At 40.9% G+C, this 288,155-nt stretch overlaps 14 protein-coding genes and 4 long non-coding RNA genes across 30 annotated transcripts; 8 read left to right on the top strand and 10 right to left on the bottom strand.

Annotated features, from left to right (window-relative positions):
• Positions 1 to 20,684: 20,684 nt before the first annotated feature.
• On the top strand, positions 20,685 to 26,019 carry slc1a5 (solute carrier family 1 member 5). The gene is made up of 8 exons (XM_079563079.1): positions 20,685 to 21,276; positions 23,646 to 23,688; positions 23,765 to 23,833; positions 23,914 to 24,080; positions 24,168 to 24,401; positions 24,489 to 24,683; positions 24,762 to 24,896; positions 25,445 to 26,019. The coding sequence occupies exons 1-8, from the start codon at positions 20,741 to 20,743 to the stop codon at positions 25,650 to 25,652; spliced, it is 1,587 nt and encodes a 528-aa protein (XP_079419205.1). The 5' UTR covers positions 20,685 to 20,740; the 3' UTR covers positions 25,653 to 26,019.
• A 2,300-nt stretch (positions 26,020 to 28,319) lies between these two features.
• fkrp (fukutin related protein) lies at positions 28,320 to 30,041 on the bottom strand. Its single transcript, XM_079562561.1, has one exon. It carries the CDS (start codon positions 29,952 to 29,954, stop codon positions 28,371 to 28,373), a length of 1,584 nt encoding a protein of 527 aa, XP_079418687.1. The 5' UTR covers positions 29,955 to 30,041; the 3' UTR covers positions 28,320 to 28,370.
• A 1,204-nt stretch (positions 30,042 to 31,245) lies between these two features.
• Positions 31,246 to 40,645, top strand: strn4 (striatin, calmodulin binding protein 4). The gene is made up of 18 exons (XM_079556307.1): positions 31,246 to 31,735; positions 33,553 to 33,662; positions 33,741 to 33,817; positions 33,927 to 34,005; positions 34,125 to 34,307; positions 34,914 to 35,091; positions 35,167 to 35,323; positions 35,800 to 35,895; positions 36,142 to 36,260; positions 36,342 to 36,517; positions 36,599 to 36,646; positions 36,994 to 37,115; positions 37,357 to 37,524; positions 37,599 to 37,739; positions 37,818 to 37,916; positions 37,998 to 38,084; positions 38,244 to 38,412; positions 38,573 to 40,645. Coding segments are annotated over exons 1-18 (2,340 nt in total). The 5' UTR covers positions 31,246 to 31,405; the 3' UTR covers positions 38,574 to 40,645.
• Positions 40,646 to 41,220: 575 nt separating this feature from the next.
• Positions 41,221 to 60,870, top strand: prkd2 (protein kinase D2). 2 transcript variants are annotated; one of them, XM_079558653.1, is made up of 19 exons: positions 41,221 to 42,069; positions 52,349 to 52,487; positions 52,583 to 52,714; positions 52,815 to 53,014; positions 53,154 to 53,337; positions 53,419 to 53,487; positions 54,349 to 54,366; positions 54,650 to 54,809; positions 55,284 to 55,395; positions 55,827 to 55,904; positions 55,985 to 56,303; positions 56,404 to 56,456; positions 56,534 to 56,606; positions 56,694 to 56,800; positions 57,351 to 57,512; positions 58,222 to 58,320; positions 58,710 to 58,977; positions 59,094 to 59,179; positions 59,734 to 60,870. In XM_079558653.1, the coding sequence occupies exons 1-19, from the start codon at positions 41,788 to 41,790 to the stop codon at positions 59,956 to 59,958; spliced, it is 2,766 nt and encodes a 921-aa protein (XP_079414779.1). In that variant the 5' UTR covers positions 41,221 to 41,787; the 3' UTR covers positions 59,959 to 60,870. The 2 variants fall into 2 exon arrangements, with proteins under 2 accessions (XP_079414779.1, XP_079414780.1); XM_079558654.1 differs by lacking the exon at positions 54,349 to 54,366.
• A 5,135-nt stretch (positions 60,871 to 66,005) lies between these two features.
• gpr184 (G protein-coupled receptor 184) lies at positions 66,006 to 71,200 on the top strand. The gene is made up of 2 exons (XM_079576737.1): positions 66,006 to 66,316; positions 70,052 to 71,200. Exon 2 carries the CDS (start codon positions 70,095 to 70,097, stop codon positions 71,124 to 71,126), a length of 1,032 nt encoding a protein of 343 aa, XP_079432863.1. The 5' UTR covers positions 66,006 to 66,316; positions 70,052 to 70,094; the 3' UTR covers positions 71,127 to 71,200.
• Positions 71,201 to 74,853: 3,653 nt separating this feature from the next.
• LOC306959413 (prolactin-releasing peptide receptor) lies at positions 74,854 to 79,162 on the bottom strand. Of its 2 annotated transcripts, XM_079551523.1 has the most exons (4): positions 78,690 to 79,162; positions 76,638 to 77,035; positions 75,033 to 75,264; positions 74,875 to 74,919 (listed from the first exon to the last, which is right to left on the bottom strand). In XM_079551523.1, the coding sequence occupies exons 1-3, from the start codon at positions 79,150 to 79,152 to the stop codon at positions 75,040 to 75,042; spliced, it is 1,086 nt and encodes a 361-aa protein (XP_079407649.1). In that variant the 5' UTR covers positions 79,153 to 79,162; the 3' UTR covers positions 74,875 to 74,919; positions 75,033 to 75,039. The 2 variants fall into 2 exon arrangements, with proteins under 2 accessions (XP_079407648.1, XP_079407649.1); XM_079551522.1 differs by having other exon boundaries at positions 74,854 to 75,264.
• A 23,373-nt stretch (positions 79,163 to 102,535) lies between these two features.
• dscaml1 (Down syndrome cell adhesion molecule like 1) lies at positions 102,536 to 176,324 on the bottom strand. 3 transcript variants are annotated; one of them, XM_079556126.1, is made up of 35 exons: positions 176,070 to 176,295; positions 170,871 to 171,191; positions 165,474 to 165,620; positions 134,122 to 134,268; positions 133,600 to 133,878; positions 132,560 to 132,835; positions 132,192 to 132,491; positions 129,874 to 130,016; positions 129,457 to 129,586; positions 126,255 to 126,533; positions 125,726 to 125,854; positions 125,454 to 125,633; positions 120,968 to 121,173; positions 120,542 to 120,638; positions 120,315 to 120,443; positions 120,068 to 120,235; positions 119,143 to 119,213; positions 118,825 to 119,065; positions 115,899 to 116,045; positions 115,657 to 115,812; positions 113,943 to 114,082; positions 110,940 to 111,093; positions 109,821 to 109,938; positions 109,547 to 109,710; positions 109,371 to 109,469; positions 108,600 to 108,788; positions 108,385 to 108,513; positions 108,156 to 108,314; positions 107,686 to 107,841; positions 107,576 to 107,606; positions 107,353 to 107,474; positions 107,082 to 107,234; positions 106,805 to 106,999; positions 106,406 to 106,714; positions 102,536 to 106,317 (listed from the first exon to the last, which is right to left on the bottom strand). In XM_079556126.1, exons 1-35 carry the CDS (start codon positions 176,110 to 176,112, stop codon positions 105,740 to 105,742), a joined length of 6,285 nt encoding a protein of 2,094 aa, XP_079412252.1. In that variant the 5' UTR covers positions 176,113 to 176,295; the 3' UTR covers positions 102,536 to 105,739. The 3 variants fall into 3 exon arrangements, 2 of the variants coding, with proteins under 2 accessions (XP_079412252.1, XP_079412253.1); XM_079556127.1 differs by having other exon boundaries at positions 107,353 to 107,471; XR_013792864.1 differs by lacking the exons at positions 102,536 to 106,317; positions 106,406 to 106,714; positions 106,805 to 106,999; ... (21 more) ...; positions 125,726 to 125,854; positions 126,255 to 126,533 and having other exon boundaries at positions 132,199 to 132,491; positions 176,070 to 176,324.
• A 5,444-nt stretch (positions 176,325 to 181,768) lies between these two features.
• On the bottom strand, positions 181,769 to 182,448 carry LOC306977838. Its single transcript, XR_013793863.1, has 5 exons — positions 182,409 to 182,448; positions 182,277 to 182,312; positions 182,119 to 182,193; positions 181,959 to 181,990; positions 181,769 to 181,822 (listed from the first exon to the last, which is right to left on the bottom strand). It is a non-coding gene; the product is annotated as an uncharacterized lncRNA (long non-coding RNA).
• Positions 182,449 to 190,075: 7,627 nt separating this feature from the next.
• On the bottom strand, positions 190,076 to 193,983 carry LOC306968143. The gene is made up of 3 exons (XR_013793234.1): positions 193,769 to 193,983; positions 190,381 to 190,434; positions 190,076 to 190,122 (listed from the first exon to the last, which is right to left on the bottom strand). It is a non-coding gene; the product is annotated as an uncharacterized lncRNA (long non-coding RNA).
• A 402-nt stretch (positions 193,984 to 194,385) lies between these two features.
• On the bottom strand, positions 194,386 to 199,501 carry tmprss13a (transmembrane serine protease 13a). Its single transcript, XM_079565166.1, has 13 exons — positions 199,341 to 199,501; positions 197,762 to 197,924; positions 197,582 to 197,689; positions 197,146 to 197,313; positions 196,937 to 197,063; positions 196,401 to 196,499; positions 196,264 to 196,307; positions 196,016 to 196,178; positions 195,741 to 195,916; positions 195,334 to 195,432; positions 195,120 to 195,262; positions 194,662 to 194,814; positions 194,386 to 194,585 (listed from the first exon to the last, which is right to left on the bottom strand). Exons 1-13 carry the CDS (start codon positions 199,356 to 199,358, stop codon positions 194,571 to 194,573), a joined length of 1,476 nt encoding a protein of 491 aa, XP_079421292.1. The 5' UTR covers positions 199,359 to 199,501; the 3' UTR covers positions 194,386 to 194,570.
• A 2,481-nt stretch (positions 199,502 to 201,982) lies between these two features.
• il10ra (interleukin 10 receptor, alpha) lies at positions 201,983 to 204,463 on the top strand (the record flags this gene model as incomplete). The annotated part of the gene is made up of 8 exons (XM_079565373.1): positions 201,983 to 202,177; positions 202,566 to 202,686; positions 202,763 to 202,938; positions 203,017 to 203,159; positions 203,242 to 203,407; positions 203,488 to 203,606; positions 203,682 to 204,151; positions 204,454 to 204,463. Exons 1-8 carry the CDS (start codon positions 202,114 to 202,116, stop codon positions 204,461 to 204,463), a joined length of 1,269 nt encoding a protein of 422 aa, XP_079421499.1. The 5' UTR covers positions 201,983 to 202,113.
• A 1,450-nt stretch (positions 204,464 to 205,913) lies between these two features.
• LOC306974285 lies at positions 205,914 to 206,405 on the bottom strand. The gene is made up of 3 exons (XR_013793618.1): positions 206,276 to 206,405; positions 206,153 to 206,180; positions 205,914 to 206,072 (listed from the first exon to the last, which is right to left on the bottom strand). It is a non-coding gene; the product is annotated as an uncharacterized lncRNA (long non-coding RNA).
• An 8,391-nt stretch (positions 206,406 to 214,796) lies between these two features.
• Positions 214,797 to 222,523, top strand: tmprss4a (transmembrane serine protease 4a). The gene is made up of 13 exons (XM_079564520.1): positions 214,797 to 214,942; positions 217,400 to 217,457; positions 217,710 to 217,853; positions 218,656 to 218,808; positions 218,888 to 219,014; positions 219,144 to 219,263; positions 219,651 to 219,697; positions 220,794 to 220,956; positions 221,047 to 221,210; positions 221,559 to 221,654; positions 221,738 to 221,880; positions 221,958 to 222,110; positions 222,193 to 222,523. The coding sequence occupies exons 1-13, from the start codon at positions 214,937 to 214,939 to the stop codon at positions 222,202 to 222,204; spliced, it is 1,386 nt and encodes a 461-aa protein (XP_079420646.1). The 5' UTR covers positions 214,797 to 214,936; the 3' UTR covers positions 222,205 to 222,523.
• A 319-nt stretch (positions 222,524 to 222,842) lies between these two features.
• mre11a (MRE11 homolog A, double strand break repair nuclease) lies at positions 222,843 to 227,004 on the bottom strand. Its single transcript, XM_079579651.1, has 20 exons — positions 226,947 to 227,004; positions 226,566 to 226,617; positions 226,301 to 226,433; positions 226,070 to 226,230; positions 225,894 to 225,981; positions 225,668 to 225,809; positions 225,468 to 225,582; positions 225,188 to 225,373; positions 224,942 to 225,113; positions 224,766 to 224,846; positions 224,561 to 224,690; positions 224,392 to 224,492; positions 224,136 to 224,306; positions 224,002 to 224,061; positions 223,762 to 223,930; positions 223,589 to 223,669; positions 223,450 to 223,505; positions 223,311 to 223,372; positions 223,084 to 223,180; positions 222,843 to 223,004 (listed from the first exon to the last, which is right to left on the bottom strand). The coding sequence occupies exons 2-20, from the start codon at positions 226,583 to 226,585 to the stop codon at positions 222,957 to 222,959; spliced, it is 2,073 nt and encodes a 690-aa protein (XP_079435777.1). The 5' UTR covers positions 226,586 to 226,617; positions 226,947 to 227,004; the 3' UTR covers positions 222,843 to 222,956.
• A 227-nt stretch (positions 227,005 to 227,231) lies between these two features.
• cep57 (centrosomal protein 57) lies at positions 227,232 to 230,882 on the top strand. 2 transcript variants are annotated; one of them, XM_079564300.1, is made up of 11 exons: positions 227,232 to 227,453; positions 227,612 to 227,789; positions 228,055 to 228,252; positions 228,336 to 228,454; positions 228,537 to 228,662; positions 228,734 to 228,811; positions 228,885 to 228,980; positions 229,062 to 229,139; positions 230,095 to 230,312; positions 230,418 to 230,562; positions 230,630 to 230,882. In XM_079564300.1, the coding sequence occupies exons 1-11, from the start codon at positions 227,406 to 227,408 to the stop codon at positions 230,813 to 230,815; spliced, it is 1,470 nt and encodes a 489-aa protein (XP_079420426.1). In that variant the 5' UTR covers positions 227,232 to 227,405; the 3' UTR covers positions 230,816 to 230,882. The 2 variants fall into 2 exon arrangements, with proteins under 2 accessions (XP_079420426.1, XP_079420425.1); XM_079564299.1 differs by having other exon boundaries at positions 228,885 to 228,986.
• Positions 230,883 to 231,534: 652 nt separating this feature from the next.
• Positions 231,535 to 233,767, bottom strand: LOC306962722 (uncharacterized protein). Its single transcript, XM_079555966.1, has 3 exons — positions 233,216 to 233,767; positions 232,195 to 232,417; positions 231,535 to 232,122 (listed from the first exon to the last, which is right to left on the bottom strand). The coding sequence occupies exons 1-3, from the start codon at positions 233,514 to 233,516 to the stop codon at positions 231,993 to 231,995; spliced, it is 654 nt and encodes a 217-aa protein (XP_079412092.1). The 5' UTR covers positions 233,517 to 233,767; the 3' UTR covers positions 231,535 to 231,992.
• An 843-nt stretch (positions 233,768 to 234,610) lies between these two features.
• dock10 (dedicator of cytokinesis 10) lies at positions 234,611 to 275,309 on the bottom strand. 8 transcript variants are annotated; one of them, XM_079556057.1, is made up of 56 exons: positions 259,353 to 259,699; positions 256,361 to 256,480; positions 256,159 to 256,248; positions 255,792 to 255,874; positions 254,963 to 255,035; positions 254,564 to 254,695; positions 254,151 to 254,285; positions 253,885 to 254,071; positions 253,709 to 253,794; positions 253,101 to 253,184; positions 252,868 to 253,023; positions 252,550 to 252,795; positions 252,342 to 252,464; positions 251,917 to 251,999; positions 251,710 to 251,832; positions 251,491 to 251,570; positions 251,214 to 251,401; positions 251,034 to 251,099; positions 250,847 to 250,939; positions 250,550 to 250,673; positions 249,483 to 249,604; positions 249,283 to 249,366; positions 248,530 to 248,622; positions 248,327 to 248,445; positions 247,892 to 247,961; positions 247,272 to 247,385; positions 247,123 to 247,194; positions 246,892 to 247,038; positions 245,976 to 246,059; positions 245,804 to 245,900; positions 245,642 to 245,674; positions 245,094 to 245,272; positions 244,516 to 244,632; positions 244,301 to 244,418; positions 244,074 to 244,177; positions 243,860 to 243,974; positions 243,680 to 243,746; positions 243,327 to 243,374; positions 241,868 to 241,978; positions 241,405 to 241,511; positions 241,215 to 241,327; positions 240,793 to 240,930; positions 240,526 to 240,708; positions 240,341 to 240,451; positions 240,043 to 240,258; positions 239,905 to 239,962; positions 239,413 to 239,514; positions 238,617 to 238,723; positions 238,420 to 238,542; positions 238,230 to 238,343; positions 236,676 to 236,825; positions 236,387 to 236,597; positions 236,121 to 236,311; positions 235,947 to 236,047; positions 235,708 to 235,846; positions 234,611 to 235,378 (listed from the first exon to the last, which is right to left on the bottom strand). In XM_079556057.1, exons 1-56 carry the CDS (start codon positions 259,512 to 259,514, stop codon positions 235,331 to 235,333), a joined length of 6,540 nt encoding a protein of 2,179 aa, XP_079412183.1. In that variant the 5' UTR covers positions 259,515 to 259,699; the 3' UTR covers positions 234,611 to 235,330. The 8 variants fall into 8 exon arrangements, with proteins under 8 accessions (XP_079412183.1, XP_079412189.1, XP_079412187.1 ...); XM_079556063.1 differs by having other exon boundaries at positions 244,074 to 244,195; positions 259,353 to 259,690; XM_079556059.1 differs by lacking the exon at positions 259,353 to 259,699 and adding an exon at positions 274,982 to 275,309 and having other exon boundaries at positions 234,612 to 235,378; positions 244,074 to 244,195.
• A 1,298-nt stretch (positions 275,310 to 276,607) lies between these two features.
• On the top strand, positions 276,608 to 278,477 carry LOC306967779. The gene is made up of 5 exons (XR_013793207.1): positions 276,608 to 276,685; positions 277,622 to 277,722; positions 277,906 to 277,996; positions 278,266 to 278,330; positions 278,398 to 278,477. It is a non-coding gene; the product is annotated as an uncharacterized lncRNA (long non-coding RNA).
• The last annotated feature ends 9,678 nt before the right edge of the window (positions 278,478 to 288,155 follow it).

The following is a 288,155-nucleotide window of genomic DNA, read 5'->3' as shown; positions in this document are numbered from 1 at the left end:
CATATGAATGACCTTGGCCCCTCCCATAACGACCCAGACCACTTTGTCCTAAAGATACTTAAAACACAAACTTGCGGGCGCTGCCTCTGCCACTAGACCAGTCCGGTCTCAAGTGAACCGAACTGGTCTAGTGCTGTCGAAATGGGCTAAATGTTTACTCAAGTGCGAGTAAAGTTGCTTAAAAATGAGATGCGGTTCTCAGCTATTATTAAAGTAGAAGTAAAAAGTGCGGCTCTACCAGAAGGCTAAAGTGAAGCCAACCTACAGGACACTTGAAATAGGTGGTATTACTATGTTCCCAGTGTGACCTAACACTTATAGAATTACTGAAAACATGCCTCTATTTACACGCTTTTGCATTGCGTGTCAGCCTGACCCTCTCAGATATCGCTCCACACAGAGACCAGCAGTGTCACCATGTCCCCGCTCCCTCTGGGCCAAGTACACAGTGTAATAATAAGTGACGACATGTCTGAACCTCTGAAATCCAAGCTCTCATGCAATTAGGAAGAGCTCAATATATGTGTCTATTTATTATCAGCCCTTTTAATGTTCTGGTTTATTTGGTCGCAACAGTGCATGTTATTAGATCCACACAAGAGACGCCCCATAACCTTACATCCGTGGGTGGATTTTTAGTCCATTAATTCGCTCACAAAGTTATTGATTTATTATTATTGACCAGGTTATAGGCTAATGACTAAAACACTGAAGCACTGAAAACCCAATTATTATTATTATTTCTTCTTCTTCCGATAAATAAATAATAACAACAACAACATTCATTTCAACATTTAAAGAAAAGCAAGCTCCGATTTATCTGAAACAATAACAATTGGGACAAACAGCCCCATAGTTGTGTCAACCTGCCCTGACCCTGCACGTGGGGCATTTTGCTGTAGTTCATTTATTTGATATATTGATTTTTAGCCGTTTTTGATGGCTAATAACTATTTATTGCAACAACAAAAAAAGAGAGAGAATATTCATTGTATTAAGCGTTAACTCCATAGGCCTTTATACTTTTGCGGTCCTCTTCTTCCCCCACGTGGCCAATATCCGCCATAGTACTTTTCATAACTCTGTTCACTAACTTCTGTCGTACTCAATTTCCCCCACTAGATAGCAGCATATAGTCACACAAAAGGCTCACGTGCTACAAGTTGAACATGAATGAGTGTCTTTGAAGAGAGATTATGAAAAGGGGCATTATAGTGTGGACTTTCCTGAAGTTGCACTTTCTAGTCCGTACACGCAAAGGTTTCCAGTTCACAGAGTTAGATCATTTTACATCTACCCATTTGTAAACTAACACAACTCAAGCATGCAGTAGGAGTGTATTTTTGTGTTTTTTGTTTGTTTGTTTGTTTGTTTGTTTGTTTTTTTGTTTGTTTTTGGGGGGGGTCTCTCATTAGCCACAACACAAGAAGAAACTTGTTTGTTTGTTTGTGTTTGTTTGTTTGTTTGTTAAACTTAATCATGATACACCTATTCTAAACCCATTTAATGTTGTAAGGACTAATATTAACATGTATCTAGACATTTACACATTTTGCACCTACATTAGGAATTCAAAGTGCTGCTTTACATCAAAGAACCCCATTCACTCTTATTCACACACAGACTCTGAAGACAAAGTGGGTGAAGTGTTTTGCCTAAAGAAAAACACTTCACCCACAGCTCCCACAGGTGCACGACAGCTGGGATTTGAACTGCCAACCTCTCGGTTATAGGATGACCATCTGAGCTACTGTTGCATTAATAAGTAAGTAAGTGCTTTATTTGTCATTGTACACGCATGCAACGAAATAGTGTTCAGGTGTTAGTCCTGAGCCTCTGCAACTGAGCCGCATTGCCACTGTGGGTCAACTTGACCAGCATGTTTTTGGAGGTAGAGGAAACCTTAGCACCTGGAGGAAACCTGGCTGGCCGCCTTCAGTCTCCTCTGATCCTCTGAAACAGGTGCACTGCCGTCTGGGTTTGTCAGTCTTTCAACTGGGAGGAGCTTAGCAGTTAATCTGTTTTATTCTCCAGTGAACGTCCATTAGACAGAAGGCATGTGCGTCTTAGCTGTGAGTCTCGCCCAGATACCTCCTCGTTTGTCCCTTCTTTGTTTCCTGTAGCTCCTCTTGTGACGCCTCACCTGTGCTGCAGGTGTGGGGGGACTCTTGGTGCCTCTTCAGTGTCTCAGAAGAAGAAATGTGTAGGTCTCAAATGGGTTAAGCTGATTAGCTAGCTTTTTGTTTACTTTTGAAAAGCTGCTTTCTTCAGGACCATTATGGGCTCCCTGCAGTAAAAAAAAAAATCCATCAAACCCCACAAAAACACAGCAAAGACATACAAAGTATCCAGTAAATCAATGTGTATAAAATAATGTCAGGTTAAAACAAGACGGATTTTACTTTTTCCTCATCTTATTTACAAACACAGCAAATTTTGTGTTCAGCCTATTACTTATGGGGCGAGAGAAAAGGACAAACAACATTTTTGACAAGAGTTTCTGTTCATAAGGAAATCTTATGTGCTCAATTTTATTTGGTATAAATGTGTTTAATGCTGCTAAACGATTAACAGCATCCAAGACAACAGAACATTACTATTTTTCCAATGACAGATAGGCGGAGTTGTTTGCTAAAGCAGGAAAACATATTCTGATATTTGCAATGTGATATTTAAAGCATTCAAGAGCAAACCAAAGATCAAAACCTTAATAATAAAAGACAAATAAGATCAAAGTCAGAATCTCTCAAACATCCAAACAATCATCCACGTGTTATTGTTGCATCTCAGGAAATTTGATGTCTGGGCAAAGGTCTGCAGTTTTTCCAGTTTGACCTATGTTCACAAAACTGGAACAAGTAACTCATTATTGCATAGAGCCTGTCCAACATGTGAACCTGGATCACTACACGATCCAACCAGTGTATCCTCTTTAGCAGCTATACAGTATAACCCGAGAACAATGACATAGGATAACTCCCCAAATATGTTCTCACTATAGAAGATGCAATGCACGTTTCCTGACTGTGCTTCAACATGCCGCTCATGCTTGTTTGAGGCGGCAGCTGAGTCATAGACAGGTTTTTCATGTTAATAAAAACAAACAGAGCGTTCTTTGGTTGTTTGGTGTTGGAGAGAGCCAATAGAGACAGTCAGCATTTCTCTTGGGGTGTTTAAAGTCATCTAGATATTTTGGCCCTAGGGCGGAATAATGTCACTCTTTGATTAAACACATAATTATGTGCCCTTAAGACCATTGCCAGGTTCAGTGAATAAGCTTGATATATTGGGTGGGTATTATGTCAATGCCAATGTCAATGTCAACATTATTAATATAATATATTTCGCAGCAAGTGAACATTTTTGTCTCAAGAACTTGGGCCTATTTGCCTTGTGGTCAGATCTCTTGGGTCAGAAGCTTTCCTGGGGTGTTCCTAGTTTGCAAGTGTTATGGGTTACAAATACATAGTTCAGAGAAGGACCAGTGGTGAACTTAACAAAGTTAATGCTGTTTCTGATGGAAAGAAGTCCTGAATACATCGTGACACTTCATTATTTGTTTCATAACAGCAGAGATAGGCTTGATACTGTCAGGCCAATATTTGCTCCCTTTACAGCATTGACTATTGGCCTTAACGCATTGGCCAAAGCTTTTTTGTTTGAAAGAAAAAAGTTGCCATAGAAATGTGTCTTAATTTTTGTCCAATTTAGATTCCGGTAACTTTATTTATCCCGCATGGGGCCATTCCTTCAGAATAGAAAAACATGCAATATTAAAACAGCCACACACGCCGCCTAGGTATAGGTATATATATATATGTATATATATATTTTTTTTTTTGAGACCTGATTTAGTCCTGAGTTGACAAAATCAGAACTAAATTGGTGATTTCTTTCTTGGCCTGTTAGTTATTGGAGGGTTAAATATTTTATGAACTGGTAATATTGGTGAAATATTTGTGAATCACTGCCATAGAGGTGTTCCACTTGTTGTTTTGGCCCAATCAATAGCCAGTGGCCTATTGTACCTTAGAGGTGTGTTTGTGTTTACATACCTAGATTTTATTAAAAACAAACAACACAAAGGGATAATGATTTGAGAAGGTGTATTTTCACGTCAGCACCAGAGCATACGCACGTTCTGTTGGTTCTAAATATAGACATTAGACATGCGTAACATAAAACTGGCCTTACTTCCTCCTGAAACTGATGACACATTGCATCATGCTGAGTTTTGAGCCATTATGTATTAACGATGAAAAAGTTATATTTAGAGGGACTTTTTTCTATCTAGAGTGGTGATTTTCCTTCTTGAGGACAGTTCCAGAGATTTTGATTACATTATAGAAATCTCAAAGAACGTGACATAATGAAAGAATTGTGTACTTAAGGATGTGGCCATGGCATTTGTTTGCCCAGGTTCGTTCATTCACTTCTACCTACAGTTGACTGAGCACATCGTCTCCTCTTTCGGTCTGCCGCGGTGGGACCTTTCTCACGGGATGGGGTGGTCGCTGGTGACTCTGCACCTATATCCCATGGACACATCCTGCACTGGGGGCTTAGACAGTCTGACCTTCTGTCTGACCTCTGTTTGCCGCTATACTACTGGGCCTACCTTCTTTTTTTCTTTTTCATTACCAGCATATTGAACAGGAATGCCACATGGAGCTACAAAATCTGTCTTCATACCAGGGCATAATTACATGGGCGGACTGTTCTGAATGCGGCAATGCTTAATAATATCATTGCGTTCATTTCATCTGTGGGTGTAATGAAACCAATTCAAGACAATAAAGACTTAAAGGTGGATGGTTACAGATACGTCACACTGCACTAATTATTGTCAACAAACATATAAAGATAGGGTAAATAAAGGTGTCACTGATATCAATCGTAATGCTAAATCCTCCATCTGTAACCACACAGAGGAGTGTTGACTCTTACTGTTTGTGTTCAAATGATCATTTGTTGCTCGCTGTTCCATTCGCCCGTACAGAACTGGGAAAAAGGAAAGGGCTTTTGCTCACTCTGCTCTTTCTACATAGAACATGTTGCAGAATGACTGGAAAGTAACTGAACTTATTCCATTTAACGCTTTTAAGTCCAGATTGAGAGCACTTGGGAGGACTTCTTAAATTGTAACTGTTTTTCATAATGTGTATGCAATCTTATTTTGAGATTTTAGATTTTAAATGTATCTTTTGCTGCCTCTTTTTCAAGGGAGTTCTAACTCCCTTGAAAAAGAGGTTTTTAATCTCAATAAGACTTTCCTGGTTAAATAAAGGTTGAATAATAATAAATAAATAATCTACAATTAATAATAAATATAATTTTACATGATGCAAAAGTGGTTTATATTTACATCATTTCTTTTGTTTCTTCAGATGATTATCTAAAACAAACAAAAGCTCCCGCACACAGTCTCACACAAAAGAGTGAGACAAGGGTAACATTCCTTCCTAAACTGGCTAAAATTATGCTTTTTCCCATTGCCGTTCATATTGTTGTATCTAATGCAGTACCTGCATTTATCTTTAGTCATAAAATTGGAGACCTTGTTTTGTTTTTCTGATACGTCTTTTTTGTCATTCTTCCGATTTTTATTTGAGATTTAATTTCATTACCACTTTGTCTTTTACAGTGTGTAAATGTACCATATTTACCTTTTTCCAAACACCCTTTTTTGTTGTTGTTCAGGAGGAAAAAAAACTTTACATTGTACTGCATTTTGACAGCTCTTTATAGTGTGTATTTTGTGAAAAGTTCAATAAAAAGAACTTAAAATCAAAAGAAAGAAGTGAAACAGTGTGTGAGAGCGTTTGTTCGGTTAAGATAATCATCTGCCCTGCCGTCGATGCAGCTGTTGCATCCTGGGTGTGCAGAGTCGTCCTGTACGAATACAGATGATAATCTATTATTCAGAATGAGCTCCACACACAGGTTTTATGCGACAGTGGTGCAGATGTTGGAGCAGGTCGTCTCATGATCGGAAGTCCGGGGGTTTGAATCCCGGCTCCTACAGGTGCGCACAGTCGTTGTGTCCTTGGGCAAGACACGTCACCGACCTTACCTCCAGTGTCAGCGTACATTGGTGTGTGAATTGGTGAGTGGCTCCTTGATGTGAAGCGCTTTGGGTTAAAGTGCTATAGAAGTTGAGACCATTTACCATTTATGGCCAAATGAACATGGTGGGACTCTCTCCCACCTCCACAGTCCCAGCACCTGTCCCACAGTCAAGTCCTATAGTGCTAGAGCAGGTGTAATAAAGCTCATTGACAGAACTCTGATAAGACCACATCCTACACATGAGGAGGAAACTGAGCAACAGTAAGCAGAACACGGAAAAGATTACATTTCCTTTTTGTATAATAGCAAATGACTCAAGATGGAACAGTTTCTTATCAAGGAAGGACAAATGCGACCTAACAAAGCAGTCCACTGTAACAGCCTCATGTATAGGGCCAGCAGGTATTATCGGCTAGAGTAACAGGATTACAGGAGCCATTCAAACGGAGCCAAGACTGGGGAAAGATAGACAGGGCAAAACATGAAGCGTACAATGTCGATGCAGATAGAATTACGGTGATTCTTTTGTCGTAATATTAAAGACACACTGTAGAACATTACTGAATCTATCCATCCATCCATCCATCCATTTTCTTCCGCTTTATCTGGGGCTGGGTCGCGGGGGCAGCAGTCTCAGCAGAGATGCCAAAACTTCCCGGTCCACACACACCTCCTCCAGCTGTTCTGGGGGGACCCCGAGGCGACACCAGGCCAGCTCGGAGACATAGTCCCACCACCGTGTCCTGGGTCTTCCACGAGGCCATGTCCCACTAGGACATGCCTGGAACACCTCCCGCGGGAGGCGACCAGGAGGCATCCGGAACAGATGCCCGAGCCACCTCAGCTGGCTCCTTTCGACGTGAAGGAGCAGCGACTCTACTCCGAGCTCCTCCCGGGTAACTGAGCTCCTCACCCGATCTCGAAGGGTGCGCCCAGCCACCCTGCGAAAGAAACTCATTTCGGCCGCTTGTATTCGCGAGTATTACTGAATCTGATTAATTAAAAGATATATACCAACAACATGTGCTATTGATTCTCAATTTAACACTGACAATGTTATTTTTGCCGTGACTTATCAAAAAGCATTTGGAAGATGATTAAATGCAATCATCCAATTCATTGGGTCGATAGTGAAGTTATAGGTTTGGGTCCTCATTCTTGGAGGAAATGTAAGACCCTATGAGAAAGGTAATGGGGGATTTACATGGGTATTACAAGAGCAATGAGAAAATACTTGCTTTATTAAAAATGGAGAGAAACTAATGAAATGTAAGACCATGGGCTTTAGCAGGTACCCACCTGGAAAACCATCTTGGCAACACAAAACGTCTCTCCGAGAGTCCGGGAGGCCCAAGAGGAGTGGCGGAGATAGATGGGGGTCACTTGGCTTATTCTACAGAAAAAGAAGAATGTGAGACAATATGGATCTGTGACAGTGAGCAACCAAACAATAATGTTATGGTGTATAATGTTAATGTTGAGCGTGCTGTCATTTGTCAAGGCCATGTGAAAGACATTGCTGCTATCTATGAAAAGGGAACGGTCAACAAGCCACCACACTTTTGACTTTCTTAAATGCCTTGAGTAAACAAATACTCGCGCTTGGATGCCCTCTATTCTGGACTCAACCAGTTGCAGCCAGACACCATACAAGACAGGAATAAACTTCAATATGCACTTTGCACATATGAGCGTGGACGCCATTGCTCAGAAAAATAGCTCAGAATGTCTTGAGACCTAATATAAAGTCTTATCCTAAAAGAGCACTGTCCCATAGGCCTATGCCTTACTGTATACTCTTCTATTCTCTCCTCACATTGACACAACACTAACAGTGCAGCTCATGTATGAGCAGCATGAACACACTTCCGGACATGTTCAAGCATGTGTGAGCTGCACGTGAGTGAGGGGCAACTGTAAGCACTAAAGGCAGTCACAGATATGTTAATGTTTCTCTTCAGAACTAACCTCTCTTGAATATGCACACAACATACAGGGGCCAAGTATTAAACAGTTTTCAATTATTTACAAAGAATTAATACAAAGTGTTTGTGTTTTCCTTGTGCCAATGGTCAAGTTCGGATCAGTGTGAATGAATCAGCAAAGAGGCGAGTCAGAGACATATGAATAAGGGGGAAAAGGTCCAGCATAGAAAAGGGAAAAGAAAACCCTTGGCGCCTCTGTGTTATAAAGTATCATGTAACTGCGAATGAACGTGTCTGTTGGAGAGGCCAAGGAGGAGGCTTTGAGAAGGGCGTGTTGAGCTGCAGCGAATCACCATACAGTTTGGTTTACTCAGAACAACTGAATGTTCCACAGATGTCCTGTGGGAAGCTTGTGTTCTAACTCAGAGTGTTTTTAGTTTGACGGTCTTCTGCTCTGTCTCCACGCGCATACAGCCTCATGCTCTCTGACCTCCACATTATGATGGCTCCCCTTGAGCTCCTAAAATACAAACACACAAGCATGAGCTGCGGACAGTCATCACAGGTAGAGCTCTACTGAGCTACTGGGGAAGCCTGCTCAGCCCCAAAGTAAACATCGCTACAAGCTCCAGGATGTGACAGGCCTCAGGCGGACCTAACACAACTTTATGACGGGCTATATACGACTAAGAGCAGACTGGAAATCTGTTCTCTAGTTTACTTTGTACAAGCCTAAATTCAAAATGTAAGCACATGAGATCGGATTAGAGTTTTCACATCTTGAGTAGACACACTTTCATTTATATTCTCTGTGTACTGTTATTATACAGTTGTGCTCAAATGTTTACATACCCCGGCAGATTTGAAAGTTAACACAAAAGGTTTTTTTCACTCATAGTTAGTGGTTGTGTGAAGCCATTCATGGTCAAACAATTGAGTTTGCTATTTTCAAATCATAATGAAAAAAGAAAGTACCAAAATAACCCTGATCATAAGTTTACATACCCCAGTTTTTAATACTGTGTATTTCCCCTTTAACGTCATTGACAGCTTAGAGTCTTTTGTGTAGTTATGGAGAAGGTTCTGTATAATCCAATGGTAAAGTGGCCCATTCTTCTTGGCAAAAAGCCTCCAGTTCCTGTAAGTTCCTGGGCTGTTTTGCAGGAAAAGCACGTTTGAGCACCCCCACAATGGTTCAATGATATTGAGGTCAGGAGACTGAGATGGCACTAACGGGACCTTCACTTTATTCTGCTGGAGCCACTGGCACCTCCACACCTCCATGTTTCACAGTAGGTGTGGTGCACTTTTTTGTTGTCAACAAGGCCAATGATGGCCTATAATGAAAGGCCTATGATGAAAGGCCTATGATGGCCTATCATTTTTTGGTTGCTTACAGCTGCTGACAGGGTTAGCGCAACTGCCCTTTGTTTCCTAGGTTACTTAGGTTAGTCTGGTTAAAAGTAGGTCACAAAAAACCCTTTACAAGTTTGACTCAGAGATTAACCATGATACGGCCCCTTTGACATTTAAATGCATTTTGCACATAGGCATTCGCACTTAGACATATAGTGCTTTAGTTTGGAGATGTGGATTTAGTTTTATTTAGTAGCCTATTTTTGGTTGAACTAGTTCACATTTACCTGCTGAAGTTATTTGTGTTTTGGTGGCGTGAAAGTATCTTTTAAAAGAATAATCTACTTTTATGGATTGTCAAATAAATGCTTTTAATTTTGATACTATTTCTGACTGAGCTCATTTTTGTATCCAGACCTATATCTGCCTCTTTTCATAGGGAAACCCTCTGCTAACTTAATAAACAGAAATAGTGCGGACCAGTGGGCTTTCCGCCCTGCCCTTGTCCACAGCACGTTAGAAAGGTTTCACACTATAAATGGCTTCACACAACTATTTTTCATTTTCTTTGAATAATAGTAAAAAAAATCTAAAATTCTGCCAGGGTATTACATTTTTGAGCATAACTGTACTTCCAAGGGAATGTTTGTCCTTGCCATATGATGTAAGCAACTACTTTATGATCAAACAAAATTATTCTCACAAAAAAGAAGTGAAGTACAGCTAGTATGTACATGACAAGAACAGAAACCATATCATCGCTTTTACAGTATGACATTGTCTGGAAGTGGTCTGCTCCACTGTATTAGCCTGTGTCACATGTCATTTTTCTACCATAAAAAACAACACAATGATGCTTTCATGTGAACCATCTTATTGCCTTGTTGTGAAATTAGACTGACTGTGTCTCCACTGTCACTGTGTGAACTACACCGACGGCAGTGACCTCTGCACAGAGACTGCGCAAGGATCAAATGACCGAATGTGAGAGGAGGCAGAGGAAGAATGGCTCGCCTATAGCTCGGAGTCTGCTAGAGGAGGATTTATAACAGGCTAAATGTTGTGAAGTGAACAACATTCACTTCAGCCACACTACAAAGAGTAACTGATTTATACTTGTCCATGTTCCCCTATAAAGCTTTGAACTTAACCTTACAACAAAGAAGGAGAGGCACTGCAGGACCATTCTATTACTGTAATTCACAGACAGCTGTCCGACACATGCAGTTTAAGCAAGTTTGACTTAATTGCTCTCTCGTGAAGGATAAAGCAGAGCATTAACTCACCCATGACTTTGACGTGAAAAAATAAGAGAGGGTTCACTCAAGGAACAGATTCACTATTGTGGATCATGGAGAGGATTCTTCTGTACTTGTTTTGACAAGATACATTCTTTCCATTTCACTCAAATGCATGGCTAGAGACCAGCTTCTCACTGTAACAAACCTATTTTGGTCAATGTGTTTATATGATGTGTTATTCTGTGTTACATGGTTATTTTTTCCACTGCACGAATGTTTTAAGTATATTATGCCAAAACAAAATATGAACTTTATTTGTTTTCCAGGAACACTTGGGGCTCCGGAAGCTTGTAAACCTTTACAGCGCCCCTTGGGTTAGTAGAAAACTCTAGCAGACAGTTCATGGGGCTGGCAGTGATTACATAGTGTAAATGTGTAAAATATTTTTGGAAGGCCCCATCTGGTTACATAAGGCTCCATGGAGATCTGCGGGAAGCTTTAGAAGATAGACAACTTTTAATCACTCTCATTTCTGTTTAGCTAAAGAATATATAAAGATTCACACCAGGCAATAAAGTTAATAGGCCTTTCAAAATTGTATCCACATGGGAACACTGGTGTGAAGAACTCCTCAGACTTCCATACAAGGTTTACATTTGACATGCTGAGTCATGGTGATGCTGATGCCGAGCTACACACATTAAGCTACACAATTTTCCAGCCATTGAAGACTTTGGAAAGGTATGGTCTCACAATACACGAAAAGGGCTAAGAGTAACTCCAAAAAACTGAGGGTACAATTCATGAGGGAACACTCTGAAACAATTGAAGCCACACCAAGATTCCCTCATGTTGATGCTGAGTCATGCTGAGTAAACACAATGTGGAGTTCTTTATCTAGACTTAATACATGAAAATTATCTTTTAACATCCCTTAGATCAACCAAGCCGGCTGTGAGATTGGCATTAGGTTTCATTTCTTTCTAATGCGTTGTTAAGTCTTTATTTCTCACCTGTTGTTGCCTCGATACCTGAGACAGGTGCATTGTCCATGTTTGTTTCCATGGCCTATTTCTACATGGTCTAACATGGTCTAAATGGTCTCATATCTCAGACTTGAACTGTGCACATTTTGGATGAGCATCACAACTGAAATTGTTGGTTATACTTGAATGTCTGAGGGTGATATTCAGGATCTTCTGGATCTTTAAACATTTCGGACCAGGCCCGGATCTAAAGGGTTGCAACGTCGTCGTACATGTAATAAATGAGAATAAAGGTAACTTCATCTGAAAAGTTGTTTATAAATCTAAACTTTAAAAAAAAAGAAAGAAAAAAAAAATGCAGAAATGTCAAAATTCACATTAAAAAAGATAAACTGTGGGAAAGATGACTTTATTGTGTTGTTTTTGTATTGCTGTTCTTTTTTTAAACTTCCATCCTGTGAGCCAAACACCAAAGCAACCAAAATACATTTTAAGCCAGAAACAAAGTTCTGTTTTTGGAGGCTTTGAGTTGTGACGCTTGAAGGACTGGGCACCTCCTGTCAAATCACATTTGTTAAATAATGGCGTTACCAGTGTGTGTTGTGAGTGTATATCTTTGTGTTGTTTTAGTTGGGGCCACTCTAGAAAAAATCCCTCAGTTCTCATGTGCCTGTGGATTCAGTCATTGAAGCTGACCTCGCTCACTGAGTGTAGCTGACGCTAAATTGTTTGTTTAAGTTTGAGACGACACCTATCGGTCAGCCTATGCTACTACAGCCTTTGTTAATTTTGTAAAAAACAGAAAAAATGTCCACAGCAATATGTATCACAGCTTTATGTTTAAGATTAATTTTATATTTTATTTTGTACAATGGAGAAATTAATTTAGTCAATATAGTCACAGGAGATGACGTTTTGAGCCGGATGTTAGAGAGAGTAAAACCGCGGAAAAGGTCAAGAGTCAAGAGCACGGCGACAAAAAAGCCTAATACCTTTTACTGCTTTAGAGTCAATCTACCACTGGTCTACTTGGCGAACACGGTAATATTAATGTTGCCTTTTGTTTCTGTACAATATGTATAGCTATTTGTGACCAAAAATGCTACGCTAATGTCCAAAATTTACAACATAGCTCTTGTGTGTCTCTCGTAGTTTTCACGGTGTTCCACGAATGCTGCTGTGCAAATAAATGCTTGTGGACATCAGTACGAGGCGTGCAGTCCTTTATTGAGATGACCGGGGGTAGCTACAGTGAAAACGTGACGTCTGCCGACGACTTCCATCGCCGACCAAGAGAGAAAACGTCCCGTCTGCCGACGACCTCCATTGCCAGCTAAAAGAAAGTCCCGCTAGCCAGCAAAGTGGAAACAACGCACGTGGCTGTACTTCCCAACTCATCCAGACGAGGGCGCCAGAGTAAAGGGTTTCAAGCAACAACCCTATCCATCGTCTGAAGGAGAAAATTCACTGAATAAATGAATAAAAGTACAAAATATCAAAATGACTTCAAAAGAGAATTTAATTGATATTGAAGTTGACCTAGAGTCGCCAAACGAAAATGAAGCTAATGTTCAACAGGAAGATGAAAGTAAAATTAGAAAATCCTCACGAGAAAGGCGGTATACACCAAAGATGCAAGAACTAAAAGACCAAGAAATAGGTCAAAGAGAGGAAATGTTCATTGCAGTGTACGAAAAGTGGAAAACGAAAGTAAGAGACATTCGAACAATATTAAAAGAAAAATGCTCTGATAAGGACTTGTGTGAAATGATGGATGAAGCTGAGATGCTGGACAGTGACTTGAAAAAACTGTACGGTAGCATTAGACAGCTAATAGTCCCAAGTCAAGAAATCAGAAGGAAAGTTGATGCATGCTCAGCCATTACAGATGATTTGGTACACTTAATGAAAGTGAGGCTAACTGAAGAAGCAGATGAGTTTGATGCTGAGGCAGAGAGAGCAAAGTTACGCGCTCTCCTTGACAATGACTATGCTAGGTCTATATATGGGTCTGCTGCCTCCAACGTTACCAGACACAGCCATCATCCTTCTAAAGCAGCCTCAGAGTCGCCCAGCATTGCGAGCAAAAGGGCAGAGATTGCTGCACAGTTAGCTGCAAAGAAAGCTGAAACTGACATGGAAGATGCCATTGAAGCTCAACGTCAGCAACTGAGGAAACTTGAAAATAAAAGAGACATTGAGGTAATGGAAGCTAAGTTGAAAGCATACACTGAGGAAGAGGTGAAAGAGAAAAGTGAGAGATGTAGTTCTGTACACACCAATGTGAGTCCTTGTCCTTCCTCTTATGCCAAATGCATGCAACCAGTCGCGCAAAATGAAGCTTTAATGCAGGCATTTCAAGAGTCAGTAGCTCTAACCAGACTTCCTGCTCCAGAGCCCAGTGTGTTTTCAGGTGACCCTCTAATGTTTGTTGAGTGGAGCACAAGCTTCAAAGCCCTTATAGAAAGACGCTGCTCAAATCCTGCAGACAGGCTGTTTTACTTGCAAAAGTACATATCAGGAGAGGCTAAATCTACTCTAGAAGGCAGTTTCTACCGCAAAGATGAGGAAGCCTATAAACAAGCATGGGATAGGCTAAATGCTAGATATGGGCATTCATTTGTAGTGCAGCGAGCCTTCAGAGAGAAACTTAACAAGTGGCCAAAGATAGGTGGAAAGGAGTATGTCAAGCTGAGAGAGTATAGTGATTTTCTTCAGACATGCAGTCATGCCATGCCTCACATAAAAGGTTTACAAGTTCTAAATGACTGTGAGGAGAATCAGAAAATGCTGACCAAACTCCCAGATTGGATAACGTCCAGTTGGAATCGCCGTGTCACAGAACAACTGGACAAAGGCAAAGACTATCCAAGCTTTCAAGAGTTTGCTTCCTTCATCTCTAAGGAGGCACGCATTGCTTGCAATCCAGTGTCGTCTTTGTACGCTCTCAAGCCACCTGTAGAAAACACAATAAGAGAAACAAAGCGTGCAAAAGCAAGCACCTTTGTCACAAATGTAAAGGCCTCGAATACTACCAGACCTGCATCAAGGCCTAACATCGTGCAAGTGAAATGTAGGGACTCAGACAAACAGAAGGAAAGTGACTTTTCACCACAAAGCGCAAACATAAACAAATGTATTTGCTGCGGAGAGAATCACACCATTCACAAATGTCAAAAGTTAACCGAAATGTCTACAGATGATAAGAAAAAGTATGTGCAGGAAAACAAACTCTGTTTTGCATGCTTGAGAAAGGGCCACAACTCAAAAGACTGTAAGAACAGAGCCATGTGTAGCATTTGCAAAAGAAGCCATCCAACTCCCCTGCATGAGGATCGTGCTTCCCCAGAAAAGACACCTGCACAAATCACAGTGGATGAGAACACCTCCTCGCTATCCTGCTCAGTTGGAGACGATGAAAATGGAAGCACTTCAATGATGGTGCCTGTGTGGATTTCAGCAGGTAATGCTCCTGACAGTGAGACTTTGGTATACGCTCTTTTAGATACTCAGAGTACCCACACATTTGTTGATCAGGAAGTGTGTGAACAGCTGCAGGTAGCATCAGAACCAGTTAAACTAAAACTAGCCACTATGGTAAAAAGAGATTCTATAGTGGAAAGCCAAAGAGTACAAGGACTCAAGATAAGAGGATTCTTTTCAAAGACATACATCGAGCTTCCCCCAGCTTACACAAGAGACTTCATTCCACTAGAGCGTGGTCATATTCCTACATGTCACACAGCCAACAAATGGCCACACCTTGCACACTTAGCTGAAGAGATGGCTCCATTGATGGACTGTGCTGTTGGACTCTTGATAGGTTATGATTGCTCCAGAGCCTTAGCTCCCAGAGAGGTCATCACAGGTGGTGACAATGAGCCTTACGCTGTAAAAACCGACCTAGGCTGGAGCATTGTAGGAGGTGCACCTCAACTTGTGAATGCTAGTAACGTAACTGGTTTATGCCACCGTGTGTGTGTTAAAGAGGTTCCTGTTGTAACCCCTTCTGCTATTCTTAAAGCACTTGAGTCAGATTTTGCAGACACCAAGCAAGGTCACAGTGACATATCCCAAGAGGATATCCAGTTCCTTCAAACTCTAAAGGAAAAAATCAAACAAAATGAGCATGGTCATCTTGAAATGCCCCTGCCCTTTAAAGCACGCCCACTACTCCCAAACAACAAAGCTCTGGCCCTGGTTCGACTAAAGCACCTCAAAAGGAAACTGGACAGAGACTCAAAGTTCAAAAGTGACTATGTTAAGTTCATGGATGGAGTTCTCAAAGACGGTGATGCTGAAAAGGCAGACTCGCAGCCTACACCTGGAAGCGTCTGGTACATACCGCACCAGGGCGTTTATCACCCTCGCAAGCCAGATAAAATCAGGGTGGTATTTGACTGCTCAGCCAAGTACGAAGGAACAGCACTAAATGACCACCTACTAACTGGACCTGATCTTACAAACGGCCTCACAGGAGTTCTATGCCGCTTTCGTAAGCACAACATTGCAGTCATGTGTGATGTGGAAAAGATGTTTCACAGGTTCCATGTTAGCTCAGAGGACAGAGACTATTTGCGGTTTCTTTGGTGGGAAAATGGGGACACAGAGTCAGAGCCCACCGAATACCGAATGAAAGTTCACTTGTTCGGTGCGTCCTCATCTCCTGGTTGCGCCAATTATGGCATGAAACATCTGGCCAAAGAAAATGAGAGAGAGTACCCACTTGCCGCAGACTTTGTTAAAAAGCATTTCTACGTCGACGACGGCCTCACAAGTGTGGAGACTGTCGAGGAGGCAATCAAACTAGTAAAAGAGGCCCAAGCTTTGTGTGCAAAAGGACAGCTGTATCTTCATAAGTTTCTGTCTAACAACAGAGAGGTCCTGGACTCAATCGAGGCAACAGAAAGAGCCGTGGAGATAAAAGACATTGACCTCAACTACAGTGACCTCCCAGTGCAAAGAGTCCTAGGCATAAGATGGGACATTGAAAGTGACAGCCTATTCTTCCAAGTGACACTTGATGAGAAACCAATGACTCGGCGGGGTATTCTATCAGTCGTTGCATCCCTGTACGACCCTTTAGGATTCCTAGCCCCCTTCATTCTTGAAGGTAAGAAAGTGTTGCAAGAAATGTGTCAAAAGGGCGTCGGGTGGGATGATCCACTTCCTGCTGAGCTAAAGTTAAGGTGGGAGAGTTGGGTGAAAGATTTGCAAAGTCTCAAGTTGATTCAGATCCCCCGATGTTTTAAGCCTGTTACCTTTGGTGAAGTCCAGAGTGTAGAGCTTCATCACTTTTCTGACGCGAGTAGTCAAGGATATGGTCAGTGCTCTTACATCAGATTAGTGGGTGATCACAAAGTGCACTGCACACTAGTCATGGCTAAAGCCAGGGTGGCACCAACCAAGATAGTCACCATCCCAAGATTAGAGTTGACTGCTGCAGTGACCTCAGCTGCTGTTAGCTGCATGTTGAAAAGAGAGCTAGAGCTAAAGGTTGACAGAGAGTACTTTTGGACAGACTCGAGAGTAGTACTGGGTTACATTAACAACGAGGCTAAAAGATTTCATGTTTTCGTTGCTAATCGTGTCCAAAGAATCCGTGAAACCACTAACCCAGAGCAATGGTTCTACGTAGACACAAACGAAAACCCAGCCGACCACGCCTCTAGAGGCTTGAAAGTTACAGACCTTATCAACTCAAACTGGTTCACTGGTCCCAGGTTCTTATGGAACAAGGTGATAGTCACAGAACAAAGCACACCCGAGCTTATGGTGGGAGATCCGGAAATCAAGACAATACAAGTGCTGCAAACTAAAGCTACACCACAATGCAATGTTAAAGAGCTCTTGTCACGATTCTCCAAATGGACTACCGCTATAAACGTTATCGCTCGCATCCAACGAATGGCTAAAAGAATAAAAACAGCAGAGCCTCCAAACGTTGAGGAAAGGCAACAAGCAATGTTAACTCTTGTCAAGCTCGCACAACAAGATGCCTTTCAAAAAGACTTGAACAAACTCGGTCAATCCCAAAAGTTGCCCGGCAACCACAGACTCTATGAACTTGACCCATTCATTCAAAATGATGTAATGAGAGTAGGAGGGAGGCTGAAAAAGGCATCCTCTCACTTTGAGTTAAGACATCCTGTAATACTACCTAAAGACTGTGCTATAACAAATCTCATTATTGCACATTACCACGAAAAGACCCAACATCAAGGCAGAGGCCAAACTTTAAACGAGATCAGAGCGAACGGCTTCTGGATTGTTGGAGGAAGCAAAGCAGTAGCTCAGTACATCAAGCAATGTGTATGGTGCAGGAGAGCTCGCGCTCCACCAGAGCAACAGAGAATGGCAGATTTACCCAACGACCGCATTGAGCCTTCACCACCATTCTCTTATTGCGGCATGGACTGCTTTGGCCCTTTCTATACCAAACAATGTCGTAAGGTTTACAAGCGGTACGGCCTTCTGTTCACATGTTTGAGTTCAAGAGCGATTCATCTGGAGATGCTAGAGGATATGACAACCGACGCATTTATTAATGCTTTAAGATGCTTCATAGCAATCCGTGGACATGTCAGACAAATAAGATCCGACCAAGGATCCAACTTCATCGGAGCAAAGAATGAACTGACAAAAGCTCTAAATGAAATGGACAATGACAGAGTAAAATCTTACCTTGCAGAAAGGCAATGCGACTTCCTCATGAATGCACCAAGCTCAAGTCATGCTGGAGGCGCATGGGAGCGTCAAATCAGAACTGTGAGGAGCGTGCTGAGTAAAGTTCTTGCGCAAAGTGCTGAAAGACTGGACGATGCATCCTTAAGAACTTTTCTTTATGAAGCAATGTACATTGTAAACAGTCGTCCACTTACTGTTGACAGCATAAGTGATCCCACAAGTTTAGAGCCCATAACACCTAACCATCTTATCACCATGAAATGTTCTGTACCACTTCCCCCACCTGGTAACTTTGTTCGGGAAGATGTGTATGCTAAGAAACGCTGGAGAAGAGTCCAATACCTGTCAGAGCAATTTTGGAGCAGGTGGAAAAAAAGAGTATTTAGCTAACGTAACACTGAGACAGCGTTGGCATGCTCCAAAACGTAACTTGAGAGTTGGTGACATTGTGATTGTCAAAGATGAGAACATTCCTCGCAATCAATGGACACTTGGAAGAGTGATAAAAGCACATGAAGGTGATGATGGACTGGTGAGAAAGGTGACTTTACAAGTCGGAGACAAAAAACTGGGAAAGAAAGGTGAACGCTTACATATGCCATCTGTTATTGAAAGACCTATTCAGAAATTGGTTGTTCTTATTGAGAGTAGTTAAGAGTAAACCTACAGCTAATGTACAGGTTATAAATGTTTTGTTTTGGAAATTACCATTGATGTTTGTATGAAGAGTGTAAAGACTAACATCTTCAAGGTTTCAAGGTAATTTGGTGGGAGTGTAGCTGACGCTAAATTGTTTGTTTAAGTTTGAGACGACACCTATCGGTCAGCCTATGCTACTACAGCCTTTGTTAATTTTGTAAAAAACAGAAAAAATGTCCACAGCAATATGTATCACAGCTTTATGTTTAAGATTAATTTTATATTTTATTTTGTACAATGGAGAAATTAATTTAGTCAATATAGTCACAGGAGATGACGTTTTGAGCCGGATGTTAGAGAGAGTAAAACCGCGGAAAAGGTCAAGAGTCAAGAGCACGGCGACAAAAAAGCCTAATACCTTTTACTGCTTTAGAGTCAATCTACCACTGGTCTACTTGGCGAACACGGTAATATTAATGTTGCCTTTTGTTTCTGTACAATATGTATAGCTATTTGTGACCAAAAATGCTACGCTAATGTCCAAAATTTACAACATAGCTCTTGTGTGTCTCTCGTAGTTTTCACGGTGTTCCACGAATGCTGCTGTGCAAATAAATGCTTGTGGACATCAGTACGAGGCGTGCAGTCCTTTATTGAGATGACCGGGGGTAGCTACACTGAGCGCTGCACTATTCCACACCATCACAGTGATTTCTCTGACCATTCCAACAGTCAGAGGGAACAAAGAAAGAGCTTGAGACAACAAGCTATAGCAGCAGAGAGGACAGCTTGCAGCCAACCTGCGCACTGGTCCTATGGGCCTTGATTAGGGTTACAAGTGCCTTTCCCACAAGCGTTCACCGTTGGGGCTGCTGTCAAGAGACCAGGGGTTGTTGTTAGGAGTAAGTTAAGCCGAGTCTTTCAGAGCACTCTGAACCAACTTTATAACTCAGACTGTGGCTCTCCATGTCCACACACAAATAGAGGATGTCTTCTGTTACCATTATCTGTTGCAATCCAAAGGCAAAAGGCCATATGACTGCATACTTTACTATTTCAAAGCCCACAATTCAAACTTTCGTTGATTCTGTTCTGTAATCATGAATTATTGTGTATATCTTCATAGTGAGATCTATAAAGTTCTTGCAGACGCTTTACACTGCCACACCAGATGTCAAATGAATATTATCTCGTGTTCTGCATGTGGTCCTCTTTTGATGTTATAACTAAAGCAATAATAGTGTACATTGTTGAAGCAAACTCCAGAGAAGGATAAATAAGCAGAGAGGTAGGAGATCATTTCAAAGACCCCAGACACAGCTGGCACTATAGGCCTCTCCTCCCATCACCAAACAGACCTACAGTGACAGCAGATGCAGCGGTTGTCTTAATCTATTTTTAATCCTTACACAGAACAATTTGTTTTAAATAGGCTTAAATAGACTATTATTTAAAACCTTAACACATAGGCTAAGAATAATATCGGCCTACACTGAGCTCCAAACTGCACTTCTAATGATACAATTCTAACTAAGGGTATCCGATCGGTTTGGGTAGCTTTTATTTTTATATGATTTTTTTTCTCATGGGGCAGCTCCAAGAATAGGACCGGCCAGTTTAGTTAGTTACAAGCATTTGCCCGGTTGCCTCTTGACCACGCCTATGTCCACGTCACAGGGCGGGGGTAACGTGCCAGGAAAACTAGATAAGGACACAGAGCGCACGCTGGAGAAAAAGCTCTAAAAGCCCGTCGAGGTTGCCAGACAGTCACCGATCAGTTACCACACTAACAATAACTTTTTAAAGGAAACACTTGGAGCAACTTTACACTAAAATCATGGCCGAGAAGATAGACATGGAGGAGGGGAAGACGTCCAACGGCGAAGCGCACCTCGACGAGCCCACAGTGAACGGACTGGACGCGCGCAAGAAGAGCCCTGAGCCCCTGTCAGAGCGGATCAAGAGGATAGTGAAGGCCAACATGCTGGTCATCCTCACCGTGGCCGGAGTCATCATCGGGGTTATAATTGGACTTGCGGTTCGGGAAGCGGAGCCGACCAAGACGCAGACTATATACATAGGTTTCCCAGGTGAACTGCTTATCCGGCTGCTCAAGATGATCATTATCCCGCTGGTGGTGTGCAGTTTGGTGTCCGGGGCTGCCAGCATCGATCCCAAGGCCCTGGGTAAGCTCGGCGGCTGGGCCATGCTGTTTTTCCTCGTCACTACATTAATTGCTTCGTCCATCGGAGTCGTTATGGCTCTCATCATCAAACCGGGAGAAGTCACCGGGACGAAGCCAGTTATAGCGGGGTTGGACGACAGTGTTCCACAGGCAAAAGAGATTATTGACTCTTTCCTAGACCTCATCAGGTGAGTCCACGTTGCTCAGTGACATGCCGCCCCAACTATACGTGTCCCATCGTGGTGCGTAATGCTGTGTGTGAAGTTGCGCGCGCGGTCCTGTCCGGCTGAAGTTTATCAAGAAGTTCCGTAACCTCCATGTTTATTTTCTACCACATTCAATAATATATAGACCTATAACGACCTTCTAAACAACTGCCCTACTGGAAGTTGTTGTAATGGCACTAGGTAATTGCATCATATCTCCGCTCCCGGTGACCTTCTCAGGTCTCATTTGCATGGCTCGGTTCCTGTTCCTGTTCTTGAATGGCCAATTGGACAAATTATCAGAATTCAGTGTTTATTGTGGTTCTATGATGATTTTGGCGCGCAAAGGTGTTCTTTCAACAGCAAGTGGTACCACAGCTATTATTATATGTGCTTCTAGAAATGTTAAGAGACACGTGTCGGTCTAACGCCATATGCCCCGCTCTCCACCTCGTCTTAACACACTGTCTTGGAGTGGGTCACTCTCATACTGAACAAGCTCACCCTGCAGGCAGAAGTAGATCTAAAAGTGGATCCGTATGATGTGATACACTACAATATATTCCCTTTGTTCAACTTGGTAGGAGAGAACGTGATTCGAATTTTCTTTGCCTGAGTCACTGCTCCTTAAATTCGGGGAAAAAGTTGCATAACCTGGACTGTTTTGGAGACAGAAAATAAAAACAAACAAACTAAAAGCTTCATTTGTGCGCATGAGGAATCCTAAGTGCATTCCGAGACAGTACACGTCCTGCTCTCAGGTCTGGCACCAGCTCCAAGTCCCCATCATTGCATTGACACTGTGCTTGCAAACCGTAAAAGAACATATTCTGTTTTGGATTAACATTGCAGCCGATTTCCACCAGCTGCATTGCACAAGAAAGTACCAGACTCATTTTCTTTTAGGGGTGTAAAAGTTTAGTTTTTGGAGCAGGTTGTGTTTCTGTGAATGACAGCTGTAAATTTGACATAGTTATCTAATGCTGAACACATGGCTGCAATACCTTGAGAGAACAGTGGACCAGTGTCTGTACTGGGACCAATGAGTGAGGATGGTGCTTAATTTTCCAAACGTATCAGGCAGAACTCTTGGCTGCACTTCGCCTCTGTTTATGAGCAACGTCTGCGCAGGGACACAACAAAAGACTGCCATCATAAACATACTGTATGATAGTGAGCTCTTATCTTTGTTTACTTTTCTTATCACAGTCACAGTGAAGGTGGGAAAATGTAGAATGATCCCATAGCTTTCTGCTGAGATCTTAGTTTTAAATCAAAAATATCTGAAGCCTAGAAATGTACAAAGATTTTGCCCGTGTTCTCAACCTCTTGGGGAGTGCGATGCCATTTACTTTACTAGCCTAATAGTAGTAATTTGGAAGGACAAGAAGTGCTGAGCTAGCAGACCAACCACAACAACGGAAGCGTATATTACACAAAAAGTTACAAGAATGTGGAAAAACGTCTTCTTAGTAAAAAAGTATGTTCCGTTGTTTATTTTCCAGTGAGACACATTTTTCCTTCTCCCGTCTAAATATAGTGGAACTTTACTGAAATGGTTACGGTTACTTGTCTAAACCACTGTAAATAACCTACTGTTATGTACAGTGAGATCAGAGTTTTCAGACATCTTTTAATCATGTTTTAGGAAGTATCTATTATTGGCTTACAATGATAGATTAAAAATAGAAATGGGAAATGGAAAAACTAAAATGTCATAGTGTAGTAACTAGTAAGTGTTCAGATATAAATGTCAACAAATGCAGACCCATTCTGTTGCTTTCAGTCAAAGTTGTGCTGTCTTTGAACATTCATAAAGGTCTACAGTAAATTCCATTCATTTGTGTGAATATATGAGCCTGAGTGTAGATGTTTTCAAGAATTAAGAATCTGTATCCGCTGCAAATAAAACGTCCAACAGCAAAGGCCCACATTTTCCCTTAGTCTTAAGTGTGTCAGTGTGTGATCCTGCGCCACAGTCACATGATGCTTAATCCTAATGCAACGCTCGTTGCAATAAAAATGAATGGAAGCGCAGAAAGTGCTTGTGGAGTTAATGCCTTATTATTCTAAATCCAATGCGGACAGCTCAGGGAATGGAGGGCACTTGGGTTCGTGAGTTCTGAGGGGATTTAATGTTCACATAGACCAAATGTACCAACATATGTGCCTGTACCTGTGAGCAGTGAGTGACCCAGCAGAAAGTAATTAGTAAAGAGGGATTAATATTTAAACTCCTAGCTATTTCCACATGATCAGCCTTGTGATTCTGTCTTATTGAGCTGTCAGTCATTCAAACAGCCTCGGTTGTAATAGTCTTTTTTAAATTTGTGTATTTCGTCTGTCTACAGAAATCTCTTCCCATCCAATTTGGTGTCTGCTGCCTTTCAGTCGGTTAGTAGCACATTTAAAATTTTAATTTACAAAAATATGTAACCAGTATTAATGTGTCTGTGATTTCTCTCTGCAGTATGCCACTGGTTACAAGTTGGTGAAGATAAACCGTACAGATCCAAATTCCAACATCACAGTGGAGAAGGTAAGCCAATCACAAAGCACACATGCTTCTCTTCTATTGCAACATAATGATCCAACTGTGTGCATTGTTTACATGCTCAGGTCCCTATTGGAACAGACCAGGAAGGCATGAACATTCTGGGACTGGTGGTGTTTGCCATCGTGTTCGGTGTGGCCTTAAGAAAGCTTGGAGATGAAGGAGAGATTCTGATCAAGTTCTTCAACTCGTTCAATGAGGCCACAATGGTGCTGGTATCCTGGATTATGTGGTAAGGGACACAGTGTTTGATTATAGATAGTGATGTGTCATATACATGTCATTTTCAGTTTTAATAAAACATCTTTTACATTTTTAGGTATGCCCCAATTGGTATCATGTTCCTTGTGGCTGGAAAGATTGTTGAAATGGACAATGTTGGAGATCTCTTTGCTAGCTTGGGGAAATATATAGCCTGCTGTATGGTTGGCCACGCCATTCATGGTGGCCTGGTCCTTCCTGCCATCTACTTCATCATTACCAGAAAAAACCCATACAATTTCCTGTGGGGGATATTTACCGCTTTGGCGACAGCATTTGGTACAAGCTCTAGGTGAGTTACATTTGATCCCAGTACTGCTCCTGGTGTAACAGTCACTGTTCTACAAATATCAAACATTCATTTTCTATTCGTCTGCAGCTCTGCAACACTGCCCTTAATGATGAAGTGTGTGGAAGAGAAAAATGGAGTGTCCAAGCACATCAGCAGATTTATTTTGCCCATTGGAGCAACTGTAAACATGGATGGAGCCGCTCTCTTTCAGTGTGTGGCTGCGGTCTTCATTGCTCAGCTCAACAGCTATTCTCTGAACTTCGTTCAGATCATTACCATTCTGTAAGCTCTAGACAGTGGAGGAATATTTTAATTCTTATAATTTTACTGCTTTACTGACACACATTCTGCATCTAACAGGGTAACGGCTACAGCCTCCAGCGTCGGAGCGGCAGGTATACCTGCTGGAGGAGTCCTGACCCTCGCCATTATCCTTGAGGCGATAGGGCTGCCCACAAATGACATCTCCCTCATCCTCGCTGTTGACTGGATTGTGTGAGTATTTACTTTACTAACAGATCCCTTTTAATTGTACCCTGTGTTAACCTGCAAACACTGGAATGAAAAGAAAAGTACAAAATGCAATGAATTAAAATAATGGTTGCTGAATATAAGTCTGTTTCACGTTTCTGTATTTTCCTCTTGATGCAGCACTATCAACTTTAAGGTGTCTGTTAAAGTCTATGGAGAATCCAGCAGATCTCTAGCATATACAATACATCAATATTATTTTAAAATTACACAAGTTTCATTGGGATATTCACTTGGAGGACATTCAAAACTGTCTGTAGGACGTGGAAGCTTCACTGAAAAACATGTCCGTGTTTAAAGAAGTGGGTTTTTCCACAGCCTTTTGTGTTCAAGCCGTAGGCAAACTAACGTCTAAACTAAGGCTAGTGCGCATGCTCAAAGTACTGCTCAGGGGAAAGTGGTGCGACCATGAAGCCTATTTCCACTATCAGATAAAACACTGATGTTTTGTATTACCCATGTGTGATTAATGTACAAACTAACACACCACATGCATTTCTTGTGTGCTGCAGTGATCGCACCTGCACAGTGCTGAATGTGGAGGGAGATGCCTTTGGAGCTGGTCTTCTGCAGCACTTTGTTGACCGCACGTCCAAAGAGGGAGAAGCACTGAGTGAGGTCAGGATGGGTGACGAGGCAGCATCTGCACCCGAGCATTCGCCACTCATTGAGAAACGAGGAGCTGAGGCCAGAGCAAACGAGAAGGAGTCAGTCATGTAAATTATTTCTGGCATAATTAGTCACTCCTATTACTTTGAACCGTTGCCATGAAACCACTTAAAAATGTTCACCAATCATCCCAAAGAAAAAATGGCCTAGTCGTGCAATTTGTTGCAAAAAGATGTTCTTGAATCTACAGTTTCTTTTTGGGGACTATGTATAGACTGGTGCTCCAACTTTAAAATCATGTTTTCTACAAACAGTATCTGTTACAAGATAAGTGACTGACAACTAAGGATGTACCGACAATCAGATGATAAGGAACTGGATGTTGAGTCGCACTGACCAGAGCGATGTCTTGTTCAAGTGGCCTCTCGATCTGCTGGGAAATAAAGAGGCATTGGTGCTGTCGTGAAAAGATCATCAGTTCACATCTTTAAACTCCTATAAAAACATAAAGTAATATGCAACATTTTGTAGTAAATCAATTTTGTATAGATAGTTCAAGTGCTTATTGTATTTTTGGTTGCAGATTTTGTATATAAACCTTTTTCTATTGTTTTTTTTTTTTTTTTTTTTTGTAAAGCATTTACCTTTTTACTAGTCAAATGTTTCCGTTAATTCTGCACAATTAGAGCCAAAGTTTATGTTCAATTTGTATATTTATTTGTCAGAAATTGTGTTTCTGGCCCATTGGCTTTTTGTGGGAAATTTCACCTTATTTATACTGCTCGAAGTACTTTACTCTAAACACTGATTGAAGGAAGCAGTGCTCAAGGACAGTGCTCTAACAGATATTTAACACTCCAGTTGTAATACTACCGGACTTCTCTGCCACTGCTGTCGGACACAAGTAACAATGGCAGTCGTTGTGTCTCAGGTTGAACTTTATTTTTTTTCATCACATCTGTGCCGAGTTGCTCTCCATTCTACAAAGACCAAAAGACCCACCAACACTGCTGGACTAATAACACTGAACATATGGAGATGCTCTTGCTTTCATGCTGCAGCAAAGCACAAACTGCAATGCACAAAGTTGGTAAAGATGTGTTGGTAGAGTTTTGTATGTAATTGATGCAATGATGCTTAAGTAGCTACATGTTGGCAGTGGATTGCTGTACCTTAAACCATTGTTGCCTGAAGAGATGAAGTAGGTTTAAAATCAACCAAAAAAAATCATCAATAGGAACGTTATATATCATTACTATTGTTTTCAGAATGGTTTTTTATTTGACAATCTTAAGAAGGTATTTTTAGAGCCTGCATGTAGTTTATTTATAAATAGTGTTAACAATTTGGGCACACGTGTGAAAATTGGCATTTAAAACTCCAGACACAACACGACACTTGATTAGCAGTTTGTGTTATGTATAGCAACATAGCAATGAAATACTTAATGCAAACATTATGTGAGGTATCTATTCCTCCAAATCCTCACTTCAAGTTTGTGGCTCTCTGTTTTAATATTTAACATCTACGTAATTGCTCCGATCACCTTTTGTACATGTTTTACCTGATTCTCATCATTTGTCACCATTTCGGTTTGTTGGTTTTGAGGAGGGAACTGAGTTTTCTTTCTCTTAATTGTTTTGGTACAATCTTTATATTTGTCAGCGCTTGTGTTTATATGGGGTTTGAAGTAAATGAATGGTTTCCCGATAAGCAATATTTTCATTGAGTAATAAATGCCTTTTCTTACAATATTGTTCTGTAATCTGTTTATAAGTACAAAGTAGCCTAAATACTTAAGTATGTCAGTGCCATTGTAGCAGTGTCCGCATAATTTGTATAACTTAATTGGCACAATCATATTACTACTAGCTAATGACATCACAACTCCCTTATGTCAAACTGATTTAAGTGGGATGGTGTCTTAATATAGTAAAATCATTGGGTTTATAAAATAAGGTGGTGCAGATAAATCAGATGCATACTAACCATAAAAGCAACATAAAAGAACAAAACAAGTTCACAATCCTTGTGCCAGATGGCACGTTTAGTTCAGTTTGTTTGAGCATTCTGCTCGAAAGGAGTGGGCCGAAGCAAGAAGCTTATGAGCACCCACCCGCAACAAAAAAATCCCAAATTTACAAGCGCTGTAGATGCTAAAGTATGAACCAACTGCCCTGCCAGAACTCCCAGTGTGTGTTGACAGTAGATGCAGTGATGAGGTAAAGATAAATAACTAAAGCTTTCTGTCATCCAAGAATGAGATACATTAGATAAGGTTTGCCTGCCATCTAGTGGCCAAAATAGGCACACAACCCCACAATTTTTACACACACACAATAAGCATTTAATAATAATAAAAAGACACAATTTTAGAAGCCAAACTTGTAATAGCACTATACAGATACGGTATGGGGTCAGTGGCATGATCACCATTCATAAAATAAACAGTCACATTTTTGACATAATTGAAATGAATAAACCATTATTCATTCTCCAAAATCACAGATAAATATAACGTCTTTGACAGCACACAAAATAGAAATAAAGCTTGTAACAATTCTCAGTGCGCTGTAAAACACAACATTCACATGTGTTCACAATAAATTCTGAAACATAGCACACGCTGCACACGTTTTTTCTTCAGTACTCAATTCACAAAGCACTGCGCCCCAGGCTTTGACAGCAAAGTGCAATTTTGAGAAATGTGTGAAGTGAAATTGAGTGTAATGTTCAACTTTATTGCATTACAATTAATACCGTTATTCGGTTTATATATATATGTAATCAGTCGAATCACTTTTGACTAAGTGTAAGAGTTTGTCTCAGTCATAATTTACTCTTGTCCAGTCTCTTCTTGGCTGGATTGGGATACTGAGGGTTCTCAATCACTCCTTCCCCGAACTTTAGCTCTAAAAAGGCGCGGTGGTTGTTGGGTCCATAGGCGGTGATGCCAGCAAACGACATTGGCACCAGTGGTTGCAGGAAGTGCTCTGGAAACTCCACGTCCTGCTTGTGGTCTGTCCAAGTGTCTTTCGTCATGACACCGTTTCGCGGGTAAAAAGGCCACAGGTCAACGTGGAGATGATTGGCCTCGCTGTACTGAACCCTGTAAAAGTCACCCTCCACCGCTCTCTCCCAGACATAGCCATTTGCATCCACCAAAGATCCTGAGTCTAGATTCTTTAAGTGATCACAGTTTGGCACATCTTCCAGGTAAATCCCCAGGTCCACATCATAATCCCAGGGAATTATGTCCTGATGCCGAACAGCACCCAAAAGGGTCCCGCCCTCGAGCCAGTACCGCACCCCTGAGCTCTCCAGAATATTTATGACATACTTTGTGGTTTCTCGCAGCGCTTTCAGGCAGCAGGGAGGCGTCCAGCGATCTAGGTACAGATACTCTGGAGTGTCGTCCTGTACTGTACCAAAGCACCGTGGGGTTTCCTTACTGCATCCAAACCACTGCTCTTTCCCTTCGGGCAGCAGAAGACGTTTTAACCCAAAACTCTTCATGAGTTTCCCCGTGGCATCCTTCAGTCGCGTGTCTGCCTTCCACTGATTGTGAGCCGAGCTAAAAAGTGGCCTGTGGTTGGCTGAGAAGCAGGGACTCTCCAGGAGCTTGACTTTCCAGCCTCTGAGAGCAGTCTGGATGAAAAGAGCAGAGAAAAGGGGCCGCCCGAGAGGCACGGAAAGGTTAAATAGGTCTTCTGTGCGCATCAGGACCACAGCATCACCTTGTAACGCTGTACAGACACTCCCGCTGCTCCCGGAGGCGGCAGGGGAGTACGTTGCAGTCCACTCCCTTAGGTTCACTCGAAGGTGGAGACACTGCACTGCTGATCTGGTTAATACAGGCGCAGCCACCAGCCTCACTGGACCCCCGCCTTCTCCCTCTAACTCCCGGATCAGTCTCTCTATCACTCGAGGCTGCTCCAACTCCACACCATCAGGCACCAGAAAGACGAACTCGGTCTGGATGTGGAACTCCGGCCTGTGAGCCTGTGGGGGCTGGTCCGGGCTCGGCGAGAGGAGTAGAAGTCGAGCCCCTTCTGGGAGCACAAATGGAGGATACGGAGAAGAGTCTGCAACCACTAGGAAAGGCAGCTCAGGCCTTTGTCGGAGAAAGGAATTGGCAACTTCAGCGACAAAATTCTCAAAATTTTCAAACTCTCTCAGAAGTGTTGTTACTCTAGGGTTACGCCCATGACTGTCCAAAGCACCCGCAGGCCCTGCCAATAAGCCCAGATCACCTCCAAGACTTGACCCGGGCAAAGATGCTTTCTTGGTGCCCCGGCCTAGTTCTTTTCTCTTCTCCAGCATCTGCTGCTGGGCTCGGGACACATAGTACAGAATGAGGAGGTTCAGGAGGATGGCTGCAGTTAACAAGCCCTGGCAGAAACTAATGCGCATGGCAATTTTTTTCACAACTTGTTTACCCACATTGAACAATCAAAGATACCCATCTGTGCTGTTGTGGTCGTTGTGGGAAAGAGGAGGAGGAGGAGGGGCAAACTGCAAAAAAACAAAAACAAAATATTTCAGCAGTGTGAAACAAGGCTCGCAGATTGATGATAAATGCATTTTTTTTTTAATATATAGGCCTATGCAATAATAATAGGCTTCGTCCACTAGTGGTTAGGTAATGCAGTTAGTTGCATTAAGTTGTATGAAGCTCTGTTAGATGAGCCGATACAACACATGACTTGCAATTCAATAATTTACTTATTTACAGATAAAAGGCGAGTGGGCCCATGAGCTACAATGCAAACCATGGTTACTTACTAACAAGCACACGTGACAGTTCTTTAAACCCCACGCGCAGACAACACATACAATACAATTGTCTTACTGTTAGCATGACGCTTTAACTTTAGGGAGGATGTCACAGTTACAAGTGCAGTGGTGCGGCGGTGAATCACTGCTAACTCATCTCTAGCTTTAGCAGCCAGCTGTATGTCTGTGCGGCAAGCAGCTGAACAGCGTCTACTTCCTGTTTCTCCACTTCCTTTTAAAAATAAAATTGATTACTTGACCTAACATTCTACAAAAGCTCTGCTGAATAGTTGTTGTAAATTGCTAGCGATTACTAGTCAAAGAAATGCATCGTATCGCTAAGCATTATGGGATTAAAAGTTAAATTACTGAAGTTATTGTTCACATTTTAACACTTGGACACCGGTAACTCAGCCGCTAACGGAGTTGTTCCACTCTCCATTTTTTATTCTGTTTTTAGCTAAAGTTCGGATCTCCATGGTAACTGGAATTTCCCGAACTTTTCCCACAGCAAGCACGAACAAACAAACAAACAAACAAACAAACAAACAAACAAACAAACAAACATCGACTACTCATTATTATTCTTAGTCGAAGTAATATTTTGGCTGACTTTTTTTTATGAGACTAAGACTGTGACTAAAATGTCCAAATATTTTCGTCGACTAAAATACGACTAAATAAAAAAGAAATAAAGAGACTAAATCGAGCTGATCTTTGTTCATGTTGGAGAAGGTCCTCTGAAGAAGAAGAAGAAGAAGAAGAAGAAGAAGAAGAAGAAGAAGAAGAAGAAGAAGAAGAAGAAGAAGAAGAAGAAGAAGAAGAAGAAGAAGAAGAAGAAGAAGAAGAAGAAGACCACCCAAAAAGTATTTCCTCCAGCTTTATGCTGAAGGTCTACAAACGGAAGTGAAGTGTTTACGCACTGAATAGTAATTGCAGGCAGTGCGTGAGAAAAGGAAGAAAGGAGGGTAGCGTATGGTGAGGTGCCTCTTGGAAGAAGACGGCTGTGGGCTACTTCTGTTATTGTGTTTACAATAACACAACCCGTGTCCACCTCCTTTTCCAGGGGGGAAGGTTGAGCGGCAAAAATGGAGGCGGACAGATCTGGCGGAGGACCAAACCCAAACTCTGGCGGCGGTGTTGGTAGCAGCTTAGCAGGGCGCAACCCAAATGGGCCCAAAGCTGCACCGGGCCAGGCGACAGCACACACAGCCACCGGGGCCATGGCAGCAGCAGCGGCCGCGGCGGCTACGGTGGGCCCTCTGCCTGTGTCTATGCCTGGGTCTCAGCCTCGAGAGCTACTACAGGAAGGGGACTCGGGAATGACGCTTCCTGGGATCCTTCACTTTATCCAGTACGAATGGGGACGTTTCCAGGCCGAGAAATATCGGTGGGAGGCGGAGAGGGACGAACTCAGGGTAAATCTCCCTCACTTAGCTTGTATTTGTGCAGTGATGATGAAGAAAATCCACTGAGTATGCTCTATTTTTATCCCCCGTTGAGCTCTGGAATCTCTTGCCCTGTAGACAGACACGAAGCTAACGGGCTAAGAGGATGTTTTTACTACACGTCCTGCACCAGCCTGTCCGCTCCCTGCCATTGGTGTTGCTAATCCCTCGATGCTTTTCCAGTTTGGTCTGCTCTTGAGGACAGTGTTTTATTCCACAGACTTGATGGTTTTTGCCCAAATGCAACCACGGCTGCTTTACTCTGCTTTATTGCATGCATTTCTAGTGTGCCCACTCTGAATTAAGGCTGCAAGTCTCCGAATAAAATTAATGCATAAATATAAATCCTGGTGGAACCATCAAAAGAGCATTAGATCAGTACAATTGACCAGAAAGAAAATAAAGAAACCAAAACAATTGTGTCAGTAACAATGAAGGGATTAATGGTGGGCAAGGTCTGCACTAGTACATCCAGTCAGTCAGGGTAAGCAAAACGAAAACAGCAGGATGTTTTTTTTGTAAATGTGAGAGTGATTATATCTAAAATATCTGGAATTGGAAGGGTGCTTCCTCAATGTGAAACATGCACAAATACCAGCTCTGACCCAAATAATTAGTTTTTTTGTTGTGGAAACATAAAGCATGTGTTTCGCACTGTTCCCCTCTTGTCCGGTCCATTTCGCCTGTAACTCCCATATGTTAAAAATAGAGTACAGATAAAATATTCATGAACAATAACAGCTGGCTGTACAGGGACGCTGTATAGGCCAGTATTTAGAAGAGTGGGACTAAAGTCAAAAGCAGGCCAGCCTGCCATTATGGTTTGTTAGGGCACAGTTTTTATGTGCACACATATTGCTGGCTGTGGTCTGGTTTCTTTGAAATAGTTCTCAGTAGCACCAGAGGAGCCCATCTCTCGCTGACTGACAAATAATACCATACTGTGATCTCTCATGACATTGTATTGAGGGGCTATGAATCTTTCATTCCACTTCAAAGGCAAAAATGAAACCTCTTGAAAGCGCAATCATATTATAATTTTTGTTTGTTTGGTTTTTGGTTTATTATAACATTGCATAATGGTGCTGGGTAGAAGCCACACATGTCCCACCAGTTTACTGGAGCGTTAGGTCCACCTGTGGTCATGTGTCTCAGTGACAGATCTGCAGGCCTGTGGGAGAGCAAACACAGGAGACAGGTGTCCATGACTTGTCCCTCTCATAATCTCAACTAACAGTTGCTATTATACTTTTTCAGACAACAAGAGGGACTATTTTCCCTGATGTTCATTTAGTAAAATGGACTATGTTTCTTCAAAAACACTTGTTCTTGGTTCTGGTCATTAATTGCCCTAATGTTGTAATGTGGTGCTTGGCTCTTCATATTCCATTTCATCTGCTGTTTGTCCATATAAGTTTGTACAGAAATATGCCGATCGTGCCCTTTGAACATAAAGCAGGGGGGATACAACAGACATTCTTTGATACGGTTAACAAATTAAGGACAACCAGCCAAAACAATGTTATGTATGCTCCAGGGTCAGTTTGAAATGAATGCACTCTGGATTTTCTGTCACCACTGTACTGACATTTTGGGTACATGGGCAACCCTCTCAAGTTGACCCAGAGCCTCTCCCATGAGATGGTCTTTTTAGACCGTTCTACTTTAGCAGGAGTGCATGTTTGGAGTGAGGGAATTGCTCTTGAATAACTTAACATGTAATTTAACACAATTGCATAGTTTTGTCTGCATATTTTCTGACCCTCGCAAGTCTTTGTGTTTCTCAGGCTCAGGTGGCTTTTCTACAGGGAGAGCGGAAAGGGCAAGAGAATATGAAGCAGGACTTGGTGAGACGGATCAAAATGCTGGAATATGCTCTTAAACAAGAAAGGCAAGTGTACTTTGACTCAGTTCCTCTCAATATGTGTTGGCCTGTTTTTGTTTTTAATATGGTGTCATTCTCCTGAAACTGCAGAGCTAAGCATCAGAAATTGAAGACCGGGAATGATCAGAGCCCTACAGACAAGAAGCCAGAAACAGAGACAGACCAAGGTATCTCAGTTATGTAATCGATCTGAAAATAAAGGCCAGTTCTTACTCTTCCCAGTGCTTCTCCTAGCAGTATATTGTTGCATTATCAGTGACCCATCTGTTTTATTAGTTCCCAATGGACCAGCTGAGTTAGACTCTGAACCAGCCAATCAGATGTCCTGGAAAGAGGGACGTCAGCTATTACGCAAGTAAGGCTTCAGCTGCTTTTCCAACCTTATAATGTCATGGCGAATATTGCATATGTTGTCCTATGAACTGTGTAATTCTCTATATTGATGGATGTTTCTCTTCTCACCAATGCATATAGATATCTAGAAGAAGTGGGGTATTCAGACACAATTCTGGATATGCGGTCAAAGCGTGTGCGCTCCCTACTCGGGCGGAGCAGTCCAGAAGCAAACGGTCCTCCACCCAATGAGACTTCAGAGGCTGAGCTGCGGACAGCAGGAGAGTCCTTACTCGTCAGACAGATTGAGGAACAGATCAAGAGGTGAGATAATTAAGTCACATGTAATGAGACCACAAACAGAACTCCCAGGTGCGGATCAACCTTAACTAAAAAGGAAAAAACAAAACAAACCGGATACATTTAGCTCCGTGATTATGTTTACAGTTTTTGCATAACAATAATTTGACCTTGGAAAGTCCCACTGAGATTAAGAATCTTTTTTTCAGGGGAGTCTTGGCCCCAGAGGGGAACCTTTTGTACATGTTTTAGTGGTAGGGGAAGCCGGAGTACCCGGAGGAAACCTATGCAGACACGGGAGAACATGCAAACTCCTGCTGTGGGCTGCGTTAGCTTTTGGCATTTAACACCAAACACCCGATTTTGCAAGGATTTGAGTTGTTTTGTTTAATCTAATCATTGTAAATGTTTGCTGTTCTTTTAGCGAACAGTTTTTTTTTTTCTCTTATCATGTTTTCCCCAGCATGATTTGTTTAAAAGCTCTGCAAAGATAATCTGTTGTCATACATTTATCAATAAAGGAAATTGCGGTTTAATAAAATAAAGGAACTGAAAGAAAACGTTTTAACTGATGCTCACATGGTTGTTTGGATTGGTTTCAAGTCTAAAGTAATCTGTTGTCTGATGTAGGAACGCCGGTAAAGAGACCACCAAGGAGCATCTGGGTGGTTCTGTGCTTGACAAAATCCCCTTCCTGCATGGCTGTGAGGATGATGATGAAGATGACAGTGATGAAGAAGATGACTTCCAGGGCATAACAACTGACTGTATTGATGGACCGCGCAAGAACAAGAAGTCTCGAGTAAAGGTATGGAGAGTTCCCAAAAAGCACAGAATTAAGTACGATGCTCATTTGTAACATCTGAATGTGTTTCTGTCCTAGATGGGCTCCGAACCCATGACCACAGACCTGGATCCAGAGGACGAAGAGGACGAAGATGATTCAGAAGACGCTCAGAATGAGTTTGACTTCCTGGGATCTGGGGAGGACGGGGAGGGGGCGGGGGAGGCACGAATCTCGGGAGATGGACGGGAGTTAGGTACGCTGTTGCCATAGCAACATTTTCAGCACCATCACAGCAGCATCACTGCCACCAGTGCACCCAGCACCCGTCTTATCTGTCTGAAACCCCTCTCTCCTCGTACCCCTTCACTGCACACCATCCTTCTTGCTTCTCTGTGTGTCCTTGCACCTTTTCTTGTCAATAAAACCAACCTCTTTTTCCAAGCACCTGTCTCTCTGTCCTGTTTCACATGTGTAGCTGCCATTGCTGCCTGTAGATGTAGTAGGTCATGTAATCTTAAGTCACTTGTGCATGTTGCCTCAGTCCATCAGTGTCAGAGGTCTTTTGCTTTAGCTGTGTGCTTTGATTTCATCCACTCACTTGAAAACTTTTAAACATTCTAAAATCCTATATACAACTTTACTGTCCTTGTGGTTCCACTTGGTGGTGAACCTTTCTTTATAATCCATATGACTGGATATTTTGTGTCTTTCTGCTGTTGATTGGTTCAGAGAACCGCAGGAACAAGTTACAAGGAATGATACCGGACTTCCCCCCTAAACCTGCCCCACCCCCGTCTGTTTCAGGACAGTCTCGCTCAGGGGAAGGTAAGATTTCTCAAACTCCACTACAACTTTTCTTTATAACAGTTTCATAGGTCATCCATTTTCAATACAATTAGTAGTATTCATTATATTCATTTGATTTAAGTGTTAGAAATTGCTTACTGTTAATACCTACACAAATCATGGACAACACATTACTATTCCGACTGAATGTTTTTAGTTTGACTATAAAGCATGACTTAAACCCTTCTAAAATAAGCAATTTGTGTTTTTCTCTTTCCACACCAGGTGGTGCTCTGGGTTTCTCCTCCGACGTGTTCATTATGGATGCTGTTGGAGGAGGCGACATGAACCTTGGTGAACTGGCAGACCTCACTGTTGCCAATGACAATGATCTTTCTTTGGATGTAAATACTTATTTAAATTTGGGCGAAGGCACTGTATGTACAATTAAAAAATCATGTTTAATGTGTTCTGTTTCAAATTAGATGCATGACAACAGAGAAGAGTTCAAGAAAACATGGAACCCACGATTCACACTACGCAGCCATTTTGATGCCATTCGCGCTTTGACCTTTCACCCAAACCAAGCAGTGCTGCTCACGGCTTCTGAAGATGGGACATTAAAACTGTGGAACCTAAACAAGGCAATGCACTCAAAAAAGTAAGCCAAACACGACATAGTAATGTTCACTGGCAAGATAAATCATGACACTGAATGATTTTAATGTATTACATTTTACAGAAATGCAGCTTTGGATGTTGAGCCTATTTACACATTCCGAGCACATAGGTAAGTTAAACTGTTTGATGACGGAAATAACTGAGACCAAATTGGGTGCACATAAAAATGTACAACTAAATATTTTCCTTAGTAAGTTCATTGTCACAGTAAAGAACTTAATATTTTCTTTACGTTCCCAGGATAGTAATGTGCCTAAAATAATAATGTGGGCCAATTGAAATTTAATGAATGTGTATGATTATTAAAATAACTAACTACATGGTAATGCAGCATTGAATACTGCTTTTAAAATGTGGGGCTTTTCAGTGTATTTGACCAAGATGTTAATCTGGAGCTCTGACATATATTTTGTTTCAATTGTCTGTATTGTATGTTATCTATCCCACCCCTTTTAGTGGTGCTGTACTGTCTCTTACAATGGGGGAAGATGGGGATACCTGCTATAGTGGAGGCCTGGATGGAGCAGTTCGATGCTGGAAGATGCCAGATCTTAATGTGGATCCATACGACAACTACGGTGAGTCCCTTCTGCTTAAAGGTGCATTATGGAAGTTTTTATTATCGCATATTCAACCTTTTAGGGACCCAGCAGCTGTGTGAGTAGTTAGCCTTGCACACAAAAAGGTCAATTACACACAAAGTTTTTTTTTTCTTTTCCATAAAAAGTTGCAAAATGTACCTTTTAATGTAGAAGGTAAAGTTAGGTATTGCTTTCTATTGACAGTGATACTTACTGCTCTTTCTTTTTTCTATTCCAGATCCCAGCATTGAGAGCAGTGTGTTATCAGGCCATGAGGACAGTGTGTGGGGTCTCGCCTATTCTGCCATGCACCATCGACTGGCTTCATGTTCGGCTGATGGTACCATCAGAATCTGGAATCCTCAGAACTCGGCCCCATGTCTGTCTGTCTTCAATAAAGAGAGAGGTATCCCCTGTGTTTTGATAGAATATACATGACTAAGTGAAAAACATATTGACGCTACTTATAATGTCCTCTAGAGCATGGTACACCCACTTCTGTGGCCTTCGTGGCTACTGACCCTAACCAAATCGTGGTGTCTTATGATGGAGGCGAGACACTGATCTACGACCTCAACACAGAGCAGAGTGTCACTGCCCTACTGACAGAGACTAAGGATGGTATGCTTTCTGATTCAACTCTAGCCACACAATGCATTTCACAGTGTTTAAACTTATTCCCGCTAATAATCTGAACAGGTAGTGAACTGATAAACCGTGTGGTCAGTCATCCCCTAGAAGCTCTGTCTATCACGGCACATGAAAATCGAACAATCCGCTTTGCAGACAACAAGACAGGTATCTACAAAGCTTTACACAGATGTTGGTGATGGTGGTATATTGCATTTATACATTGTGTACATTTGCTCATTTGTACAGGTAAAGTTGTCCATTCTATGGTGGCTCATCTGGATGCAGTTACTTGTCTCACTACAGACCCTAAAGGCACTTACCTCATCTCAGGCAGTAAGTATTGGTGGTGACTCATTTGGATCGAAGCATTTGAGATAAGATCATCACGGGGAAATTTAAAATATCAGTAAACCTCTGTTGTCATCAAGTCCTCAAGCATATTGTTTTATTGTATAGCACTGAAGCTTTGTTCGTTGTCTCTGCCCTTCCTAGGCCACGACTGTTCAGTGCGCCTCTGGATGCTCGACAACAGGACGTGCGTGCAGGAGATCACGGCCCACAGGAAGAAACACGACGAGGCCATACATGATGTGGCCTTCCACTCTTCCCAACCCTTTATTGCTAGCGCCGGCGCAGATGCACTTGCCAAAATCTTTGTCTGGTGAGTTGGGTGGACGAAATATTGCAATGGAAGTGTTTTTAGACTGAAGTAGACTCTCTATTTTGGACATTAGATTAGGAAGGAGTTTTACTAAATTGGCATGTTTCTGCCATACTAATTAAAGAAAGCACTAACAATGTGTTATGTTTTGTTTTTTCAGAGTCTTGCAACTACAACCGAAGAAATCTCAAGGGAATTTATTCCTGTGCAAATACTGTCGCACACAACTGTCATGCACCCACTGGCTGGGTTGGCACCACAGGACCCCCCTCTCCTCCAGGTCACCGTTTTGTGATGCCTCAATGACTTCTTATACTGTAAAACTAATTATTGTTTTTATAGGATCCTGGCTGCTCAGTTTTTCAATTATGTTTGGACACGTTTTTACACTACATTAATCCATTGCGCTTCTTTATGTTGGCTGGGTATTGGGTATTGCAAAGCACTGTGTGTTTGAGCACATAAACTGCTTAGCATGTAACAGAATCATAGTACAGATGCACAAATACATGGCTTGCCTCTTTATTAGTTTGTGACTAACATGCAAAAAAAGGCAGGCTTTAATGCAGTAAGTGTAGTAAGAGTGAAAACAACAGTGATCTCTGCATTGACATTCAATGCATTACTGTACATTCCAAAGACTCCAGAATGAATGTGTGATGTCGGAGCTGGAGAATGTTTGTTTCGCTTGTAGTGACACTACATAGCTAACCAGTGTTAACAAATAGCTTTAATTTCAACTTCACTTGCTAAGACAAGAGTCTTTATATGTCCAAGTGTTATCTCCCCATGACTCTGCCTCTTTCAAACCAGTAGCGGCGCCAGGCCCTGCAGACACAGGCACAGCTCGTGTCACTGTCCTGCTGTAATTCTCACTCTGTTGTGAATGCTGAATGATGTGGTCCCGACCGCAAGGACCACAAACAAAAGTGGGTGGGCTCAGGCCCCCCATGCGCTGCGTATGTTTCAAACTGACTTTTTTCAGTTTTAAAGCCAGTTATACATTTTGAAACACTATTTTCCATTTTACTCTTGCTCTGGATATACAGGCAGTCAGATAGAAACGACAACTGTCTCCCTCAAAAATGAAGCAAAATGTATCCATGGGTGCTTAAACTGTACTACAGTATTTCAATGTGAGACCGAGCCTGTGTGTTTATGTATGCACTAATGATATCGAGGTGCTTTGAAAGACTAATCAGTGACGTGTGTTTTTGTAGCACTGCCTGTATCTAATTGGGACACAGATCTTTGTTTTAAATCACATAAGTAGAGTATGTACCATTTCACAAACTGGTCATTTATTCACAATGGGAATTAGTGTGCAGACACAAACTGAAACATGAACAATGGAAAAAAGGAACCACAGATGTCTGTTTTTTTGCATTTATCTAATTTATTAAGGCATTTAGAAATGTGTATGTTTATTATTTACCACTTAATTATAGTGTGCAGCTAGTTTTAGTCCCGATAAAAAGACATCATCACCTCAAAATGCCTTCTTGAACATTTCTTGCTGTATGACACATTTGAAAATGTCCCCTTCATACTCGCCAACTGCCATCCTTTGTTTGACTTAATATTGTCATTGTCTGTTGCACTAGATTTCAGTTGATAAGTTTGCAGAGGTTTTTAACAGGGTGCAGAAATCTGATCTGCAGTACAAATATAAGGAAAAAGCTTGCTGTATTTTGATTTTGTCACTGGTGTCTGACCCTCCACGATAGACAAATCCAGGGGCGGTTGTAAATGACACATAAACATGCCACTACATGCTGTAAATGTACATGATATCTTTTTTTAATTTTATTTTATATATTAAGATGTAATAAGAACATGGTAGTATAAGTGGGTCATCCTTTCCTTAGGCATAGAATAAATGTGATTGATGATGGCAGTGTATTACTTCAATATAAATTTAAAAAGAAAAAAAAAGGAAAAAAATAAAAGCAGAAAAATCAGTCGGGGGCCAAGGTAAAGGAATCTCAATGTTTATTTGATTTTTATTAGCTTTTTATTAGCAATTTATCACTGTGTGATATTTTGTACATCATATTAAGCTGTATTTAAACTGTCTCCTATAACTACAAGGTATTAGACACCTGCTTTTTAATAATTTTGTTTTATTATATATTTTTGAACTGCAGCCTAGCTTGTATCAATGAAATCATTATCATAACATTTTTTGTTTATGGTCATCTGTTGTACAATGAGAAAAAAATGAACATTTTGTACAGTAAACTTGGTTATGTTGTGTTTTTTATTTAAACTATAGGCAGCTCGCATTTTAATCTGATCATAATCCTGGATAATTATTTTAGACGAGTGAGATTGTATACTGCCCTTTAGTGGCGGCAAAAAGCATCGCACTGTAAAACGGCCTGTTCTGTCCACTTTGACACAGACAGTGTAGCAAAGACTTGACAATATCGTCAACTGGACTGGACAATATTTTAAAATCAGTACAACCACGAGGGGTGATTCTTGGACGACTAAGAGCCTACACAAACATAATGCAGCCTATAATCGTATTTGCTGCATAGAAACCATAGACTGTATATAAACACGCGGGCGTTCAGGTTCAGAGAGAGTGTGTGTGTTAAATGTAGGGTAGTGGTCCGAGCTCCTTCAGCTTTACGCAGGGTAAACTGGGACACTTTTGGAAGGAAAAGAGTTTGCGAAGACGATCCAGGGCGCCGGTTGGTTGAGAGGCCTGTCACTCATGGCACTTCCTCTTTGGCGGTGCGCGGAGGAGTCGGGGAGGGAGTGGGAGGTCTCCTCTCGTGGTACAACTCCGGCTGCTCTTTGCGCTAGTCTGATCTGGGGCTGAAACTGAAAGAGGGCAAGACTTGTAAAAGAGTGCAGCCTGTTGCACTCACTCTCCATTCTCACAGTTTCCTGTTTTAAGGAAGCCATTTTGTAAGTTAGTCCGTGGAAAAGCATAAAGTTCTGCATTGTTGCGGCTGCTTTTTCTTGACGGCTGGGAGTTTATCTGAGAAGTTTGGACTTTCTCCTCTGGAAGACAACTCCTCCAGGCAAACTCGCGGAAAGCTGGAACAGGGGGCGCCGACAGCGGAGGAGTGAGTTAGGATCTGTGATCTCACTGTACTTCATTGAAGCCTGACTCCAGAATACCACAAAGAAGAAGGTATAGTGGCGCGCAGTACTTCCTGGATCAGGACTTGTTACTTGTTTGACTGGGAGGGAGTGGACACAGAACACCGGGCTGACGGTGGGCCCTGCTCATAGCCTACTGTACGATCTGCCTCTGAGCCGTGGCTGGTCGCTCTGATCCGGATGAGTTTGTGGTTCATCCGGGCTCTGGGCTGCACCTGGCGGTGTCTATGCTGACAACTTGAGGCTGCTGGACTGTACATGGCTAATGCGAGCCCCTGTATGCCCTCAGGGGGCATTGTGTTTTTTCCTCCTGGGGGGACTACTCCACCAGCTCTGATGCCACTGGCCCCCCCTAGTCCCATCATAGACATGCTGCCAGGGCAGGGTCCTGGGGGAACTGTGATGCCCAGTGGGCCCCCTACTCCAGCGGGGGTTTCCTTTTTCATCCAGATTGGATTGACCAGGGAGTCTGTCTTCATGCCTCAAACGGCAGACCTGGCTTATGTCAAGCAGATTGCCTGCTCCATTGTTGACACCAAGGTAAGAAGTGTGAGTGATTTATTTTCAGGTAAAACTGGGTGTGTGCTTTCTCCAGGTGAATAATTATCTTATGTGCAGGTCTTTAATGCATGCCTAGAATGGAATGTTGCTTTTCCCAAACACTGCATTTGGTGCCTTTTAATTTGGATTTAAGTTTAAAAGTTTTGTTTTAATCTATTCATAATGTCACTTCTTGTGAAAAGGACTCTTTTTTTTTACTCACTCAACAGTTCCATTAAGTACATGATAACTACATGATAACAGGTGTAAGGTCTAAGGTGTACTTTGTCCTCTGCACTTGACCCATCCTTCCATGCTGCTGGGGCAGCCTGTAAGGATGGGTGACCGCAGTTCAGCACTCTGCATATAGACTATTGCTTAGCTTTAAAGAAAAGATACCAAATGTTCAATTCATTATATTTCCTCACTCCAACTCCACACTTTGTCAAAACAACAGGAGCTCAGTCAAAGAAGAATGTGCTCTGGAGCTCAGTTAAGAATTGGCATTTGTTGTAATTTCACACTTAAATAAAGTGAGTCACCATTATTTACTAGAAAAATCGAGTATTGACACCTTTTTTTTACAACAGGATGCCAGCCATGTCAGGCACTAGAGGCTGACTGTAGATGTGTAGAAGAATGCCCTAAACCAAAATCGGAGTTTTGATTGGTCTTCAGGGCCCTGTCCAAATGTAATAATAAACTATGCATATTACATTATCATAACCTTAGAACAACTAGCTTTTTAGAAAACTCCAAGATGCATGCCTCAGTCATCTTGACTCTGGAGATTTACTGCAGACACATGTGTCTGTTAGTAAGAAGAGCACATGACTGTGATTCTCTGAACCATGACAAATTGGACAAGTATATGGATTTATCAGTTGGTGTTTTTTTTAAATGTATGTAATAGTCAAGTTGAATACTGTTCTCATGATGTGCCATGCGAGTATAAAGCCATTATAGCAAATTGAATAACATGATCATATTTGCGGTGAAGGTTCAGTTTATTTGAGTTTATTCATGTTATGGACTCATCCGTCAGTTGTGATAAAGTTGGACATGATTAGGACTAAATTCAGTTGCACTTTTAGCAACACCTGTCTAAGTTAGCTGAAATTGGTGTATGAAGTTGAAGTTTGTTCAGTTCAGAAAGATTAAAAACAAGATAAACTCTTGGAGCCGTAAGTGAAAGTGAGTGGTATGCATCATCCACCAAACAAACAAAAACAGGCTTTTCCAGGCTTTTCAAACATAACAGCTCTTATACAGTATTCAGCAATCTCCAAATCCTATAAACACAATCCTCCTGCACTACTTTGCTGTACAATGGGTGGCTTGTCCCAGTGCTGCAACACATGAGTGAGATCGTGCACACGCATGAATGCCTACATTGGAGTTTTTTGGACGAGACAGGAGTGAAGGCAGTTTGGTACCCCACACCCCCGCCCCCGCTCTCTCCTCTCTCTCATCCCAGAAAGGGTGAGTCACTGCTCTGTTTATTCACAAGCTCCCTCCTTGTGTTCCATTGACATGTTTTTCCATTCACTTCACTCACTGGAGAAGTACAATCTTCCCCTCGTCCACTTTCCTTCACAAAGCTCTGGATCAGGGTGTTGTGTGCCTCCTTTCTATAGTGCATTAGAAGCTCAACAGCTGTAAATGCTGGCTTTACACTCCTGCTTTGGACCTGGAATCCCCTAACTCTCCTATAATGAAATCATTACTTCATGCCATGATAAGAAACTATTTGGGGATTATTCACTCTGAATCTTCTTGTTGCAGCTAATCTGCTCCTACAGCCCTACCGACCATCACAACCTGGTCTCTTGCCGAAGCACATAATGACAATATGTCAATAGCTGGTGTCAAAATGTCAATGTTATTATTATTTATTTTTTACAACAATGAAAAAGGAGTGCGTGAATGTGTAATGGTTACTCCTGACTTTCCTAATACGTTATCATCCCAGTTCTTCGTAGGGAGGAGTTAAAAAGCATGTTTCACAACTTTCAGGGAGCTTTACTGCCACAGAAATTCCAACAACAACAAGGCAGGGTGCTCAACAAGTGAAAATGCCCTCACTAACTTACTTTTATTTGAGTCCACACTTTTAAATTTCCTTTCTTTCATCTTCACATCCAGAGTCAGCTTATTTTAAGTGTTATAGTTGTGAAATGATATACTGGTTATTGCGTATCTAGTTCCACAGAAGAAAGCAGCCTCTTCTTCAGTGGCTCCTGTTCAAACTCCCTGTATTTTGTACTTCCTCTCCGGTTCCTTGTGCCTTATCATCGACTTCCTGTTCTGCTGCCTCCTCTTCCTCCTCACACGCTAACGCTCTCTGAACATCCCCCATGTGTCCACAATGGCTGAGATTTACAACTTCCCTCTTAGTCACTTGTTTACCGTGATGTAGAAAGATATAGAAAAATGCAGCACAAAATGTTTGGTTGACTATATTAAAAAAGCACGTTGGTGCTTGCCCAGCACGATGTAGCACATCTTTTTGGCTCGCTGGCAGGTTGTGGTTTCAACATTGTATTGTAGTGATTAATCCAAGAGGAGTCATATTCAATCCAGACTGACAGGAAGCTGATTTCAACAATTGCAGATTCAACAATGATGCTAATATTGTAGCTTTATGGAATTAGAAGGAGAGGTTGGTTGACTCCAGGTTGTAAAGTTATAGTCGAGAGACTTTTGGCAATTGTTTTATATATAGATTATTATTATTATTATTATTTTTTTTTTTTTCAGATTTACATGTGCTCTTTCAAATAGTTGTCTTTCAACTTACATTTTTGGTCTGACTTTTTTGTTCTTTGGTTACTCAAGTCAAGTCTCTCAAAAGTTATTATCCCCCCTCATTTTTATTGTATTCTTTGACCGCTGTGCAACAATTTGGAATTTTTCTATGTGAAAAAGCTTTATTTATAAAAGTGACATACTTATTTACAAGTAGAACATATGCGACTACACACACACCATAAAATCCTTCTTGCTACAGTATGCTTATCAGACATCTGTTTAACTCTGCCCTGGATGTGTGGGTGATGAAAGGCAGACTTTGATTCATCAAATGTTCAAATTGACCAACACTGTGTGTCTTTGTGAGGTTCACCTGGGGTGTAATGTTGTGAGTCTTCTCATTGATAGTTTGCGGCATATTGTAAAGGTATGTTAACGCGTTATTGTCCAGCAAGACCATGTTATGTTCATGGGGAGTAGTTACTCTATAAAATGGTAGCTCGCTGTTATTCTCACTTGTTCACAGCTGTGTGTAGTGGAGCCCATTGTTCTCACCTCCGCTTCTGAACTGTCTCTTCAGAGCCTCCCCAGAGATGCCTTTCGACTTTGGGAATGGGACTACTGTTTTATATATATATATATATATATATATATATATATACATTATATATATATATATACATTATATACATTATATACATTATATACATTATATACATGTACAACAAACACGACTTTGTATATCTCAACATTCAAACCTGACTCTAACAAGGCTGTCTTGCTCTGGAGATCCATTGAAAATGCCACTAATCCAACTGTCACTAACTAATTGGTAACTTGTAATATGACAACATGTTGTATGCCCGCTGCAGTTCTGCTTGTGGGATTTGCATGCTAGCGAAACTGCTTTGCATGAGTGACCGTGCCTGGTGTCTCCTGTTGGTTAGCCCTGAGCAGCACAGCAGATTGAAGTTGGTCTACACTGTGCGATTTGATTATTCAAAGTGAACATGTTCAGTGGCACTGACCACAGCCCATCATGTGAAACATGTTGACAAATATGTTTGTTCTTTGTTTCAAAGTGTGTTATAACATGGAATAGATTCACAAATATTTCATTCAGCATTTTATGGTTTGTTACAACATAGTCACTGTATCTGTATGCTCTAAAGTATCTGATTTTTTAGCATGGTCAGCCAAGACTGTGGCTTGTGGCACAAAGAAATATTTGAAACTGAATGAATAAAGTTCGCTCTGATTGATAAGAGGATATTTGTGGGCAAATCCCAGGCGTTGTTGTTGAGTAAGTGGCTGCTCGCCAGGCTAAGTGATTGCAGTTCAGAGCCATTTTGCTACAGAAAGTACACAATACAGTTTAATTGTCACAACCAAAGTTCTAACCCTAATCCAGTGATTACCCATAATCACTTAAGATTTTACGAAAAGCAAATAAAACAATGGGCTCTTTAAACTACTGGTAAACATTGTAAAGCAGGATATAGTATTAACTGAAGAAAGCATCTGTGCATAATACAATTAGGTGTTAAGCAGACGGCATTCAGTTGAGTAAAACTGTTCTGTAAAAAAAGAAGAAGAGAAAACAAAATCTGCACCCAGGGTAGCACTGTTGGAAGTGCTAAGGGCCACTGTGTTAGCAGAGTGCATGCAGCCGACACTCCGCGCATAAGGGAAACTGGCAAAACCACAGTCTCACCTCAGTAGGTAAACACACGACTTACAAAACCATTTAGATTTTTCGCTATTGTTTTTCCTTGCTTTGCATCACTGTAAGTCTTGTTTCAGTGCATTTCCATTGTTGGTGTTTTCTAATCAGTGTATACCGGGGCAGAAGTGCGGAGAGGTGGAGAGGTGGTCTTCAGGAGGCAACAAAGGCCTGCTTGAGAGGAGAGTGCGTGTCTTACTGCTGCCTGAATGTGGCTCTCATGTTTCCTTGGCTGTTCCTGTGCTCCCAGCAGAATGAGACGCTTTGTCCCTGTGCCGCTGCATGACATTGAGCCGATTACTCACATGCACCTAATACACTGCCGTAGTCTAAGCACGATGGCCTCACTAAAACCAAGTTTAGAGGAAAAAGTTTGATCCACATTTGAACTTTTGGACATTCTTACATATTTCCTCGGGTCATGAGTTACTACATCCTTGTGCGTTGTATTTTGTTACTTTGAATCGACGTCTGTTTTTACACTACCACTGCGAGCCTCTCTGGTTCACACAGATATGCACGGTATGTAGAAACGAGGCCAGGAATGTAAATCAGATTATGCCGTGGCTGCAGACACACATGCATCTACAAAGTGAGTGAAGGCAGGCTTACAAAAGGGCCCAGTCATCATCAATAATCAACATTCAGATGCCCAGCAGGTGCACTGCAGCGAACAATCATGTGCCTTCAAATGGCTTTTCCAAGTGATTGAGGGCGCGATGTCACAGGGCTGATATAACATTGAATTGGCTCGCTTTGTGTGCACACTTTCTTTGTTGATTCATGTTTTTTTTTCCTGTGCTGCCCAGCCCAGCAGCGGCAAACGTCATGGGTATTACTTAACTGTTGTCCTTCTAGCACCAACATGTCATTCTCTCGCTGTGACGTTTGTAAAAAGAGGAAAGGCTCATGTCGCTCGATCTTTCTCTCTCTCTAAAACCAGTGTCTCAAGTAAACATTGCAGATGCCTGAGGGCACAGGTAAAGTAAGGGTTTACTTTGTCACCTAGTTTGATTTTTTTTTTTTGTTTTTTTTTTTACAGCCAATGACCTCACTGGTGTTAAAAATAGAGCTACGCATTTGTTCCATCCGTAATGTTGTACGCACAAAGGGAAAAATTCCTATGTTGGCCAAGTTGTTGTCAGGAGCTAATGAGAGCAGATCAGTGACGTCCTTACATGCAGGTAACCACGGCAACCACTCATTAAACAACTCGTCCCCTGCCTCTGCCTGCCTCTCGTGCCGGACATGTTAGGAGTGGGCTATCACCTGTTATCTAGTGAAGACACAATAGACTTTAGAGGGCCCCACATGGTTATGAGCTGCTCTCTGTGCGAGGCCTGTTGATTTGTCACACAGCGCGACATGAATGTTTAAACAATGTGTGCTGTTTGAAGGGATGCAGCGTGTTTCCCCTCAACTATAAAACGGCTGGATCAGGTTCCTGTTGTGATAACCGGTCAGAGCAGAGAAACACATCACAGTGCGAGGACCATGTATGGATATAAAGGTTATACTGTTTAGAGAACATGAGTGACACAGCGCTGCTTGAGCTTTGGTCAAAATCACACTCATGTGATGACAGGACCTGATCACACTGGTGTCTGACTCAATGCAAGAATGTGATTTGTGGCCAGCAATGAGTGAAGATATTGACGCTAGATAGCAGTTTTTTCTTTTTTTTTTTTACAGAACCATAATTGACAAACGTAGCTATTTTTCATAATCTGTTTCAGATGTCAGTGCTGGTTGTTGCTTCTGTTGTTCGGGAAGTGATGGCAAAGATTAAAAGCAGAAGCTAATCATTTTCTCAGTGGGACATAAAAATCATTCTGTTCTTTACATACTCTTCACTAGAAAAAAAACTTTTAAAGTATCCTTCAAACTTTCCTGACAGCACTATGTGGTCTGGACATGCAGATTTGCGCATAACTTTGTGTTTTAGACGGTATCTGATATACTTATGCTGTAATGCATGCAATCTACATGTATATGTATGTCGGGTGTTTGTTTAACTAAATCTATCTCATTTTTGATGATGGTCTGTTTTGCACATCTTCATGAATGCAGTGAAACAATGAGAATGGTCATTCAGGTGAATACACAGGATGGTGTATGCTGTTGCATTGTAAGTGTGAGTCTGAAAAACACAATAGCAGAGGTTACATTTCATGACCTCATGCTGATATAACAGGGTGATTCATCTCATCTGAGGGTTGAGCTCAAGACCCACCACACTGTCACCTATTTGTCACACTTATAATTACACCTCAAACAAATTAACACTTATTATCTGATCATTTTGAGGAGCGGCCCTCAAAAGATTGTTTTTGTTCTTTTTTGCTTGTGAAATAGCTTGATTCAATAAAAACATAAATGTATTAATAATCTACAATAATTATTATTAATACATAATAATTAAGATGATTAATAATTACATGATGTAAATCATCATTTGATGCCCACTTGTATGACTATGTGGAAAGCCCAAATGTATCTCTGGACAAAGGGAGAGCTGGAGTAAAGGAGACCTAGTCCATAATTCATCCCAGTCATAAAGGCGTCACTGGCCCGAAGAGCTACTGGAATACACCGAACAGCACGGGGCAACCTGATCCGTGGTAACCCAAAAAGCTGCTCTGAGACACAGCCCTATCTTCAGGCAAACTCACGCTACACTCCACACACTCCAGAATGTAATACAGTGTGTTCAGAAGGTTTTCCTACTCCTCCATTTACTTCAACTTATGTTGAAGTGTGAAATTGATTTTTTTTTATTCTTTAAAAGATATACTCATGTATTGTTTAGCTTGGTTCTCAAACTGGCAAAACTTGGTTCTCAGGGACAGTGTGATCTGTAATTTTATACTTAATTGTAAATCATTTCATTTATGCTTTAGTAATGCTTTGGATGTTTTTTTTTTCACATTTTACACCCAGTGTTTTCAATGTAGGCAAATAAGGACAAATAAAAGTATATATTTTTGTATTACACTTCTTCATGATGAAGAAATAATTAAAGGAGGTCTGAAAATGTTTTTAATCCACGGTATTTCAGATAAACCTCTGAAACAGTCGCTGCTCTTTTTGGCTGTGGATTCTGGGAGTGGGGACACTTGATTTCTCAGAAAAGTCTGCTCCTTAGACACGGTGACTGCTGTGTGGTTTCTATGTACTGTATGCTTTGGAAAGGGCTTGTTTCTCTGGTTGACTTTGAAAATAGTCGGTGTGTCTGGAGATGCTGGATCTGACTCCAGGACTGGTCTAGGTTTAGACATTAGCATATTGGTGAGACTGAGATATGAACTGCTAAACTAATAAAACAAATGATGAGTTTCAGAACATGTTTGTCAGAGGTCATTTATAGGGTAAGAAGGTTTTATACTCAGGTCCCCATAGAGGCAGTCCATCTTGTGCTTTTCAGAGCACATTATAATGTGTAAATGATTGCATCTGTTGTTATTTTTTGCAACAATTGAAGTTTGTTGTATGTATTAGCCCAGAACAAAGACTATTTTAATTTGCGAAACAAGTAATATGTGTGGCAATCCTGACGTCTCTTCTCAGGAGCGGGCAGACTTTAGTTTGTGTTTAACCCTACAAGAGCAACAAGAAGCTTCTGAAGAAAGATTTCCTCAACTTAATCAACCCAGTCCAGTTGACAATATTTCAATCTTTACTAAAATGTAACTTTGTTGGCGACTGAGAGCCATTAAAGTTGCAATTTTGATTAGATTGTGATTCATTAATTCATTACTTGATGTTGCTAGCTGTATCTGCTTTAGTAAGTTAAAAAGTAAGAATAATTCTACAGATATTAAACATAATTTTAATTAAAAGTTATGTAAATGAACTTGCTTCTGTTGGTGTGGCTTCACAAACTGAACCTTGTTTTAAATTGGATTGAGTTGAGCTCATTGTTGGATCTTGTCATCAACCAACAACAACATTTATTCCTCCTCTTTTTGACTTTGACATGATGATGATGTCATTTGTTCAAATATAATGAACTGCGTGTTTTCCCCGCTGTGTCTCAGCATTTGATTGTGCAGTGCGCTGGAGCCCACTTCTAGGGCGGGGTGGACTGTAGCTTGCCAGCTCCAGGATGTCAGATGTGACGCTGCCTGTTGGAAAGCCGGGGAAAGGCTGAGTGAGGAGAGAAAGTGGGGAAAGAGAGGCGTGTTTGTGTTTTGTGGAGAGAGAGAGAGAGAGAGAGAGAGAGAGAGAGGGTGTGACTGTTAGTAAGTGAGGGGGTGTATGTTATTGTACTGGTCCAAGGTGGAGACCAGACTTCTCTTCCTGTAAGTGGTTAGAGGCCCAATGGGTTTCTTTACTAAAAATGTAACATAGAAAGTAAGTGTGCAATTTGTTTTTAACTGTTTTCCCCCCTCTCGTTTCATTTTTTAGCATAAACAAATATGATGGGGATCTTGAAAGCGCCGCACAATCGGTAGATTATCAAAAATAATAGGGTAAGCGCATGATATCCATCAGGGCTGGGACAAAATATCGGATCGGATTTGGATCGCAATACTTTGTGCTACAATACCAAGTATCGATACTTTCAATACTTGTGTTTGGAGGCATTTTTATCACACACTCCTTTGTTTTCCAGTAACAATTACACAGCACGTTGTTCCTTTTTGTGTTAATGCACTTTTCAATCTCAACACTTAAATGTAAAATGGCATTTGGTTTATAATTTTAGACACGACTTTTTACACATTTTGAGTACTTATCATAACTACTATATCGCAATACATGTCGGATTGACCCCTGAGTATTGTGATACATATCGGATCGTGACAAAAGTGCATGGTCCCAGCCCTAATATCCATATCAGTAGAAGCCACAATATTTTACTGAAATGCTGTGCTATATAAATGTTCTGTTTTAGTCTTTGCCTTGATCTGGTCCTGATTTGTTTTTAAGAAACACTTGGGAACTTTGTTTGAATTTAAGTGTGTTTTGAACTGATCTTGTAGAAATATTGCTACACTCTTATTATTGCTATATACAAGACGGTTATTTAGTTTTCCATTTACATTGTGACCTACATCAAGCCTCTGAGAAACTTTGTGATACTTATGACAAATGATTTTCTTGGTATATCGCTCCTCGTACCCTTTCGCTGTTCTACTACTGCCGTCTACTGTCGCGTGTCAGATAAATCAGTTATTTTTAAGTCAGTTTCCTGTTCTTCAGCGCTGTGTGTCTCAGTGTAGCTGTGGTGTCTTGTGTGGTGCGGTCACTGAAGTGAACCAGACGGCATTAACTATTTAAGGGACCAGGGTTTCCCTATGGCAGCCTCATTTGCTTTGGTACCTTCTCAGTGACAAGTTGATCATTCACATCTCGAGAAGTACTTTATGGAAACATTTCTGTGTGTGTGTGTGTGTGTGTGCGCTTTCATGGGGCTGATTGAAGAATGGGATAAAGTTTCCCCTTTGTTAAGCATCGCACAATACAAGCTGTGTGTCTCAGGTATCAGCCGTAAGCTCCACATAGCAGACGTCAGAGAGAACTTTTTGTTTTGCCGCTGGTTGATCGGGAAAAAAAAAACACTTTTCCTCTATATATTTTTTCTACTTAATAAATGAATAAATGTTGTTCAGAATAATAAATAAAACCTCAATGTAAATGTCAAATTAAGGCTTTCCACTCCTGCACCATTTAGCACAAATCATTCTTTAATAAAACTCCAGTAAACTGTGACCTGTTGATTACACAGTACTCCGTTTTAATATGAATAATAGACTTTTAATGCTCCTTTTTAAAAATGTGTTTCCTGGTGTGTTCTTATAGTTCCCAGAGTGTGGCTTCTATGGTATATATGATAAGATTCTTCTCTTCAAGCATGACACAACCACCAACAACATCCTACAGCTGGTTAAAAACCCAGGTGACATTCAGGAAGGGGACCTGGTGGAGGTGGTGCTCTCTGGTACGCAAACAATATTCTTTTGAAATTTAGAACAGATTTGCCGTGATGTGTGTTCAAAGTGTGATGACAGAGATTTTACAATATGTGTCTCGCAGCAACAGCCACATTTGAAGATTTCCAGATTCGACCCCATGCACTAAACGTCCACTCGTACCGGGCGCCTGCTTTCTGTGATCACTGTGGAGAGATGCTGTTTGGACTGGTTAGACAGGGGCTCAAGTGTGATGGTAAGAGCAATAAATCAAACATGTATTGTATAATATTTAGCTCAAACCTTCCTCCACAACGTGGGTCATTGTATGTCTGGATTTTTGTCTCCCCCTACAGGGTGTGGGCTGAATTACCATAAGCGCTGTGCCTTCAGCATCCCAAATAACTGCAGTGGAGCTCGTAAGCGGCGCCTGTCCACCACTTCCCTGAACAGCAGCCAGTCCCTTCGTCTGTCCATCACTGAGTCTCTGACAAGTGTGGGAACAGCCTCCTCCTCCACAGAGGAGTCGAGCCTCATCCGCTCACACACACAAATGGTACACAGTGAAAACAGAAAAGCTTCATAATTCATTTAATCTCAAAATAATGCTCGAACCAAGCACATAAATACACACATTTGAATTTACTTTGTATTTGTTTTTGGTTACTAAATACATTTCTCTTTTCATGTATCAGCCTCGCACGGCGAGCGATGCCCGGCGTTTTTACACAGGCCGGCCTGTACATTTGGACAAGATGTTAATGACCAAAGTGAAAGTGCCACACACGTTTGCCATTCATTCTTACACACGGCCCACAGTTTGCCAGTACTGCAAAAGACTTCTCAGAGGTCTCTTCAGACAAGGCCTGCAGTGTAAAGGTGAGTATTGTTATATAGATTCATTCAAAGTTTTGATATGTGTATCTTAATTCATCTTCATTTATCCTGACTGTTCTGCAGACTGCAAGTTTAACTGCCATAAACGCTGCGCTTACAAGGTTCCCAATGACTGCCTTGGGGAGACTTTCGGTAAGAACAGATCAGTCATGCCTCAGTATTAACCTACTATATATACATATATCTATTCAAAAACACATTTAAAGGAACAGGCCACCGTTCTTCCATACTGGGATATGTTCTTACCAGAGCTTAGACGAGTTGATGCGTACCTGTCTGGTCTTTGTGCTCAGTATGGCAAAAAGACCAAAGATGTTGCATTTAGCCTCTCCTCCTCTCCTCTATGGGGCCAAACGGGGGTGAAGTTAGAAGCGACCAAGCTCTTCCACGTTTTCCCTATTTAAATACGGTTACGTGAGTCAGTAAGTAAGTGAGTAGTTACACGATCCAAGTATAGTTATACAAAATTAAAAATGTGGATTTTTTTCTAAGCAGATTAAGTGGTTCTATATTGTAGGGCTTATTAACACCTTAGGAGCACTTCGACATCCGTGCAGAGAATTCTTTAGGAGTGAAGATATTACTGCACCTTACAATATACTTCCCCTTTTTTCCACTTACAACATGGACATGTTTAATTTTATGTAACTATATTTGGATCCTGTAACTACTCACGTAATTGTATTTAAAAAGGGACAACATGGAAGAGCTTGGTTGCTTCTAACTTCACCCCCGTTTAGCCCCATAGAGGAGAGGAAGAGAAACTAAATGCAACATCTTTGGTCTTTTTGCGTGACTGAGCACACGCACAAAGGCAAGACAGGTACACATCAACTCGTCTAAGCTCAGGTAAGAACATAATCTCAGTATGGAAAAACGGTGGCCTATTCCTCTAAAAACTCCAAGTGTCTCTTTTTAGGCAGTGGTTTAGGTTTTGTTTAGCTTCTAGTCCTTACAAGTTCACTTCACTGAACATTTCCTTTATTTTCTTAGACAGCAGAAGTAACTCTGGTAAGTTTTTATGCATGTGCTTTGGATGCATGCCCTGTGAACCACTTGTAGTTGTGGTCATAACACTAGCATAACATATTGTAGATAAATGTGTGTTTTTTTTGTGTTGTTGTTGTTGTTGTTGTTATTGTTGTTGTTGTTGTTGTTGTACAGCCCTTGTACAATAGCACTGTAGCATTAGTGCATCCTCTTGGCTTTAGCATTAACAGCTGATAACAAGTCACGGCCGTAGTAAAGTGGTTTAAGGAACTCCAACACTACTCTACTGTGCGTGTGTCTGCAGATGTGATGAGCCCCAGTGTGGACCCCGAGGTGCCGATGGAGTTCAGCAGTGACTATGACGGGTCAGACAAGTCTTCTATGGATGATTCTGATGAGGCTTGTAGCATCCCAGGCTCCTTCTCTCCGGACAACAACCAGCACGGATCCAACGGAGACCAGAGGTACAACGGTCCCAGTAAAAGAGAATTGGTTAAAGGCTACTTTCAGACTCCGGGTTTTAGTGCTTGGCCATCTCTCTTCGTTCGAGAGATATATGATTGTTTTTTTGTTCTTTCACATTCCCAGTTAAAAGCAGCTTGTAATGGCTCTATTGTGTCAGTATCCACAAAGTGGCCCACATGTGCAGAGCAGAAGAGGACTCGACTTCAAATGCAGTGCTCTGTGTTTGCACAATTAAACGTGGATTGTTCACGGCTTATTTGATCATTTTAAAGTTGTTGTGTGGAGCCAACAAAGCCAACATTGTTAGTGTCCTTCCCACTTCCTTGTACTCAAACGCAGAGTGACAAAATGGATAGAAAAGGGCCAGATCGGGCAAAAATGGCAGGTTTAGGAAAAGAAATGTATTGCCAGAATTAGATATGAAAATCTAAAATATGAGCATTTTTACTAATACGTGATTTTCATATTTGTAGTGCAAACATCCCATTAATGAGGGTGGTACAGTCTATAAGGCAGACAACCAGGCGCTCCAGCACAGCTATCAAAGAAGGATGGATGGTTCACTACAGCAATAAGGACACACTGGTAAGACTGTACTCTGTTTGACTGAATACCACATCCCTATAATTGGTGTTTTTAGCAGCTAAGGCCAGACTAATCAGTTCATTTATTTCAGTCTATTTTCTTGTACCTGCTGACTGTGTTTATCTTGAAAGGTTGATTAAAGTCTGCCTCTTTCAAAGAACAACAATGTTTTCCTTTTTTGTATAAATTGAAGCTAAAAGCCACTTTGCCTTTGTGTTCTCCATTCAGTCCATCATCAAAAAAAAAAATCTTACTATTTTCCTTGTCTCTTTCTTCTTTATTTCCCCATCATGCAGTTCGCCTTTCTCCTTGTTTTTCTCTCTGACTTCACTTCTCATGCTGCTCAGCTCAGAATGTGAAATGCACTCATTTTATATTGCCCTGTTATCAAGCCCCATACACTAATCTGCCTTTTTACTCCACTCCATCAGAGAAAGAGGCACTATTGGCGTCTAGACTGTAAGTGCATCATCCTCTTCCAGAACAACACCACCAATAAATACTACAAGGTAAGGAGATATCTACAGTTATTATCATCAGGTGTTGGTCCTCTTTTATTAAATCTTATTTGTATTCACTGTCTTTGAAGGAGATCCCTCTTTCTGAGGTCCTTGAGGTGCGCCCTGCTGGCAACTTCAGTCTGGTCCCTCCCGGCACAAACCCTCACTGCTTTGAAATAATCACTGGCACTATGTGCTACTTTGTGGGGGAGGACCCCAACACTGCCCCCTTTTTGCCCTCCTGTGACGCCCAGCCTGTCCCTCAGACCCCCCCCTCGCCCAGCCAGGTGGCTCCTAACAGTGGCATCGGCCGCGAAGTGGCCAAGGCCTGGGAGAGTGCTATTCGCCAAGCACTGATGCCTGTCATCTTTCAGGACGCCCCTCCCGCTGAGGGCAAGACCCCACATCGTAAGGACGCTTCTTGTCTTTACTTTTCACATGTTCACTCCTCTGTAGAGTGAAACATGGACAAAATGAGCATGACTGACTTTCTTCTTCTGTGTTTCAGGTCAAGCTTCTGTGAGCATTTCTGTGTCCAACAGTCAAATCCAAGAGAACGTGGTATGAATGAATACTCTCCATATTACTATGAGGCCAGTATGTAACACTATGTTAATGTGTCTGTTCCTTTCCTGAAGGATATCGGTTCAGTTTACCAGATATTCGCTGATGAAGTACTTGGGTCTGGACAGTTTGGAGTAGTGTATGGAGGTAGGGGATGAAAATAGCTCTTTAAATGATGTTCACAATACTTAAGAGAATAAAATAATGTGTTTGTGTGATTTTTTTTTTCTTCAGGAAAACATAGAAAGACAGGAAGGGATGTTGCTGTTAAAGTCATTGACAAATTACGATTTCCCACAAAGCAAGAGAGCCAGCTGAGAAATGAGGTGGCCATACTGCAGGTAAACACACATACACACTTTACAACAGAGGTGCTACTGTTAATACTGTAGTTGCTGGTTTTAAAAGCTTAACAACAAAAACTATGACTGTTGATTGGAGAAGCAATTGTCTGGCCTGGTTGACCCCCACACTTTGTATTGTCTGTATATCTATCTTATTTGCCATTAAATAAGAACTTGCACTCAAATGATGACTGTTGTTAAATCAATTGAGATGGAGTTTTTGCTTGATGCTGCATAGCAGTGGCCAGCAGGTGGTGATAGAGTTTCAGGAATGTTTTGCAGTGACAGAGATGACTCCAGTAGATATATACTACTACTCAAGTTTAATGTGCAGTTTGGTATTTTAAAAAGCAAAAGTGCTGTTGTAGTATCGTAATGATGATCCCCTTGCAGTGTCCTCGATATTCTTATATTTTTACTCGATAATTTTGCCTTTTGTGACTTTGTGTCCTAAATAATATTTGCTCTTGTTCAGCTTTTGCAGAAGCTTATGTTTCAGTTGAATACATCTAAATGGTCACAAGTTCTTCTTATGTCTCTCCTGTAGAGTTTGCGCCACCTGGGCATTGTGAACCTGGAGTGCATGTTTGAAACCCCAGAGAAGGTTTTTGTGGTGATGGAGAAGCTGCACGGCGACATGTTAGAAATGATCCTGTCAAGTGAGAAAGGCCGGCTGCCCGAGAGGCTCACCAAGTTCCTCATTACTCAGGTATTTACTGCCCTAAGGCCCGGACTAACTAAAGATCTATATGCTATTCTCTATTAGGGGCAATAAATAGGTAAGTATCGCAGACCTAAACATATGCATGTTCAAATACAGCTATAATAATGCATTAGACTTCCAGTATGTAGCACTTTTTCTAGACGCTCACAGACACTTTACAATTTTGTGCATTATTTAGTCACACGATACTTGGTGATGATAAGCTACTATTGTAGCCGCAGCTGCCCTGGGGTGGACTGACGAAATCTGCGCCATCCAACCACCACGTACCACTCCCACACACTACATTCACACAGGCTTACTGGGGGTTACCTGGCTGTCCCATCCAAGCATCAACCAGGCCCCCTGCTTAACTTCAGAGAGCTGACGGGATGAGGCTTAGAAAGAGCAGTTTGGCCCTATACTGATTAGGAGCAATAGGATGGGTGTGTAGTTGTGGTTTAGTTTCAAAATCCTTTTTTCATGTACAGTATTGTAGGGTAATACAGTAATTTACCTATTGAAAATAAACATATCTGTTACATAATACAATAGAAATAATTGAAATGGATCGGAAGGCTTTCTTACCAAGAGCTACAAGACCGTGCTCTTTATGCTGATGAGCTCACGTGAACGGAAAGTGTTTTGATCCATTTGTGCTTGCATGTCTGTGGCGTACTGTAAATCTGATGTGACACTTTTTATGCTACCACAGATCCTTGCAGCTCTGAGGCACCTGCACTTTAAGAACATTGTTCACTGTGATCTGAAGCCTGAGAATGTGCTGCTTGCGTCTGCGGATCCCTTTCCCCAGGTAACACTGCAGACAAGAATTTCCCCTTATATTGATCAATCTTATTTTTCTTTTCTCCGTATAAAAACAAATAAATATAATGAGTCATAAACATAGACAAGACAGATATTAAAAAAAAAAAAACTCAGCTCAAACTAAAAACATTAGGGCTGCACAATATATTGCATAATATCCGAAACGCAAGAAGTTACAATATCGTTCAGCCTTAGTGGACATGACTATTAGAAAGCCCCATAACAATAGTTGGCAATGAAAATTTAAACTAAAACTAAAACTGAAGCGAGATACAATTATTTGTTTAAATCTTGATAAAGCACTTAAAATACGTAGTCCAGTTGACACAAAAATGTTTGAAAATCCTGCCCTCACATCACTGTCATTGTGTCTAGGTGAAGCTCTGTGATTTTGGATTTGCCCGTATCATTGGCGAGAAGTCTTTCCGTCGTTCAGTGGTTGGGACCCCTGCCTACCTAGCCCCTGAGGTGCTCCTAAACCAGGGCTACAACCGCTCCCTGGATATGTGGTCTGTGGGTGTCATTATGTACGTCAGCTTGAGCGGGACTTTCCCTTTTAATGAGGATGAAGATATCAATGACCAGATTCACAACGCAGCCTTCATGTATCCCCCAAACCCGTGGAAACAGATCTCCAGTGATGGTATGTTGGCACGCTACTCCTGTACAGATTTTTTTCTTGATAAGACAATAAGTGGTATCTACTGTATCAAACCACAAACTGTGAAAGTAGATCATTTAAATTAAATTCTCTTTCAGCTACTGATCTAATCAACAATCTGCTGCAAGTCAAGATGAGGAAGCGCTACAGTGTGGACAAGAGTCTCAGCCACGTATACTTACAGGTACTCAAAAAAGCTGCTGGAGAAATTGTGTTGACCTTGTGCCAAAATGTATAAACTTTTCATACCCAATGAAACCACTTTCTAAAATGTCCCATTATCATCCTAAATGAATAGGTTATTGCAGCTAATGTTTGCATCTTTTGTTCATTTATTTACTTTTTGAAGCATATTTTAATGTTTTGCAAATAAATGACTAGAGTGATGGTGCATATTCTCACTAAAGGCCCTTCATAGATAATAATTTTCCTTCCTTGTTTGTCTATGAATTTAAATGACTGTTTTGTTGTTGTCGAGGTAGAACATTGACACAGCTTTAATTAAGCTGTGAATAATTAATGACACTTTCCCTGCAAGGGTTTAAGTGCCATTTCACATGTCCGGTCAGCGGCTGTAAACAATGGGACGTCATCAGTCTCCGTCACTTGAGCTCTAATAGCACAAACAAACTAATATGATTACTTGATGGTATTTTATGAACGCAAAAAGCTTGATCTAATTCCAGTGCTTTTACATGTGAAACTGATAGTCCATGTCCGTCCGTTTGCGTTTCTCAGGACTATCAAGCATGGCTGGACTTGCGAGAGCTGGAGACCAAACTGGGCGAGCGTTACATCACCCATGAGAGCGATGACAGCCGCTGGCAGGCATACGCTCGGGACCACACTCTGGCTTACCCCTCTCATCTGGTGCCTCCTCCTTCAGCCCTGGGCTCGGACGACGAGGGCACCATGGAGGACGCAGACGTGCAGTGTCTGACCGAGAGAGTCAGCATCCTCTGACACGCTAATCCACAAGGAAAAACTGAACACGTGTGAGGCTGGTGTGCAGCTGTTTGAACATTCACAGCAGACTTGAGCTGTGCGTCAGCACTCCATTCAGCTATAATTTACATTTCTCCTCAGCCTAAAGTCATCAAAACGTCTCTGTAAAGACTCACCTGTCGGTCCTCTCTCATCTCAATGCATGATGAAAGCTACTCTTCTTTTTTCATATCTTGTATTTTCCACTTTATGCTTCAACTGAAAATGCCACTTTTCTAGACACAAACCTTTTTTTTAAAGTTCCTAAAAATATACAATAGTATTTTCATAGCATCATGCCCTTTTATAAAATACTGAGCGAAGGATGGCAAAGCCTGGTAAGAAGCCCCACGGCTTCTGCGGCACAAGACGTTCCACAAACAGTTCTTGTGGTTGTGAGCTTAACTAACATTCATTTCCGTTTTGAGAAATGTCTCGTTCTTGTCACCGACAGACAGATTACTCTGTAAATGCCTCAACTCCCACTGTCACTAAGTGGAGGAAAATTATCTCTGTTGTGCTTTACTAAAGTCTTACTGAAATGTCACGAGCCGCAGAGTATCTCAGTACAGAGCAGTAAATGATGGACATTATCATAGGCTAGATTGAGTTGTAGCTTTGATTGCTGACTATTTGATATCTGTTGCATGCTCCTGTGATGTAGGTTTACTTTACAATGTTTTAAGCACAGTGTAGTCATAGGCATGTCTAACTTGAAGTATGTTACCTATAGAATGTACAGCATGTCTTAGAAAGCCTTTATAACAGAGAAAATATAAACTTTTAACAACATCAAAGTGTCCTCTGCTTTGAGTTTCCTCCCATCATTGCAAAGTTCATTTTACTGAAATGTTCAGCGTGTACTGTGAAGAACTATGATTATCTGTTTAGAAACCAGCTTTTTTCTAAAGGATTTATTATCATCAAAGGCTATTATTGTTTGTCTGCAGCTGTGGTTGAATGAACTGTTTCTCTAACTGGCCACATAAATAACTCGCATTGTCATTATGTCCCAGTGAGTCCTGAGAAAGTAAATTGAATACATAATACCAACCGTAAAATATGAGCAAACCGTGCCTTTTCACAGACACAGTTAAATTAGTTGATTTTCTTACCTCACGGTTCTGTCTGGAGCCACTCAAAAACTCACACATGGGTAAAGAAATTAAAGTCTCTTTTCCAATTACGACAATCGTCAGGCCACCAGCAGGTGTTCAAAAATCCCACTGTTGGGAATTATTTCCATTTTCTACTTTGGATTTATTGCTTTTCTTTTGTCATCTTCTTTTGTTAATCGTCCTGATGTCTAACTTTGTTCAGTGGTGGAAGAAATAAAGCCTTAATTTGTTTTTAAGTAGCGGAAATGTACTTGATAGCACGGTTTCCAAAAAGAGGTCGCGGCATTTATTTTTTTTATAATCATTTCACTTTTTCTTCTTTTTTTAGGGCTGCGTGCTCTGAGGGAAAAACATTGGCATTCAATCTCAAATTGCACAATAACAATATTTTTGCAACCGTTTCAATTCAAATTCAAACTCATAATCGTATCAATTTGTTTTGTTTTCCTCATTAAATTATGTCAAAACAGCACTTAAAGCAATACTAAGTAACTTGTTTACCTTAATGTAATCCTTTCCGTAGTTCCTCTGGGGGTAATACAAGTGTAAATGGGATGTTTGGGGGGTCTTTCATCTCCCCCTGGTGTCTCTGACCAGAAAACCACAAATGCAACCTGCCACCAGGTCGGAGTCACCAATACACACTAATAGAATCATGAAGAAGAAGCTAACTAGGCTAACAGGTAAAGCTAACTGCGGGCTAGCGCCACTTAAACAGTATTTACAACTGAGTTTGAGTGAAAAAAAACATCTCCATTGTGTAATTGGATGTACAATATCCCTCTCTCCCTTTGTCTTTTCTGTCAGCGTAGTATTTACTCTCACGGACAGTTAATAAGTAAAAAATCGCAACATGTTAGGACACCTGCAGTGGCGCTTATGGCCTCTGGGGACACGCGTTACTTAGAACTGCTTTAAAATGTACAAAATCGGGACCAAAATGCAACTAGCCTGGCCATTGCCATCCGTAAACTCCGGTCAATTATCTTCTCCCAACATGTACGACTGGGCTTGATCTTAGTTGCCGCGTTACATCTGTTGAATTTCAACCTACCATTCAGCGAGCGGGGGAGGCGGGTGTTGTAGGTGACGTTAAGCATTTGCACCGAATTTGCTGGTGGTAGTTTGAAAACAGATCCAATCATTTCGAAGGAGCTCACCCCTCCCACCTGAAAACGGAACTCAATTGTGAAGTTCCAGACCCTCTGTACGAAATGAGTTTGAGGGTAAGACCAGGCTAAAATGAAACTGGATAAGGCTTTTTATGACTGAAGGCGTATTTCTACACATTTTTAAGATTATGTTACTAAAATGATGTGCGTCTCAGTCAGATGGAACTACAGCAACTTTGTTTCTTGTGATATGGTTATTTCATCACACACTTTTGCCAAATCGATAATCTGACAACACTGTATTTTTGTTTTTTGTTGCATTACATATTCTAGCTCAGTGTAAGGGAGGTCTGACTGATGAACACACCGAGCAGTGTATTGAGCCCTTTCACACGTTCATTGCTCAGTGAGAGGCTCTCGGCGTCTCTGTTGTGAATAGATTTACATTCTGTGATGAGAGCACTTCACTGAACAAAGAGCACACTTATTCCACCTTCACCATTTGCTTCATGAACCTCTAACCACTCTCCTGCCTTCTTACTCCCTCAAGTGTAGCTAAGTTTGTCACTATCTCATCACCTCCACTTCTCCAGACAATCCGCCATACTTCCAAGACACATCAAGCACAGTTCAGACATAATGACGACTGCCTGGTATAATAGCTATTGATATTTATGACACTAAATAGAAAGATATTGCTCCTGTAGAGCAGAGGTTCTCAAACGTTTCACACCAAGCTTCACCTCATAAAATATAGGCTTGATCAACATCAAATCAGGACGGAGTAAAAATGGCCAGAAATGGACTAACCCTCTAAAAACGGGATGTAAACCAAGCCTCACCTCACTTTGAAACATTACAATAAAAACTACGAAAACCACTGCCATAGAGGAAGCAGGTCCTAATCGAAGTTCCTTTTCCAAATACACTCACAACTAGAAGGCCACTTGATAAAAGAAGCAAATTAAGTTATATCTCTTGTTATTGTTTTTTGTTTTATAAATCGACTAAATTCACAAAGCTTAATTACTAATGATATGAACTTGAACAGGTATCACACTTTGAAAATCATATTTTTTCATATTATTAAGAATTAAAGGGGGGTTGTTGTGCAAAATCGACTTTTTCAAGCTTTACATCATGTTATTATGTCATTCCCTCATTAAAAACATGCCTGAAGTGTTGCCTTGGCACATTCACGTATTTTTGAGTAATCTGTAAAAACTATGATGGCAGCCATTTTAGGGATAGGTTTGCCTGAGTCCTCCTCAGAACGCCCCCACCTCATGGAAACGCCTCCGAGCTTTCGTCACCAGCCGAGTAACCAACCACTGCTCCTCAGCAGAACCCCCTCCCCCCTGATGCCACAGACAGCGTGTGGAGGGGGCGTGTCTTAAAGAGACAGAGGCCTATTTCAAGACATTCACTACAGCCATTTTGAGAGAGCAATTTTATACAAGGCAGTTTTTCTAATCTACTGCATTTACAGACCAGAAGGTTTGGTCATCATTGTATTGTGATATAGACTGGTGCTATGTGATTGAAAAAAGCATAATACCCCCTCTTTAACAGTGAGACTCTCGGAAATCCCAGAGCCAACTCAACCCATAGTCTTTCATTTCTCATAGTTTAGTGCTGAGACTCAGCTGCATCATAGTTGCCACTGGCCGCCCACTCAGGATTGGATTTTCCACAAAAATTCCGAAATGTTATCTGAAGAGCACCTAGCATCACAGTGATTTTGCAATTTTCATCCACATCAACCTGAAGAAGCAACACAACACAGTCACAAGTCCTTGGCAAATAACCTGAAAATACATCATTTTTGTGGTCAGTTGCTATTTCTTTGCACAATTCAAACTCGAAGTTGAAGGACAAAATAAATAAATGAATCAACATTGACAGGCTCGGCTTGCATCCTTCCGTCCCAGCAGTATATACGACCCTGCAGTATAGGCCTGATGGTGGCTCTGATGACCGACCACATGGCCCTAAGTACATTAAAAGAGTTTGCCGGCAGGAGAGCTTGGCCTAGCACTTAGGCAGATTGCATTTCCGAGGGAAATATCCCCGAGTGAAAGCATTTTCTAAATGGCACAAAATTGCAGAGATTTTCACGGATAGAGAAGAAATCTAAAAGACTCAGTGGGATACAACTAGATTTAGAAATGACCATTGTAACACATTTTGTTTGTGTTTATTTAATTTCAAGAACAATATGAAATCTAAATATACTGATGTGTTTTTATGGTAGTTTTGAGCGTGGTAGATTGGAAATGTACTATGTTTAAAGGTAGTCATGTGTGTGACAAAGTTCTGCGTCATTTGCTTCAGACTTGAGCTTTTTTCTTTTCTTAATATTACACACTTTTTCCCTTTTCTAGCTAAAAAGGTGGGATGAACAGAAAACAAGGTTGTAGCTCAAACCTTCCATGAAAGCATATTTTGGGTGTGTCCCTCCCTGATGACGGGAGAGTGTAAACACATTCTCCAGTGACCAACTGAGACCTGACTGAGTTAAGATGTGAGTCGAAAATCAAAGAAGAAGTCACTTTTTTTCCTTGCAATTTGACACACAGGACTATTTCCAACAACTGCTGTAATTTTCTAAAGAAATGTCATCTGGAAATTGCTTGATTCTTACAATGTGAAAGGTGGGGCATAACTTCCTCAGGCAAAGCAGATGTCTTTACTGTCAAACGATACACGCACAAAGAGTGACCTGTGTGAGGTTGCATTCCTATAATGAGTACGCATTGATTCTGGTTATTCCAAGAAACCAGCTCAGGTTTATTGAAATCAATAAGACATTTGCCTTTTAAATGATTAAGGAGCTCCCTGTTTATGTTTTCATTGAAGTCTCCATAGAACCAAGAGCACTATGAGATTGAGCAAGATGTTGACGTGCATTTCAAACCACAAACGGGTGCAAACATTTGTCAAATACATCCTGTGTCTCTGCTGTATAGCACTGTGAGTTTACTGATGCACCTTTACAGGATAATCATCTTGAGAATTATTGCAGTACTTTATAACTATTAAAATTATACATACATAGGGACTGTAACTGATTTCTTTTCTCTATAGGGGAATGAAATATTTGATGTCCTTATATAGTATATTGTTAACCTTGACATTTGTAGGGGAATTAAAAAGCATTTCTATCAACTTTAAAGAACTTGCAGGATTGTTTTCTGGCATGTAAGAGACCCTGAAAAGTGAAATATGCCAATAAACTAAAGAGAACTGGGATGCTGCAAATATGATAGAAAAGTAAAGTAAAGGAATGACTTCAGACCACAACTAACATTTTAATTTAGTGGGTTCCTCTTTCATTGTTTGTAATAATACAATCAAAACGGGCCTTTATAATGTCGTTGGTTTAGTTTGACGCTCTGCAGTGCTGCGATGGGGTGGTTTTCTGCTTGATCCCTGCGTTACAGAGCAAAGGGAGCCTTCAGTATGTCTTTCCAGTCACACTCGCCTGATAGGAAAATATGTAACTGTTTACCTCTGCACGTCAACAGCCTGACCACTGGCTTTCGTCACAGGCTCCTTTTCAAAAGCGCATAACAAGAACCGTCCCTGCTCTGGAACCACAATTTTAGTTTTAGATTTTATTCCTTTCTATCAGTGTATCTTTTGACGACACATTCTACACAACCTTAAGCATGGTTGACGCCTACTGTATACGCTTGTCTAACCACAAACTTCTCGTTTCCTGATTTTTGGACCCTACACAGTGTCACTTCTGTGTTTTCACTGCTCCCCTCCCTTGAGTCTTTTTCCTCTGTGTGCGTGTGCAAAAACCCGCCCTCCTCCCAACATGTGAGTATACCCTTGCCTTTTCGGTCCGCAACACTCATCCTGTCTAGGCACACTTGACTGACCTCCCTCAACTTGCATCATTCTCAGCTGAGGGTACACAAGTCCAGACAGGTAGAATATTTAGTAATGTAGCCATGTGATGTTGTGTTTGTTTGTGAGCAGTTGTGAAGGCTTTAGGTTTGACCTTTGAGGACGGTAAACGTGAAACAGACCTGGAATGTGTGTGACACCTCCAGCAAGACACAGTTAACTTTCATCAACCAGAGTTCAACAGCTCAGGTGAGGTTTCCTTATTATCTTTTACACTTGAAACTGCCTTAATATATAGCCTGTCCATCCTTGGGTATCTATTTATTCTTCTTCTTGCTAAAAAAGAGGATCTAAGGACAGGGGACGTTCTGGGACACGTAATGTTGACCGTTGGAAATTTCCCACTGGCTTTCCTCCTTCATTGCTTGATGTCTGTCTCCATGTTGATTTCAGAACAGTTCTGTTTGATCAAATCCGCAATAGTATATGAGTGATATTGGGCACTCTAAAAATGAACTGACTTTAAGTTTTCACCAAAGAAAAGATTTGAGAGCAATATACTGTCGATGCACTGTATACTGTATATTGTATATACTGTATACTGTTGAAGCTGAGCACAGCTTTGCACCGTAGCGGCTAATGCAGCCACTTGTCAACAAGATTTAGGAGCTGAGATTTACAGGAATGCAGCTTGGACCATCACAGCTTAGGTATCCGGGAGGGAGGCTATAAACAAAATTGTCCTCCATTAAATGTGATCCATTGCGTTTCATAAGAGGCATCCAGCACCTGGTCGATTGAAAAAGAGATTGGTGCTATTAATCAAGCGGAAAAATGATTCCAACGAGAATATCGCCATGGAGATATTTTGTAGTATATATTTTTGTTTAATACAAATACTATACATAGCAGCTTGAGTTATGCTTAAAGGCAACACCGCGTAACATTTACCCCAATAAACAGAATACAAGCATTTATTTTATTACAGATATATTTTGTTGTTGAAAAATACCTAAAAACATTCACAAATATGTCTGTGATCTGACTGTAAGTTTACTGGGAGCAGCGGGGACGTCTCCAGCTCGTCTCCATGGCGATGTCGACTACAGGCAGCCAAATATGAGGTTTACATAAGGCTAGGCCCCCATCCAAATCCATTCTTTAACTACCCACTGCAAAAACAGCCTCTTCTGCGTCTAGCTGGACATTAGGAGCACGTTTAGTATTGCTGGCAGCAGCATAGTCCAAAATGTTACACAGTGTGCCTTTAAGTGGGTGCTGGGATTTTGGCTTGAAGAAAATATCATAAAAATCGTTAAAAGTGAACTAAAAGTGTGACGTGGCTTAAAGATATTTACATGTTTCAAATATTATCGGCTTGTATTACACAACTGCAGGTACATTGTTGTTACTTCGGTCATTAATATAAAATTATTTGCCATAGTAGCCGTTGAGCGAACAGTGTAAATGAAACACTACCGTACTTAAATCCACACAGCGGAACATTGCAGGTGACATGTTGCTGTGTCACAAGAGCAACTAAACAGCATGCTGTGTCAGACGTGTCATCATAATAAGAGCCTCATGTTTTTAAACCTAATGTTTTGATCTGTAATTAAAACAACAGAGTGGCAACATCTCCGTGACGACGAGCCAGAGATGTCGTGCTACCAGAAATGGTAGGCTACTAGTCAGGTCTGGGGGAAGACAAAGGCGCCTACAGGTTTCTATGTGACTATCTATTGAGAAAATTTTCCCACTGTATGGTTATAATCCTTTGTGAAATAACACTGAGACACGGGTAGAAAGAATATTTAAATAAGAGTCTCGCTGACAGTGAACTTTGGGAAGAGCAGTATGACAGTTTTGACTAATGGAATTATTTCTGCCTCATCCAGTTAATCAAAATCAGCAGAAGCGTATTTGTAACCATACACGCACACCCATTATCGGTATTATTATTCACCGAAGATGGCCCTCTCTAAATGGCGTCTCCATTATTGGGTTTAGATGGGATGGCTGGTATCTGTGCAGACGGTAATGGCATTAGATGTTTCCGCAGATCATAAACATGGGGGATCTGGGCTAAAAAAAAAAACTGCATAAAGCCCCTAATGATGACGTGGGGAAACTGCAAGAGCTTCCCCTAATTCATTTGCAAGGCTCTATTTTTATCATTTATGATCTTTGTGGTCTTTGCTCCAGTTTTGAGTCAAGAAGCGTTCGTCATCAAAGAAAATCAAAGTCCACCCACAATCCCATGACGAGCTCAGGAAGAATCTAATCAGTGTATGTCAGAATCCCCCAAATTCACTTCAGCTGCACAGCAGGACTGAGCCTGGCCAGTGTCAGAATAGGTTTCATTTATCCATAATGAGTCAAGTGCGCTCCTGAGCTGTTGTGTCTTCTCGGTTAAATGGCACTTGGGTTCAATTAAGTTATGATTATTGCAAAATGCAAATTGTGGTTTTGAATCTTGAATGCCCAGAATACTGCCCAGGAAAGCTAAGGGGATTTTGTGGAAATAAAGCTTAAATGTCACCTTGGCCTCTCCTGATTGGCCATAAAGTCATTCATCTGCCCTCTCTTATCCTACTGGCTCAGCTTCTGCCCATATCTCTAAAGATGCACAACACTAAAATGGATAATACAGATAGTGTATTTTCTTTGTATTTGGGATGGAATAAATGGAATTAATATCAGGGATAAAAGATTACATTATTTCAAGATCATAAAGCAAGAATTCCTGCCTGCAAAGCCTATTGGTCTGCCCAGTTTGCGGATACATGCTGGGAACTAATTTGAGAGACTCAAAGTATTCGGATAAACAGACTGTTCAAGAAAACCTTAAACATTTATTGTGCACATACTGTCAGAAATTGAAATGAAATTGAAATATATACTTCACTAAACGAAGGTTGTAATAAAAAAAATCAACTGTAATGTTAAACATATATAATGATATATAATGAGTTTTCCATGGCATTATAACTGCTGGTATCTGCTTTGGATTGTAGGCCATAGGAGTTTCGATTATAATAGTTGACAGTGTAACCGCATACAGTCCTAGACCACGGAACTATGGTTAAAACTATGTAAGCTAATGCTCCTCATTCTTTAAACCATAAATATCTGTTGTAGCACAATCCGTAGTGCGATCTGTGTAAGCAAGCAAGTACGATCTAAACTAAGTATTAGTCCTACAGTTAATTAGTTTAAAGTAGACCATACACTATGATCTATGTAATGGCGACACATAAACAAGCAGCAACTTTCCTCTCTCTTTGTACAGCAGTGTTTTTGGTCTTTTTCTGGTGGTTTCTGTTTTCCACACTGTTTTGCTGGATGCTTTTGTACGTCTTTGCCGTGTTTTTGTGGGGTTCGGTGGATTGTTTTTTACTGCAGAGAGTCCATAATAGTTCTGAAGAGAGCAGCTTTTGAAAAGTAAAGAAACAGCTTGCTTATGAGCTAAATACATTTGAGACCTGCACATTTCTTCTTCTGAAACAATGAAGAGGCACCAAGAGCCCCAAGAGCAGCACAGTGGAGGCGTCACAAGAGGCGCTACAGGAAACAAAAAGGGACAAACAAGGAGGAGATGGAGAAAGACTGCTGTGGAGTGAAGGAAGCTATGTAGGAGGAAGCGGAAGGAGGAGGAGATGACCAGGCTCTGAAACAAGGAGAAAACCCAGGAGGCGCTGCACCATTTCTGAGGAGCACTGAAAGGAGCCAGCCACCGGAGTAGCCCCGACATCCAAAAACATGCTGGACAGGTTGGCCTGCTCAGTGGCAGCGGCTCAGGGCCAACATCACACAATTTCTTTGTATGGTTGTACAATGACCAAATATGCACTTACTTTTACTTTTTTGCTTTATTTACTGATCCATTTATTCAACATAATAACAAATATAATTGCAAACATTTTGTATATATATATTTTCTTTACAGGGGCTTTTGACTGATTCTTTCTTTTTGCCATGCAGGTGTTTTTTCCCCAACAAAACAAGCGCGGAGTGTGAAGAAAAGATGAATGGAACATCAACAATCGGAAACTCAACCAGCCAAGGAGTTTGTGTCAAAATCGGCGCGAATGCTATCAGTGACTTCTTGATGTCCGTCTACATTTTAGCATTTATATTTGGCCTAATCTTCAATCTCCTAACATTATGCCCTATATTCCAACAAGTGCGGCGCCAGAACGTGCTTGGCATCTTTTTGATAAGCCTGGCCTTCTCTGATTTGCTCTTTATCGGCACCATACCGCTCTGGATCAACTATTACCGCCAGGACCACCACTGGAAACTAGGCCCCACCTCCTGTAGCATCACTGGATTCTTCTACTATTCCAACATGTACAACAGCATCTTCCTTCTCTGCTGCATCTCGGTGGATCGCTGCATCGTGGTCACATACCCCCTTCGCTCCAAAACCCACCGGACGTCCCGCTACGCCTGGATTCAGTGCGTGGTGGTATACGCCATAGTGACAATTTTGCACGTCATGGTGTTGTATTATGACAACTTGACCGATGCACATGATGAAGTCAATGGTAACGACAGATGTTATGAGACTTATCCGATGACACACAATATTGTTTTATTCAACTTGATCAGAGTTGGCATTGGATTTGTACTTCCTCTACTGATCCTGGCTGTAAGTTACTGGAAGGTGCTCGCCACAGTGGGCCAGAGTCCTGGTTTAAGCGCCCAAGCCAAAAGGAAAGTCCGATTGCTGTCATTTGGTGTGATCGGCATCTTCTCAGTCTGTTTTGCGCCCTACCACATTCTCCTTCTCGTACGCTCTTTAGTTTTCTATAACAGCCCGACCACAGATCACGACAGTAGCTACTGCCAGTTCGAGCAGAAAATGCACTTTTATTTTTCATGCACATTGGCTTTGTCCAGTCTCAACTGTGTGGTGGACCCAGTGTTGTATGTGCTGGTCAGTAATGGCGTACAGAATGAAGTCAAGGCGTGCTGGAATAGGCACACAAAGACTCAAACAGAGGTGTGTGTTTTGACAGCACAGCGGGACGTTTGTAACAATAATTTGATATAAGCTGTCCACCTTTGCCTGGTGGTTCTTCCCCTCAACTGACAAATGATCAAAGATTCTTCCACAAAGCAAGATCCTGACTCTGGAGGGGGTGTGTGTGGACCGGGAAGTTTGGGCATCTCTGCTGAGACTGCTGCCCCCGCGACCCGGCCCCGGATAAAGCGGTAGAAAATGGATGGATGGATGGAAATTTGGTGCGAAAAAGGAGATGCTTTTTATTGTGAGGGAGCCTGATGATTTTGACATGGGGTGGCATTTTGACCCAGGGGCGTGTCAAGGGGGTGGCCAGGGAACAGGCATTGCACTGGGGGTCAGTAAGAACAAAACTGTAACAAACATCTGCATATAAGTGTGTGGTGCACAAGTGCATAATGATGAAAATTAAGCATACTGTGTTATAATATTGGTTAAATCCTTAAAGACATTGTGCTCAGGTCATCCCTGGTGCCACCTGAGCATGACTTAGCGCCACCCCTGTGCTACCCCTATTAAAAAGGTCTGAACCAGCCCTTGTCCTGGCAACTCTTTTTCCCCCAGGTTTGGAACTGACACAAAGAACACTGTCTTGTGACTCCTAAATTGCTGAATTATTAACCATGTTCTCTAAATAGTCTAATATGAGCTGCTCTGTCTTCAGACACTTGCCTGTTTATTGAAAGTGTTATGAATTATGTATAACAAACCTCAATCTCAGAGTTAATGAAGGAGATGCAGGACTGTTTGCAAAACAGAAAGCTTTTATACTGAGACAATCAGCCTCCTCTGAGAGAACAACATGGCTGCCAGTGACTCCATCAGATTGTGCAGGAGCTGGAGAGATGTTGAATAACATGCATCGCTATAATTGGATTGTGGTCTCAGGTTTGGTCGTCCCGAGTGTTGCTGAATGGCAGAGCTTCTGTTCAGATGGACACAGCGATAGTTGAAGAGCTCTTGTGTTTTTCCCTTCAATCTGGATGAAATTGATATTGTGGCTGTAATTACGTGACCTCGCTGCATTCAGTTGTAAATAAAAGCATGACCCTCTGAAGTACTTAGCATCCTAATGAGTGTCAGTGAAATCAATGGTTGTGTGTGTTTAACTTGGCAGTACCAATAACCTCATAAACAAGTGATTTCTGATATTTGCAAAATGTCACTGTGCGCTGTATCTCAATAAAACTGTGTTCTAGCTAATAGTAATTTCGAGAATTTCAACTAAAAATTTCAGGTAGAATTTTAAAATAACTACCACTAACCTGTTCAACATGGACATACTGTACGTAGTAAACAAGCAGAAATAGTGATTCGGTACAGTGGACCTCATTATGCATTGCGTCCATTTGAAACACATGACTCAAACAACTGTTTCTTGTTAAAGGCAAATTATCAATACCACTTTCAACTAATTCCCATTTTTAAAAAAAATCCTCAAAATTGTCCCTATTAACTTGAGAAAAGTATACCAGAAACATAAAGCTTGTCGCATTGTTCGTGGCACTGTGGTTGGGTCAATTGTTTAATGATCCACTTTGCCTGCTCCGGTCCGATAGCCCTTTTTCTTATTTAAGCTTGTCGATATTGGATTAGCATCTTTTTCTTCTTTTTTTTACGGAGATGTTACTTTTAAAATCTTTTAAGCATGTTACAATGCTGTTCCCTCATCAAAAACATGCTTGATGTACTTTACTTATCGTTTATTCTTCCATGACTGCTATTCTACGGCTGCAGCTGATACGATCCTCTTCCTGTTTACCCCAAGCCCCTCCCGTGAAGCCCTTTTCTTATCTTGCAATCTCTGGCTACATAATTCCCTCTTTTACATTTTATTTCACTGATTCCAAATCTCAAAAGTAAACTTTCAAATATCTTCCATGAAGCTGTCCATACATTATTGGAGATGTGCTTTCTCCAGACCAAGCTTTGAATGATGTCTCACAAGATCAATACGGTTTTATTGATTGCCTGTTCCATTTCATGCAGCCAATGCCAAAGTACCACTACTCTATCTGCAGCTGTTACTGCTGTTTTCAGAGCAGAGCGATTTTGAAAGGTCAACTGAGAGATGTTTGCTTTTTTTTGTTTTGTTTTGATGTAAATAGTGCCTTTATTGAGTTCACTTGATGGTTTTTAGTTTGGCAATTTAAACAAATGTACAGATCGTGCAATTACATTATCAGTTCAAAATGATCCTTACTGCAGAATGAATTCTTCTTTTAACTTAACAGACACAGAGAAGAATAAAATATATTGGTACAGATTTGAACAATATACAATATTAAACTGTTGCACAAGTCTACAGTCTCTTACGCTAAATTCATTGTTTGAACAAAATATACAGGCAGCAACTGAGAACAGGAAATCCCCTTAGTGCCACTCTCGAAGCGCTGAATGTGAGAGTAGCGCCCATGAACAGTCCACTCTATGTCCATGCTAAATTCAGCCTCAGGGAAGTAAAGCACAATCAATACTAGTGTTGAAAATGCCTGAAGACACTTCAGCAAAAAAATTTATTATTAAAATACCTATAGAAATTTGCCAATTTTCTTTTCCCCCTTTTTATTGGGTCAGTTGTATTAAATCCAGTAGTGGATTAAGTAGTGGATTTATCTATTTGGCAGTTACAGCAAAGACTAAAAACACATTTCCAGAATAGTCATATTGCTGAATTTGCCTATGTTTGTTTTATTATTGTAGCCTATATCCTGAACTTTTGTTTTCTCATTCCCTTTACAACTAATTCTCCTTTAGCCTCTCACAGCTCTTCAGTGTCTCTTTTTATTGGGTTACTCCGCTTCACTTAAGGTCACAGTGTGGTCTATCACCCCCTCTGGGTCTAGACACAAAGAGCAGTGATGTACATTACATACATTCACAACATGTGTTCTCATCATTGAAATCAAATGTTTTGTTTTTTACTATCAGATGTTTGTTCTTGTATTTGATCAATTATGACTTGTCCTTTTTGTGAGTTCTTCCACTTCAAAAACAAATTGATGGAATGAATAAAATGTCAAGGTTTCACTCAGGTAAATAAATGATCGATGTGTATGTCACAACACATGAACAGCATAATTTTCTACTCATGGTGGCTCATGGTCATCTGCGGGTTTAAAGGGGAGCAATGTAGCAATGTGCTCTTCTGAATGTTACTGTGCTTTCAGAACAACACACATTCCAATGACAACTGCAAACATCGGCAGCACAGAACAAATACATAAATAAATGCCATTTACAACATGTGACCTGTTTTGCCTTTACAAAGCTGAACAAAAGCAAGATACATGCACCTGATGAGATGAAGTAGAATTATTTTTGTGTTGACATTCTGGCTGGCCCCAGCGAGACGCTCTGTATTTGTTATTGATTGGGTTTAGGCCATGGGTGTGAAAGTGACATCACTGGCACCAAATCTTCCACACAACAAACATCAAAACAAACATTAATGACATTTAGAATTAAACTGTCCGTACATGACACTGAGAAATGGGAGATATTATACCTAGGAGCAAAACACAAAGCAATAGGACTCGGGACCATTCCCAGACCGCTATGGGAGAAAGATGGCAGCACGTATCCGTTTGTGTGGGGAGTTCAAGGTAGGTCAGCTCCCTGAAGTGAGGCGTTTTCTGATTCAGAAAATGCTGCTGGTGCCCTGGTCCTCAAGTGGACTGTGTCTTGCCTTTAAACGGGTCTGCTAAGGGTCTCCAGTGAGCGCGTGCTGTGACTGAAATAATATATATATATAATACTCTCTGAAATCTCATTGTACATCAGACTCCTGTCACAGCACAATCTGTTTTATGTTTGGTTACTCCTGCTGCCAGGATGTCTTGTGAAGGAGAAAACACATGAGACTGAAAATTTGTTGGAAAAAAAGTGGACAGATGATAAATATTATTCAGAAGAGCCTCTGACGGTGAGTGGAACCCGGAGATTAGGTCCGAGTAGAGCCCCTCTCTAAGGTCTGGTCCTGCCGCTGGCAAGGGCACAGGTATCCCTTCAGATGCATGCGCACCTTGCTGTACAGAGAGGCGTAGATGAAGGGGTTGTAACACGCGGAGCTCATAGCCACGAGATGGCAGCACACCTGGAGAACGTTTATGTAGCGCTTCCCAATGATCTGAAAGTCCGGGTCCAGGTCCAGCAACAGGTTCAGCACCTGTAATGAGAACATAAAGTGACCAATGGAGCCTGTGCATTGACATATCGTATAAAGATGATTAATAAATCATAAACACGACACAAGTGTAAAAAGAATTAAAACATGTTCTAAAATTGCAAAAATATTCTAAAAATAATGGTAATAATGGTAAATATTAGATCTATACCACTCCTCTCACTAAAAAACTGTTTTTCACTGTTTCCCTTTAATCGGTGGCTAGGTTTACACGGTAAGATTACTGGAGACCCCAATAACAGACAACCCAATAATCAGATCTGATGTGTTTACATGCACTTCTGAAATCTGAAAATCCAAAACTTTGAGTCCGACTTGAGCCAGTTCAGTTGTGGATTTTTCGAGCATTTGAATTACCTTCTGAACCGCTCCAATCAGGGACGTGCACAGATACAGCTCAGGTGGGGCTGAATTGTACATTTCGGTTGTCTTTATTTTTTTTACCTTTAATTTTAGCCCCACGCCAAAATCTGAAAACACATGTTTAATTCCCAATAACTCCTGTCTCTGCCTTTCATTCAGCAGCGGCTCGATGTGCACAGCCTGATCAAATGCTGCTGCCGTGCTCTCCCTGCTCTGTTAGAGGAGGAGGTGGTACATCCGAGGGAGAACAGAGTAAAGTATTCTGTAATTATTATGTACTGTACGTGCTCCATTTAGATTACTGCATTGATTGATTGATTGAGTGAAAATGATTGCACCTCCATATTTGTACTTGGTACCATTTTCTAATACATGGCAGCTCAGTGGACACAGCAGAGGTTTAGCCTATCTCAAGGATCCAGAGCTGAAACCTGGTTATTTCTTTAGTATTAGTCGTGATCTCAGCAAATTTAAATATATATAGCAAGGTGGCGAGCAAGGCATTCAGTAGCCAGGAGTCAAACCCACAACCAGATAGTTTTAACCACTCGACCATCAGCTGTACACTGTGCTTTCTCTTTAAACAAATTTGGAATGTATTATATGGGTCACTTCTGTAACTTTTTTCAAGTATCTTTTTTTTTAATTGAAATGTTGTCTGTGTTTTTATTGTATCTTTTAGTGTTTGTCTTGTTGCTGCTTTTTTTTGCTGTATTTTCCTGGTTAGTTTATGTGTGCATGTGAAAAATCAGTTTACATAGATAATCTGCATCATCTGATAATCAGTTTCAGTTTTCCGTGTCACAATAAATATTAGATGAGGCCGATTATATGCCACTTCGATAATATGAGATAATCTGCAATTCAATCATCTCTAGAAATCAGATCATGATCCGATTTTTGGTCTGCATGTAAACGTAGCCACTATTACCACGAATCATTCATCAACCTAAGCACTGTAAAATCCCTAACCCACTGAGGCTCAGTCTGACCTGCAGAGGCAGCCAGCACAGGGCAAACGCCAGCACCGAGGCCACCAACAGAGAGAAGGTCTTCTTCCTCCTCCGGCTCCACACTTGCTGGCTGCAGGACGACTCCCCAGGCATCGCGTAACGCCTCAGGCTCACAGTAATGGCACAGTAGGACACGCTGACAGACAGCAGTGGAATCATGTAGGAGGCAATGAGGATGAAACAGGAATATAGTAGTCGAAGATTGCCATTTTTGGGCCAGAATTCTTCACACACCACGAGATCGATCCCATCAGGTCTCCAGTCCAGATACCGAGTGTAGAAAGATGGAGGTGCAGCCAAAATAAGAGATAAAAGCCAGATAGCTAGTGTCACTGCTCCACAGCCACATGCAGAGATCCTCTTACGCACCGGGTGAGCTGAGGATACACAAGGACAACGTTTATGTCTAAACTATTTACAGTAATGGGCAAGTTTGAAAAGCTCTATTTGAAAAAAATTAAATAAAATAAAAATATCTTTCATAAACAGGACAAATCTGGTTATGTTTTCTGTACATTATGATTAATGTCTCAAGTTACACTATTGATAAGCTTCAGTGAACATGTGGGATTAAAGTTTCATTATGATGAAACTAGTGTAAAGTAAACCACAGAGCTGTGCCCTTAGCTACTTACAGTGGGAGCATAAAGTTACTTCACTGTGTGGAATGTCTTACATTTTCTGATTTTTATTAAAATCACAGTGCCTGCTTCAACTTTTACCACCCAAACATTTACATTTGATCATGTTTTTATTGGCCATAACATGTAAACATTCACAGGAGAGGAGTAAGTAAGTACACTGCCTGAATCTCGCTGAACTGCAACAGTTTTGTAGCGAGGAATGGTCCAAGATTCATCCTGATCGTTGTGAACGTCTAATCTGCAACGACAGAAAAGCAGTTACTGCTACAAAAGAAGAATCAGCAGCTACTTAATACAGATGTTCTCACTTATTCACATGCGGTTGTGAATGTCTCAAGTTTTTATACAAAATATCTAGCTAAACTTGTGAATATATTTTTCCATTGATGATATCATGTTGTCCAGGCCCTGAGGCAACAAAACAGCCCCACACCCTGATTCTCCTGCTCCATACTTCACAGTGGGGATAGGGTTATGATGTTGGTGCTGTTCCATTTTTCCTCCACACATGACGTTGTGTGTTACTCCAAAACTATTCAACAAAATACACTGTGGACTGATTAACCCAAAGTTGAATAGTTTTGGAGGAACAAACAACGTCATGTGTGGAGGAAAAATGGAACAGCACCTATACACCCTGTACTCACAGTGAAGTATGGAGCAGGAGAATCATGATGTGGGGCTGTTTTGTTGCCTCAAGGCCTGGACAACCTGCTACCATCAATGGAAAAAATAATTAACAAGTTCAACTAGATATTTTGCAGAAAAACCTGAGACATTCATAACAGAATGCAAGCAAGCAAGCGAACCCCTGTATTAAGTAGCTGCTGATCCTTCTTTTGTAGCAGCAACTGCTTTTCTGTCATTGCAGATTAGACGTTCACAACGATCAGGATGAATCTTGGACCATTCCTCGCTACAAAACTGCTGCAGTTCATTTTGTGAATGTTTACATGTTATGGCCAATAAAAATATGATCAAATGTAAATGTTTGGGTGGCTAGTTTAAGCAGACACTGTTAAATCATTCTTTTAAAGATCAGATCACATTTTATGACCAATTTAGGCAGAAATGTAAGAAATTCCACACAGCGTACTCACTTTTTCCTCCTACTGTAGTTGGTGCTGAGAATTTTGGCTGGAATTGACAAAATTGACAACTGGCATTGTCAGGCTGGAGAAGACGTGGAAATTCACTCTAGTACCTGATGTAACACACTGCAATCTCTCAGGTTTGAGTTGATATGTTTTTCCCTGTAACTAGACTTTTAGACAAAGTCCCAAATAATGTAGAAGCTTGAATAAAAATCTACATCAAGCAGCTAATGTATTTTCTTGGTAGAATTCACCAGCCTAGTTCTAATATCAAAAGTGTCTCTTTTCCTTACCTACAACCACATAACGGTCCACAGCAATGGCAGTGAGTGACAGCACTGACGCGAACACTGTAGCGCACTGCAGCAGCGGCACCAGGTGACAGAGCGCCCTCCCGAACGCCCAGCCATGACTGTCGAAGGCATAGGACACGGTGAGCGGGACGCAACTCAGGCACATGAGCAGGTCCCCCGCTGCTAAGTTACCGATGAAAAAGTTTGTGGCGTTGTGCAGCCTCTTGTCGGTCAGAATACATGCCAGTAAGAAGGAATTACCCACTCCAGCCACGACCACCACCAGGCTGTAGAGGGGCATGAACAGTGGCTTTAAGTGTAGGAGGAGCTCCATGCCTTCGAACATGTCCAGGGGGTCACTGTGATTTAGCCCATGCCTGTTGGTGCTGTCCAGTGTCGGGTGACCGCCTTCATGGCTGGAGTTCCTGCCAATGCTGCTGTGTTCATCAATCATTATATCCATGTCTCTGTAGGACCTGAAACAAGAAAATAAAAGGCACAATCTATAAACCCCACAGAGGCCATGCACATTATCATTCCAACATGTGCGTATGCCTCATTTGGGGACCATAGCAACAGTGTAATTAATGATTATTAATAAGGTTATGGTTAAGGTAAAGGTATACTTTATTGTCCCCATAGGAAAAAGCATCCTCTGCATTTGACCTATCCATCGATGCCCCTTAGGTAACCCGTAAGGAACAGTGGGCGACCGAATTGCAGTGCCTGGGGACCCACCTCCAGATGTGGAGCCAGGCTGATGGTCAGTATCACCCGGCTGGAGGATTGACCTATTGTACCACGAGGAATTACCTATGCAGACACGGGGAGAATATGCAAACTCCGGGATCTTCTAGCTGTGAAGCCTGAGCGCTAACCGCTGCACCACCCATGGATGAGAATAGAGTAGCCAAAAATATTTACTCAAGTCAGACTAACCTGAAAGTCATCTTACACAAGTAAAAACTATAGTGACTAAACTAGTATCATGCAAGAAAAATACTATAGTGGGCTACTGTGTAACTGTTTTTATATAAAAGAATGATCAAAAACTTAAAATAACATGAAAACATATAACAATAACATTCTTATATTTGAAAAAAAACAAAAAAACAATAAGCCATGAAAATAGATAAAACAATTCCCAAGGTTTCTGTAAGTAAAAGGCAAAAAGTGCTGTGGGGTCAAACTTCTTTAATGTTTTGTAGCATTTAATACTATGTATAGAAAATGCACAGCGCATACTATAACACTTGTCGCCCTCTGTTGACAGCTGTGGGGAGGGCAACTAGTGTAAATGGCTAAAGAGCCGCACAGCTATCTATTAACATGCTGATCCAGTCCTTTGTAGTCTATGCAATTTAGGTGAAACAATCCAAGCGTGTCCAGAAAAGGACACTCAAAACAAAAAGTATTGATCAAAAAAAGATCGAGCAGTGTGTGGACTTGCTTGATCTACCTTTGATCGATGCCAAGGCAAGTGACTTTCTTTTCTGTCTTTCATAGCTCTTAAAAGTATGTTGCATGGGATAAAAAAGAAAACTTCAGCCCAGCACTGTATGTTAATGATGTGATTCAGCAAACAGTTCAAAACATTATGTGGCTTCTTCCAATTAACTTTTAAGGGCTGCAATTGCCAGTAGTTTTCCAGTAATAAGAGGTGTAATGAGGAGGGATATGAAAAACTCTAAACATGTTCGTACCTATTAGTGCTTGTTAATTCTGTTTTTTGTTTTTAAATTGGTTGGTTTTTGAGAAAACTTTAAGAGTGTGCTTCTTCAGGCCTCTCAAGACGGCAGAACCGATTGCAAGATAATGCAGGATTTGTTGAAGGGGCTGATTGCAAGCGGGAGATTTACATTCAAAACATGCTTCCCACTTCTCACACATTATTGCAGACACCTTTGTTCCTGCTGAGTATTACAAACAAACAGGATATTGTTAAATAAGTGTTGAATTTAGATGACTGAGTTGCTGTGATCTTCAATCAGTATTATTGCAAAGGAAGATCACTTTAAATGGCACTAGCCTAAATGGTGAGTAAAATTGAGTAAAATTGTAAGCAACCAACACACAAAGTTAGACCGGAGTGCAATGGAAAAATGTGCCTTTTTACCCTTCGTGCCACATCCAGTCACATTTCTGAGACGAGTGGGCAATGGGTTGAAATCGGGAACCTTCTATTTCCAAGATATCGCACCACTCCGCTCCTCATTTAAATAAAGACTTGATGATCAGTCTTCCCCAGCAGGCTTTTTACACACATTCATATCCTGGTCTTTTGCTGTTTGTCTTCAATCTACAGCGCAGCCAATGTTTGAAACCTTACAAGCTGTACAACATCTTAACACTATATGTCAACTCTTTTTTCTTCTCTCGCTGACATTTCGTCACACTGAGTTTTATAAGACTGGCCAGGTGTAGTGGCAATTATGTTTTGCTCACAAGAGCTGTACAAAGACCTAACTGAAAAGGGCACTGGAGTGAAGCGGTGTATAATGGCTGCCGCATCGACTTTTATGTTACACCTCCTCAGGTGGATGTCCAATGTAGGAAAACCATTATGCAACTTCACATTCCAAAGATCTGAGCCAACTTGATTTTATAATTTGACATATATGGTGGCTAATTCATTCTTCTATTGAACGGGAAGACAAATGTGTCCCTTTTCCAGTCTTTCAATCACTCATCATTGTCCCTTTACTATAAACAAATCTTTGCTATTCAACATACTCACCGGCCTAAAATTGATTTTCATTTCAGGATAAAATTGCAACCAGATAAGGGCAGTTCAGAAAATGACAAACCGATAAAAGCCACACTGGTTCATCCACGTCAATCTTACTCTGCCGCATCTTCAATTCCTTTGTGTCCCTAATCAAGAGCAAGAATATGTTGTCCGATCTCTTTTGGTCTCACATGGTCCACTTTATTTGACAGCTTGGACGACAACCCACCCTCTGCATAGTAACGGCGTTGCCATGGCCTTTGCGAAAGCCATCCAGACCCTGAGCGACTAATTCGTGAGGCGTGATGAGCGTGGAGCACCCTTGAAATGAAAAGTACAAAAAGATGGGCCCTAATTGCAATGTACTGAGCATCTTTACATTTTAATTCACATGTCCGTTGTCTGTGTTCTGTTTCTCTCTCCTATTGTAATTGCTTTTCAAATCCCACACAATGAAAGATTACACTAAAGGACAAAACACAAGTTGGAGATAATATTAACAGCTTTTGCTCTAATAACTGTAAAAAGACATGAATAATGTCTGTATAAGAGCACTGAGTAGAGCTGAACCAAATTGAACCAATTGTCATATTGATGTAGAGACCCTAATTGAGTACTCGCCCGTTCATACCCGCATCCAAAATGGCATCATGACAGATCGAGTTTCGACAGAATGCACCAGTGGCATTCAAACCTTTGAGTGCCCATCACCACACACTGATTGAGACTGCTAACCACACTTATGCTGTCATCATTTTTTCTTCTTGTTTGCAGTTCAGTAAATTGTAGAACTTGTGCGCAGTGTTGTATGCATAATGTGAATGACAAATAGATTAATGGTATTCAAAAGCATGTTTTGAAAGATTTGCGGCGCTTTAATTTCCTCCCGCTTTTGTCGCGCTGCTGGACCTCATTATCACGGCTGACCCTGTCATTACAGAGGTCAAAGAGCACCACCTACGCCACAGATTAAATGGCTTAAGCACACTGCGACAAACGGCTCAGACTTTATCCGTGTGCTATTTAAGGGGAAGCGGTATTGTCTTTATTATCTTAATTTACTTTAGTTGGTAACACTTTGCTTTACACTAACCTCTAGACATTGTGCCAAATTTAGTACAGTGTAATATGCTATGTAACAATGTGTAACATGTACATATGGGTTACATTCACAATAGAATCATTTGTATTTGTATTTTGAAGGTGCATAATGTAATAAGACATAAGACCCTAACTCTAACCCTAACCCTAACCCTAAAGGTCTTGTGTCTTATTACATTATTTACTTCCAAACGTACTGATAGGCATTACTCCATTGTGTATGTACTACATAAGAACAAGTTGTCTGTGTAGGCTCTCAGTTGTACAGCAGTTGTCCATCTTCAATGAAGGTTCTTCAATTGTCTTCTGTACTCTGTGGTTGAAGTGTCGAACGTTTCGCCTTTCATCCATAAGACTTCGTCACAACACTAAAGTTCAGTTCAGCCCGCAGAGGGGTGGGACTTAGCCAGGCTGAACTCCTCCCCATGGTCTTTATCTAGACTGCGGGCTGAACTGACTCAGTAGAGATCAGATATACAGTGCCTCTCGAAAGTATTCATACACCTAGAACTTTTGCACATTTTGTCATGTTTACAACCCTAAACATAAAGATTTTATTTTGATTTGATACTTATGCACGCCCCACTTTTCGGTTTTCTATTTTTTTCACAGTTGTTGGTTACTGGTGTGTGAACGTTCAGTAAAAAAATCAAAATAAAATCTTTACGTTTAGGGTTGTAAACATGACAAAATGTGCAAAAGTTCAAGGTGTATGAATACTTTCGAGAGGCACTGTATAACTTCACCTCTATTGAATGAATGTTAGCAAATTCAATTAAATGTTAACTATGTTTTTTAGTTGAATTTGCTTATAGCTTTCTATTAATAGATTTGAATTCATTAATTATAATATTCAATTAAGGGCAAAAAAAAAAAAAAAAAAATGGGGGGGGGGGCAACTGTGGCCCACGGCCCACGGGCCAACTGTGGCCAACTGTGGCCCACGGCCCACTTTTAATGGCCCGTGGGTCGTAGTTTGGACACATCTATGCACTGGTCCTATCTTGTCACAATGTCTGTATATATATATATATATATATATATATTTTTTTCCCTGTTCAATTTAAAGCTAAATTACTGCAGATCATGGTCTAGTTGTCCCCCCATTGTTACGGGGTAAATGTTTTTCTATTCAAGCATCACACGCTTTTTCTCACAATGCTCAAGCATACTGTCTGCAAATATTTCTCTTCACTGAAACATCTTTTCCCATCAGAATGAATCATTTGTCGATCCCCTTTCTTCAACTGTCACACAGTACTGGCTGTGTCACTTCTGTGTTTGAACATTTCCTCCTGCCTGGACATCACATCATCATAAAAGATGTACGTCTGGCAGATTCAAACACCTGAGGCTGTTGGACAAAGGGGGAATTCTTCAGTCCCATTATGTGTTAATCTCTGTCTCCCAGGACTTTCCTGTGTGTGGGCTTGTCTGGTGATGATCAATAAAGCAACAGATATTCCGGTGGCATTTCAGAAGAGCACACCTCTGGAGCAGAAGCCAGCAGCTCATTTGTCATTCACATAGACACATTTCACTCACTGATGCTGGGATGCTGCATTCAAATGTTTATTTCATGGTACACATACATATTGAAAGCTGCTTCATGGTTAGAATGATGTAAAAGATGTAGAATTAGCTGTATACCAAAATATATCTTACATGTTCACAATATTTCTTGCCTGACCCTCTTTGGATTGCCAGTAGAAAAATAAAGAGTGGCATGATTTGCATATTAATTTGGCTTAAGGTTTACGCCATTCTATTTTTCCCTGACAACTCTCTCAATAAACCATCTTGGAACTGGCACAGAGATTAAAAGAAGAAGAAAAAAAAAAGATTCAGTAAGAGCACCCAACATGTCTTTTTGTACCTGAAAGTAGCCTATATCAACTCCAGGACAATACATAATCGCACATGCATGTGATACAATAGAAGCAAAGTGCCTTCATGTGCAGCTGCAGTTTTCCCCAGTTTTCCTGTCCTATTATAAAAAAAGATTGGCAGATCGTTAAAGGAAAGAAAAGCCACTGATTGAAATGTGGTGTAATTTGGCCTGAAGCTGTGAAGTCCTTTTTTCCGCAAAACCCTAAGTTAAAAATAAAGCCTATAAACATAGAAATAATATCTCCATAAATCATGATCATAGTATGTAATTTCAATATGTAAAGTCATGATGCGGTGACTTTTAATTATGTCTTACCTGTTCACAGGGGTCTGAAAAGTCCGTACCTCAGTTAACCAAGCCGTATTATCCCTTGTATTCCTTTTTTTGGTGGTCTACTTTCACTTCTTCAGTGACTTTCCTACAGGTGTTACTCGCTCCCAACCTCTACAGACGATGTGGAAAGAGCCGGAGCGCGTCTACCCAGAGCGAGAGACTGACAGAAGGAGAGAGAGGGAAAAGGGACTCATGTAACCTCTCTCTCTCTCTTGCAAATGCTTAAAATCGTTCCCTCCTCCCCTCCTATACTGCCACGTGTATCTATAGCAACGTGCCGCGGAGCCCTTTTTTTGCGTCTTCGTCCACTATTTACCCCACGACTGGAGAGGGCAGCTTTGTGATGTCTGATGCTTGAATTGGGAGTAGATCTTAAGCCTAATTATACAGCACAGACAAGTATCAGCTGAAGAAAATTACTCCAAAAGACACTTGCAGTCGAATCAAAAAATCACAATTATATGGTCATAATTTGAAAATCACAAAGACTGATGGTGTTTAGATACACTGCCGCCACAGAGTCCAGATCTTAACCCCATTGAGAATCTTTTATGCAGTCCCCCATCATCAATACAAGATCTTGGTGAGAAATGTATGCAACACTGGCTCTTTGGAGATTGGAGAAGCTTATTAAAACAATGCCACAGCAAACCCATGCTGTAATCTAAGTTTAAGGCGGTTCAATAAAATATTACAGGGTTTGACCTTTTCCTGTGGCTTATTGTTTCATGAGGCAGTGTAATCTGGTTCATGCAAACAAAATAGCCCTTCTCAATAAGGAGTTATAAAATATGCTAATGTATAATAAGCATGTCTATGAACCGGTTTGGAAGGTGATTCTAGTTTTGGTTTAGCAGTTCACGCTTCTTCATATGTTAACCCTTGTTGATATTCAATACCAGCCCTGGACCATTACCTTTTCCATCAGTCACTTATAACTCCTTGGAATAAGACCTCCCGGGCGACTGGTTGGGAAACTGCAATGCGTTTGCACATCCTGTCACAATCTGAAGTTAATTTGTTTTTTTGTATTGCCCTTTGTCGCTTGGTACCCTTATGCACTAATCCCCATGGGTGTACTGACTGATATATCCCATCAAACCCTTTTCAAGCTCGCTACATTTTCCCCTCTGTAGTTCATGTTGCAATACTTGAGCACAAGAAAATATTCCCACAGCAGGACACAGTGACCGATTTAGCAAAGAGCCAGCGGACACAAAAGCCACGGACAAACAAAGCCAAAAGATTACGTATCGATTGCAGTTTTTCCCTCACTTTTGTTGAGATATTTCCCCCCTTTTTCCAGTTTTCAAATCCTGAATGGTATATGGATTTCTTAGTAAGTGGCCCTGAATAATAATAATACCACTGGGGGCTGTGATCCTGCCATGGCTGCATTTGAAGACTCTATTTGCATTCATGCTTTGACATCACTGGTGTGCCAGAGCTGTAATTGACTAGCGCCACTTCCTCTGTTAATGAAGTGTTAGTTGGAGTGAGGCAAATGTGTCTCGCAATTAATTTGTGTTAACTTGTACAGTAATTGGTTGAGAGTAATGACTGAGCTAAAGACTTGTCCGACTGCTAGGTTATTCAGGGTGCAGAGACTGGGTCATGGAGGACCACACCAAACGCGCGCCCTTTCCTGTTTGCGCCTGATAAATACCTCTTTGCACTGCCAAATAATCATTATCGCAATATTAGGTGACAGAATAACTGCAAGAACCCACAAAATAACAAATCATCTTTTATCTGACTGAGATTTACACATTATTTCTAACAATCTAAAACAAAAACCCATGTAAATCTGAATATCTAGAAGCTAAGCAGGGAAGGGCCTGGTCGGTGCTTGGATGGGAGACCGTTTGGTAACACCAGGAAGCCTGGGTGAGTGAGTGAGTGAGTGAGTGAGCGAGTGAGTGAGTGAGTGAGTGAGTGGTTGGTGGTGGTCGGAGGGGCTGATGGCGCAGGCTGGTTGCCTTGCTTTTCCGCCGTCAGTCTACCCCACGGCAGCTGTGGCTACAATAGGAGCTAACCACCACCAAGTATGGAGTGAATGAATAAAGCAATGTAAAGTGTCTTTGAGTGTCCAGAAAAGCGCTATATAAAACCGATGCATTATTATTATTATCATCTGTAAAAGTTCAGTATTAGCCTTAATATTGTTCCATTTTTGTATTTTAAGGGTTGTTTGGACACAATTTGATGAAATAAACAAACCAATTGCTTTTTGTTAGAATTTAATGGAACAAATATACAGTGCTGAAATGATTCAGTAAAATATCAAAACAATTTCACCATTGTAATATTCAATGGTAATCAAATAAAAAAATAAAAAAATAAATAAAAAGCAGCTCAGTAAAAAAAAAAAAAAAAAAAAAAAAAAAAAACATCTCATATTAGGCAACCCAATTTCCCAATATTTTGATGTAGCATGTAAACAAGCTAAAATGGAATAATCTCTCCAATTAACTTTTTAAAAGAACGCTCATCTGACAAGGTTGCTCACTAAGAAGCATGTCTTGCATTTTGAGTTGCCTATCAGGGCACAATAAATGTACAAATATCATGTTGCTATAAAAAAAAAACTGTAGCCTGTCATTAAAAACAACCATTGTCATTATTTCACTGACCTGACCTCATTATCCCTGCACAGCCTCCAGTCTGACACCATTGTCTTCCAACCATTGTCTTCTTTCCTTCACACTGACTCGTGTCTATTTATGACAACTGATGGCTCACTGGGATGTCTCTTCCAAGATTTTCAAAATTAGTACCGTAGCTCAAATGAATTTAATGAATTACTTTTTATACCGCTCTGTAAGCTGATCACCATCTTAACACAGAGTCGTGATGTAAAAGTGTGGATTTGCGGAGGGAAACTGAAAGCTTAGTCATGCGTGAGTTCACTCTGAGTCTATGAGTGCATATGACCCATCGGTCTGGAGCACTCAGCAACTGACCGTATTCATGACTGCCAGCCAAGATCATTCCACTAAAGTGAAAATCCATTTGGTCACTGCTTCTACACAATTTGTTTTTTCGCAAGCACGTGATAATTTGTTTTCAACTAATTTTGAATTGGACAATTATATATTTTAAACAAAAAAAACAGGAAGTGCCAACGTTGTGTATAGCACCTGTGTATAGCACTCAACAGGTGCTATTCAAGATAAGGACGCAAATTTATTAACAAGATGACTAACTTGCCTTTCAATATTGACATATTCTATTTGGCAGACAAAGAGGATGACTGGGCATTGCACAAATGAGACTTATTGAAAGATCTCTGAGAGAGGGGTGATTAATATGGACTAACAATGAATTATGATCAATGAATGAGAATGAATGAATGAATGAATGAATGAATGAATGAATGAATGAATGAATGAATGAATGAATCAGTCAGTCAGTCAGTCAGTCAGTCAGTCAGTCAGTCAGTCAGTCAGTCAGGCAGTCAGTCAAAAAGAAGACCTGTGCTGTTGTTGTTGTCGTGTTTGCCTCCAGTGTCTGTGTACAGTGGTGTATGAATGAGAGTGTGAATGGGTGAGTGGTTCCTTGATGGAACCACTTTGAGCGCCTGATGTAGCTGGAAAATAGCTGTAAAAGATCAGACAATCTGGAGAGACCATTATTTTGTCATACAGTATGTTGCCTTTCTGTTTCATGTCTCCCATCAATTTAATGACTCACCGTGATGTGTAAGTGGACACAAACAGCTAAGTCTAAGCGTATATTCCACAAGGAAGTATTTCTTTAGAGCCTGCATCAATACTGTTCTCTTTGTCATTTTTGCTATCCAGCCCATGATTCTGAGAGGCAAATCTGAGAAACTGAATGTAGAGCGAGCCTTCATTGAGTGGATCACCAACTATCTGACAGAGAGGCCACCGTGTCAGGCTGAGGAGCACGGTCTCTGGGACTGTGGTGACCGGATATTCTCCAGAAATACATGGACGAGGGTCAGCTGGGAGTTCACACACTGGAGCAAGGACAATGGGCCGGTGCTGAACACAGCAGACTGAGGAGATGATAGTGACAGCAAGAGTAAAGCGTCTGTTCAGATAGGTGGTAAGTGTATAGAGGTGGTTACCACATCAAAATACATAGACGTACATCTGGACCACAAACTGGACGGGACAATGCATGCAAACGCAGCATACAAAAATGGAGGGCTGAAAGCTTTTAAGGTGTATATTGAGATGCTGTTCCTTTTTGATCAATCTGTCTGTGGCAAAACTTGTGAAGAGCAGGATAAGGAGCGTTACCACTATAACAGCAGTCACCCTTTGTGCTACACCGTGGTCGCTCAGTAAAGCCGCTGTAGTGACACATTCCTCTCCATGTGCTGCAATACGGAAAGATTCAAGAGGCCGTTTATCCTGGCCACCATAAGACTGTTTGATCTGGTAAATGTGCAATGTGATTGATGATTATGGTTAGTAAGATTTTGCCTTTGTATTTGTCGTATTGTATATTTACAATATATATAGATCGACAAGATCTATTCACTTGGAAATTGTGCTATTTGTAGGCTACATGTACTTGATCATTTGCAAAGATGTACTGAGACATGGACATGGACATTTGCAATTTGATTAAATTAATGAGAAATTCAAGTCTGTTGCAAACATTTGCCAAGTGGTTTGGAGATTTGTCCATGTTGTTTTCGGAATGTTATTTCTGCTTCAAGAAATGAGACAAACCAATCACCGAAAAGTTACCTGAAACATCTTTCACTGCTCTGACTCTGAATACTGGTACAATTATTAGGCGTTTTTACATACAGTAGTGCATAAAATGACATGTAAATACTGTATATATATTCTTTTGCAACATGACCCTTATTTTTGGGGGTCTTTGTCAACTTTACTTTTACTTTTCGTTTTTTTTTTAACATCAGGCAGTAAATTGACTTTTAGTGTCTGTTTTCCAAACACAACCCCAGCCTCTGATCTACGCCTGCAGCACCTGGTGGTGCCAAATGGCTCTGTTTGCTCGTCATTATGTTGTCTGATAATGTAAAGTGTTGGCTCATTGCAGTTCGCCGAGCCAGGGCTGCAGCCAGCTGGGCATTGAGAAGCTATTAAATGGGAAAATAAACGTGTAGCTAAATAGATGTTTAGATTCTCTTTGGGAGTGCTATGATAAGGCAGAAGTCAGAGGCCATTTTGAGATCAAAAGTAAAAAATAGCTGAGTAATTACTGTTGCCAGACAAGAGTTACTAGCTTGACTGATGATATTTTTAATGGCTTGTGTGTGGCTCTCTCTGCTCGCTAATGTCAGTTCAATTTGGGACCAACGGCCAGAGAGCTTTTTACTTCAAAAGCATCGTTGGTGAGAATTGAAAGACAAATTTAAATTTCTATCAAATAGATTACTAAAAAACAAAGACAACCCACACAAAATGATTGAAGTTAAATAAATTAGTTTTAGCTTTCTTATGGACCTCAAAAATGTAGGAGAGTCCTGTGCATAATGCATAATGCCATTTTAGTATGATTCAGTTGCCATATTGAAGCTGTGCTATTTCTATGGTGCTAGATCTGGTTGTGTAACCAGTCTGTTGGCTCCCACTCTGCAGACTAAAAAGGTAATAGAACAGTGCCACTGCTGGCTCGAGCTGGCAGCTTACCTCCCTTATCATAGTAGTCAGAGGTGCAAGTCCTCTGCATTTTGTATATCTACGTCCATTTCACCCAATTTTACATGTCACCTTGTATTGACTTGTTTCAATCACCAGAATAAGAAACCAACCAGCCATTAAGCCTGCGGTTCAAAAGAATACTATGACCTGTGCTCCCACTCATATAAGCAAGACACTGGAAGATAAAGAAAGGCTTATCCTTTATACAGGTATTATATAAACATATTCACTATCATTCAGAGGTGCAAAGAGCATTGAACATTTCAACATGTACATACAACTGTTCAAAACATTATCCAACTAAACTTCCACTTTTAGAAAGACAATGTAATTTAAATCGTAACAATATTTTATTTTTGGTTCATTTGATTTTATGTTTCATTGACTGACACTGAAAGAAAAATCAGAGCCACAACAATATAAAAGGCAGAAAGAAGAGCTGTGGACCACCTTCCGAGTCACTAGTGTACACCTAACACACTACCCCTTGATTTATTATCATGGGATGCGAGATATCTTAGTGGTTTTGACGGTACAATCCCAAGCTCTATTAAGTGAAGTCCTGGTGGAAATGTACTATCACTGTGAGCATCATTGGTCATGTTTGCAGCTGGAAATTGAAATTCCAAGACGTGTGATTTTGTGAGCACTAAATGAGTCATTTGTTCTGTCTGCAGATATAAAATGGAACAAAAACATATTCTATGAACATGAGTTTTATTGAGATGTTGAAACAAATCAGTGTCTCTATGGCTTTCTAATACATACACAAAAGGTAATCGTCATTAAGTGTATTGACAATTTAAATTTTTTCCTCAATGTTGAAGACTTCTCTCAGACTGTCCAAAGCTTCTTCTCGAGTTGTCTTTCTCCATTTTTCGGGGATCCCACTCTGGCAATGCTCACTGAACTTTGCCAGCACAAACCTACAAAAAGGTTTTAATCATTACTTTACACAAATACATTACGAGCATCCAATTCAACATTCAACACGGTTTACCTCCAATACGGTGCAGTGCTTTTTTCCGCGCTGAACATTTCCCTGTCTGGGTCTGGAGACGGGACTGCCACACAGACCTCATTGTTAATAGATATGTTTTCTGGCACTGGAGCTGATTCAGGGGGCAATAAACCATTGGGTCGATGAAGCGAGACTCTGTGAACTTCATGCCCCCTGTCATTAGACTCACACGGAGCTCTGCAGGACGGACAGCACATTTTGCAACCTCGTAATCTTTCAAATAAGCAGTCTTGAGGTTGCGTGGTAAGTTTCTGAAGAAGCAGGGGCGCATCCACTGGTTGGGAAAACTCTTGAGAAAGTTCCAGTCGCAGCGCTGCTAGTTCTTCCATTAGACATGTGACAAAGCGATCCCAGTGTGTGTTGATGTCAAACAGAGGTCCCTCCAGGGCAGAGCGGGTAATATCAACATCAATGTCATTTTCCAGCGTCAAATAAACCTGCTCGAGCAGTGATTTCATATCACTGAACATCCCATTGTGGGCCTCTCCAGTCTGGCTCACTGCAGATGCGATCTTCCCTATTATTTCTCCCAGTCTCTGTTGTCTCCATTTATTGACATTGCTTGAGTTTGAAATATGAGCAAGCACACTTTCATCAATCCCCCTCTGTCTAAAGCTATCATAGGAGTGACAAAAATCAACCAGTCTCCCATAGTCGTCCTCACTTAACAGTTCTTCAAGTAGGCTTTGGTAAAAGGCGAGAGGAGATTGGTACTGCGGATGTTCACTTTGAATCTCTGCAACAATCTGCATGCCCAGTGGTGTGTAGATGTAGTCTTGCACAATAGGTTTGATGACCTGTGTGGTGAAGCCCCGAGCCACTCTATAGCCTTGATCTCTCTTTCTAAACTGGTACATAAACTTTGCCAAAGATGCCATCTTTGTTGCGTTGAGAGATGCTAAAAGTGTATCTTTAGTGTAGCTATCATGCAATTTTTGAAAGTCTTTGCATGCGACACCACACACATAAACTTTCAGATCCACTTCAAATACAGACAGAAAATCAATGTTTTTGTCTTTCAGTGTTTTCTCTATGTTCTTCAGCAACTCTGTGATGAAACTCTCCGAAAATTCTGAATGAAGATTGACCTTCTCTTGTACAAATTGATTGTACTGGTCAATGATCCAACTAGCTACTTGTTGAGCGCGGAGTCTGAGATTCTTTTTCTGCTCTTCAAACATATGTTTCTTTCTGCTGTGGTGCACAAGGTGTTCATCCCGAATCTGGAATACCTCTGGTGGGTTTTGGCCAGTTGTTTTTGTGTTTTCAATATATTCGTTGAGCCCACGGCTGATGAGGTTCTGTGTCAGAACAGCAATGACTCTTGGGGTAATGTCCTCTGTCTCAGATGGTTGTAAGTCAACATTGCATATCGTTTTACTCCAAACCTTTTCAAATTCTTCCTCTAGTGTTTGATCCTTTTGGAGTAATTTTGTTGCCTTGCTATATTCCATCAGCTCATGCTGTTTGATTTCTAGTTCTTTTTGCAGCAGAGACTGAAAGGCCATCATCTGAGAAGATGAACAATGACTTTCACTAGCTCTCATTAATCTTTGTATGAGCATGTGTGTAACTCTTTCTTTGAGATCCTCCATGTTCTTGGCGAGCACTGGTTTGAGTGTATCGCTGTAGACTTTCAAATATTGATCTTTCACCCAATGGGCCTCCAGCATCACTGTAACTGCAGCAACCTCTGTGATGACCTTTGCTTGGGCCTCAGTTTTCAACTGATTAAGGAGGTCATTTTTGACGGTGGGATCTAATGCTCTGGTCTGAGTAGCAACCATTTTTTTGATTGCTTCCATAAGCCATCTCTCCATGTGCTCCTCTAATGTACTCTCCCACTGGTAGAGCTCAGTGCACAACATGGATAAGGAGAGAGCGATGTCAGTTTTCTGCAAGCTAATAGAGAACGAGTCGGCTTGTACTGCATCCCAAATCGCACGTAAACGGCCCATAAACAGTGGCAGACTTGAATATTCTGAAATGGCAGATTTCTTCATAGCATCGAAAAGGTGTCTCTTCAGGGTCATGAGGGTATTTCCATATTGTGCAGCCACGGAGTCTGAGAGTGTATTGCTCCATGGTCCTATGAGTGTTGTAACTGACCTGGGTGTTTTTTGAACCCCACTATTTGCCCTAAGCATATGACAGACGCGATTTAACTGCCGTGCTTGTAGGATAGTGTTTATATTGTCATCATGGGATACAATTTGGCAAACAGGCTCGGGGCCACAATCTTTGACGCGCAACAGTGCATTGACAAGGACACTGAAAATCCTGTCGAACTCTGAGCTTGAATGTGCAGAGACGTTTTCAATGAAAACATCGCTAAGTCCAGCCGCAACAGTTGCCAACTCATCATCATGCCCCTGAAAGTCTCCTTCCCCAGAGCATAAGCCCTCTACATCAAGTAACAGCAGGAAGTCACAGTTAAGATCATTTTGGAACTCAAAGGGAACACATAAGGCAAGCATATAAATTCCACTAGAGCAGCTTTTTCTCCCTTCAGAAAAACTCACATTAAAAACTGCGGATAACAACTGAGCATTTACTACGCTGTGCGCTCCTGTAGTTGTCAATATTCTAGTTCGCAACTGGTCTTGTGGGAGCCGGCGCTGGAGCTCTGCGAACACACTGGTCAGCCACTGCATTGGGATGTTGGACACATCACCATCCATTATTTCAAGTGGAACCCCATAGAATAGGAGCTCTGCGGCTAAGCCGGGCAGTTTCAGGACATTGTGGCGCATTTTGCCTAGCTTGGTGTGCGTTTGCTGGTAAATAAGCCCCATCTCGCGCAGAAAGTGCTGGAGCCCAAGTGCAAACGGCTCAGGCTTTAAGCTAAGTTGCTCCTTTACCGTTTGTTCTTCAAAAGTCCCTTGTGCGTGCCACTGCAGATTTTGCTGTTCAGATTCATCTATAGTTTCTGCTTCAAAAGAGGAATCGGTGAAGCTGTCACTGTCCCCCCGGTCATTATATATTCTATTTTCTGATTCAGTGGTTTGTTCAGGTAAGCAGCCCTTCATACTTTTATTTTGAATCTGAGTTAGCTTTAATTTCATCCAGCTGAGAAAATAGGTCCTTTCAATTTTATCATTGGTGAAAAGAGCTTCAGTGAAAATCTTCATAGCTGGAGTCATTTTGTAATAACTTAGCTGCTTCAAAATCTTTTTCTTTTCATTTTGACAGTCCAGATCGATGTCTTTGTTCACAATTTTGTGTTTTCTCTCTCTTTTTTCGATTTCAGACAATTTTCTCCACAAGAGCCCTTGAAGTGGTAGCTGCTTCTCTTGATACTGAGCCGACCCCTTGTCTAAATCTTCCAATACTTGTTCTGCAAGGCCCAAAGCTTTTCTACAGGCAGGCCCTTCATCCACATTCAGGTCATTCTTCAACGCTATTTCTGCCGTAGATAATAAGGTAACATGTGTCGACTGGTCTGTTAGGATGACTTTGAGTTTGCTACCAAGACTCTTGGCTAAGTCTTCTACACTCGCATCTTCAGCTTGTATCACCTCATCTGTGTTTTTGGGAATGTTTTCTCCATTACTTTCTTCAAAAAATCTGACAGCTCTACTCTCCATCTCTGCATTATCACTCAAGTAAACAATTATCACCTTTTTTGCAGCATTAGTGCAAAAGTTAACAAGATGCCTATCCTTCTTTTGAAGAGTTCCACAAAAAAGAACGATGGCGGAGGAGGCCTGACACAACAGACTGAGGGTTTTTTCATGTCCGAAAGCATCCCCACGCTGGTTAGCCAACACCATAGGAACAGGGAAAACGTCGGTGCTAGCATCACCACTGGGAAGATACCATGCAATTTCTACCATGCCACTGGCTAATCTGTGCGGTTGTTCTCCTCCAGCTGAACCTTTGTGTAAAAAGGCTTCACTTTGCATTAAAAGATTAAGTACTTGAGATTTGGAAATATTACCATGACCGATCCTCACAAATGAAACCAAAGGCATTGGTGTGCTCGCTAAGTCCCCCTCAGATGCTACATAGGCATTCTGATTTAGGCAAAAACATTGCCATTGGCTGAAAATACTCCTCAAAGGCCAGAGAAGAAAACAACCATTTTCTTCTGGGTCAATATTTGGAAGAACGAGGGGCACTGCAAAATGACAACGAAACATACGTGAGACAATCTCTTGGTGAAGGAAGCTGTTTGAGGACATAAAAACAGCGACTACTAAATCTAAAGGATTTGGAGCGCACTCCTCTTCCACCCCTTCTTTCAGTCCCGCGTCTGTTGATTCTGAACCATTTCCCGCATAAGCAGATGGAGATGTGATGGAAGGGCTTCTGGCATCTGGACTCAATAGCCACAGGCGGCGGAGGAATGCATAGGGGAGATCTGAAAGTTTGACAGGATCAGGATTTCCTAATGCCCATGTGCTGATGTCCAGCATAGACGCCGGACCCAGCGGTGATGTACTGAAGGTCTCCAAACCCAGGCTGTGCAGGAGGTTCGACTGAGCACTGCATTTCAGAGACTCTGTAATGAAAAGCGATGCCTATAATTAGTCTAACATTGTTGGATGAATAATTGAATTCACACATTGTTATCTAGAAACATGTATGCTGCAGTACAATTTTTGAGCCCTGCTTTTAAAATTTCCTTTCTGTCATATTGCAATATCACAGTATAAGGCAGTACAGCACTTCAGGTTTTCTGCAACCTTCAGAAAATCCTTTTCTTTCTGTCATGAGCACACCATTTCAGGATGATATTATATACTGAGTGGGCCTATAAAACAGCAACACTATCACAATTATGTCAGTGAGGTGTCCCTCTTTGCATTGCTTATAACTTACACCTTTAAGAAAACATTGGTCAATACCATGTCAAATATAATGTAAGAGAGTGTATTTGATGCTTTGTGCAATACTATCTCTAAATCATCTGAGGGCCATATGTACACTTTTTAAAGGGAAAAAAGGAGATATTTGGGCGTATGTGACCTTGTAGAGACCAAGTGGCTTTTTATACATGGCGCCTTTACTTTCCATCACAGTGGTCTCTAGGACACTTCAGGATCAACTGTTTGGAAGGTTTTCACTGCTAACCTACAAACCTACAAAACAAGTGATCCTGGAGTATTGTAGAGACCACTGTGACTGAAAGTGCCGGCGCTATGCTGCCCACTCATACAGCCACTGGGTCTCTACAAGGTCAAATACACACAAAAATCAACTTATTTTCCAGGATAAAAAGTTGCATAATGCAGCTTTAAATATTTTCAGCCTAATGATATACACCTGTACAAAAAACATGTAATAACATAAAAGCTTTTCATGCAAAGTCATTTTCTTGATAAACTTACTTTTCTTTTTGCTGCTCGACCGATTGAGCAGTTTGATTGACATGGTTTTCTCCAGTGTCACGTATCACGGGGGGACAAAATGTGCAAATCTGAAATTCAATCAGATTTCATCAGAGGAGAAACTGGTGCACAATACAACACAGTTCAAACAAAGCCCTGCAGAAAAAGACAGATGACAATAAAGATTCATGAGACGACTTATTGTGGAAAGCACCAGTTCTGCCCTCTTCTGATTGATATCTGCGCCTCACTGAAGGCTCTTCTACATTTAATTTCGCCCATGATACAGCTAAAATAACATGCAAAATGACATAGTAACAAAGGTCTCTCTGCTCAGAGTGCTCAAAAAAAATATGTGGCAGCCCCACAAACCCTCAGCCTTGAGAGACGCATAAAATAAATCAGCTCGGCTCTTTTCCTCTTGCTTTTAAATGTTGCGGTGGCAAAGCTGAAGTACGCAGCTTAACAAAAATGATAAAATGTTGGCACGGACCTAAAACAATCATGACCAAAGTATAAAGCAAACACAGATGAATAGCTCCACATCCCTTTCCATGCAGCTTAGTGAAATAGAATTTTAAACACTTAGCCTGAGGAAACGTAACTGTTTGGCCTGAATGTATCAATTCAAATGCATTTCCTTTTTAGGCAACACTATGTTTAGTCACCGGTGTAGTATATCAATTCATGGAACACAAAAAGTTAGGTAAAGAATGGTAAAGTCATTTTTCCTATAGTTACTCGATTATGTAGTTCTCTCTTTTGTAAAAGTACTGCGGTATAAAATCTATAAATAAATTAATTTTTCAATTGAAAACTTCTGCCTATTTCAATATCTTGCTTTCATAACAGGTTGAAAGAAGTACTAAAAGTCACTACACAAAAATGTACTCAGAGTTTTGGGTTGTGACTTCTTTAAAATATTATTTACTAGCTACCCTCTCCGTGTTGATCATGCAAATATAAAAGTTCTTACCTAGAAGTCCTTGGAAGGTGGAAAGTGCTCCGTGAACAAAATCACCAAACGCACTCTTATATATTTTGGTCTTGGAATGGGACACGAATACTCATTTGTTGTCAACATTTCTGTGAGATCATCCATACGCACAAATGAAGGACAGCCTGCAATGTTCGAATAGTTCACATAGCCGCCTTGATGCAAATGACTGATAACTCCTGCCATGCAACAGGTCATTCCTAATGGTGCATTACTGTTGCCCACAGCACACCGCACCATCTTTGCTGTGTAGGCTGTGTGCCTTCAAACTGTGACGCACAACGCTGTAATCTCTTTTCTTCGCTCATCTGATTGCTTTATTTATCTAGCGGTTGTACCCAGCCTACATTCCAGTTTTCCTACATGTTTTACAGGTCATGCGCACAGGTTCGAAGGCAGCGGTATGGTAGGTATGTGCCATGATCACTTCTCACATAGCATCCGGTTTATATCTTTATTGTGCTTTTTCTTCGTCTAAGAGTTATATAAAAAGTGCTTTCTAAAGGTCACTTAGGAAGAAACACGGTGCCTGTTGCTAACAGAGAAAAAGGCTGTCCATGGTGCTGTAAGAAGGCAATGCATTAAAAGAAAGAGCGATGCTGCTTGTTCGACGTTATTCTTCAGGCGCACTTCAAACAGTCAATGAGACACGAAAGCAAATCACTTCTATTAGAAAAAATTGGATGGATGAATGGATTTCAATTTTAAACAGGGCTGAGCAATTGTTATTTATCTTTAAATCCTGTGGCCATGACAGCTTGGAGTGAAGCTTCACTCAAGAAATTGTAAAATAATCTTGTGTGAAATGCAACTGCAGTCCAATGTCTGAGTTTATATTGAAACGAATCCATCTGATAAACCATACGAATAAAAGCAATATGCTATTTTACCCCCATATTAAATTATTAAATGAGCTTGATCAATATGAGGATTTTTTTGTCTGTTTGCTTTTTAAGCCCTATCGCCCAGGCTCTTAAAGTTACATTATGCAACTTTTTATGTGGAAAAAAAAGTTGATATTTTTGTGTATTTGACCTTGTAGTGACAAGGCGGCTGTATCAATGGTCAGCATGCTGCCTTTGCTGTCCATCACAGTGGTCTCTAGGAGGCTCCTGGATCAATTGCTTGGTAGGTTTTCACTGCTGACGGATCCTCCCACCAGAAAACCTACAAAACAATTGATCCTGGAGCCTCCTCGAGACCACTGTGATGGAAAGTAAAGGCGCCATGCTGACCACTCATACAGCTGCTGGGTTCACTACAAGGTCAAATACACAAAAATATCAACTTTTTTATTTCTCACATAAAAAGTTGCCACCTTTAAAGAAATATTAATTAAAAAGTCATATCCTTGTTTGTAAACAGTTGCTTTGTGCCTGCAGCTGGAGCTTGAGGCATACTGGAGGGATGCACGTTGTCCTGGGGAAAAAAAGATTACTGCTTCTCTATTTCTGTCCTGCAAAGCTCTTTAAAGGCCTTACCCGCATGTGGCCGGCACTGTACCAAGGAGGTGCAAGTGGGGGAGATGGGGCATTGTTTGGCTCTGTCTGCCTCTTCATTGCGTTCGACATCAAGCTGGTGTCTGGGAGAAGAAAGAGAGAAGTGAGACGTTTTACGGACTATCTTCAGCGGACAAGAAAAGAGGAGTTGCCAGGATGTTGGTGACAATGCTCACAGCGATGTACATGATGGTCAAAGTGGTAGAGTCGGTAAGAACTCTAGCAATAGTAATTCATTTGTGTGGAGTTAGTACCATGAAAGCATTGCAATCGGCAACATATTTGAAATCGTGTTATATTGTCACCAGGGCATACTATTTCTTTCTTTTTTCTTTTTCTCTTCTAAACTTTCTGTTTGTCTGAGAAAAGCAATGTTAACCTTGTCTTTTTGTGTTCGATCACAACATGCTGCAAGACTGACATGTTAATAATAATGACAGTATAACTTCTGCCTTACTTACCCTACTAAGCCATTTTTTAAATTCAGAACTAGCATGTTTGTTGTTGTTTGCATTACTGTGATATAGTGTTGCTCCACGAAAGCTGAGAAATGTGCTTATGAACTCATCCCTGTGGAAGTTTGGGATGTTAGAAAACCGCTAGGAAGGTGAAGAATGAGTTTGGACCACAACTAATGTACATGTCTGGTATGGGGCCAATATATATAGACAGTATTATTTTTCTTGATCAGTGCCTTTAAACAATATATTCAGCATTAGATTTGATGCTTGATTCATTCATGTGCGTATAGGTACAGTCTCTGCCAGTCTCAGACCAGTTGAATCAACAGGGAATCACATTGGTGACTCCAGAGCAGGCAGAATAGTATTTGTTTATAATCATGGACAACTGCGTGGAAAAACAAAATTCCTTCACATAACAGCAAACATTTTATCTCTAAACGTCCTTTTCATATTATTTTCCATGTGCACAACCGAGAAAGTTGTTTGTACCGTGATGTGAGTTTTGAAATTGCTTCAAAGCTCAGAACACAAAATTACCAGGCCTATTTAAGTTTTTTTCCCCCCCCTACTTTGTGCAGATAAGCGTGCATTTTGAAAGAAAACCGGAGCCGGTGCCTTATATGGTCTCTCAGCCTTTGCCTTGGCAGATTCACTCAGTGTCACACAGCCGCAAGAACAGCAGAGTTGATGAGGTATGTGCAAAGGTCATGCTCTCACGCAGCATCCTGTTGGTATCCGTGACTTTATCCTGGTTTGTTTTTGTCTGACAAAAAACACACACAGAAAGTTTGTTTTTGCTGGTAAACTTTTCTGTTTTTCAAAGGTCACAATACACTGTAAAATAGGCAATATTATGTTTGTTATGTGTTGTTGTTGTTATTATGTTGTTGATCATAATACTTATTTACCTATACGGCCAACGTGAGCGTGCTAAGATCTGTTTTCCGCCCTCCCCGTGCGTCCTGCTTGAGCTGTAATCCCACTCAAGAGATTTGTCGCTGAGGTCACACGCTTAAACATGACACAGGAGTTGCGCACGTTTCAAAAGCACCTGCGTAGATTTACCATTGATTCTCTGGCTGGTATCTTGCCTACATTGATCACAATCATCAGACCGTGAATCACTGTCTATCTGACTGCTTCTAATACCTTTATTTTTCCTTTTCTCAGTTTGATGGCTTCAGGAGGAACAGCATAGGCGTCTATAGAAAAAGTAAGTTCTCCTGATGCTAACTATTTTACGAATATATAATAGGCCTGTTGTCTGAAATAGTGATAATTATTGATATCATCACAGTTATTATTACACACATTGTTCGCCCAAATGGGTGACGTCTATGCCTGTTTGAACTTGATTATTGCTGCAGACTATGTCTCCATGGCTATTGCCTCTACCTCTCTGGCTATCCCATGTGTCCTGTCGTGCTCAGACTCTAATGCCAGCAATGGGACCTGCACCGCCCCGGTCGCACCCCCGCTCAGTCCCGTGGAGGTAGAAAAAGCAGCGGCCACCATCCAGACGCACTTCAGGAAGTTTCAGCAGAAGAAGCAAAAGAACGGCAACTAGTCTATGCGCCACAGGGCCCACGTGGATCCGAGTCTTTGATAAAAAAATATATATAAAAAAAACATTAAAAAAATTAATATAACACTCAATTACAATATTTATTTATAGATGACAGAAATACTCTATTCTATCTGTGCTGAGCTAAAATATTTTTATGAATGAAGTAGCCTACTGCAATTTATGCCGGCTGAGCCTACGTGAGCAAAGACATGCCAGTAGGCCTACCTGAGTGACATTTGTTTTTCCCCCTTTCTGTTGAAACGCCACATTGTGTTCATACGTGTAAAGAAAATGTATCTTATTTTGAATAGAGCGCATGGAACTGTGCTTTCTCTTTTTAATAAAATCTGATCATGTGTCTCTATCTCCCTCTACTGGTGGTCCATTGCTTAGCCGACCTTGAGACAAACGTTTGATCTACTGAGCATTGGACGAGTACGGGGGAGTCTTGCCTGATTTTATTTTATATATTTACTATTTGTCTCTTTACACTAACTTCATGATTATCATTGCTTTTCTACTCAGTATCATTTCTGCAGCATCCGCACTCTGGTACCTTGATTTCCACATTTAGGCGTTTTCCTTCCCTTTTGCCTTTATTTTTTTTATTGTAGTCTTTTTATCAACCTATTCTAATAAACACAGCTTGCACAATACTTCGGGTCAACAACAACTTCCTAGTACAAAGAAGGATTATTAACCATACTGCATGTGCATAATTAGGCTATTCCATTAACCCGGTTTTCAGCATCAAGTATAGATAGATACTTTCTATGCCTTTAAATTTAAACAGCTGTTGAATAAAATATACTTCATCCAGGTTTTTCTGGTGGGCATGGTCCTGGCTTCCATTGTAGCCATACAATAAGGCATAAATAAAATATAATATGGAGGCTAGCTTTAATGACTTATGAATACAGATAAGATAGACCTTTAAAAGAAAACTCAGTTCAAACAAAAAGGAATGATTTCCTCCACGACAGGATGATTTAACACCTGAAATCTTCCATGTTACTGCCACAGAAGGCTGCAGACCTGACAACTGAAAGTGACCCATGATGATACTTGAGATTGACTGAAGTTGAGATCACGCTTTCGATTCAATTTTGATAAATTGCACAGCCCTACGAGTGCTTCAAGGTTACAATCCTGGAAAAAGGGCCATATCATGGACAACTATCAAGAACTGTTCCAGAACAAAAAAGGCCAGGAACCAGAGAGAAACGTGTACAAATAACCACACTCTCATCACGGTTCATAAAAAGATATCTTTATTGCACAAGGTGTTGAGTACTCTTTTTAAGTTTTTTGTTTTCATAAAAAAGAAATGTTGAGTTAAACACAAGCAACTGCAAATTTGAAGCAACATTTCCCTCATAAAAGTTTAAGGAACAACTTCTGCATTTTAAAATACTTAATAAGTCCCCCTTTAAATAGTTCACATTGCCTTTTCTATGTATAACCAGAATATCTCCAGAACATGCACTGCAGCTGTCCTCCATAAAAATGTGATAATAAAAAAGCCAAAAATATAAGCTTCCTGTGACAAAGTAAAATTGAGTAGAAACGGTAACAACGTAATAAAACATCCTGTAAAAGAAGACCTTTGTTAAGAATGCATGGTCCACTCAAATGTTTTTCACCTGCTGAAAAATCAAGATAAAGCAGTGTAACTATATTTCTATAATTCTTCATCTGTTTTGTAACAATAACTTTAGTTGAAAGTTTACATTGTGCCCTGGTTTCTAGTGATGTCCAAAATAGTACTTGTTTTATACAAAACACTTTTCTTATATGTACACAAATCCTCAGTTATAGAGTTGAAGTCACATAGTTACTGTGGGCGGGGATAAAGTGAGCCAAGGGAATAGGATCGAAACAGGATTTGAGATGTTTGTGAACATTTGGATGTTGGCTTAACGCAGATTTTCAAGATTACATATTTTAAGACAAAAAAACCCCAAAACGATTTATATAAGTTTTATGCATGTTGCAGTAGTTTGTGATGATAGTACCTGATTAGAAGTACAAATGATCATTTTTGATATGTAACTTTTAGCCAACATGAAGTCTGTTTCGGTGTAAAAACCACAGCTGTGTGCTGAGCCGAGGTTATGGGAAAGCATTGTTTTAAAAACACATTCGCATACATACAGTTACAGTTAAAACTCAAAAGGCATCTTCCAAAAAAACAAAAACTGTTTCCCCCATAATTCATTTCAATTTGGACTGTGATGAAGAGTAAATGCTTTGAGGGCCTGCCGTCGTGGGAATGGAGATGCTGCCATTACTGTCATGTAATGGCATTGCGCTTGTGAACACACCTTTGGAAGGTACAATACAACATATTACAATAGGCTCACTTATGTATAGGCTGTTCTTATTTAAATGTTTATATTAAACATCACACTTTCTGCAATGAGCCATAGACCACAGCTAACCAGCGACACAATCTCACACTATACTTTATCTTTACTGTGCTTGTCCTTTAAGCCACGGCCTGCTACACAAGCGCCGCAGCAGAACATTTACAAAATCACAAGAGATCCATGTAGTATTCTTCAAACTCGCGTCTCATCTCTTTGTCACACTCTGCCCTTTGTATCTCTGTCCATGGTAGTGATACCCGTTTAAGCCTAGAGCTTCCCTCTGCATCAATCCCTTCCTTCTTTCAGTTTTATTCTCAGCGATTGTCTTGTGATCTTCTATATATATTTTCAATTAGATCGGCTTTTATAATTCTCTGCTTTTTCAATATTTATATAGTTGTTATATATTTAAATAGAAATATATATGTACATACTTTTGAAAACAAACATATAGAACACATCTTTTTTAATTTTCTATTGCGAGAGCCCTGATGTTATGATGTACCATTGCAAAACATTTGGAGCAACTCTTTTTTGGAACGATCTTTGTCATGGGATTTAGCTTTGGGAGAATAATGGGGTAATTATGAACATAATAGTAAGAGATACAGCACCATGTATAAAGCTTAAAAAGACTCAGCTGAAGTGACTGTGTTGGAGCTTTGGGGACTACTTCCATATTTTCTTGAAATTCTTTTCTCAACCACTCCAGGTCGTTGTCATAAAATATTTGATACAAATAGGATTTCTTGTATGAATCATAAGCATTTGTATGTGTCTGTGCATATTAAACTTAAACTCTCTCAATCGGTTTCCTCTTAACTAACAAGCATGCTAGCTATGAGTCACAGTGGCTGTATGGATATGATGGCCAACAGTAATAATCAAAATAGGCAGAAAAGAAAAGGCTAAAACTGAACGATAAGGAACTGTATAATGTGGCGCCATCGTGTAGCATCCAAGATCGTGTAGCAACCAAAGTGTGATCATGTCCTGTTCTTCCTACAGCTGCAAACTGCTCTCCTCCCAATGTGACCAGTTACAAAATAAATATAGTCAAATTATAGTCATCGTGTTACATAGCTAGTATCGTCATGGGCTCTATACCCCATTCACCAGTAAAAAGGAGAAAAAAGCCAGGGTCACTTTTGACACTGAAAGTGCGCCCCTAAGGCCAGCATACATACTGATTTTATAAAAGGTCCATTGTTGGTGTGTGCCTGCCACATGTATACATATATATATTTACACATATACACCCACTCACCCACACACGCACACTCACATACAGGCTTGTGATTTCTGTTTGACTCATTAGATTTTTTTCTGTACTGCACACAAGATTATAATTCCATCAGAAAATTAACGGAAAAATTCATCTTTAATGATGATGCTTCAAAGTGAATCTTTTCCGCTTTAAGTCTATATAAAAGCATCATTTAAGACTTCTATACTGCCATCTATCGCATTTGAAGAAAAATCCCCATTTTCTTAAAACTGTGTGTAACAGTAGTCCTCGTACCGCCAACACTTGGTGAGTCTATGACTCATTAAGTTACTTGAAAAAGACAGTACACCATCATTGGTGGTAATGCATACAGTAAAGCATCCTGCAATGGCACAATGCTGTGAGATGAGCTTCTCAAGTGTTGCATTTCAAAACCTAACATGTTCAACAGGTTTGTGTGAAAACTACTGCTGTCTTCAAAGCAGAAAGGTGCTTGTGTAAAGTGTAAGTGTCTTTATCAACAAATCATAATGTGAAGTAAATAGATAAATCATGTTTTGGCAAGTGACTTCCAGAGTGGGGAAAAATGAGCAAGATGATGACCTATTAGAAAGCAATCAGACAGTAAGAAAGGCAAACCGCTGTGCTGTGGAGACCCAGCAGTGACCCCCATCATACAGTAGTGTCAATGGGACCAGGCAGCCAGACAGTTTGGCACAGCTCAGGCACGGACAAGTGGGCTGTGCATGCGGTTGTCCCTCTCTCTCTCCACATCCACAGTGGCTCTAGGCAAGTGCTGGCTCCATCAGCACTTTGTTAAAGTTACAGTGATGCCAGTCTACATTAGTGTGTAGGATTTGGAGTATCCAGCCTACACTAGTGTGTAGGATTTGGAGTATGCTCCAGAGCCCCCATCCCGACCATCCCGCTCATCTCGCCTGTCGCGTTCATCCCGCCTGTCCCGTCCATCTCGGCCATCCCTCTGTTTCTGTAGTCTGCCCAAACCCGAAGAGCTGCTCTCCAGGAGAGAGTCTCTGGACCCCCCCATCTTTGAGGAAGGTCCTCCGGTGGCCCCAGTTGCACCTCCGGAGGAGGATGAAGCAGAGGCTCCGGTAGCACCACTCTGGGCTGATGCTGCTGACGAGCTAGGCATAGTGAGAGTTCTCTGAGGAAGTGTGGAGCTACTGGAGCTAGCAGACAGCCCTCCACTGGCACCTGCACCTCCGGTGACTCCAGAGGAGACCCCAGAGGAGGTGAGGCCAGAATGGCCCATGGTCAGGGACTGCTTTGAGTCCATAGTCATGTGACGGCCCTGGGACAGGTACCGCTGGGCCAGGCCACGAATAGAGGCTTCACGTGGAGGGACTACTGGGCAGGGGTCATGGTGCTCTGACTGCTTTCTGAAGAAGGGATCTGACTTCATGTAGAGGGGGAGATTGCAGTAGTCACCTGTTAGACAACACGTAAGGTAAAATACAGTAAACAGTATAAATACTAGGAAAAAGAATCTAAAATCTTTTATGGCACGTGGACTTACTTTTTGCACGGTGTGGTATGGGCACAGCTACATTCTTGCCACGGTCATAGTCCTGGGGTTTAGGGGGCGAGGCAGTGAAACGGCATATACCAGGTTCTGATGGTGTGCTCATGGATGTCATACTGTCTGCGTTGTCGTTGGTTCCTGTGGTCATTTGGTCAGATGAGCTATCAGAAATGAAGCACTCAGTAATCTCAAATTTGGCGTGCTGCAGGTGTTCTTCCAGCTTGGCATGCTCATAAGCTCGAGCCAGCTCCTCGTAGGTGGAAGAGGCACTCTCTGTGGACACCATGCTGTTCCGTCCTTTGTCTGTCAAGAACAGGAAAGAAGTGTCAAATGTTTTCTACAAAATTAGATGTCCATGTTGATGGCTGAAAGAGTCTGAGGCCATAAGCACACCTGTGTCCTGTGAGAGGCTAGCGCTGTAGCTGTCACTCTCGGTCACAGTGATGCCATGCTGAGAGCCAACTGTGCGCCAGTCTGAGGTGAGAGTACGGGCTGGTGTTGAAGCCTGGCACTTGGTCAGAGTCCACTGACTGGAGTAGCGATTCCTAATGCTGTGGGCAGACTTAACACTCTTTCGCGACACTGGATCTGTTAAGAAATGTGTAGAATGTGTCGGTAAAATTAAGCATTAGAGGACCATAGAAACAGGAAATAGAGAAAGAACACTTACTGGTTCCAGGCCGGATATCTGACATATCAATCAAGGGACCGGTGTTCTGTATGAGAGCTTGGTGGTGAACCGACACACCTGCGCAGAAGCTCTGAGGATTCCCAGTCTGGTTGAACTCAGTATCTGTCACAGGGATAGTGGCTTTGTCTTCTCCTATCACAAACAAAGCACAAAAATGGTTACTTTGCAGAACGAAGGCATAGCATAGCTCCCTCCAAGTTCACACACAAATGGACACAAACACATGGCTTAGTGTCTCTCTTCCTCTCACCAATTTGCTTGATGCCCTCTTTGTCCTCAATCAGCAGCTGCACTCTGGGGATGTCAATGTGTAGGCGCGGGCCCTGAGGAGGCCCCTTCACTGGCGTATCAAAGCTGCGGTTGTTTTTACTGCTTCACAGAAAACGCATGCAACACAGACCAGCGTTTAAGAAAGGCTGTCATAAACACACTGCGGTTGCTTGACATTTAAAGAAGTCAAGAAAAACACTAACCTGATCAACATCTCTGCTAGGCTTTTCGCATCTAGAGAGAACAAGACAGATGGACCGTTTTAAAAGCCGATGTGAGTAGCCATTTTTACTACTGTATGAGCCTTTCTCACCTCTCAGTCGCTTCAGTCTCTTTTCTTTACGTTTCTTTCTAATAATGAAGAGCAGTGCAACACCCAGAGTCACTAAGATCACTGGACATCCAATAGAAAACAGCTTTTTGACATCATCATTCTTTTCCAGGGGAGACTTGATCGGTGGGATTGTACCTAAAGACATAAATCAGAAAAAAGACCAGGATCAGTCATGTGTATTTCAATCGACAAAGTTAACCTCAGATGTACTGCATTCACTCAGGATGAAACTGAAACTTATTAAATCGACTTAACCTTCATTTTCAGTGAACATGGTATAGTTTTCGGATCGAAGAAGCAAAACAAACTATGGGAAAACATTTTTTTTTTTCCAATGAGGAGACATTATAGTTGTCCGCCATTAACAGGAAGCATGACTTTATGTAAGAATCCAAAAATACACTAAATAGTTTTCTCCCACAGCCTCATTAATACGAACAGAAACCTACTTCCATCATAGTCCAGTGTTGCAAACTGTGAGCTCTGGTTGCCACAGCCAGCACTGTTGCAGGCTTTCATTTTCAGTTCATACCAGGTGGCCTCACGCAGTTCAGCCAAAAACACATCTGTGGTGGCATTGGTCCTGACACTCTGCCAGGACCACGTGCCTGCAAAGGACAGAGTTGTTGAGCGCTCTGGATCCACTGCCATGTTAGCCTTTATTGTTGTGTGTAATACCTTTCGGTCGAAACTCGAGTGTCACTGCATTGATGGGGCAGCCTCCACTAGCCCATCCCTGAAGGTTAAGGCGTGCGTGACTGGAGTTGATGTGCGTAAAAACTGGCTGGTCTTTGTTGAATTGGGGTTCTGTCAAAATCAAATACCACTACATGATCAACAATAGCCATTTTAATTTGAAATACTCTTTACACTGTGATTTATTTTGTTATTACCTCGTCCGTGAGTCTTGGCTTCTATGATCTCACTGATGCGACCGGCCCCAACGCTGTTCTTGGCAGCGAGTTTGACTTTGTACCAAGTTCCACAACGCAGATTGTCAAGTTTGAAAGAACGCTCAGTAGAACTGATAAATACATCCTTCCATTCTTCTGTGTTGTCGACAGAGTACTGCAGCACAAAGCCTGCACACAAACAGTCAAATTGGCCAGTAGATGGCAGTCTTAGAGCATATTTCTGAGCTTTGGCACAATTACTGGATGGTCTGGCTTCACTCTGTCTCTATGCCACCATTACTTACCTACAAACCTAAAGTCTGAGATGGTGCTGAGTGAGCATCTATGCAAATAAGGCTTTACAATATGGTGACTGTATCAGCTGCCTGAATAAGCCAACTCCCCTCAGCTTGCATTGGTTTCTCTCTGTTGAAATTGGTTTCTGTATTGATGTGTTCACTGCTTTTTGGTAATTATTTTAGGAGATTGAAAAAAACAAAACACTGCTGTGTCAGTATCAGGGTGTGACTATTTTGAATCTACAGTCAATGTACATAAGCCATCCATGGTTTTGAAATATTTTTTTCAGGTGAATCAATATACATCTAAAATGCAGGGCATGTTTTCAGAGCACAATATTTTGTTTGTAGAATGGATGCTATCAAATGGTTACAGATTAATCCAATTTCAGAATCAATAAGAGGTAGATATCTGCACGTAGCAAAACTAACCCCAGAGAGCATTAGAATTAGCTGGTAATCACATACATACCTCTGATAGAGCTCCCTCCATTGTCCCCGGGTATCCAGGCCAGTGTGATGGAGGAGGTGGATGTTGTGGACACTGTGAGACGGGGCTGGTCTGGAGGGACTAAACAGTAAAAAAATATTAGTTTTTGTTTTAAAAAACAACATCTAAAATGTAGACGTACAGTATAAAAGATATACCTTGCACTAAAAGGTTGACAAGGATGGTATCAAATCCCAAAGTGTTGGTCGCAGTGCAGGTGTAGTACCCACAATCCTCTGCTTTGACTGAGCGTAGCACTAAGGTGCCGTTGGCTAAGATGAACCGTTGTCCATCAAGAGCAAGCGGGATGGCTGTGTCCTCACTAACGTAGAGAAAAGAAAGTTTCAGTCTTTCTTTCTCTGATTGGTCTTTGCCACAATCAGAAAAGGTTTAAATTTTCAAAAATATTGCAGTCTGAGGAGTACGTTTCACCTGTCTTTGGTCCATTTTATTGTAGGTGAGGGTTCTCCGACTGAGCTGCAGGGTAATCGCACCTCTTTCATCCAAGGAGTGGTTACTGTGCCTCCAAAAGAGAGGATCTTAGCTGGAGCTGTTGAACAATAAGAGTAAAAAGTTTTAGAAACAGCTGTATGGAGCCAACTATAGGAAAACGATTAAGCTATTGGCATGAACACATTAATGGGAAAGGGTTGATTAAAGAGTCTCACTCATTTAATCTTGTGTTGTCAAATAAACTGTTTTCAAATCCAATAAGCAGCTGAGGTTTGAGTTTTAATCAATACAACAATGTGATGGTTGATTGGTAATGCATGTATTGATTTATTTTCCATTTAGAATTCTGTCAGTAAATAGGATTTACTGAGAGGGAAAAGCACAACATATTTCCTGTGATTCACAGTTAGGGGAACAGATATGTGAGTGTGAAATCTGACACTGTCCCTCAGAGAATAGAATAAAAAATAAGATGTGCAGAGAGGACATAAAACCACTTACTCATAGTCTATGTCATTCTCCCACCCGCTCTCAGCAACATGCTTTTCAGGCCTGGGATCTTAATACCAGTGCTCTAGTGCACTTATGTTAAGGTTGAATGAAGTATTGAGAGAGCAAGCCTGGAGGATACTGCCTTTTACAGCAGCTGATCAGCTGACGCATCCACCCATACAAACAAATGCGTATGACAACACTGGAAAAAAGGGAATGTAAAAAAGAAAAGTGCTGCGGCTGGGTCTCCCTGCCCTTTAATCCAAGGCCTATTCATTTAAGTGCCATCCTCATTTTCCTAAACACTCGGCCTCTCTATTGCCCTGTTTATTATTCAGGTCCTGAGAAGTCATCCATTTTCTCTCTTCTTCTTCCACCTGCTGTCCTCCCTCTTATTTGCCCTCTTATCATTCACCGGTTTAAACCAGTCCATGTGAAAAACTCTGACATCCAAAATCAATAGTGTGACTTGACATCAAAACAGTCACAGTGAACATAGTGATGAAACTAATGAAAGAGGTTGAAATCAAAGAAGAATCTCATAATTTCAAGCAGTTTCGATATGAAATCCATGCATTACTATGGTGATGTCTCTTGTAGACTTACATTTAGCAGCTGGCTCCACTGTGACTTTATCGCTGAAGTTTCCCCGTCCGGCTGTGTTAACCGCTGCAGCCCAGATCAGGTACTGTTGGCGGTGGTTTAGGTGTGTGATACGGTACAACAGCAGCTCTGGGTTGGCTTCATACTCACTGGGAAGCTTTAAAACAATTGGAAAGGGAAATGAGTGTCGCAAAATGACTTCTTTTATCAGAGAACAATGCAGCTTAACCATACCATAACAATTTGATTTATAAAGCACTTAAAAAACGTAAAAATGCTGCCTTAGGGAAGCATTGGACAGGACAGTTGTGGTCAAGAGGTTTGGATTGACAGGAGCACTGCCCACTTTCCCTTTCCTTACTGATTTTGCCCAAGGGACAACAAACACAGACATAGCACAAGCACACAATAGAACACTGCAGATCATGAACAGTCATACGCCAAAACGAGATCCACTATTAGGTAGGCACCAGCGGTTGGGGTACACAGTAGAGGGGGTGGACAGATACAGACGCATGCAACTTTTGAGGTGTGCTGAAGAAAAGGGCCATGATCTTATTTTACAAAGTTATACAAACAAGAATCTACGGCGAATGACCTGGAGGCGGTTGGTGTAATTGCAGAGTGTTTAACCCAGCAGCCAAGACATATCACCATCACTGTCAGACCACCTCAAAGCTTATAACAGTCAGTCAGTGTTGAATTTAGCTTGTTTCCATCTCCTACTTCCATCAAATTCAAATCATTTCTTGGTAGGATGCAATTATCAAAAATGAAAAATCATGTGATTCTTTTTTTTTTTTAATCAGTCTTCTCTCAGATGAACACTCCTCGAAATATTGAAAACGGGCTCAGTGTTATGAATCTTGATTTTAAAACATAAATAGCCGATTATGTCACAATACTCGTTAACGAAATTATGCCCAGGTGTTGGGTTAGTCCTGAGCCACTGCGACTGAGCACGGCGTCATTGTGGGTCAACTTGACCAGCATGTCTTTGGAGGTCGGCGACCTGGAGGAAACCTGGCTGTCTGCCTTCAGTGCTCCTCTGATCCTCTGAAACGGTGCACTGCCTCCTGGGTCCCTGTTTCAGAGTGTTGTGTCCTGCACTGACCAGCTCCTCCACCTCCTCCTTCCTCTTCCTCATGCGCAGCTCCCTCCGCTCCACAACAGTCTTTCAGCCCCTTCTAGTTTCCTGCAGCGCCTCTTGTGACGCCTCCACTGTGCTGCAGGTGTTAGGGGCTCTTGGTTCCTCTTCAGTGTTTCAGAAGGAGAAATGTGTAGGTCTCAAATGTCTTTAGCTTGTAAGCTGGCTGTTAATTTGCTTTCAGAAACATGGGTCCTTCATGGCTAGTACGGACTCTCTGCAGTAAAAAAGCCACGGTACCGAGAGAGGGAAGTGGCTGCTTGTTTATGCGTCGCCATAAACTGTTCTGAGGAACAGAGAAATATCATGTGCCTAGACAAGAATGTACGTTTTATTGTTGATTGTAAGGTCTACTGCAACTTTGACATTCTACAAGCTCTTTTCTCTTTTTTTATGTTCACCTATTCATATAATTCAGTTTTGTTATATAGTTGTCCGTTTCTAAACTGTTCACCCTACATGAAAAATAGCCTTTCTTCATTAAAACTTACAATTTGCATTCACACAAACTGTCACTATCCATCTGTCAATCCATCTATCATCTATCAATTTCTGATTGTTTGCAGTGTATCCTATGCTCCTCCATTCAGCAGCATACATGTTGTTTTTCACATTTATGAGTGGGCCGTGGTGTAGGAATCCACTGGGTTTTTTATGACTTCCCTCTCTCTGTTCATCATTCATTCCACTTGTGTATATTTTTCTCTCTCTCGTCTGCACTGCATCATCCTTGCGTTCTCATTCTGGCATCACTCTCTTCCCACTTCTCTTGCTGTGTGTGCCCCTCCACATTTCTTAGCATGTGTGGGCCTATCCGCCAGTGCCCCCCTCCGATTTGAATCTTCACTGTGCATATCCACGCCCAGAATCTATGTTAATGCCTTTTTTCCTTCTTTCTCTCACTGTTTTTTTCCCTCCACTGCAGACAGAGATTGGACACCGAAAGAAAGGATAGAAGATGGATAGATAGATAGATGGATGGATGGATAGATCGGCGGGTGACTAGATGTTGGTGTGACAGAAAGTAGTGTGCATGCGTTGCGGTAAAGGATATTAAAATATTCCTCCTGCGTGGAGATAGCGGTGATCCGGGGAACGATAGAGCGAGATAATGAAAAGAGGAACAAAAGTACTCCCCGCGCGGTGTGTCTGACCCCCCCATCCCTCCTTCCTTCTCTCCAGTCGCACTCATTTACATAGTAATCATCCTCAACTCTGCATGGGGCTTTAGAGAGGAAAGAGAGAGAAGGAGGGATAGATGGGCTGATAGATAGGTAAAGTGTCAATGATGGCGACTAAGGAGGAAAGGGCTGGCATCATTTTAGAGGTAAACTAAAATGGTGCATTCGTGTCAGCGAGTTTTTATGCGGTTATGCTAATACTCCATATTTCCTGTTTTTTTTATATATTTATTCACTTTCATAAAACATGATCTAGGTAAATGCATTACAGTGTGTATGGATTCACACATTAATGTCTGAGTGTGTGCCTTGGTGTTCATGTGAGCAAGGATTGCAGTCGGTTTGTTTTCTGCCCTCGTTGATGAACAGATGAGGTTGTCCTGGCAACGTGATGAGACGCAGATATGCAAATGAGGCTGGAGGGTGAGCTTGCACGCACACACACTGCGGAATGAGGAGAGCTCATTTTACACACGTCTCACAGAGACTGCAGCACTAGACCACACACTCTGTACAAACACCAGTGCACACCGCACAAATCAAACTTACCTGGAACATTTTACACACTTTACAATCATGTTGCTGCAGAGGAAGACATTACCACTCCATTTCAGGAGCCCGTTTGAACGGCCCTCTTCCTACTTTGCCAATAACTCTTTGCACCCCCATAAGACTCACCGGTTGGCCTGACCCGGGGCTGGAGCAGTAGATGGTGTACTTGCGGATGATTCCATTCGGTTTTTGAGGGGGTAGCCAGGACACTACAACACTACTGGCAGATGAGGGCACAGCTTTTATACCAGCTGGAGGTCCAGGATCTAATTTACAAAACATGATAAGAAATAAAAATGTTGTAAAATCTGTAATAACAAGTAGATGTATGTGAGGACAATGTTTAGAGTACACTATATTCAACCACAAAGTTTACTGCCTTTTATGTGTTGGCCATGACCAGACCACAAAACACAAGCAATTGTTAAGTAAGTAATATAATGTGCACAAAGAAAAGATCTTTATGATAAAGCCAGAAAGGGCTACAGAATAATGGGTTAAAAGCAGACTGCAAAGTGGTGCACAATTTCACTGCAGACACTTTTCCATATGTTGGAGATGGAGGGCAAAGTGAAGGGTGAGATCGTGAACACTGAACATATGTGACTAAACTGCCCCTGGACAGAGTGTCAACCTGCATTAGGAAAAAAGGCACCAAGCTACACACAAACACTCAAAGCGTGGATTTTACACCATTTCAACACTATAAGGACTGGCTGTAAAGCATACCATACATATTTGTTTTATAAGCTGTTCTCCTGCTCTTGGTGTGACCCTGGGTTGTACCCTTGTCAGAGCTACAATGCTTTTATGTATTGTTTGTATTGTATCATTTAGAGATACTAACTGTTTTAAAACACAGGTCATACCAATGTGGAGCCAATTTGGTTTTCTGTGATTGTCCTTAGCAACCAATGGTGACTTATTGCACCAACCTCAACAAGCAAAGGCCTAACACTGAACTCAATCTATACGATTACAACAAACACAAGCAATTAATCAGTAAAATAAGAGCAAACTTCTGCTTTCCTAATTTATTCTTGAATCTTTTCATTTTCAAATTTGGATTCCCTGCTTACCAGCCCAAACATTTTTTATTCATAATAAAGTCCCTACATCTAGCTTTCTATCTAGCTTCAATTGTAGATTGTACTGTATCTGCTCAGGCCCCTGACCGTAACGGAATAAAGGGCTTTTCTTTAATGACACTTAGAATATCTGCCCCTCCAGCCTTTTCCCCGCTTTTCTTATATCTTCTCCATCTCCAGACACTTGCCTCCTCCGCTGCCTGGCCCCAGGGAAGGAGAAGAGAGGCGGATACGGATGTAATCCTCCTCCCGTCAATGTAAGCACAAAATTAATTCTTTCTGAGCCACAAAGAATTAATCCCTGCATTTGTGCTGGGTGCCAGCCTAAATGTGCATGTAAACAATGGTTCAAATAGGTACCTCCATTCATCGATACCCAGAACACACTTAACCCTTACCTTGTTACAAACGCACACACCCCATCTCACATTCTGCCTTCTTAATTCCCATTAGTGCTGGTAATGGCACATCATTGAACAAAGAGGTTTTAATCAGCAACCTCAGCCAAATACCCCTTAAAGCCCCTGGCATTTCCCCCCCCACATGCAACAGTACAAAAAAAAATGTAAGAGGCAAATCTAAACTGTCAATGTCACAAACCAAGCTCTTTTTTAGTATTATGCTTTTATCCTATCAAGAGCCCTCATTTCCAAAGCATTACTCAGCGAAAGTTGTATTGTAATGATTTGTAATAATTGTAATTTTATCATAGTAGAGATATGCTGAAGTTTAAGTGCATATAAAGGACTCACAGTCTTCTCTGGTTTGTATGTAAAGGACATTGCTCCGGACTCCATCACCGGCCTGAGTGTAGGCCAGGACCTGGATGCTGTAATTGGTGAACTTCTCCAGACGTTTAAGCTCCACTTGCTCTTTGATGGTGGTGATATTCTGCATTTCACCCCACTCTGGGCCACAGAAAGGACAAGAAGCAGTAAGCACAAAAGATAACAGTTGAGTGGGTCACAAAGCAAGCTGGACTAACTTAACACACCTCCGTCCGGAAATACAGCCCAGAAGACGACGCGGTACCCCTTCAGAACTCCATGGAGGGTCATTCTGGGGGGCTCTGCCCAATGGATGACGGCTTCGTCAGAGGTAACTGAGATGGCTCGCACATTCTGAGGAGGCTGGCTGGGCACTGTAGAAGTGAAGCATCATTAATTATTATATGTATTTTAACAGACATAAACAGACTTTCAAAGAGTCGTGAAACAGGGGAATAGTTCCAGCGTAAAAGAAATAGTGTGTGGGATTGGGACACACAACATTAATAATATTTGTTAAGTTATGGCAAAATTACAAATGCCATACTGTAATATATAGAGGGTACGTAGGGAATGTCACAGCATAGCAACAACCTGGCAACAGAAGCACAATTAATGCCAATTCTACATCGTTTTTTTTAGACTGTATGTCTTGATCATTGAGGCTGTTGTTGAAGGCTTTGTTTCAAAGCAAAATGATGCAAGGGTTTGCACATGTGTTTGTTTGTTGGTGGACGATGCCTCCTGCTTTCAACAAACATGGTGGGTTTTGACGTTTGATCCCAATATGCATTTATAAAATAACACTTCTCAAACAATCTCGATCAATCAGTTTTGTTATACTGAACATCGATAAATAAGTAAATCTGTTGTCTCTGTCTAAGTTGTTCTAAGGGGGATACATAAACCCCTTTGCAAAGCCTGAATCCAATTTCCATATCAAACATGAGCTAGTTTAAACAGGCTAGTGATAAAAAGCCCTGTGGCCAGCATGATGTATATAGGCCCATCTCTAAACCACCAAATCTGTGCGGTAACAATCTCTCCCCTGTCCGAGTCGACCCAGGTGTCTCCTCTATGGCCACTGACGACCATTACTCTTTTAAGGCGTGAATAACACACTCTGTTGAGGTTTAACAGAAGTCAACTTGTGAGCGGTGGCGGGGCAGGAAGAGAGGAAGAGAGCGGACTGAAAGAGGGCGCCATGAAAGCACTAGATCGGGCCAAGTCCACCAGGGAATTTCTCTGCAGCTGGTGATGGCAGAGAAGGTGTGGGAGGAAGGGGGGAGGATTAGAAATGCAACAGGATTTTGCACAAAAGAGAGCTAGACAAAACATAGCCTTAATTTTCAGTAAAACCTCAAAGACAAGGGATTTAATGGCTACACGAGCACGCTGCTTGCATCCATCCACAAATTAGAGCGGGATCAATGCGGTGTGGGAAAAGATCTCCACAAAGACACTGGCATAAAGATCGAGAGCAGAAAACAGTATGGCCAACACAGACAATCTAGCAACAAAATATTACATGGAAATTTGTATTGTTTTTAAGCGTGTGTGTTTGGTAGATGCAGAAAATATGATTAGATGACAGTATTCAGCAAGTGCATGTAGTCCAATATTAAGGTGGAGAAAAGCCTGTCAAGCTAAAAATGATTTGGTTTTGACCTGGTTTGTGGCTAATAATAAATGTCTTCTAAACATGAAGTAAAAAACATCTCCTTTGTCAGCAAAATCTAGCTGAGGGGGATTTTTTTCCCCTTCTTTTTTGACTGTAGTATTCATAAACGCTGGCATTATTCAATCAGTGAGGCACGATAGTTCCCTTGAAAATTATATGGTTCACAAAAAAACTGAAAATTCAAAATCCATAGAGTCATAGTCCCTCCATCTGAAATGACGACGTCAAATACAAAAACGCAACCTTTTAGAGGCCCGATTATGTTGAGATAGTGAAAGTCGGGTTTTGGCCTGGGACTAGACAAAGGAGGAGATAGAGAGATGGGCAGGAAGAGAGTTAAAAGCACGGGGAGCAAGGGAAGGGCAGAAAAAAAAGATGAAAAGAGAGAGCAGAGAGACAATGCACTCAGCTGTGGATAATTACAGCAGGAAGCTAGCCGACACAGAGACAAGCTAATTATAATTATTTTTAGTATGCTTGTTGTTATCACTATTATCATAATGGCCATCAATATCACTGTCGCCACGGTGACAGCCACAAGGAAGAACTGGAGGGTTCGGCCTGCTCTGGTCCAATGGGATTAAGCCAACTGTTAACTCGATGGACAACTGCGCGCTATAGTTAACACGGGCCTGGGAGTTTGCACGCTGCTTATTTAAATTGGATACGATGTGGGGAAAATCAGCACCGGGATTGGATTCAAAGTGTCCATGTTACATCTTTTTGAAATTTTATCACCAAATGCGATATCGATGTAGTAAAAATCCACACAAAATATCTGGGCTCTACCATCTGATAATTTTTTTGTGCTAATGCAAACAAATACAGATACAAAAGTTTGACACATTTTGATTTAAAAAAAAGAAAGTACATACTATTCTAGTTTAAAATCTATGGAGCGTTCTGTGTTGAAATGGCTTGGTAAAATTTCACAATAATACTGTTACAGCAATGTTGGTAATATTATCGAGTATATGTCAACTTTTTCTATCACAAAGTCATTGAAACTCTGACTTTGTGCTTTGAAACGATACCAAAAAAAAGAAAAGAAAAAAAGTCTTTCAAAGATTTTTTCAAGGTTGCTAATTTGCATCCTTGCTTCTTTCTTGTCTCGCTTGCTAATAGTGAAGAGCAACAATGTCACTTTATATGATTGAAGAAACCCTCCTGGTTAGTTTTATTTATTTTGATTATGTGCGGGGCGACAGTAGCTCAGTTGGTTAAAGGTCAGTGGCTCGAATCCCTGCTCCAAAAGGCGCAATCTGATGCTTCCACCACTATACATGCATGAACATATTATGAGTGTTGGGTGGTGGTTGCCAGATTGGTAGCCTCCCTTGCATCAGTCACTCTTTAATTTGTGGCTACACACATACAGAGCAGACTACAGCTTCAATCTTGTAAAGCACAGGCCAAATGTGAGCCATCAGTATTATGAAGCAGTATTATCATTATGGTAAGCTCATTCTCACCATCTTCCAGTGTTGTGGCGTTGATCTCTGAGCTGGAGGGTCCCGTGCCGGCTCTGTTGAACGCCTGGACCACTACACCATACTGGGCAAACTTCTTCAGGTTATCCAGAGTGTAGACCTCGCTGTCCCCCGTAGCCTTCATCTCCACAATACTGTACTGACCATTGCTGCCTGGGCCGTTCTCTCTGTAACCAATCTGGTAGCCACGGATCACCCCATTCTGAAGCTCCTTCCTGGGAGCCTGAAACATACCAAAAGATTAGGTTTAAAAAAAGAAAGAAATTCACTTATGTTAAACAAAATGTAATGCAGATTAACCTTCCAGGTGACTCGGATACTCTGAGAAGTCATCGGTTGCAGCATGACCTCCATAGGGGGACCATCAGGCTCTATAAAAAAGTGTAATCAGATGATGCGATTAAAGCAGAACTAAGTAACTCATGCCCGTAGAAGCCATAAGCGCCACTGCAGGTGTTGTAGCATGTTGCGAGTTTTTTTTTTTGTCATTAATTGTCCGTGATAGTAAATACTACGCTGACAGAAAAGTCAAAGGGAGAGAGGCATATTGTACATTGTGCCACAACACAAGTACACAATGGAGATAATTTGTTGTCACCCAAACTTGGCTGTAAATACTGCTAAAGTGTCGCTAGCGCGCAGTTAACTTTGCCTGTTAGCCTCTTCTTCGTGACTCCATTAGTGTGTATTGTGCCCCGGACCCGGAGGTAGGGAAGTTGCAAGGGTGGTTTTCTGGCCAGAGACACCCGGCAGAGATGAAAGACCCCCCAATCATCCCATTAACACTATTACCCCCAGAGGAACTACGAAAATGATTGATTAAGGTAAACAAGTTACTTGGTACTGCTTTAAAAGGTAGGGGATGTCGCATACTCTTACTGCTTTAAAAAAGGCTCTCATGACTCCTTTTACCTACTTTATCTCTGTGTATGTGAACGTCTCATTCCTCATTTGAAATCTCACCAACTCTAAAATTCAGTCAGAGAGCTGTAACTAATGGAGTCCTGTACATGCATTAATAAGGACTCGATTGAGGAGCGGTGCACAGATTCGATCAGAGCGAGTACTTTTAAGTTTACTGAAAATTGATTTTAGCCGTTGAATCTGGCAACCCAAAGAACAGACCTCATTCTGACTTGAGAACCATAGCATGCTGTATGCCCTGCCATTTGCAAAGACAGTAAGCTTTCATGATACAATAGTCCTTTTTGTAACGTTAACTCACGTGCTTCTTCTGTGCTGATGGTGAGTTCTTTACTGGCCTCGCTTTTGCCAATGGTGTTGTATGAAAACATGCGGATGCTGTAGACAGACGCAGGGTGGAGATCCACGATGTTGGCTTGATTATTGGTTGGAGAGATATTACGTGTTGCATGCTTTAGCTCCCAAGTATCTGAAACATAGAAAAAAAAAAAGTTTAGATTACACCTCCCTACACGCTAGTAATATTTCCGACAAAATGAAGCTATCACCTGTTTTATTCTTGTACTCAATGTCATAGGAAGTAATAGGGCTGTTTCCGTCAAATCTCTGTGTCCAGCGAAGATTCATGCTACGATCCTTGACTTCACGCACCTCTAACTCAGGAGGGTCTGGGGGTTCTTAAGATTCAAGAGACAAAAACATTTGATTAAAAAGCAGGAATTTGAAGCAGCAGCTCATTTTGCCAAAAACATGGTTACACGTCAAAACAAGTTACCTTGCACCGTAAGCTGAATGAGCCCTCGTCCTTCTCCGTAAGAATTGATGGCATGGCACGAGAAAAAGACAGAATCCTCACGCTCGGCTGGTTTCAGCTGAGGAAACAATAAACACGCTTTTATAGGCGCACATGAAGGCCAGCAATTGTCTTTAAAATTAGTTTATTCAGATTTTTTAAATACGTAAAAAGTCATAGATCCGGCGACATTCACAAGCAGTTGGGGAATGCGACAACAGTTAGTGGACACACACAAAGTATTGTTTTGTTGCATTGCATGTGCACGTGTATCTGTCTGCATCTCCAGCTCAAACAGGGCAGAAACAAGAGCCGCAATAGAAAATCGAAGGCTATCTATTTGTTAGCACTCATATAGATACTGCTGTCTGATTTCATTACGTGAATGCTGCTGAACATGTTTCTTACCTTGAGCGTGGACAGCACCTCGTCTGTCTTCTCATTGGGGCTGGTTGTAATAGAGTATCGGGGGTTGCGGTCCGGGTCGATCACCGTGTCGCCCCTCTCCCAGCGGATGATGATGGGCCATTCGCCCCTGGCTGTGCAGTTCAGTTCCTTCACATGACCCTTTTTGGCCATGGTAGTGTTGGGGTGACTGGTGATCATCGCCGGTACTGCAATGACAAGAGGAATACGTGTTAAAGCCAGAATTTCAGCTATTTTTGCTGTATTTGCATCGTCCCTGAGGGGAAAATCCCACTCTGCTTTTGACCCATCCCTCAACCACAGCCTCAAGGAGCGGTCGGAACAAATAGTGCATCTCCCCACTCATTACCAGATCTTGAGCCAGCATTTGGGCTAAGATTACAAAGCTGGATTACCTATTATGCATGGTAGGGCTTTGCAATTCATCAAAATCACAATCTTTTGTCAATATCAGTTATTGTCGTGGGACTTTTTACACGTTAGATCTACCATCCAATACTGTTGCATGTATCAGCTCCTGGTTCAAGGTTTGGAGGAGCACAATTAAAGATTTTTTTGCATGTTCAATGGCACTGGAGTGGAAAGCATTCATTATTTTTTTTTGAGCTTATTGTTTGTGCCCCTCTATTTTGGGTTGGGCTAATATGTGATCCCAATAATTACATGTTTTGCAAAATCTGGAGACACTGGTTAAAACTTAAAACAGAATCAAATTCAGCAAGAGCATGTCAGTAAAATCAAAAAGCATTAGACTTTTATAGGCAGTAAGGAAGAAATAATTGACAAAGGTGCGAGCGGCTGGCAGTTAAAAGGTAGAGTGTGGAGTGGCCAAGTTTCGACGTAGTGGAGTAATGAAGAGCTATGGTCAATGAGGGAAAGTCAATAGGGCTCCTCTCGCATTCTCCAATAGTTAACGTTGAGGTTTAGGTGAATGAAGAGGCACGGCTATAGACCCTCACCTTTCGCGTACACTCTATAGACATAATCACTTACGCACTCAATCTTCTGCTGTGCTCACACTCCCACACACGCACACGGACGCGCGCAATATCGATCCGAGGAGGTTCTGCTGTTTTGTTTTCATCACTTATTCATCCCACCCGCCCTCCCGCCCTCTTCCCTTCCCCTCTACTCTCTCCACTGAGCAAAACAGACAGAATTGAGGGAAGCAGAAAAGAGGAACAGTTCAATCAATAACACTAACACCAGAAGGAGAGCAGAGGAGCGAGACAGAGCGAGGAAAGTGTGTGGTAGCTTGTTAAATCTACAAGAGGCACTTCTTTTTTTCTTTTTTTTTGCATGTATGTAAAAGTATTCTGAAACATGCATTGTTGTTTCTGTCAGGGCTGAAGAATTTGGGAAACATATCTAATGGAGTAGCAATATGCAGTAGGAGTAAGAATTTGTTTGGTATATTGTAAAAGCAGGTATTCAGAAAAAATGGCTTTGTGTGCGCTGCATCTAATTTCTAAGCATTTGTATCGATCAGGAACTTGCAGGCTACTTGTTTACATTACCGTGATGTTGTGGAAAGTGCTTATGAACTCATCCCTATGAAGAATTTGAATATTAGAAATGTATTATTGTTAGGGATGAGTGAGAACAACTAACATTTTAAAATGTATGCGCTCTCTGTTTCATTGTTTGTAAACAGAAAGATCAGGAATAAGGCCTTTAATACAAGGCATGCCCTAAAAAATGTCTGGTGTTGCTGCATTTGGTCAGGTCTAGGTTCAGCATCACTATTGCTGTTGTTCCATATAGTACACATCAACCTCGCACTGTTTGGGCTCAGGAATGGTTTACATGTTTTTTACCATTTCCATTGCAAATGAACCACAGTTGTTGTGTGGGGAACACACATTACTAAAGTACCATCACCGAGTATGGAGTAAATGAATAATGCACGAAATTGTGAAGCGACTTTGAGTGTCTGGAAAAGCGCTATATAAGACTAACGCATTTTTATTCATTATTATTATTAAAGTAGGGTGACCAAATGTCCCAGTTTACCCAGGACAGTCCCAGTTTTGAGCCCTCTGTCCCATGTCCCAGTGGATTTCTTCAAAACCATTGTTTTGTCCCAGTTTTTTCCCAACAGTATCGTACGAATGCAGCTTTTTAAAAAACTTGAAACGCAAGGACTTAAGCCATGTGTTCATCAAACACACCGTTTCCATAGTAACTGTGCCAATTAAGGGGATGAAAGTCTCAAAGCTGATTGGTCCATTTAATTAGCATTAGACTTTTATAAACATGAAGTTTGACCATTGAACATGGGTGTCACAATTAGGCTCCCCCCACAAACTCCCATCGTGTCCCTGTCTTTTATGGAAAATCTGGTCACCTTGTACTAAAGAAACAACAAAACAGAAACGTTTAATGAGTCGCGATGAGACAAATACTGTCTTTTGGTGGGGTTTATGGAATCATTCAGAGGTGCCAAGGCAAATACTAGAGGAAAGAATCAGCTAAAAGACGAACTATGAAGGTAAGCTACATGCCGATGTTATGCAAACACCAGCTACAGTTATGCTATCATTGGCACAATCACCTTTTTCAACAGCGGTAAGATGTTATGAAGTATTAAATATCGTATGACATGCCTGTTTTAGTGAGGGCTGTCCTCTCTCCTCTGGCCAATCAAAGGAGAGAGGTTCAGGGAGCATTAGACATCCTTCTTACACATGGATTGGCCGCCACACAGTTCCAATCTTAACCCCATTGAGAATCTTTAGGATGTGCTGAAGAAGTTGCTCAGTGGTCACACTCTAACATCATCAATAAAAGATCTTGGTGGAAAATGAATGCAACACTGGATCTTTTGAGATTGCAGAAGCGAATTGAAACAATGCCACAGCGAATCTGTGCTGTCATCAAAGCTAAAGGCGCTCCAACAAAACAGGAGAGCATGACCCTTTTTTATTGTGGTTACTATTTTTTGGTTAGGCAGTGTATTTGGAAGAAGACATATACATATACATCAAAAAAACATATGAACACAGGACATTTTGTTGTCTACATAAGATAGTGCAGTGTTTACAAATTTGACAATGACAACCATTCAAATGTCGATTTCCATTCGCAATTAACGGTGCCGTTTCTCGTTTCTACAGTTCCACAGCCAAATACACAGGCCTTTTCCAACTTTGATCAGACCACCGTGAATCACATGAAATCTCGACTGCCAGCGTGTATGTAAATGATGCTGGAAACACATGTTCACAGTGCATTACAGGCAGTGCTGCAGTGAGTAAGGGCTAAGTGAGGACATTGATTACAGATAATAATTAAGCTCCAAGTGTTTCAATGTCAAGCGATAAATCCCCAGAGTCAAAGAATCAATTATTCTGTTGTTGGGTTTCAGTCTATTACCCAGAAACTTCAGATTTATGCCCTAGTGGACTATTATTAACAGAGAACACGCCCAAACAACACCAACATTTAAATACTGTGATATAGTTTGTGCATAAGGACAGCTGCCTGGTTTAACTCTCTTTAACAGTGGAGCATAAAGTTGTGTCACTGTCACATACCCCAAATGTAATCGACCCACTCTCTTTCCTTGACTCCACTACACTGAAACTGGCCACTCCAAAATACATCCTATTATAAGAGATGCACAGAACAAACCGATACCGGAGACTTTCCTAAAAGTGGTGGATAATTTATTGTCCTTCAAAGGAAGTCGGTTCTCAGTGAGTTAAACACATCAAACAAAGACCACTTTTCCACATTAAATACAAGACTTGGTTCTGCTCATATAACATAGAATTTTTTTTTTTTTTTTGCATCAACCGATAAATATGTAAATAATTATATTTTCTTATCAGTAATGCCAGACTGCCTTTGCAACAGTGGCCTGTAAAGAGAATTTGCCCCAGTGATCATTAGTTAAAGGGACTATACAGAGTTTAAAAATTATGTATTTTCCTCCCCCTACAATTGCAATGTCCTAAGGTGTAGAATGAGCCCAGACCTATTCATCACAACTGCCTCTAAAATCCTGCACTGTCACTCAAAAAGTTGTTAAGTCCGGTCCGAAGTGCCGTCATGCACGGGTCTAATATAGAAGCTGCAGTTATGCGCAAGACCTGAGGTGGCAGTAGTGAGTATAAAATGACCAACTTGCATCTAGCCCCTTTAAGTACACTCTGCCGTGTTTGTACGTGTTGAAATGCTTCGTAAATGACCCCCTAAGTGTGCTGTTCTAAAATAGTGGGAGCAAACCTGATAGGGCCGATACAGATATCATCTCTACTTTCGACAAGTTTTCCTTTCTTGTTTGTCAAATAGGGGTAAAAATAGGAATAACCTTTCCCCGTAAGTATCCAAAGTATCTGCCTTTTTTGACATAGCTCTGTCCATTTAGCCAGGGTTGCGACTAGCTCAAACGGTACAATGTCAAGTGACTCCCTGTTAGGCCGGGTTTGACAGGAACTGTTTCATCATTGTTATCAATACTCACTTTTGACGGTGAGGACCATGCTCTTGCTGATGTCTGAGCCCACACCATTGGAGGCCTGGCAGAGGTAGAAGCCACGGTCTTCCTCAAGCACATGTCTGATAAGCAGAGAGCCATTACTCATTAGCTGGATACGCCCCGTCAGAGGCACGGGGTGGTACTGCTGTGGGTTACCTATCCCGGCTGGGCATAAATAAAGAGAGACAGTAGTGAAACACCGTAATACAAAAATTAAGTTGAACTGAGAATGCTGGACACAATGAGAAACTACGTACCAAGTGCGCCTTTGGCATGCTTCCACATAACCTTAGGAGGAGGGTATCCATCCACTGAACAGTTTAGGATCCCTGCTTTTCCATAAATGCCATCCTGATTGTTGGGCTGCACCACGAACCGAGGAGGCACTAGAAATATGTAAAAAATGTGAATCTTCCGTATCTGTTGAACACTGTTACACAGGATAATGTTGTAAAACCTTTAATTTTACATGCAGTCAATTCATTGCCACCGCAAATTTCAAAACTCAAGGTGAAATAACTATTAATACTACTGCAGCCTTTCAGGCTTTAGTTGAGACAGTTAAAGGATGCAGTAATGTGAAAGAGTAGCTTTTACACCATTCGAAATGATGTGTTGAGGGCACATTCAATTACAGTCAATAGCCATGGCCTTACTAATTAAAAGCTTGGTTTGATTTGAATATGGTGGAAAACTATATCTGCATGCCTGTCCTAACTTTTGTACAGAGAAAAGTAAACTCGATGTATTGCTTTTAAGATAATCTCACTTTTCACAGCAACTCACCTGTGACTGTAAGCTGCCTCTCTGTGCTTACGGTAGCTGCATCGTTACTTGCGATGCAGGTATAGTTGCCGTTGTGTTTAAGCGACACTTTGGATATCTGCAGGGAGCTCATGAACTCCTTGGTGTCGATGGTGATGCCAGAGGAGGGCACAATTTCCTGGCCATCCTTTCGCCAAGTGATCCGTATGGGCATGTCTCCGGAAGCCACCACACAGGCAATGTACATCAGCTTACCGATGGAGGTTGGTGGGAAGTCGAAAGGCTGGATCAGAGGCGGAACTATGGAGTGGGAGAAAAGAAAGGGTTTGAGTCGTTGTAAAGAGCACCAGTTTGGAGGGCACAACAACAATGGTGCTTTAGGCAGAGTAACTGGACAACAGCTTAAGCTAGAGTTGCAGTCAGTATTAAAAGAAAATATACACATATTAGTGTAGAAAAGTAGTTGAAAGGTAGTCGGCAAGCCCACCATGTACAACATGATGATGAGAAGCTTAACAAGTCATATGTAGATAACATTAATAGGAGGCATGTTTATGTGGTTGCGCTTTACATTACAGCATAAAAACAGCATGGTTATAAGAGATAACTTGATATAGTGCATTTTTCAGCCTTGTTTCTGTATTATTATTAACAATGGCTAGCCATGCATTGCATATTGGTAATTGACAGTTTTTATTATATAGTGTTGGTACCTGGGATAAGGGCAACTTTGATTAGTCACATTACGAAAAATAGGTGTGTCTCCTGTTTCCAAGTAATCACCATTGTGCCATGTTATTAAACGTTTAGGTACCATGCTATTTCCATCCTATTACCAGGCTATTACTGTAAAGTAAAGTGCAACCATTTATGTAAACAGAAGAAAATAGATTACACAAAATCAAACTATATAAGGGGATTGTTATTTTTAAAAAGAATAAAAGCCAGAACATGTGGAAAAAGGAAACAATGGTTTGAAGATGCACAGTCAAAGGACATCAGGTGTGAGAGGAAGTGAAAATAGCAGAGCAGTGCTTTCAGGCCGGAGGGCAAGAGAAACAGTAAGAGTCATCTTTGTCAGACTGAATGGTAAACCAGGCTTGTGTCTGTCAGTCTGCCCGGAGGTGATTTGATTCCTTAAGTCCTCCACCAAAGTCTGGACCCCTAAAGTGCACCAAGCCCTCCAGCCTGGCCTAGCCCACTACCCACTTGGCAGCCTCCTCTGCCCTCAGCCACCCCCTCCACTCCATCCTGCCATGCCCTGCGAAAGCCAGCCCATAATAGCTGCTCTAATTAGAGCTCCATCCGCAGGGGGAGAACAGTGTTGCCATGGAGACCGATGGAGGTGATGGCGCCGGGTTGGATTGGGGTAGGAGAGTGGGTAATGTTGGGGGGTAACAGCTGAGACATCTGGGGCATTTAGTCTGGGCTTCTTAAATTATCCACATAAAATTAGAGATACAACAGCATTCGCACATTTATATTTTTAATTTTAGCTCATGCAAGTAATGTAAGCAGACTGCATAAAAACCTCTCCACAGAAATAAAGTCAAAATAAAGAAGTTGAACCTACAGAACAAGGTGACACGTGCTAGTCTCAATGTATAACACCAACATTTTACGGAATAGCCCTTGTGCTCCATGTAATTGCTGAGTGGTTGATAGAGCACACTAGGCTGCTCCGCCCCTTAATCAGGGGTTATTAGAGCCAATGCATTCAGCCTTTTCTTCACTCTCCCTCTGTTTTACATGTTCCTTTTCACTCCACGACAGTCACTTTGTTGATTGCAATCACTATTCCATGCATTTCTCTATGAATACAGGTCAATTCAATAATACTGTAGATGCGGAAGAGTGAAATGATTTCCGTGGTTTAATGGGACACTTCTTAAAGCCATACTGTGTAACATTTTCTACAATAATACAAGCATTTAATTGAGTAGATGTTTATAGGTGAAAAAGGCCTCAAAAAGCATGTATCGTTTCTGTGAAGGGGGCCTGCTTCTTCTCAGACCAGACTTGGTGCCCTTGCTGAGAGCGGGACATCACTCGCTTGCCTCGATGGAGATTTTGCTTGCTTTGCTTTGACAATAGCTAGCCAAAGATTAGGCTGAAACTCTTCCAACTCTTCTAAACGCCCTTCCCCCCTCTGCTTCCACCTGTTGGTCCACTCTAGCACCCTCACAAACATCCCACCTCCCAACTTTGAACATATTGTGCACATATACTGTCAATATACTGTCGGCACCGAGGGTATGAGAGAAACATAAATTCAATTCTCGGTGTGTTTTCATATGGCTGTATTGACAATAAAGCAAACTTTCTAATTCATTGGTGTTTTCAAAACCTACTTTCTCATGAACCTGCGGAGCTGCACATTTAGTATTGATGGTGTGTTTATGCACCATGGTTGTACAACTATTTATTTAACACCCGCCAACCTGCCGAATGTGGGTAGTTTTCAGCTGTAATGGCAGGTCAGATTGGTCCCATTCAATTTTATTAGGTTCCACTTTCTTTTAACCTATGTAACATCATGCTACTTCCTCTCTCTCTCCACAGTGGTAGAGTCTAGGTGAAGGTGAAACTCGGAACATTAGAATATTGTTAAAAAGTTTATTTATTGCTGATATTCAACGTAAACTGTAAAACTAATATATGATTGACTCATTACATTCAAAGTGAGCTATGTATAGCTATTTATATATAATTTGGATTATTATGGCTCAGCTTGTAAAAGCCTCAAATAAAAAAAGAATATTTTGAAAATCCTCAAAATGATAAAAAACAAAGGATTGACATGTCACTTTGCATGTAATGAGTTTATTTCATATATTAGTTTCACATTTTAAGTTGAATTACATAAATAAATTAACTTTTGAATGATATTCTAGTTTCTGAGTTTCACCTATAAATGAGTGACACTGTGATGTCACGACTTTCTCTTCTTTTTTACAGGTTAAAGTGTTTAATTCCTGACTAAATACAGTCAGTCAGCACATTTTACTTTTGGCCAGTGAACAGTTGGTGGCTAGTAACTTTAGAAAACACGAGCCACAGTGGCAACACCAAAAATGTTATGTCAAGTCCCGGTCGTAACAAAATCTAACCTTCAATCTAACCTCCACAGTGTGGCTTTAACGGTGTTGCTGGTTATTACATAGTTATACAGGTATGCAACATGAATACCTATATTTGTTTCAAGCCTATTGTAAAGACATACCTTTGACTGTCACATAAACCGTCTGTGTGATGAACAGCTGAGGTTGGATGAGCACGCTGCACACATACGCCCCCTCGTCCATTCCCTTTTGAACATCACTTAGTTTGAGCGTCCCGTTTTCAAACACCACCTGGACACATTTCAGCAACACCCAAAATTAATGCAAAAAGCGATTCCGCCATTTTAGGGAGAAATGACCAACAAACATTAGCCAAAAACATTATTGAAAAGCAGAAAAAAGAGACACAGAACAACTTTTAGCTGTGGAGACCAAATGCTTTTTAGTGAACAGCAACTCCAGTATTTTACATTTTAAAATCCGTTGGTTTATTATCATCGAAATCAGCAGGAATCCCAGAAATCTTAGTGTTTTTTGACGGCACAACCCCGAGCTCTGTGCATTATGCCATACAGTACCTGTCTGTGGTTGTCAGGCAGCAGAAGCCCCTCTTTGTACCAGTTGATTGAGTAATACGGATAACCAATCACACGGCAATTTATAAATGTGTTTCTTCCAGCCACTGCTGTGATATTCTTCATAGGTCGAATCCTTGGAGGTCCTGACAAAGAGAAGAGAGACACAGAAATAGACACAGTGGGAGGAGAGAGGAATGACCAAAGACAGGAGAAGATGGGAAAACATTAGTCATTATTGTTTAACACAGGGTTTGGAAATTTAACAAATATTAGGGAGGGGTTCGGGAGGGGAGGAGGGAAGAGGAGGAGAATGGATAGAAAAACAAGAGATTCCTGTTCACACACCATTCAAAATCGCGTTATGGCAGCTTCTCCAAATAACCTTGTCATTAATTACTTCTCTTCATGTTGCCATTTCAATTTAGCCCTGAGCTCAAAACAAGGTGTGTAACGGCAAAGGTCACGCCACACGCGCGTTGCTTTGTGCGACTGATACCGGTCTCAATGCGATGACTTCAAACAAAATGTCAAAATATCTTCATCATTTTGAAGAGAAAAAAAAACTACAAACCTGCACTTTGCTTAAAGCAGTATTAAGTAACATATGCCCCTAGAGGCCGTAAGCGCCACTGCAGGTGTCGTAGCATGTTGTGTTTTTTTACTCATTAATTGTCCGTGAGAGTAAATACTACGCTGACAGAAAAGACAAAGGGAAAGAGGGATAATGTACATCCAATTACACAATGGGGATCTTTTTTATTTCACCCAAACTTGGCTGTAAATACTGTTTAAGTAGCGCAAGCATGTTAGCATGTTAGCTTCTTCTTCGTGATTCAATTAGTGTGTATTGCGCCTCAGACTCATAGGTAGCGAAGTTGCAATTGTGGTTTTCTGGCTGGAGACACCAGGGGGAGATGAAAGACCCCACAGTCATCCCATTAACACTTTACCCCCAGAGGGACTACGAAAAGGAGTTACTGAGGTACAGATCTGCCACTTTAGGGGGTACTAGCATTTCCCACATAGTAAAATTAACAAAAATCAATATAAAAAGTCGAGAAAGAACAACTCCGTCATTAGTGGCAAATACACTTAACAAACTGCAGTGTCCAAATGCTTTACGTGAACAATAACTCCATTATTTTACAGTTTAAAATCTATTAAATATGAAATGCGCTAGGAATCCCACAAATCTTAGCGGTTTTGACGACACAATCCCGAGCTTTATGCCTAGACAAGTATGGACAGAAGATGAGTTTAGCTTGTTGCGTGTTGAAAGACACCGGGAGATACCGAGACACTTTTTCCTTGACCTTCTCTATTGTACGCCTTCCATCCGATTTTACCCTTACTTCTGACACTCTCCTTTCCTTTCTCAGCATGTGCCAAGCTTTGAAGTCACAGCTCTGACAAGTCAAAGATGTATTATTCAGAAGCCCCGTCAGAGAGACACCCCGCAACTCCAATATAGTCTATATAACACTGAATGTCCACAATACAAGGTAAGGATCAAGTTTCATAGAGTGTCAGTGAGCCTGCCCCTGTTTGTGTTAAATGCAAGGCCAAAGCTCTCTGGCGACGGCGTTCTTTCTCACTCCAACAATCATTGTGACATGTCTGCTCCGAGCGGACTCTCATGTCAAAGCTACACATTTCACCAAAGTGTGCAGAAAGGGCAGAGAGTGCGATGGATGGATGGAAGACATAAGCACCGAGCGGGAGAGTCGGTCCTGTCCATGGGTGTCACTCTTCATCCATGTCATCGCTGCTGACACTGACATCACCAGTCCTGTCACCAGGGCTCACCATCAGCCTCCAGACACACAATGGCACTCCTGCACACTGGACGTCCGCACACAGCTTCAATTCTCATCCCTCATTCAATTTGAGCCCCTTCTCTGGATGGATACTCGCTGACTTCGATCTAGATTTAAAGTTATACAATATCCTCAGCATTGAAACAAATAATGTGACACTACAGCCCAACATTAAGAGAAATCACACAGTAAATGTGAAACTATATCAAGATCTTTTCTAGAAACTTGATTATAAAAGACAAAAAGTTAAATCACAGCAGAGCAGAAGCACATCTCTTCACAAGATTGCTATGTGGAAAAACCAAGCCAACAAACAGTAAACCAAAACAGAAGTAGAGTAAGGACACTGTAAAATCCACTGATGAGAGAATAATATATAAAGAGTAAAATCAAACATAAAAGTATAGAAGTAAAGCAGGGTATGGGATAGGATTTGGGTGAGGGTAGGGATCAGGCTCTAACAAGCCTTTGTATGACTGATATTGAAAAGTAGACAGGCACCTCTTACGTTTATGCGCGCTTGGTACTCGGCACTACCAGCCGAGTTTCGTGCGGCGCACCGATACACTCCTCCATCGCGGATCTGCGGGTTGCTGACGTTGACGTGGCTCACAGTGCTGCCGTCAGAGAGGGTGTACTGGCTGGCCCGCACTCTCAGCATGTCCCGGGCCACCGGCTCATCATCCAGAGTCCAGGTAATAAGGGGCGGAGGGGCTCCTTTGGCAGTGCACATTAAGGAGAATGGTTCACCCGGGACAACCACCCGTTCACTGAAGGAGGCGACAATACGAGGGGTACCATCTGAAAGAGCAAAAGGACAGTTACATATTGCTCAGTTATGCCATTAGCATATGTATTCTGTCTCTCACCTTCCAGCAGTATAATGGAGAAGTCCTGGGCGGTTTGGCCCTTGCGAGTGGCAAAACACTGATACGCTCCTGAATGTCTTTTTTGAGCAGCAGAAATAAAGAGGGTCTCATTGTGAGCCCCCTGAATAGAAAAGTGCTGATCAGGCAGGACGGGTTCTGTATTTCTGTACCAGGAAACAGTGTAGTGGGGGGAACCCTGGACTGCACAGGAGAGGATCACTGTGCTGCTAATCCCTGTCTTCAGGTTCTTGGGAGACAAGGTGACCCGCAGTGGCTCTACAGACCAAAAAAAACAATGTCAAGAAAGTTGCAAAAAAATAGAAAAATGTCACATTTATTGATCAATAATTTAACATTTGGTATTTTTTAAGCCATGTAAAAACACATTAAATAAATTGCATAATAGTCTGCATGATATTTCTTGAGTGTATTGTGTTATTTGCTTTGGTATGAGCATGGAGGAAAACCCAGACAAGAAAGACAGAAAGGGTGGCAAATGTCAGTAAGCAATAAAGCAGCTGGTGTTAAGTGCTGGAGGCTGCTGTGTATGTGTTTCTATAGTGAGTGTGTGTGTCTGTCTGCTCTATGAATAAGAGCATGTTCTGTAATAAGTGCGAGCTTCACTTTCGCTGTCTGTCAGAGATGTTTGTGCATCCTGCTGTGTGCCACTGGACAGTCCCTCTCTTTCCTGTCAACTCCATCCTCTCCTCTGTAAAACATCTCTGTTATCATCTCAGACTGTTATGAATTATCCCTCGCGTCTGTCCCTGGTTTCTTTCATGCTCTCTGCAAACACAGTGACACGGCTGTATGACCATCGTTCAGCACTGTCACTGCAGCGGCACCTTGGAAAGATGTGAGGGCCGTCCTTGGTGATCAAGCTCATGTTCAACAGAGATGACAGTGAGTTTGTGTAAGGAAAGGCCACAGCGAGCACAGCTGAAGAAATGTCTCCATTCCTCCTGTCTGTGTTCTGACAACCTTTTCATACTGTCTATCTATCACAGACCCTCTCTCTGCTGCTGTCGGTAAGCACTCACCTATAATATTGAGACGACCCGTCACCTCTTTGGAGCCAAAACTGTTGGTGACCTCACAGATGTAGTTGCCACTATCTTCCAGCCTCAAGTCCGAAACAGTGAGGCCAGTGATGCGCCGGGTCCAGCGGGAATCCGCCGGTAATGGCCGTCCATCCTTAAGCCATCGGATGGTGGGGTTTGGATAACCGGATGCGATGCAGGGGAGCTCAACACTGTGCCCAATTTGCACCTCTCCAGCTTGGAAGCTGTCAAGCACGGTTGGGGTGGACTCCGTAGGGTCTGAAAGGGGCATACAGGACATTATAGTCATATTTGAGCCTAATTCTTAATACTATTCAACAACAGTATTTCATAATTACGCCAATGATTCTTAAACTAGGTACAGGCTTTGCAAAGTATGATTGTCTTCTTGATGGTAGTCTGAAAGATTTTGGTACATTTCTAGACTTGTTTTAGTCCCAGTTTAGTCCTTATGAGGTAATGTTCATTTCTCTACAGTCTCAACGTGGGCACATTACTTACCCATAACAGAGAGTCGGGCTCCATTGCTCTGGCGGGTCTCTCCACTGTACTTGTGCTTTGTTATGCAGCGGTAGGTGGACAGAGCATCTTCCTTTTGCACTTCTGAGATATACAGAGCGCCATATGAGGTCAGGAAGAAACGGTTACCTGAGAATAGACAGGAAGAGGAGGGGAAAGATGACGTTAGATACAATATTTGGTTAACAAAAGAGTCAGATTTGCTTTATGCATTGTTCCCAAGTATATTTGCATGTGTGCGTTAGGGCTGTCTCACTGCAACCATTTCTGAGATTTCAAAAGCACTGGTGCTGTGAGATTTATTATTATTCTTTGCTTTTACACTTATGTTCTATCTAAAACTTAGCCTTTTTGTTTAAAATGTATAGAGTACTGTATTCTCTGAGGCTACAGCCAATGCTGATAATAAAAAGGCTCTGTTGTATAGCTGTCCTTCGGTAAACAGTATATTTCGTGTGAAAACTGCTGTCAAGTGAAGCATAGTAGATGTGCACTCTCTTGAGTATAACAAGCACTATATCATCTTTGTACGGCCCACCTGAGGAATCTCACCGATTCAAGAGAGCAAAATGTGAAGACGAACATACAGTGGATCTTTAGAAAAGCCCAACTCTGCTCTTAGCTGTACACATGGAGGCTTTTAATGCACTTTCCTCCATCCATCCAGACACTTACACACAATGGAAGAAGACGGATGAGAAGAAAGAGTTACTGTAGTTAATAATTGATGTATCTGTGTGTGTTATGATAACAGCAGATTAGTGTCATTTTCCATTCACATCAGTGCCGCTGTGGCCGCCTCTGATTTATCCATGTGCCGGTAAAAAGCCTGTGCGTAGGGGCCGACACGAGCTAAATAGAGGGGTAAAGGACCGGGAGAGTGTATTTCTGTGTTTGATTGTTTCTGCTTCTCTGAATCTTTTTGTTATCTCTGACCCCAAAGGGTTATCAGGCACAGCGCACACTGAATTTGCTGTTTGGTTTGGTGAAGGCTATTGTAGCGTGTTGTTTGCTGTACATGATGTTTCAGTGACTTTCTACAGTGTTGACAAGACAGGGATGAAGGGAATACAGGTGCAATGAGGCGCGCATGGATACAGACGGCTCTGAGCAAAACGGTGTGCGATTGGGCAACAAACCTTCATATTTAGCTATCTCAATTTTCAAATGTTTTCATAATAAAAACAAAAGATAATGTAGCTTATTTTAATATGGTTTAAGGCAAGACAAAGGCAAGATATAGGGCTGTCACGATAATTACTATATCAACTTATCGTTCAGTAAAAAACAGATACAATTTTGGGCTCGATATTTATCGTCGTGACAGGCCTACAAGATAGACCTTTTAAATAAACCTCAGTCCTGTAGAAGAGATTCAGAATCTCAGTGGAACTTGCACATTGTTGTCCACACACCAACTTTGCCTATGTTTGGTCATGGCATGCAAAGGTCTCATTATGCAGAAATGCTAAGCAAATGACAATAAATAAACAAACTCCACAGCTCTTCTTCTTGAAGCTCAGGTATTTGAATTATTGACTGAATATGGCACAATAAAACAGCATACGTTACAATACATGACATAAAAAAACACTATTTTGCTTCATTGACAAAGCAATTCTGAGTCATTTAGTATTTGCAAATATATAAAGCAATATACAAATGAAAGGCCATAAAATATTGATGTGTATAATGGCCACCGCAAGACAAAGCACAGCTGCACTCGAATAAAATGCAGTTCACATTTACTTAATATTTGTGCGCCATATAAAAATAGAGGTGTGCATGTTAAAGTTCACGCGCAGATGTTGTTATGCAAGTCAGACTGTTGTGTTGAGTGCGAGGCGACGCAGGCTGTAATTTTCAAGCCTGCCCTTTGTTCCAACCTGGGTATTAAGCCTTACAGGATAATGTGCACTTGGTGAGTAGAACCCTGTATAACACAGTAGTACACCCTGTCACAACATGCCTGCAGAGAGAAAGACAGACTAGGGGGGGCACCGGGGGGTGAAGGCGTGTGGCGGAAATTCAGCGGAGAGTCAAGAATGGAGATGAAGAAATTGGCACTGCAGTTACTATGAACAGAACCATTTCCTTTTCTTATTTCTAAATTATAGATGTTGCTGGCATAATTCCCTACAGGTCACAAAAAAAATCAGTCTGGTAGTCGGATTGTGCCCATATGTTCCTTATTATGTCTCAAATAACTATCGAAATAACGGTGAAAATAACCACCAATCTATTGATGAACTCTTTGTGGGCATCAGTATACAGTATGCTTTATGAAATATCAAAGACACTCTTATCTTCTGACAGATCTGGCATTATTTTTAACTTGCCACATTTAGTATTACACTACACTATAACACATAATATACACTTTTCTGACAATGATTTCTGTTGTGACAGCCCTAAAACAACAGCAGAGTGGGTGCAGGCAAGCAGTGGTGGAGAAATGGCAGAGGAGGGGCGAGTGACCCTGCAGGGAGTGGGCCAGCAGATGGAAATTGATGGAGGGAAAGCTGGGCAGATAAAGAGGAGCGTGCCGTTGGGAGCTGCAGAGTGAGAGGGATGAGGGGCCTGCAGGCCTGAAAAGCACACATGGGCAAAAACAATCCTTCTACGTCCCTCCGTCTTGCTTTCCTTCCTCTGTCTTCCCCCCTTGCAAGCATCTCCTCGTGGGAGAGGAGATCAATTCTCGTCTAGTCTGCCTACGCCTCCAGGAGTTTGTTGTTGTTGAGCGTGTGTATATGTGCTCTACTGTCCGGTTTCTCCCTTACTGTGGGAGGCTGCAAAAATATTTCGAAGGTCTGCTCCACACCTTAGGGAGGCGCAAAATAGCCCTACTTCCTCCTGATTTCCTGACCTCTTCTTCCACTAGTTTTGCTTTTTTCTTAAGGAGCTGCATGACATCTCTTCTAGATGCCCAGCATCTCTCTTCCTACAGTCTCCCCTCTGCCCTCTACCTCTTTCTATCTGTCTTTTCACTGCCTTCTTCGCGGCACGGCTCTTCTGTGTCTTTCAGGGGGGTCTGTAAGTAATGGAATCAGTTCAGCTGATCTGCCTGAGGCACAGAGTCAAGCCAAGTGCAAAGCCACGCTGCTGTTGAATGTGTGCGTATGCCAGAAATCCCACAGACGGACACATACATGCAAATAACAAGCCCACGACTGGCAGAGGGGAAGAGACACAATGAAAAGCGGATTAGGGGCCCTGGAGCATCACTTGTCTCTCCCAAAGTTCCCCCAGAGAAAGGGCACCCCATGCTTCAAAGATAGGTGGAGCAGATATGGGGAGGGGAGAGGGGAGGGGTAAAGATGGAAATGAAGGCAAATGCAGGCAAAAGCACTGCATATATCTTCACATAGAAGCATGCACAAGCTCCAATTCTCTCACATTACCATCAAATCAAGATGGCAAGAAGAACATGATAAACAATCAGAAAAAGGATAATGCCGTCACAGGGCAAACACAGAAAGACAAAGGAAGCCTTTAAGAACATATGCATATTTTGGGAATCAAAACACACAAAAATAGATAAATCGTAGCGTGGAAGTTCAAAAGGAAACAATGTAAGCGAGGAGGTTTGTTCTCAGTGCTGCCATGCAAATGAAGGCGGCGCTGCAGCAATGCTAACTAACAGCAATTCACACTGTTGGACTCATCACTTATTAATGCTCTACGGCTCCCCCTCCCTTCGCTCTTGCTCATTTCCCTCTCTCTCTCTCTCCTCGCCACGTTCGCTCATTTTTGTTCGCTCTCTCGTTCGCTGTTGCTAGGGTCCGTGCACTCACGTGACAACAGCTGGGTAGGGGGCGCTGCGGCGGCATACGGCGACATGTGCGAGCAGGTGCGCGTTTCATGTGATTTTGGCGCGCATGCCCGAGTGTGTGCCTGCGTCAGAGTACCCTTCATTAGAGGTAAAACACATTCAGCCATTTAAATGAAGGCGACGGAGATGTGAGGAGGGGAGCAGGCTGGCGATGTAATTGATTAGCATAAGGCCGGGGATACATACCGTCTCTTAAACGCGCCCCGTCGGATGTGATCAAAAATACTTTACCGATCTTTTTTTTTTTTTACATTGTTTTCATGAAGAATGCAAATTTGACTTCGGTCGCAAAACAGCTTCTAAAATGCATGTGTGTACTATTCACACATTTTGCACCACATCACATTATGTCTCACGCTATACTGTCTCACAATCCTTCCTCCCACCGTCTCACAAACCACTATTGGTGAGCCGAGCCGAGCAGACAGTGGAGTACACCTACACTTCCCACTTCAAGTATTTGTGCACAATGTAGTATCAACTGGATTTCTGACGCTTGTGCACACGTTTTAACACAACCATTTCGAATCGATGTTGACATAAAGGGACTAATTGAGTATAGCAAATCTGGGAGCAAATGGATGAAGAACCAAAGACTATCAAGAAAGTCCACAAGGTGATTGGTGCCACTGAAAGAGAATACTTGATTAGCAGCACAATATACAGCAGGTTATACTGTTATGCTGTACTTGTGTTGATTACAATAGACACGGTGAATGGGTTTCCTGCGGTTCATTCAGTTTTCCCCATTAACTCCAGCAAAGATAATCCTGGCCAAACCTAGCTCAAGATCTAGTGAGGAGGGGTCCCTGGTGTTGGCACTGCACTGCAGCTGCCCACTGCCTCTAACAGTTTACCCCAGCGGCCTCGGAGGATGTGCACAAATGTATGTGTGGGGACAACACCTTAACCTTAACCTGATCCAATCCATTATGAACAGCAAAACTTCAATAAATACTTTCTGAATGGAATAAAAAACTATATATGTGTTTAGTTGAGTGAGAGATAAACAAATATTTGCACCAGAAAAAATAATTTAAGCACCACGGACAGCGACATCCTTTCGCCAGTGTTAAACTTGTGAGTACACAGGCTTTTCATGTAAAAGCTATGTAAAATTGAGACATTTAATCAACATTGCAACATGACAAATAAAAGGTGGAAAAAAAAAGGAACTGATCCTTCCCCGCTTCGATCTCACTTCTTCTCGAGGCCAACGTATTTAATTACCGTGGGCCCACAATGACTGTTTTTCAAGGCGTATGAAGGGAAATTCCATTAAAAGCTATTTGAAATAAACAGCTCACATCTATGTGGCCTTGATGCATTAAATATATATACACACTGCTACGTGCGCATAGAGGCACTTCATAAAACACGGCTGAGTCCATTCAAGCCCAACATGTAATTAACAGCATCACTCCACCTCCACACATGTATATCTGCACGTGTAAGGGTGCAAGGGGGGGGCAAGGGTGAAGGATAATAAAGATTGGATTGTAATAAAATGCCCTCATCCCCCCCCCCCCCCCCCCCCCCCATCTTGCCCTCTCTGTCTACCTGCCATATTAACACCCCCATTACAAGGCCAGAATGAATGAAAACGAACAGGGCTTGGGTGTGATTCCCCGAGTGTCAAATCAATACCACTCCCCGAACGCCCCCCCCCCCCCCCCCCCCCTTTCGCCGCCGCCCCGTGCTTTCTCTCCACCCTTCTCTCCGGCTATCATTCCCCTGTCCTCCTCTGTTGCCGCTGACGAATTGGCATGTGTTTGACAAAGGGAAATCTACACCTTAGCCACAATGGACTCCTCTCCCCGTCTGCGCGCCTCTCTCTCTTGTATGAATTGAATGACACTTGCTCCTATCTCCTCTCTATTCTCATTCAAAGTAGTCTATAATAGTTAAGTGCTAGCGAGAACAAGGCTGACAGGGAAAGAGTCACAAGGACGGGGTATTGCTGGCACTTCCTCTGACTCAATCGCAGACAAAGGCTCGGAAAAAAAAAAAGGACCGGTGAGAGGTGATGTCAAAATAACACGGGAAGGTTAATAATGATGACTTGGGTGAATTACAAAGGGTCTGCCTGTTTTCCTCTGAGTGAATAGCGGCATGAGGACTGCACAATATATCACCGCATTGTTGTTACCCCAATATTAGTTGACTCTATATCCATGTTGCAATAACACACACACATACACAAATATTGCAAGATTGCTTACAGCTTCCATCTGACAGAGATTTACACTTTATTTTAACTTACAGTCTAAAACAAAACCTTAAAGCAGTACTAAATAACTTGTTTACCTTAATAAATCCAATTCATAGTCCCTCTGGGGGTAATAAAAGTATTAATGGGATGATTGGGGGGTCTTTCATCTCCCCCTGTGTCTCTGACCAGAAAACCACAATTGCAACTTTGCCTGCTCTGACCCGGAGGCGCAATAAACACTAATGGAATCACAAAGAAGAAGCTAACAGGCTAATGGGCAAAGCTAACTGTGGGCTAGCATCACTTAAAGTGTACTTACAGCCACGTTTGAGTGAAAAAAAAAAGATCTCCATTGTGTAATTGGATGTACAATATCCCTCTGTCCCTTTGTCTTTTCTGTCAGAGTATTATTTACTCTCACGGACAATTAATGAGTAAAAAAACGCAACATGCTACGACATCTGCAGTGGCGCATATGGCCTCTAGGTCATGAGTTACTTAGTACTGCTTTAGGCCAATTTACAGATGCGTTTTGCTGGTATTTGGTAATAAACATCTTTATCAATATCTTACACTTTGTTGGTTAGTAAAAAAAAACTGGAATTTCAAACTAAAACAGCTGAAACAAAATGTCCAGTAGTTTCACTTCCTGATTTTCACACAATCTTCCGCCTCCTCTTACTCCCCTTTGTTCTCTCTAAACAGTAATGTGGCTGCAATGAAGCCACGGAAAATGTTTTTTACCTCGCGATTAAGCTTAGAACTTCAGGAAGAGCTGGTTGGGAACAGAAGGAGCTTTTTGGAAACTGAAATGCTCAGAAAAGCCACTGTAGAAGATTCAAAGATTACTCAAAGATGTGCCAGTGCCTCAAAACATGACACATAGCAAAAAGTTCTAAAAAGTCAATTTTGCGTAATACGCCCCTTTAAATCCCAAATTTTGCCCTAATTTTGCGTAGTGACTAAAATATTGGAATATTCAAGAACATAAAATAGCTAGATATTGTAACTGAAGAGGTAATACTTAATTACATTTAGGCTCACACAGATTCTTTTAAGAATACTCTGTATCCCATTATAGCCTTTTTTTTAACCTTTTGACAACACTGTTTGACCTTGTAGCTTCAATAATCTAGCACTGAAACTATGAAGTGCACTGAGGAATCACTGAAGGATGTGCTCATTCCAGTATTGATCCCATTCAGAACAAAGGACTTATTTTTAAATATAATCTCTAGGCCGGGGGTACTCAAACTTTTATACAAACATACGAAGACCTAATGGACAAAGGTTTGTTGTTGTTTGCAAAGGACATTGTACCACCAAAAATAATTGTGCTAGCAAAAAAAAAAACCCTGAAATCTCCAATTGATTGTGATTAACTGTGCAGCTCAAATGAAAAACGGTTAAACTTTCTGTAAGCTTCTTTGATAACAACTTACATTCGTGACAAAAAAAAGCAAACAATCAGATGTCACGTAATGAGTAGAGTATTTCTTTGTCTCTCATTTCTTTCTCCATGTGATGTGATATGTTTCCTTGGTTTCTCCATGACTCCTTGTGCTGCGCGTCTCTTCTTCTCTTTCTATATCTGTTGTAGAAGGTGACACCCCGAACACCCACACACTCCTCACCCTCTGAACAGCTCATGAGACGACAGAGAGACAGAGAAAGGGAAAAAAAACCTACAAAAAACAAACCAAATGAAATGGGGGGGGGAAAAAAGCACTCCAAACATCAACGCGAAGGAGGATAAATCTGATAATCTGTTGGTTTTCGTCATCAGCCGTCCCCCATCTCATCTCCCCTCTCTCTATTATGGCTACAACCACACACCAGAGCAACCTTAATTTGAATACCCATAAATATTCAAGCAGCAAGATGGAGGCAAGGATGAATATCTGGAATAAAAAATGAGGCAAAGTGGATTGGAAGGGGAAAAAAAGCCCATTTATCATTTTCACCGCTCTTTTAAGATTGTCTTTTTTTTTTGCATGGGGCATTATGTATCTTAACAAACCATAAATTGGCTGATGCTGAAATGATTGTGGCTCCATTTGGTCAGACTTGGCACCGATACAAATACACTGCTGGCTTGTCAACACAGGGTGCATTGTGTCGCTTTTTCCTTTAATTATTTAGCCTCATAGATAATACATTGATACATGCCTTCCAGACATGAGAAGGCCAACAATACATATCGAATGCATTACAAACACGCACTGTGGAGAGAGCACCTGGCAGCGGCTGCATTTCATGGCTGTTTGGTGTCATATATTATGGACAGAACAAGGTCAAACTAGGGAAAAGTAAAGATGATATCATGGTCTTTCGAGAGTATGTGGTTTTGAAACTCTTTCGGCATGTAAAGGTGTGATGGAGTAGCAGACAGCGCAAGTTAAAGCACATATAAAAATACCAATATGTGCTGCTCGGTAGCCTGGTGGTTCGGGCCACAGGCTGCGGCGCAGATGCCGGGCACTTTGTGGGCCTCAGCACGATGAGATCGCCCCGTTTTACAGTGAACTGTCCTGTTTTCTGAGCCTATGGACCCAAAACTGCAGTCATCACAACACATCATCTACTCCCTAGTCAGAAGCAAACCACACATAACCCTATGGCGGCCTTCACAATTACCTACAATTATCTACAATTATTATGACAAATAAGTTAATAGTTTAAATATTCAGGGCTGTTATGATTAATACTATATCGACTTATCGTTCGATAATAAAACAGATAAACAATACATTTTTGGATTTATAGTCTGTACATTTATTAGCATTTCCCCCTATTCTTCCTATGTAAAACTTTGATTTTTAACAGAAGCAAATTGAGTTTCATTATATCTTATGTTTATTGCAGCTTGTGTGGTATTTTAGGATATGATGATGCACTTTTAGGTTTACTGTCATTTTTATGCCTGAGTTGACAGTATCTAGTATCGTTAGAGTCAATAATATTGTTTTCTGCCTCAATATAGCGAACTTCAAATTTGTTATCGTGACAGGCCTAGTGATATTCAATAACTGCCACAACAATGTTACCACAAAATGTCTAAACCAATTCAACACAGTGCGCTCCTTTTAAGATCTAAACAATTTGCATCACAAAACATGCAAAATGTAACTGAATTAGGAAAATGAACTCCCTCATTTGAACCTTGTGTGTGTGAGCGTTTTTCACAGCATGTGTTTTGAGCGTCTTATGTACACAAAGCAGTGCAAGTGAGAAGCCACCACGGGCACATACAAGATAAGCTCTCACACAAATCAATAAAGTCTTGGCCCTCGTGAAGCCGTGTTGCGCTCAGCCGGAGCACTCCAGTGCCACGGCGTGTCAGCAGCTAGCACGGTGACACGCGGCGCATCGGAGGGAGTCAGGGGGTCACCGGGGAGCGCGGCCTGTGTGTGCGGATGACTGCACCTCTCGTGGCAGGCTGAGTGGGAGGGAGGGAGAACCGAGGGCCTACGCGCCGTCTCTCCGGCTTCCCCTCGTTTGCTTGTGCCACGGTGACGATGCGCCCTCTCCGCTGTTGCTGGGCATCTCGGCGACAGAGACCCAAAAGTGGATGAATAGGAGGAGCCAAACGGCGAAATGATGGGAAGCCAAGGAGATGCAGGGACAGATGTTGCAGATTGGAGTGGAGCAGTGGTGACATGCTAAAAGCGGGTCCCCCCCATACGTTCCGCACAGGCCTGAGGGGCCACGAGTGCCAGAGGTGCACACTCTGGGATGGCGGGAGTAGCGAAGGGGGGGCGCCTTCTCCAAAGCCCTGCCTAACTGTCTGTATGTCTCTTCTGCCTCACTGCCCACTACACTCTGTCCCACTTTAGCCCAATGTCACTGGCAGAGCAAGGGGGAGGGACGGCGAAACCCGGAAACCAAAGGAAGATGGGAGAAAAGAATAGGTTGTGTTCATAACATCCTAGGATTTCATGTTATATTTTCAGATGGGACAGAGTGGGTGATTCGCATCTTGCAGTTGCAATTCATGATTAATTTTAAAATGAAATATTCAGGTCATAGTGCATTTTTGGCAAATTTGGTGGCCTTAGCATTTGAGAGAAGAAATATGAACTGTTAAATGGGTCCAAGAGTCACATGCTTTTTGGAGAAACATTGTACATGCACATATACATTGCACATCAATGTCATCAATGTCTTTGCAATTTTCTAATTTGGACCTTTAAGATGCCAATGTGCAGCCCTAATGGTAGTTTTTCTTTCATGTGGATAAGCCCAGTAAATGCACAGATTTTAGCCTGTGACCAGCTCAAAAATCATCTGCCTTTACACGGGTAAAAAAGAAATTCTGCGATCGAATACTGGCCTGTCAAATACCATGTGAACTCAACCTATTCCTCTTGGTCGCAGTGACACGAACACATCACAGACAGCACATGTGGACGTCCACAAGCAAGCGACCGAGCACTCTTCTCCATTGCAGATACATGTATGTTCCAATGAGCCAGTGAACACAGAGAGCGCGCAGTGAGGCGTGTGCCGGGGCCCCGTCAGCTGATCCCCCTGTCCCCTGGCACTATGAAAGGGGATTCTTGGAGATAAGCATGCTTAACGGCACAACAGCGCAACAATCCAGCCACTGCGGCCAAACGGTTCAATAAACATCATGTTCCTTTCACATAGATGGGCTTTGATTCACTCACATCTACAGAGCAGCCATTTGATTCTAACAGAGAACTGGAGCACACAAAGCACATGCAGCATGTACCGAGGAGCTGCACAATATATCACCAAATGATTGTTCATAATTCAATATTAGATCACGTCATATCCACAATACATCACTGAAGTCTTCCTTCTGACACATTTTGTGTAATAACAGCCTAAACAATTAAAAATGTAGAAAGAATTCAGCTTAAGTATTGATTTTAATAATTTGGTTTAATTTAAGACTTGTTTTGGTCCTGCTTTAGTTTAAACTTTTTGTTTGATTGGATGGATTTGATGGGGGAAAAACATAAAAAACAAACTGCTTACAAATACATTCATAAAATGTCCCAATATTAAAGACAGAAGATCATAATTGTTTTTCTTGGGTAAACGGATCTTCGTTTCTCCTCCATTCGATCGGCCTCCTCCATTGAGAGTTTGGAGTCACCTTTACACTGGCTTTTAACACAATCTGGGCAAAATATTGCACTTTATTGTTCTTATCATCATTTCAAGCTACCATATATATATTATTTTACCTTGTGCTTGTGCAGCACATTGGGCATTGTTGACTGTATTTCTATGTAATTCTAACCTACTATGTAAATAAACCTTGATCTTGATTTACACAAAACAGAATTATATTTCATTAAAAGTATACTCTGTTCTGCCATGTAAACATTTATGTTGAAAAGAAAAAGTGAAAAAGTAGGATAGGGATTAATACAACAGACTATGATGTAATTTCTCACTGGGTTATTTCTGTGGCAAAACAACACTTGCGCAACCGCTTTTTTTTTTTTTTTTTTTTTACAGCTTTTCTCGTACCGTTCAACAAGAAGGTCAGCTGAGGACTTAAACACAGAGACAAGACTACAAAGGAAGTACTTCGAAAGTTACATTTTAAAAGTTAGATGATAAAGAATTTGGGCATGAATCCTGTCCATCAATGAAAAAGAGTTTGTTTGCACTTACAGATCACATTATATCATATTTGAAAACAAGAGATTTGTAATTGTTAGTATTAAATCACTCAACCTGCATGTCACCAGCTATAATGTCACTCACTATTGCAGTTATCTGACCATGTGGGGACTGTCATTTAGTCAAAAAACAAAAGAAAAGGACATGGACTTGTACATAAATACAATAGGAACACTGTTTTAACAATGGAGGACAGTGGCTCAGTTCATTAGAACATTTGTGAAGGATCTAAAGGTCGCTGGTTCACCAGCTTCACCTGATGCAAAATATCATTGTGTCGATTGGCAAGACACTTGACCCACCAAGCATGAATCAATGTGGTGTGTGGATGTTTGGTGGTGGTTGGAGGGGCAGCTGTGGCTAAGAAAAGTAGCACCTTACAATCAATAAGTATGAAGTGAATGAACGATGAGTCTAGTGCTTTGAGAAGCTTGTCAACTCAAGCTCGCAAAGTGAAATAAAAGACACGATTATAATTTTTAAAATACATATTATTATTATTAAAGTCTTGCCTTAGTATGTGTTTGTTTTACATAAGGCAAGGCAACTTTATTTATACACAAGGCAACTCAATGTGCCATAATGAAAAAAAAAAAACATCTACACTAGTTAAAATACACCAGTTAGTCCTGAAACTCTTTAATTATAAAACTGTAGAATTTGTCAAGTGTTCCTAAGTGAGTGAATGTATAGATTTTGGATTAAACGTGGCATTGTGGCAAAGCCTGAGTTCACATAGGAGCCACTTGGCAAGGTCATGCAGTTGTGCTTGTTTGTTTGACCGCCTCAGCTCCAGTGGGGTATATTTGGACGGGAAAACAGCACAGATACGGACCATTTTCAGTTCATGATGCCGCATGCAGAGTAAGGGCCCATGTTAGCGGGCTGCCAAGCTGTCTGTAGAGGAGAGGACTGCTCCCACTGCAACTGCTGCTGCTGCGGCTCGGTTTTAATGGGGCCGGCAACTGAAGCTGAACCTCAAATCATCATAATGAGAGAGAATGAGATATCCACATACGCAACAAGGAGGATAGGGAAAACAGAGGAAGGGTGAGGAGACAGGAATGATAAGCAGAAGGAAAAGGGGGCTAGGAAACGATGGAGAGATTCCTCTGCATCTCTGATTTGCTCGGGCAAGATTCATCAGAGCGACAAAGCGTAGGGAGGAAGCGATGGAAGGAGGCAGCAGTAGCCTGCGTACAGGCAAAACAGATACAGAGCACAAGCGTCTCTCTTTTCTATAAGCCATTCATTCTGATTAGGCTCACTGGCCTGTCCTTTTAGCTGTGTTCCTGTACCTCCCCCTGTTTTCTATTTGTTTATGTTAGGAGCCAGGGAATGCTATTTACAGGAGCAAAGCTATGCATTAAATATGTGTGATATGTTCGTGCATGATGAATACAAATAAGGTCAGGAATAGTGTTCAAATACTGGTGTGTTGTGCAACTTTTACCAGTAAGCTCAAGTGATATTTATGACGGGGACTAATGATTAATAGTGCTGCTTATATATTATTCTTCAGATGCACAGACTGCAAATATGCTAATTTTGAGAGTCAATGTCTTCAATGTAAAAAAAAATCCAAATAAGTAGCAAAGATACAAACATCTTATTACTGGAATAGTATTAAAAAACACAACAAAATCTTTTTTTTACATAGTCAGTTTATTTTCTTTTTCTTTTCTTTTTGCTTATATTTTTGCTTTAAACTTTTTGTTATTACTCATTGAACCTCTATTTGCTTTTTAACTGTTTGCACATTTCCTGTCTATTCTGCATACACTGGGTGTTTTTCTTGAGAGCCGAATGTAACAAGTGAATTTCTCCATTTTGAGATCAATAAAAATCTTATCTTAATAATAATAATAATAATACACAAAGCAGTTGATATAACAAAAAACATATAAATCAAACTTTGTGGATGAACAGGCAAAAGGAATCTGAGGAAGACTGTGGGACGCTGAGGATGGGAGGAGGGGACAGCGGAGAACTATGACAGAGTGATGACAGAGAATGAGAAAACGAGAGCAAGAGAGAGAGAGCTGTGTGTCAGGACTCTGTGTGTCTATGTCCCCAGGCGGAGGCAAACATTAGCTGCATTAAGTGAGCTGACAGGTCCCTCCCCATTACCAGTGCTGGTGGCCCAGGGAGAGAGAGATGGAAGATGGTCTTACCAACTGTGCAATTCAAAGACAAGAAGAGATTTCCGCTCTCTCCCACATATTGTTTTTTCATATAAACTGGCAAAGCAAAAATATTCTTAAACATGTACGAATTTGTACACCACGTTTGCCATAAAATAAAGAAATGAATGTAGGAAATGCCTGTTGGGATACTTATTTCTTTATATTAATAATGCTAATAATGTAAACAATAGACAAATCCTTTGACTGATCCTGACCAAAAACCTATCTCAAGATCTGGAGATGGGTCAACAGGCGCCGTGACCCCTTGTTCCTTAGAGGTCCCACAGCGGCATTCAAGGATGGGTGAAATGCAGAGGACACATTTCCACATGTGGACAATAAAGTAAACATTAATGAAACCGACTGAACCTGTCACAGAGCACTGGTTTAATGAACACGAGGCCTGCTCAAAATAACGCAAGATTATCATTATGGAAAATGGTCTCAATTTACAGTATATAGTACTTGCTTTACAGTACGAAACCCATTCACTCTCTCATTTATTCAATGTACACAGGCACTGGAGGCAAGGAGGGTGAAGTGTCTTGCCCAAGGACATAACGACAGTGTGCACCTTCAGGAATTCAGGAGTCACGAGGCTGGACAACTAACTGTCTGTGAGTTTGTTTGCTTACTGCTTATTTTAAAACACAACTTTTGGTTTGATTTATATCTTTTTAGACAAAATGTTATGAAAAAACAAACTGCAGACTTTTGTTTAAATGTATTCACAACAATAGCACTCACAATATTGAAATAACAATATGCCTTCCTCATATTGTGCAGCCCTCGTGCACACTTTAAATGAACTCCAGCTATAAATAAAATAATAAACAGTAATACCATCCAATAAAAATGTCCTTGATGTTCAAGTGAGCACTCCTCTGTCCAGAGTTGTCAGCATGACAAATATACACTAACATGCATTGACTTTACTGTGGATTCTTGCCTCCTCATCGCACACCAAAAGTATTCCCACGACGTGCTGAAAAACACACACCATACATCATAATAACTGACAGGCCTGTGCTGTCTCTCATAAAACTGGCTGTAAATACAGCATATGTTTCTATGGGGATCCATGTATCATAGACTCACTGCTTAAATATTGATTGTTGTCTTGTCTGGGGTTCAGGGTTAAAGACCAGCTGCAGTCTCCACCCTTCAATTATTCATTAGCACCAAGCACCAGGCCCACTACCTTCACACTAGCACACGTTTTCACAAATTAGTCCTTAAGGGTCCATTTCAATTTTACTGCACCACAACAGCCTTGTAGTACACACAGGACGAGGTAAAGGGGAGTGCAACAGCAGTCAGGAAACTACAGACAGAGCCAAGGAGGTACAATTAGATCAGCTTTTTCCAAAATATCCATCAACTTTTTACAAATATGCCCAAGTTTATTTGTCTGCTTCAAAGTTATAGATCAAAATTGTTAAAGGTATTATTGTTAAAGGTGTTATGCTAAAACGACTTGTTATAGCTTTTTACCATGTTAAAATGTGGTTCTCTCTTCAGAAACATTCCCGGAGCTGTGCTTTGACCCACTGGCACATCTTTGAGGAATGTTTAAATCTTCTCCAGTGGCATCGCAGCGACAGCTCCCAAAAAGCTCCTCCTGAGGTCCTACATGACCAGGAAATGCTTTCCTCACTTCCCCATCTCTTGCTAAGCTCAATCATCACGACGTTAAAAACACTCACATAGTTTCACTACAGCCGCGCTTTGATCCCTGGTTGGACGGGACCTTTCTGTGTGGAGTTTGCATGTTCTCTCCGTGGTTTCCTCCAGTTACTCCAGTTTCCTCTACCGTTAAAAACATGTACAATAGGCCAGAGTGAATGTAGTGTGTGAGTGAGTGGTTGGTGGTGGTCGGAGGGGCCGATGGCACAGACTGGTAGCCTCGTTTCCGTCAGTCTACGGAGTCTACGTCAGTCCAAGGGGCAGCTGTGGCCACAACGCTAGCCGCCACCGAGTATGGAGGGAATGAATAATGACTGCAGTGTAGCACTTTGAGAAACTTGGTAACACAGAATTGTAAAGCATAGTTTTCTAACCATCAAACTGTAAGACATTGTGCAATGTGTTGCCAAAGACCTGCAGAAAGCATAATACCCCTCTTAAAGAAATGTAATTACTGAAGAAATGATTGTATGTGGATCAGAAAAATCAGTAAGTGTGGGGGAGAAAAGACACATCTCACATTTGACTCCAATTAGGTGGATTTGTCGCACTCATTCACAGTCAGTGGTGGTTTACAATAAGTCAAAGGCCCTATCCCTGACTTTTGTTTTGTAGCAGAGGGATCAGATTTGCTTTGCCATTTGGTATATCGTAAAAAAAAAAAAAAAAAGATCTGTCAAAAACCATTGTGTGCTGTGTATCTAATTACAAAGCTTTTTAATCAACATTGAACAAGCTGGCTAGTTGTTTACATTACCTTGACTGTATTCTAAACTCATCCCTGTGAAGGATATGGGTGTTTTGTAATATAATTTTACTAACTAATACAGACAAACAAACAAACAAACACAAAACAGGCAAAGGGCCTTTAATTACCTTTCAAGTCATGGTCACCTAAACCTTTATGAAAGATCAAAAATCAGAAAAAGCATCATCCTACATCCTTTTGCCTGCAAGACCAGTGTTACCTCATATTACCCAGCCATACTCATGAGCTTGCTTTGATAGTTTCGCTCCCCAGCAGCACACAAACAAAAACATGAGCGTATACTTGTATAAGATAAGCGGTGCGAAGGTCAGGCTTAGACACTGTAAGACTATGCCAAGTAATGATGTAAAAATGAATGAAGACAGAGGGGAGGAAGATGAGAGCAACGGCTATAGAAACACGAGAGTGTCCTTAGACCTTATGTGTCAGAGGAATGAAGACGCCGAGCCGTGAAAGACACAGGCAGAGGCAGGAGAGGTTGTTGACCCCTGGCTATGGCGCTTGTCGACTTAGTGTAAGGGGAGGGCAAAGTGGGAAGTGGGGCAGAGGGCTGTTTGTTAGCAAAGATGTTTTTCCTCAAATGCAATGTCTCTGTAGTCGCCGCCTGCCTGTGTGCTTGTGTGTGTGCCTGTGTGTGTGTGTAATCTCCCCAGGCAAATCCCTCTTTAGCCAAAGCAGGGAAGAATAGACAAGAAAAGGAAAAGCCATCCTTATCCAAATCCAATTGCAGCTGGAAGGAAGAGTGAAGCGAGTGAGCGAGGATGGGGCAGAGAGGAGGAGAAGACATTGTAATTTGTCTGAGGGATTACGAGCAGCGCTGGCAGTACATGACGGCTGACTGTGAGAGCCGATGCCATGGCTCTAACCTGGTGCGTTAAGGCCATGTAACAGTATCAGACATGCTTTTCAATACCTCATATACGTCAACTTGGCTCCCTTCAGGTAAATTTAAAGTGACCCTTAATTCCATGCTGCAAAGAATAAAATAAAAGCATCAATCAGTGTCAAACAGCTTATCAATAAGAGCACATTCGATATCACTGGCAAGTTTGTTTATGCTTATAGTGACGTAAAAGCATATAACCTGGAAGTGTGGTTTTATTGCCCAGCGCTTTACATCATTCAGTAAAATTGCAAACAAAATCATAGAGAATCTGTTTCTACACTCACGGCTAGTTGATTTGGATTTAGCCCAGTTGCTCTTCCTGACATACCGTACATAATCCTCTGTTTGTTTGTCATTTAAGGCTTAGGAAAATTGACTTCACTCTCTTGAAGAAGATGGATTGTTGACATCCAAGACAAGACCAAAATGTTCCTTGGATGGTGCACATTCTTGCCACGTCAAAGGAGTCAATGGAGGAAGCTGATCAAGAGATTGGCATAAAAGGGATAAAAACATGTTTACAAAATGAAAGTCGAATTCAGCCCCATTGAGAGTAAAGACCAGGGCAGATTGTAACAAAAAGTGACCTCTTAAAGAAAAACTTAGCAACTTGTTTACCTTAATAAATCCCTCTGGGGGTTACACAAGTGTTTATGGGATGATTGGGGGGTCTTTCATCTCCCCCTGGTGTGTCTGGCCAGAAAACCACAATTGCAACTTTATCTGCTCCGGGTCGGAGGCGCAATACACACTAATAGAATCACAAAGAAGAAGCTAACAGGCTAACGGGCAAAGCTAACTGCGGGCTAGCGCCACTTAAACAGTATTTACAGCCAAGTTTGAGGGAGAAAAAGGATCTCCATTGTGCGATTGGATGTACAATATCCCTCTGTCCCTTTGTCTTTTCTGTCAGCGTAGTATTTACTCTCACGGACAATTAATGAATAAAAAATACGCAACATGCTGTGACACCTGCAGTGGCGCTTATGGCCTCTAGGGGCACGAGTTACTTTGTTCTGCTTTAAGTTTATACACTGATGTATTAAGTGTATGAGTGAAAAGGCGCTCCTGATTTGGACTGTATTATCTTTAAGGCAGGATGGTAAAGATGAATAATAAAGCAGGAGTGGAAAAGGGCTTAAGGGCAGGGTTCGGGTGCGATGCCTTTATATGAAGTGACTGCACAACATTGCAGAACACTTTCGTCTGCCCGGAGCAGGTTAAGAGTTAAGGACAGTGGAGTCAGTCATGTCAGAGCTAAACAGCATCAACGTCTGGCCGGGTCTCGGTGAGTGACAATGATACAAGGGGCGCACACACACACACACACACACACACACACACACACACACACACACACACACACACACACACACGCACACACACACACACACACACACAGGTGCCCATCGGCCCAATGACCAAGCAGCTGTTTCGGTGACAAACGCCATACACGCCACTTCACTTCGGATATAAAGCTTCGCCGCGCCCTGAAACGCACGGGCCGCTGTGACATCCAGTCGCCGGGCCTAACGCTGACACACTCTAACGCTTTTTATGATGTCAGCTCACATTTAGCAGAGGCAACCTTTGGCAAGCAGTAAAACATCCTCTCCCGATACGCACTGTAGACTGTAAAAAAGACACTTATTTTTGTATTACAACTGAATATACTGCACCTTCAACATGGACTTATCTGAATAACAAGCCGATTATTAATATTATTCAAACTCGAATTTTCACAGCTTTCCACAACGTTATTATGTTATAATCTATAATAAAGAGTTGTTTTGAGTCATTCCTCGGGCCACCCAATTTGTCTATGGCCTCTCCCACTATCCTACGTAAACAGGAAGAACTGTCCTTACATCTGGCCCAGCTCTCCACGCACAGGATCTTTTTGTAGACTAATGTTGCTTCTTCAAACAAATGAATCCAGGTCACTATTTATAGTTTATGTCCCTTCAAAAAAAATAATTCCTTCTTAAGCCCCTGTTTTCATTTTATCATCTTCAATCATCCAGACTTAGCCGAGCAACTTTGTGCTTTGGCTATTTTGATGCAGTGACACACAAAACACGATAGAGAAATACAGGGTTAGTTTAAGGTGACATTTGATGCAGTTTGTAACTAGAAACCCATGAGTGAACAAGGCCTCTGTTGCCTGGAAGTTGGACTAAAGACAACATTCATATAGCTGCCATAGTATAATCAAACTGCCACCCATTGTCTCTAGCTGCTACACCTGTGCGGCGTTTAGATTTGGCACAAGGTTCAGCTTAAATAATGCACCATTGTTCTGGATTTGTGCGCAGCTAATGTGTGAAAGTGGGTGAACAGGAATGGCATGATTTTACGGACACGGCTATATGTTATGTGTGAGTGAGTGTTTGTGTGTGTGTGTGTGTGTGTGTGTGTGTGTGTGTGTGTGTGTGTGTGCGTGCGTGCGTGCGTGCGTGCGTGCGTGCGTGCGTGCGTGCGTGCGTGCGTGTGTGTGTGTGTGTGTGTGTGTGCGTGTGTGTGTGTGTGTGTGTGTGGGGAGGCACACACACACACTCAATAACAGCTGACACTGAGCTGCCCTCTGCTCTTGCTCACACAAAGGACTATGATTATATTACTGTTTGACTGGCCGTCCCTCCCTCCCCTCCACCCCACTGCCATACCCTATACTACCAGGCCCCGTGCGCTCAATGGCCAAGATAATTACCACTACTGTATACCACACACACGCAGAGGGTGCCACGTGCTTTGCCAGCTTCCCCATCTGCTGCCCCACGCTCCCACGTTTGTTTCTCTCTTTATTTCATCACTCTTTTCAATGTTTTTGTTTTCCTGTGGCATTCACTGGATGGCCTGGACATGTTAAAACAGTGTTATAAAATGTCAGAACACTAATGTAATTGTTTGAGTTCAACAATGGGGTAATATGGGGTAGTAGATTCCAGGTACATACAAGCATATTAACAATCAAAAATGCCCGGGTGTATTGCCAAGAAACTGCCAGTACAATGTCTCTTGGCAATATTGTGTCAATAAAAATATATATATACGAGAAAAATCATATATCTTAATTTACCAGTCAATCTACTCTCACCTATTGTCACAAGATTTTGGGCATGACCGAAAGGACAAGATACTGGGTACAAGGTGTCAAAATGAGTTTTCTCCGCAATGTGGCTGGGCGCACCCTTAGGGAGAGGTGCTCAGGAGCTCCTCTCTCTACAGCTTTGCTTTGTGATGAGCTGAGTCACCAGGGAAGAGCCGCTACTTTTCCACATCAAAAGGAGCCAGCTGAGGTGGTTTGGGCATCAGTACCGGACACCTTCATGGGAAGGTGTCTCAGGCAAGTCCCATTGGGAGGAGGCCCTGGGGAAGACCTAGGACACACTGGAGAGAGGCCTAAGAACGCCTTGGAGTCTTCCCAGAAAAGCTGGAAGAAGTGTAAGTGGAGTGGGAAGTCCTCCCATCTCTGCTCAGACTGCAGCCTCATGAGCCAGGAAAAAGTGGAAGAAGAAGAAGATGGATGGATATACTGTAAATTCTATTGCAATATATGTCAGTGGAAATACGAGAACAAAATAAAAGTCAAAAGCAGTAAATCAGTCACTGTCACTCTAAGACATGTTCTGGCAGATCAACAGCTTGCACACAGTGTATTGCTCCGTAATATCCTAGAATAATTCTAGACCACATTGGGCACACTAGCAGTTTAAGTAGTAGCATTGCTGCAACTTAAATCACATGACGTTATTAAAATATTGCAATACATCAAATACCAATAAACTGCAGTATTTTGTGTGCACTCTGTATTGCATCCCATAATCGCTGTCATTAAAGGCTCATTTGCCACCAAAGTTCTCCGAAGGAACCAAAGGATGCACAACTTCAGAACTGAACTAAAACAAGTGTGTGTGGCCATGCTCCAGTGTCCCCTTTTCCTATTCTACTCCTGCATTTAAAGTTTAATGTGATTTCCCGCTCAAGTACTCAGGGAAACTCCTCACAAATGGCTTTGGTTGCAGAAACAGCAGTGTGGCCTTATGTGTGTGACTGTGCTGTCATGGCGACAGGTTTAAGGTGAGGGCGGGGTCACAACACCATGTCACTGTGGTGTTTACATGGTCTAGCACCACACAGACACATGTAACCATTACTACTACTACTGCCTCTATACTGCTGTCTATCCAGTGAGTACAGAAAGTGTGTACACTGTTTACCTTGGCAGTGTGAACTGGGAATAAGGGTTTGTGGCTCTATGGAAAGTATTAGTCGCAGAGTTTTTACAGATGAATTATGTTTCTTTACCGTTATCAATGCAATATATGATCAAGACAAAAAAAGACAAAAAACAGGTGACACCTTTTAAGAATTTGTAGTTCTAGCCTGGGAGCTTATGTGAACCCCAGTGGCCTGGTGCCCGAGACAACTTGGAAGTGGCACACACAAACACACATAAGTACAAAGGCAGTAGTGGTGTGGACAGTGGCAGCTAAAGAAAAGAGTGAGAGGAAAGAAGAGTGCCTCCCTTAGCACCTGCCATGTGGCTTTAGCCATCTGTTGGCAGAGTCTAAATTAATTAGCTCTACTCATTACTATTTTGCAAGAGGCTTGCAGTCGGAAAAAAACAGACACCAGCCTCTTATAAATTGTATCCTTTTTTGAGATTAGCATTCAACTAACCAGCAAACTATGATGTGGATACAATCAATTGTTTTTTCATTATTATTTATAATGTTCATATGTGCTGTGCTATATTAATCCAATAAAATTGATTCTGTGCACCATTTCTGCCTTCCTTAGATTGATTTATCTGACAGTGGAATTATAGAATTCACCTTTTTTGTGTTTGTATTGTTTATTTATAAATAGGGATTAAACTGTGCACAGCTCCACACCTCAGCCTCTCTGTCTTTTCACCCTGACTTCTGCTACTCTCCCCTGTCATCCTCAGGAGTGCTCAGTGCCACAGACGACAGATGGGTCTCAACATCTTCCACTGAACGACAGAGAGAGAATAGAGTAAGGCTGCATTCATTATTTACATCACTTGGTATTGGAATATTAATGCTAAAAGCAATCGGGCAACACTTCATTAAATTAGCTGGAGCTTTAGTGAGAGAGAGCGGGAAAGAGCTGGTGATGGGAGAATGGATAGAGTGAGAGGCAGAGACACTGGAGCACACTCTGTCAAATGGGCCCTAAAATTAGTGAAGCAAAAACACCTCCATTAAGAAAGCTTGCATCTCCCTGTCCCTCCCCTCCTCCACTCCAGCTCCTCTTTCCCTCCTGCTCTTTTAAATACCTCTTTCCCTCTCTTACACAGAAAAAAAATCAGTGCTTTGCCCACAAGTGCCCGCGCCAAACCTCTTGGAGAAATGTGCATTTCTGTGCTGTCCCTCTTAAGTGCCTGTTCAAAATTTAAACATGCTTATGGTGGCAGAATGTGTCTTTGGTCCCTGTGTGCATCTCCCCAGAGAACACTCCACTGTCTTCCACTATTTCTGTCACTCGTTTTCCTCCTTCTTTTACACATTTAAATCAACTAAACGTATTATTTATTGTATCAGATTTTAAAATCCTCCTTCCACATTGTTCCTGCCAGTGATGCATGTTATAATACAAATGTGCAAAAATCAAAACGCACATCCACATGAATAACGCACAGCTCGGCATGCATTCATAAATGCTCAAACTCATGCACAGGCAGCGAGAGTGGCACAGTGGTTTTCTCCTGCACGGCAACACATTGCGTATATACAGAGCCACTCTTCCTATTAGTGGAACGCCGCTACGCACTGTTGACTTCTGGAGAGAAAAACATACATTCATGTTCATTGCTAATCAGATGATGCCACAATTCCCAACTCATCCACCTTCACAAGCATTTTACTGTTTTAAACTACAACAAACTAGGGCATGTTTTTATCTGTAAAACCAATGTGCATCAATACAACTCTGTAGCTCGCAAGAGTAAGCTAATTTAACACAAGATCACACAAGAAAAACCCTTTATTATTAAACACCCACTTTTTTTATAGAAATATGTTGTATCTACTATATTGTGAGTGTTACAAATGTTAGCATTCAATGCACAAACATACAGTAGTATCCTATTTACCAAACATAAAACTCCATGTAGCAAACCCACACTGAACTAAACAGTCCAGATTCCAGTACACTTTTTCAACAGCTCAGTTATCATTTTACGAAATGAAGAATACTTCCTCACAACACAACAAAAAAGTAATAAGGCCATCTTGCTCCATCTTAGATGGTGTTAATCCGTATTGTATGATTCTTAACCAGAGCTTTGTTTCTAAAAGCAAATGGAAACCGTGGAACAATGAACACCTGTCTGTTTTCAACTCAAAAGGAATAAGCAAGGCTTTCACTTGTGTGTGATCTCTAAACGGTTTTCTGTGTCAAACAAGCACATACAGTGAAGTGTATAATATTCATCATAATGCATCCATCCACTAGCCTGGCTAACACCAGACTAAAATCACAAGTGATATTTAGTCTGGGGACCACCAATTCATTTTCTCGTAGGAGAGGTGTGGTTTACGATCGTCCATACTCGTTTATTGGGCGATACGAAAAAAAAAAAAAAAGTCTCATGCGTCTGCACGTAGCCGTGGCCAATCGTATCATCGTATGAGATGACGTATGACGTACCCGCTGTAAACTTTTGAGCTAAATTATTTAGAACAAGGTCTAAAGCTTGATCGAACAATAGCACCGCGTCTGCTGCTGTCACGTTGGATCCGTAAATAAACTTTTTTTTTTTATCCGTAAATAAACTACAAGCTTTCGAATAGCGCGTCATCGTCTTGCCGTCCCTCCTCGTTCTGTGATTGGTTCCCAAATCCACCGGAAAATTGGGCCATGGTCTCCAGGCTGTTGTGCAGTTCGAAATAATTCGAGCGCACACAGCAGCCTGGTGTTAGCCAGGTTATCCATCCACAGCATATTCAAAGAAGTACAAACAAAACAACCAATCAAAAAAAACATGTTGCACTATGCACTTAGCACAATCTTTCTCCTCAGAAATGCCAATATATCATATTTTCTGGGTTTATTCTAAGAGTACAATGTAAATGTCTAATATTAACCTGAGTTGGTAAAGCAGCACAGCAGCCATCACAATGTAATGCATTTTCAAGTATGGCTGCATCTGACACACATTGTGTTTTCAACTTAGCAGCACAGATACAGTCAACAAGGATGAATGAGCTGTAGAGCGAGCACTCAACTGTCAATCTGCGCTGTACACAAGAGCTTTGTCCATGAGAGTGGGTGGGTGAGCCCTGCTCCACAGAGAATGTATCAAGGCTACAATGACTTTCAACTGAAATGTATATGAGATTCAAATTACATTCGTTTTTTCCTCTATACAGAGTCTTCCCTGCTCCTCGCACCGTTCCTTTGTCTTCTGGGAGCCTTAGTCAGCTAAGCTCAGATGTAAAAAGATTTTCCTCTCTCTCCCAGGCTCTCTTCCTCCACACACACAAAGACGAGCAGAAACACAACCACATTCTTAGTCATAGCAAAGTTGGATACAAAAAGTAGAAAAATGCATGCGGTACATAAAAATACTACTACGAAATATTATTGATTCAGAAATAATGATTTGAGGACAAGTATGGCAAGATGATATTAGATTCTATTTCTCCTGTATCCAAACATATTGTTTGTTTGATCTGATGTTAATGTAGCAGACTGTAGACTGTCTACCATCTAAATCTGCACTAGCAATGATAACAATAAGCTACTATTTTAGCCACAGCCGCCATGGAGCAGACTACACCAACCACCCATTCTTTCACCACATTTATGCAAAGGCAGCGGGTGAAGTGTCTTGCCCAAGGACACAACAACAGTCTGTACCTGCCTTTTAACCCTCTCATTATAAGGCATCCCGCTTTACTAATCCACTGTTGCTGAGACTTCAAAATGGCTCTCAAAAAGACAGCCAGGGGTCATTCCTTGACCTGTACCTGTTTGTATTGTGCCATCCACATCAGTCAGTTATTTATGTCTAGATTATAAAAGTAAGTAAAATAGAAATAAGAAAATAAAAGATGTGAAAGATGATGCCCACTGTCCACGGTAGACAGTTGTTGTGTACTGCAGCACAAGCATGATTTGTTAAATAAAGAGACTAGAAGTGAGTCATTAGCCTAGCGAGGGTTGAAAAAGATGATTCGTTTTAGGAAATGTGTGAGCCTCAATGTTTTTAAACCCATTTCTCTAGTGAAGGAAACAAAACTTGTGTTGCCCTGGGCTTTGTAAAACAATAGCACTGCACACAAACAAAAAATACACAATGATAATGGCACTTTCGAAACGGCAATAGCTGACATATAGAAAGTAAGAGCAGAAGAAGAAAGGGAGGTGAGGAAGGCCCACTGAAAACAGACAAAATTGAAGCAAAAATAACGATGCAAAACAAGGGCGGTCAGGTGGGCTAGATAAGCATTTGAGAGGAATAAATGTCAAGTTAAGCAGCAAGAGGCCCACACAAGAGTAAGAGAGGAGCCCAATCTGTTAATGGTGCTGGCAAACCATGAAATTACTCAAATTCAGTCTTATTAGGAGTCAAGGCCATTACTCAAGATCAAGATAAAGTCTGAGAACTGAAAGACTGTCATCAAGTTTAAATCACAAAAACATTTAGTGGTGAATAGTGGAATATATTTCATTTCAAAGCAGCTATAGAAGAGGGAATACGACGGTACAGGCACTATCAAACTTCCCTCTCAGTTTAAAGCTTCACCAACTGTCACCTTTTTTTGTGTTTTTGGTGTAATACATTTGATCAACGTTGATTCAAATCAAGGCTAAATCTATGTCCGATCGCAATTATTGACAATGGACCCTTTTGTCGACAGGTCTACAGTTTCCTGTGGCAGTAACAGTTCATTATTACAGAGTCGAGTCTGGAAGTAAAACTATTCTGTAAAACGTTACTCGAGTGGTATAAGCTGAGGTACGTTTTGAACATCTATCCCCCTTAACTGTTTAAATGAAAAGCCATTTTTATTTGTTTGTTATATTGAAACATCTTGAGATCAATAAATGGGAGTATCATTTTTATTTTGCTTTTTTTTTCAACATATAAAACCCCCCAAAAAAAGGTATTCGATGGCGGTAATGACGAGATGGATAGGTAATATGTTATGGTAAACAAATACATGACTGCAATTAAGACTTTATCGTTATCCGTATCTATGGAGTGCATTTGCATCTATGCCTTTCTTACTGCTCCGCTCCACCATTTTGTTTCTTCTCCCTTCGCCCCGGTACCCCTGCACCTCCCGTTTCCCTCTCACTCCGTCCTACTCGAGCACATCTTCAGGTCATGGGTCATTAAGTCAGCTCCAGAGGGGATATGTTGGAACAGGATATTTCTCATCTTGCCCTGCCCCCACCACATGACTATAAAACACAAACATATGCATATCACACTCGCACAGTGTTCTCATTCATTAATACGCCGCAGCGCTTAAGGATCATAGCCGTGAGTCAACCTCTGATTATGCAATGCTTTGTGAAATGTAATTCATATCATTCGACGGAGTAATTGGGAAACGGTTAATTGTGTGCTAAAAACACACTATTTACAATGAAAAAAAAAAAGGTTTCTTTCAATAACAGATTATAAGCACAGGATAGTATAATCTTCTCTGCTTTGAACTGCCAAAAACGTACAAAATGAAAAAAATTGAATGTTGGGTGGATGGCTACAAAAACATTAGTCACCAAATGATAATGAACCACCTATACATTACTCATATTGAAAGTACTCATACAAATACATTCCCTCAACAACCTTCCACGTTTCCTAAGACAAGTCACGATCCCCATTACAGTGACGGCCTCAACTAACGTCACGTTTTTCCCACTAATTAGCTCCAAAGGCTAGAGGGGGGCGGGGCGCATCACTACGAGCAAAACCGTGTTAGGAAAATCTTAATGGCTGATGAGTAACGCATTGACGCTGGTTTTCAAATTCCCCACTTGTGACTGAACTCGGCACTATGCGGTCTCAAATCTTTGCTTTGTGCGCCTCCGCGTCGTCTTTACCTAAACAGGAATCAAATGAGTGCTTGGAACAGTTCGGTAGATGCACTAAACAAATGCACTCTCACACACCTTAGCCCGTGTGCAGTTAATGAATATCTAACCAGCAGCGAGGAAAGGGAGCCATCTTCTCTGAGTAAGGCCAAATGAATTCGCCAAAGCACTATGCAAATGTTCCCTGGGCTAACGAGACTGCCTGCATGATTGGAGTGCCATTGAAATTCTCCTCGTGCACCACTCTCTCTCCCTCCCTCCCTCCTTCAATCTCCGCATCTCATCTGCCATTTCCATCTCTGCACACGTATTTATATTATCTATCCATCCTTCCCCACTATCACACCATCTTTACATTTCTGTGTGTACAAATAAGATTACTCGAAAGTTGCATCTGCGTATTCACATTGCCGCCCTCTGGTCTTGGGGACAGCGTTTGAATGCCCCACTGTCTTTGCCCCGCTTGTTTCTTTTTCTTTTTTTTTAAAATCTTTCTCACCAACACACACGCACGCGCTGGTCTCAAACAGAGCCCGTTCAGAGCCGTTCCGCACCTGTTTTCTCTGTAAAACATCCAAACATGAGAGCTGAATAAATAAAGCGACCTAACACGCTCCACTGCCAGGTTCACACAAAAAAGACACACATGGAAATACAGACCACAGCCTATAAACACGAATCAATAAGTAAACACTACCCATTTCCCCTTCACAGCCGCTGCACACCCTCAGCCCTTACCCTACGCGCTCTTCACGACCTAAAGCGTGACTAGTAGGACACATAGATTTGCTAATGGCCAGTTTCTAACATAAAAAAAGGCTCAAAGATAATGGAGGAAAAGGGGTGGGGGGAACAAAGTACTTGTGGGATGCATCTTTAATGGCAGGGCATGGGAGCTTTAGAGCTCCTAGCCCCATCCCGGTCCCTTGGGTGCTGGGGACAGCAAGAAAACAAGGCGTCTACACCTTTCTGTGTGTCCATGCACTGTCTTCTCGTCCTCAGATACCTACCATCAGTCTTCATTCTATGGCCACTTTCTATCTGCATAATTCAGTAAGTCATACTTTTTGTGGCACTTTTCCTGCCTATTCTGCCTTTTTCTTTTTTTTTGTGTCCTGATCTGTTGTTAACTTCTAAGCTTGATGGAGTGGAAGCAAAGGATGATGCTTTGTCACTTTGTCTTGAGAAAAGTGCTTCCAGAAAAAGGGACAAAATGAAGAAGAGCAGATGTACAGAGAAGTGGAGGGGGACAAGAGTGGCCTTAAAATGGAGACTGGCGCTGAGGCCGCTCTGGTGATGCGACACTTCACACACAGACACAAAGCCACAGTGTGTGAAAGAGAAAGGGGATTAAGCAACCTCGATCAATGGATGCAAAAAACCCAGATGTCACAATATGAGCTCACTCCCCGCACCTTCTTTTTCATCCGAATCAACAAATCAATGGCTCCATCAAGGAACAAATCAATAAGTCAATTCTCCTTTAGCATATTCTTGATTCATAGCTTTTTATTTGGTGAATGCAATCTGTGGTACTGACTTACCCATGCTTTTAGTCTCCCCACAAAACAACTTGCAGATAATGTAGTACAGTTGACATTATTTACAGTGTTATCAAATCGTATTATAATTAAGAATTTCAGAAAAATGAAAAGTTTTCATAAAACAGAAGTTGTGACCTGTCGTGGTCCCAACAGTGTTCTCTGTACAAATGTACATGTGCATGTCTGTGTGGCAGATCTGAGCCATGGTGATGCGCTAATAAAAATCAGGCACCAATGCATCCTCACACCTTCCTCATTCTGCACGCCAGCTCGCACCCGTTACCATGGTGACCAGATAAAACTCACACTGTTTTAAGCTCCAATTGGAGGTGGAGATGGATACTAACTAAGTGACACATATATATACACACAAGCAGGAGAAGTCTCTTCATGCACATCTGTCAACAGAGCAGCCTCGCTCACTGACAAGCAAACAAATGTTAATTTTCTAACCAACGGCAACACCAGCAAACCATCAATTAGAAGGCAAGGCATGGCAAGACAGAGACATGGGAGTTATGACAAGGGAGCAACACCCAAGATAGCCAGTCAACACAACGAGCCCCCTGTGTTTGACTATGTGCCTATCCGCCTGTCTGGCTTCAGCCCCACCACACCTCCCTCTATTACAGGCCTCAATGCAAACTCATTTGGCTGTCAAATAGTGACACAACACCCCGGCAGGGTCGCATCACAGAGAGGCCAGCTGTCAGCTAACACCATCCTGCCTCTTCATCAAAGCCCATTCAAACTAAGCTTTATTGACCAACATGGCTGTCTATATTGCATGTGTCATCCTGTCAGGCCAATCCTTGGCATAAACTGCAAAAGACAAACCACCGGCGCATCTCAAGCACTGGGGAAGGAGACAAACATGCACATGCCGCCAGGAGCTGTCTGATGGACTGACTGATGGCCTGAATGTGTTGACGGATGGATTGGTGTGTGGCAGATTTTAATAGTAGGAGGGCCACTTGAGTCTGACATGCAGGTTTGTAAAGTGGCCACAATGCTGACACAGGCCTGAAGTCTTTACTACAAAAATGAGCTATTTAACAGAAAAGATAGTTTACAACTCAAGGTCAATTTCAATTCTTGCAAGATACAAAAAACACATTTATACATGTATTTTAGGCCATGCCCCTTCTCCACTTTGTTCAATCATACATAGTATGTGCATGTTTTAATGAACAGGCCCATCAGCTGATCAATAACATACTCCCTCTGAGCCACACAGTCATGATACAGTGGCTTTTGCAAACACACACACACAGAGCATTTGCAGAGCTATCAGTCAAACAGACTGCCCTGGTTTCACCACTTTCACACTGAGGGATCTGTGACAAGAGAGAGGGGAATCCAACAGCAAGCTTTATCGATCCAGACTGGAAACCCCCCTCAGGCCACACACACATAAATACACACACTACAGCTGCGCGGGATCAATGTGTGCTCCGCTGTGAAGGACAGAGCCATACAAAGAGGTACAGCACTGATACACAGCGCTCCGCACACACAGACACACTCTCTGGCACACACACACACACACCTCTGAGTGAGATAAAAGAGGTGCTTGCTATCAGAGAGCGCGATAAGGGGCAGCGGGAGCACTACGTATCATCTGACCTGAACAGTCTAATCTGACACCCTGCAATTTGCCATTGCTCTATGGATCAAGTGTTAACACTGCGCGACACAAGCCTATACACCTACACACAAGCCAATAAATACCCATTCAAGTTGCTTAAGATTGCTATTACTCCGCAGAAAAACATCCAGCTATTCAAATAACAGAGTCCTCTGAACTGTAATACAAAAGGCGGAAAAGCGTCATTCATAACAGAGCTGTGGCTGCTCTCTTTGGGCGGCAGTGATGACCTGCAAACACATCTCTCACTCATCAGATTAGACACCCAGACAACACACACACACACACCTCCATCTTTCTGTCACTCTCTCTCTCCCACTCCCACTCACACAGCCACTAGGCCTGATTTATCCTGTAACACACAGCTATTAACCGCAATGATGTCAGACACTGAGTGCCAGAGATGTGGCAAACAAAAGCCATTTAATCAAACTTACTTAAAAAGAAAATACACTATTTCACAGCATGGCAGCACACAAAACAAGGACACTGAAAAGAGTGATTTAAATAACCTGCATGTTAGTGGAGTCACACAGCACAGAAAGAAAACATTCACTACACTACAGACAATATCATGCGAATGCAAAAGCAACTGGAGCATTAAGAAAGGCTCCCCTCACAAAACACCATTGTCCATGAGACTATTGACTCTACTGATATTAGATTATTCACGTTCCAATATGATCCACCAACTAATCAAATATAGATGGCATGGCTCCGGCTTATTCCACAATGGAGAAGCAGAACAGAACATTTCAATAAGGCAACCAGGCAAGATGAATCATTCTTCCTCGGCTCTTTAAATGTTGTGTAGTTGCTGAGTTTCTTACCTGGGACAATGGAGACGGTGTCTTTCTCCCAGGAAACAACACTGACGTACTCCTGGACGGCTGAGGGGATGAGGCACTTGAACACGGCGACATTTCCTCGCATGGAGCGCTGGTCAGCCACGCGGACTGTGTAGGGCTCCCTGAACACTGCAGAAAATGTACAATAGTACAATGTAAAAACTAGGTACAAAACAATAGAGCACAACCAAATATGTGTTTGCTATTTGTTCCTTGCAAAGATACACAAGTACAAGAGGAAAGATATCTGAATTTTTTTATATCAAAAAATGGAATGGTAGCTTATTTGCATAGCACTTTTCAAATGACACAAGTCACCCAAAGTGCTTCACACAGTGTCGGAGATTTGCTCTTCAGTCACTCCTCGCACCGTGGTGGTAAACCATGTCTGTAGCTACAGTTTCCCCTGGGGTAAACTGCAGGGTGACTGCACGCATCTGCGCCGACCACCATTCATTCATGCACACACACACACACACACACACCTCATTCATCCTTATTGTACATGTTTTAAACCGTAGGACTCGGGGGAAACCTACACAGACACAGGGTGAACATGCAAACTCCACACAGAAAGGCGCCACCGTCCCTCTCTGGGGCTAGGACTCCAGAGAAAACTTAGATTCTGAAAGCTCAAATAAATAACAATACATTTTAAACTAATTTTGTCATTAAGCATAGAATGAAAAGATACCTGAAGACACAATATAAAACATTGAGGAGCTTTGTTTATATTAAAACATTGCATTTATAGGATGAAATAAATAAATATAGTTTATTTCACACTAACAGTTGCACATTTTTTGAAAGGTTTGGCCCTGACCCAGTGCCAGTACTTAAAACAAACATTTCATTGTTGAAAAGCCACCAGCTCAGAGATTAGGCAATGACTGTAAGAAGGGCTGACTTGGAGCTTGGCTGAAGGGGATACACTGTGAGTGGCCATTGGCCTTTTAAAGAACAAGGCTCCAGATGCTATGAGACGGGAAGGAGTAGAGGGCCGCTCTTGGCTAACAGAACTGTCACAAACAGGCGCAGGGCATCAAAAACACACTCTCTGTTCATGGCATGTAGTGCACTCTACTGTGAATGGGTGCCAGAGTATATAAAGAGCCGCGATTAAGACATATAGCCTAATGATGGAAAAAAAAAACAGATTACCTTTACAGTTGTCCGGACACACTGACATTAGCTGACAAGCCGATTCCTAAACCAGTTTTGTTTTAGAAAGGGTGGGTAGTTGGCTCACAATGCCAACCATTTAATTTGCCAATACATTTAAAAACATGCACCTAATGTAAATGTATTTTTGAACAGATTGTGGCAATAATAAAGGCCTCCTTTAAAGATACATGTAAATAAATGTAAAATACACAATGCACTCTCAGGATGTTGCTTCCATTGTGGTTGCCACCTTCCCCTGCTCTTCCATTATATAATTAACACCTTGCCTGAAGGCCAGTTCCCCTTGTCATTAATAAAGCTTGATGCCACCCACCGCTGTCACTGCAATCCAACAAAACCAAGCCCATTGTCCTTGTTCAGAAGAACTGCCACCAAAAAGTCACAGAAAGTGGTGACCAAGTCCTTGTCGGAAACTTTTGTCATTAGATCGATTTTTTCTGTTTTCCAACACAGTTTTAGACAGACTTACAGCAGCAATTATGCAAGGTTTGTTAGGTAAATGTAATTGAAATCAAAATTTGATTCATTGCTTGGTTCTAATGTGAATATGGCTTTTGGGAGTTATGTGGGGTTCATCCCTTTTTTATAAAGCTACTTTGTGAACCAATTACCAGCAAAAAGGCTACGGTATATTCTCCAGAGGCACATCACTTTGGTTATCTGACACAACTGCCTTTATTGGTCAGTACGTTTTCTTATCATGACTACAACAAAGTCTTTGTTTTATTTATTTTTCTTTGAAAGAGTCTCAATGTACCTGCAGATCAATAGATCGCATTGACGGAAGAGGCTCGGCTCTTGTGGCTGAGTCAATTGTTTCAATCATTTATTAACTCCCTGACTGACCCCACTGCCACTTGTCAATAGTCGAGTAAATCCCCAAAGCCCAATGAGGTTTTCATAGAGTGTTTAAAATCAGCTTGACGGCTTGTAAAGGTTTGGTGCTATATGTCAGTCTCAACACGCTATAAGGTCACCGCTGGTTCGCTCTACCTTATATTTAAACTTATTGAAGTCTGCATATTGATCTTCTGTCATGTCATTCTTGTGTTGGATAGAAAGAGTTCAGTACGACATAGGTCTGATCCAGTACAAGGTTTGTGTTGGGCCTTTCATCCAGTAATGTGAGATAAACCTGTGTCTGTACCAGTCTTTGAGAAATAAAACAATGAGGAAAAAAGGATAAATTTGATAGGCAACAATATTCTTGCAATATTGTAATAAGCCATGACAACAATAAAAAATAAATAAATAAAAAAGAAGACCAAAATAGGACTACAATTAAAGTTATTTTTGCACATTTTTGTTTTAGGTTGTGTTAGCAAGAAAAAAACGCTAATTTATGTGATATATTGTGCCGTGTCCATGTTAAAATCTCTTAGGCACAATAAAAAAAACAATCATCTGCCCAGTCAACAAAACAACAATGATGTGGCAGGCAGCCCACAAACAAAATCCCTAAAAATCCCTAAAATCAGAGAGGATCTTTGTACAGGCCTAATGCAAAATGTGTATAATTGACACATTTCTAAACAACTGCGGTGATAGCATTGTCAAACGCCACACATTTGTCCTCTCACATATTACTGAAGTAGTGACAGGGGGGAAAAAAGAAGGAAAAAAAAGAAATATTCCTTGTAAGCTTTTTAACAGGATGCAAATGGTTGTGCAACTGATTTGAGTGTAAATTGCACTCCCCCATCGCATGTGCGGCAGAATCATTAGGATGTTACTGATGCCTGACTATATGCAGACTGGTTGCCTAGGAACGAGCTAAAACACGGGGTCTGGTGCACTGGGCGCACTGGGAGGCAAGTCCTGTATCACTGTCACTTCAATAATTAACGACAGGGAAACCAAATACTGCATTTACTTATTCATAACAGGAGCCACAAAACACAGAGAGGAACAAACATCAGAGAAAAAAAAAAAACTTCAATTAATTTTGCTTGAATCTGATAGGGGAGATACTGCAAATTGAGAAAGTCAAGGAGACCGATTTCTATAGTAACGATAAGAGCCTAAATACCACGGGGTACTAGGAGCAAGGATCTGGACACCTGTAGTTTTAGCGTGAGCAGATGCCACGCCTTTTGAGTATGCAGTTTTTACTTTCCACAGGGTTTCCAAAAATAAAATCAGACTTCCATGTCTTGAAAATGTTATTGTTTCAGTGTGGCTTGTCAGGTCAGGTGTTTCACTCCATGTATGAGGCTAAGAGTTCATGACAATGACAAAAAGGACTCCAATTAAATCATAATTATTCAAACAATCATTCAGATACAGACTATTTATCCACTAAATGCATCTGATCAGAGCAGCCTCATGAAAAACATGAAAACAGTGGGGCTCACTCATAAATAATTAAATAAAAAGCCTGATTCATTGACTGAAAGGTTTGTTGTATACATGTAGTTTATTAATAATAATAATAATAATAATAATAATAATAATAATAATAATAATAATAATAATAATAATAATAATAATAATAATAATAATAATAATAATAATAATAATAATAATAATAATAATAATTAACTCAAAGTTTGAAGCTGGTAAAAAATGCCAAAACCCAGAAAAACAGCCGGCTTAATGTCTTTTAAAATTGTAGAGCCATCCAGAAAGGTGCTGCTGCTATTACTGGACCATAATCAGCATGCATGGAAAAGGGTGAGAAAGAGGGGGAGGACTGAGAGATGTAAAGATGTGAAGAGAAGGGAGAAGCAGACGAAAGGCAGGAGGGATGGGGGAGGGGCTTCATTTTGGGGGAGCCACACTGCGCGCTGTCAGCTGTCATCATTCGCCCGCACCACCTGAGACGGGGCATGCCACACCCTAGCGCTCACGCCTCTGTCGCCCATGGCAACGGCGGGGCTGTGTGGGACTGTGGGGTAATGAGGTGCACACACATGCGTGAGTCAGGCGTGCTTATGGAGCTGTGGAGTTGTGGTTGCCTCAGCATTTAATTGATTAATTGTTGTAATTATTTGAGGAGAGAAGGTCATCCCAGCATTGAGGCCGGCTAGAAGGTCACTCTGATGCTGGAGGGGCTGTCCTCCACTGGGAACCACGCTGGCCAGATGGGTGCGATTGTAAAAGTGTTGGTGCAAATAAAATCAAAATAACTTAAAATACCTTCTCTCTTATGAAACACAAGATGAGGTTAGGATCTCACTGGGACAGTAAAAATGTCCATCCGCAGCAACATGACCCAAACAACTACTTTTTTCATCATTTTCTGCACATCTTTCCATGTCTGTAGCTGACTCTCCAAAATGTTTCCTGCCAAACACTCTGACAAAGAGCTGGCAACTAAACACAAAGAGCAAGCCTGACTAAAATGGTTGTGTGTAAGTGTGTGTAACTGTGTGTAAGTGTGCGTGTGGTTAGGGGACTTTCCAGTCCATGGACAGATGGAGAGACTGGGAGACAGGAGGCTTGCTGGCATGAGCTGTGAACAGGCTGGTGTGCATAGTGAGCTTGTTTGTGTGTAGATATACGTCTCTGTGTCAATACCACACTATGGATACATTCATTTACATATGAACACTCAAATAGGTGACTGTGAGGTGTATATGTGAGTATTTAGTGTCTAAAACATCTCAGAAAGGACAATGTCACAACTTTACAGTTTTGACCTTGGGAGGAATGCAGGTCACTCAAATGTCCTACTGCGAGTGACAACGAGATCCTCCACTGGAGGAAAGCTTTAGGAGTGTGATGCTGCCCCTGAGAGCATTTTTAAACCAAAGTTACAATTGCTCCAATATCAGTAGAATTATATGATGCGTCTGACCACCAAAAATGTAATAAATAAATAAATTGATATTACGATCATAGTTGGCAACCATATTTATTATCTACATTAGTTGTATACTGATTCGCATGGCCCCTTTTTAATGTGAAATACTCCAATACATTCTACATAAAACTCTCAACATTAGCAATTTAATTTTCTTATTTAGTGAGTTTTTTGGCACTTTATCAATTTAACAATTATCAGTTGCAAAAGGTGCTTGGGGGCTGCAAATTAGCCTGTGGCTAGAAGCTTTATGTACATTTCATTGATCTCCCAGTTGGTGGAAATGTTTTCTTGTACAGTCACTGCCAAATATATACAATATAAATACAAGGGAAATAAATAATCAAATCAGAGCCCCATCCACTCACAAAGGGTATCTGGTTTCTCACCTGCTTTGACGTGGATGCTGGGGCTGCGGATCTTGCCTGCCTGGTTCTCAGCAGTGCAGAAGTACTCGTTGTCGTGAATAATGCTGTTATAGGCAGAGGGGGAGAAGGAGTAGAGCTGGAGGGTGCCGTTGGCATGCACATGGCGGATATGGGGTACGTCGTAAATGTCGTCTCCGGCAGCCAGGTACCAACGCAGGACGGCATGGGGGGCGCCGCCCGCAGGGCAGGGCAGGGACACCCCCACCGAGCTGGAGAAGGTCACCCGCTGCAGGGAGGCGTTCACAAAGTACAGTCGCGTAGAAACAACATCCTCACTCTTGACTGTTGATAAAAGACAGAAAACAGGATTTAGTTTGGTGAAAGGTGTCAGTTCAATACCTGAATGTCAAATACATAAAGACTCCGATTATCGCTGATACAATATGTTTGAGTTCCTCACATCAGGGGAACAGCTGAACCTACTGTACTCCTGTGTTACTCTATATAAAAAACTTTGCAGTGGCAGCTATCCATCTTATTACATGTGCATTAACACAATCTGACTAATCAAATATGTGTCCAGGGAGCCCTTCACTACTGTGCACCCTCAGTAGGAGGAAGGGAGGGTCACGTGTCTCAATAAAATACACATCTCTCTTATTCTGTTCATAACAACGTGTTTAAACAGAGGCCTTGGTCGGAATACATTTATGCTTTTTATGTGGTTTTTGACCCACTTAATCAAGTCCTTTTAATATTTGTCACAGATTAAGTGTCAGAGATGGGAACATCGTCATAATTGCAGGATCTCTATCCTCTCTGGTCCCCTTTAGAGCAGCACATTAGGGAACAGTGGGCTTGTGCATGTGTTCACTGGGGTTAAGAAGGCATGGGGGATGTAGAGGAGTATTAAGAAGTGCTGAGCTCAGCTTGGCTAAGGGCCAAGGGAAGACACTGTGCCCTGAGCCACAGAAAATTCTTTTCAGACAATGGTACTTAATTAATCCCTTTTTCTGGATTATGTCAACAAAGCCTGAATTAGCCCTATCTCTTTAATGCTCATGTACTGGGGAAGAGGGCTTGTCAGCAAGCACAAATTAATTAAGGTTTCACCGACAACATTAGACGTCACATCACCGACCCTCAAATGAAAATAATAAAATCATAAAAAATTATATAAGGCCAGTGTTGGGATGGCTGTATTACTGTAACATTTTGAAGTGGCAGTTCAGTTTCTTTGAACAAAACATTTATGTAACCTTTGTTTCAATTGTGTGTCACCAGTGCATTCATATAAACTGATCATTATTAGTGAGAGACATTCTCTTGAATAGTCAATGAGCTTGTATGCCAAACCCACAGAGTTAAACTCACATAATCTCCTTTTACATTTAACAGAAAACTGTAATCACTGTGCTGTGTGTAGCCAATTACTAACTTCATTTCTTATGCTTATCTGGGAAAGAGAGCAAGAAGCCTGTCTCAGGACGGGGCAGGTGCTGTGAGATCAGAAGGTAAAGAGCAGTTGGTATTAAATGACAGGTTGCGCTCTTGTCTATAGCCTATAGTCTATAGTTGAATGATAAATTGTTGGCACAGTACAATCCTACAAGCAAAACTGGAGCAGATCCTCAGTGTTCAAAAAACTAAATTCAGGTCAAGTTCAATCCATTCTATTATTTAAATCTGTGTCAATCATGTAGCAGCACGTCTGAAGGATTTGCACTTTCAGCACCATGGAGAGCACCATAACATGTTCCAGAGAGAAGAGCAGACCACCATTACTAAACACACAATATCAGAACAAACATTGTATTTATTTATTTTTGCGTCAAACAAATAACAAAGTTGCTCTAGGACCAAATTGATTTTGTTGTACTGTACTGTTACTTCTTACTCAATCTGACCATAATTAGGCATATAAGCAAACAGTATACGGACACTAACGGTCCACCACCGTCAAAGCAACATAAAGGATATTTACTTTTACCCAAAGCACAAACACATTACTCCATTTATCAAAATACCAAAGCTAGAATTCTACTTACCACCAATAGCTCAGGACAGCTGTTGGTGGTAATGTCAGAAGTACTTTTTTTTCTTTTCTTTTTGTTTGTTTTGCATTTACTCTTTCCCGTTTCACTGATTTCCTTCTCTGCTTTGTGTTATGTCTCTTATTTCTTGGCTGCAGACTTGTTGAAGTGGATCTGAAAATGGAGTATGAATATGCTATGAAGCAAGGATATTGCCTATGGTGATCTGCTGTGTATAATGCAGCTTTTTCTGTCTCATCTATTCATTCAGAGACACACAGATTCATACCCTCACGTGCTTAGGAAAACAGAGCAATAAATCCCCTTCTCCTGCATCAGTTCACACACATATTAAACTTTTTAGATGCACATACTGTTGCCTGGTGTATATTTATTGTAGCAAGCTGATATTTTAAATGCTGATAATGTAAAACAATGTATTTTATTTATAATCTATTACAGGGGGGAAAGCAATTAGGTCTAGAAGTGTATTTGCCAGAATGAGGCTTCTATAAGTGTGAAGAAGGGCACGAAGTTAGTTTGATGCTTCAACTATTACTTTAGTGATTCCATTGAACATACGGAAATGACAAAGCGAATATGGAGCAAGATATTCTGTGGCTTAACTTGAAAGAAAGTTGAAATCCTATGAAGAAATACTATAGGAGCTAAAAGCTGAAAGTAATCCTTCACTAGACAATGTAGTATCTGTGGTATGCGCACGCTGGAGCAATTGCGCAACTTGTCTCTGTTTCAGAGCAGGATAAACACAAACTTACACGGATCCTCAGCGACAACAATTTAAGGCAAGCGTTCAAGGAAATGCGCATGCGTGCATTAGCAACGTAAAAAAAGACGAGACAGAATCAGACAAGCCGAACACAACTTGAGTGTAACTTGAAAATTACGGAAAGCTACGTGCGTAAATGTCGCTATTGTACACTATCTCATTGATGGGCATATTTTACGAAAGGTTCTATTTCTATTGCTCAGACTGTAATTTAGTTTACACCAATTGATTCAAATTGATCATGAACAAGTGCATCATCCTTTACAGCAGAGAAGACAGGATGCACAATTTAAAACCATCAAGTCTCAGCATCGTCATAGTCATTTTGTTGTACATTGTATTGTAAAATTAAACAGCACACACATGTTCAGTGTGGCGAAAGGCCCGATGTCTGGAGCTGGATCAAACCAGACTTAAATTAATTGAAGAAATAATTATAGCCTTGCTCTGTCTCACTCAGAGCCAATCACTCGTGAGATATGTTTCTCCCTAAATGTATACTTTATTCTTCAGATTATCGGAGAAAAAAGGAGAGGGTGTCCCCTGTCGAGATGTGCGGCGTTCTCCCTTTTGCGGCTATAAAACGTTAAGATTCTTTGGGCCTGTGTGTGGCCTGCGAGGCCTAAAGGATTTCATTCAGTTCTCTGTTGAGTTACATTTGCCTTCTATGAAACGACAAGACTCCGAAGGCATGATAAAGAAGGATGACTGTATTTCCCCCCTCTTTCGCGCGCTTGTGGGGGGCAGGTGTGCTCTTGTGCAGTCAATGCGCAGCAACAGAGTCTCACTAATCACTCAATGTGACGATTAAGACCCGAAAATAAAGACACATTTTGTACCAGGTTCGATTTTCATGAGACAAGCATCTGTTCAACATAATGATGAAGTCAGGACTGTTCCCCTACAGCTATATGTGGTCAGAAATTGCGCAGCAGTACAATGCATGTGCGAACATGACAACTGGGCAGCCTTTACGCGTTAAAATTAACTTTAAAAAAAAGAAATTATTAAACTGTGGCTTGTTAATCAGTCACCATAATGAGACACAAAGAAATGGAGCTCACAAATGTAACGTGAGCGGGATTAGGCGTTCAAAAACCGATGGAAAATGAAAGTTTGTTTCCTGCAGTTATCTCGCCCATCTCATGCACTCTTTCCACCTCACTGACTGTTTGCAGTCCCAAAGCCTCCCTAACAACACACATTTATCTAAATGTTAGCCTACTTATTCACAGGAAAGTCAAATATTCAGTATCCATGCTTCAAATAAAATGTATCTCCTAATTCACTTACAAAGAACAAAAACAACTGCAGACTGGCAGAGGGCACTGCCAAGGCCAAGCGCAACGATCAGGGCGTCACAGCCACATACAAGTGTTCAAACAAGCTTTATAATACATTATATTGATGAACTTGAAGATGTAAAGGCAGACATGAAAGATTTTCTGAATAATTTGTTTAACAAACGACAGGGAGACAATATTCTAGGGCAAAATGAACACTTCTCCCTCATCCGCAGTATTTAGAGCGAAGCCAATCAGTGCAATCTGGTGCCACAGAAAATGGTGGATGAATAATTAGACCGAGCAAGATAACAACCGACTATATGCGCCACACACTGACTTACAACATTTTAATCAAGTAAATCAGCTGTAATATACGACCAGGTCTTTAAGTATCCAATTGGGGCACATTATCTCTAAATTAAAAGCCAAGCAGAGCTCAGGATCCCAGCCATCATTCCACACGCCTTTCACCCATCTCTCACATCGCATGCACGCTCTTCACATGCCTGCTTATAACCTATTTAAAATGTTTGATTTGATATTTTTTCAAAAACTCGATGCCTTGTCAATTTTTGGAGAGGCATTTCGGTTGACTTCACTTGACAGGTTATTTGGACACGAATGTTTCCAAACCTGTTAAAGTTTGTTGAAACTTGTAAGTTTTTCTCAGGATAAACAGTCGACTTATGGCCAAAGTCAGTGCACGGGGTCGCCAGTCTTTTCCGTGCGCGCCAGCAGATCCTTATCAGCCTCTCCTTCTATTCAGCAAGCCTCCACATTCACGACATCTCACACATTCATTATGCAAAATGCAAATATCTCCGACTTCCCGCTCCCAAACCCTTTTCTGTAAAAACACACACTGTATTCTCTGCAAGCTGAAGAATCCACAGTCGATTATGGATCAGACGTGTGTGATAGTTTTAAATGACATTATTGGCTGATCACTGGAAGCCATAGAAATTCAGAAACCATCAAGGAGGCTGATTGCGCACGCCCAAATATTGTTTCAAACGCCTGAAAAGTTTAGATTCAACTGAGTTTAACTTTAACATCAGTCTCAAACACAACTAGTCTTTAATGCGTTTGAGAAAGAGCAGGTCCCACCTACCTTTTTGTAAAGAATACAGCAGAAGTAAAGTTACAAGCCACATGCCATTAAAAGCAGTTGTATTTCATAGGAATGTTGTGCAGTCCCCCAAAAGAGTGCACATAACAGGGGAGGGGGGTCGGTCCAGGCGAGAGAGGGCTGTGCTGGACTGGATGCGCTGATGCTCCCCGGCTGTCTCTCCAGCCCTGGTCCCGCAATCTCCAGCGCCGCGAAACGAGCCGCGGAAAACAAAGTACCGCCTCTGCCCCTCTTCTCTCCTCCCCTTACCGGGACAAGCTGCCGTGGCTCCACCCCCGGTCCCCCGTGATGCCGGAGAGTTGAGCCCAGCGCCACAGACACGCGGGCGCGAAGTCACTGCGAAAGTATTGGTACCGTCGCTCGGTTCACACGCGCAACTTGGATGATGCCTTGGTTTTGAGTCCATGTTCTTGCGCGTAAAAATTACAGCCGTTGAGTGTGCGCATGAGCTTATTTTACTTGCAAATCTACGTTTGGCTCTGTGTTCAGTGCTTTTTGTCCCATGACATGGATGAAGCTCAACGTGAAACTGCCAACTATTCACCGCATCCACAGTTAAGGATGTAAAACTATACAGTCTGCTCTTCATATTTATGCGACTTGTTTGTAGAGCCTATAGCACTGGGCTCTAGCTGTTTTTTGTCCTCAGTGAGAAGCAGCACAGTGTTTCATTATGTAACAGGTGGAACCCACATACCCCTCTCACACAGACCCACAGACCCACGAAACTCTGAACACATTTTGAAATTGAAATATCCCAGGAACACAACTTTGTTTAGAACATTTTCTTTTTTTTTTCATTCATACTATCTCCTGATACTTGACATTCAGCTTCACACAGGGCAGCTCCACTCTGCGCCGCAGCCCTTTACAGTAGCGCGCAGTGTGTGTGTGTGTGTGTGTGTGTGTTTGGGTTTGAGCTGGTTAGGGAGCTGATGTGAGTGGGCTTGACGGCACAAAGCAGGTTGTACTATATGTCAGCAAGTGATAGTCATGGGCCCTGACAGCCAGGGAGGGCCAGCCAGACCAGAGGAAGAGGAGAGCCACCGAGAGACCGACCCTGGTATCTATCTGACCAGCTAACACCAACAGTGCAGAACCATGTGACTTCTACCATCCCCGGTTGCCTGGATAGGGAAGAAGAACAGGAAGAGTGAGTAAGGAAGCATGAGAAGAGGGAGGAGCCAGGCAGACTTGAAGAGTGATGAAGCGAATAAGTTAATGTGGATGTTAATGCTCAGACAATCAGAGTTCCCCCTCAGGCCTGACATACAAGGATCATATTAGAGATAATGCATCCAGTACTGCGCACAACCAGCTTGAGTAGTGGCTGAGGTCCAGCTCTTGAGTGAAGGCGGGCATGTTACTAAGCAAAGAAATCAAGCCTGAAAGCCGAGTTGCTCAAAATACAGCAGTGTCTAAAAGATTTAAGATAAGCCAAGATTCAACATATCAATCTGATTTGTATAATGTGTAACAATGCCCTGCTAGTTTTGCACAAAAGTAAAAAATACTATAAAGTACAAGGAATTCTGCAACAGCCTATAGCTACCAGAGCATTAAAGTTGCCACATTTGAGTGTTTTGTTAAATCACAAGAGAGCATGGTTAAGCATGTGTACATTTCCTGCTCTATGATGTGACTGCCTGCATACATGTATTTCTCATGAGCGTGCGTGTGCATAGACAAAAGACATCAGGGAGTGTTAATTTATTCAAATGAGCTGGGCAGGGTAGGAAGGGATGGGGCAGGAGGCAGAGGAGGTGCACATAGGGAGGGACCCTTTTTTGACTGGTTGTTCAACTCTCCATTTTTCCCTCTCATTTGTTTTTTTCCCCTTTTGGTAAATGAGCCTATTTGCATGGTTGGGAAGGCGCGCCGCAGCAAGGTCGGGGTGGAATAGATCGAAAGCTGGAGCAAATAGGTGTAGAGTTTTTTTTTGCGTTGGTCTCAAATTGAAAGGATGCCCGCCGCAGACAAAAACATGCCGTGCCAGTTGCAATATCGCCAGTTCCAAGATGGCTGCCACTGGAGGTGTCCTCTGTGGGACCAACCCAAAGATTCGATGTTGTTTTTGAACTGGGCGTGAAATCCGAGTTCTCCTCATATTTTGACAAGACTTTCCAACGCATAGCGCGGATGGTTGCCTTGGATGGTTTGGTGCAAGATCTGAGTTTATTATGCATGTTTTAATTTGAATAGGGGAAAATGGCTGAGGAAGGTACAGTGATAATGATCAGAGATATCTAGTGACACCCAGTGGTCACAATTAAAGATGTTATCATTTAAAAAGCACAATGCAGCATTCGAGGACTGCAAACCCCGGGAGCACCTGTGGATCAGTAGTGTCCAGTCTATGTATTGGTGTTTCCTCATTCACCCAACCTGCACACTAAACTGTGGACAGAACACAAACACTGAGGAAAAGACTTAATATGAATCTAAAGAATGCATAAAGCTTTGTTTTTTTTATCATTTCATCACAGATATGTCAAGTTGAATATCTGATGAGTTTTTCTTTATTAGATTAAGATTAATGACCCCATAGAGTAACTTCAGTCGTTTTCCAGTACAATTTTAGCCCAATTGGCTTTTTAATTGTATGTAGTGTTCCAGAATATAAGAAGCAACAATATATTGTTAAAAGTTGCAAAAGTCTTCGTCTGGTAGATTTACAAACTTTGTGCAACCGAAAACAAAAACACATGGTAACTTTAAAATGTGCAAATGTTCACTTAAAAGCCAATTTTACCCATTAAATAAAATTGAAATAAAGCATTTATCTTATGACAGATATTTTCATCATTGAAAAGTGCCTCATAAATGTACAAACAAACATTTATGAGGCTCACCGCTCCTAAGACATGACTGTAAACTTTAGAGGGAGTGGCTACATCTCCAGCTCGTCTCCATGGAGATGTGACGAAAGGCAGTAAAATTTGAGATTTAAACAGGTTAGTTTTTTATCCAAATCCACTCTTTTATTACAAACTGCAGTAAGAGCATTTTCTGTGTTGAGCTGGTCATTAGGAGCATGTTTTTGTTTTGCCACATCAATATAGTCCAAAATGTTACGCAGTGTACCTTTAAGTCATGATTCAGTTTCATTTTAGCCGTGTTTTGGTCCTGATTTGATGAAAAAAATAACATTATTTTGTCATACAGTATAATGGAACATGCCGTGTTATCATTATTGCAATAATCCTGTGTTTATAATTTATCTTTTGACACTTTTGCTGCCTCTGTCTCAATTTATTTGACATGTTACTGCTTTTACAACCAGTAGGCCTTGCTGTTCTGTTTTATACAGTACATGACTTCTCTACAGGGTGATCTTATGGACTTGCAAGAAAATAACAATAAAAGCCTAGCATTTATGGTCATTATTTTCTCTGTTGCGACAGAGGTCGGGATGATATGGTGATAAAAACTAATCAGGATCTGATCCCTGCGACTCCAAAAACTTGGTCAGTTTTATGTTCATGTTTTGAGTGAGTGACGGCCAAACTTAACCAATAAAAGTGAAGCATGAACTTTTAGAAGCTACACATAGCTTTACTTAACTCTTAAAGGCAAAATAACAATACTAAGTGCACATGAATTGTGAATTATCAATAATATATATATATTTTTTTGCCATATCCCTCACCCCTGGGTCCATCACCTTCATAAAGTTTGGTTTAAAAACGTTGTGCACATAAATTACTCCATATGTGCATCTTCAACAAGACCTTATTTGAAAGTACTTTGTTAGTTTACTTAATTTATGTTCCAATTTTAGGTATTTTTATGGTAAATTTTTAAATTAATATTGTTACTTTTACTTCTCATCATTTTAGAGCAGGTATCTTTTGACTCCATGGTATTTTTGAACCTTGAATTTAAATAAATAAGTAATTTGAATTTAGGCGACTTCAGTTCTGTCATGCATGAAGAGAGACCTGCAGGATCTTAAAATATTCAAAAAAGAAAACAAAATAAGTTGATATTTGTGTGTATTTGACCTTGTAGTGACCCAGTGGCTGTATGAGTGGTCAGCCTGGCGCCTTTACTTTCGCTCACAGTGGCCCCTACAACGCTCCAGGATCAATTGTTTTGTAGGTTTTCTCCTGAGAGGCTCCGTCAGCAGGGAAAACCTTCCAAATAATTGGTCCTGGAGCATCCTAGAGACCACTATGGTGGAAAGTAAAGGCGCCATGCTGACCACTTATACAACCACTGGGTCACTACAAAGTCAAATACGCACAAATGTCAACTTTTTTTTCCACATAAAAAGCTGCATAATGCACCTTTAATATAAAAGATACAGTAATGTAGTTAAACTTGAATGACATCAAAAAACGACAGCCTCAGATTCAGTCTCTTCTATTGATCTGCTCATATCTGCATCAAGGTAACTCCCATTTAACTTTTAACTAATTGCATCTGATTGAAATACTTCTTAAATGTGGGTACTTAATACACTTCAATTGATTTTTCTCATCTGATAATTTTTAATATGGTTATTTTGATCAAAGTCCAGTCTAAGAAATAGAGAATAGAGTGCTTTAAGTCCTTCCACTGCTACCACTTTAACGAAGTAAGTCGACAGTTATGTTCATAATGGCCAAACGGCTTCTGGGAACAGCAACTGTCCCGGCCTCTCACACCTGCCCCGTGTGTTTATGTGCTACTTCAGCGATGTTATCAGCTTCAGTGAACCGTGGGACACATTGCCTCTCATGCTTACCTCAACAGCAACCGCCATGTGAAGAGGCTGGTGTGGACACTGAGGGACCCGGCCGGTCCTGCCCGCTGCACTGTTGATGTGCGTTTCAGTATTTTTCAAACAAACATCTTGATCCTGGATGATAGAGAAAGCAAGTGGAGTGAGGGTGGGGGGTCCTGGGGAGTGAGCCAGTCGACAGCTCCTGTCTCTGCCCGTAACGACTTATTTATTCAGGGATAATTAATCAGGCGCTGTTTTCTGGCGGAATGATTAATGCGCTTTGTCATTCTGCAGCGATGTTGAAAATACAGTATGATGCCGCGCTCAGATTACGCCGCGTGGCTCTCAAGTGGTGATGCAAAACAGGGCGATCCCGAGTGTGGTGAGTGAGTGACTCGTTTTTTAACAAAAAAAAAGATGCAAGTGCAATAACAATAATAGAACAATTCAAAATTAAGTAAATCCACGCAGTAATTAAGCTATCACAAATTCCTACCAGCCTTCAAGGTTTTTTTTTTCTTGCCATTGAAGAGTCTCCTGGCTCTAAAAACTGGAGGAGTCGGGTTCGAGCTGAGCACGTGTGCACCTTGGTCCTGCCTGTAGGGCCTATACCGCCATCTTGTGGAAAATGGTGTTAGTACCACGCATGGAACTAGGTACCACGATATTTCAAGTCGACACTTTGTTTAATTTGTGAAACATAGTGTGAGCGAGGGGGTGAGAGGGTGTCTTGAAGTAACCATAGTAGATATTGTATTATTATTATTATTATTATTATTATTATTATTATTATTATTATTATTATTATTATTATTATTATTATTATTATTATTATTATTATTATTATTATTGTTATTATCAACGTTATTATCATTATTATCAATATATCAGACAGACAGTCAGATATCATATTTTATTAAACAAATTCCATACATGTTTTTTTTTTTTTTTTTTACAAATGATTTAATCCATTGGGTTGATGCTGAACGCAGATGCACTTGTTTCAGTCTTCTTCCACGTGTCTTGGCTATGCAGAAAAAAAAACAAAAAACGGAAAGTTTAGTCAAAAAGCTGAAAAAAATCTTTTAAATGTTATATTTACATTTATTTTGGCCAGAAGGGGTCCCTGTAAAGTCATGCTTTCACTTTTTCATGACACTTACCTTGGACTTGCCACAGTTGAGAAGCTTGTTTCCTTGAGGAGAAAGAAGTTCAGACAACACAAATCAGAGAAAAGTGGTGGTAGTAGTAATAGTAGTTGAGGAGTAGTAATAACAATCATCATCATAACTATAATCAGAATAATATTAGCTTTTACATTACCTGCCAGCAAAATGACGGAAAGAAAGACTATGATTCCAGCAAACGCCAGACCTCCAACCCTCAGAGTATAATAATCTATAATAACACATATAAAAGACAATAAATGAGACAACATTTATGGCATTATCAGCTATACCACTGGGATGTCCCTTACTTACCGTACACAAAGTCTGCATCAGGGTCAACATCTGCGGCTGTGAAGAAAAATAATAATAATTTTTAACAAAAGTATGCGCAGTGGTGTGGAGGCTTATTTTGATTTCCGGCTGTTACGTCAATGCGTTATTTACCTTGTGGAGAAGACATGATGGTTTGTTCCTTGTTTTTGCTGTAGAAGAAAAAAAACAATCACGATGAAAAGATTGCTCAAAAGCAGCATAATAAGAAGCAGTTGTGGTTGAATTAGTAGGAAGTATTGTGGGAAAGAACTACTGGGGGTACTTGGGGATAAGGTACTTTTTATTGTCTTATAATGGAGAAATTTGACCATTTAACATTGGCATCAAATCTGGGACCTTCTAGCTTTGTGGAGAGAGTGATATGCATCCATCTAATAAACTGTTTACCAAAGTCAACTCAAAATAACCTTTAACAATTTGTGCTTTGAGGAATAAAGTTTGTATTTGAGTATTTGTTCGACCTCATTGTGATTAAGCATTTTGTTTGTCTTTCCGTTTCATTCGCTTCAATGATGCAAAGTGATTGGTTTATCTAATGGCCCCCAATTTCTCCACGATGCAAACATTAAAGAACTGAAGGCCTTAACTTGAAACAGTCCATGTCCTTTATCAGGGTTTCTTTTTAGATTTCTCTTTTGAATACACGCCCTTTGAGTTGAATGGTTTGTGAACATGGGCCATAACAGATAGTTACTTATTAATAAAATACACCTCCAGTACTCATTAACCTTGGACCTTGATCACGCTAGACAAGGTTAGGAAGAATAAGAATTATTTCTTCAAAGTGTAAATGAGATGGTAAAACATTAATGCTGTTCGGGGAGGTAAACCATGGGACGCTGACTTCAGCCAACAACAGAACAAAGGGAAACTTTTAACAGATGTGTCGGAATCTGACTGAAAACACTGCCAGTGCAAGACAGAATCTGCACCATGGCAGAAATGCTTATTTTGAATGCGCTGTATGTATTCATTGAGAAACCTTTTTGATGCACTACAGTGTTTCTCAAACTGTGGTATGTGTACAACTGGTGGTGCTTCGGCTTTGTAAGTGCACAGCCACACTGTCATCTACAATTTTAAAAGTACTTGTTTGCTTTAGAAATCCATTAACGTTTGTTGTTGTTGTTCGCTGCTGGTTTAGACATATGCACTTGTAGTTTAGACATAATTTATCCAATTTCGATGTATTTTAGACCGGTTTAGTCCCGATTTGATCTTGATCTGGGACTTGTGGTACTTGAAAGGTCAAATATGTTATGAGGTGGCGCTCGGTGTATTGTACATCACAACCTCATATGAAGTCAATCCTCTGTCGGTTTACAGTAAAATAACACATTTGACCTACATACTCCCTTAAGGAAAGGTGAGGGGGAACAGAATGTTATGGGAAGCTCAGGGTGATATGGCACAGACTGAAGAGAAAGGAATATCTTTTTGTATTGCACTAATAACACCACCCAAAGCGCTTCACAAGAGACAAATACTCATTTACTCCATACTTAGTGGTGGTAAGCTACGAAGGACGTGGCCCACAGATTATACAGAATGAACCTGAGGATGCACAAGCTAAACAATGAAAGTGAAATAGGTAGAAATCAAAGCGACAGTAAAATCAGTTTAAACGCAGTTGGTACGAAAATGAACTCACCTTCACCTGCTTTTCTTTGTGAGTGTTGCTCTGTGATTGTGGGTGGCCTGGTGTGAGTGCACGGGTCCACCCTCCTTCTCAGTCACTGCTCATGTCTTCAGCCTCAGTCATTCTTTACCAAGACTCTGTTACACATTTACAGTGTCATAAAAGTTCCTTATAAGAGCCGACATGTTCACCTTTGAAGTATGTGTGCTTTTTGACCTTGCTAAAACCTCTGTGTCTGGTTTTGAAGGAATCTAATTTCTGGATACAAAGTAGATCACAGAACACAAAGTATTGCCACACTGTCATGTACTTAAAACACCCCCACAAAAACAACACAATTTATACATTTTAACTTTTTATTTTATTTCAAAAGCAAAATCTCTGGCTACAGAAGGCATCATGCAATCAATACACGTGTACAGCTCAGAACAAATCTGTCGAAATTGGGAGATTGAGATTATAAATAGATTAATCATTTGGCTTTTAGATTTCTCCAGATAACAAGTGCATTTTGAAAGTAACATGGCATTTGCTCTAAACGTAATGACTGGAAGGAGCTCACAGATTTTCGGCTCTAATATGAGTTTGGAATGCTAATTATAGTGTGTTCTGGATACGTTAATCCAGCGGCAGGGCAGTGCTGAGTGGTGAGAGGAAGGCAGTGAGGCAGCTGAAGCACAAGCTCCAATACCACTATATTATACACTGAGTCATACTGGTGCGAATACCTGCAAATCATCCCAGTCAGAATGACGACAGTAGAGCCTTACACAAGGCTCAGCGCATGCAAATGTATTGATATTTCAATACAAGTGCTTTTACAGAGAGGACAAACAAACAATAGCATGGCTTCTGTTTTCCTCTACATTGGTCTGACAAGAAACAAATAAGATGTATTTACTCCCAGCTTGTATGCTACATGTATTTTACAGACTGTATAATCTTAATGTAATGTGACTTATTCTCAGGGAGGGGCTATTTTCCCTATGTGCAAAAATCACCTATAACTAAACAATAATAATAATAATATATAATAATAATAGACATTTTAGTCCTGACCTACACAAGGTGAGAATTGCTGACCTACAATTAAAGGTGCACTATGCAACTTTTAATGTGAAAAATAAATAAATAAAAGTTAATATTAATGAATGGGTGGTTAGCTTGGCGACTTCGCTTTCGCTATGATGCTTCAGTATCAATATTATAACAGTTTTTTTAGTGTTTCTGGTAAGTTTTCGAAGTTAAGTAAAGGCAATACGTTAATCACCCAAGCAGCCTATGGGTCACTGAAAGGTCAAATACTAATATCCACTTTTTTACATAAAAAGTTGCAAAGTGCACCTCATGGTGCAGAAGCTTATGGGATATATACACTGCGTTCCAAATTATTATGCAAATGACATTTTTGTAAGATTTTCTAAATTGTCAACTCAAATGAGAGTCAGCATAATTTTCAAGTCTTTACCTGGTAGATGATCATTTAAATGTGGTGGAAAAAAATTCCTAGTGATAACAGTATTTTTTTCAAAAATAAATATAGTAAAAACCTCAAAATCCACTGTTCCAAGTTATTATGCAAGTCATCGTTTCAATGCATTTTAAAGCTTGTAATTAACTGAAAAATGGTCATTTGTTGTATTTGTAGCATTAGGAGGTCAGATTTACTGAAATCAAAAGCTATTTCAATCAAAAAAATATTAACAGGTCAAGTTATATTTTAACATAGGAGCCCTTGTGTGATAGCAGCTTCAAAATTCTTATATCCCTTAAAATTGTAAGTTTTTGGACAGTTTCTGCTTGGATTTCTTTGCAGGATGTTAGAATAGCCTCCCAGAGCTGCTGTTTGGATGAAAACTGCCTCCCACCCTCATAGAAGTTTTTTTTGTTGAGGCTCCAAATGTTCTCAATAGGGTTGAAGTCAGGGGAGGAGGGGGTCCACATCATGAGTTTCTCTCCTTTTATGCCCATAGCAGCCACTGATGCAGAGGTTTTCTTTACAGTATGACATGGTGCGTTGTCATGCATGAAGAGGATTTTGTTCGGGAAAGCACGGCTCTTCTTTTTGTAGCATAGAAGACAGTGGTCAGTCAGAAACTCCACATATTTTTCACACCTTCAGGAAGCCTAAAAGGGCCTAAAGAGGCCGACCAGCTCTCTCCCCATGACTCTGGCCCAAAACATGACTCCGCCACCTCCTTACTGACGTCACAGCCTTGTTGGGACATTGTGGCCATTCACCAACCATTCACTACTCCATTGAGTTGACCATCCAGGGCTACACGGCCTCATCAGTGAACAAAACTGTTTGAAAATGAGTCCTCATGTATTTCTGAGCCACTGCAGCCGTTTCTGTTCATGAACATTCAATTAACCGTTTAGGGGAGGCCCGGATAGAAGGTTTATGCACAACTGCAGCCTTGATGTTCGGGAGACTCCAGAGACACCAGCAGCTTCAAATACCTGTATGCTGGTTTGTGGCATCTGTTCTCCTAATCTGATGTGTTTGTCTGGCAGAAACCGTCCATATTGTGCCTTTATATGCACAAAACGGAGTGTGCTCTGAATCATCCACAAATCTCTTATCAGTATGATGATTACACTTAATCTTTCATGAAATATCGAAGGTTTTCATACCTAGACCAAGGCATTCAACTATTTCATGCTTTTCATCAGCAGAAAGTCCCTTTTTCTTTACCATATTGCTTGAAAATGATGATCTGCATAATAAAGTGGAACACCCTTTTTCAGTAGTTTTTCCCTTAACTGGGCTTAACCTGAAAACTAATCATCCCAGGTCTCTGAGATTTATGTCAGTGATTCATAGAGCCCCAAGACACAATACCATCCATGAGTTTCATTATTATTGCTTTTTTTTTTACCTTTTTGACACAAAAATCCAATTTGCATAATAATTTGGAACGCAGTGTAGATCCTAAAGATGTACAGGGAAGAAAGTGACAGTTGTTTATATTTTTGTAATTAAGTAATCTATTTCCATGTGCATTGTGACTGAATGGCTTTTAAAGATAAAACAGTGTTACAAGTGCTAAGACAAAGGACCTAAGTGGCCCAAACTGAGAGACTGACCACAAGCTAAAGTCTTATGTTTACATGTTATACATTACATCTCCAAACATGAACCTTCCCTTTACCTTATCATAAGCATAATTATGTACATTGTTAAGTGTGAATAGTGGTTTAAATGAGTGTGACAGGCGATGGCAGTCAGCTCTGGAGTGAGATATTTTTTCTTCAGAAGAAGCTGCTTTGGCTGTGGCTGCAGCTGTAGACAAAGAAAGACATCAGCGCAAGTGTTTCGTCAATCATTTATGAAATAACAACCTAAACAGGTGTCATGCACTCGGGTAGAATGACTACGTGCAACAGACGGAGAGTTGTTCAGACATTGAGCGGTCATCTTATAACCGGACTACACAGTGCAGGGGTGTCAGAGCCTCTCTGATCAAGAGCAGCATATTGAATAGTTGACAAAGCAGAGGATCATTGACTGGTGATCATGGAGCATATTTCAGAGGGATGCCAGTAGGTATGGTTGTACCTTTATTCAGGCTTGTCTAATATCCAAACATGTGATGTTGTGGTTACGATGGGTTGCATTTGGGTCGGGCAAAACATTGCAAAAGTTGGTATTGGAATTATTATTAGTTTTTATTTTGTTCCCTCAAATCTGCTACACAGGTACTCCGGAGAGTCCTGTGGATCCCAGTATGAGACGATGGTTATCGGCAATGTGGATGAAGTGTCCAAACATCCAGGAGAAAGTTCTATTCTATATTATACATAAACCCACAAAACATATCTTACCGCTAGAGACTATGATGTTCTCTCAGCCACCTCATCTCCAGGCAACCTGAAAACAAGACGATGTAGCTTTATTGTGCAGTTTTACTATCATCAAATTATGAAGGACACAACAATCACTTCATTACTGTCCATTAACTCGATAACTTTAATTACCTTGTTTTTTTGTTAGCCCCACAGCGGCACCGTCGACCTGAAAAATAAGACATCAACAGTAGATTTCATTGTAATTCTTATATTTGTCATGTATATACGAAGAAAAGGGGCACTAAACTTACTGAGAATGAGAAGTATCCCCAATACGAACAGAACCACCGCAAATGTGAGCCCCCCAATCCTCAGGGTTTCATAGTCTATAGAGAAACAACAGAGGAAAGAAGGTACATACTTTCTGTTAAAGTATAATTACTTATTTATTTATCAACACACTTACCATAGGTAAATGCATTTTCAGCATTCTTTTCTTGTGCATCTGTCAAAAAATAGAGACTTAGCACACAGACTTAAAGGAATAGGCCATACACCATTTACATACTGAGATATATTCTTACCTTAGCTTAGACAAGTTCTTTTGTACCTGTCTGGTCTTCACGTGTCCCTTCAGTCACGTAAACACAGCACACACGGTGTTAGCATTTAGACTCTCCTCTATAGCTCCAAACAAGGTGAAGATAGAAGTAATATCTTCATTTTAAAGTGCGGATGTCGAACTACTCCTGGTATTATTACGCCTTACAATATAGTTCCCCTTTTTATGTGCTTAGAAAATACACATTGTTCAATTTTTTCATAATTATACTTTATAGTGTAAAACTTCATGTAACCATATTTAAATTGGGAAAACGTGCAAGAGCTTGGTATCTTCTATCTTCACCTCGTTTGGAGCTATAGAGGAGAGGAGGAGAGGCTAAATGCTAACGCTGTGTGTGCTGTGTTTACATGACTGAGGGCACGCGTGAAGACCAGACAGGTACAAATGAACTCGTCTAAGCTAAGGTAAGATTATATCTCAGCATGTAAAAACTCATTGATAAATTCCTTTAACAATGTGGTTGGATTTGTCATCTCATAAAGGTCAAAAGTTCAAAACAAAATTGTTACTTGTGCACATATACAAAACTTTCATACGAACAGTATATTGCACAAAATAAAAATCTATGTGTTTATGGAGAGTTTAGCTCATTACATGTGCAAGCATAACTTAATAGATAATAATCAGTTTATGTAAACAAACACAAGTAATTTGTAGCCTGGCAGCTGAAAACATTAGTCACATCGTTATTGTAAAATTCTGTAATAGGTAAGATGTTTTTTTTAGGCTATTTTTAAACCTGTCACCATACATGCGATTGGGAGATTTGACATTTACCACTCAACAGTCTCTCACCCTGAGAAGTGGAGTTTGATGCAGCTTAGGAAAAAAAGAGAAAAAAATATTACTAAAATATAGATATTGTTCAGCCTATGGGTCACTGAAAGGTCAAATGCTAATATCCACTTTTTTACAAAAAAAACGTTGCATAGTGCACCTTTAAGAAGCTTATGAGATACATAGATCCTAAAGATGTACAGGTGAAGACCAGACAGGTACATTTGTACCTGAAGCTACCAAGCTCTTCCATGTTTTCCCTTTTTAAATATGTATAATAATACCAGGAGTAGTTCGACATCCGCGTAGTAATATATTCATTTTACTGTGCGGATGTCGAACTACTCCTGGTATTATTACGCCATACAATATAGTTCCCCTTTTTATCCGCTTAGAAAATACACATTGTTTAATTTTGTGTAATTATACTTTATAGTGTAACACTTCATGTAACCATATTTAAATTGGGAAAACGTGCAAGAGCTTGGTATCTTCTATCTTCACCTCGTTTGGAGCTATAGAGGAGAGGAGGAGAGGCTAAATGCTAACACTGTATGTGCTGCGTGTACGTGACTGAGGGCACGCGTGAAGACCAGACAGGTTCAAATGAACTCGTCTAAGCTAAGGTAAGAATATATCTCAGCATGTAAAAAGTCATTGTTAAATTCCTTTAACAATGTGGTTGGATTTGTCATCTCATATAGGTCAAAAGTTCAAAACAAAATTGTTACTTGTGCACATGTGTTTATGGAGAGTTTAGCTCATTACATGTGCAAGCATAACTTAATAGATAATATTCAGTTTATGTAAACAAACACAAGTCATTTGTAGCCTGGCAGCTGAAAACATTAGTCACATCGTTATTGTAAAATTCTGTAATAGGTAAGATGTTTTTTTAGGCTATTTTTAAACCTGTCACCATACATGCGATTGGGAGATTTGACATTTACCACTCAACAGTCACTCACCCTGAGAAGTGGAGTTTGATGCAGCTTAGAGAAAAAAGAGAAAAAAATATTACTAAAATATAGATATTGTTCATGCATTGTTTTTGTGTAACTGTCATGTTTTGCATTTCATACAAAGGACAACTCTGTAGATTAGTATGTTTTGCGTGTGCTTTATACTGTATATCTAACACAAGCGTCAAGTGTCTTGCCTTGTAGTTAGTTCACCACACTGCCCCCTAAGGGACAGAGACTGTATAAGTAGTATGTGTGTTGGTGTTTGTTTTGTGAGGGGATACTTACCAAATACAAACACAAAGAGCGAAGCCAGGAGGAGCAAATTCATCTCCATGGAAACTGTTAAAAATACAGTAAATAAAAACAGTTGAGACTTTTGGTAAACTCTACTAATCTTTATATTACAGTACAATAAAGCTATCGAATACAGTGGAATTGATCAATGCAGTCCCCAGGGTGCAGTCCTCATCTTGCATTACATTGTGTGTTCACCGCCTGCATACATATTCTGCTTTTCATGACAAAGATTACTCCCTCCCAGTGGACACTGCACAACCTTGGCCCATTTTCATGTAGGCAGATTGAGCACAGCACCGGCCAACTGTGTTTCCAAAAAAGATACAATTTTACAAATGCACTTGAGGAAAAGCAGAGCACACATTTTGCAGGTGCTGATGCCCAGGCTTCAAAACATATCTTACATTTTATTTGTAAACAGACCAAATCTGTGACAATTCTTGTTCATTTGCAGGGTTCAGGGTCTTGAATGATGTTGATATTCTACACAAAATAGTTTCATAACAGTTACTTATATAAACTATACGGAGTTTAAAAATGTTAAAATTATATATTTTCCTCCTACATGTTCCAGCAATGTCCTAACGTGTAGAATGAGCTCAGACGTATTCACCACAACTGCCTCTGAAATCCCTCACTGTCACTCAAAAAGGCGGCACTTCGGGTCAGAAGCTGCAGTTACGCATAAGACCTGAGGTGACAGTAGTGAGTATAAAAAGACCAACTTGCATCTAGCCCCTTGTATCCATACAAGGAGTGCAATAACTGAAAGATGCAATAAGTCAATGATGGAAATTGTGGCCCTGAATTCAAAGTTGGGGCAAAACCGTTCCTATCTGAGGTGCCAGAAATATAAATAATGCATTGTGTTTATGGGCGTCTACAAAAATTCTATATACCTTCAATATCCATATTAATAAAATATTTATGGTTCAGTTTTATTGGAGGAAATGAAAGGACGTGGCATTTAATATTTGCACTCTTTTCATTCAATTCACAAGTGGGAGGAAAATGAGAAGAAAAAAAATTGACTTGGAATATATCACGTGATTTGTTCAGTTTTGACTCTGTATTGTGTGTTGTGTAATAACACCCCCAGTGATAAAATTCTGGAGAAATAAAATTCTTGTGGTATTTTTATCGAATGCATTACGGCTGTCTAAATGCACTCTTGTCTGCCTTTGCCTCCAATCCATTTAGTGGAATTGCAGAGATGGACCTTTCATGTGTGCATTAATCTGATCTGCTGCTCATCTGCCTCCATCAGTTTGAGTGATACAGAACATAGTGCACATAATCAGCCATAATAGGAAAGAAGAGGAGAGGAGCATGGAGCCACTTAAAATAGAAATCAGGCGGAAAAGCTCAGCCAATGAAAATCATGTATGTTTTCAATCCATTATTTCCTTTTCTCCCTGATATCAATACATCACTCCTCCTTGTTCATAAAATACACAGTACAAATGTAGCTCTGTACACCTGACTTCATCTTCAAATGCATTTTACGTTAGCTCTCATTCTTATGTGTCCTTTCCTCATAATGCCTTCTCCCAATAGTGCCTTTATTTCAACAACTTACTAGTCTTCTCATGTCTGAAAACAAACCTACATTGTTGCCTTTCGAGAACAAAAATGTCACAAAAATGTTACAGAAGTACACACACACACACACACACACATACTTGACAGATTAAAAGATAGATGAGTCTTTTAGCCACCTTAAAGCCAAGATTCATTGTCATATATAGTCATGTCTGGAAGAACTACTTGGCTCAATGATTACGCAAAGAAACACTACCCATAACAATGTTTTCTGTGTAGAGACTGATGCCAAAATGTTGGGAGTAAGATGAATACAAGGTCCAAGAATAACTGGCACAGACATATAGGCCACAACTTTTGCGTCATTTCATTCTATGTAAGTCATCTGGTGTATTGAACAAGTTAGCGGGTCAGTGTGACATGCATCTTTATTGTGAATTTAGAACAGTTGGCGTATAACGTATCACAATGTCTTCCCCAACATGAGTGGATCATATGACTTTTTTTTTTTTTTTTTTTTTAAGTCAGTCTGTGGAACATATCAGGCTATGGTTTTGTTGCTGTCACACCAGCACATAAAACGTGCTGACAGAAGAGCATGCTAGTGATGCCAAACACCATCAAAACTATGTTTGCAGTGGGTTTAAAATAAACCCAAATAGGAAAATAACCTATTGTATTCATAGCCTCTGTGGCTGCTAGTAGACAAAGCAAAGCAGCAACATCACCATAGAGATGAATTGGAGAGTACCGCTCCCAGGAAAGTTATGATCAGGACTAAGGAGAGGTATTTTTCAACAATAAAAAGACTTTCCATAAATAAAATGCCTGTATCTTTGTCTAATTCAATGAGTATAATAATGTTGTTTGGCTTTAAATATAAAGGTCATGAACAGTTTAGGAGATCAAATCTGCGTGGTGACCACTGTGCTTGGCAGATGCGACGTATCCTCCTATTACCATGGTAACGCGCACCTAATGACAGCTAGCGGCACAAGCCAAGGGGTGTGGCGCGAGGAGAAGTCGGTTAGGGTTAGTAGCAGATAATCAAGATCTTCTCCAAGTCTACACAGAAACATCACGGAGGCTCACGTCTGTAAATGTAGGGTTGCAATAAAACATAGCGTGATAAAAAACAACAGACAAACCAGGAACAAAACAAAACATAACGCGCGCTGTTATTTGCACCTGATCTGTCACTTGACCATAACATCTAATTTGACGAGACACTTATGAGGTCACGTGTCGCATCCAGGTCTATGTAGTTCATAATCATGTAAGAAATATTTATTACACGCCACCATGATATGACATCTGTAGCATATAAACCTCTTAACAAAGTAACAGTGAAGCTCAACATGATTAAATGATAATCGGTGGGATTGAATAAGTTATTTTTCTCCCACTCCCTTTTGGGCTGAGTTGGTCATCGTAGGCTACATGTTGCGTTGTCGTTTGTGCTGCATGACGTGACTGTGTGGATTATTGTTTGCCTTGTATTCCTTTGTCACTGCCTAAACTAAATTAATAAATGAAAAACTAATAATAATCAGAGTGAAAATGTTGATCACAAGAACAGCTCGGGTTAGAAAATACACAACAGTAGTTATTTATAGGCGACCAGGCACACAGCCTCCATAGCTGTGAGGCAGGTCAACAATAAATAAAATAAAAAGATTTCTTTTGAAGAAGCCTGGTTTTACAAAGTTTAGTCACACAAAGGCGATCTGCGACAAAGAAGTCTGCTTTTTAAGCACAATAAGAGTGAACTGAAAAAGGGATAATAGTAACATTAAGAACATTACAAAATATGTGTGCAATCTAATCGACTTACCCATTTTCCTCCCTGCGAAGTAGTGAAAACTAGTCTTCCAACAGGAACAGGAAGTCTTTTAGTCGATATTTATCTTCTATCAGTTTGTGCGCTGTATTGACGTTCCTAAAGCAGCGATGACCGTTCAATGGCTGAACTGACTGTCTCTCACGCGCATACGCACGTTCTGTACTCGATGCTAGCCTTGGATGACTGTGTGCTGTGCCCATGTCCTCACTCAGTGTCCCACTGATCTGCAGCAAAAGTTTCGAGTCCAGTGAGATTTTATATGTGGCCACTTTATTCACAATTCAATCATATGCACTTCATACAAAGGCACATCAATGGAAATAGATCATAGAGAGAGACAAGACCATTGGAAACAATTCACAGTGGGAAACGTGAGGATGAGGTGCATACATTTCCTAAAATTAGGAACAATATTCTGATTGACCCAATGGTCACACTGTCCCTTTCCAATTTTAGTAGTTTTCCCTAGAACAGTAGAAAAAAATCGCTTTAAAGCCCGCTTTAAATCATACATTTCAAGTCAGACAGAAATAGAGATGTATAACATACAATCAATGGTAAAAATATATAGGTCAGTGCCTTGATGAACATGTACTCATTGGTACACACCCAAAATAACACAATTACATAAATACAAGAAACAAAACTGGATGTTTCGTTCAGATAATTGGAAGGTTTTCAGGAGATTAAACATAATTTTAAAGATGGTGTGCAGTAGGCTGTTTGCAATTTCCAAATGTTGTAGCACAGATCCTACTTGGGAATAATCCATGGGTTGTACACTGTCAGAACCTCATGACATTTCTTGCTGTAAAAACAGGATGAATCATAATGTTATAATTTAGCATATTGTAAGAAGAAATACTCACACATACTGCACCTACCATCATTTTGCTGTAGATCCATGGAAGAACACTTGTGACTTTGGTGTAGACGCCAGGCTTGTTCTTTTCACCACAACCTGCGCCCCAACTTGTGATCCCTGCCAAGGTCCAAACCCCATCTTTCTCACAAACCAGTGGCCCTCCACTGTCGCCCTGAAAAAAGAAACATTGACTTCAACACTTTTATCTAAACTGAATGTGGGACATCATAGAGAATGGTCATTAAGTCGTCATAATTTAGAGTGAACTCGGCAACACCAATCACAAGGTAAAAAGACTTCCTACTTCCTACAAAATCTTTATGAAGAAGAAAGCCTACTACTTGTAATTTCAATCATGACAGAGCTTTTGTGGTGGAAGATGATACATTCACTACCCTAAACTACCAGTACAGATGGAATATTTCTGCATGACAGAGAGCCTAAAGTTAAATGTGGTGCAGTCGTTTGGGCGCTCACCTGACAAGAGTCTCTGCCACCATCCAAATGTCCAGCACACATCATGTTCTTAGTGACACCTCCTCGATAGGATATAGGGGAGTTGCACACGTCCGTACCAATGACTTGCACGCTCACATCCATTAGAGTGGTCGAGACCTCAACTGTTGAAAGAGACAGATAACGTATAATATATAAATGTTTTACGTTTGTGATCTACTATGATCAAACTTACGTGAGTCTGCCTCAGTAGTGCCAAACCCAGAGGTAAAGCATTGGGTGCCATGTTTGAACTGTTGATTACTTGTGGGCAGACAAGCTGGCCTGTTGTTGTCTGCAAGGTACAGGAATGCAAAAAACAGTATGCTGCATTAAAGTAAACAAATATAAGTGATTTGTCTTTTTTTAATCAAATTGTGTCAACAAAAAGACTAAAGAAAGACCAAAACAAGCCCAAAAAGTAACTAAACCACAAAAAATGATGACTAACAACTGAACCATTGCCCAATTTAAATGTTGCCCAGCCTGTTTTGGGCAGAGTTGAGCAAAAACAAATTGTAGACCTCAGTAGTTTTGATATTGCAATAACAATAATTTGGCCATTGTGCAGCTTTTCGTATAGAAGAGTAGATTCGACATTACCACTGAATTCCATGGGTGTTTCCAATTTGATGAGAGCAATGTCTTGATCATTGCTCACGCTGTCGTAGTTCTCGTTGAGTATAATTCTTTTCACTTCATGTGGCGCAGGAAGAGAATTCAGAGACACCACCCCAACATAAACCTTCCAGTCACTTATGTCTTGTGGCTCATCATCACTGCAATAAAAAATATTCATGATCATGCAGTATAATGCCCTTACTGTTATGATTATTATTACTACCATTATATAGTGTTTTTGTTTTGTTTTTGTTTACCTGTGCATACAATGGGCTGCAGACAACACAAAGTTCTTGGAAATCAGGACTCCTCCGCAAACATGTGAGCCTTTATAATACAGTGAGACTTGCCAGGGCCATTCCCCTAATTTAGACGGTTCGCCGCCTATGATCCGTGAGGTAGATTTCTGACGACCGCACTCTAAATAGCAACAAACAAATATCAAAGAATGATGCATTTACTTGGATGTGGAATCTAACAGTGCGAGCAGATGGAGGCTCACTACCTATACACTGCAGGGAGACAATCTGGTCGTCAGGACACCGGGAACTAAAAACACAAATGGCGTCATTGAAGGAGCAAATGCAAACGTTATGTAAATTTTCAAGAGTAATTCAAACTCTTGAAAATATGGTTGTTTACCTGGAACTGGTCAATCCCTGGATAAATCCTTCGGGGTCACGCTTCGTCATACTAAGGCCCTTTGCGGTGTGTCCTGATAGTATTTTGGTCTCATAAGAGCTGCAAGAAAAGAGTAAAAAAAACAGTTGTTTTTTTTGTAAAGCGAAGACCTAGATTGTTAGATTGTAGTAATAGGGATGCATTATTTGAGGAAGAAATGCAATAATCATATTCAAGATTACGTTATTGCAATATTGTATTAAACCATTTCATCAATGTACATTCCATTACATCTGAACAAAAATCATTAGCATTTTTTCCCGTCAAACTGCATCAAACCATAATAAATTATTTTGAAAAATTAGGTTCAAAACAAGGCAAAACTGGAACTAAATTAGGAAAAAAAAAATACAAAAGCATTATAAAAACAGAACTGCAAAAGTCACAATGCACTTTTGTTTTAGGATGTGATTATACATTTCGGTCAGAGACATGAGTGATTTTGCGTTAACTATAAATTAATGATACAACGTGTGCTGCCCTAGATTGTAGTTTACCTTTCAAAACCTAGCTGAGCACACGTCTGATGAGAATAACTTTGGTCCCAATTCCTGTAGCACATGGGTAAGAATCGTCCGTCCTCTACTGTCCTGACCTCAAGTCTGCTGTTAGTGCCAAGTCTCACTGAACACAAGCATAGATTATTTTACAAACACCATAAACTCACTCAGTTATTATTTAAGTCCACAGTTTCACTTTTACTCACCACATATCGATTCATCAGTGCCGAGAACACAGTCCTTTATGCCATCACACTGGACTGTGGTGTTGGGGCAGGTGTCAAACTCTGGTATAGGTGGTGAAGGCTCATAGTCATTTGGGTGGTCGTCTTCTGTATGGTAGAATATTGGCCCTGTCCTTGTTCCATACCGCACTGCAATGTAGCAAATGGTTATTGTTAAAACAAAATCAATGTAAGACACCTCAAAGATTCTATATTATGTTAAGTGGGTCAAAGAATACATTTTAGTGGGTATTGAACCATTGTCACTGGACATTTCTTTAGTTCATGATTTCAGCTTCACAAGTTTATTCAGTGTTTCAAACTGCTAAGAGTTTTATGCATGTATTAAATATTAAATGTGGTACCAGCTGAGAAACACTGGTTTAAAACATACTTTTTTAGTTAAATATACATGTACCTCCAAGCCATATAGCGAGTGCCAGAAGACCTAGCACTAATAGGATTCCCCCTGTCGATCCATAACACTGGGCATTGTTCCGGCAGCAGTGGCTTCTTCTTTTGGGAGCTAAGAAGGGGTCCACAAGCTTAATGATAGAAACACAGTATGTGGTACCTGTAAAAAAGAAAATGTACTTACGTATTGGATGTGTTGTGACCTGAGGCACAATGACAACTGGAGGGTACCGAGGCTGGGAAGGTGGTATCCGGCCTGGACCTACTCCATACACTAAATCCTCGTGGCATTTGATAGGGAGCTCGGGATACATGGGGACAGAGTAGTAAGGAGGAGGGGGCTCATTCTGGAAAACAGAAGAGACTGGAACAGTTAATACTTCTTCATTTTTGACACATCATCTCAGCAGCATTATACTACAGCACTATTCCTCTTGAAGAAAAAAACAAAACAAAACAAAATGCAGAACAGAGTTGGAAAACACAGCGGTGCCACAAGCAGGCGGCTCTTGTTTTTTATAAGACTGATACCAAAGTACAAAGGCTGCGTTAAAGATTGCACTCGATTGTAGGGATTTTATTCAGTCACTTTCATTAGATACAACAATGACATTGAATTACTTTTTACTTGGGCATTTCCCTTCAGTGTTCACAAAAGCATCCTCTGCCCACTTTCCTTATGAAACATTCTTAATTTATTAGTCATATTGAGGCCCTTTGAGATTTACTCTATACTTAAACCATATGTAAATTACATCTGCACAACATCTGCTTGACTAAACAAAGACTGAGTGAAGGTTTGCTTTACCCAGGATATACTGTAGCTAAAAAAAACATATGCAGAATCTTCTCGAACACTTAATCCCAATTTTACTAGAAATGCAGCATGTTCTTCCTCATTTGTATTTACGAGCATTTGAAGTGGTTTATTGGTTTTGTAAATTGTGACTAAACAAGTTTGATCACATTCTAAATGACCAAACTAATCACTTCCTGGAGAAAGTCATGCACCCAAACTGGTTTGTGAAATTCCCAAAAAGTGCAAGACATTTCTTTCTCAGGTTGAGTCTTCTGGATAATTTTGTTAAGTGTTCCTGACACCTGACACGTTGACCCTTCTTCGAAAAAAGCAAAAATCCTATTGTCCAAAACAAAAGGCGTCTATATGTTGAGGAGGCACAGTAAAGTCTAAAGGCGCTCCATGCAATCCTGGTCGTCTTTCAGAACAAGCCTAACGGCACCCCCCTCCCTCTTCTCTGCAGTTAAAAAAGGTATAGTTGATCATATTTCCCTTTTAAATACACTTGGATCAGCTTTCATAGTCTGCCTGTCAGCCATTATAATGGAAAGCTACTGTAAAATAAAGGGGTCATATGGCATTTGAAAGGTCAAACGGCATTGTTATGAAAAAGTATAGTTAGTTTAGCAACGTTATCTAATGGGTTTATTCATTGAGAAAGGTCATACTGTATGTCTGTATCAACTAATTTTATTTTTTAAGGAGAACATTGCATAATAAACAAAAAGAAAGGTATATAACGCTATATAGGTCACACACTCCTTAAATCATCATAACACCAAGTAACATACAATAGCAACATAACAAACATTTACCAGCACTCACACATACTGCAGATAACATTTTGAGGTCAAGAAGAGGTGAGTAAACCAAAAAGACTCAACAATTTAATAATTAACCAAGAAAAACAAATAAAACCTAATTTCCTAATTTGGAAGTGAAATTCTAAGTTGGGGGAACTTACCGGGTCATGCTTTGCCATTGAAGTCAGAGCTGCACAGGTAGAGGAACACTGATGAGAGCAACAAGATGCAGGTCTTTTGCATCCAGTAGTTTATCTAGGCACAATTCAGAAGCTGGGTCATACTGGCACCACACTGGGCACCTCCACACTCTTCTGTCTTCTGCACTCGCTCCAATGGTCACCTAGCTCAAACATCAACAACAGGTGAGTCTTACCATTAAGCACCTCCCCCTCCACCTCCTTTCTCCATTCTTCTCCTCACAGTGAAGGGTGTGTCTCATGCACTAGTTTCTCACTAGTCTGACCGGTTCCATAGCAGCCAAGAGACGGCAGAGGCAGGTTTAGTCGACACAGAGGGATTCAAATGACACCAGCTGGGCTCCTGGGGGCCTGGCCCGGAGCAACATGGCCGACCAGAAAGAGTGACACAACATTCTTTTGTCCACAAGGCTTCACTTTCATCCAAAGTGCATATCACTAGCACAAGCAAGAGATTATCTACATCAGTTTATAAATCCTGCTGAAATGGGTGCTCTGCAGTCAAGCAATGGGAGTGGCTTGGATGAAAATATAATAACAAATAGTCTAAAGTATAATGGGACTTTCCTCTTTGGCAGTTTGCAGCAGAATCTCAGGGCCTCAGAGAAAGTTCATGTTTTTAAGAGGAGCCTCAAGACATTTTTAGTTTAGCTTATAGCTAATATTTATTTATTTTAATTATATTCATCTATTTCAACCTCAACTGACTGTGCATAACGTGAAATCATAGCAACGCCGCCCAAGAAGTGGCTTCCTGTTTTGATCCAGTACGCCAAAATAAAGGCACACAGTTAAAATCTCTGTATTTTGTGTTTTGTCTGTTAATAGTTATGCAGAAAGAAAGTTGAACTAATGAACTGCTGAACTAATGACTAAGATGGTGCTTTCATTTTGATGTGCTGGCTCGAAACAGGAAGTCACCTCTTGGGCGGGGTTGTTATGATTTGAAGTTATAATTTCTTCATATACTATTTCACATTTTTACTTTTAGTTTTTGACTGTTGTAGCTTTTGTATTTTTACCTTTTATCTTTGAATTTTTATGATCTCCCAGTGTTTCCTCTGAAGGAGCCCTCCCTCAGGAGTGGTGGTCTTGCTGTGGCTGCGTGGCCACTGTCCTTTCGGTGCCTGGGTGGAGGTTGGGTGTTTCTTCTGCACCTCCTCCGGGCGCCCTGTGTCGCTGCCCTGTCGCCTGTAGACCATGTGCTGCTGCCGGTGCAGACGGCTCCTCCGGTAGTGTTTCCTCATTAGGTTCATCTGTACTGCTCCATTATTGTAATCTGTGTAGGGGGAAGTATTGGTGTGTGTATTCATTGTCATTTACTGTATATGTGGGGGTTGGGGTGATTTTAATCTGAAAAGCACATTGTGTTACATTTTGTACCAAAAGCGCTTAATAAATAAAGTTAGATGTGATTTGATTTGATTTGATGGTTTGATGATGATGATTATTTCAAAAGTACACAAACCATTTACGGGACGTCGATATTATTTATACTTTCTATTTCAAAACCCCAAACAATCATCCAATCAGAAAGAAATGTTTTCAACTCAACTTAAGTTTGCATTTAACACAAGAACTTTCCATTTTATTCCTCCAAAGATCAGTGTAATTGTCAATCGTTTTGAGCCTATCTCTGTTAGTTTAACTGCATACCTCTCACATACCTGTATGAAATTGTACTTTCATACCTTTGCAAACTGTCATCCGTCCTTAACAATGAAACTAAAGTAGTACCAACTGAGTTCTTCCAGCAACTGTTCATGGTATAATGATGACAACCCTTCATCTTCTCTGAACAGCTTCCTTTATTTCTGCACCACACTTCCTGTCCTGTATCTGATGAGTATAACAACTGTAAATCTCCACTAGAGGGCAATACAGCCCATAAAAAATAAAATAAATCGGGGGTTTTCTTTGAGGGCTTTCCTATAGATCACCCGAGATTATCAGGTGGTTACCTGAGAAACAGAAACCAAAAGTGAGTAAAGATCAGGGGTTTGACCTATCTAACAGTGGGAATCAAAACCTCTCAGTCATACATGAAGCGTGACCAGGCAGTAAATCTTAAGATGAAACACAGCAGCTGAAAGCATTGGGAGTCCTGTGATGGTTCCAGAGAATAATGACTGATAATGAGTCGTATGGGTGGACACATCAGATTCTAACTATTTTAAAGCACTTTCAATGTGACAATACAAAAGGTCAGATACAAAAAAATATCAAAGCTGGTGAAGTTATTACCACTACTTTTTTGTTGGGTATCAAAGGAGAACCTTTTAATTTGTATGTAGCCTACTTTATTTATGGCTTTATGGATTTTTGGTACTTTTGGCCAAATGTCACTGGTTCATTTGTTGAATATTTCTGCCTAATTAAAGTAATAAGGAAATGCTTATATCCTCTTTTTTGTGAAACCATTAATAACATGGCGAGTTTTAACACGTCATGAAGTTCATGTATGGGATCCTGAGGGGAAAACCAGAAAAGAGGAAGAATAGAAGCTACAAAACTGAGGCACACGTCATGAACAGGAAACGCATCAGAGCTGAGGGGTGGGCAGATAGAAAGGAAAGCTATATGGGTAAAGTTATGTAAATAATCTCACAGAGAACAGAAGATGAACTGCTCTTCCTAATTTGAATTCGTATAGATGGATTAGATTACAGCCCTGAAGCAGATGTAGTAGTTTGTTTAGATTATGCTTCAACACTGACTGAAAACTAAGGGGAAAATGGATTTCAGCAACAAGACGCCCATCCTGTTTCTCTTGGTGGCATGTGCCAACTGCATAGCAGGTAGACATTTTTTTTCTAATCAGAGTTATGTCTAAATCTTAGTTATAAGTGAAGTTGTGTGGATGTATAAATCATATTTCAAGTGTGTACAGTAGGTGTACAGAAAAAAGGGCAGTGGTTTTGCTTCAATGGCTTTACCACTAAAATACTAATACTAAAGCAGAAACTTCTGTTAAACTATAATAACAGTCTAACTCTCTATCTTCTTAAGGAGTCCATGTTTTACAGTGCAATATGTCATGTGATATTGACTGGCTGTGTGTGAAACGGAAATTGGGAAATGATCTGACCCCAACTGTTTTTCAAAGTTATACATGATTCATAAAGTAGATAGTGTTTGGCGAGACCAAGTTAAATGTCAAGCATTTAACAACACATGTGTCTCTAGGACAAAGGCTGTATGCACCACGAAACTTGCAAGTGACTATTATGGATGAAGAGGTGATTGTATACTGGGACAAAGCCACTGACTCCCGCTCTGACGGACACTACATTGTACAGTTTGGACGGTAGGTTTAAACTCTACATAAAGTAAAACTACATGCTACTTTTCAAACCATATATTAACTTTTATTCTATCATAAGGTATGGGCACGCGGGAGATTGGACAGAGGTTGAAGATTGTTCAAATATAACCAATAACTTCTGCGACATAAGTGACTATATAGAAGAATTTGATAGAAACTACAAGGTCAGAGTGCTGCTGGAGGTGGGCACCAATCGCTCGGTGTGGACACAAAAGAAAGTCCTCCTACAATATAGTAAGCTTCAATGATCATTATAATGGTGTGATCAATGTCCAAAGCAAAGTGGTTGATATAAATGTTGGTGTTTTATAGGTGAACTGCAGCCCCCCTCATTCAATATGTGGGCTACTTCAAGCACCTTAACAATCCACGTCCACCAAAAACCCGTTTTACAAAAGATCTATCCATTCGGGGTTACCTACACCATCTTTCTGGAGGAGAAGGGCCAAAATAAGGTAGGACATAAAGGCTCAGAAAAATTGAGCGCGCTGAAACATCTTACATACAAATCTTACACTTTTTCCACCTCTTGCCTAGACAACAATTACGTCTCTTAAAGACGACGTGTGGGACCACCAGAGTGAGAAGACTTTTACCTCTTTGCACTGGGGCAAAGAATACTGCGTCACTGTCAAAGTGGAGGGGAATGGAGGGGTGGCCAAAAGTCAGTCCACTCCACAATGCCTTGTGTTACCAGAGCAAGGTGAGAATCTTTGTCGCATTATAGAAAAGTGCAACAAGGAAGGATCAAAAAGCATAATGATCGTTACATTTCATTTACAGAATGGATCATAATTGCAGTTGCATCCCTGACCGTTTCGGGGTTTTTGGTGGTAACTGCAGTTATAGCCACCTTTATTATGTGCTACATAAAACGTCCCGTGAAGACACCTCCTGCTCTGGTGAGTACATAACTCTCAAAAGTCCAGACAGGAAATTGAAGATAGCATACTGATCATCTGCTCTGCCCGTTTCAGAAATCCCCTGCAACTGGCTGGCGTCCACTATCAGTTGGAGACGGCCCAATAGAGGTTGTGACAGACAAGGGTTGGTTCCTGTTCAAAGCCGAAACCGAAGTCAACCGTGCTTTCAAAGACCTCCCTACAACTCATGTCACCGATCAGCAAATTGGTGAGGAGGACAGGAGGCCGAGCACGGACAGTGGAGTCAGCGTAAAGTCGCAAGACGGCATGTGCAGCAATTTCCTGATGCGAGACGAAGGAGGGGACGCTCTCAGCACCTGCAAAACCGAGGACAGCGGGATGGGCCTCAGCTGCCACTCTGATGCCTCTTCGCTCAATCTGGAGGAGCAGGACAGTGGATGTTTGCACAAGTCTGGCGAATATCACAGCCAGAAACTGCGAACTGTCTGCGTTCACGAAAGTGACAATGTGGACGTTTTTAAAGAGAAGCTTCCAGATCCACAGCAGGCCGGTGTGGTGTCGGGGTACATGACCAATAACTCACTTTGCACCTGCTCGGGAGCCAATCTATGCATTTGGTGCCACAATCACAGCCATTACAGGGGGAAATACAAAGGAATACTTCAAAATAACAACATCATGGAGTCATACAGTAGTTATCGGTCAAATAATCAAACGAACAATATGAGTCAAACAGAGACTAATTTGACGTTGGCGCAAATGGAGCAGACTTTCCCTATGTTGACGTCTCTTTCATCTTTCCCTCTAATGGAAAAGGGGCGGGACCTTAACATGAATGACGTTTCGATCTCTCTATGTGACGTAGAGATTCATAGCTACTAAGTGCCTGTTAGTCACGATCTCAGTGTTTTCAGATGTTTATCACACACTAAAGAGAAAGCACCAGATTGGTAGGAAACCACAGGTGGCCCACGGAGTTTGAGTGTGTTCGAAAGTGGTTTTCACTTTGTAGCTCTGGGTGCATTTACGACTGACAGAAAGCACCGGAAGTGAAACTGCAGTGGAGCGCCATGCAGAGAAATTGTCTGACTGTTACTTGCATTTGAACATGTTGACACCTTCCTCCTGCACAGACTGAGAGTCTGTCAGACTTCATAATGTGAAAATGTTGTTATTTATGTGTTTTATTTATTATTTTTGAGTGAAATGTTTTCTTGCTAAATAAACAATGTCAATCCAACCAGTTGCAGAGACAACCTTTCATCATCAGGATCCCCCAGAAACAAATGAGGATCTATGAAAATACCGATTAACCAATGTCATATTACTTCATGCACACACGGGAGCCCCATATGCAAATACTGAACAAGAAACGTTGTTGGTTTCATGCAAAGAGCAGTGCTTCCGTTTCAGGGCTTCCTCCCAGTAGAAAAAAAAAAAAAAGCCCAATTCTCTGTCAAAACAGGAGAAATTACACATACGGCTGATTATAATTTCCATAATGGTGTTTCTGGGGTTTTGAGAACGCCCTATTAAATTGTTTTAAAAGGAAGTGAAACTATCTGGTGATATTTGTGTATAATAATATGATGATTCCCTACTGTGGGGGATTCCACTTAGACACAGTGTGAATTAAGTAAAAGTGCAGAATCAACTAATGAAGCAAAAAATCTTCACAATACAGATTATGCCAGTGAGGAATTTGGTTAGATTAATAAAGCTTAAATATACTTTAAACATAGACAAATCTGAAATACTGGGCAGGGTGTGAAGGGAAGATCAAGCACAGGCTGTAATGTGAACAGTGGGAAGAAAAAGTAAGTACACCTTTTGGAATTTCTGCCTGAATTGACCAATACAGATATGGTAAAATGTAAATGTTTGGGTGGTATTAGTTTAGGCAGACACTGTTCACTCATTCTAAGGATTTTGATGAAGATCAGACCACATTTTATGACCAATTTAAGCAGAAATGTGAGAAATTCCAAATGGTGTACTTTTCTTCCCACTGTATTTGACCAAGGCAAGGACATTGTGACAGAATTTGCAGTCCCTTATATAGAGTGTGTAATAAACGACTAAACCTACTTCATCACTAAAATCAAAATGCGTTTTGCTCATTTCATGATTTGAAGGAAAAAAATGGACATATTCTAATAAACAAGAAGTTTAATTTATATACACCCAGCATAATTAAGCGATACTATATTTACAAATGATATATATTATATTTTTTCACTGTGATCATGGTTTCATAACACTAGTATCCAAACTGACAGGTAACTGCCATTTTATCATTTACAATAAACAGAAACTTGGTAAATTACAAACACTCATTAGTGCAAAACAAGCAATGTGTTGAGTGGGAAGGTGTCAGATAACGGTTGGAGTTTAGACATCGTCACTGCAGAGAAATACCAGGATGTTTGCTATTTTACATAGCTGCTGATGGAGAAGGTACTGGACTTCTTTAGTCCCACTTTCCTGTTGGAGATGAGGTATAACAAGTGGCTTTATTTTCATGAACAAAAGATGAAAACAGAAGAAAATATGTGTAGACTTACGTGAGCACTCTGTCTTTAAGAGGTGGTTCTAAGAGACAGAAAAAAGTACATCAAGTCAAGTTTTGCTTTGACTCATTGCAGTTCGGTCAAAAGGTGACACTTTCTATCTAAGTGCTAACTTACTCTTTTTCTTGCAGCAGTTCTTCGTCTTGCAACAGTCCTTGCACTTGTGTTTGCAGCAGAACTGGACAATGGCGATGGTGAAAAGGATGAAGAGGATTCCAAAGCCCACCGCGACGCCAACTGCTGAGGAGTTCACTCTGCTCCCTGCAAACATAAAGGGATCCCTGAACCGGTGCAGTGGTATAACATAGCACTGAAAGCCCTAAACCTGACCTGGGTTATAATAATAGTAATAATAATAATGCATTGGTTATATATATCGCTCTCCTGGACACTCAAAGACGCTTTACATTGCATTATTCATTCACTCCATACTCGGAGGTGTTAAGCTACTATTGTAGCCACAGCTCCCCTGGGGTAGACTGACGGAAGCGAGGCAACCAGTCTGCGCTATCGGCCCCTCTGACCACCACCAACCACTCACTCACTAACTACATTCATCAGGCTTCCTGGTGTTACCAAAGAGTATCTCATCCAAGTACCGACCAGGCCCTTCGCTGCTTAGTTTCCAAGGTCTGACGGGATCGAGCATAGCAAAGGCGGTATGGCCAATGCATTCATATCATTCTGCATAATTCATATCATTCTGTATAGGTATTATATAGAATGATATGAATGCATTGCCGGTATGGCCAATGCATTCATATCATTCTGTATAATACCTATAGATGGTCAGTCTCATTTACCTGCCATTTTGAGGACTAGCACTAAGCATAAGAGTATTTTGTTTCGAGTTCTTACATTGCTATGACTTCACTGTCACTATCACTTTGGACAACAAGGATAAGTTACAATCAGAAGTTTTATTGTGTAATTTATTATAATCAAAATGAGGGAAGAAAAGCAATTAGTCCTGGAGAGTATGTCTAAAGCCAACATGTTAAATTTGGCTTCTGGTCCGTCAATAAAATCTACACAGGTGACTATTAATAGTAAGTATTTTATGGATTCCACTTAAATCACATCATATCAAACACAAAAATATTACATTATAGTGCAGTCTAAGCAGCAAAGCAGACTTAACAATGCCCTTACATTACCGACAGACATTGCCCTAGTGCTTGTTTTTCTGTAAGACAAGTTTTTCAAGAAGACCTGACTTACCATTATTCCCCATGGCTCTCCAGGATGACCCCTGTTAAGATCGTGGCACTTCCTTAGCTCCTGTTCGGATTTATTTTATTTTACTTCCAAAATAGAACCTTACATCTGCTAAAGAAACAAATCAGGACACTGGCTTTTTTCCTTGTTTGCTGACGTCTCTCTGACATGTCCCCATACCGGTCATACTTAGAAACCGGTCTATCACCTTTCTTTGTCTCCCGTGCCTTTACCTTACCCACCTTCATTAGCAAATGTTAGGATTTGTGATTCTAAGTCAGTTGTTTCAAACTGATAAGGGGGGAGACACAAAACATCTGTCTGTATTGGCTTTCAACAAAAACCTGTAGTCCCGGCTTTTCTTGAGGATCTATCACAGATTTCCCAACAACCCTGTGACATCAGAGTCGTAGGAGGAGGATGCCTATTGTGTAATAAGATCACTTACTACACCATCATTTTAGCTTACAATGGGTATTTACTAGAAGGCTAAATTTGGCAAATGCTGCTGGACATTATAAATACTGTATCATTCATGGGCCATAAACGACGAATATCAGTAACACCATTCCTTATTTCCATGGCACTTTTACAAATGAACAAACAATTCAAAATAACAACATTGAATAAAAAGGGGGTTTACAGATCATTAAGAGACTCCGGAACCAAATCAAGAACCGAATCCAGAACCATATCACTGCACAAGACCCTAATGGGTATTGAGCACAAATACATAAGGGTCGCTTATCAAGTAAGGTGCTATAGCGGATGCAAGCTGAAATATAAAATGTGTAATTTTGTGGGCAAGTTGCACTTAATTTACTGTTTGATGTTGCCTGTGTTACAGTTTTAGGGCCCAAATCAGAATAGAATAGAATAGAATAGAATAGAATAGAATAGAATAGAATAGATTTTGATTGTCTATAGAGATGGAAATTCATCTTTGGCCCACCAACACATAAAAACACAAGACTAGGACAATACAAGCAGGCCTGGCAGAAAAATATATAGGAAAAAAAACCGGAGAAAAATAATTTAAAAGAAATATTACAGAACAGTTCGTCCATTTCTGTAGCAACTGTGTTTAGGTCGCTGCTTCATTCAGGATTCCCAGGCACAAGGGACAAACAACTTCTTAAACACAGCCTTTGTAGCCAGTGGAACTATGTATCGCCTCCTAGAGTTCAGAAGCTCAAACTGAGGGTTCTCTGAGGTCTCTCCACAATCTTATTTAGAGCCCAGTGACACCACCTTGTTCAGTTGTTTTTTTGTTCTGCAGGTCATGTGATTGTACCATGCAGTGAGGTGGAATATCAGAACACTCTCAACAGTTGATTTGTAACAGATTCTAGAATTTGTGGAGTTTTTTCTCGCTGAGAGCTAGATTGTTTACACTTGTGAAAAACATGTGGTGCTTTGATTCCTAAATACAGTTGCAGAACAAGACATGTTGCGTGTGCACGAATGGAAAGAGTGTTTCCTTTTCAAGCAGTAATAATGATTCACACTTTTGCAGAAGTCACAAAAAAATATTTATAGATTTAGAAATTGCAATGGCCTCAACACAATACAATACAATCCCACACTACAGAAGACAAAGTATCCTAAATTTCTATAAAGAGCATTCATTTGCTACAGAAAAGTAGAGAACTATGCTGCTGTTAGACTGTACAATACTGTAAAGTAACATGTGCAATAACTTCTTTGAAAAACTATGTGCAATAATCTCTGTATCTACGTCACTTTATCTGTGTCACTTTATCTGTGTCACTTTATCAACCACTTGCACTATGAATGTCAACCTGCACTGCTAATACTGACTTTTTTGTTATTATAGTTTATTTTATTTTTTACTGTTTATACTTTTTGCTCCTTTAAAGTGTTTGGTAGTCATTGTATGTAAGATACATTTCCTGTCTATTCACCACACCTGAGTGTTTCTGAGGGTTGAATGTACAAGTCAATTTCTCCATTGTGAGATCAATAAAAGCTTGTCTCAATTCATTTATTAATTTATTTCAATGGGATAATGCACATTAATGAACAGACAACTAGTGCTGTAACTATGCCGGATTTAGCTCAGAGCTCGTTTCCATCCGCAGTCCCATCGGGTAAAAACATACCACCAACACAGAACATACACGAGTACTACAAAACATGACATACAGTAGACACATTTACAAACAGTACAACATGTACAACAAGACACCCCATCCATAAACTACTCAAATTGCTTGTAGCTCCCCCTCACACTCATAGACACAGACCTACTCATGTTAAAGTCATGTCCCTGTGAGCATAACTGCCTCCTAGTGGTCACAAGTTGGTTGACCAAGAAGCCATTCTTTTACTTGTTTCTTAAATGAAACATATGTGGTACTTTCTCTCACAGTCACTGGTGGAACACAGCCCTTAATAGAAAGCACATTTTGACTTTAGAAACTGCACTTCACAGTCCCCCCTGACTGTAGAGTGTTTGTCTCACAGTTCCTTTTTTTAATGAATTCACTAAGAGGTGGTGGAGCCGGGCTGTTCAACACTCTGTACACAAGGCAGCTGTTTTGAAAACATTTTAAATCTTCGAAATTTTAAAATGTATTATTAAAACGTATATATGAAAAGACTGGGGCTTCTTATCTTAAGTGTTGTGTCATATTGTTTATGATTAAACTTTTCAAGCTAATGCAGCCTCAGCCTTATAAAGGATCTGTGGGAAATGTGTTCACACACAGTCACTTCTGGACGTTGAGAGTGGGCATTAACTGTGAAACCAGAGACAGCTGACAGACGACACATCTGTGTCACTGACAAAGCAGACCAACAGGTGATTCCAGAGTCCATCCACATGCTAGTTTTCCAGAGTTTGTGCAGTTTGTTAAAACTTGCCCACTTAGCGAATCAGAATAGCTTTTATTGCCACTTCACTTCCAACTACAACATTTCCAAGGACTCTGAAATCTGCCGTCTGGATGCCAAAGAAACATCAACCAATAATAAACCTGCCATTCTTTGAGACAGAGTTGTAAAACCACTGAATAAATTCTGTTAAACAACATGATGTTTCCATCCAAGTAGACTGCTCTGGTCAAACTAGACTTAAAGGGACTAAACCTAATATTGAACCTTTTTAGACAAAATGTGACGAAATGGGTATTTTTACTGTCACTGCCGTCCTTCAGAGTCACTATGCGATGTAAAAGGTAACCCCCTTTTCGTCACATATTGACTATTGGGTTGACCATACACAACATCAACAAAGCATAACACGGCACAAACTTCATGCATCAGGCTGATTTTGTTCACAAATTACTACTTTTACTTACGCTACAAAAAAAAAACGTCATGTGTAGCTCCTTTAAGTTAAACACGCACATTACGTTTGTTTTCTACTGGCTGTTCAAATCTCACATACATTAAACAGTGACAGAGGCTGTGGGCAGAGATAAGATTTCCCATGACGGGATCTAAGACAGAGACGAGGAAGTGTCACTGAGCCTGGACCCTGTGATAAGGATCACAAAAGGCCGTGTTATGTGATACAGAATTATTCTGTGTGAATAATTGGCTCTCGGGAATACCAGGCAGTTACGCACCAGGAGCATATCCTGCTCTTCTCGGGAGTCACGCCTTCTTTATGGGACGTCCCTCATCTCTACGGGACAACCTGTGGGCGGCTGTGGGACAAACAGGCTGTTTCTTTGAAGCTATTTGAAAAGAAGAAAACACAAGGAAGTACTTTACGGAAGTGTGGCAAACAAACCCAACAATTGCTTTTACTTAAAGCATGAAACTGAATATTTAAACTTAGTATAGTAGTATATACTTAGTAACTGGTTAATGAGAATATCTTGAAAACATTTGTTCGAAGCAAATAAAAAGCTCAGAACATACAGAGTGAAATATACCAGATTTTAGTTTGGAATAATAAATAAAGAAAGAAAAAATACACTTTTATACCAGTTTGCAGTACAACTACTACTACCGGTAGTGCACATTTTTGATGGATATCACAGTGATACATTTCACTGAACCCAGCCCAATAGTATATACTGTACATTATAATCTCTATTTACCCAATAGAGGTTATGCGTGTGATGTCATAACATGGCAACAGGTCACCATCACAGGAACAGCAGCAAATTGCGTGGAAAGTCTGCAATTTTATTCATTGATTTTCCACTGCAATGTCAAATGTTCTATTTCTCTTTAGATTTAAAATGTGTCTATACATAACTTCCATACATAAGGTCCCCAACAATCGCCATATTAAGGCTTTATACTTGAAAAGGTTTTCCTTAAGGCAATATAACATTATGTCAATATTAAAGTTACATATTAACCTGTCAGGATTCTGGTAAAAAAAACCCAGGCAGGCTTGTGGAGTAAAATATCTAATTTCACTAGGTCTGCGCAGACAAAGGGAGCGCGATACCTGGAAGTGTGCACAGAGGCCGGGGGTGTGAGGGTTTTCTGAGATTAAATATGGGACGCCGGCAATAAGGAATGTTTCAGGGAGCAATACAGAAGAGATAAGCTGTCAGTGCTGGAAGTGAAGTCAGGTAAAGGGTGTTCCTGACTAAAAAAGGATGGGGAACTTCTAAAGAGAATGCAGAACTAATGTCTCTCGATGTCAAATGCAGCTACTGTAGGAGAGTAAATGAACAGCGACACAGGTGAAGAAGACCTCCCGCAAAAAGTAAGTTTTTTTTTTTTTACTTTTTTTTTTGTTTAAATGTAAATACAGAACTTCACAAAACTTCTCTAAAATTACACACTTAAATATACTTTGTGATTGAGCGAGATTAAACAAACTCAAGGTATTTTCAATGTAAGGCGCTAATGACTGAGTAAATAATTAAATGAACATTACTATATTTAAAAAGCTAGTTATTTGGTTTGGTAATTTGCTTTTTACATAAAAATAACATATGTTTTGTTACTGTGTGAATTCATTGCCATAGGTCATATTTTAGTCAAACTTTTCTTATTAATATATTGTTGAAATGTCTCTATGTACTGTACACCCTTTTTCTCTATTTGTTCATAAGGTTTTTTTTTGTTAATTTAATATCTTCCATGAATTTAATACAAGATAAAATTACAAACATTTCAAGTAACTGACGGTGCTTTGTAAATTGTCTGAGCTCCTTTGGTTTCCTTGTTAATATGTAACTCAAACAGAGTAATGGATAACCGTTGGACCGAAAGGCTTTTGGCCATACTAAGAGCTCTTATCTTAGGCATCCTGTTTTTAAACATAAATGTGCATCTAATTTGGAAATTCGAGATAACTATATATGAACTTTCCACTTTTGATAAGGACTTATCTATTACATTTTAATACACTTGCGCTTCATTACAGTGGTTTCTGATGTGGGAGTCACAAGATGATTTTGATATGATTATTTTTACATTTCTGCCATTAAATTTGGTGTATTTTTGATTTGCCAAATATCAAAATACAGTATCCAAACTAACATCATTAAACCAGATTATACATTGTTATATTGTCATAAATACTAATTACATTATAAAGAAGGGTCCCGAGTTGTTGGTTGAGTAATTTTTAATTTTCGCGTCCTGAAAAGTTTGGGAAGCCCTGCTTTAATATTTTATGTTGTTGGTGGCAAGGTGGTTAGTGGTGGTTCAATGTCATTTTGTGTAAAGTGAATCAGTGTTTCTCAATGCTACACTTGGCATATAGGGGCTAGCTACAGGGAATTATTTGAGGAAAAAAAGGGGCACCAAGGGCTCAAATGAAATGATAGATCAGGTCATTTTATAATTGGAAAATTGGCGGTTGGTGGTGGTTGGAGGAGCCAATGATGCAGATTGGAAGCCTCACATTCATCAGTCTGCCCCATGCAGCTGTGGCTACATGCAGCTTAGCAACACTGAGCTGATGAATAATGACCACAGGAAGCCAACACGTCTAAGCAGTGCAGCGGTTAGCGCTCGTGCCTCACAGCTAGAAAGTTCTTGCATAGGTATCCTCCGGGTACTTCGGTTTCCCTTACCACTAAAAACATGTACAATACGCCAGGATGAATGAGAGTGTGTTTGAGAGTGCGCGTGTGGGACAATGGATGGAAATTTGAATGAGAATAATAATTGTAATTTACTATTTATTCAAAATTTCAAAAACATTTACATTAAAAAAAAGCACAACCAATTTTCCAATTGCTCAATTAGAAAGTAATGCTGCAGGCTTTGGGGTGCCAGATTCTACGACTGGAGTGAGGGCGATGAAACTAAATATGACAGGTTAAGGCAACCTAGCAGTTGTTTTTGTCGTGCCATTTTAAAAGAGTAATATGCCTGCTAAACACACTACCTGTAATTGTCCTTAGAAGTAAATTTGATGACAATAAAAAAATTGTGTAGGATAAAGAAGCCTAATGAAGTTGCAGCAATAAATGTCTTAAAGAGTGAGACGGTGTGCAGGAGCTTTTTTGCATAAATTGCCCTGCCTTCTGCGCACCAGTTGCCTCCCGAGTGTCTTCCATAGCAATATAGGATAAATAAGAAAGCACACTCACACTTCTAAAAACTCGGCAGCATTAGTGGGAATTTGGAGTAAGGCACAAAGCTTTGAGGGTACTTGAGAGAAAAAGATTGAGAACCACAGAAGAGAGGAAATTAACCTGAGGGGACAATTATGTCAACGTATTCTCGAGGTGAGTTTAATATTTCAAAACTGATGACACTAAAACTGTACGGAGGTCTATCTATGCTGCTCAATAATCTGTTGTCCGTGTTCAGTCTCCCATGACATGAATGGTCAGTTAATTTTAAGAAACGCTCACCTCTCGACCTGAGGCCATTGAAAAAGTAATTGAACTCCTGGGAAAGGTAATGGCTGCTGCTTGTCACAGTATGTGGGGGCACATTTTATGCATGTTCCTGCAAATCCAACAGCTCAAGACTTGTTTGGCAAAGTCAAGAACTGCCTAGACAACTTGAGGCCGCATGAATCATAATTTTGTGTCAACTGGTGGTTCCTGACTCACACTATTTGGTGAAATTATGTCCAAACAGCTTTAAAGCCATGACTCAGTTGCAAGGGATATTATGACTACATATGTGAAGAAAATGGACATGGAGACGCTGATTGACATAAATGCATGGGAATAAATGCAAGCTTGAAACAAATTTGCCAGTCAAAATTATGTCAAGTGACTCCTAAAATGGAATGTAACTTCCCAAAGGTGAGGGGGCGGAGCCACCGCGATGCAGCTGCACAGGTAGTAAAAGAGGAGGGCCAGAAGGTGTCAAGTTTCCTGGAATGGTTTGTTTTGTTTTGTCAGTAAAATCAACCGCCTTTCAATGTGCCAAACCCCAGAAGACAAATAGGACGCAGCAGTTTGCAAAATTTGAGGACACTTTCTGGTGGATTTTCGGAAACAAAAAAGAAAAGAAAAGAAGGGACGGCAGAACAAAACGAAAGGAGTTTTGACAAAGACGACCAGTAACAAGATTCCAAGCAAGTGACGAGTTTTGCTTACTCTGCTCAGTGGCTTACAAGGTTCTGCTAGGTTTTGCTGAAAAGCCGACTGCATCATGTGGGTAAGTGAATGGAAAAAGGACAAACTTGTATAAAAGAGAAGACGACAACACACACACACATATGAATATAGGAAGTTACCAAATCTTTTGTAGCCGGCTACTACAAAAGCATATGGTAAGTTATGTTTGCTCACCTGTACCTGTACCTGTGTTTTGCATATATGCATTTTGGTCACAAAATGGGGGGCGGGAAACTCAGGAGCCAAGACAGACTTTGACAAACAATTACATAAAGGTTTATTTGTTGAAAAGGATTCAAAGTAGTAATTTGTACTGGGTGGTTTGAGTTGAGGATGTCTCTCATCAAAAACATAACTACTGTGAAAAGCTTTGCAACAATGAAAAACTCCCGGATGAATGAGAGCTTATTTGGATATACATTTCATCTGCTACACTGAATACCATTGATAACAAGTAGGATGGGCAGTTACTTCTTGGATTTCACACCTGTCTGTTTTCATCATGGAGGCCTAATATTTACATATGTGCTGAACTAGACACCATCCTTTGTTTTACCAGTACATGTCCAATACACAGCAATTCAAACCAACAAAGCAGAAGAGCTGCCAATATGTCAATGCTTTATCTTTTTTGATGACCCCGTTTTATTTGACGTCTTGTATAGCGGCCTGCCCTAAACATGCGCATCCCTGACAGAAACTAAAAACAACCTGATGAGGATGAATCATCAAACCTGGCAGATGTTACTGTGTTTATGTGATATTAATTGTCACATTTCTTTAACATGCCATTGTTGAGGAGATACCTGCACATTGTGAAACACTAGACTTCTTTATTCATACTAATAATGAGAGAACGACAAAAGCCATTGATTTCTAAACAGCAAACATAATTCTGAACATGTAACACTTCGATACTGTTGGAGGCAATTATGTATTGTGTGATGATTAACTTTATATAGGTCACTTGGGAGTGTGGCACACAACACATACAAACACAAATCCTATGAGTCATATGTCATTCTTGATAGATTTAAGTCAAAGCGACTGAACTTGTACTGTGCTGTATGTTCAGAGTGCAGTAGGAACAAGGGTTATCAGATTAATTCAAATTGGATTCAAATTGCCATTTTGATTCAGCAAATTGCAGTGGCTGCAGTTACGCTGCTCTTTATTTTTCATTTCTGATGACGTGTTGCCTGAATCGTTCAAGGTTCAACTTCATTATTGTCCCGAAGGAAATAATAATGCAGCAGGTGTCCCATGATACAGTAGACAACAATTGTATTTAGAACAAGGATCATACAGTCCCAACCAGTGACTGTATGATCAGACAAAGCCTAAGGTGCTGCAGCTTCCTTGCTGAACGACATAAGAGAGTTTATCTTAGCCTCTGGAATAAAAGAAGCCCTGGTTCCCGTCTAGGTATCTAATATAAATGTTAACAGTACAAGCCCACCTGCTATTTACGAGTAAACCTGTATGTATATATTATCCATATATCCACAATTGCAGAGTCTTGAAACCTCTGTACACAATGGATTAGGTTTGTGACCAGACTGTGTTTTCACTGTTCACAGTTTGATTAAACACAGAACTAGACTAACCTGAAAATAAGTCCCTAGTTACAGCACTGTTTACAAGGCAGGCTTTCAGGAGATATCCATGAATTCATCAAGGGCCTTTAATCATGGGAAAAAAAGCACCTAATATGACATTTGTACATACAGGTGCTCGTCATATAATTATAATATCATGAAAAAGTGCATTCACTTCTGTTATTCAACTTAAGCTGTGAAACTGATATATGATAAAGACTCATTACATGCAAAGTGAGATATGTATAGTCTATATTTGTCATGAACCCCAAATTAAAAATCTCATAAATTTAGAATATTTTAAAAATGGACAGTAAGCTATAATCCTCAAAATGATAACAAACAATGGCTTGACATATGTCACTTTGCCTTTTGTCAATATCATATATTAGTTTAACACTTTAAGTTGAATTACAGAAATATATGAACTTTTTCATGATATTCTAATTATATGACGAGCACCTGTATAAAATTCAAGGCTGACACAGCAGGGTCAATGGCTAAAGCTACTGTGTAACCCATGGATGTTGGGGTCAAACAATGAAAAAAATCATGTCTAAAAATAAATGTTTTGAGCTGCAACTTAAGTCCCACATAATTGTGGGATTCTGACGAGTTGCATGACTCCACTGGTTTAAGGGCGTACACCTCTGACACATGTTAACACAATGTGTTTTGAGAACATGACTGAAAATAAAACAAGGGAAAATGTTAAGTGTACTTTCTGAATATTGTGTATTCCCTTTGGATCCATTTTCAGATTAAAAGATAAAATAGCATGCTCTGAAAAGTTAGTAAACATTGTTACTAGCACAACAGATACAGGTAGTTTCACAATAGCTTTAGCTTGTGCGTTGATTTGTAAAACATCTTTTGTGTCTTTGTTGTGCTCTTGTCAGACAACTGCCCATCTGCCAGAGGAGAGCACACGGCCACTGAATCCTAACAGACAGCCAGGTAAATACACATTTGAACAACTAAAGCCTTTTTCAACGATATTCTGATCGCTTTGTAATCTCAGCTATATTTTAAAAAGCTATCTGGGTGGTAACCTTGCTTATATTGAGCAACTGTAGATGACAGGGCATCATCAGACACAGACCATAAGCCAGTGTACTCAGTCCGGAATCCTGATTGTTCGGGGAAGTTGTGTCGGGAAAACTTAAACTTTAATTCTAGCCCTTGTAATACAGTTTTAATTTGTTGTAGTGGTTCCCAGGCCAGGACGTCACAGAAGACCCATGTCGGCTCCAAAACCCCAAAAAGAGAAGACCCCAAACAGGAAGAAGTTGTGGCTGACCATCCTGGCAGTGGTGGTAATACTCGCTATTCTGGCAACGGCAGCATATTTCAGTAAGCCACAAAATATCATTCAATAATCTCCTTAATAGAATGCATTCATGTGACATCCTTTCTGAGACAAAAGCTGAATACAGAGATTGGGATTGTAACATAACAGGATCAATTTCTCAGTGTAGTGTTAAACCAGTGGAGGTTTTGAAATGTAAAATCCTCAAATTAGGGCTCACATTAAAGTATTCTCTTGCTAGTGCAGTGTGTTATATGTAAAGACCAGACAGTTAAAGCTGTTCCACTGCTGGTTTGTTGCATGTTAAACAGTGGTGTGGCTAACATTACTATGGGGAGAGACACTAAAACCTTTTACAAACAGAATTATTGGCATTTTGTTGGTTTTGAAACAGAAAATGCCATTTTTGCAGTAGGTCATGAAATAATGGATTTTGATGAGGACTAAACCTATTTAATTGAAAGCCTTTAGTCAACATCTCCATGGAGACGAGCTGGAGAGTCGGGAAACATGCTTGTTTCTTCATTTATTTAGGTATTTTTATCTGTAAAACATGAATTGTTGTATTTTACTCCATTTATTGGGTAAAATGTTACACAGTGTGGCTTTAAATTATGTGTTGTTATGGTCTCTATAGTTACCATACTGGAGCTTTCTCTTTTATGCCTTTAAACTCTAAATATAATTATTATCATTTATGCTCTATGGTTAAAATGAATGGGAAATCTATTTCTGGAACACAGATATAGGACCTTGCTCCATATAGAGGGAATGTGAGTGATGAATGACAGTGTGCAGTGATCTATCCTTCCTAGAAATATACCACTGTCTTTTTGTCGCCCCCAGTCAAAGTGCTCATCGACACCAAGTATTATTTTTGCAAGCGCTCTGTCAAGTTCATTCCGATCGACCGAGCCTGTGATGGGAAGGAGGACTGCACAGGAGGGGAAGATGAGCTTACCTGTGTGTCAGAGTTTACAGTCAACGGCACGTTTCCAGGTGAAGCCCAAATCTGCCACGCTGACTCACGGGTGCAAACAAAGCCCATGCTCTATTGTTGCGCTTGTTTTGTGTTCAGTGCGGCTATTGTCGGTGAAGAGTGTCCTGCAGGTGTACAGTCCCAGTACAGGATGGAAGAGCGTGTGTAGCGAAGGCTGGACTGCGGAGCACACACAAACAGCCTGCAAACAATTGGGATACACATAGTGAGTAAAACACAACTAAATGAACTAAATAATTGCATCAGACTTCCACATGTGAAAGAATGGATATGTACTACTTCATGAATCCAGTGTAGCATGTCATCAATATCTTTGCTATACTTTCTTTTGTAGTAATCCAAGTAGCAGAACTGTGCCAGTGGAGGAGCTCCCAAAACTGTATACGACTGGGCCATTCACAACAGTCCGGCCTGGAACTGGAAAAACCCCAGTTCATCAGGCAATTAGTCCCCGGTAAGAGGCGCAATAACTCATTTTGTTTTACATGAAACGTTACTTATGTGCATGGACTTCATATGAACAATACTTAACAGATCAAAAATGTAACAACAAAAATTGAAAGATAGTTTTATTCATTGTGATTTTGCGATTCTAATGTTGTAATTCCTTTGTATTTTGTCGTACGGTGACCCTGAGTGTCCTGAAACTCGCCTCAAATAAAATTATTATTATGGTGTGCTGAAAATTTCCCTTCAGCTTTCTGTTCCTGAAAAGCAAAGAATCTCACGTTTTTGGTTTCTATTCTGCAACACAAATGGAAACTACTGTATGTGTATGTTTGTGCCTGATTAATAAGCCAATATAAATTTGATCAAGTGATTTATCTTTTTTCCCCAACAGAAGCAGAGTGTGCAATAGTGGCTCTGTGGTGGCTCTGTCGTGTTCAGGTAAGCCAAGCCCCAAAAAAAGGCAGAGCCAGAAAGAAAGACACAGTTTCACATGAACAAGCTCATGCATGTCCAACTAGAGCAGCTGTTTCCTGGAGAGAGAAAAAACAAAACAAATCTAGCCTATATTTTGAGACCTTTGCCACTGTAGCCCTTGTAGATTTATATTTGAAATAATAAATAGTAGCAACAATCAGTGTTGGGGTAACGTATTACAAAAGTAATGTGTTACAAAATAACTTTTTGCAGGAAATGAGGAATATATAACAAAATATGGGACTAAATCAGTCGTTACAATTTAAGTAACTTGACTTACAAGTGCAGTTAAATAATTTGTATTGATGTGCGAACAAAATATATATATATTTTTTTAAAGAAATAACCAGAATGCTCACTCTAGCCACTCGGGGGCAGCTTAAATTTAAAGAAAAGGAAAGACGTGTCCACACGTGTCACAATAAGAGATCAGGATACAAACAGCATATTATGTGTTAAACGGTCAGTGTGCCCCAGGGCAGCTGTGGCTACAATAGTAATTTACTGCTACCGAGTGTGGGGTGACTGAATAATGACTTTATGTAGCACTTTGAGAAACGGGTGACACATGCTGATAAAGCACAATAAATATAAGCCATTGTTATTCATTAGGCCACAGTCCTTTATAATAAATGTGGCCTGTGACCGCCATTCGGGCCATGACCCAAACGAGGTCGACACCCCTGGTGTATAAGATCTGCAGTCACATGTAGTTAATGTTGTCAAAACAAAACACAAGAGAATGGGGAAAGTGAAGGTATAGGAAATCTTTGACTGCACTTTTGCTTGGTGGCAATATTACTATGTTTATATTTAGCCAAAAGTAACTCATAGTAGTGTAACTCAGCTACATTTTTAAACAGTAATATGTAATACAAACATATTACATTTTTAAACAGTAATATGTAATACAAACATATTACATTTTTAAAGTAACAACTAATATTGAATATATTCCAATTTTAAAGTAACACAACACTGGTAATAGTAGTTTATGTATTATTATTAAGCTGTTAACCTTGACAGTGCTACTCAGTCACTCAGTTATGTGTGTTTCCAGACTGTGGTAAGGCTTCTTCAAGGGAGCGCATTGTTGGAGGGACAGATGCGGACATTGAAGATTGGCCGTGGCAGGTCAGCCTCCTGCAGGGCGGAAAGCACGTGTGTGGGGGCGCGCTCGTGGCACCGCAATGGGTTATCACAGCAGCCCACTGTTTTGCTGGGTCTGTGAATCTAAAGTCAAAATTCATCAAGTCAGATTCATCAAATGCGTATATTCAGCACTGACTCACTCCGCGGCGTGTTCTTTGCAGGGATAACAAGTTGGTAACTCGCTGGAAAGTGGCGTCAGGACAATCCTACCTGTCCCTGTCGGGTTCCTATGTGGACAAGATCATCATCAATGGACATTACGACCCTGCAAGCAATGACTACGACATAGCCATGATGAGACTCTACAGCTCCATATCTGTAGGAGGTACAGTTTAAAAGTACTTTGAAATAAACGAGACGCTAAAAAAGTCTACAGGCCTCGTTACAGTGCCGCCTTGTGGTCATTTTGTGTCACAACACTATCAAAATGTTGTGCCTATTTACTCCGGTCAAAATACATTTATTATACAGCCAAGCAGACAGAATGACAGAGCAACATCTAAAGCGTTACATTTTTATTCTCAGATGCTTTTGTTCAATAGTTTATGAAAAACTTGCATCCTATTTTTTTTTTTATGCGAAATCTGCATCTACACATGAATCTTAAATTAGGCTCCTACATACAGTATTTTCTGTTTACTCTACACCACAAATCTGTCTTTTCTTTCTCCAGATACTCGCAGACCAGCTTGCTTGCCACCTGCATATTTTGGCCTCCGCGATGGAGCCTCAATGACTGTAACCGGTTGGGGTTTCCTGGAGGAAGACGGTATGTTTTACTTCAGCATTGACTGATTCATTATAGTTCAAGAAACCAGCAGCAACTAAACAGGCTGATGGTTTATTTTTCAGGTAAGGTTTCCTCTCAACTTCAGCAGGCCACCATTCCTTTGATTGATCGAACTAAATGCTCCAAGCCCTCTGTTTATGGAAGTCTTATAACAGAAAGGATGATTTGTGCTGGTCTTATGGAGGGTGGTGTGGATGCATGTCAGGTAGAACTACTGTAACCACTTGCATAAAGCTTCACAATTTAGAAAAAAATGTTGACGTGTTTCACATTTCATGGCAGGGTGACAGTGGGGGCCCATTGGTACACCTCACCTCTTCTAAGCACTACCTGGCGGGGGTGGTGAGTTGGGGGGTGGGCTGTGCCAGAAGGGGAAAGCCGGGCGTGTACTGCAACATGGAAGAGATGATGAACTGGGTTAACACAGTCATGGAGGTAAAACACATACAGTGCACAGTGTTCTTTGTTTGTTAAATGTGTATGTTGTTTATGATGCTCATTTTCTTGTCTTTTCCAGAAAAATCCCTGATTACCTTTTGTTGGTGTTGTTGTTACTTGACTGTAAAGTCACTGTAACTTTTTGTTTCCTGGGAGCGCGCTGGGCAAAAGAAGAGCAATAGGGAAATACTGTAGCTGAATTCTTACAGCAAAACATAACTATTTATTACTACCCACAACAACATTGTTCAGCAGTCCATAAAATTAATATTCAACTGAGCACTTTAAGTGAGTCATGAGTTACTTGATTGTTGTTTGTTAAATGAGCACTGAGGCTTTCTAACTGTGTTTTTATTTCACAATGAGTGCAATTTAGATCAGAACACACAAGTTCTGTGCACTGAACAGAAGAGTAGTAAATATTTTGTGTATATTTGGGTAAATTAATATATAATAAAGCTATGAACCTTATTGAAATGGTTGGCCATAATGTAAATGTTTTGTTTACATCTTAAGTGTATTTGTAAATAGTTAAAAATGTGAATATGTAAAATGCTGTATATATTTATATGCTGTGATTGAAGTATTTGAATAAATTCTTTTTTTTACACTGAAATAAGTCCAGCTGTTTTTTTGTGTGTGTCAGTAACAGATCAAACACTGAAGCACAGAAACAATTTACTTTTTATTTACTTTTTTTTTTAGAAAACTTTAGAAAATATTTATCGGTAAAACATTTAGATGTAGCTGTAAAGAGCACATGAGAACAATAATGACTAACCATCAGAAGTGCTGTACTGAAATGTGTAGCAAAATATAACAAGTTGCACAAGTTATGAGAACTTAAGTTTTCTTTCTTCCCCGACGGCTGGATCCTTTGAAGGGATTATCCTGGAATAGACAAGAAAAATAAAATAGTGAGACGTGTTTTGTTACACCACATTGGTCTAATAAATGACTGATAACTTACATCCTCATCATCGCTGTTATCAAAGAAAACTCCTTTAGAAGACTGACTCTGACTTTGAGACTGGCTGCTGTATTTGGCAAAAGATGTGGAGGCTGCTCTAAAATAGAGTACGGGAAAAAGGGCTTTAATTCATTCATTTAAAGTATGATTGCAGTAAATTAAAATACCACTGCATTTCTTTGGAATTCAAATTCAACACAAATAAAATAGTTAAAAATAAAACTTACTTTGAAGTTGGTCGAGTAGCTTTTGTGAGAGGGACGTCTTCATCTGAATCGTCTATGCTTATCTGCCGATTGATCGAGGGTGTAATATTAAAAGAAGATATCAAACCTGTGTCTACGTGTACATCTATCTTTGTCTTACATCTTCTACTGCGAAAGAGCTAGGCCGTGATGACCTCTGGGATGTGGCGTGAAATGCTTTAAAGAGAAATGCACAATGTGATTTCAAACAATTCCTACACCTAAAGCCAATCCAAGTTATATTTTGGTTACATTAGTACCTTGCATTATGCTTTGAGAAGAGGTGGCTGACTTCTGACCACGGCCACGGCTTGCTGGCTTAGTTTCAGAGGCAGCTGCACCTGCAATGAAGCCATTTCACTCAATAACTGCATTACGTAAACCAGTGGCCAGTGGATATGTATGCTCCATGAAACGCCTTCAGCACACCTACCTCTCCCTCTTCCACGCCCTCCTCTGCCCCTGCCTGCTCCTCGACCTCGGCCTTTTGCCGGCTGGGGGAAAGCGTCTTCATCAGAGTCCATAGCTACATCACCATCAGACATACGATAAGCTGGGTCATCGCCGCGCTCCAGCCGGTGAGCTTTAGCTCTGTTCATGGCCTGTTAAAGCAAGATAGACCTGAATATAAATCTTAAAACTTATAGACAGATCTTATCTAGACACAACTCACTTCTTTAATCTCATTGTCCTCCTCTGTAGTGTTCTTTTTGGAGTCTCTGAAATTTTTAATCTGTGGACACATGTTTATATATAATTACATAGAGATAAAATAAGTTTGCCTACATAAATACTCCTGTGCACTACCTCTGCGTCTATATCTTGTTCTGTAGTAACCCCTCTGGCCAGCAGGTGTCGCTGCGTCTTCTCAAGCTGATATGAAATTAACTCTTCTATGGCATCTTTTTCATCTTTATCTACAAATTCCTGTATCGCCTTCCCCATGCCCTGCTCAGTCAGCAAAGAGAGCTGTACTTTCTGTGAAAACACAAAGAAAATGACATGAATCAAAGAAAATGTAGGAAATATCAATATCACGGAAGAATCATTATACACAAACTACCTGCTCGGCTGCTTCAAAATATTTTTTTACCAAATCTTCCACTCTCAGACCTTCTGCAACTGTATTTTTCACCAGCTTGCCATAGTCAATATTTAGTTCATCTAAAAAGAATTGAATGATTGCATCACCGTGCTTCGGTTATCGGTTTATTACTTTGGTTGACTCAAACCTTTGATGTCCTCTTTTTGCTCACGGCGTCTTAGAAAGTGAACAATGTCCTTGGGATTAGCGACACGATCTACAAATCTCTGACTGAAGCGAGAAGTGTTGAATGCCTCAAATCCTCCACTGTAATCCACCTGCAAAAAAGAAATATCTCAACTGAATAAATGAATGAGCGGATGTAGCCTTGGAAACAGGTAGCGACGTCTTACTCTGAGCCGAACCAGGGGTTTCTCCGGGGTCATAGGACTTCCTAATCTTTCTCTTTCTGCTTCTTCCAGCATCTCGTTGACCTGGAACATGAAAACAATAAACAAAACGCATAAGAAAAAATTATATATATCCACACATCAAACAGCAATTACAAAGAAAATGGTATAGACCCTACTTTAGCGTAGCAGAAGTTTTCCACTTTCTTTGTGACGTGGGGTGTATCTGGTGAGAACAAGTCCTGGTAGTCCGCTAAAACCACATCTTGGATGAAGAACTGCCGAACTGTTTTTAGAGGCAGTTTTTGCAAGTTCATTTTACGACCATTGACACGAAGCAACCCAATGTGTCTGAAACGCATAACGTTTTTCAAGTCAAGGTCATCCATATTCACTTTGTACATTCATGTAAAGTATTATTATACTTTTTGGTTGCTTCTCCGGGAGAAAGGGAGGTGGCCACAGAGCTGCCAGGCTGTGTCACATAGAAAAGCTGCTGCTCGTTTCTGGATGGTGATATGAGACATTCGTGCTCGTGACCCCACACCACAAGATCGATGAAGTCATCAAGAAACTGCTCAGGAATGTAGTTTGTAGGTCCATGTTTACTCCTAGAACAAAATTACAAAGAAAGGAATTGTAGAGCGAATTACCTTTTCCATTTTCTATTTAAGTAGTTTTATTTGGGTATGTGAACACTCAAACCTGTTTTGGTGCAAAGTAAACAGGTTGAACCACTCATCTTGGTCTTCTTTAGGACGGAGCATTGTTACTTGATTATTGACAAACATTCTGTACAGACGTTCATCCGGGATGGATCCTTTTAAATAAGCAAATAATTAAACAATATCCAATCATCATTTGGCATATAATCATGCCAAATGAACCCATGATAATATTCTTACCAAGGCCATACAGGGCAAGTTTTGTCTTCCCTTTCTGCATGAGAATGGGGCTAATTTCTATTTTTTCAACTGACTGAGAATGGCCAAAGTGATTTATAAGACCCGAAACACTTAGTAAATCCAAAGCACACAATCCCTCAGCCTAGAAAAAAAAAATCCAAATTGAGATTTGAAGCACAAACAAATGTAATTTAGTGGCTATGACTGAACTCTGGGAAACACTTACTCCTGTCGGGTCATCGTGATTACCATGAATGCTGAACACAGGAATAGAGATGTTCAAATTTTCATCTTGATAATTTACCCATGGAAATCTGTAAAAACAAAAGAAAACATAAAACAGAGGAAAATTAGCTCAAATAGATATTGTTTTTTTTTTTTTAAAGTAAATGCCAAACTGACTTGGTTGTATTGAAGTTTACGGTCTGGTCACTGAGAATGTTGAACTGAATTGGAGTATCTCCCATACAGTACTGCCTGAGCATTGTTATGCAGGTATGAAGGCAGCGGCGGGATGGTTTGTTCTCATGGAACAAATCTCCACCCATCAAAATAAAGTCCACCTAATAAACATATATACTTATTTACATGACAGAACATATGAACGTATAACTACATGTGTGCAACACCTACCTGATGCTCCTTGGCATATTCCAAGATCTCCTTGAATGCACTGTAAGAGTCGCCTCCACGGATAGCATCCTTTTCAAGAAAACCCAGGTGTATGTCGGTAGCAATGAGGATCTTTAATGTATCCTCGTCATCCCTGCAAAAAAAAAAAGTGAACATGAAAAAAATAGACATATATTTATAAACTATTAAACCAAAATAATAATACATAAGGGTCATTCAACAATACAACAGTTTGTACAAAAAATAAAAAATAAAATAAACATACATGGTATTCTCTGAAGACATGGTGTCAATCTTTGGGACAAGCAATTATAAATCTGTGACAGGAACAAGAAAAAGAATATTAAAAATACAACAGTGGACTTAGTACAGCAAAAACACACACAAGTATTGTTGGCAAGTCGCGTGTTGCATGAATCATCACATGGTAATCCTAACTCTCTGATAAAAAACAATTAATAAAGCTTTAGCTAACTAGCGCATGAAAAGTGAGTGTGAGATGCTAAGACATTTGTTAGCAAGCAAGCCATGCAGTTTAGCTCGCCATTAAAGTGGGGTTGTTTGAAACCACCAGGCTTTAACAATATGCCATAGTCATGATACACTAAATTAAAACATTTTAAATATTTACAGTCTATGGACTTACCTCACGCCTCGACTGTGGAGCCCAAAATACGCAATAAAAAATCCCGGCAACTCTTGCAAGGTACAATGCTATGTCTCCAGGAGTTGTAGTTTATTTCTGACCTTATCGCGTATAAGCGAGCGGGTGCGTTGCGGTTAGAAACTACATTTCCGGTACACTGGAGCGTTAGTTCGATTTAGACACCGCGACGTCCATACGCAGTTTTACACACACGCCCACAACGGAGAGTAACCCACTGCGGGACAGAGCTTTACGGAAAACCATCTACCGCTGTGAAACCTTAGATTGAGAGGTTTAGCTGCTTGTCAGTTTTTTGTTTGTGCCCCTGACTTTTACATGTACGCGTTTGCAAAGGAAACAAAGTATGCAAAATTTGTTTAGCAAAGACTTTAGAGAACTTTTAAGCTGTAACGTTACATAGCAAGAAGAAACATTTATTTCGTGGACATCTGCAATGCAATGGATCCTCCTGCAGCAACAACACCAGCTGATGCTTTGGGAGACAAGGTACATTTACTAATACTGACTTATTTATTTATTGAATATGCGAAGCAGCTTTTGCCTCAACTAAAAAAAACCGATGTTTACATTAACATCATCAAGTTGTTGACCGGTTTTGCACAGGTTATCACTGTTATTGAACATGCTCAATGTGTTTTCTCCAGGATCGACGGCCACAGAAATCATCAAGCGGATTAGGGTGTGAGAGTCTGTCACTGCCTTCTTACAAAGACTATCCAGCTCATCAGCCATTCATCACTACACTGGTCCATCACTCTGCCCCAGCACAGACATACAGGGCGTCATCCCCCACTAAGGCCTTTCCAGAGACCAACAGTGCAGGTAAATGATGGTTTATTTGTAGACTAGTTCTAATTTGCCTGTGTTGTATAGCTCCATGGTTACTGCCCGTGCAACATGATGCCTCAGGTCTTCCTTAATCTATTTATTCATTCAGTCTGTCTTCTCAAATAACCCCCATACAAATCGATAACTTTCACTCTGTAGCAGGCCTATACTATTGTAAGTCGGATGCATAACTTTTGATCTACATGCTACAATTGTGACTCTTTCTGGGCTCGGTCTCGTGGTCTCTTGTTACATGCAGCAATCCTATCTGCCCTACGGAATCTCCAAGAGAAGATACGGAAGTTGGAGAAGGAAAAAGCTCATAAAAGAATTGGTATCCCTGATGCAATGAAAGATGTGACTGACAGCTCGATGCAGAGTGAGAGAATTACCAGGACACTTGACAATGCCCCTGATATCAGAGAGGAAGTAGGTGACAAGGCAAGCTGCAACCAGGGTATGTTTGTCTTTTATTCACAACATTTTATCTACATTTTGGTTTTGATGCAATTCAAGGAGTGTATTCTTTACTTAATACAGTGCTGATCAGCCATCTAAATGCTGCCGAGTCTCGTTGTTTAAAACTAGAGCGACAACTGGATCACATGAAGAAGATGCTACGTTCCACCAAGACTGATAAAAGCAACATTGTTACTCTGGTCAGTGGTCGGTTACGATCATGCTGGCAGTGATGCTGGCCTTATAAAAATAAAAACATATTACTTTTGCTTGTTTTTAAAGGTAAAGGAGACCACTAGGCCAGCAGATCAACATACTGACAGCCCCACTGTGCTTGCTCGTTTAGAGAAGCTTGACCATTTGGAGCAGGAATACCTCAGGCTAACACGCACACAAAATAATGCTGAGGTACAAAGAAAATACTGTTGTTTATTTGCCATTTTTTTGTCAATGTAAATGTGTTTTTGTGGCCATTTCAGAGGAAGATTCATGAGCTAGAATTAAAACTGCAGGAGGAGGAGCATCAGAGAAAGCTGGTTGAATACAAGGCCAATCAAGTATAACATTCACCTAATTGTCTGTTTTACACATAATTACAGATTAGAAAATGTTAATTCTATTCCATGTCAGCTCCAGGCAGGTTTGGAGACGAATAGGATTTTGTTGCGGTCAGTGTCTCCTCGTCAGTCAACACGGCAGCCTAAAGAAAAAAGGTGTAGCACAAAAGTAAAGGTGAAGATGAAGTTTGATGGTTATTTTAAGTAAGGTTTTGTGATATGTAATTGCATTTGCGCCGATCTGTTGCAGAAACCTTCGCTCCAGCCGTCGCCCACAGAGCCACATTACAAGCTCAGCCTCCGAGATGTACCATTTGTCGCTGGAACGGTAGTGTTTTCTTTAAAGTGCATATACGTCGTAAGGCTAGGTACCGTTAAACGATACCAGTCTGGTATCAGAAAAAAGCTGTAGGTTCTACTGGTATTGAAAGCAATTACCGAAAAGAAATATAAAATCTTTATGTTCAAGTTTTGAAACTGGGGAAATTTGGGGCAACATTGGGGAAAAAAATGGGGAGAAAATTTAAAATTTTATGGGGAGGAGGGAGTGGAAGACAAGTTGAAAAACATTTTGGGGGAAAATGTGGAGAAAAATGGGGAAAAACATTTGACAAATTGGGAAAAATAGTGAAAGACAAGTTGTAAAAAAAGGTGGAAAAAATGGGGGAAAAGTGGAAGAATATGAAACATTTGAGGAAAAACTTGAGGAAAAATTGTTAAAAATTGGGGGAAAAAATATGAAAAATGTTTTTTGTTGTTAAAGGATGTTTCTTGGTCGTTTCACCTCAAACAAATTATACAAATGCCAAATAAATTAAATGGAAAGGAAAGGAATACATTAACATTGTTAATCTGTTTTCTGGTTTCTATATGACAAATATTTTAGTATACAGTAGGGATCGAAAAATCATTGAAGTACCGTTATTGAAAAAAAAGGTACCCTGACCTACATAAGGCTGAACAATATGGCAAAAAACGTTATCACCATTTGTTCCTTCTTTCTAATTGATTTCAGTGTATTTTTATTTTTATTTCATTGTACAAATGTACATATTGTCCATAATATCTGCTTTCCACTCATGAACATCTTCCATTGTGCTCTTTTCCAACCAAGTGCTGTTTCTGCCACAGAATTGGCTGTAAACCTGACACTTAAAAAACTCCTTGACAATTAAGGAGATTGACCAAAGTTGAAATTATAATAATGATTAAATGTTGACAACTATGTCTTTGTATTTGTGTCTGTTATTCTAACCCTTCTCCTTTTATCTGCTAATATTCAGTCAGTGGGCTCCAGCCATTCTGTCCGAGCAAACGTTCAGTCAGTTTTGTCTCTCCTGAAGTGTCATCAGCCGCATCTCTGCAACAGTCGTGTCTTATCCAACAAACCAAACTCAGGCACAGAAAGCCAAAGCTATTCCAGTTCTTCCTCCTTGTCAAACGAGGATGAACTGTCTGATCTGCTGCATACATTACAAGAGGAGCTTCGACTCATGAGCTTGTAAATAATAGTCATTCTAAATCCTAGTTAGAGCAAAATGAGAGTCTAAATACACAATATGGTTGGTATGGTATGGCTATGGTTGTTCTTTGCTTGTTCCTGCAGAGAGCAAGATGAACTTCTGAGGCAAGTGGAGACAAGTGTGTCGGAACAACAAAGAAAAGACCTTCAGTGGGAGCAGGAGAGACTACTAATCAAAATGGAGAGAAAAGGGGAGCAGATTGATAAACTTTACAAGCACAAAGCCCAAGTATGTAACTCTTCAACACATATATCTATGCAATTGGTATTATTCATTTTGTCATATTATCTTTTAGGTTAAGCATTTATTGAAGGACTCTCAGGCCGGCTGCGCGAAAAGAAGTCATGTTGCAACAACCAGAAAGGTGTCCAGCAGAGGTCGCTCTGCTGCAGCAGCCAAACTCGGACCAGGGGAGAGGAGTAGGAGAAACCTGCGGCTGCTGAAAGACATGAGAGCTCTGCAAATGTCACTACAGACGTGAACTTTGCCTCAGATACACTACACGTGGTATTTTTTTGTATTGGTGCTAAATTAACTTATTTGACTTAACTGTTATTACTTGCTCTTTTTTGTCAGGCGGTCTTTAGAGGATTTTATACAAAATACTAACAACTTATTTGAACTGTATTATTGTACCACTAGAGGGCATACATGGATTATTCTTTCCATCACTAGGCCGCTCCCGTTTTTGGTACAGGTCACACTGTGATTGCACTAAGTAGTTTTTACCCCAGAGGCGGTTTCTGTTGCAGTGACAGGAGTGGGCAATAGGTTTGTGTGTCTCACCCAATAGATAAGATATGTATGAGTGACCAGACATGGATTCATCATGTCTCACATTAGTGCTCGTTCACTAGTAAATGTTTGTTTACATTAACAGTCATTATTTGTACAATAGAAATATTTGCGTTCTAATTTATTGACAGTTTGGGTCACAGAGAGCAGTGTTTGCATTAAAGATATATTAATGTCTTTTAATGTTTTTTTTATAAGCAAAATAACTATTGACCTTTGGAGTAAGATATTTCTTTATACTACTGTGAATAGAGAGAAAAAGGGTAATCCCAATATAGTGTAATTGGCGATCAAACATGAGAACAGAAACATAATGGCTCCTATTGATAAAGAGGCAATGTCACCAATGTGAACAAACTATTCAGGAATTTACATTTATGTGTTTTTATTTATTTACACAGCTATGCTTCTGTACATAAAAACATAAAAGGTACATTTACATCTTAAAATATTTGAAAAATACTATTTACCTATAAAAATACATTTAATATGTGAATAGAAAAATAGTTTCTCTTACAAAACACTGAACCTGTAAGTCATGCCCTCTTCCCGAAGCAGTCTATCTCATAATGTGCAAAGGATGAATTAATGATGTCAGTGAGGTTACACAAGACTTGGGTGCGTAAAGGGGCCATCAGATGTATGTGAGTCTGGACATGTGATCCTCCGCGTGTCTCAGCACTGTGACCCGGGCTCTAAAGCTCCAGATGAAAACAACACTGTAACCAGAGTCCTCCGTTTGTGTGGTCAGGTGTGATAAAATCGCTCTCCAGGCTCCCTCCGTAAGAGCCCAATCTACACTGACCTAAATAAAGGGCCATGTGCTGTTGTTGTCCTTGGCCATGGCCCAAGATCATCATAAGCTAAGACTCTGTGTGAGTGATGGACTCAGATTCATTCGTCCAACACTCCTCTTGGTGCTTTGGCAAAACGGGTCGGTTGGTGTAAATATCATCCACAGGCAGGAGGAAAGTAACAGTCTTTACTTTGGCCCTGTAAAGTTAAGCACATAAGGTTTTTATTGGCCTATTTTACTGCAAATGTAAGGAATGTGAGACCTCATACCTGTTCTTATGCACATAATCCTGAAAAGAGTGCCTGTTGTTGGCTTTGCCCACCTCCACTCGGGATGAACCTCCAAAAATGCTATTTCCATGTTGGATCTCCTCTTGAAGGCCCCCCCATCTCGAGTCAGCCTTTCTCACCTGGTCAATTCTGCCATCTCTCGTGGACACTGAGGGCAGACCAGAGCCCATGGAGTACCTCCGCACAGTCATCACACTGCTCTCTAAAAAAAAAAAAACATTTATTACAAATTTACTTGAAAAGTGAATTTTGTGAGTCAAATATCCTATTCACTAAAAAAGTATCCGTACAAGGCATTACAGGTGAAACTCGGAATATTAGAATATCGTTCAAGAGTGCATTTGAAGAGTTCATTTGCAAAAACAGATAAGTGCCATTGAAAAAACTCAACGTATACTTCAACATTTCTCTTTACATTGCAGTGTTTCATTACCAGAATTGTTTCAGTGCCATAAAAATATTAAGTCACTTGTTCTTAATTAAATTCACACAACTTTAGCTTCATGTTCAAGTGGCATCTGTTGCGTGCAATAACAAATATCCAAAACGATTTTGAAAAAAATTCAAAACGGATATATCTGCTTTTGCAAATGAACTCATTTATTTCTGTCATTCAATTCAAAATGTCAAAACAATATTTGATACAGTGAAATATGCCAAGCCTTTGTTTGTTATAATTCTGATGATTATGGCTTACAGTCAATTTTCTAAATATAAAAAAATCCTGAGATTTTTACTTTGGGGTTTTTTACAAGCTGTGAACCATAATAATCCAAAAGTATAACAAAAAGGACACGCACTTTGCATGTAATGAGTCTATCATCAGTTTCACAGAAATACAGAAACCAATGCACTTTTTAACGATATTCTAATTGTCTAGTTTCAACTGTAGCACTCAGTATTGACATCTTGGGTCTTGTGCGTAAATGTCCATGTGCCATATCCGTTCAGCTAAAACTCATATAATGATCAAGCTTCACGCACAACATGTCACTCTTACCTTTGTATGTTCCCTCCAAAACCGGTGCAGACGCGTTTCTCCTCAGGTTGAGGTAAGGATTCTCCTCCACCACAGCCGTGGATGCCATACTCACATGGGCTGCTTTTGCCCAGTGTGACCGGTGGCTGTAGTCCCCTCGCAGTTCCCGATTCTCGGTCTCTAATTTTTTGATCTCCTCTTGCATCTCCATCACCACATGTGCCAGGCTGCGGGTGCTCTCCATCACGGCGCTGCTGCGTTGCCAGTACCACGGCTTTCCAAACACCGGCGGGACGTCCCGGTGCTGCTGCGGTTTTAACATCTTTGCCCCTTTTGTCTTTTCTTATTACGCGTGTCTTTTTCGATTGTGTCTGCTTTTCAATCTCAGACTAGATCTTGTTCTGGGCAGATTATGTCGCCTTTCACCACTTATACAGCTGAAAAGGCTTCGGTGATCACCCAGCGCTACACGGAGTATGGTTTATTTATCAGCCCCGGCGTTTAGTTTCAGGAAAACTACGCGGGGGTCGGAAATGAAATGTGCACTGCTCCAGTGCAACAGCGCAGCGGGAGGGAGGGAGAGCTCTGTAAAGTAGGCCTACCAGAAAATCTGAACTCCTGGGTCTAAAAGTCTAAGTACAGAGAACAGCTTCTGGGTGGGTCATGCAGGGCAAATCAAACATAAGATTTAGCCTGAGGCGGTGAACAAAATATGGCAATGAACAACACCTTTGTACGGAGCCCCTAAAGTTCCCTGCATAAAGTTAGTGTGGACATTTTTATGTGTTTTTATTTTGTCCGAGTCACAATTAAAAAGCGCTCTTGCCTGCAGAGTTTCTGTCTCTATTGAGGACATACAGCCTAATCACTCCAGCTTTGTGCAGAGCAGTAGAAGGCTATTACTTTTATAATGAGATTTTAAATGTAGAAAAGGTCAAACAAAATACATATCCTATATGCTACAGCTTAGGTCACATCCAAATATAGAGCAATTGAGGGCTTAATTTTGTTTTAAAAAAAAGTTTATTTGGGGACACAAGCACTGCACGCGTTCCCTCACCAGCTGTGCAGTTTGGGGTCACTAGACATGTGCTCAGTCTCAGTCCAAGAGCGCCATTAATAAGTAAAGGAGCACTCTGCTTAGGCTGTAATTACACAACTATCGGAAAATTCTGACACTTGATACTGCATTTCACTTTCAGGGGCATCAGTTCTTCAAAACACTTTCTTTAATGCTTTCTTTAACATGTGGCATAATAAAAAATCTGTCTGTGCCATTGCTTAAACCCTAAAGCCCCAATAAAAACTCAAAATATAAACGCCAGTTTTGGACTAGATCCATTTTTTTATTTAAATGTTATACACAAAACTTCAGTTTTGTTCTTTTTTTAAGCTAAACAAATATTTATATAGTTTATTTTATATAAAAAGACAGACTTTAAATATTATTTCTTATTTACAATTCAAACAGTACATGGAATAATAATAACTTCAGTCATAAAAATGTTACAAAATTCCCATTTGAAAACTGTCAAGCAGAAAGTGTGTGAATGTTAGCGAAGATTCAAAGTAGCAATGTGGAGCTGCTCTACATTCAAACAGGCAATAGAGGTGCGTTCAAGTTCAACTACCCAAATCCTTTGTGAAATATGGCCTGTGTTTTACAATTCATACAGTAAAAATGGTGATCTTTCAGAACCTCTTTCAAAGTTGAAATGTGACTTTCAGTAAACATATTCTACAGCTGACACACCTCAAGCTCAATAAGGACACTGATCTAAAGGGAGTGGGGTTTGGAGAGAAGGCCCAAGTCAATCTATGTGGGTTTGGAAAAATACTGTACGTTACTAGTTTTGTGGATGTGCATGTGTGTACTGTAGCCTAATGAACCAGTAGGAAAGGAAACCATACTTCACAAATTATTCTAATCCCAAAACAAGAGTAGCAAACAGCGCAACAGTCTGACTTCTACTATAGACAGTCAACTTTAACAACACGACTACAGACTACCACGGCCATGGTCTACAGTACACACTTCCTCCTTTGCAAGTCATCACAGTTCCAGGAACACGTTTGTTCTCCATTCTGGCAACATGAAGAGTTAAGTGGCTTATGAATGATTCAAGATTGGCCGATTTAAAACCCGCTGTGACGTTCCGTTCCTGGTTGTCTTGTTTGAGGAATCTAGACAAGTTTAATAACATAATGTTAACATTGGAATGACAGTCCATGGGAAAATGCAACATCAAAAGTAGGAAGGTGGCATAGGTTGGTAGAAGCAAAAATGGTCTCAGGAGTGAGATGGCATCGTACCAGTCTTAGACAGGGTGGACAGAGAGCTGCGAGTGAGAGTGCAGTAGGAGGCAAGTAAAGATTTTTGGAGCTGAAATGAAAGATAATGTTTGAAAATAAAAGACCAAACAAATAAAATGTATTTTACGATGATTTGTGAAGAAATGGGAAGCAACACAGCAGATGGTTGGAAGTGAAACATTTGTTGTTCATAGTGAGACCTGTTCGTTCATGATGCCTGACAGCTCTGTGAGCATGTCCCGATAGTGAGTCCTCATCTCTTCCTGATACTCCAACTGGTCCTCTTTGATCAGACGCTCATTCACATCCAAGGCCTGGCCGCAGGCGACTGCAAACTGCCTACAGAGACCAGATCAAATATTTAATGTTAAGAACTTAATTAACAGTTAATTTAGGTATAGGTGGAATACGAAAGAGAAAATGCAAATTTGTGCCATACCTAAAAATCTCCTTGAGCAGTTTAACCTGATTATCTGGATATTTCTTGGCATTCTTCTCTTCTAGAAATGCTCTGGCATAAGCCATGGGTCCAGCATTCACCTTAATAAAGTCATCACAGATGAGAATATGGCAAAAGGTGTTTGTATTTGTAAAAAGTCCAAGAGATGCAGACCTTAGCGCTGACACTGCCCTGCAGCTTGAGCTGGAGTCTGATCATATCCACTTCCTCCATGTTGCAGAGCTGGTTGAGTTCAGAAACTTTCCTTGACATCTCGTCTATTGCCACCTCTATTGGGTTCATTTCTGTACAATGCTGCTCCACCACCTCAATACGCTTTTTCAGATAGGGGAAGTAGGAACTCGCTGCATTTAAGTGAAAAACATTTTAGATTGGACACATAACGCTTTCATAATGGAGATACAAAAACTAGTGCTCACTGGTTAATATGGTGCGCCTCTTGCATTGCTCTTCTACATCCCCATGCTTCTTTCCAGACCGAGTGAATGGTGTCTCAAACACAAAGCGGTTAATGTTGTGATGCCTCTCAAAATCTGTCCTTTTTTCCTGCTGCTCTTTGTCGTCAAAGAACGGTACCACATAAGTTACTTGGATGTAGGCAAACTTTGGATCCAAGTCTTTAGGATTCACCTATTTCAATAACCAAGCAAACATCCCATTAGTTATTAATCAAAAAATCACAAATGCTTGGGTAAAAAATGAACTTACTTTATTGGAGTCCTGAATCATCTTGACATTGTCTGCTCCAAATTTGTCAGAGTAGAGTTTGAGTAATCTTTGTGAGATCTCAGACAGCCCTGTTAGCTTTGGTTCTTTGTAGATGAACTCCTTGCTCTCTTCCTCCTCCTCAAAGAAACCCTATAAGAATATCCAGAGTAACTAGTAAAGATGGACTTCATTTATGACCGAGAGTAGGCATGCACTGTAAGATTAATATGCGCACGGTGTAGCGTTTACAGACACACAGCAATGCTTCGAGTTACAAGATGTCAAAAGATTCCAAGGTAAAATATTTCAGACACATGTTTGGGTTTTAGGATTCAAGGTAAATGAGGCTGAGCAGGTAAACTCTTCTTGAGTTGTTTGGCACATTATTTGTTCAATAAAAATATAACACTGCAAACAATAGGGAGCTATAGTTAAAGTGTTAATGAAAGCAGGATAGAGAGGTAAGAGTGGTTAGCACTGAGGAAAAATGTAACATGAAAGACACACTAGACTTACCACAATCTTGATAAACAATATTTTTATAAAAGAAAAAAGCACAAAGATATATTGAAGGTAAAGACTCCAAAAGGTGTTCTCAAACATTCTAAATATTACGTAGCCTTTTTGAGAATATCGTCAGATTAATTTCGCAACACATTTACAATGTTTCTTTGAGTACCAGTTCAGTCATTTTAAAGGCCCTGTACCTGGTTTTCAGTGAAAAAGGGAGCAAGTAAAGTGTGGTTCACACTAATGCATTTCTTCCAATTCTTCACAAGGATGAGTTTATAAAAGCATCTTTCATGAAATGAACTAAGTAGTTTCTAATCACTGTAAGACTAACAACAAAAAACAGTCTGTCAATCAATAAAAACTAGTGATGGGCAAAAATACCGGAGCTTGTATTGCTCTTCCTGAACCACATTGCTTGGAGGCTCTGCCCCAGAGCCTGTTTCAGTAACAGCTGGTCACATGACTTAAGTGTCAATTGTCTCAAACAGTGCTTCACTCTGAGAGTCATGGTTCAGTGTGTCAAAGCGGCTCATTCGCTCAGTGAGTCTCATTGGCTCAGTGCGTTTCAGTTTGTTTTCGTGACAGCTTTGAGCAGTGAGGTGCTAAACCATGGATGCTTTCTGGTCCTTACTTTGGTGATGTAAACTATAAGTGATAAATGTTCTGCATTTCTCCTGTTTTCCCATTTAACAGCCATCATATGGTACACGATTTCTGCGCCTGGCTGTGGAAAATATATGGAGCGTGATTTACAGCAACAGGCTAAATTAGCTCTGACTGAGTGAAATAAAAAGATTGCTCGTTGATGTCCTGCCTCAGAGCAGCAGAGCAGCAGAGCAGCAGGTGACTGAGTATTTTATATGGAATTTGCAAGGACAGCTTTGAAGTGTCAACTGGCTTCACTCACCCATCACTAATAAAAATGATTTATAACTAGATGCACTTTTTTTAAACAAAAAACTAATTCCATAACTAATAAAAATTGAGTACAGGGCCTTTAATCAAAAACCTGTATGATATTGTGCATGCTCAGTGTCTTACCTGGCCATAGAAAGCAACGCGGTAATAACGGCCAAAGAGTCGTTTTTCTGAATTGACCACCTCTGTCACCTTTAGATAGGAGCGATGGATATCATAGTACAGCTCAGACAGCCTCTGCATGAGTGTAAATGCATCAGATTAGTCACACTGAAAAACAATATATAAACAATGCAACAATGCAAATGCCTGCCTTAAAATCCCTGCGCTTCTCAAAAACCGCAATGACAGGCTTGTTGATATCCGCAATGAGCTCGTGGCGTTCTGATTTCCACAGGTAGTCCACACAGAACTCAAGCTGTTCTACCAAGGTGTCCTGCAAAGAGACTGAATGTTTTAACACCCACACGATGCCAGTCAGTATTGACATCGTCTGTTTCAAGACCGTACCTCAGTGTAAGGAGTGTCCTGTGTGCCTGTGTCCTCTTTCATAGCTCCTTCCTCCTTCACATTTGGACTGATGCACATAAAAGCAGCCCAGCCCATAGAAAAGGAAGCTGTTTTAGACCGTAGCAGGGGGGGGGAAACAACAATTAATAAACACAATAGTGTAGTGTAAGATTCATATTCATCTCTGTAATATGGAGACAGATTATTTCATTTCTAGAATAAGAAGAGTTCTGTAAAAATGGGGAATCTGTGTGAAGGAAGTGACAGTGAAATACAGGACAGGAGGAGGCCATAAAATAGATTGTCAGAACCTTTTATCCAGTAGTTTAATTACTGTGTTCCATGAGCACACTGTATTGTATAAGCATATATAAAAAAAACTGTTAATGTTCTTTTTGTTTGCATTAGACCTTGAGTCAGCAGTAAAACTGAATTTCAAAATCAAACAAAAAATGCCAATATTTAGAATATCCCTGACACTTCCAAAATGACCTACTGGATGAATTTAGGTTTGCATCACATATTCTGTATTACTTTCATGCAACCAACATCATCTCATGCATACAATAATAAGCAGCATTTTAGAGTCAAGTGTGTTCACAATAAAACAACCAGAAACATTCTTCCAACCAGGACATGACCAAGGCGCTGGAAAAGTATTTTACTCTCAAACCAGAAAATATCTGCAATTCCAAATATTTACTGTATACTGTATATCAATATCTAGTTGCTATTTGTTTTAAGCCCCGTTGTAGCCCAGTCCCACCACCAGCTGGCCCCAGGCGCACACACTCACTGTCTTGTTCTCGGGAGGTGGTTAGTAAGGAGCTACAGTTAAAGACAGGGTTTTCTTCAGTGGACACATTGGACATCCTGGCCTTGTCCGCTCTCCAGTAGCCTGTTTGGGTGTAGGGCAGGAGGAGTGGGGAGTAAGTTTTTCATCATGTTCGGGAGTTTAGCATTTCACAGCAACTGTCAAAGCTGATTGCATGCAAGGTGAGCACTAGAAATGATTGTGAGCGTTTAAGACACAGCAAAAGGTGAGGTGAGGCTGGAAAGCTGACACATACAGGAACAAGCAGTGAAGGCATGTGGCGTGTGTTCTTGATCAACCTAACCAGTAGGCTGAAAAAAGGCTCAAAAGAGAATGTAAATGCAGAGACAGAGCAACATGACTGAACATTTATGTTTTATTTGAGTTTATAGATGGAATGCTGAAAAGCTTAAACACTGCACATTCACAGTTTTTTAAAGCAGCTCTTGATTTTTAGGTGTTTAATGAACTAACCTCTTCTCTTCAGTGATTCTGCAATAAGTGCTGATATATGGATGTAGCACATAGCGGCCTGAAAAAAAGAGAAGCCACGATTATAGTAACAATAACTGACTTCATCAAAACGTTTAAAATATCAAATGAAGAGGTTACTTCAGAGAGGTCCCCATTGCGAACGTGGACCTTTGCCATACTTTCTAACCACGTACGGCGGAGCTCAGGTGTGCTGGCATAGGAGTTTGCCAAGCTGTACTGCAGGTCAATCAGCATTTCTGGGTCTTTCTCATGCTCCTTCATCTGAGCTGTGGCCATCAGAACAGTCCGGATCCTTTTTGTCAAGTCTTTAACCTCTGCTGGAAATGGTGTGTTCTAAAGAAACAAATTCACAGCTGTTTGAACATGAAAAATATAAAATACAAAGAACTGTAGCACACAAACATACTGTAATTACCTTAAGATGAACATCACCATTGGCAAAATTGTTAATAATGGCAAGTGACTGTTGAAATCTCGAACCACCGATGCCAGCATCGGCTATTAACTGGCTGACTGCTTTGATGACCTGATACAGAAACAGGAAAACTCAGTGCTAGAACAGATTTTACATATTAGAAGATAACACGAGATGAGCTTGACCTGTAGGTGTGAGCGGACTATAGACTTGCCCTTGGTAAACTCAAAGTTCTTCCTCATGACAAAATACAGGAGGGCTGCAGCTTCCATCTGAGTGGAGCTGGAGCGATGATTACAGCACTTGAGGATCTCATAGCAAATATAGCCGCACAGATTGGCCTTACCCTGGAAAAATGCACTGGGAAACTGCACATGGATTGCACATACAAAGAAATCAATATTTCTTGCAATGTTGAATATATGTTCAAAGGTTTCATTTACAAGACTGACCTTTTGGACAAAGAGTCTGAGAGCAGCAAAGACATGCCTTAGCGTGGCAGTCGACTGATTTATTTGAAAGTAGAGCATGTAGGTGTCCAGCACCTTCTTCATCAGTACATTCTGACCATCGTCCAGCAATAACTGTTTCTGAAAAAATAAATATGTAATTAAGATAATACATTTGAATGAGAAAGTTTACAGCAGCAGCAAATCTTATATTAAAACCTTCAGCCACCAGGTGGCAGCAGAGTAGGATTGTATTCAGGCACTCCACATACATTTTGATGCTGCATTATACAGACAGTTTACTCACCAAACCCATTACAACAAATATCAAATGTTATATATTTAACAAAACTTATTTGCCCAAATGTAATGTGTAATGTATGGCATTACAATGACTGTTCTGCAAAATGAATTCAAGCAGAGACCTTGTGATGATGAACAAAGAGCTCCAGTACATCCAGCACAGTCAGGGACACCTCTGTGGACAAGTTCGCCTCTACATCTGTGGGATTGGAGTCTCCTTCTGGAATAGTCCCGTCTGCAGTACATACAAAAATGAATGTACAGTAAAGGACTCTGTTATGCTCATGCAGCTCTATGAAATGCATGCGTTACCTGTCTCCATCATCTGTAGCAGCTTAGGGTTTGTGAGTGCATTTTTGCCCCTGATGATAGGCATGGTTTGTGAACGAGCGTGTCTGTGACCATCTCCAGACGACATCCTACAACAACCAGTAACATTGAGACGGTTTACTTTTTTAACGACATATTCAATAAAACTAGTTTCAAAACCTGGAACATCAAACATCTTTGAACTCCATGTTAGCAATGCCATTATTACCATATGGGAGCAAAGAAATACTGGTGGATCTCGCACACAGAGGGGCATGCATCAGATACATAAACAGTACATACAGTACATACACATCTGTGTGTAGCACAAACACTATGACCACATACATGATGACAATAGGACTAGTGTAAACATTTAAACAAAACATTAGTGTCTTAATTGTGTTTATGAGCTTTAGAAACAGATATTAAGACAGAGGAGTCTGCTTCAGGTAGAGGGTGTTACCATTGTGGGAGGAGACTGGAGGGTTGAGAGGGCTGGGAGGAATGGTTAGAGGCCTTCATGGTGCCATTGGCTTGGGTTGACTGGGCCAGCTTTACTGCCGCTGCTAGTTTCCTGTTTATGACCCAATCACACCAGAGCTAACGTTAGTTAATAAAGACCATCACTCACTTGGCTTCACAACCCTTTGTCAGTTAATTCCTAAATAATGAGCATATTAACAACTTAAGTTAAATAAAAGCAAAAGTTTGTAGATACATACTTGAAGCTATGCACTACTTGTAATAAACAGGTAGAAATGTCACCTTTGGAACGTCAACACTACTGGGTAACTCTCCTTTGAGTTAGAGTTTTATAACAGTAGCTGGAGCCAGACATGGAAATAAACTCTATTGAGAAGTTATGCATACTCTCTGCTGTACGCACAGTCAATGGTTAGTAGATTGATGCTTGAATGATAATATGTGATTGATAAGGGTCAGTGGAGACTTAACATGGCACGTAATGTAAAGCATGAAGAGCAAGGACAGTAAAAAGCACAGCTGAACCCTTAAAACATGCAGAATGTAGCATGATTTTGCATTCGCTAGATGTAGAAATCAAGTCTAGAGAGTCTAAAGTGCAAAGAGACTTGGACAATAGCGTTCACATGCAACACTCAACACAATAACATCTTGAAAAAACAAGAACAGTGTCAACGCAGACAAGAGCCAGAGGTTGTGGGTGAGAAAACACAGATGGAAAGGACAGAGACATGCTGCACTAAATACAACAGCAAGGTTAACCATGGAGTGTGTGTTCCAGAGTAGATTAATTTCAGTATGCATATGCAAAGTAGATGGTTGCAGATGCATGATGCTTGCAACTTGCAATGTAATTCATCACTTGTACAGTTCAGTGGGTGCCCACACTGACTGAGACAAGCTTCAAAGACCTAACAGACACCGAGACAGACATAGGCTGAGACTGCGATCCCCCTGGGCCGGCTATTACACATGAATGTTAAGTAGCGAGTTGCCCCAGACAGACTCAGTACCAGCTTTGAGAGGGGACAATTTAAAAATCTCTAAAGCGCTGGGTTCTGCAGCTACATTACAGACAGTGAGTGCATACAGCATTTCAACATCTGTCATTCTTACCAACCATCCAGTTCAGAAAATTCACCTCCCCCTTTTCTCTGTCTGTTTTCACTCTTGTTATCCCTGATCACATCTGTGTTAAGTGTGCATTCGCATACAAAACAAATATTAGGATTTCTGCTGGTCTTGAGTTTTTCTTTTGAGCGCACTGCTGTGTGCATATGTGGGCATTTGCAAATGTATGAACAGATGTGTGTAATGATATGAATTATGCATTCATTTGGGATGTTAGGAATGCGTGCATGTCGAGAAAATAGTTCCTCACCGCTGCATTAAAATAACGTTGTTTTTTTTAACCAAAAATATATAAAATAACCTCTCACCTGGCTATATGGCGCTTTCCAAGAAACCGGAAATGCTGAAGACACAACCTAGAGGAGGACAATGTAGAATTATTTTGAGTCAAATGAAATACATGTGCCGAAGCCTGGGTTTTACTGTACAGTTGAAGCCTGCTCCAAACAGGAAACACAGACAGTTAATTTTGCAGCGCTGAGTGGAGAGAGTGCTCTCTTTGGAATTACGGTCAGCTTTTCTCCTCCAAGTCATTACTTTCATCTGCTACGTTTTGGCCAAGATCCATTTTATTCATTTCAGTCTGCTCTTTATCTTCATTGTTCAAAAAGGTTTACTTAAAAGTGCTGCGAATAGCCGACACATAAAACTTAGAACTTACTCCAGGATGTTGAAGAAGTCAGAGATTTCCTGGTGAATAGCTCTATGCCAGTACGACACCAACACTTCTGAAAAACACATTGAAAGAAAAGTCAAAATAATAAAATAATTACAGCAATATCATCTATAATAAAATCTGATTTTCTTTTTGTTTGAATGTATCACTATGTTCATTACATACCCTCAGAAATGGTTTTCATGATGTGTAAAAAGCACATAAGGAGGCTGCGGGTCTCCGCCTGATCCAGTTTGTCACAACGTGAACCATATCCGATCAAGGACTGGGGTCTAGCAAACTAATTCAACACACAAGAGGTCATAGTTTACTGATGTTTACTGAATTATGTTTGCTTACTACAGTGCTATAAAAATGCATTCTTGTCACGATTTTTAACCTTTTCACATCCGTCCATCTTCTCACTGTTCCTGTCGCTGTTGCTAGGGTTGGAGTCCACACTTATCAGAGAGCCCCTGGAGTCGGTCTGGTTACCCGTGGCAACTGCCAAGGAAGAGAAAGCTGATGGGGGGAGGGAGGCCTTCATCAATGTCTCATTCACCGCTTTTTTTCATCCATAACCCACTCTATAAACTACACCTCTGAGCTGAGACACGTTTCGTTCACCTGTGATGGAGTTCAGCACTTCTTTGGAGAAGGAGGCATCCACCGAGTTGCCATGGCGAGTAACAGGAATGACCCCTCCAGCGCCCGCCCCACTCACACTGAGGTCATCTCGAGAGCCCTGGGAGAATTGCATCAGGTTTATTAGAAGAGCGTTAAATCGAATGTTTCCTCATACATATGCACCCAGCAATTTATCTCCAAACACGAAGCCTTACTTGATCACTGGAGGTGAAGTAGATGGGAATAATGTCCCTGAGGAAGAATCGTGGCATGTTGTCCAGGATGAGGCCATACAGAGGCAGATAGAGGGAGGCAATTCTCGCTTGCTTCTCCTGTAAATTGAACCAAATAATTGAACTTGAATACTTTCTTTTGTCGGGCATATGTCATTTTATTGATGCATGGCAAGTTTAAATACTGCAATGCTATATAACAGAACAGAACAGAAATATCAATTTGTTCTTAATGTATTGTCTGGTTAAATAAAGGTCAAATAAAAATAAAATAAATAAACCCACCCAAACGTACCTGAAAAACCACACAACCGCGTGGGTATATGGAATTGAATTTCCAATACATTTCACTTGTTTATGCTCTTCTGAAGATGTGGGTGCCCTGATTGCTTTGTATTTGAGGTTTTGACATTTAAAATAGTGTTGTTGTTTTTTTCTATTGAGGATTAAGCTAAATATAGCCTATTACAGTCCTGGAAAAGCTTAAAAACCTGCCCATTTTCGCGGGATTACCATGGGCCTGGCAACCCTGAGCTCGACCAACTCTGATGGGAGGGTACCTTGGTGGCATAGCGTGCATCCAGGGAGTGCTTAGCCATGAGACTCTTGAGTGTCGCTAACGCTCGATGCCTGAGGTCCTGTTCATCCTGGAGAGCCAGCCCCAGTTCCCGTAGCAACAGGCCAGTCAGGAAGTGCTTCCTGCAAAACTCCCCTGTCAGGTTGTACTCAGGGATCAAAGCTGAGGGCACCAACAGGGAAGGAATAAATCAATTAGAACCTGCTCGAATAAAGTGCTACAGTATAAGGCAGCACAATATGAAAGAGATCCAATATTCGATACCGTGTCAAATGTTTTGATTAAGATATCATTGGGACATTTTACAAAGCTATTTTAACACCAATAATTTAGTAATTAGTCATTTTTATGCAGTTTTGTTATATGCTGTGTTCGCACAAATATGGTAAATCTCAGTAAGATGGGTAGATGAAGTCCTCATATACTGCAGCTTTTTCTAATATGAATATTGTGTCACCCAATATTACGACAAAAATAATTTGGCGATATTTTATGTAGCTCTACTACAGGGCAAGGAATGGACATATTTACCATGAACACTTTGTGGCTCTGGAGATGCGTGGTCTGATATGGACAAGAAAAGCAATAAATGACAGACAGAAAAGAGTGAGACAAGGTGTTAGAGGACAAACAAATGGGAACACTGCCTGATGTATGATAAAAGGCGACAAATATGCAGTTAATGGCACTGACCTGAGATGCGAGCCGAAGGGACGGGGAGACTGAGAGGGATGTAGTGTTCATGGTTACAAACCTCTCTCAAGAACTCAAACTTTAGCTCGCACAAGACCTGGCAACAAACACAGACATTAAAACTCATAAACTGGTCGATATGTAACTACGTAACAAGCCAATTAGCCACTACCTTGCTGTCAGTTGCAGTGATCATGTTGATGTAGTTGCTAATGAGTTTGAAAGTGAAGCCTCTGTCCATCAATGTGAAGCAACGCTGCAGAGAAATACAACCATACGATTAGGAAAAAGGTCATTATAACTATAAGCTTGAAAAGCTTCTCCAAGTGCTACGCTCTAGTCATTCACTCCACACTCGGTGGTGGAAAGCTACTACTGTAGCAACAGCTGCTCTGGAGTAGACTGATGGAAACAAAGCTGCCAATCTGTGCCATCAGCCCCTGGGGCAACCTCCATTCGTTCAAACACCACATTCACACGGGCAAAGCGGATGGATCCACTTTATATTTCATCCAATCCACTTTCACCAACACAAAGCCTCCACTGAGTACAATATTTGCACTACAATCCAACTTTATTTATGAAGCACTACACAAATTGTACCGATTCATTTTTTTTCTTTTTGTACGGTAAAATTATTTTTGCCCCATAAAAGTATGTTGTAAAGGTAGTCATTTGTGAAAAATCAGCCTGTTGCGAGAAGTTTGCGCCGTATTATGATTTCTTTATGTTGTGTATGGTCAACCCAAATTGTCAATATGTGACGAAAAGGGCTTTACCTTTTTCGTCTCATAGGGACTCCGAAGGATGGCCGTGACAGTAAAAATACCTGTTTCGTCACATTTGACTAAGAGGGTTCAAAATTAGGTACAGTCCCTTTAAAGACAGGTAAAAAAAGTAGTGCAGTATTGAGGTGCCCAAGGACACAGCAACAATCTGCTCTGCAGGAACAGGGATCTGCCAATCATTCAATTATAAGACAAGCTGCTCTATCATTTCAGCCATTGTCGCCCCATTTTAAATATAACTAATACTAGCATTAGTAGTGCTACGCACCTACACAGAGGTGATAGAAAAGGAACACTTACCTTGACAAAAGATGCAACAGCTGCATTAGCACAGCGAGTTTCCTCTCCCAAATCCTTGTTTTTCCAAAATATGTGTTCAGACACTGTTTCCACTAAGGACTCCACACGGCTCAAATATGATGAGGGAAACCGCTGAGGCCTTGGAAGCTGAATAAACAAAATATAGCAATGTAAACTACATGTAATCATTGATGATGTCACAAAGAACTTTAAAAATCAAAAACATCTTACTTTCACCTTATTGCCATCAACTAAATGCTGCGCCATAGACTTGACAATTAGTTCAAAGAAGAACCAAGAAAACTGAAAGCATAAGAGTGTTGTAATTTATTCAGCGCTGTTGCTAAAAACAAAAGGCTATTTTGTGCATGAAGATGTACCTTGAGTATATTTTTGACCGCTGCTTGCTCATTGCTCTTCAGGTCAAAAGTCATGCCTTTGGCCAACTCTTCGTGGACCGTTCTGAAGCCATGAGCCTCAGTCTTGAACACATACTATAAGAAAAGATAAAATCGCTAAGTTGTGAGGACAGGTATCTAATCATGCCAGTCAAATAAACAATACAACAAATTGATTTAACAGCATAGGAAGACTTATATGCGATTCACCCTTGACACACTAGCGCATAAATATATGGTAATTTAAGTACCTCTAGTGGTGAACATCATGCCAATATGTTACTATGGCAACCCCATTTCCATTAGCTGTGCTGGCCTTCTCTTACCTCTCACCATCCATCTTGAAGCACGGCAGTTCATTGTTACAAATCCATATATAACTGTTTTCTGAACAAATGCCTATTTTTCCAAAATCCACATCGACTCTACACACGTGTTTCTGATTATAGATGTTAAATGTCTCCCAGCTCAGTCGCCTGCCTTTTCACGAAACTCAAGGCAAGTTTTTTTCCCTCTTTCCTTTCAGTTTTTGGCCTGAACAAAGGTCCATGGAACAAACATTGCACGCTTTCCTCTCTGTTTTGAACTTTAAAAAAAATTACCTTTATATAAGAGTGAAGGAAGTGATCCAAGTTTTCTTCATGGCATTTTGAAACCATATAGACCAGGACTCTGCATGAGAAGAGTATATTCATCATTATCACACTATCAGGTGATGAAATAATAATATCGCTACAAAGAACTACATCTGACAGAGGCTCACACATTCTTTGCTTATGCAGCCTAAAACAAGAAGGTGACTTAGAAATGGCTAAAAGATAAGTATTAGGCAACATTTTCTTGTAGTTTTGTGCTATTTTAGCCTTGATTTGAGGGACAACTGCAAGAGCAACAACTTGATTTAGAAAAAAGCTTATGATTTTTGTCAATGGCACAACATACTGTGTAAAAATGGTTTAGAAAAACATTGTCAATTTATCTGAACGTTCCAAACAGTAACACATATTTTTCAGCATAAAAACAATACCATGACCTACCTAGTGGTGGCAGTAGTAACCTCATCATTGTCATTTTGTGTCAGAACCTTGAAGAGCTGGTTGAAGAGCACAGGCAGAAATCGGATGATAACTGGGATTCTTTCCATACTGAGGAGACCCTGAAGGGAAACCAAGCAAATGATGATTATATTTGCGGTATTTTCACGGTAGATATTCATCATGTATTCCAGATTCTCACAGACCTTTAAGCAGTTGAGGAAGTTTGAGGTAGGAGGCGAAGAGAGGTCCAGCTCTCTTTTCTGGCACTGCTGAAAGAATCTGTTCAAGTGGGGGTCCTGGCACAGGTACAGGAGACAGTTAATATGATGGTAGAGGTACATGAGTCCTGGCATTTGTTTTGACTCTTTCTCCGAGACTTGACTTGGACTTGTGAGTTTCTGGAAGTTTTCAAGTCCTTGGCACTACTGGCCACTGAATACACACTTTTGTATTCAGATTTAAAGCAGAACTAAGTAACTCATGCCCCTAGAGGCCACAAGCGCCACAGCAGGTGTCGTAGCATGTTGCGTTTTTTTTACTCATTAATTGTCCGTGAGGGTAAATACTACTCTGACAGAAATAATAATAATTTTTTTCACTCAAACTTGGCTGTAAATACTGTTTAAGTGACGCTAGCCCACACTTAGCTTTGCCCGTTAGCTTCTTCTTCGTGATTCAATTAGTGTGGATTGAGGCCTCCGAGTCCGGGTCGGAGCAAGGAAAGGTGCGAGTGTGGTTTTCTGGCCAGAGACACCGGGGGAGATGAAATACCCCCCAATCATCCCATTAATAACTTGTCTTACCCCCAGAGGGACTACGAAAAGGATATACTAAGGTTAACAAGTTACTTAGTACTGCTTTAAGCAATGGCTGCTTGAGGTTGACTTGATTACAACTTTGGTTTAGAGTTGAATAAAGACTTAAATAAACACTGATGCTGACGTTTTCAAACTTACCTGAGTATATACAGTGGAGATCACATTGGTGGACCCTCTAAAAATGGCTTTTCCCCCATCCACCCACTTCACATCCGCACCGCTCTGTTCAGTGACACCAATGTGATATCTTACTTTGTCAATTAAAAAATCTTTGCATAATTCATCTGGGTTTTAATATTAATACAAAAAAAGTCTTAAAACAACACCTCTGTGCTCACCTTTGTGCTGCTGACTTCCTTATTACCCAGGTAGCCCGGTGGAAGGTTTGAGGAGACCGCGATGTTGAACTCCTGAGTTGTAAGTCGCCCCTCTTTAAGGAGAGGTAGCCATGCATATCCCACTACGAAGGGATTTACATGCAGCTCAGTGACAGCAAACAATAAATTCAATCGTAGCGCTTTACACTTAAAGGGATTTTTCAGGATTTTTGACAGGGCCTCATTTCCTAGTTTTCCAGAGTGTTGTTGATTTCTGGAGATTTTTTTTCTTCTTTTAATTCATGTAGTCCTTATATTTGAGGAGTTTAGTGGTGCTAGGCTAGTGCTAGGCTAGCGCATGTCTATGGTAACTAGTAGCCTGCATTAAAAACCTCTTCAAAGTTATCGGGTAGTCCTCCAAACGTTGCCATATCTGTTTTGTAGAAAGCTGATTTGTAGTAATGCTGGCCGCAGGTAAACAAACTATTGTAGATCCGGTAACCTAGCAGATCACTCCGCCGCTGCGTAGCTTCGACCAGGAAGTTGATGCTTCTCAAATATAAGTTATTTTAAATGCAAAATGGTTATATTTCAACAATTAAAACACAGACATTTATATCAGTAGTCTATTGTTATTATTGATTTGCCTCAGGTGCACTGTGCTTGGGTTAGACTGTTTTTAATGCAGGCTACTATATACCATAGACATGCACTAGCCTAGCACTAGCCTAGCACTAGCACTAGCCTAGCACCACTAAACTCTTCAAATATAAGGACTGCATGAATTAAAAATATATCTCCAGAGGTCAGCAATACTCTGGATAACTAGGAAATGAGGCCCCATGTCAAAAATCCTGAAATATCCCTTTAACAGCGCAATAATATCATCATCATAATAGGATGGAAACCATGGTGCATCTTTTATTCCATGGTAATAATTGATCCTAAAACTTTTTAAGCATTTTCTTGACAATAATATCGAAAAAGAGGCTGCAACTATATTATTCATTGTACTGCATGTTTACCATTATATTACTGTGTTATTACTGTGCTGTGTAACCCATTCATATATTTGACCAGTAACATACCTGACGTCTCCAGAGCTTCTTTCCTTTTTGCATTTGTCTTTGCATTAATGTCGCACGTGACATGGTAAAATGAAAAAAGTAGATGGTGTTTTTCATGAAGATGCGTTGGAAGTTCAATCTTCACCTGAGGATGGATGACATGTAAATATCATATCTAGAAGTAACGTGTCCAAATTCAATGCCGAACCGATGGACATTCATTTTTACATTTTTCAGCTACAAAAGGTTATAGCTATGAATCTGGCAGAAATGGCTGACAAAAAGCTTTCTAATTAGCTCCACCTGTATTTTACAAACCTCGTCATAAAAGTCTGGGTTCTGGGAATGATGCAGGACAGTGGAGCAGGCTGCTGTGGTGAAAAGTGGCCCTCCTGGCTTCCCGTATATGCACTGATAAAAGAAAAAAATGAATATAAAACGGGGTTGAAAGTTTAAAAGCAGTGGATGAAACAATAACACTATTAGAGCCACTTAGTTCGCTTGCCTTCACCGGCTTGGCACTTTCGTCGTCAGAGCTGCGGAACTCCACATAGACTGCAAGATTACGAGCCTGTGGACAAAAGGGCCGTTGTACTTTCCACATACAAAGCAGCAAGAAAAAAACAACAACACACAACGAAGCGGAGAAAGAAGAAGCATAGGTCAGCTCATGATTTTACTCTACCTTAGCAAAACTCTTCTGGCTGTCATACTTGAGGTGTTTGGGAAAGACGTAAATGTGGTTCTTGTAAACACGGTGCGGCTGAGTGAACTTCGTTGCGTCCTGGACAAACTCCTCCACCTCCACTGTCGGCTGGTGCTTGTCCAGTTCGTCAAATGGCTTTACTGGGACATAGGATGAGGTCACACAATCTGGAAATATATATTTATAGGATATTAAATATGTCTCCCAAAAAACGCCACATTATGGTGTACTGTCGGTATCAGTTGGGGAGACATACTTGGATACTCCATTGGCACATAGTCCATTGCAATGTCCAGAGTCCCAGGAATTGTTTGTAATTTACTTGTTTTCTCAGCCCTGTGTAGAAATAATAGCATGAAGGCTCACACGATATGACATGAAACAAACTAATCTACTCAACTGCATTATAAACTGGTATTTACTATGACAAATAAAGCCCATTCCCTTTATAAATGTTCAATCTGCTGCTATTTACCTTCTGTATTCATTGACAAGCTTAATAAGATCCTCTGTGGATATTTTGTTGCTCTCTTGTCTAAAAAGAGGAGAGAAACGAGAATCTCGATCCAGAGCCCCGTGGTTGTCCTTAAACACTGGCCTGTAAGAGCCCAATAACATATAGGCTGTTAGTCTAACAATAAAATTACATGTGTTTGACTTTCAATCTTGCAATGACACAAACCTCACAGCCCATGCAAATGGCATGCGGTACTTTCCCAGTTTACTACAGAAGTGCTTGTTGGACTTAATGACCTTCTGCACTGTCTGCGAGTGAAACAATACAATGTAAAGATGAATGGACAGAGGAAGAAGGTGAATTCAATATAACGTTACATGAGAAGTCCTAATTTATTGCAGGCCTATATGTACTGACAAAGCATTTTCAATTTAGTATCGCTGGCTGCAGGTCAGATGTCTGGAAATTCACTTAGCTCTTTAAACAAACATTGCCAGAACTACTGTGTTTAGTTAAGTATTTGGCCCAGCGCATCTAAATATATGTCTGTTCATTTGTTAGTAATGATAAGTGGATACCAAGTCACTGAGTTTATGCCACATTAGTGTAAAAAAAGAATATGTTATGTAAAACTAAGCTGTCTTTCATACCTTGCTGGAGTCTGTGTTCTTGATGTATGGTTCTGTCCCACATGCAATGTTTCCCATTAACACTTTTTCCACTCGGGCCACCATCACTATGTCAGTGTGGGGGTTGGTCACAGAAAAGATTGCCTGTAGATAAAGGGGGCGACTGTCAGCAGCAGAAAAAACACCTTCATCAAAAAAACTGCTCAGATATGCAGTGCACATTATTTACCTTTTGAGGGAAGCAGAGCCAGTGCTCCAAATCCAAGCTGAGGTAACAGTCCCCCGATTTGTTTTCTGAAGGAGAGAGGCCGTTCTCTTGTCCTGACAGCGCCACCACCTGACCGTTTGTTCCAGTAGAGCAACCCCCAAGCATCTGGCGCACAGCCTCATGGTTCAAATCCACATGGAAATCTGCAGAGATTTTCCTGCCCTCTCTTATATCCACGAGGGTCAATGATACGAAGAATGGCTCAATCTGTTAAGGCAAACACATGTGTAGTTACAAAGTTGTATAAAGCCCATGTCAACAACTGGTGGTTCTGCTTACATTAGTGACCGGCTCAGTGTCGTTTTCACTGAGGCAGCCCTGCAGCATCAGGTTAAGGCTTCGGCAGGTGATCATAAACCTTCTGCCCAACTTCTCCTCAAAGGGGCGCACTGTTGGCTCAGGGGGTGGATGCTCAGTTCGTGGGCTTCTTAAAACCTATATGACATGGTAGTTTATGTAAGTATGCATTTACCAAAAACATACACACACAAGACCTGGGAAATGATACATACAGGGGTGTCAGGATCAAGAGAGAAAAGGTTCAGTCTCTCCTCTCTCCTGGCACAGCGAAGTCCCTCGTCTGTCTCGCCAATATACTGAACAAGAAGATGAGAGTTAAACGTGCTGTGGCTTACATATCATTTGTGTCAGGTAGGCCTATTGTATTTTACAAATGTTGCTACTGCTGTGACATTTATAGGTAACTGAAACCAAAATCAGGAAGTGTGCGATCACACTCTAGAACAGTGACTCTCGACTGGTTCAACCCATCATGACAGTCTACATAAAATAGTTGACCTTTCAAGAGCCACCAGGTCTATAAAAATATCAAGTCATGTCTAAACTAGATCTTAAAGAAAGTCCAAAATATACCTAAGGAAAACACCTAAATTATTAAAGCATGAATGAAATGATCTCATAAGATTGCCTAAAATAGACACAGTGTACCACAGTTTAAGAAGTACTATGTAACTGCATATCACATCAATCATTATCATAGGACTGGCTAGCAAAAACAATACAAACTATTTATAAGCAGAGATTTTTGACAAAGACATGCAACTCCCAGAATATGGTGTACGGAAAAAGTAAATTAGTCACAGAAAATGCAAATAAAAACCTTTGCCAACTCAGGATTGATTCCATTCTCTGTTGTGTCTTCATTTTCCTGTAAGCTGCCGTCACCCATCGACAGATCAAACACATCTGGAGAAAAATAATATTTAGTTTTATTTTTCTGTGTATTGATCCTCATTCTGTTCTGCCCAGTTATGATGACAGCAAGAATGGACATACCCTGGCGGTGCTCGGTGAGGTCCACACTCTTGCGGTCCGGAATGGGCGCGTCGTGTGGACTGATTTGTAAAATGCGGGTCAAAGTGCTGATCCACTCCTCCATGTCCTGCTCACTCTCCGCGGCCAGCACGAAGTAAGTCACTTCATTCATCTTCAGCTCAAAGGCATGTTTCCTCAGACGGTTATTCTGGAAGATTATGAAGTCTTAAGCATTACCAAAACAAAACCTGCAAACAGTGTCTAACAACATGAGACTTGGAACATACCTGCACTACACCTGTGCACGAGTCGAGAAAGATGCACCCTTTGGGCTCCTTTGAGATCTTTTCGTCTTTGTAGAAATTCATGATGTAAGAATTGTCAGTCAACTGGGTCAGTTGGAAATATCTCCTTTTGAAAGACTGCAAAGAGGGAAAGCACTGTCAGAGTAACATTTTGGCTCAATTTGCAGATTCAAGCTTGCATTATAACACAAATTGTTGAAATCTTCCCCTGTCATAGCATTTCTCGAGTGTATTCAGACTTTCTCCACATGAAGGTACTTTTTTTCCCACTGTCACAGCCCACATGGGACAGTCCCGTCTGCCCTCGTTGCCAGTCTACCAGGGTCCACAGTGTTCACCTCGTGACCTTCAGACTCGAGACGGAGCGGTGTCTCAACAGAGAGATGCGTCCTTACCCGGACAGTGATGCTGTTGTTGACAGTGCTGTTGAAGTTTCCCTTGTAGAGCCAGCCAGACCGGAAAACTCCATTCCCGCCAGTGCCTGATCCAGCCCCTCCTCCTTTGGACGAGGAGAGGGAGGTGGTGTCCTGTAAATACAAATACATTAAGACAATAAAACAGAAAGCTGACGATCGATAGGAACAAGGAAAGTTGCAAGGCTTATTGCATTGTGTATTAGCCACTTTTCAGCCAAATGATGTCCGTGGCTTAAATGCTTTCAGCTAACTGCTTTTGTAGCGTATTTCTAACAACTTAAGTTGCACTAAATCAATTTAAACAAAAAGAGCAGGATGCTACCCACTTGTAATACATTCATACTAAAAGCTTTCTGCCAAGACATGCTGTTTACTGACCTCATCTTTGTCCACATCCTCATAGTCAATCTCAAAACAGTGGGATGGCAGCTTCTCTGCTTTGAATAATTTCCTATAAAATGATGGCAAGAAAGAGGACTTTAAAATGCAATATGACAAAAAATATCTGCTTTCGTAGAGAGTCTTCTCATCATTCCTATAAAAATCAACAATAGGTGACCTTCAAATTGCGCTGCTTCAGTGATTTCACCGTTACCTGCCTTTGTCATTGTGTGTGCTGTGAACTGGAAACACTGGGATGTTCGATACTGCACCCACCCCTCTAGTTTCATTGTTTCACCTGAAAAATGTTAAACTACACAAATCTGTTATCTTTTGTTTTATTTGGGTAAAATTATTCCTAATGGTGGGTTGTTATCTAAAGAGAAGAAATCACCCAATTATAGTGTCTCAGATAGTATGTCCTAGTAAAACTCTGCTCAATAGCTACATCCTGCTTGAAGACCTGACTAACTATTAGGTCATGTGAATGGTACCAAAACTACAGTGGCCTGAAGGGGACATTCCTGTGGTGGCGAGTAGTGCTTACCGGGTCAGTCTCTAAGGGACGAAGAGCACTAATGATGACTGACAGGATTGCTTAAATAACTGACTGGACGTGAAAGGACGTTTTAAGAAAGTGTATTTGTAAAGGAGAAAGAGGAAGCTTGTGTTTAGTTAAATAAATAAATAAAAGGTCTTGTCCAGTGTCGATCTTGTTCCTGTTTATGACCTCGGGATTGCAGATTAAGTCCTTGTTTACACAGGGCTTGTATTGTGTATACTACCATCTAAACAACACTGACGGATTAAGTCGAGCTTTCAGTACCTGGGCAAGAGGCGGTAGTCTCCAGCATAGTCTTCATACATAAACTGGACTACATTCAGGTCGGAGTTATAATACTGACAGGCCTGAAGAAAAAGAAATACATTATAATTTTAGTACAAAATAAAACAATGGAGTAGAACAGACCGTTTACATAATTTTGAAATTGTCAATATATTTAGCTACTTCTTTACTTATCAGTTTGAATAATACACTGACTAACAACACCAGTAATGTTACAATACATGTATTTTCTGGGGAATTCCCATTCACAGGATTAACATCTTGAGTAAACATCTGTGGCAGGACTATAGTTATTAGTATTGACTGACAGCTCCTCAGCAGAGCCCTGCAGGGAGCTCAGCCTCACCTGTCTGACCAGCAGACATTCAGCCTGTCCCTCTGCGCCCTCGGGGACCGTGGACTGGAGAGTTCGCCTCTCCTGAGGCACCGTAGACACCTGTGGGGACAGAAAAAATCATCTAAGAGGTAAAACTTTCCTTTCTCTTTATTATATGTTGTTTTAAACTGTTTAACAAAATGGCATCATCGACAGGAAACATTCTTCTTACTGTGAAGTCATTGTCCGGAAACAGGAGCAGGTCTCTGAGAGGGTCTTCCTTCAGCTCATCCCCCAGCTCTGAGACGACCGCCTCATAGTCCAGAGGATCAATCAGCTTAGGCTTTTCCTGCTGTGAACACACATCCATATAGCATTAATGATAACTAAATATAGTTTATCTTCAGGTTTGTAAAACAAAGCAATGAAAGCATAACGAATGAACTAAACCTAATAGTGATGCCGTGACATTTTAGCCACAGATTTATAAAGGAAGTAAATGACGATTATGTGCATAAGGTTTTGACACAAAATGCAACTTGTCAAATTATTGAGGAACCGCACAGTTATGAAGAACATACACACGTAAACAAAACAAGCAGGGTTAAATTATTCACTCAGATGTTCACACCTTGAAAGGAAAATAAGAAAACTTTTTTAACCCACAGGGTGTGATCAGGTTACCTGAGGTCAAGCTAAAATATTATAGGAGAACAAATGATTTAGTGCCACTTTAGTACCACAAAACACAAAGCAATATGCAGGATTTACAGCTAGATAAATTCTGTTCTGTCAGAGAAAAGAGTAGACACAGCAACAACAGCAGAGCTAAAACTGGTGGAGGCTGTGGTCTGAGACAGAGGAAGTCAATCACACGTGCTTCTACTCTCAACTGTGTCTGTAGCATCTTATTTAGGGTCGATTATTAGTCACATTTGTCTTTTATAATAATAATAAGTTACCATGTGTAAATATTTAGATGTAAGAATTAAATGAACATAAAGTAAGAAATTGTATTATATTGTATTGTATTTCATGGTAGTTACACTGACAATAGCCTTGAGACTACTATCCACCTCCATACAGTTAATGCACCTCTAAATAATCAACAACAGTAAAAAAGCCTGTTACATTCCTAAACAAAAAATATTACTAACAATTAAGAACCAACATACTATACTTAGCCGAGTGAAATCCGCACGCGCACGCTTGGTCTTTATTTTTCTCCTGAAAGTAATTTTGCTTCTGAAGCTCATTGCCTCAAATTAAAAATCATAAAACATAAAAACTTAACTGGGCATCTTAAGTGGACAATAAATAAAGCTACTGTCATGTGCCCGATCGGAGGCAGAATGAGCAGGTTCGAGTGGTGAGTTATGAGCATGTGGAGGAAGTACGTGCTTGACGTCCAACGTACATTTTACCACAAACCAAACACGTTTGCACACGGTAAGAACACCCCCAGCAAAGAGTCAGCCACAAGTGACACATCACATCATTTCTTCCACCTATAGATATATTAAGATATATTAACTTTCAAAGTAATCTTAGTTGTTACTTATGTGACAAACCATCTTAATCATTAAAATGTGTGAAATTGTGTGCACATAGGCACAAAGTCACTTCCTCCAATCAAACCTCATTGCAGAACAGAATTTGTTTTTGGGGAAGCTTTGATAAGAAGCTGAGCTGGCAACGTCATTAATAGTTCATGTTTTTTTGTTTGTTATTTTTGTATTCTTTTGCTTATAGTTTTTGTAGTAATATTTTTCCAAGTACTATAATTCAAGATTATAACAACAGGTCTAGCACACCCGCAGAAAGAACTGTTCAGAGGAAAGCATCAGTGTGAAAGGTTTGCGCCAATAAATCTGAATCTTAATTACAATATTATAGAACCGCACGCTTGTGAATGCTGCAGTATTCTGTATTCGCTCAGTCGTCTCCTCCTCCTGCTCCCTGTTGCACAGCACCTGCCTCTGTTGGCTTGAGTCTCTCAGCTGCTCTCTCATCTCATCAAACACACCACTCCTTGATTTGCCTTTGATTTCCTCTCTGTATTTCCTGCCCTGGTTTGCACCCATTTTAACATCTTCACTGACTGGCCTCAGATCTGTACGTGCCACTCTCGGAGCAGGGTTTTGTTCGGTGACAGCAACCGTGGCCACAGGACTTCAGCACTGGTCACTGCAGCAAATGGTGCTGTTACAAGAACTGGTCCATGTCAATTTAAAGACCTGTAAAGACAATGGCAATGGGATGAGTGTGGAGAGAGAGGGAAGCATGAAGGATTGATGAGAGGAGTTCCAGGGAGGAGACAGAGGGTAATAGAGACAAACCACAGACATAAGACATCTGCTCTTTATCATTACAGCAACAGAACGTGGACAAGGGAAGACTGGACTAGGTAACACTAATGGAACATGGATCTCATACAGAGGAGGATCCCTGGATGAAAAACAATGGTGCACCGCAAGTAAATAGCTAACGTTATCAACAACCTAGTCAAATAAATAATACCAACAAAAGGTGGCTTTAACATGAAGTGAAAGTTTTCATTTAGAAAACAGATTTTTTAAGTGAGATATCTGCCCCCTCTATGCTGTTCAAATTGATGTTTTACAATCTTCAGTGACATTTTCTGGTGCAGCAACACCGTGTGTGACTATAAAAAAGTAAAGAGTATCAGTAAAGAAAAATATCCATGAAATAGATGCCAAACTTGCATATGAAGAAGCAAGAGTGGAGAGAATTTAGGATGACAGGGATTAAAAGAAATTGGAAACAGAACGAATGGCTGTAAATTATACGCTGCCAAAACATTTTCCACAAAGTTTACCAAAAAGGATGTCTGGGTGAATCACAAACTTGGCAAGGGTTTGCAGCCAGCACAAGAGCAATCTACAAGCTAGCTACAAGTCATTTCAATGGTTTTGTCACAATCAGGCTCATGCTTTTGTTTGAGCAGCTATTTTCATCATCTGTGCAGTATGCGAACAGAAAAGGCACATTTTCCCACAGAAACTAGATTCCTCACGAGTGACCCCACTTTACTCCCCCCCCACCCCCCTTCCATTTCCGCCACAGTGAGAAAACCAGCCCCCATTGATCAGCGTGCATCAACCGCTGCAGCAGAAATTTCACCACAAACTCAAAAAAAAGAAGGGCAACAAGACACTGCATGAATGAATGATAAAAGTGGTGCAGGGAGTTGTACTGGTTACCATGACGATGATGGTCAGCGGTGAGGCGCTAGTCGTGCAGTACGCCTCTAGAGTAGGTGTGGCAGCGTCCAATGACATCTGGTCGTGTCGCGCGCACATGTGTCCACAGTCCGGCCCTCCCACTGAGCGCAACAGCAGCACGGCACTGGCAGAGCAACCCATAATCCACTGCTCCAATCCACCTGGACCTAAGGGTTTTCGTGTGTGGCCAACATAAGGTGTAGTGGCACAGTCTAGTCCCTGTATTCCATCTTGCGCTAGAGTCTGCTGCACTGCTCCAGTCTCTGTCGCGGTGCTCTCCACAGCCGGGCAAGCCTGTCCCTCTCCCTTTCCCTCGAACACACACACTGACTGCAGCTGTGCGCGGTCCAGCCCAGCTCACCAACAAATCACAGTCTGCAGTGGCTGTCAGCTGACCAGAACCAGCTGCAACACACACACACGCACGGGCTACAACAGTTCTGCTGATGTTCACTATGCACCACTTTACTTTCTCTGTGCATTTTTCTCTCAATCAAACAAGCACTTTGAAAGGCTTCTGCAAAAAAGTGACAGTTCTTTCAGACAAACAAAGTGTGCAATAATGCAATAGTCCTATGAGTACAAGGAAGCTTCAATTTACAAGCACTTGTTGGGTTACTTAAGGTAATCTAAAGGGAGTGCACAGAGAGCTTGTAATGTAGGGGAGGACTATGAGGCAAAAAGTCATATCAGTCACGAGTTCTCACAATTAATTGTACACTTAATCAGCTTATATGGCCTTTAAGATCTGTTTTGACGATTTTTTTCTGTCACTGATTACGAAGGAGGCTTGCATTTGACATTAAACAGATAAGAGCAAATTGAGAGACCACAATACGGTATCATGATTCGATTATGTGTTGTTAAATCACCATCCCTATTGTAATGGTTGGCATATTATCCAGACTAACCACTACACTAAAGAATAATTCCTTCACTTTTACATAAAACAGTGAGTCAGCGGGAATGAAACAGCAATCATAAAACTGTAACTGGCGTTGGATGATGCAAAAACTGCCAGCCAGCTTTCACCGGCTTCAGCTGCAAATGAAAGCAATACTGGAGTCAAGGATACATTCTCACTGAAATCTGTAAAGCTTCACATGGCAAAGAAACCACTAAAACTAATTGGTAATGCATCAAAATGACCCACTACCCAACCTTTCTGGAGCTTAACATCTGCACTTCACTAAAATAAATACAGTATGAATTTATGTGCATTGCCATTTTGCCAAAGTAGATTTAGGACCATGTTCCAGACTGGAGGTTGCCAGTGCAGAGTGTCTCTCCTGGGAGTGTTGTGAGAGGCTATATTGAATGGAAAGGGGGGAGTGGGTGGCTTTACAGATGTACGCAGGACTAGAGTGTTCATGTGAAATTCCCCCGGCTTCGGTTCAACGCTCGGCGAGGCAAGACGACGCTGGCTGCAAAAATGACCATGTTCCATTACGTCACTGTTGATCTGCTGCTGCGCCCGTCCATCAATTTATCACTGCACTTTTATCATGTCACCAGCGTCTGCCATTGTTCTTTGTTTAATTTAAATTCAGGTTCAGCCCACACGGTTCGCATAATCATAAGCCTATTCTTATATGGCTTGGTATAATTAAACAGGGGCAAAGGCTTGTCCAGACATTTTTCACAAGGGAGGCCCAGAGGGAGCACTTAATTATGCTGGGTTCACAACAGGCCCAGGTCTTCAAGGCTTTAAGCAAAAATTGTATTCAGTATTCTTGGGAACTTGTATCAAAAGCTTTGTTAATTATTTCCCCATATTTGTTGATGCTGGGTCAAATATTATGAGTAAAACGGATGTGAATTTAAAACTGAAAATCCAATCCAAAGACTGCGTCCATCTTTGTCAACCCCTCGACACGCCCCAGAACATGTGTAAACAGTAGTACATCAAACAGACATTACAAAGCAAGGGCTTTACGAAAACGCAGGATTTTTATAGATATTACACACACAAATAAGTTAATTCTATTGGTGATTTGTGTAAAAACAACATTCTGCATTAAATCTCTTATATAGATACAATTCTTAAGTATAATTATGTAGGACATTTCACACTGCATTGAGAAAGTAACATTCTCTTCAAAATAAAACAGTGTCTGCTTAAACTAATACAACCCAAACATTTACATTGTATCATATTTTTATTGGCCACAACATGTAAGCGTTCACAGGAGAGGGAGGAATAAGTGAGAACACCGCCTGAATCTCGCTGCAGTTCAGAGAGATTCCTAACAATCTGTTGAACTTTGGTTTGCGAAAGATCACGTGGATGCCCCACAGCACTACTGGTAAAATATACTGCGGACTGATGGACCCAAAGTTGAATTGTTTGTAACACCCAACGTCACGTGTGGAGGAAAAATGGATCAGCACCCCAATATCAAAACCCTATCCCCACTGTGAGTAGGGAAATTCGTTAACAACTTGCTATCATCAATGGAAAAAATATTTCACAAGTTTATCAAGATATGTTGCAGAAAATCCTGAGAAATTCCCAACAGAGTGGAATCAGTAAGTGAATCCTTGTGTTAAATAGCTGGCTGACTCTTCTTTTGCAGCAATAACTGCTTTTCTGTAGTTGCAGATTACACACTTGGACCATTCCTCTTTACAAAACTGCTGCATTTCAGCGAGATTCAGGGGGTGTACTTACTTATTCCTCCCTGCCCTGTGAATATTTACATGTTATGTCCAAAAATAATATGATAAAATGTAAATGTCCGGGTGGTGTTAGTTTAAGCAGACACTGTGTACTCATTCTTGTGATTTTAATAAAGATCAGACCACATTTTATGACCAATTAAGCCACAAAAGTGAGAAATTCCAAAGGGTGTACTTACTTCTTCCTCCCACTGCAGATGAAGTTTTTAATTAATAACTTGAACACTCCTTTACAAGCACAACTCACACTCGGCTTCTGGCAATAGTTCAGAAGGGGGTTGAATCAGCACCATTTGATCTCCAAGTTTGTCACACAAAACGCAGCGGCCAGCCGGTTATACACCTCCTCAGAGAGGATGTAACCATAGCGACAATGCCAGGTCATGATTAAGGTCGTTAGTGTCCATGTCACTGTCCCCCACAGACCCACCCCCCTCCTCCGCCAAACCTCATTATTATGATACTTCACACAGCTAAATATAAACAGAATGCACTAAAGGTCCTACAGAGAAAGCATTTGCACATAGAGATCACCAATTCCTCTCCCACACAGTGTCCTAACATTAACACATACCCTATACAGTGACATTCAGTACAAAGTCGGAGAAGTAAACTCTGCCCACCACCGCCTTTCCGCCATCAAATACCATTGGCTTGCACTGAAGGCTCTTTAGTGCAACATGTCTGATTGTAGCGGCTAAAACACAGAGAGGGCCACAGAGATGAGCTTTGTTGAATTGCCAGAAACATCACAATGGACCGGTCATGCAAATATGCCCACGCAAACATGCCCAGAAGATGCCAGTGGTCCTCATGTTATGCAGCTATAGCTCTCACTCACTCGCTGTGTCCAAACAAGACATCATCGCTACACAGGAGATTGGTTTATTCCGATCCAAACTATTTACTCGCTGAAATTGGAGACAGAAATGTGCAAGAACGCTTCAAACGCCACACGTTTACCATGAAACCAAGCAGACCCTTCCATGCATTACTAGGTTTAGTGTGAAAATCTAGTGCCATCTACTGCACATTTAAACGGTCGTTCAGGAGAGAAAAAAAAAAGAGTAACTTGATGCAATATGGACGCGTAAATAAGGGTTGATTGTTGACCTCTTTGTGCACATTTATCTTGTTTATCTTGTATCTTGTAATTAATATAGCCTACATGTCATGTGTGCCACTGCTTGTTGAAATAAAAGGCTGTAAACAAATATTTCATACTGTAATATGAAGAGTTTATTTGCTGTTGCAGTATTCACATTACATCTGGAAAAATAAAATCACTTTGCAAAAACATTGGGTTGACAAGAGCCACATTCATTGTTTTATTCCAAATAATGAAAGAGGAAGCCACTAAAATAAAAATGTTATCTTTGGTCCAATCTCATTCCCTAACATATTTATACCATCCCACTTCTTTATAGCGGAGAGTTTATAGGCACATTTCACAACATGAAGGGTCACGTTTAGGGGTCACTTTAACAGATGCTAGAAAACTAGCATGTAAGTTCATGATATGGAAATAAATTCTTTATAATTATATGCACAGTGTTTTTCCCACAAATGTCAAAGGAGGGCAAAACTAATTTCATTCCAATACCTTGAAAGAAATCAGGTATAGCGCCTTTAACAGCCTTTGTATATCATCACATTGATGTTTATGATTCCCTGCTTTTCTTTCATTGTGTCCTGGTTAAGTTGCCTGAAACTGGTCAGAATGACATCACTGGGGTGTACGGGCAAAGCGCCGCCATCATTTGTAGAGCTAATGTTTTCCAGCTGCATGGCTTCAGACCATGCGATTCTTGTGCTTGAGCTAAACCTTCACTGTGAACATTGCTGAAGGCGACGGAGTGGCGGCCGTTGGGTATAAATGATTCTGCAGAAGATAGGGCAGAGTGGACATTGTTGCAGAAACCATTTGAAGAGAATAACACAAGACATGTTGGCTGCTTTAGCCAACTAGGCCAAGGAGGAAACCACAGTCCATTTAACCTGTTACAGTGCCTTGTAAGCAGTTTGCTCCTCTGTAGTTAGCTTCCCCGTGGAGCTGCAGGCTGACTCATGCCAGGGGTGTTTGATGTGGTCCGCTGTTCCACTAAAATTACTTGGGAAAACACAAAGCTGTTCCCATGGCGACCACAACAGGAAGGATGCTGTCACTCACTGGCTCTAGGTTCCCAGCGAGCACCAGTCTGGACTCGAGAGACAAGCAGTAATAAAAAAAGGCAAAGGGTCAAGTTATTTCAGGTTCCACTTCTTTCGTACATTCCTTTCTCTGTGCATATCATCACCACACTTAGTCTGCCACCTACAAGCAGGCAAGTATACTTATTCGTATATTAGAATGGCTTGGGACTGGCACAAAGAGTACACTGACATGACTTCTTTATTTACACATAATATTAGTGAGATTTATCATATGTCAGGGCTCCAGATTGAGGTGCATAATACATGCTCTATAATGTACTGGTCAGCAAAATAGTTTCCCTGATTACAACAGTGCTAAGGAACACTGCGCACACCCGGGAGGCGACAGGTGCAGGGTAACTTATGCAAAAAAGAAAGAAGGCTCCCGTACACCGTGTCACTCTTTCAGGCAGTTATTGCTGCTTCAGTCAGGCTCCCTGACAATGGTCAGCTTTTTTCCCTTTATGCCCAGATGCAACAGTGCAATCAGTTCATTGTCCTAAGTAGATATAGGGCTAAGTTGTTATTATAGGCTAATATTATAGGTCATAATACGCTATACTTTATATCAATGGGAGAATGATGGCCTAAAATAATATTATTTCTATTCAGTTCATAATTAAATTATATTTATTACACTTGTAAAATATACGGTTATAGACGATTAACTGAAACGGTGAACAGTAGATGGTGAAGCTACTGCAGAAGTATTGACAATGAACCCTGTTTTCAGGATCCTTCCTAAAGTGGTGCATTAAATTAGGTCCTAGCACACTGAAACTAAAAACCTACACACATTTAAGTCAGGAGAGCTGTAAGTAATCCTTAGATTTAAAACTAATTAATAACTGCTATATATTCATTTTAGTATAACCCTTTTATCCTGCAATCAAAGAGCTAAATGTGATCTAAATTTTCAACGTGTATTTTGTATTTGTATTTTGTCTGTAACCACTGCACTCAGTAAAACCTCACTCTGCAAAAGCAACACCGCAGCACACTCTCTGGAGCACAAACAGGAAGACAAAGATTAAACTGCTCTTTTTACCTGAAGTAACCCTTAAGCCATAAAAGTCACTTCAAGCTTCATTTAAGACCATTTTCAACAATCTCTCTCTGGCGCTTCAAATGGGTTTATAAAATGCTGAGCTTAGCTGAGTTTAAAAAAGTACTGGATCCGTGCAAATGCACAACAGGAAATGTCAAATTAAGACAAAGGATTGATGCCGGATGGCCATTTTAATTAGTTGTTGAAATCAAACTAATAAACACAGAACAAGCCTGTATCTACCGCATGTTGATTTTTTGTCATGGGCACCACATGGGGAGTAAAGGGAGTCAGAACACACAGTGCCAATGCCATCTAGTGCTAAAGAGTCAACACAGCAGGCTGTGAACACCACATTGTTGCATCCTGCAGGGGGCGCTCCATCCCAAACTGTAATCTAAGCTTCCTTAGTTTCTGGTTTGTTTAGAGAAAGAAGCTATTAAAATGTCTTTAACTTGGAAGCCAGGTCCTGGGGCAGGGGAGATGTTGGGGGAGGGCCCGCAGAAGGGTGCAGAGGAGAGTGGAGCAGGGGAAGAGAAGAGCAGCTGCCAGGAACAGGGGAAAGTTTCCATCCCCTTGAACTCATGTCGCTTTAAAATCCACATTGACCCGCCAAAACAATGACTGAAGCACAGTGATTCCGAGGCTCCGATTACTTTTATTATTTATTATTATTTAGGACCCTGAGACACCATCCATCACACCGTGTGAAATGTGTTCACAATATTTTGAAAATGGGACAATTTATGACTACAAAGGCATTTTCCCCAAGGAGGCAAATAAACCCAAAAAAATAATGATCACAATACAATTTTTTGTTTTTAATCAATTAAAAGAGATTGCGTGGGCACCTTATAAATACAATGCAACGTTTGTGTTTTTTTCCCTTTATCATATCATTTTAGTAAATCTTGGGTAACTGCAGTTAAGAGACAAATTGGACAGAAAAATAAATATTGCTTATAAAATAGACCGAGAGGATGGACTGAAGAAAAGTATAACAGCAACCATGAACATTTCTCGTGCCATTGCAAACAGAGCTCCTCTCTCAGCTCAGCCAGTGCCTCATTAATCCAGTCTCCCACGTGGCATCGCTCCTCTTCTCTGCCCCATAACCCTCTTCAGCCCCCTGTCTTATTCTCCAGCTGCCATTCATAAACAGCTGAGCTCTTTAGTTGTCTTATGCAAAAGGAAATTTTACACAAATATCTAAATTAAGCTTGGATAGAAGTTTTCTAAAATCTAAAATGTGTTTAGCAAGGCAGACCATAGACACAACTATCATAATCTATAACATAGACATGGTATTTCTTCTTGAGCATGTCCAGGCAGATGGGACAATTCTTAATATTTTTTTTGCTAATATCTATGAGCAAAATGAACTGAATCAAAATAACAGCAAGCAGATAACTAAACAATCACTGTATCCATTGTTGTAATTAGGCAGTAATGAGCTTTGCAAACAACAACACATTCTGTCACCATGAAGTCTTCAAACGTTTATGTTAAGGTTAAGGTGCACTTTATTGCCCCCGTAAGGAAATTTGTCCTCTGCATCCTTTGATGCTGCTGGGGAAAGAGCAGTGGGGACCCATCTCCAGATGTGCACTCAGAAGTGAATTCTCTTCAATGGTCAGTGTCACCTGGCTGGAGGATTCACCTATGGTACATGTTTTTAGTGGTAGAGGAAACCTACGCAGACACAAGGAGAACATGCAAAACCCAAACACCGGCCCCGGGATCAAACCAGGGATGCCAGCTTAAATCTGACTAACCCTGTAGATTAGACCTCTACAAACATGCACCATGATCGGGTTAGTTAAGCGAATGTAAATGTGCGCCATGAACGGAATCTTGATTTAACAACATAACGTTGTTAAATCAAGAATCAATTAGGTTTGCAATTAATGACATTAATTCCAAACCTAATTTAGTCAAAAAAAAGTGCAATAACAGGTTTTCCTTAATGGCTAAGTGCAAAGGTCTTGTTACATTCTTAATCATGCCTGAAGTGTTAGAAATTGTGTGTGAGTGTTTGTTTTTGACCTGAACATTTTGGAAATTATTTAACCCTGAACTAAAAAAAAAATTCATTTGCAGCACTTCATACCATAACCTTAACAAGTATTGATCTCAGAAATGGTAAAACTTATAAAGTATAGAGCGCCATATCTGGCCTTTAGCGGCAAGTATATTAGTCGATACAGAAAGTTCAAATCTTTGTCTTTTTTATATATAAATTGGACCATTGGGATCAAATACATTCTGGGGTTCTCTGGCTGTCTGAAAGATAAGAGTATCAGGCCTTTTTGCAATATAAACAAATAACCCTTGATTTAGGGAAAACCAATATCAAGTCTTTGTCTGAGCACTTTATCCTTGTGCTGCTACTCATATAATGATATCTTTATAACTCTTATAGCTAAAAAATGTGTCCTCACTTTGAACCCTCTATACTCTCCAAAACCAAGTCCAAGCTAATATTGACTTTTATGCGCTCATGCCAGAAACTCACACCAACTTCACCGAACACTTGGGATGCCATTATCATCATGTAAAGCAAATCATAACACTGACGACTGGAGTAGAGAAAAACGCTGTCTGAATGGCTACATTGTAATAAATCATGCAGTAACAACGCCTACGCATGACACCAACACAAAGCCTACATGTGACCCTGGGGCGACCTCTACCTCATCTGGCAGACGCCCACTCAGCAGCTCCTTCTCCCCACGGTCCCCTCGGCGTAAGACGCAGCTGCTGTAAGGACTTTTCCTCGTGTGTTTTCATATGCATAATCCTGCCTCCTTTACCTCTACCCCAATTTGCCCGAGCGCCCCTTTATGATTCGGTCTGTCCCGCTCATTGACCCCCTTTCTTCCAATGTCTTTCACAGATCTCTTTCCAGTGCTTTGGCCGACGTTGAAGGCGCGATAAATTCACCAAAGAACAAGTCCGTTACAATAGTACAGCGAGGAGGAAGCCAAATGGATTCGAAATGCAAGGGGATTTCAAAACCGCTCAATGAGATCCAAAATACTCCGTATTGTGGTTGTGGATACAGTAGTAAATTTAGTTTGTGACATAACGCTAGATTCACTTCAGAAACATTAGGTAGATTTCCACCCATTGCTGCTGAAGTAACCGTGAACAGTGAACGACTACCAAAAAGCTCTTCTTGTGTTCTTTTGTTAAATAGCCTCTAGTTCTGAAAGCAGATGTTTTCGAGATTGAATGTTACCATTGAAAGCTGGCCTTGTAGGGGGGGAAAAGCAAACACAGTGCATATAATAACACTAGCTAAAATCATTATATAAAAAGTAGAGAAACACACACTGAAGAAGGCTGTTTTGTTGTAACACGCAATGGTTTTAAAGATTTCAGATTGATCAGCCTCTTTTTCATTCATAAAGGAATAGGCCACCGTTTTTACATGCTGAGATATATTCTTACCTTAGCTTAGACAAGTTCATTTGTACCTGTCTGGTCTTCACGCGTGCCCTCAGTCACGTAAACACAACACAGCAGCGTTAGCATTTAGCCTCTCCTCCTCTCCTCTATAGCTCCAAACGAGGTGAAGATAGAAGATACCAAGCTTTTCCATGTTTTCCTTAATTAAAAATGGTTACGTGAAGTTTTACACGATAAATGCATAGTTACACAAAATTAAACTGGTGGATTTTCTACGCGGATAAAGAGGGGAACTATATTTTAAGGCGTAATAACACCAGGAGTAGTTCGACATCCGCGAAGTAATATCTTCACTTTACTGTGCGGATGTCAAACTACTCTGGAACACTTTGATACGTGACTTTTTGGACATCTGGAGTGCCTGAATGCTTATATGTGAACAATAGCTCCAGTATTTCACATTTTAAAAGGTTTATCATTATGGAATGTCACAACATCTGGATGCTGTCTTCCGCTTTTCTTATAAACAGCCTTCGGTTTTATTTCTATCATTCACATACACCGATATCACTTTTACATGTGCTTTTCCAAACACTGAGCAGGCCGTATGCTCATGATGAAACATTAATAACAGCTGCATGTTTTCTGCTCCTGTTTTATGCTGTACCGCCGAAAGACTGACATGTTAAAAGGGGGGATTATTAGTGGGTCAGTGAGATTGATCAAAGCCAACCGGAAACCATCAGGCAGGCAGAGCACAGGAAGACAAAAGGCCAAAATGTGGTTATGTTTAAGCCGCTGCGGTGGGCTTGTGCACGACTGTTGACACGTTTTTCTCAACACCGGGCCACTTTGTTTCACCAATTACGTTGATCCCAGCAGCCCAGCCTGATTGCGGCCTTCAAAAAGACACAATGAGGGAAAGTCCACATCATTTATAAGTGTCACACTGGAGTAAGCAGCTTGAGCATGGCGAGGGCACGGGGGCACGCGGGTCACACTGTAATGGCACCAGCATATTCAGGCCTCCTACTCTGGAATTCACAGAGAGGCAGAGACACAACACAGCAATTCACTCAGCAAAGAGTTAGGGGACTATTCTTAGACTAGTATGTGAAGTAGAGTGGACCTCCTTATTCGTCCCAAGGGTAAGAGAGAGAAAAAGCCTAAGTGGACCATAGTGTCTCTAATAGTGTTGGACAGGATGGAGAGGGGAGATGGACAGGGCTTTGAGAGAATCAGTGCAAATGGATAAAAGTTAAGCTTCAGTGAGCCAGAGCTTGGTCATTCTGAAAGCTGCAGTTCACTGACTGTGAGGCATTTGCAAAGAGCCCATTGTAAACTATGCAGGCACAATGCACCAAGCCCGAGGGACCTCTCTCTCCTCCTCTCATGTGACCCTCTCAAACAGGGATATACAGAATCTCTGTCCACACAGAATCTCTCTCCAGCACACTGACTGCCAATACACACTAAACAAACTTTTTGTCCTTGCATCACTTTAGCAACCTCAAGTCGATGACATTTCAAGTTTAAAAAAAAAAGCTAATTAATTTAACAAACGTGACCGTAAACATATCTACTCATTACAGACAATCTTTCCAAACAGTGGGCTGATTCTGTAAGAGACAATGGTATTGTAAGAGTCTGGATTTGTTTTGTTTTAATTCCCTGCACTATGAATGTTTCATTGTGAAGGCCACAAAGTCATCGCAGTACACTGGTACTACAGTGATCTACAGTTTAGGCATAACAAATGTCAAAAGGCTATTCATCTACTGTAACCCCTTTCATCTCATTCTGAATGCAGTGTACACATTTCATCACAGATAGAATGGAAAACATCAACAAAACTCCACAACAAGTCATCTTCACAAGAAATTGCATTTTAAGAAAGGTTTTGTGTTGACTGACAGATGACATAAAACATAGAACATGGTAGAAGTGAGACAGCAGCCTGACATCCTCCTCTGATGAAGTGTTAGTTTCATCTCTTGTTATGAGTTTCATTTAGATTAAAGGAATAATTGCAAGGTTCATTTCAAAAGCATTGAAATTTTGTTGACACAAAACTGACAAAGCCTGGTTGATCATTGATAAATTGGAGAGAGTGGGGTGGGTTGGGTCATGGGGAGGGTTGAGTCACACAGTGTTTTAGAGCCAAGAGAGACCAGGCTAAACTGACTAAAGGGGTCATGGTCACAGAGTGTCATGTCACTTACTGTTTATGGATACTATATGTCAGCTGCCTGAAAGGTGAGTAAACCAGAAATTAAAACATACCAACTTTTGTAAACTCTTGGTTGTGAAGTATGAGTCACGTTCACACTGAAGAACTTGACTTTCGTTTACGATAATTTCCAGGATGAACAGTCATAATCTAAAGACTAATTAGGCATCTTAATCATTGACAAAAACATCTAAAATGGCCGACTGGGGAGTGTTGGGTAAAATTTTGTGGGGAGGGTACGATCCCACAGAAGACATTGATGTACCAAGCGTTTCATCCTTGACACCTGATGTACATGTTTTGGTGCGATACCTAACTCTGAGGAGTGACTGAAGAAGTGTTTGATGGTCTGTTATTGTGGATCTGTAAATTATTAATCCAGAGACTGTTGTTCTCATGTAAGGTCCCCCTTTATCTGTAGGAGGTACTGACAGGTCTGCTCCTTCTGTTGAGTTTCCTGTAGATCTCAAGTTCAGTAATTCAAGTTCAGTTATGACGAACACCAGAACACCACAGTTTACCATCATACTATGTGAAGAACCTGATTCAATAATGACATTTTTACCAAATAAGCAATAAAAAAAAATCTATAAGTTATCACCCTGTCAGAATAGTGACCCATCCCTCCCCTTGCACTGACCCAAACCTCCGGTCATGGGGAGGGTTGGGTAAAATCATTGCCATAATTGAAATTGGAATGATTGTGTTTTTATTGCACATTGAAGGCTCATTATTTAGAGGTATCTACTTATTGTTCTGGAGAGAGCATACTCAATATCTTGGCAAAATGTTGAAAGCCTGGCAGTAAAGCTAAGAAATGTCTGACCCAACCAACCCCGCTTCCCGTTAAAGAAAAAAAGTCCAGGAAACATTGTGTTGCTATTGACAGTGAAGATGGCGCCAAGTCGCTGCATCGAATATTTGTTAAACTGGTAATTTGGTTCCCAAATAAGCGCTTGGGTTCCTTTAAAAGAAGTCTTCTATGTCAATCTCAATAATTGTCATGGGACTTTATAATTGACAGGGTTACAGCCATTTCTTTGGACGAGACGATGGAAGTTTTGCGTGTGTGAAATGAAACTGGAGGAAAGTATTTCTTTTGTTTGAGCTGAGGTTTGTATAAAAGATCTGTCTAAGTTCATTAATCAGCTACATATATTCATTTTTATTATGAGACAATGATATCGAATCGAAAATCGAGATTGATCAATATGAGAAAAAATAATAATAATAATTTCTTTGTCGTGCCGTCAAGTTCTGTGTATAAATAACTTAAATGATGGCATCAGACAATTTGAATACGACACTGAAACTGTAAGGGTAAGTTTCTTATGATGAATTTCTATTTTTATTCTACTGAATGCCCTCATTCTGGGCCCGGTTCAAGTTTAGCTTTTGTCCTTGTCGTATATTTTCACAGACAGAGGCTCAGGCGCAGTTAAGATCTGCACTTTGTTTACAATTGGAAGTTGCCCATCAAGAAAAGTTACACAAGGTCAAAATATACAGCAAAATCAGCAAACGAATGTAGCTGCAAAGTGGAAACATAGAAAGGGAAAAGCCCTCTCGAACTATAAACAAGATCTGAGATATGCCAAAGAAGAGAGGAAGACTTCCTGTTAAAATTCCATCCTAATTGACCTTTCGCTGTTGTCGTGGCAACGGTGCCATGACGGAGGAGTAATTATAGTCGCCTAATCCACTTACTGTCTGCAACCGAAACATTCACTTTAGCATGTTTCATTTTTCACATCCTTCAACTTTCTTTCTTTTAACAAGATGCTACGTGTACTGTGGATTTAGAACGTCAAGTTGACGTCTCTTTCTACTATAGTTTTCGGAGATTCCACTCACATTCCATAAGAAGCTAAAGGAGATTTTAAAATGTACATGTACACATTTTAATTAGACCGCTGCATGATGAAAAGGAAATGGTTAAGAGGTGTGAAAATGATCTAATAAGCTGGGTCAAGTAAGGCCGTACAGTGAGTTGACTCCAGGCAGTAGACATGGGGTGTCATGAAGATAAGCGAGTTACAGTGACATGCCCCCTTATATCACAGGGGGGTGTATCCTCAACATACCACCCACCAGTAAATGGCTGTACATGGCTTCCTGGCACACATTTTGCTCCAGACATGCAGACATGCCTGGCAGTGATATTTTACTAGACAGACAGACTGTACAAGATTAGCAGTAGCCAGTGAGGAGGAGGAGGGGTATTGCACTGAGCTTTTGTCACAAATAAGGTGCAAATTACAACAATAGAAGGACAAACTTGAATTTTACTTTTCCAGGATCTATATCGAATATACTTTAATCCTCTGTACTGACTGAGGGGAAACATGAAATGTACTGTGTGTATGCACTACAATGACAAAGAAAGTACCAGACCTGTAACAGTCATCACTAGTTTGTCACGAACAAGTGCCATAAGGTTTTTTTTCTTCCTCAACTTTTTAAACGTTTTAAATGCTTTCAATCACAATATTTATTAATCTTACTTTTGTCCTTGAGATAAAAGTTTATTATCTACAATTGACAATCACACAGAAACAATGTTTAGCCGTCAATCTGTGCTCAGGGTAGAGAAGAATGTCATTGCAGACGTATAGGGTTTGGGAAAAAAATGGTGGGGTTTGTGAAAAGGGAACCATGTTTCATTGTATGGTAGTCCAAAGACTTCTATTGTTTATTCAAAATAGCAAAGGATGTATAGGTGGTCAAACACTAGCTAAGCAGCCAGACAACTAGGCAACCTAAAACTTGTGCAATAAACAGCACAGAGAATTAGTTTGCATGCTGCTCGCTCCAGCAACACAGACCACAACATGCTCTTGTGGTTTGTAACCTATAATAACTTCCAGTAATTATTGATGTCTCTTTTTCTAGCTGCTGTTTGAGTGATAATATGTAATGTAGTAAACTATACTAAGCTGCTGTGACAAAAACAATTGTAAAACCATGTGAAATTGCACATTTTATTTAATTCTCCCCATTGTGGTAAATGTTACAGTTATAGTTGAAAAGACCTGATAACTCTATTTCTAAATACATCAGGTTTTGTTTTGTTAGTGACGCCACCAGGGTTACTTTTGTTCATAATAAAATGTATGACAGCATGTTCTCCGTCGGATCAGTATGAACACTGCCCCAACACAATCCTTGGTCTGAAATAAATGTCAAATCCATTTAAAACTCAAGAGCTCCGCTGCATTTCACTCAATCAATAGTACGCTTTGCTGTGTGTCCCACTGACACACTAACACAGTGGAGTGTGGAGGATGTGAGGCTGGAGTGGTGTGACCTTTCACTATTCTAATCTCCATATAATAAAGTATGCGCGCAAAAACACACAACAGTAGGCAGAGGATTTGCCTTCTGGCAGATTAATCAAATTGGCATTATAAAACAGAAAATGTTCACTGGTGATGTGAATATGCATGACTTACAACATTATGTGGCTGCTTATTCCTCTAATATCCACCTTTAAAATCTCAATGCCTGTAGCAAACAACATAATCCACAGTACCACAATGTAATATCATAGGGTTTACAAAATTATGAAAAAAGTGCGACCTATAGATACCCAACTGGTGCTGCCTCCATTTTAACTGTGTTTTTGATCACTGGGCAGATGTGTCATGCCGCATGCCACTGTGCCTCTGTTACCGCAGATTCACTGAAATTCATCATTACGCACAAGAGATTAAAGCACCTTATATAGCAACCAATATGTGCGCCTTATCTGTAATGCAAATTGTGACAAATCCAGCGCCTACCAAGCCTTGTCCATTTAAACATATCGAGCGGTGCAGAATCAATGGACAGAGGCAGTAAGAGCGTCGCTGCACCGTGTTGTTCACCCACTGCAATGAAAGATGCAACATGAATGCCAATGTCAAGTCCACTTAGTTACAACAGTTGCAGCCCATAAAACGATGTCTCCAGGCACCACCGTGAGATTTCGCCGGGATTCCCCCTCGTACCAGACGGCCCCACAGGTGTTTTTCCACCGCCACCATGTTTTACTACGGGTCTACTCACCGTCACTGCGGAGAGTCTCACTGCGTTGCACGCCGTCTGCCGTATCTCCGCGGCACTCCCCGGCTTCAGCAGGTTCTTGGTGAATCTCCGGGTGGATTCAGCTGCCATCTCGTCATCTGAGCGGTCACGGAGGACGCTTCTGACCGGTAATCACTGCAGCAGCCTGAGGTCCTCTCCCCGAACATATGAGCCCACCTAGCCGTGTTTACACACACGGGCGTACACATGCACACGCCTCTTTCTCACTCACGCGCGCCGAGGCAGACGAGGAGGAGGAGGAGGAGAGGGTGCAGATGATGCCGCCTGGGCTTCACCAGAGACGCATGGGCTTCACAGAAATCACCGCGCAGCTTCCGCCTGAAACGCTCACAATATAAGTACGAATAAAAAAAAATCAAGTGAACGAGGCTTTGGAATAAAACGTTGGCTTTTATTTTGAAAGGTCCAAACAGTTACACTAGGGTTAATTTATCTGAATGTTCGTATTGAGGTGGTTTAAGGTGCTTTCCTCTGAGGCAAATAAATGATAATTCAGAATAAGACATCATCAGTATGTTTTGTGTAGGTCTACTAATACAAAAATGCTGCACTGCACCTTTCTGCACTGTAAGAAGATTATGGGGCGGCATCTTCAGAGCCATGATATGTCACTGCGGTTCATCTGCAGTCCAGTCACGGGCTCAGAGAAACGTGGAGCAGCATTTACAGTAGGAGTAGGTCAGAGTTATGTGGGGGTGACGAGTGACACCTAGCGGCAGACGGCGTACATGCATGATTTTGTCATTCAAATAGACTAATAATAATAATAATAATAATAATAATAATGATGATAATAATAATAATAATAATAATAACGACGATATTATTATTATTATTATTATTATTATTAATAATTATCTGCACATTTATCTTTGATCTGCACTCTGTGTGTTCTTAAAGAGCAGCTGTTCAATTGATTTTTATTTTTATTTTTTTTGTGCAGGAAAAAGTATCTAAAGTATCTAAAACGTATCATTTGCATTTTCTCTTTTCTCCAGTTTCAAGTTTAGGACTCTAGCGCCATCTGTTGTACATGATCAGCAAAGCACGTCGTCCGCGCGCGTGGTGTGTCTGATCGATCATAGAAAATCATGATTTCCTGGCTAGTTGTCCGCGGCATTTTGGAGGCTACACGGTAGGCTTAGTTTATCTCAAAAACGTTTTGCATGTAGCGATTCCAATTCAAAAGCTCAACAAAGTGAATGTTATGACAAGTGTTCATTTGAGCTCACGTTTTAAATGATGAAAATTATTAAGCCTGAAAGTTCCATGGAAATTCTGACCAGAGAAAAAAAAAACGCCAGAAAGTACTTGCTGATCTGTTGTTAATACTTTTGTGTTGTTGTAGTTTATGATTTCGTCGTATCTGCTCAAGTTAACGAAATGGATTGCACAAAATAAGTGGTAAAAATAAGTAGCCTATATAAATAAGTAGTAGCCCAATGGAGCCCGCCAGGGGGCATAACGAGAAAATACATCGGTTATTTCACAATGCTTGCAATGAAATGCAATAGGCCCTTTTCACGTGACGTCACGAATCCGCCTTCCGCGTTCCGTGCAGTGTAAAACGACGTCCTGTCCGCGTTACTCTAATGGGATGAGATCGTGTGTTTCAATCTGAAGTGTCATATCTTCAAGAAAATCACCGTGGACGTCAAGTGGAAGGTATGTAATCATTGACAACATGCAGCACATTGTGTAGGAAGTAGAAATATCACCCAAGAATAGCCGTGTGATGATAGAGAAGTGAGTTTGTCCAGAAGCTCGTAGCCAGTTGTAATGCTAACACATGCTAACATGCGTTAGCATGTGGGCAGGTTTCTTCTGGCGTTTGCTCACATTATTAATCATTGATAACAAGTTGTCCATTGTGTAGGGAGTAGAAATATCAGCCAATGATCACTGTGCGATTATAGAGAAGTGGCTTTTTCCAGAAGCTTGTTGCCAGTTGTAATGCTAACACATGCTAACACATGCTGATGTGGGGAGATTTCTTCTGGCATATTTGCTCACATTAATTAATCTGTGTAAACTATTGTTTGGTTTCCTAGTTATAGATCTGTAGATGGTGCTGCAATCTCTTAACTTCAAAATATAGGCTATCATAGCTCCAAATGTAATGCAACATTAGCAATATGCTACTGAACAGTAAGGAACGCTTGACTATAGGTGTTATGAACATGCCGTCACGTCCGAGGCTTTAGTGGGCAACACAAATGTATTTTATAGACGATAATAGTTCTACGGTGGGTCAAAACAATTTTCACAAACAGAGCATTGCTGCCCTTGTGTGGTAAAAGAGCTGTGATTTAAATAAACAGCTCTTCATGACAGAAAAAATCAGCTGTTTGCCCACCATTCACCAAGACATTGCAAAAATAGAGGAAATAAACAACAATGATCCTGCCTACAACAGTTATGCATTTGCTTGTTATTAATTATACATTGTATGTGTACATGTGTTATATAGGCAACGCTTATCTTAAAGAGTAAAGACTCCCCATGGTTTTATTTAAATTTACTATGATGTTGCTCCTTATATCCCACCTAAATCTTATGTGCTAATTAAAGTTTTTCACTCTGGGCTTTCTTTTTTTGTAGGATGGCCCAGTCATCACGTGACATCTAACATTTATCCCATTACTTTCCAATATACCGCAGAGTGAGGGGACTGTCAGATGTCACAGGCACATCATCTTCAGGTAATATTTCAGCAATTGTGTAACATTATGGATAGAGATCCAAGTCTCACTCATCTTTGTTGGAGTTGCTCTGTAGCAGACACGGATTGCATTGAATGACTGTATAATAAACGCTTGTTTGAAGCTACATAAAATGAAGTTGATGTTCTGTACCAATAGACTTACCTGTATTTTTTTCAACAGATAACCTTCAACTTAAATGATGTCCCGGTTACTGTGCAGGAAAAGTCCTGTGGGGAAGGCCCTCCGTACTTTACCAAACAGCACACGACAGGTAATGATTGGCAATATGAAGCCTCATGTACAAATGGGGTCATTGTGTCAAATTATTAAAAACTAAAGCCTCATTTGAATGATTGAAGATTTGAATGTATTAAAATCAACAAAGTAACTTATTTTTGTTATATCTGAATTTGTATTGTATGTGAAAGCATTTCTATTCACCAAGGCATTGGTCACATAATCTCATGGTTCATGAAACATGAAGGTTCATTTTGGAAACATGTTTGAAGCCTTTTTCCTTTTGCCCATCATTGTCAATAGGACCATGGGCTTTAAAAGTGTGCCTGTTCCTTTATCCATTCCCCAGTACGCGGCCAAGCACTCAGGTAAAGTTTTTCTCTGTAATTCTTATTATTGGCTCTACTGTCAAGTAACATGTATCTGTCATTTTAGGAAACTGCACAAGAGGCTACTACAGAAGTGGTGGTAAAAAAAAAATGTTAAACTGGAATGAACAGTGTAATGCTAATCCCACTTGTCTTTTTAAATGAAACCACACTGGTTTGCCAACATATTTAAACTTAATGTTTTTTTTCATGAAGAATTTATAATCCTTTTCCATTTTTGATCTTTTAGTAAATTAATCTAAGTCAAATACTATGTCCTCAAATCAATCAGCGCTTTGTCAGTCATTTAAAAAACAATTTTGTTTGGGCATTAGAACATTACATGGTATGTGGTGAAAGTGCATAATCCTGTAAGTGTACAGACCCCATCAATAAATACCCACTGTGTAAACCTGGCACATCAAGAGTTTATTGTTCCAGGCATAAATACAGTAACATTAAAAAAACAGATGAAAAAGTGCATTAAAAACAGGATATGGTCAGAGTTGGATATAGATGTAATTAATGCAGCCATGCAAAGTCCAGCTCACTTCAGTTATTGCAGAGTGTTGTGTGGTTCACTGTCCAGGGAAAGAGGGGAGAGAGGGGAAAGCCTCACTGGGTCTTCCTGAGAGGTTTGATGAGCCGGGTGACGCTGGTCCCGCAGGATGTTGTGCACTACCATTAGACATTGGGTGTTGTTGTTGGTACTGATCTCGGGAAGAGTGGTCCCAATGATTTCCCCGCAGTTTTTGCCACGTGCTGGAGCGTTTGCTGATGGGCCTTTGAGGTAAGTTAAGCAGGGACTGTAAAATCATTGTGTGATGACTGGGCCATCCTACAAAAAAGGCAGAGTGAACATTTTAAATTAGCACATTAAACTTGAATTTTAAGCAACATTTAGGAGGGATATGTGGAGCAATATCGCAATAATTTGAAATAAAATAGCGCGTAGTCTTTACTTTTTTATAACATGTACTGAACAGCTTAGCAATACTCTGAAAATTATTTTGACCCACCGTAGAACTATTATCGTCTATAAAATACATTTGTGTTGCCCACTAAAGCCTCGGACGTGACGGCATGTTCATAACACCTATAGTCAAGCGTTCCTTACTGTTCAGTAGCATATTGCTAATGTTGCATTACATTTGGAGCTATGATAGCCTATATTTTGAAGTTAAGAGATTGCAGCACCATCTACAGATCTATAACTAGGAAACCAAACAATAGTTTACACAGATTAATTAATGTGAGCAAATATGCCAGAAGAAATCTTCCCACATCAGCATGTGTTAGCATTACAACTGGCAACAAGCTTCTGGAAAAAGTCACTCTCTAATCACACAGTGATCATTGGCTGATATTTCTACTCCCTACACAATGGACAACTTGTTATCAATGATTAATAATGTGAGCAAATACGCCAGAAGAAACCTGTCCACATGCTAACGCATGTTAGCATGTGTTAGCATTACAAGCTTCTGGACAAACTCACTTCTCTATCATCACACGGCTATTCTTGGGTGATATTTCTACTTCCTACACAATGTACTGCATGTTGTCAATGATTACATACCTTCCACTTGACGTCCACGGTGATTTTCTTGAAGATATGACACTTCAGATTGAAACACACGATCTCATCCCATTAGAGTAACGCGGACAGGACGTCGTTTTACACTGCACGGAAGTATCATGGCGGATTCGTGACGTCAGCGTGAAAAGGGCCTATAACTTTATTTAAATAATGCAATAGGATTTGGAAATAACGCCAGTTTGACGAAATACTTTTCAATACTTTTTGGGGGGAAAATAACGCATATATAACGCATATAATCATATGAGCGATGAATGAATGAGCCATTGACTTTAATTTCCAATTAGGTTTTAAATAACCTTGACAATCATACTGGACCATTATTTCGCACTATATAACAAAAGCGCAATAATTAAATTTCTTGTCACGTCCCATTTTTGGGGGAAAATGCTCTGTAGTAGGAGATTGATCTGCCATGATGGATTCTCTCTCTCTAAAATAATATGTAATTATTAATATTAATTAATGTGATATGTGCATTTTTTGCTTCTTGGCCACTTACAGTCTCCTTCATTCGATCTGTGTTTGTTTGAAGTGTGAAGATACAACTGGAGGAGTGAGGAAGGACAGTCCATCCATCCATCCATCCATTTTCTTCCGCTTTATCCGGGGCCGGGTCGCGGGGGCAGCAGTCTCAGCAGAGATGCCCAAACTTCCCGATCCACACACACTTCCTCCAGCTGTTCTGGGGGGACCCCGAGGCGACACCAGGCCAGCTCGGAGACATAGTCCCACCACCGTGTCCTGGGTCTTCCACGAGGCCTTGTCCCACTAGGACATGCCTGGAACACCTCCCGCGGGAGGCGACCAGGAGGCATCCGAAACAGATGCCCGAGCCACCTCAGCTGGCTCCTTTCGACGTGGAGGAGCAGCGACTCTACTCCGAGCTCCTCCCGGGTAGCTGAGCTCCTCACCCGATCTCGGAGGGTGCGCCCAGCCACCCTGCGAAGGAAACTCATTTCGGCCGCTTGTATTCGCGATCTTGTCCTTTCGGTCATTACCCAAATCTCATGACCATAGGTGAGGGTGGGAACGTAGATCGATCGGTAAATCGAGAGCTTTGCCCTCCGACTCAGCTCCCTCTTCACCACGACAGACCGATACAGCGACCGCATCACTGCTGACGCTGCACCGATCCGTCTGTCGATCTCACGCTCCATCCGTCCCTCACTCGTGAACAAGACCCCGAGATACTTGAACTCCTCCACTTGAGGTAAGGACTCCCCACCGACCTGGAGAGGGGAAACCACCTTTTTCCGGTGGAGAACCATGGCCTCGGATTTGGAGGTGCTGATTCTCATCCCGGCCGCTACACACTCGGCTGCAAACCGCCCCAGTGCGTGCTGAAGGTCCTGGTTTGTTGAAGCCATCAGAACAACATCATCTGCAAACAGCAGAGATGAGACTCTGAGGCTCCCAAACCGGACACCCTCCGGCCCCTGGCTGCGCCGAGAAATTCTGTCCATAAAAGTAATGAACAGAACCGGTGACAAAGGGCAGCCCTGGCGGAGACCAACACGCACCGGGAACAGGTCTGACTTACTGCCGGCAATGCGAACCAAGCTCCTGCTGCGGTCATACAGGGAGCGGACAGCCCTTAGCAGAGGGCCCCGGACCCCATACTCCCGGAGCACCCCCCACAGGGCACCACGAGGGACGCGGTCGAACGCTTTCTCCAAGTCCACAAAACACATGTGGACTGGTTGGGCGAACTCCCACGAACCCTCGAGCACCCGACGGAGGGTATAGAGCTGATCCAGTGTGCCACGACCAGGACGAAAACCGCATTGTTCCTCCTGAATCCGAGGTTCAACCATCGGCCGGATCCTCCTCTCCAGCACCCTGGAGTAGACCTTACCGGGGAGGCTAAGGAGGGTGATTCCTCTGTAGTTGGAACACACCCTCCGATCCCCCTTCTTAAAGAGAGGGACCACCACCCCGGTCTGCCAATCCAGGGGCACTGTCCCCGACCGCCACGCGATGTTGCAGAGACGTGTCAGCCAAGACAGTCCTACAACATCCAGAGACTTAAGGTACTCAGGGCGAATCTCATCCACCCCCGGAGCCTTGCCACCGAGGAGCTTTCTCACCACCTCGGTGACTTCAGCCCCGGTGATGGGCGAGCCCACCTCCAAGTCCCCAGCCTCTGCTTCCTCATCGGAAGACGTGACGGCGGGATTGAGGAGGTCCTCGAAGTACTCCTTCCACCGTCCGACGACATCCCCAGTCGAGGTCAGCAGCCCCCCACCCGCACTGTACACAGTGTTGGTGAAGCACTGCTTCCCCCTCCTGAGGCGCCGGATGGTTTGCCAGAATTTCTTCGAGGCCGACCGATAGTCTTCCTCCATGGCCTCCCCGAACTCCTCCCAGACACGAGTTTTTGCCTCTGCGACCGCACGAGCTGCAGCACGCTTGGCCTGCCGGTACCTCTCAGCTGCCTCAGGAGTCCCACAAGCCAACAAGGCCAGGTAGGACTCCTTCTTCAGCTTGACGGCATCCCTTACTTCCGGGCGCCACCACTGGGTTCGGGGATTGCCGCCGCGACAGGCACCAGAGACCTTACGGCCACAACTACGAGCAGCCGCATCAACAATGGAGGAGGAGAACAGAGTCCACTCGGACTCCATGTCCCCCGCCTCCCCCGGAATCTGGGTGAAGCTCTTCCGGAGGTGGGAGTTGAAGACCCCACTGACAGAGGGATCCGCCAGACGTTCCCAGCAGACCCTCACAACACGCTTGGGCCTGCCAGGTCTGACCGGCTTCCTCCCCTGCCAGCGGATCCAGCTCACCACCAGGTGGTGATCGGTTGACAGCTCCGCCCCTCTCTTCACCCGAGTGTCCGAGACACGCGGCCGGAGGTCAGATGACACAACTACAAAGTCGATCATCGACCTCCTGCCTAGGGTGTCCTGGTGCCACGTGCACTTATGGACACCCTTGTGCTCGAACATGGTGTTCGTTATGGACAAACTGTGACTAGCACAGAAGTCCAATAACAGAACACCACTCGGGTTCAGATCGGGGAGGCCGTTCCTCCCAATCACTCCCTCCCAGGTCTCACTGTCGTTACCCACGTGGGCGTTGAAGTCCCCCAAGAGAACAATGGAGTCCCCAGTCGGAGCACTATCTAGTACCCCTCCCAGGGACTCCAAGAAGGCCGGGTACTCTGCACCGATGTTGGGCCCGTAGGCCGAGACAACGGTGAGAGACCTGTCCCCGACCCGAAGGCGTAGGGACGCGACCCTCTCGTCCACCGGGGTGAACTCCAACACGTGACGGCTGAGCTGGGGGGATATGAGCAAACCCACCCCAGCCCGCCGTCTCTCCCCGTGGGCAACTCCAGAAAAATGGAGAGTCCAGCCTCTCTCCAGGAGTTGGGATCCGGAACCCAAGCTGTGCGTGGAGGTGAGCCCGACTATATCTAGTCGGTATCTCTCAACCTCCCGCACAAGCTCAGGCTCCTTCCCCCCCAGCGAGGTGACGTTCCATGTCCCGAACGCCAGAAGCTGTGCATGTGGACCAGGTCGTCGAGGCACCCGGCCTCGACTGCCACCCAGTCCTCTTAGCACCCGACCCCGAAGGACAGGAAGGACAGTCTATAAATATAAGTCTATGATCCCCACCGATTGAAGTAGAATACATGGAAGGGGAATGACGTCACAGGTCCTCTTATCACAGCTAAACTCTTATACACTGCGTTCCAAATTATTATGCAAATTGGATTTTTGTGTCAAAAAGGTAAAAAAAAATAATAATAATGAAACTCATGGATGGTATCGTGTATTGGGGCTCTATGAATAACTGACATTAATCTCAGAGACCTGGGATGATTAGTTTTCAGGTTAAGCCCAGTTAAGGGAAAAAAGGGTGCTGAAAAAGGGTGTTCCACTTTATTATGCAGATCATCATTTTCAAGCAATATGGGAAAGAAAAAGGGTCTCTCTGCTGATGAAAAGCGTGACATAGTTGAATGCCTTGGTCTAGATATGAAAACCTTCAATATTTCATGAAAGATTAAGTGTAATCATCGTACTGATAGAAGATTTGTGGATGATTCAGAGCACACTCCGGTTTGTGCTGATAATGGCACAAATTGGACGGTTTCTGCCAGACAAACACATCAGATTAGGAGAACAGATGCCACAAAGCAGCATACAGGTATTTGAAGCCTCTGGAGTCTCCCAAACATCAAGGTGTAGGACCCTCCAGAGGCTGCAGTTGTGCATAAACCTTCTATCCGGGCCTCCCCGAAACGGTTAATTGAAGCTGATGAACAGAAACGGCTGTAACAGGCTCAGAAATACATGAGGACTCATTTTCAAACAGTCTTGTTCACTGATGAGGCCGTGTAACCCTGGATGGTCAAATCAATGGAGTAGTGGATGGTTGGTGAATGGCCACAATGTTCCAACAAGGCTGTGACGTCAGTAAGGAGGTGGCGGAGTCATGTTTTGGGCCAGAATCATGAGGAGAGAGCTGGTCGGCCCCTTTAGGCCCTTTTAGGCTCCCTGAAGGTGTGAAAATGACCTTTGAAAAATATGTGGAGTTTCCGACTGACCACTGTCTTTTATGCTACAAAAAGAAGAGCCGTGCTTTCCCTAACAAAATCCTCTTCATGCATAACAACGTACCATGTCCTGCTGTAAAGAATACCTCTGCATCTCTGGCTGCTATGGGCATAAAAGGAGAGAAACTCATGATGTGGACCCCCTCCTCCCCTGACCTCAACCCTATTGAGAACCTTTGGAGCCTCAACAAAAAAAACTTCTATGAAGGGTTGAGGCAGTTTTCATCCAAACAGCAGCTCTGGGAGGCTATTCTAACATCCTGCAAAGAAATCCAAGCAGAAACTCTCCAAAAACCCACAAGTTTAATGAATTTCAGAATTTTGAAGCTGCAATCACACAAGGGCTCCTATGGTAAAATGTAACTTGACCTGTTAATATTTTTTTTGATTGAAATAGCTTTTGATTTCAGTAAATATGACCTCCTAATGCTACAAATTCCAATTTTGACTACAAAATGACAATTTTCAGTTAATTACAAGCTTTAAAATGTACTGAAACGATGAGTTGCATAATAAATCATTTGGAACAGTAGATTTTGAGGTTTTTACTATATTTATTTTTAAGAAAAATACTGTTATCACTAGGACATTTTTCCCACCACATTTAAATGATCCTCTACCAGTTAAAGACTTGAAAATTGTGCTGACTCTCATTTGAGTTGACAATTTAGAAAATCTTAGAAAAATGTCATTTGCATAATAATTTGGAACGCAGTGTAGTTGTGCTCAGTGGCACATGCGTCCCCACCCCACAGCTGAAAGTTCCCTGTCCTGGCCCTTTTTGTACATTATATACTAATTCCAGCCTATCTTCATCATGCATTATTTTCATTATCTGACTTTATCAGAATCAGAAAAGGTTCTATTGCCATTGTCAATGAACAGGTTCACAAACTAGGAATTTTATTTGGTGCAATCTTTCAACATGAAACTTAAAACATAGAACATAAAACTTGGTAGAGATAAACAATAAACTATAAAAACGTTAAAACTATAAAACACAGATCGACAGCATGAATGTATGTACAGATGCATTAGGTGTTAGCAGCAGATATGACTGTGGACATACCATATGCTGCAATAGAGCAGTGCTAATGTCTGGAACAGGTTAATTCGTTCATGAGTCTGATACAGAGTTATTGGGTTTTTTTGGTTCATGAGTCTGATGGCGGAGGGGGAAAAAATGAGAAGCCTACAAGCCTCCAGGTCCTGGAGGTGAACAGGTCCTCGAGAGATCGAAGCTTACAGCCAATCACCTTCGCATGCGCTGCAGTCGATACTTGTCCCGGGCTGTGTCGCCAGCGCACCACATGGTGATGGAGGAGGTGAGGATAGAGAACTGTCGAACTGCACCAGCATCTTGATCGGCAGTAGGAAGAACACCCTCTGCTGGGCTTTCTAGTCGAGGGAGCTGATGGTTTGCTCTCATTTATGGTCCTGATGGTGGTGCCCAGGAAATGGAAGGAGTCCACGGCGGAGATGGGAGTGGAAGAGTCTGTCAGGGCAAGGTGGAGCTGCTGGGCTGCGACTTTCCTGAAGCCCACGATCATCTGCACTGTCTTCTGGGCGTTCAGCTCCAGGCTACACCAGGACACAGCTGGTCCACCTCCTTCCTGTAGGTGGACTCATGACCATCTGAGTTGAGCCCGATGAGGGTGGTGTCGTCCGCAGACTCGATCATTTTATTGTATATTAAAAGTATTATTATATTATTCTAAAGACGTTATAATGATGATAGTTTTGTAGCCTAAGGAAATGTCACAAATAACCCCAGGCCATATATATGTAAACAAAGTAAGTCTACACTTTTGTTTCTGGACAAAGTTAAAACAGGTAATACATTAATGATATCATAAAATCATACAGCTTCATCATACACTGTGGCCGATGCAAATCAGTTCTTACGCTGGTTGGATAGATACTAAGGACTTCTATGCTGACTGAGATTCTAACATTTTTAAAGTGTAAAATTGTTCTTGGTATTGTTTAACAGTATGAGCTCAATTGTCCACTAGATTCCCAGAAGGGAGATAGTGTAGATGAAGGGAGTAATTGTTGCCTTGAAGGCCATCCACAGGATCCTATTTCTGCGGCTGATGTTTAATTTAATTTCCTCTTTCAGAGTCCAACACTAAAGGAGCGGGGGTCCATCTGCAGGAAGAGTCCCACAGCGACTGTTGAACCACGCAAAATGTTAGAAACTCTGGGATACTGCACTTTGGAGAGTTGAGGTGCGTGTTTTATGGTGAAAGATTGCAAGACTGTGTGAAATTGGAAGCCCTTTCGGTGGAGACAGGGCTGCTAGCAGATATATGACCACAAGATGGGAAGCAGTGATATTACAAATTAGGTGAAGAGCAAAATGTGACTGAAATTTTGAAATATTATATATTTAGTGGCGGATATGAGCACAAGTGTCTGAAGTGGTGGAAATCAAATCAATGTCAAGCTACTTATTGTTTCACATAATCATGAACAGTGCAGGGGGGTAAATGTGATATGCAATGTTGGTATCGGTACCATTTTACACTTATGATTATGAAAAGCTTAAGTGTTAAAGTACACAAAACTAATGGTATCTGCATACTTGAACAAACAAACAGCAATCTGGAAGCAGTTTCTCAGTTGCTACAATTACATCCCAAGTTGTAGGCCTAGTAGTCAGCATAGTGCAAGGCTTATTTGATTTTGTAGCTGCAGTTGTTGTGAATGTACAGGTAGCTGTCTCATAAAAGGTTTTGAGTTTTAGTCAGGGCCGTCGACAGACTCGCTGGTTGCTAGTTAAGTGATACTGTAGACAACTTGAGTAGGAATGGCAGTTTTGGTTCTGTCCTCCTGGGAGGAGCTGCTCCAGTTTGGGTAATAGTGTATTTTCTGACCAAAAGAGCTAAGAAGAAGCTCCTTTAGCTAGAAGCGAAACGTCCTCAACCTTACCAAAACCCATTCGATGATTTAAGAAAGCAAAAAGATCCGCACAGATTTCGCACACCACGAAAGTGATGTTTGGGGCCACATCATCATACTTGATGAAGGGCTGATATAATTTACAGTTTTTTGGATCCTTCACTCTTTTCAGTTATTTGCGATGTGCATGTCTGCTTTACCTTTACAGTCGATAATTTAACCCTTATTATCTATTTATTTATTTTTAATAATTCTTTTTTTATTTTTATTTTTATTGTTATAAAAACAGCAGCAACAACAACAACAGCAACCAAAAAAGAAAAAAAAAAAAGAAAAAAAACGGGTGGGGAGGGGGTGGGTGGGGTCAGGCCAATCATTAATTTCTCATTCACACTTTTGCTTGCTGGTCAAAGTACCCCAGAAACGGATCCCATATCGAATGAAAATCATCTACCTTCACTTTGAATTATAATCTTTTTTGTAACAAATTAATATAGGTTTGAGGTATTTTTTTTAACCAATTTAGTAATATCAGTCTTCTAGATAGCAAATTTAGTTTTCTGTTAACTAGATTAGCCGTTACCAGAGATACTCCAAAAGTGCAAGCACAGGGTCAAGGTGTGACTGCGTTCCACAAACATCAGACATCAATTTAAAAATTTGAGTCCAGTCAGCGGTTATGTTTGGACTGTTCCAAAAAGAGCTAGTGAAGCCTGTTCCTGGCCGTCGATGATTTAACCTTTTGTCCAATTTG

This window comes from Gobius niger (genome assembly GCF_951799975.1).
Source record: "Gobius niger genome assembly, chromosome: 1".
Taxonomy (NCBI): Eukaryota; Metazoa; Chordata; class Actinopteri; order Gobiiformes; family Gobiidae; genus Gobius; species Gobius niger.
The sequence above is the reverse complement of the archived record's forward strand: the minus strand, read 5'-3'. Positions and strand labels throughout refer to the sequence as shown.

Bases quoted from the DNA above. Each gene is read 5' to 3' on its own strand.
- slc1a5 (XM_079563079.1), top strand. From the start codon at position 20,741: ATGGCCGAGAAGATAGACATGGAGGAGGGGAAGACGTCCAACGGCGAA. The intron at 23,834-23,913 runs GTAAGCCAATCA...TTACATGCTCAG, and splicing joins CCAACATCACAGTGGAGAAG to GTCCCTATTGGAACAGACCA. The intron at 24,897-25,444 runs GTGAGTATTTAC...TGTGTGCTGCAG, and splicing joins CTCGCTGTTGACTGGATTGT to TGATCGCACCTGCACAGTGC.
- fkrp (XM_079562561.1), bottom strand. From the start codon at position 29,954: ATGCGCATTAGTTTCTGCCAGGGCTTGTTAACTGCAGCCATCCTCCTG.
- strn4 (XM_079556307.1), top strand. From the start codon at position 31,406: ATGGAGGCGGACAGATCTGGCGGAGGACCAAACCCAAACTCTGGCGGC. The intron at 35,092-35,166 runs GTATGGAGAGTT...TTTCTGTCCTAG, and splicing joins ACAAGAAGTCTCGAGTAAAG to ATGGGCTCCGAACCCATGAC. The intron at 35,896-36,141 runs GTAAGATTTCTC...TTTCCACACCAG, and splicing joins ACAGTCTCGCTCAGGGGAAG to GTGGTGCTCTGGGTTTCTCC.
- prkd2 (XM_079558653.1), top strand. From the start codon at position 41,788: ATGGCTAATGCGAGCCCCTGTATGCCCTCAGGGGGCATTGTGTTTTTT. The intron at 56,304-56,403 runs GTAAGGACGCTT...TCTGTGTTTCAG, and splicing joins TGAGGGCAAGACCCCACATC to GTCAAGCTTCTGTGAGCATT. The intron at 56,457-56,533 runs GTATGAATGAAT...CCTTTCCTGAAG, and splicing joins GTCAAATCCAAGAGAACGTG to GATATCGGTTCAGTTTACCA.
- gpr184 (XM_079576737.1), top strand. From the start codon at position 70,095: ATGAATGGAACATCAACAATCGGAAACTCAACCAGCCAAGGAGTTTGT.
- LOC306959413 (XM_079551522.1), bottom strand. From the start codon at position 79,152: ATGGATATAATGATTGATGAACACAGCAGCATTGGCAGGAACTCCAGC. The intron at 77,036-78,689 runs GTAAGGAAAAGA...GTGTATCCTCAG, and splicing joins GGACCGTTATGTGGTTGTAG to CTCACCCGGTGCGTAAGAGG. The intron at 75,265-76,637 runs GTCAGACTGAGC...TTCTCATTACAG, and splicing joins TGTGCTGGCTGCCTCTGCAG to GTGCTGAACCTGTTGCTGGA.
- dscaml1 (XM_079556126.1), bottom strand. From the start codon at position 176,112: ATGTGGCTTGTAACTTTACTTCTGCTGTATTCTTTACAAAAAG. The intron at 171,192-176,069 runs GTAGGTGGGACC...TTTTATCAACAG, and splicing joins GCTGTATTCTTTACAAAAAG to TCAAGAGTGAGGATGTTGTT. The intron at 119,214-120,067 runs GTGAGTTAACGT...ACTTTTTTATAG, and splicing joins CATCAGCACAGAAGAAGCAC to AGCCTGATGGTCCCCCTATG.
- tmprss13a (XM_079565166.1), bottom strand. The intron at 197,314-197,581 runs GTACATGTATAT...GCTACATTGCAG, and splicing joins ACTCGCTATATGGCTTGGAG to TGCGGTATGGAACAAGGACA. The intron at 196,500-196,936 runs GTAAACTACAAT...CTTTTCTTGCAG, and splicing joins GCTCAGCTAGGTTTTGAAAG to CTCTTATGAGACCAAAATAC.
- tmprss4a (XM_079564520.1), top strand. The intron at 221,211-221,558 runs GTACAGTTTAAA...TTCTTTCTCCAG, and splicing joins CAGCTCCATATCTGTAGGAG to ATACTCGCAGACCAGCTTGC. The intron at 221,881-221,957 runs GTAGAACTACTG...ATTTCATGGCAG, and splicing joins GTGGTGTGGATGCATGTCAG to GGTGACAGTGGGGGCCCATT.
- mre11a (XM_079579651.1), bottom strand. From the start codon at position 226,585: ATGTCTTCAGAGAATACCAT. The intron at 224,847-224,941 runs GTAGGGTCTATA...TTCATGTTCCAG, and splicing joins AAAACTTCTGCTACGCTAAA to GTCAACGAGATGCTGGAAGA. The intron at 223,670-223,761 runs GTAGGTGTGCTG...GCTTCATTGCAG, and splicing joins AGGGCGTGGAAGAGGGAGAG to GTGCAGCTGCCTCTGAAACT.
- cep57 (XM_079564299.1), top strand. From the start codon at position 227,406: ATGGATCCTCCTGCAGCAACAACACCAGCTGATGCTTTGGGAGACAAG. The intron at 227,790-228,054 runs GTAAATGATGGT...TGTTACATGCAG, and splicing joins TCCAGAGACCAACAGTGCAG to CAATCCTATCTGCCCTACGG. The intron at 230,313-230,417 runs GTAAATAATAGT...TTGTTCCTGCAG, and splicing joins GAGCTTCGACTCATGAGCTT to AGAGCAAGATGAACTTCTGA.
- LOC306962722 (XM_079555966.1), bottom strand. From the start codon at position 233,516: ATGTTAAAACCGCAGCAGCACCGGGACGTCCCGCCGGTGTTTGGAAAG. The intron at 232,418-233,215 runs GTAAGAGTGACA...TTTTTTTTTTAG, and splicing joins TTTGGAGGGAACATACAAAG to AGAGCAGTGTGATGACTGTG. The intron at 232,123-232,194 runs GTATGAGGTCTC...TTAACTTTACAG, and splicing joins GATTATGTGCATAAGAACAG to GGCCAAAGTAAAGACTGTTA.
- dock10 (XM_079556063.1), bottom strand. From the start codon at position 259,514: ATGGGTTGCTCTGCCAGTGCCGTGCTGCTGTTGCGCTCAGTGGGAGGG. The intron at 248,446-248,529 runs GTCTGTGAGAAT...GTTTCCCTTCAG, and splicing joins ACTTCCTCAACTGCTTAAAG to GGTCTCCTCAGTATGGAAAG. The intron at 238,344-238,419 runs GCAGGCATTTGC...ACACTCATGCAG, and splicing joins AGAAGCGCAGGGATTTTAAG to AGGCTGTCTGAGCTGTACTA.